Source organism: Rhinatrema bivittatum, chromosome 19 (genome assembly GCF_901001135.1).
Source record: "Rhinatrema bivittatum chromosome 19, aRhiBiv1.1, whole genome shotgun sequence".
In the NCBI taxonomy this organism is placed as follows: domain Eukaryota; kingdom Metazoa; phylum Chordata; class Amphibia; order Gymnophiona; family Rhinatrematidae; genus Rhinatrema; species Rhinatrema bivittatum.
The window spans coordinates 44,139,580-44,382,089 of record NC_042633.1 but is presented as its reverse complement, the minus strand read 5'-3'; the positions used below and the strand labels follow the sequence as shown (position 1 = coordinate 44,382,089).

Genomic DNA, 242,510 nt, shown 5'->3' with positions numbered 1-242,510 from the left:
CCCCCCCTCCTCCCCTAGGGATCTCCCCCAGGTTACAGGAGTCTCTCCCCCCTCCTCCTCCCCTAGGGATCTCCCCCAGGTTACAGGAGTCTCTCTCCCCCCCTCCTCCCCTAGGGATCTCTCCCCCCTCCTCCCCTAGGGATCTCTCCCCCCCTCCTCCCCTAGGGATCTCTCCCCCCCTCCTCCCCTAGGGATCTCTCCCCCCCTCCTCCCCTAGGGATCTCTCCCCCCCTCCTCCCCTAGGATCTCTCCCCCCCCCCCCCAGGTTACAGGAATCTCTCTGCCCTCTCCCCCCCCAGGGATCTCTCTGCCCTCTCCCCCAGGTTACAGGAATCTCTCTGCCCTCTCCCCCCCCCCTAGGGATCTCTCTGCCCTTTCCCCCAGGTTATAGGAATCTCTCTGCCATCTCCCCCCCCCCCTAGGGATCTCTCTGCCCTTTCCCCCAGGTTATAGGAGTCTCTCTGCCCTCTCCTCCCCTAGGGATCTCTCTGCCCTCTCCTCCCCTAGGGATCTCTCTGCCCTCTCCTCCCCTAGGGATCTCTCTGCCCTCTCCTCCCAGGTTACGGGAGATCCTCTTCCCTTTCCAGGGTTAGAGATGGAGATATGGTGGAGAGAGGCTGCTATTTCCCTGATACAGGACGTTTGATTTTATTCAGTGAGGGGGTTGGAAGGGACAATGAGGCAGTGACACTGGTGTGGGAGCAGGAAGAAAGGTCTTGGAAGGGGGGGGTGGGGATGCCCTTCCAGTCTGCCCTGCACAGGGAGCTGTGGGGAGGGCTCTGCAGCTTGGGGCCTTTCCATGCTGAAAGGGAGTCACCCCCCCCCCCATCCTTCCTGGGTGAGGCACCTGACAGCTGATGAGTAACCTCTGGGGTTGTGACCTTCCCCTCCTCAGCCTCTGTCCAGCTCCACCAGCAGCCAGGTGAGGGCTTTTCCTGCTGCAGCGGGATCCGCCCTCCTCCCCCCCCCCCCCAGGGTGAAGGGCGGCACCTGCGGTCTCAGCCCAGGCTCTGATGCACAGGGGCCTAGAGGAGCATCCACTCTCTAAATTGCCTCTTAAAGCTGCCTGAGCTGAAGTGTGGACTTGATTACAGGGAAAAAGCTTTTTTTTTTTCCCTCTAAAGCTGTTCTAGGTCATGGAGGCAGTATGAACTGAAACGTCCCTAGGACTCGAAGATGGAGGTTTCTATGCTCTCTCCTGTAGGCCAGCAGAGTCTCCTAAATCATCCTCTCTAAGAGGACAAAACGGACCATAGTGCAAGGTGTTAGGAGGCAGGAGATGTGCTCCTGGGGAAACTGAGCCCTTGTATTTCTAGGGCAGCAGGGCTTGTGGCCTGGGCATTGTCTGCTCGGCGGCGCTGACACATCACTTTAACCAGGGGAAAGGCTGGGTCTGGCTGCTGATGGCCCGGCTCCTCCCACAGCTTGGGGCGGGTGACTCAGTGCTTTCCCCGGGTGTTGCAGACAGGGCTCGGGCCTCGCCCCGGAACAGGCCTAGATCCTATAAATAGAAGGGGTGGGGGAGAGGCAGCTCCGTCAGATGGCGTGTGGCACGGATTGCTTGCTGCGTGAGGATCTCGCCGCCTTCACGAGCAGATCTAAAGGGTTCACAGAGGCAGGAGGGGCATAAAATGGGATTCCCCCCCTGCCCTTAACGTCGGGGCTGTGTGAATCACGCGCTGTCAGATTTCCAAACATTATCGCTCTGCTTCATCCTTTTCACTTAAGGGAGGGGGGGGATCTGGAAGGGCTGAGCAGGGGTAGACAGAGAAGCTCTGGGGGGGGGGGGGGGAAATGGCCTTTGGAGATGCAAACTGTAAGGCAGCAGGGATGCTGAGCGGGTTCACTGCCCTTACTGTACCTGGACTCCTGGAGAGGTGAAACTCTGCGTTCCTCCGAGGCTGGGTCTCGGCTGCCTCTGCTGAAAGTGCTCTTCCCATTCCGGGTGGATACCTGCTGAAGCAGAGATCCGTCAAACAAGCCTCCAGAGAGAGGGGTAGCAAAAAACCACAAGCAGGCAGGTCTGGTGGTGAGAATATCTGCATTCAATGTCTGCTTGGATGAAATATCTGCTTGCATGTGTGGCTGCAGTACTCCAGCACCAGAGCCGCCTACCGTTTTAGACTTAACAGTGTTTTCCAGACCTGTCCTGGGGGACCCTCAGGCAGTCAGTTTCCAGGATATCTGCAGGAAACATGCCTGCAATTTCTATACATGGCCTCCATTTCATTCATATTTATTGCAAATATCCTGACAGCCCACATGGTTGGGGATCCCCCTAGGACCAGTTTTGAGAGCTACTGGATTAAGCTTTCTGGGACAAGTCTGCTTCATTAATATAATTTGCCGGCAGCCTCATCCCTTTATGACAGTGTAGTAGTATTGGTTCACATGGGCTCGGCTTTGGGGGATGGAATAGTCCCTGAAATCTGAAACCTGTATCTGTACCTCCTCCCCCCAATCACAGCAGATTTCTGTTTTCTCCACAGTTCTGGGAAGTGATTAGTGATGAACACGGCATCGACCCCACTGGCACCTATCACGGAGACAGTGACCTCCAGCTGGAGAGGATAAACGTCTATTACAATGAAGCCTCAGGTAGGTGGTGCTGGGGGCTTCCGGAGGGGCCCGGCTGCTCATAAGCTCCGCAATCTTAACATTCCCGGCGCTGAGAACAGGGGCCGCGGTGCTGGCTTACAATGAAGCCTCAGGTAGGTGGTGCTGGGGGCTTCCGGAGGGACCCGGCTGCTCATAAGCTCCGCAATCTTAACATTCCCGGCGCTGAGAACAGGGGCCGCGGTGCTGGCTTACAATGAAGCCTCAGGTAGGTGGTGCTGGGGGCTTCCGGAGGGGCCCGGCTGCTCATAAGCTCCGCAATCTTAACATTCCCGGCGCTGAGAACAGGGGCCGCGGTGCTGGCTCCTGAACCAAAGATTTCACGCCGTTCCAGAGCTGGCTCCAAGGGGTTTTTTGGCTCGAGTCGGCCTAGAGCCAGGGCTTTCAAACACACAGTGTCTTCATTTCTAGTCTAGAAGGCGGAAGGGAGCAGTCTGTGTACTCTGATAGGAAGCGGAGGGCAGAGCACTGGGCAGCAGGAGGGTGAGAGGGATGAGCCTGCAGTGGCCATGCCATGAACCCTCATCCCAAATCTTCAAAAAAACATCTCAAAACATGGCCGTTCATAAAAGCCTTTCCACCAGACACTTAACCCACCCACAGGCACCTTACCCTTCCCCAATACATCACACCCCCTCCTGATCCCCCCCTGCTCCCCACCCTACACGCCACTGCCCACTCTCCACCAACTATTATATACAATTTATGTTAAATTACCTATACCCCCTCCTCTCCTCAATTATTTAATCCCTCCTGTCTCTTAAGTCATATCTGAATGCCTGCCATGTTATTGGGAACATTGTTACCATGTTATAATGTAATGTAGTTATATTTTACCTCGTTACTGGTACCATGTTATAATGTAATTTAGTTATATTTTACCTCGTTACTGGTACCATGTTATAATGTAATGTAGTTATATTTTACCTTGTTACTGGTACCATGTTATAATGTAATGTAGTTATATTTTACCTTGTTACTGGTACCATGTTATAATGTAATTTACTTCTAGTCTTAATCTACCATGTTATAATGTAATGTAGTTATATTTTACCTTGTTACTGGTACCATGTTATAATGTAATGTAGTTATATTTTACCTTGTTACTGGTACCATGTTATAATGTAATTTACTTCTAGTCTTAATCTACCATGTTATAATGTAATGTAGTTATATTTTACCTTGTTACTGGTACCATGTTATAATGTAATTTAGTTATATTTTACCTCGTTACTGGTACCATGTTATAATGTAATTTAGTTATATTTTACCTTGTTACTGGTACCATGTTATAATGTAATGTAGTTATATTTTACCTCGTTACTGGTACCATGTTATAATGTAATGTAGTTATATTTTACCTCGTTACTGGTACCATGTTATAATGTAATGTAGTTATATTTTACCTTGTTACTGGTACCATGTTATAATGTAATGTAGTTATATTTTACCTTGTTACTGGTACCATGTTATAATGTAATTTACTTCTAGTCTTAATCTACCATGTTATAATGTAATGTAGTTATATTTTACCTTGTTACTGGTACCATGTTATAATGTAATGTAGTTATATTTTACCTTGTTACTGTTAACATGTTATAATGTAATGTAGTTATATTTTACCTTGTTACTGGTACCATGTTATAATGTAATTTACTTCTAGTCTTAATGTACCATGTTATAATGTATAATAGGGCGGGGACCGCCCTATCTCTAAGTTTCCTGTGAACCGATGTGATATTTCGATCGAATGTCGGTGTATAAAAAATAAATAAAATAAATGCGAGGATGCCTGGCCTGGTGACCGGTGAACGGCAGGAGTCGGGACGCCTTTCAGCTGCTAGTGCAGCTTTTAATGATTCGGCTCTGCTCACGCCTCTCCATTTATTAATCTTTTTTTATTTTTCAGGTGGAAAATACGTGCCCCGAGCAGTCCTTGTGGACCTGGAGCCTGGCACCATGGATTCCGTCCGCTCGGGACCCTTTGGCCAGATTTTCAGACCAGATAACTTTGTTTTTGGTGAGTAATCTTCAAAGATATCACTGCTCTGATTTAAACAGCAGTCGGGCAGAGTAAGATGTGAGGGCTGGGGGTGGTAATTCCTGGAGCTGCTTCCTGGCAGAACTCTTCCTGTTGCAGCTGCAGGATCTACCCTAGGTGACCCCCCCCCCCCCCCCCTGCAGGAGGAGAATGGTTTCCAGCTGTGTGACTGAGCGGGCATCGCACCCACCATACAGATGTTAAGCATGCAGGGCTGGGTGGAGGCCTTGGGTTAACTATCATACAAAAGTGAGGTTAGCGTGGGCCTGCTGTGCACTACATGAAATGCAAGGCATTGTCTGTGGAGCACCCAGGTCTCAGATGTCTGATTCTGGTAGTGGAAGAGGTAGCAGCTCAATAGTAATCAGTCCCTGTGCAGGGAATGTGTTGCTTTTTATATGCAGAATCCTGGTGGAAGATTTGCGCTTGAGGAGCAGTAAAACTCAAGTCTTGGCTGAGGAAGTGCACGACTTCCTCTGGGATGTCTTGCCAGCAGGAGGCAGTGCGCATTGCGTTTCAGGCTGAATGTCGGTTCTTTTGCGCCTCTTGTGCTGTGCCAGGGAAAACCACAGCGCAAGCCGTTCCCTCTTAACTTGATGCCAGGGGTTTTAACATCCGCAGCGAGCCTGACCTCTCTCTCTCTCTCTCTCTCTCTCTCCTTGCTCCCCCTCAACGTCCAGGTCAGAGCGGAGCCGGCAACAACTGGGCGAAGGGCCACTACACTGAGGGTGCGGAGCTGGTGGACTCGGTGATGGACGTGGTGCGCAAGGAGTCGGAGAGCTGCGACTGCCTGCAGGGCTTCCAGCTCACCCACTCCCTGGGGGGCGGCACCGGCTCCGGCATGGGCACCCTCCTCATCAGCAAGATCCGGGAGGAGTACCCGGACAGGATCATGAACACCTTCAGCGTGGTGCCCTCCCCCAAAGTCTCCGACACGGTGGTGGAGCCCTACAACGCCACCCTCTCCGTGCACCAGCTGGTGGAGAACACGGACGAGACCTACTGCATCGACAACGAGGCGCTGTACGACATCTGCTTCCGCACCCTGAAGCTGACCACCCCCACCTACGGCGACCTCAACCACCTGGTCTCCGCCACCATGAGCGGCGTCACCACCTGCCTGCGCTTCCCCGGCCAGCTCAACGCCGACCTGCGCAAGCTGGCCGTCAACATGGTGCCCTTCCCCCGCCTGCACTTCTTCATGCCCGGCTTCGCCCCCCTGACCAGCCGGGGCAGCCAGCAGTACCGGGCCCTGACGGTGCCCGAGCTGACCCAGCAGATGTTCGACTCCAAGAACATGATGGCGGCCTGCGACCCCCGGCACGGGCGCTACCTGACGGTGGCCGCCGTCTTCCGGGGCCGCATGTCCATGAAGGAGGTGGACGAGCAGATGCTGAACGTGCAGAACAAGAACAGCAGCTACTTCGTGGAGTGGATCCCCAACAACGTGAAGACGGCCGTGTGCGACATCCCGCCCCGGGGGCTGAAGATGGCCGCCACCTTCATCGGCAACAGCACCGCCATCCAGGAGCTGTTCAAGCGCATCTCGGAGCAGTTCACGGCCATGTTCCGCCGCAAGGCCTTCCTGCACTGGTACACGGGCGAGGGCATGGACGAGATGGAGTTCACGGAGGCGGAGAGCAACATGAACGACTTGGTGTCCGAGTACCAGCAGTACCAGGACGCCACCGCCGAGGAAGGGGAGTTTGAGGAGGAGGCGGAAGAGGAAGTCGCTTAAAACGTGCACCACCAACCCCCCCCCCCCCCCCCCCCCCCCCCCGTTTCCCGCTGTGGGGGCTGTTCGGTTTCTACCAATGAATCATGTTGGGCAGTGCTTGTGGACTGAGCGTGGGGGCCACCCCCTGGAGCCTCTTAAATCCAAGGTCTCTGTAGAATAACTGAATGCATCGGGTTTGTCTGTACAATGTCTCCCTCCCTCCCCCCCCCCCTGTCTGCTTTCCTGCTGTCTGTCTGCTCGTGCAGCTGTTGAATGGCTTCATGGGCTCCACTGCTCGACTGAAATCATGGGACCTGCCTTGGACTTGGAGGAGGGGAATCACTGATCAGAACCGTGTGCTTTTGAGGACATTGCATTTCTACAATAAAAGAATCAAGTGAAATTGTGAGCTTCTGTCTTTTCATGAGGGGAGGGCTGTAGCTTATTGTCCGGAAGGGCCTACGCTGGCCACTGTTCTGCTTGTCCGGTTCTTGTGCCTTGTCCGCGCTCTGCTGAGCTCTTGTAAATCTAGCTCGCTATTTCAGTGTGAAGCCAGCAAAAGCAGTTTCACCTGTGAGTCTCTCTACCTTGTGCAGTTAGGTGGACAAACTTTGTGTACCTTGCCTGGCACCTCTTAGTGTGAGATCTGTGTAACCTTACAGCAACCACGGTGCTCTTCACTTGTGCCAGGGGTTTGCTACTGCGTGTCCTGGTCCCTCCAGGCCCCACACTGTCTGCCAGACGCAGAAAAGCTTTCCTGTCCTACCTCGTGTATAGGGGAGGGGTGCCCAGGGCATTGGGAATCACAGCTGGCACTACCCATGGGTACAGTCTGTCCTGCATACACCAGGTCTAGCTCTTTAGAAATGCTAATTACTCTAATCAAGGCAGTCCTGCCTGACTTTCAGCACATCCTGCCTGTGTGTAAAAGGGTTAGTCTGCATAACTGCTGTGCATATCCCTCAGGTGTCACGTGAGAGGACATCAGTGCCTTGTCCTGTGACCCTGCCTGTGTGTAAAAGGGGTTAGTCTGCATAACTGCTGTGCATATCCCTCAGGTAGCTGTGAGAGGACATCAGTGCCTTGTCCTGTGACCCTGCCTGTGTGTAAAAGGGTTAGTCTGCATAACTGCTGTGCATATCCCTCAGGTAGCTGTGAGAGGACATCAGTGCCTTGTCCTGTGACCCTGCCTGTGTGTAAAAGGGTTAGTCTGCATAACTGCTGTGCATATCCCTCAGGTGTCACGTGAGAGGACATCAGTGCCTTGTCCTGTGACCCTGCCTGTGTGTAAAAGGGTTAGTCTGCATAACTGCTGTGCATATCCCTCAGGTAGCTGTGAGAGGACATCAGTGCCTTGTCCTGTGACCCTGCCTGTGTGTAAAAGGGTTAGTCTGCATAACTGCTGTGCATATCCCTCAGGTGTCACGTGAGAGGACATCAGTGCCTTGTCCTGTGACCCTGCCTGTGTGTAAAAGGGTTAGTCTGCATAACTGCTGTGCATATCCCTCAGGTAGCTGTGAGAGGACATCAGTGCCTTGTCCTGTGACCCTGCCTGTGTGTAAAAGGGTTAGTCTGCATAACTGCTGTGCATATCCCTCAGGTAGCACGTGAGAGGACATCAGTGCCTTGTCCTGTGACCCTGCCTGTGTGTAAAAGGGTTAGTCTGCATAACTGCTGTGCATATCCCTCAGGTGTCACGTGAGAGGACATCAGTGCCTTGTCCTGTGGCCCTGCCTGTGTGTAAAAGGGTTAGTCTGCATAACTGCTGTGCATATCCCTCAGGTAGCTGTGAGAGGACATCAGTGCCTTGTCCTGTGACTCTGTGTGTAAAAGGGTTAGTCTGCATAACTGCTGTGCATATCCCTCAGGTGTCACGTGAGAGGACATCAGTGCCTTGTCCTGTGACCCTGCCTGTGTGTAAAAGGGTTAGTCTGCATAACTGCTGTGCATATCCCTCAGGTAGCTGTGAGAGGACATCAGTACCTTGTCCTGTGACCCTGCCTGTGTGTAAAAGGGTTAGTCTGCATAACTGCTGTGCATATCCCTCAGGTAGCACGTGAGAGGACATCAGTGCCTTGTCCTGTGACCCTGCCTGTGTGTAAAAGGGTTAGTCTGCATAACTGCTGTGCATATCCCTCAGGTGTCACGTGAGAGGACATCAGTGCCTTGTCCTGTGACCCTGCCTGTGTGTAAAAGGGTTAGTCTGCATAACTGCTGTGCATATCCCTCAGGTGTCCTGTGAGAGGACATCAGTGCCTTGTCCTGTGACCCTGCCTGTGTGTAAAAGGGTTAGTCTGCATAACTGCTGTGCATATCCCTCAGGTAGCTGTGAGAGGACATCAGTGCCTTGTCCTGTGACCCTGCCTGTGTGTAAAAGGGTTAGTCTGCATAACTGCTGTGCATATCCCTCAGGTAGCTGTGAGAGGACATCAGTGCCTTGTCCTGTGACCCTGCCTGTGTGTAAAAGGGTTAGTCTGCATTACTGCTGTGCATATCCCTCAGGTAGCTGTGAGAGGACATCAGTACCTTGTCCTGTGGCCCTGCCTGTGTGTAAAAGGGTTAGTCTGCATAACTGCTGTGCATATCCCTCAGGTGTCACGTGAGAGGACATCAGTGCCTTGTCCTGTGACCCTGCCTGTGTGTAAAAGGGTTAGTCTGCATAACTGCTGTGCATATCCCTCAGGTAGCTGTGAGAGGACATCAGTGCCTTGTCCTGTGACCCTGCCTGTGTGTAAAAGGGTTAGTCTGCATAACTGCTGTGCATATTCCTCAGGTAGCTGTGAGAGGACATCAGTGCCTTGTCCTGTGACCCTGCCTGTGTGTAAAAGGGTTAGTCTGCATAACTGCTGTGGCATATCCCTCAGGTGTCACGTGAGAGGACATCAGTGCCTTGTCCTGTGACCCTGCCTGTGTGTAAAAGGGTTAGTCTGCATAACTGCTGTGCATATCCCTCAGGTAGCTGTGAGAGGACATCAGTACCTTGTCCTGTGACCCTGCCTGTGTGTAAAAGGGTTAGTCTGCATAACTGCTGTGCATATCCCTCAGGTAGCACGTGAGAGGACATCAGTGCCTTGTCCTGTGACCCTGCCTGTGTGTAAAAGGGTTAGTCTGCATAACTGCTGTGCATATCCCTCAGGTGTCACGTGAGAGGACATCAGTGCCTTGTCCTGTGACCCTGCCTGTGTGTAAAAAGGGTTAGTCTGCATAACTGCTGTGCATATCCCTCAGGTGTCCTGTGAGAGGACATCAGTGCCTTGTCCTGTGACCCTGCCTGTGTGTAAAAGGGTTAGTCTGCATAACTGCTGTGCATATCCCTCAGGTAGCTGTGAGAGGACATCAGTGCCTTGTCCTGTGACCCTGCCTGTGTGTAAAAGGGTTAGTCTGCATAACTGCTGTGCATATCCCTCAGGTAGCTGTGAGAGGACATCAGTGCCTTGTCCTGTGACCCTGCCTGTGTGTAAAAGGGTTAGTCTGCATAACTGCTGTGCATATTCCCTCAGGTAGCTGTGAGAGGACATCAGTGCCTTGTCCTGTGACCCTGCCTGTGTGTAAAAGGGTTAGTCTGCATAACTGCTGTGCATATCCCTCAGGTGTCACGTGAGAGGACATCAGTGCCTTGTCCTGTGACCCTGCCTGTGTGTAAAAGGGTTAGTCTGCATAACTGCTGTGCATATCCCTCAGGTAGCTGTGAGAGGACATCAGTGCCTTGTCCTGTGGCCCTGCCTGGCTCTTGGGGGTGCTGCAGTTGTGTTGTAGTCGGATATCCTTTAACAGTGAGGGTGCTCTGAGCACATTCTGCAGTGGGTGAAGCTCCATGAGGTTACAAATGTAAGAGGAAGGGGGCTCTGAGGAGCTGCTTCTCAGTCAAGCCCTGATCCCCCTCCTGCTCATCAGTTAATTTTAACTGCACTCGAGTTCTGCTATTTGGAGCAGAGTGAAAGGAGCAGTAGCGTGTGATCAGGGAGGCCCAACAGCTGCTGCGGCAGTGGAGCTGTTACTAACGCGTGCCCTGGGCAGCACCAGGAAGCGGGGCAGCCGTGTTGCCCCTGACAGTGGTGACTCTTTCCTCTCCCCCCCCCCTGTGAAGAGCTGGTCCCTTACCTGCAGTGTGGTTGCAGGTCTCGTGCAAGCCCTGGTGCTGTATGGTCCTGCCGCAGCGGGGCTCATCCCTCTTGCATCCTGTGCTGTGCAAGAAGAAGAAGGGGTCATTGTGGCCAGTTTTTCTGTTCAGTGTAAGGGGGGTAGGTTTGCAGATGAAATCTATGAAACTTGGGACTTGGCTTAGTTCAGCAGTTTATGCATCAGGCCTAGTCTGACTAAATTTGGGGAGCTGCTGCTAAAACTGGGATTGTCAGCTAAACTAGAACTACAGGCTGGAGTGTTCCCCAAACTGCCCCTCTGCAGGTTACTTAGGTGTGGAGGAAATCTTTCAGAACTGATCTAACCTGCTTCTCCCTCCCAATCCCTTCCTAGTCTTATAGGAACAGACAAGGCCTGACCCGTGCTTAGGTGCAGTGAGGTGTCTGCGTCCCTCGGCTGCCCCTGACAGAGCCAGTCCAAGCAGACAGGCCCAGGCTGCATCCTCTTAGCATCACTTTATTGTCTTAAATTTAAAGACCCAGGCTGCATCCTCTTAGCATCACTTGATTGTCTTAAATTTGAAGATGGGCATTACGTTTTTTCAGACTCAGCACTGCATAAGTATTTAAAACCTAAAGCAATGCCAGTAAAAGTAAGGTTGGATAAACCATTCTCTTCCAGATGGAGCAGATTAGGAAGTAGGTGTAGGGCCTATGCACATCAAACAGTGACAATGAGTAACTGCAAATAACGCACGTCAGGCACCAAATGCCACTCTCTAGGCTCCGGCATAGTAAGAGCCTGATCCTAGCTGAACAGATCATGGGGCTCCCAGATTTGAGGAGGGTTGCAATAAAAGTCCCTTCCCCTGCAAGGCTGTGGCCTCCAGTGTGTGTACACAGCAGAGGGGGAGATAAATCACATCCCCAATGTCATGCCACATTACATCTAGCAGGCCCTAGCCTAGGAGGAGTTAGGCTAATATTCTCCCCCTTTCTAAGATCATACAGCTCCAGAGCTGGGAGGCCTAAAAGAGCACCACAAGGGTCCAAGACCGTTTCCAGCCAATCTCTCTCTTATGGCACCTCTCACCCCTGTGTGGATGTTGCCAACAAGCGTCCATCCTTTCTAACACAGCAGAGGTATAGCCCGTCTGTACACAGACCCCCTCCGATTGAAAACACAACAAGAAGTGCCCTTTACTGGCCAACAATAAATATTTCTCCATGGAAATATTGTGAGCAGTGTTAGCTTCCCACCTTGCTTTAATGTTCCTTAATCCATCACCCGTTGTGGCTAGCAGCAACGTCTACAAGTGTGCAATAAGCCCTCTACCCTTACAGGGAGAAAGCGCTCATGGCTCAAACACAGTAAGCTTTGGGCTGCAAGAATTCCTCGTTCACGCTTTGGCAAAAAAAAAAAAAAAAATGCATTGAGACGGCAGAATCTCTTCACCCCTTACGCTAAATTGCAGCCTGGGGAGAGTCCACTAAGCAACTGCCCTTTGCAAGCCTAAATCTCCCAATCTGTCCATTACCTGCTATTAAGTTCACTTAGAGAATAGCCACTGCCATTAGCAATGGTTACATGGAATAAACTTAGTTTTTGGGTACTTGCCAGGTTCTTGTGGCCTGGATTGGCCACTGTTGGAAACAGGATGCTGGGCTTGATGGACCCTTGGTCTGACCCAGTATGGCATTTTCTTATGGGGAATTCTTCCAGTTTAACCCACGAGGGGGATAAGGGTTGGCAGGGGTGCGGCAGACCCAGCCTGCCGGAGCTTGGAGGTTGCTGCTTCCTGCACCCTGCCTTGTATGAGGTTACTGTGGAGAACAGCGATTCGGATTGTGCACGGGCAGAAGATCAACAGCAATACACAAAAAAAATGACTCTTATAAAATGGGTTGGCTTTTCCTAGGGCTGAAACAGGCCCTTGTTAACCTTTTTTCTTAAAGCTGAATGGAAATGTTGGATGAGGTGGCCTAATGCGAGGGTTTTAGACGGGATGAGCAGTGTCCTCCTGAAGGAGCAAGCTTAGAGTTGAGTAAGCTTTTTTCTTGCTTGGTTCAAACTAATGCCCTAAGGGAATTGATATCCTTATAGTCCTGTGGGTGGAGAGGACTTTCATCAGGCCTCGGTAAGATGTTGTACGAGGCCTTCAAGCAGGTGGTCAAGAAGGAGCCGGCTGACTGCCGATATTTCAAAAGGTCTCTGCTGGCTGGAAAGGTCCCGGGAGCCTGGGTGCTTCAGCTTGTGGGGCTGCTGCCTGGCGCCCTCTGGCCTGCGGTGGGGACGAGGAGGAGTGCGGCAGGAGCCTGGCGGTACAGCTGCTCCTCCCACTTCCAAGTGTGGGCGAGGAGGAAGAGCTGTGGGGGCAATAAGCGTGCAGAGCCCTGACTTGGTGGCACGGAACGGAAACAGCAGGAGAAGACGGGGCGACGGTTGGGACAAGTGAGGGACGGAAGAGAAGGAGAATTTAGAAGAAGAATGGAAGGGAGGTGGGGGTTTCAGCTTCTTTCCTTGAGTCCGAGAGGGTAGATCCATAAGGAGCTGGCTCTCCACAGTGCCTATGTGCGATTGATTATGTGACTCAGAATCCAGGTTTAGGGGCACAGCTCGGCAGGCCCTGCCTGGGCTACTGAAGCTTTCCTTCTGGGATGTAGAAGCTTCCTCATGTATTTTCAGCATCTCTGGGGCGGCGTCAATGCGAAGGTTAAATGGCGGTGCCCTGCCGGGATCTGAGCTGGGCCCAGTGCTGCTGAGTCTCTGCAGGATTCATCCCGCAAAGGACACAAAATTATTCCCGATAGCACCGGGGAGAACACAATTTTCCTTGACTTAGATCCTGCACTTGTTTTTCACTAACTTTTGAGCCCCAAAATGACCCCAGTCTTTCTCTATCACGTCAACCTTTTTAAGGTACCAGGATACCCTCCCTTTGTCCCAAACATCATACAAAATGTATATACAAAGGAAATAAAGAATTACCTGAATATACAGTTTGTTTAGAGTTATTTTATTCATACCCAGGCTATGTCTTGTTACTGTAAGTCAAACTGTGCACAAGTAGTAAGGTTCGGCCACCAAACATACATATTAAGGTAAAAATGTACGCTTATAGCTTTTCCCCTACACTAATCCCTAAACCTCAGCTCCAGTAACGAGGCGGGCCTCCTATAGAGGTTAAATACCTGCCTAGTAGGAGGGCCTTATAGCTAGGGTCGTAGGTAGGAATTACAGGTTATCGCAAAGTGTGAAAAGCCTATTACCACAAAACCTATTACCCCTTTTCCTATCGCATGCAATATTCAGTGCAAGTTTGACAAATCCAGGCCTAAGCTAGGCCGCAGAGAAAAAAAACTTGACGTGATAGAAGAAAACTGACTGCGCTTTTGAAATCGGCATGCCTGTTTACGTCTAAACCAGCTGAGAAACCAAACTCAACAGGAGTTATGTTAAAAAATCGTTCCCCAGTGTAATCAGCACCCAAAGTGCAAAGGGACGCAGAGGAGAAAAATGAATCCAAGCTTCGGCTATGCGGGAAAGATCGAAAAACGTTAGCCTAGTGTGCGGCGACACTCAAAAAGGCTAATACTGTACAGAGATTGCCATTCTGCCAGCGTAGGGTCTGTACCGTGGGACCCAGCTTGGAAACAGGATACTGGGCCTGATGGACTCTTATCAAACAATGACAATAAAAATGTCTAAACATAAAACAAGTACAATATAAACTAATAACAAATCAACACAAACACCAGCCCAAGACAAACGTCCATCGCCCGAGCTCCCACACAGCTCGGACTCTTTCAGCGAGGGCGTCCCTGTGAATAAACAAAGCTTGATATTTTACAGGTGAGCAGGGTAGGGGGTGGAAGGGTGCGACTGGATGCCTGCTGGAGGGCTGCGATGTCCTACACAGGAAGGCAAAGTGCTGGAGAAGCGGGCGTTGTTCTGAGCCACTCTGCCACTTTCTGTGTTTGTTCTGCTATGGGGGTCCTTCAGGGCATTAACAGCAAAAGTTCTTCACTGTTTCCATACGGCCATGCAGCGAGGGCACAGCAGCGTCGCAAGGGTGGACTGTGAACGCTAATGTTCATAGACTGCTAGGTCTTCATCTGCGGATTCCCTGGAGAAAGAGAGAGAGAGATGATGGCCAAGTACCCTAAAATGCAACCAGGCGCCGAGGTTACGGGAAACAGAGCCAATTGTATGGGGTGCCAGGTGCTCCTTTACGTATTACACGCACCCTGTCGGCTCCAGAAGGAGGTGCTCTCCGTCGTAGAGCATTAGCAGCAAATTTCAGAGATGGAGATCGGACCCTGGCCTACAACTAAGGTTCATATACTTGCCATGCCACGTGCAAAGCAAACCCATTTGGTGACCTCTCCCCAGTCACAAGCGTGCACTAGCGTGCATTATTAGAATAAGTGCATGCAACCATGCAATGAGTCCAAGCTCAGCGCTACACGTCACTTTTTTTTTTTACTTCCTCTGCAAAAGCCACACAGGAAGCTCTGAAGCAAGAGAAAAATTAAAAAAAAATCTACACTCGCAAATAAGATTTTATTTTCCTGTGTCAAAAATTCCTGTCGAGTGCTTTCTTCTGGAGATTTCCCCTGTAACCTCTCGGCCTCTGGAGTGCACAGGATGAAGGTGTGAGGTGAACCATGGGCTCGCGAATCAAGTAAGAAGCCAACTTTATTTTGCTTGCGAGAGCTTTGTGTCTCTTGCCTGGTTACTTTCAGAGCACCGCTTCCTTATTCTGAAGTAACGAGAGATGAAAGAAGCAAAACTTCTGGCGGCCACTGTGCGTGCCAGATTAGGAAGAAGGGAAAGGTTTAAGCAGAAGAAGGAAGGTAGAGGAGAAAGGGAGGGAGATTCCTGCTCAGTATCCCAGGGTATCTTAAGCCTGCTCTGATCCAGCTCGGCCTCACTGTGAACCTTTTCCCCTTGCTCGGCCCCTGGACTGAAGATGCCTGTTCTCACTATTCAAAGAGCCTTTGTCTGATTGTTCATCTGCAGCTAATGGCACCTAGAGCCTGCCGGTACCCCCCGGATACCCCCCCGTGCCTCCTTACTGAGGTACTCGTGGTCCTCCTCAGAGAGACCTCAGTGATGCTCTGGGTCAGCCTCTGCCAGGGCCTGCATGAACGCTGCTTCCCTTCACAGAAGCACCTCGCATGCACATGGAAGAGTTTCCGGAGCGCTTCATTAAAACAGTAACTTACGTTTTCAGACAAGGAGGCGCCGGGCCTCAGAAAACCCAAAGGCTTTTGTTTGCCGAAACAAAAACTTTATTAAGGAACTAACACAGAGCAGAACTTCCAGCAGATTAACAGGAAGCAGAGAGCAGAATATGTTAATTTTATCTGTTTAGCTAATTACCTTCTCATATATTCAAAGGCTCTGGAAAAGAAACAATAAGCTGAAATCAAATTAAGTCACCATATCCAGTACAGCGGTTGCTTTGTGCAGACTTTAGGGAGGTCCTGATAAAAATCCCCTCGCTGAAAGAAGTAACTTAGTCCATGCATGAGTAGCATGGGATCTTCTCAAGTGTTGATTCAGTCCTTCTCCAGCCTAGATAAGCTTCTTTTTACTTTTATCTGAAAGCCAACATTTATGAGAAGCTGCTGCTGAATCTCAACCTATTTTCTTCCTGACGACTACGATGACAAATAAGTTTACCATGAATAACTGCTTTCATGGCTGTTTCGTTACATCTGGAGTTTCGTTATTTTGAAAATAATCGAGTAATTCCTGTCAGATGGTCTCCACGCTATGAGAGAGTCTTTGACCAGGTCTTCTGACCCTTTGAAGCAGGACCTAAGGGGCATGACCCATCCAAACAATGTCACCAGTTTTTGTTCCTACAATGTTGTCAATCCAACTTCTTTAAACAAGAGTGTCAACAGGAGAATAAGTGTTTTAAATAGGAGAAAATTAAGAATAATCTCTTCCTCCCCCTTTATGAGGCTCTGGAAAAGCTCACTCTCCCTTCTCATCGTATCTGCAGAAGTGCACTCTCAGCGCTATCTCTTATAAACGCCTGTACCTGCAGGTACCCCTTGCTTTCTTGGAAACCCGTGTGGACAACCATCCATGTGATGTCTTTGTGCTGGTTGGGTAATCTCCTGGATGCTCTGCTTTATCAAATGCAGATGTCTTTGGGAAGGTTGCACAGTGAGTTGTTTATCAGCTTGAGATGGTATTTATAAGTCCAATGTGATGTGCCTGAGCTCCTTCACAGAAAGCTCCATCTCCTTCTTGTGCAGAAGGAGACATCTGTTGTACGATGATGAGCTCCACTACTAGTCCCAGCCAAGTCTGCCCTCAAGGCTACTCCTGAATCTAAAGAAGCCTTGAACATATCAGCCAGCAGAGCTGCTAGGACATCTCTACGTTCCCAGCCTTGCAGACACAGTCTTCTGAAAACTGATTTTATGCATTTGTAGAGGTTGCTTTTTCTGCACCTCTTAGTGTGAGTATTTAGCTGCACTCAGCAGCTGCCACCTAGCCATCTATTTCTCCGGCCAAACAGTTAGTCAGATTATGTAGGAGCAGGATGGGTGGAGCTGCTCATCCAGCTAACAGTCAGATGCTATGTGGCTGGCCTATAGTTAGCTAGATAAACTTATCCAGCTAACTATAATATAGCCGAGTATACTCAGTGTCGCACACACACACTGCTAAGTTTATCCGGCTTAACTTGCTCAGCCAGATAGTGGCTGAATATTGCGCTTTACGGATCGCATTAAACTGAGATCTCTATGTGATTTACAGTGTTGTAGAGTCATGTTTATGGTTCAATAACAAAACTCGCTACCTACCATAATGCATATCCAGAATAGTAAATAACATAAAATGACAAAAATCAACTCTGCAAAAAGCCAAACTAAATTATTTGAACACTATTGGGAAAAAAAAACTGGATTTAAGTAATTTACAGAATCTGTCTAGATCATCAGTAGAGGCACCCCCCGTTCCAGAGTTTAGAGCCAGCAAAAGAGAAAATCCTGTTTCTCAAGAATCGGGAATATCTCAAAGGTCTAACTCCTTTCCATTCCTATTTGTGGCAGTTTTCTGTGATCCTATTCCAAGCCCTTCCACAGCGAACAGAAAAATGTGTTAATCAGTTCTGCTTTCTCCTCACCAGCCACCACCTCTGAGTCCATTTTTGCACTTCCTCCAGTTGTGGCACACTAAGTCACATATCGGCGTGGATAAAAATTAGAGCAAGGCTAAGGATAGCTTGACAAAAGCCATGTATTATGATAGGATAACAGCAGCTAAGAGACAAACATCAGGGGTGAGGAGGTGAGAGTATCCTAAAAAGCACTTCTCCGGAAGTGAACTGATACTAATTGTACAGACTGGATCTGAAGGTTCATGGAGCCCTACTTTGTCAGAACTTCCAAGGGAATTGGCGTAACATGGAAGAGCCAACGCTTTATCACGTGACCAAGTGTCGTAGTGTCAACAGTGAGTGCGGCTGACTTGGGAGAGAGCACCAGAGTCCAGGGATGAAGGAAGAGAAAGCTCATTTACAGGATCAGACTTAAGGAAGAGAAAGCTGCAGGATCTTAGTCTGCAGAAAGATTGGTAGTGAGAGAGCAATCCTTCAGATAGAGCGCGCCTTGATCATTTAGCAATTCAAAAGCAATACAGAGGGCCTTAAACTGAGCCTGGTAGAAGACTGGGTAAATGTGGTCTCTATAATCACACTCAGCATCCGTGCCACAATGTTCTGCACTCATTTCCTGCTCTGTTATGTTATATCCATTATATTGATTACAAGTTACAATATTACAAGTCTCCTTTCTTGTATCTATCTCCTTGCTTGTGGGTCATAGTGAATCTGTGTCTTTTCTTGTGGGTTATGGTGTATCTTTAACATTGATTACAGGTTATGGTGTTTCTGTCTCTTTCCATATTAGTTATGGTGTATCTGTCTCCTTGTTTTGGATCACAGTGTAGCTGTCTCTTTCTTTATAGCTTATGGTAAACTGTATCAGTAACATTGATTACAGGTTATTGTGTAGCTGTCTCCTTGCTTGTACGTTATGATGCATCTATAATATTAATTATGGGACATGGTGTATCCGTCTCTTTCCTTGTGAGTCATGGTGTATCAATCACCTTTCTTTTTGTTACAGTATAGCTCTCTCCTTGCTTGTAGGTTATGGGGCATCTATAATATTAATTGTGGGACATGGTGTATCCGTCTCTCTCCTTGTGAGTCACAGTGTAGCTGTCACCTTTCTTTTTGTTACAGTATAGCTCTCTCCTTGCTTGTAGGTTATGGGGCATCTATAATATTAATTGTGGGACATGGTGTATCCGTCTCTCTCCTTGTGAGTCACAGTGTAGCTGTCACCTTTCTTGTATGTTACAGTATAGCTCTCTCCTTGCTTGTAGGTTATGGTGCATCTATAATATTAATTGTGGGTCATGGTGTATCAGTCTCTTTCCTTGTGAGTCACAGTGTAGCTGTCTCCTTGCTTGTAGATTATGATGCATCTGTAACATTGATTGCAGGTTATGGTGTATGTCTGTCTCTTTCTTGGTGGGTTCTAGTATATCCATCTCTTTCCTTGTGAGTCACGGTGTAGCTGTTACCTTTCTTGTATGTTACAATATAGCTCTCTCCTTGCTTGTAGGTTAACATTGTTCCTTGTACCGCCCTCGAGCGAAATTGAAGTTTCATTGTTAACCGATATGATTTGTATTTTTGTACAGGAATGTCAGTATAGAAAAAAATAAAAATAAATAAATAAATAAATGATGCATCTATAATATTAATTGTGGGTCATGGTGTATCAGTCTCTTTCCTTGTGAGTCACAGTGTAGCTGTCTCCTTGCTTGTAGGTTATGATGCATCTGTAACATTGATTGCAGGTTATGGTGTATGTCTGTCTCTTTCTTGGTGGGTTCTAGTATATCCGTGTCTTTCCTTGTGGATGATGGTGTGGCTGTCTCCTTGCTTGTAGGTTATGATGTATCCGTAACAATGATTGCAGGTTTTGGTGTGTCTGTCTCTTTCCTTGTGGATGATGGTGTAGCTGTTACTTTTCTTGTAGGTTACAGTGTATCTGTAACATTGATTGCCGGTTATGTGTGTCTGTCTCCTTCCTGGTGGGTTATGGTATATCCGATTCTTTCCTTGTGGATGACGGTGTAGCTGTTACTTTTCTTGTAGGTTACAGTGTATCTGTAACATTGATTGCCGGTTATGTGTGTCTGTCTCCTTCCTGGTGGGTTATGGTATATCCGATTCTTTCCTTGTGGATGACGGTGTAGCTGTTACTTTTCTTGTAGGTTACAGTGTATCTGTAACATTGATTGCCAGTTATGTGTGTCTGTCTCCTTCCTGGTGGGTTCTGGTATATCCGTCTCTTCCCTTGTGGATGACGGTGTAGCTGTCACTTTTCTTGTAGGTTACAGTGTATCTGTAACATTGATTGCCGGTTATGTGTGTCTGTCTCCTTCCTGGTGGGTTATGGTATATCCGATTCTTTCCTTGTGGATGATGGTGTAGCTGTTACTTTTCTTGTAGGTTACAGTGTATCTGTAACAATGATTGCAGGTTTTGGTGTGTCTGTCTCTTTCCTTGTGGATGACGGTGTAGCTGTCACTTTTCTTGTAGGTTACAGTGTATCTGTAACATTGATTGCCGGTTATGTGTGTCTGTCTCCTTCCTGGTGGGTTATGATATATCCGATTCTTTCCTTGTGGATGATGGTGTAGCTGTTACTTTTCTTGTAGGTTACAGTGTATCTGTAACAATGATTGCAGGTTTTGGGGTGTCTGTCTCTTTCCTTGTGGATGACGGTGTAGCTGTCACTTTTCTTGTAGGTTACAGTGTATCTGTAACATTGATTGCCGGTTATGTGTGTCTGTCTCCTTCCTGGTGGGTTATGGTATATTCGATACTTTCCTTGTGGATGATGGTGTAGCTGTCTCCTTGCTTGTAAGTTACAGTGTATCTGTAACATTGATTGCCAGTTATGTGTGTCTGTCTCCTTCCTGGTGGGTTATTATATATCCGATTCTTTCCTTGTGGATGATGGTGTAGCTGTCACTTTTCTGGTAGGTTACGGTGTTTCTTTAATATTGATTACAGGCTACAGTGCACTTGTTTCCATGCTGATAGATAACTTTACTTCTGCTGCCTTTCTTTTCATAAACTGGGGCACTCACAAAGATTTTCTCATTTGCCTAAGGGAATGAACCAGCTACAGTTTCATAGAAAAAAAACTGTTTTACTCTCTTGCCAAGGCAAGGAGTGGCAGTGAGAAATAGCAAATAGCTGGCAAAACCGGTTCTGCCATGAGTCAGGTGCTTTTGGCGGTCAGCAAACAACTGTGTCACTGGAGCCATCCAGTGAAATGAACAATGTCCCTGACAAGAAAAAGCAATCTGTCGCGTTGGCCAGTGACGGCATGTTATATGTCACCCTCCAGCATGCTCTGCTGCCTGTCGGTCACATGCGAACCGCAGGCTCCTGTCTGCATGGGATCAGGTGTAATGACCTGAGAAAGGCAAGCCCAGCATTGCTTCCATATGTTATATGTCGCCCTCCAGCACGCTCTGCTGCCTGTCGGTCACATGCGAACCGCAGGCTCCTGTCTGCATGGGATCAGGTGGAATGACCTGAGAAAGGCGAGCCCAGCATTGCTTCCATATGTTATATGTCGCCCTCCTGCACGCTCTGCTGCCTGTCGATCACACAAGAACCGCAGGCTCCTGTCTGCATGGGATCAGGTGTAATGACCTGAGAAAGGCGAGCCCAGCATTGCTTCCATATGTTATATGTCGCCCTCCTGCACGCTCTGCTGCCTGTCGGTCACACAAGAACCGCAGGCTCCTGTCTGCATGGGATCAGGTGGAATGACCTGAGAAAGGCGAGCCCAGCATTGCTTCCATATGTTATATGTCGCCCTCCTGCACGCTCTGCTGCCTGTCGGTCACACAAGAACCGCAGGCTCCTGTCTGCATGGGATCAGGTGTAATGACCTGAGAAAGGCGAGCCCAGCATTGCTTCCATAGGCAAGAAGTTCCATGCAGAATTGATGCACACATGTACATCCTCAAAAAAATTACCCATATCAGCATCCTCTTGGCCCCCTGCCATGAGAATAGGACACCAGAAAACCTGAGTGAATAAATCAAGGCACCTTACAGGTCCCCGAGGTGTGCTCGTGCTTTCACAGCGAGCTCTAAATCTTGTTTCATCTCTCTCTCTCTCGAATCTTTTGTGACCTCCAGTATTTTTTCTGTGCAGGCAAAATCCAGAGAGGACTTTTGATTGGTTCTTTGAAGTTGCCTGCCCTAAGTCATCAGATGATGGTGAGTGAAAGGAAGAGGTAGGATGAAGCCGGTGTCAGCAGAGACATCCTCCTCACTGCATGGGAACAGACTGATCACCCACACTTGCATACACATCCTGTCAGAGCAACTGGCATTAAACCAAAAAAAGGTAGGTGAGAAAACCTCATACAAGACTCTGTGTGTGTGTGTATAAATAAACTGGTATCATGGGACTGATCTTACAGTCTGCAGGGTGGCGACCTGGAACATGGACAGAGGTCGAGCCACAGGTTAGGTACCGTCGCCCCCAGAGGACTCAATGAAGACATTGATTGGACAGTTTTTTTTTAAATTAATCGTCTGACATGGCTGTCCACGTTGCTTCGATTTTGCATGGACTTTGTGTGTCATGACGTCAGTGGTTTGGGGATTTCCTAATGGTTGTAGCTCCATAAATACGGCATTTATAGCAGCTGATTTTAAAAGCTTGAGTGAGGCATTGGGCCAGCTGGAGCACTAACATAGGCCCCTGAAGTAGAAGGTACCCGCCGAAACCCTGGCAGTGTTGGACGCAGGGGATACGGGAGTCATGGATTACGGGTAGCGTAGAGATTGGGTTTCAGTCTCTGAACAAGGAGCTTGCTTATGACATTAAATTTGCATGGAATCCGGTGCTCTTCTGCGGTGAAGATCTCACGATAAGCGAGCTAATTACTCAGCATCCAGCAAATCTGATTGTTATTAATGCTGCTCATCGGCGAGGACTCACGTCCGCTGCAGTTTTATTTGCAATACCAAAATTGTTTGAAAAGTCTTGAACTCCCACTGGTAGGTGGTTAGACTGAGACCGGTTCTTTCACTTCTTTGAGGCTCTGTGCAAGCATTGATGATATCAGTTTATTTCTATCTACACACATACCCTTGCATAAGGTTTTCTCACCTACCTTACCTAACATTGGTGGTATGGTGGTTGTAGGTAGAAAATGGCACTGCCTGTGATATTTTGAGATTTGATTCCATCTTAAGATGGCCAGACAAACTGCTCAAGGTGAACCCTAGGCCACAAGACATCTCTCTGCCCTAGGAACCATAGAGCAAAGCTGGCTGAAGAGAGGATCAGACGGGTGAGAGCTCAGGTCTGTGGGGTAAGGGAATCAGAACATTTATTTGTTTTTTTAATTCACCGACATTCAACTTAAGTCATCACATGGGTTTACATATAACAAATGAAAAAAGAAAAGGTTACATCGTGATAAATAGTAGAGAGTAGATAGATAAAAAAATAGAGGGAGAATTAATTAAAGAGAAGGGGAAATAAAGTATGATTTGCATGGTCTGGGAGTGGCATGCTCTGAGCAGTCTCTCCTGACCCAGAAGGATCTCTCCCTTCCCATGGTCTGGGAGTGGCATGCTCTGAGCAGTCTCACCTGACCCAGAAGGATCGCTCCCTTCCCATGGTCTGGGAGTGGCATGCTCTGAGCAGTCTCACCTGACCCAGAAGGATCGCTCCCTTCCCATGGTCTGGGAGTGGCATGCTCTGAGAAGTCTCACCTGACCCAGAAGGATCTCTCCCTTCCCATGGTCTGGGAGTGGCATGCTCTGAGCAGTCTCACCTGACCCAGAAGGATCTCTCCCTTCCCATGGTCTGGGAGTGGCATGCTCCGAGCAGTCTCACCTGACCCAGAAGGATCTCTCCCTTCCCATGGTCTGGGAGTGGCATGCTCTGAGCAGTCTCACTTGACCCAGAAGGATCTCTCCCTTCCCATGGTCTGGGAGTGGCAGGCTCTGAGCAGTCTCTCCTGACCCAGAAGGATCTCTCCCTTCCCATGGTCTGGGAGTGGCATGCTCCGAGCAGTCTCACCTGACCCAGAAGGATCCCTCCCTTCCCATGGTCTGGGAGTGGCATGCTCTGAGCAGCCTCACCTGACCCAGAAGGATCTCTCCCTTCCCATGGTCTGGGAGTGGCATGCTCCGAGCAGCCTCACCTGACCCAGAAGGATCTCTCCCTTCCCATGGTCTGGGAGTGGCATGCTCTGAGCAGCCTCACCTGACCCAGAAGGATTTCTCCCTTTCCATGGTCTGGGAGTGGCAGGCTCTGAGCAGCCTCTCCTGACCCAGAAGGGTCTCTCCCTTCCCATGGTCTGGGAGTGGCATGCTCTGAGCAGTCTCTCCTGACCCAGAAGGATCTCTCCCTTCCCAGGGTCTGGGAGTGGCATGCTCTGAGCAGCCTCACCTGACCCAGAAGGATCTCTCCCTTCCCATGATCTGAGAGTGGCATGCTCTGAGCAGGCTCACCTGACCCGAAGGATCTCTCCCTTCCCATGGTCTGGGAGTGGCAGGCTCTGAGCAGCCTCTCCTGACCCAGAAGGATCTCTCCCTTCCCATGGTCTGGGAGTGGCAGGCTCTGAGCAGTCTCTCCTGACCCAGAAGGATCTCTCCCTTCCCATGGTCTGGGAGTGGCAGGCTCTGAGCAGCCTCTCCTGACCCAGAAGGATCTCTCCCTTCCCATGGTCTGGGAGTGGCATGCTCTGAGCAGGCTCACCTGACCCAGAAGGATCTCTCCATTCCCATGGTCTGGGAGTGGCAGGCTCTGAGCAGCCTCTCCTGACCCAGAAGGATCTCTCCCTTCCCATGGTCTGGGAGTGGCATGCTCTGAGCAGGCTCACCTGACCCAGAAGGATCTCTCCCTTCCCATGGTCTGGGAGTGGCATGCTCTGAGCAGTCTCTCCTGACCCAGAAGGATCTCTCCCTTCCCATGGTCTGGGAGTGGCATGCTCTGAGAAGTCTCACCTGACCCAGAAGGATCGCTCCCTTCCCATGGTCTGGGAGTGGCATGCTCTGAGCAGCCTCACCTGACCCAGAAGGATCTCTCCCTTCCCATGGTCTGGGAATGGCATGCTCTGAGCAGTCTCTCCTGACCCAGAAGGATCTCTCCCTGAGCAATTTACACTGCCCACAGGCAGCACCTGGCAATGCCCTTCAAAGCAGAAAGTACTTTTGACACTTCAAAGAATGCTCTTGTGAAAGAAACTACAGGTGAGGCAATAAAACTGCTGAGAAGGAGACCCAGTGAGCAGGTGGGACTCCAGGGCCTTCCTCGCTGCAAATGATTAAAACCAGAGTCTTCCTGTGGTGTGAAGATGCAGGATGCAGTGGCTTAGAAATGCTCTGTGGAAAGGCAGAGGCCACTAGGCTGGCATCCTATAGCCAATGTCCTTTGGAAGGGTTACAAACTCATGGCTTTCTCCTTTGCTTTTGCTGCAGATCCCACACTTCTGAGGCAGTTCCCTGAACAATTTGATCAGGTGAGTGAACTGTCATTTAGGCTTTAACAGGTCATTGTAAAAAATTTAAGGACTTCTGAGTTTTCTCCTTTTCTAATTCTAGACTTGTAAAGGATGGGAGATGCTTTGCCTTAATGTGTGCCTGCTTTATTTATTTATTTATTTATTTATTTTTAATTTTTATATACCGAAGTTCTTGTAGGGACTACAAATCAATCCGGTTTACATAAAACGAAGAACTGCTCAACAGAGAGCGGAGCTTTACATGGAACCGAGGAACATATGGAACAGTATAACTGATTGACAATTTAACATAGTGCTAAATAAAGTAATAATAGTTTAACTGGAAGTCTGTTCGTCACCGTGCTTTATGGGGTAGGATGTCTGCTGCTGATGGGAGAGAGGAGGGTGTCTGCCTGCGATGTGCCTGCTTTATGGGGTAGGATGTCTGCTGCTGATGGGAGAGAGGAGGGTGTCTGCCTGCGATGTGCCTGCTTTATGGGGTAGGATTTGTGCTGCTGCTGATGGGAGAGAGGAGGGTGTCTGCCTGCGATGTGCCTGCTTTATGGGGTAGGATGTCTGCTGCTGCTGATGGGAGAGAGGAGGGTGTCTGCCTGCGATGTGCCTGCTTTATGGGGTAGGATTTGTGCTGCTGCTGGTGGGAGAGAGGAGGGTGTCTGCCTGCAATGTGCCTGCTTTATGGGGTAGGATTTGTGCTGCTGCTGGTGGGAGAGAGGAGGGTGTCTGCCTGTGATGTGCCTGCTTTATGGGGTAGGATTTGTGCTGCTGCTGGTGAGAGAGAGGAGGGTGTCTGCCTGTGATGTGCCTGCTTTATGGGGTAGGATGTCTGCTGCTGGTGGGAGAGAGGAGGGTGTCTGCCTGTGATGTGCCTGCTTTATGGGGTAGGATGTCTGCTGCTGGTGGGAGAGAGGAGGGTGTCTGCCTGTGATGTGCCTGCTTTATGGGTTAGGATGTCTGCTGCTGGTGGGAGAGAGGAGGGTGTCTGCCTGTGATGTGCCTGCTTTATGGGGTATGATTTGTGCTGCTGCTGGTGAGAGAGAGGAGGGTGTCTGCCTGTGATGTGCCTGCTTTATGGGTTAGGATGTTTGCTGCTGATGGGAGAGAGGAGGGTGTCTGCCTGTGATGTGCCTGCTTTATGGGGTAGGATGTCTGCTGCTGCTGGTGGGAGAGAGGAGGGTGTCTGCCTGTGATGTGCCTGCTTTATGGGGTAGGATTTGTGCTGCTGCTGATGGGAGAGAGGAGGGTGTCTGCCTGTGATGTGCCTGCTTTATGGGGTAGGATTTGTGCTGCTGCTGATGGGAGAGAGGAGGGTGTCTGCCTGTGATGTGCCTGCTTTATGGGGTAGGATTTGTGCTGCTGCTGGTGGGAGAGAGGAGGGTGTCTGCCTGTGATGTGCCTGCTTTATGGGTTAGGGTGTCTGCTGCTGGTGGGAGAGAGGAGGGTGTCTGCCTGTGATGTGCCTGCTTTATGGGGTAGGATTTGTGCTGCTGCTGGTGGGAGAGAGGAGGGTGTCTGCCTGCGATGTGCCTGCTTTATGGGGTAGGATTTGTGCTACTGCTGGTGGGAGAGAGGAGGGTGTCTGCCTGCAATGTGCCTGCTTTATGGGGTAGGATTTGTGCTGCTGCTGGTGGGAGAGAGGAGGGTGTCTGCCTGTGATGTGCCTGCTTTATGGGGTAGGATTTGTGCTGCTGCTGGTGGGAGAGAGGAGGGTGTCTGCCTGTGATGTGCCTGCTTTATGGGTTAGGATGTCTGCTGCTGGTGGGAGAGAGGAGGGTGTCTGCCTGTGATGTGCCTGCTTTATGGGTTAGGATGTCTGCTGCTGGTGGGAGAGAGGAGGGTGTCTGCCTGTGATGTGCCTGCTTTATGGGGTAGGATTTGTGCTGCTGCTGGTGAGAGAGAGGAGGGTGTCTGCCTGTGATGTGCCTGCTTTATGGGTTAGGATGTCTGCTGCTGGTGGGAGAGAGGAGGGTGTCTGCCTGTGATGTGCCTGCTTTATGGGGTAGGATTTGTGCTGCTGCTGGTGAGAGAGAGGAGGGTGTCTGCCTGTGATGTGCCTGCTTTATGGGTTAGGATGTTTGCTGCTGATGGGAGAGAGGAGGGTGTCTGCCTGTGATGTGCCTGCTTTATGGGGTAGGATGTCTGCTGCTGGTGGGAGAGAGGAGGGTGTCTGCCTGTGATGTGCCTGCTTTATGGGGTAGGATTTGTGCTGCTGCTGATGGGAGAGAGGAGGGTGTCTGCCTGTGATGTGCCTGCTTTATGGGGGTAGGATGTCTGCTGCTGGTGGGAGAGAGGAGGGTGTCTGCCTGTGATGTGCCTGCTTTATGGGTTAGGATGTCTGCTGCTGCTGGTGGGAGAGAGGAGGGTGTCTGCCTGCTTTATGGGTTAGGATGTCTGCTGCTGGTGGGAGAGAGGAGGGTGTCTGCCTGTGATGTGCCTGCTTTATGGAGTAGGATTTGTGCTGCTGCCCATAGAGGAGAGGCTGGACTCTGTGAGAATTTCTGGCACAATAACAGCAGGTCATCAGGAGGACTTCAGATTTGTTAAAATTTGTCTCACTGCACTGTGAGATCTGTATTTCTGGAAAACTGACTTCAGTGGGATGGGATTAGCCAGAGCCAGGTGATATCCCAAATTCCACTTCTGAGTACCTGGCACTGTAGCAGAGGCTGGTGCTGCCTCTCTCTGTCAGAGCTGCCACCACATCCTCACCTGCTTTGTCCATCTGCTCTCTGCAGGAGTCCATCCAGACCTTGTCCAGGTTTTGCTTCCCGTTCGACGTGGAAAGGTGAGGAACGGTTCCTGGAAGTGCAGGAGAGTTTTCACCTTCCATGCAAGGGTGACCAGGGAAGGATCTGCTGCTGCTGCTTCGGGAACAGACTTACACTCTCTCCCTCCCGCAGCCCCTCACTATGTGCGGGCTGTAAGAGCAAACTGCACAGCCTGTTCCAGAAGACGTGCAGCTTCCATTAGCTCCAGCAGAATCTTCCGCCGCTGACTCCTTTCTCATCGGCTTTCACTGCAGGGTGAAGGAGAACACCGTGGTGCAGCATTTCACGTTTGTGCTGACGGACCTGGAAGGGAACCAGCGCTTTGGGTTCTGCCGGCTGGCCGTCGCCTTTAAGACTTGTCTCTGCATCCTCAGGTGAGCTTTTTCTGCTGCTCCTCTGGCAGCTGCAGTGCCTTGCATCCCCTGGGCCTGTGGGTCCTGGGTTTGACAGGCCCTCCTCCCTTCCAGCGCAGGACGCAGATTTTAATGCAACATCAGCTCACGTCCTCCAGGCCCTGCCAAGTGTGCAGTGTTAGCTGCCAGGGGCCTGACAGAGTCATCCTGCTCCCCTGGAAGTGACCTCTGTGGGGGTTACATTACCCTGATCCCTTTTCTCAAGACTAGCTGAGTATTTTTACACTCTCCTCCCCATTCAAGGCCAGCAGCACAGTCCCAGTGTTGTGGGCACTGAAATAAGCAAAGAGAATGTCTTTTTGAGCAAGACATCTTAGAACTGCAAATGCACGGCACAGAGGTCTTCAGGTTTTACAGGGGGTTATTCACGGCACCATCTCCCAATGCACGAGGAGCACACAGAGCACGTCTCGGTAAATACAGACAACAATAGATTATTTCACCAAAAGAATACACGATATTAAATCCAATCCAAAAACTACTATTTACAGTAGTTACTGATATAACTAAAGGTCATTAATGCCTCGTGAAGTAAAAATCGCTACACCCCCACATTAACTTGTAATGGTTTCGCAAGCTTCTGTAAATAAAACCAACCGAGGGTTTACCACCTCCTTGTTTAAAGAACAATCCTACGCACATATTCGGCACTAACAAACGATCAGAATTTGAGCCGGTGTCACAATTGCAAATACAACAAATAATCAATAAAAGGAATCCGGCAATGCATCCAGGCGATACTATTCCCATCAAATCAATAAAAGGCCATGGCCCCTTGCATCACAAACACTGTGAATTTATCGCTATCAGTGGGAGAACATAAGAAATTGCCATGCTGGGTCAGATGAAGGGACCATCAAGCCCAGCATCCTGTTTCCAACAGAGGCCAATCCACGCCACAAGTACCTGCCAATTACCCAAACACTAAGAAGATCCCATGCCACTGATGCCAGTAATAGCAGTGGCTATTCCCTAAGTAAACTTGATTAATAGCAGTTAAACGAGCTCTCTGTGTGTTATATCGTGTATCACCTCTCTGCCTGTCCTTTCTGTGTGTGTTATATCGTGTATCACCTCTCTGCCTGTCCTTTCTGTGTGTGTTATATCGTGTATCTCCTCTCTGCCTGTCCTTTCTGTGTGTGTTATATCGTGTATCACCTCTCTGCCTGTTCTTTCTGTGTGTGTTATATCGTGTATCGCCTCTCTGCCTGTTCTTTCTGTGTGTGTTATATCGTGTATCGCCTCTCTGCCTGTCCTTTCTGTGTGTGTTATATCGTGTATCGCCTCTCTGCCTGACCTTTCTGTGTGTGTTATATCGTGTATCGCCTCTCTGCCTGTCCTTTCTGTGTGTTTTATATCGTGTATCACCTCTCTGCCTGTTCTTTCTGTGTGTGTTATATCGTGTATCGCCTCTCTGCCTGTTCTTTCTGTGTGTGTTATATCGTGTATCGCCTCTCTGCCTGTCCTTTCTGTGTGTGTTATATCGTGTATCACCTCTCTGCCTGTCCTTTCTGTGTGTTATATCATGTATCGCCTCTCTGCCTGTCCTTTCTGTGTGTTTTATATCGTGTATCACCTCTCTGCCTGTCCTTTCTGTGTGTTATATCATGTATCGCCTCTCTGCCTGTCCTTTCTGTGTGTTTTATATCGTGTATCACCTCTCTGCCTGTTCTTTCTGTGTGTGTTATATCGTGTATCGCCTCTCTGCCTGTTCTTTCTGTGTGTGTTATATCGTGTATCGCCTCTCTGCCTGTCCTTTCTGTGTGTGTTATATCGTGTATCACCTCTCTGCCTGTCCTTTCTGTGTGTTATATCATGTATCGCCTCTCTGCCTGTCCTTTCTGTGTGTTATATCATGTATCGCCTCTCTGCCTGTCCTTTCTGTGTGTTTTATATCGTGTATCACCTCTCTGCCTGTTCTTTCTGTGTGTGTTATATCGTGTATCGCCTCTCTGCCTGTTCTTTCTGTGTGTGTTATATCGTGTATCGCCTCTCTGCCTGTCCTTTCTGTGTGTGTTATATCGTGTATCGCCTCTCTGCCTGTCCTTTCTGTGTGTGTTATATCGTGTATCGCCTCTCTGCCTGTCCTTTCTGTGTGTTTTATATCGTGTATCACCTCTCTGCCTGTTCTTTCTGTGTGTGTTATATCGTGTATCACCTCTCTGCCTGTTCTTTCTGTGTGTGTTATATCGTGTATCGCCTCTCTGCCTGTCCTTTCTGTGTGTTTTATATCGTGTATCTCCTCTCTGCCTGTTCTTTCTGTGTGTGTTATATCGTGTATCGCCTCTCTGCCTGTTCTTTCTGTGTGTGTTATATCGTGTATCACCTCTCTGCCTGTTCTTTCTGTGTGTGTTATATCGTGTATCGCCTCTCTGCCTGTCCTTTCTGTGTGTGTTATATCGTGTATCGCCTCTCTGCCTGACCTTTCTGTGTGTGTTATATCGTGTATCGCCTCTCTGCCTGTCCTTTCTGTGTGTGTTATATCGTGTATCGCCTCTCTGCCTGACCTTTCTGTGTGTGTTATATCGTGTATCGCCTCTCTGCCTGTCCTTTCTGTGTGTGTTATATCGTGTATCGCCTCTCTGCCTGACCTTTCTGTGTGTGTTATATCGTGTATCTCCTCTCTGCCTGTCCTTTCTGAGTGTGTTATATCATGTATCGCCTCTCTGCCTGTCCTTTCTGTGTGTGTTATATCGTGTATCGCCTCTCTGCCTGTCCTTTCTGTGAATGTTATATCGTGTATCTCCTCTCTGCCTGTCCTTTCTGTGTGTTATATCATGTATCTCCTCTCTGCCTGTTCTTTCTGTGTGTGTTATATCGTGTATCGCCTCTCTGCCTGTCCTTTCTGTGTGTGTTATATCGTGTATCGCCTCTCTGCCTGTCCTTTCTGAGTGTGTTATATCGTGTATCGCCTCTCTGCCTGTCCTTTCTGTGTGTGTTATATCGTGTATCGCCTCTCTGCCTGTCCTTTCTGTGTGTTATATCGTGTATCTCCTCTCTGCCTGTCCTTTCTGTGTGTTATATCATGTATCTCCTCTCTGCCTGTCCTTTCTGTGTGTGTTATATCGTGTATCACCTCTCTGCCTGACCTTTCTGTGTGTGTTATATCGTGTATCGCCTCTCTGCCTGTCCTTTCTGTGTGTGTTATATCGTGTATCGCCTCTCTGCCTGTCCTTTCTGTGTATGTTATATCGTGTATCGCCTCTCTGCCTGTCCTTTCTGTGTGTGTTATATCGTGTATCGCCTCTCTGCCTGACCTTTCTGTGTGTGTTATATCGTGTATCGCCTCTCTGCCTGTCCTTTCTGTGTGTGTTATATCGTGTATCGCCTCTCTGCCTGTTCTTTCTGTGTGTTATATCGTGTATCACCTCTCTGCTTGTCCTTTCTGTGTGTGTTATATCGTGTATCGCCTCTCTGCCTGTCTGTGTGTGTTATATCGTGTGTCACCTCTCTGCCTGTCCTTTCTGTGTGTGATGTGTTGTGTTTGCCTGTTTCTTGATATACAGATTGGATGAAATTGTAATATTTCTTCTTTCAGCTACTTGCCATGGTTTGAGGTATTCTACAAACTCCTAAACAACCTTGCAGATCATCTCGCAAAAGAACAGGTGACCCTTTCCCATCACTTGTACCTCTTGCTAACTTACTCACTCATACACGCTGTCTCCTGCATCTCTCTCTCCACCTTTTCCCTCACTTTCTGAAACTGAAGGGTAGTTTTCACTCTTTTCTTACATTTCCCGCAGATTGGTGATATGATGGAGCTGCTCACTTCTCTCTACAATCACCCAATGCCACTGCTGAACAGTACCCTGAGTCTGCACTTTGTAAGTATCCACCCGCCAGCTGCCACCAAGCAAGACACACTGCTACTGTTTAATCTCATCAGAAGTCAAGAGGTGGAAAACAAATGAGCACAATGCTCCCATCCCATGTCATACGTTGCTTTAATACCACAGACCCTGTTTAACCTCCAGCTTTATCCCTCACACCCCACCCCCAGCACCGTGCTTATCCCAACCTTTACCCCTCACACCCCCCACAGCTAAAGATCCTCTGTGCTTATCCCAGGCTTTACCCCTCACTCCCTCACAGCTAAGGATCCTCTGTGCTTATCCCAGGCTTTACCCCTCACTCCCCCACAGCTAAGGATCCTCTGTACTTATCCCAGGCTTTACCCCTCACTCCCTCACAGCTAAGGATCCTCTGTGCTTATCCCAGGCTTTACCTCTCACTCCCTCACAGCTAAGGATCCTCTGTGCTTATCCCAGGCTTTACCTCTCACTCCCCCACAGCTAAGGATCCTCTGTGCTTATCCCAGGCTTTACCCCTCACAGCTAAGGATCCTCTGTACTTATCCCAGGCTTTACCCCTCACTCCCTCACACTAAGGATCCTCTGTGCTTATCCCAGGCTTTACCTCTCACTCCCTCACAGCTAAGGATCCTCTGTGCTTATCCCAGGCTTTACCTTCCACTCCCTCACAGCTAAGGATCCTCTGTGCTTATCCCAGGCTTTACCCCTCACTCCCTCACACTAAGGATCCTCTGTGCTTATCCCAGGCTTTACCTCTCACTCCCTCACACTAAGGATCCTCTGTGCTTATCCCAGGCTTTACCTCTCACTCCCTCACAGCTAAGGATCCTCTGTGCTTATCCCAGGCTTTACCTCTCACTCCCTCACAGCTAAGGATCCTCTGTGCTTATCCCAGGCTTTACCTTCCACTCCCTCTCAGCTAAGGATCCTCTGTGCTTATCCCAGGCTTTACCCCTCACTCCCCCACAGCTAAGGATCCTCTGTGCTTATCCCAGGCTTTACCTCTCACTCCCCCACAGCTAAGGATCCTCTGTGCTTATCCCAGGCTTTACCCCTCACTCCCCCACAGCTAAGGATCCTCTGTGCTTATCCCAGGCTTTACCCCTCACTCCACCACAGCTAAGGATCCTCTGTGCTTATCCCAGGCTTTACCCCTCACTCCACCACAGCTAAGGATCCTCTGTGCTTATCCCAGGCTTTACCCCTCACTCCCTCACAGCTAAGGATCCTCTGTGCTTATCCCAGGCTTTACCTCTCACTTCCTCACAGCTAAGGATCCTCTGTGCTTATCCCAGGCTTTACCCCTCACTCCCCCACAGCTAAGGATCCTCTGTGCTTATCCCAGGCTTTACCCCTCACTCCACCACAGCTAAGGATCCTCTGTGCTTATCCCAGGCTTTACCTCTCACTCCCCCCACAGCTAAGGATCCTCTGTGCTTATCCCAGGCTTTACCCCTCACTCCCCCACAGCTAAGGATCCTCTGTGCTTATCCCAGGCTTTACCCCTCACTCCACCACAGCTAAGGATCCTCTGTGCTTATCCCAGGCTTTACCCCTCACTCCCCCACAGCTAAGGATCATCTGTGCTTATCCCAGGCTTTACCCCTCACTCCCTCACAGCTAAGGATCCTCTGTGCTTATCCCAGGCTTTACCCCTCACTCCCTCACAGCTAAGGATCCTCTGTGCTTATCCCAGGCTTTACCCCTCACTCCCCCACAGCTAAGGATCCTCTGTGCTTATCCCAGGCTTTACCCCTCACTCCCCCACAGCTAAGGATCCTCTGTGCTTATCCCAGGCTTTACCCCTCACTCCCTCACAGCTAAGGATCCTCTGTGCTTATCCCAGGCTTTACCCTCACAACAGACTGATTTATAACATGTATGGACTTCTCCCACATAAGGTCAGAATTTCTTAATCTTGTTGCTTTTATTTTAGCTCTTGTTATTCTGTAAGTAGCTGATATTATAAAAACTAGCAGTCAGTCTGGTATCTTTCTGATGCCCAAGTTGAGGGACCACAGTGAGGATGCCAGAGCTCAGAGGCAGTGAGTCTGGCGCATTATCACCCAATAACCAATTCACCCTTAAGTGTGTGAACATCTCTGCAATTTTTACCCACGTCTCGTGGGTCTGTGAGGATCCCAGTTGTGCATGCAGGGGCTGCGTGGGGAGAGATCTCAGCTTGCAGAAAGGGCATATCCTAGAAGGATTTCATTGGTACACATCTGTGGCTGGGTTTCCCCTCAGTAATAGCAAAGCCTGACTCTCTGTCTCTCTCTTCTGTCATTGGCAGCTCTCAAATTTTATTGCCCCAGACAGTGGGAGCCTCCCTACCATCCCTGAAAGTGTAAGTATGGTGTTGCCTTTGTATATGAAACACTAACAGCATAAGGAAGAAAGCCAACAGCCGTAGGATGAGAAGGGAGGAAGGGGGCAGAGACTGGGGGTGGGGAGAGGGAAGGGGGCAGAGACTGTGGGTGGGGAGAGAGGAAGGGGCAGAGATTGGGGATGGGGAACATGGAAGGGGGCTGAGACTGGAGGTGGGGAGAGAGGAAGTGGGGAGAGAGGAAGGGGGCAGAGACTGGAGGTGGGGAGAGGGGAAGGGGGCAGAGACTGGGGGTGGGAAGGGGCAGAGACTGGGGACAGAGAGAGAGAGGAAAGGGGGCAGACACTGGGGACGGGAAGGGGGCAGAGACTGGAGGTGGGGAGAGAGGAAGGGGGCAGAGACTGGGGGTGGGAAGGGGGCAGAGACTGGGGACAGAGAGAGAGAGGAAGGGGCAGACACTGGGGGTGGGAAGGGGGCAGAGACTGGAGGTGGGGAGAGAGGAAGGGGGCAGAGACTGGGGGCAGAGAGAGAGAGGAAGGGGGCAGACACTGGGGACGGGAAGGGGGCAGAGACTGGGGACAGAGAGAGAGAGAGGAAGGTGACAGGGATGGGGAGCAGGGAGATAGGAAAGCAGCAGAGACTCATGAGAGTAAATGAATGTTGTGGGAATTAATCTTTCAAGGCCAGTGCCTTAGGACATCTCTGTAATAGGACCCTGGGGAGCTCTAACCTATCTGTTCCTTTCTGCTCAGAGGAATTTAACGGAGTTTGTGGTTGCTGTGGATGTGAACAACATGTTGCAGCTGTACGCCAGCATGTTGTACGAGAGACGCATCCTGGTCACCTCCAGCAACCTCAGCACGGTGAGAGACCGCTAACGCCATGAAACAAGCACAGGAGGGGGAAACGGCCGCTGGAAACCTTCCTTTCTGTATTTTCTCTCCTAGTTGACAGCGTGTATCCATGCCTCCACCATGCTGCTGTACCCCATGTACTGGCAACACATCTACATCCCCATGCTGCCCCCGCACCTGCTCGACTACTGCTGGTGAGGATCGCTCCGCCATTTCATTTCTTACCACAAAAGAGCTTTTATCTACTTCCTGAAATCTTCAGCACCTTGCAATAATTCCACTTGTTTTCATAAAAGCCAAACTCACCAGCTGCATCTCCCTCCCCGATACATTACCCCCAAACTCACCAGCCGCATCTCCCTCCATGATACATTCCCCCAAACTCACCAGCCGCATCTCCCTCCATGATACATTCCCCCAAACTCACCAGCCGCATCTCCCTCCATGATACATTCCCCCAAACTCACCAGCCGCATCTCCCTCCCCGATACATTACCCCCAAACTCACCAGCCGCATCTCCCTCCATGATACATTCCCCCAAACTCACCAGCCGCATCTCCCTCCATGATACATTCCCCCAAACTCACCAGCCGCATCTCCCTCCATGATACATTCCCCCAAACTCACCAGCTGCATCTCCCTCCCCGATACATTACCCCCAAACTCACCAGCTGCGGCTCCCTCCCCGATACATTCCCCCAAACTCACCAGCTGCATCTCCCTCCCCGATACATTACCCCAAACTCACCAGCTGCATCTCCCTCCCCGATACATTTCCCCAAACTCACCAGCCGCATCTGCCTCCCCGATACATTCCCCCAAACTCACCAGCCGCATCTGCCTCCCCGATACATTACCCCAAACTCACCAGCCGCATCTCCCTCCCCGATACATTCCCCCAAACTCACCAGCCGCATCTCCCTCCCCGATACATTCCCCCAAACTCACCAGCCGCATCTCCCTCCCCGATACATTCCCCCAAACTCACCAGCCGCATCTCCCTCCCCGATACATTCCCCCAAACTCACCAGCCGCATCTCCCTCCCCGATACATTCCCCCAAACTCACCAGCCGCATCTCCCTCCCCGATACATTCCCCCAAACTCACCAGCCGCATCTCCCTCCCCGATACATTCCCCCAAACTCACCAGCCGCATCTCCCTCCCCGATACATTCCCCCAAACTCACCAGCCGCATCTCCCTCCCCGATACATTCCCCCAAACTCACCAGCCGCATCTCCCTCCCCGATACATTCCCCCAAACTCACCAGCCGCATCTCCCTCCCCGATACATTCCCCCAAACTCACCAGCCGCATCTCCCTCCCCGATACATTCCCCCAAACTCACCAGCCGCATCTCCCTCCCCGATACATTCCCCCAAACTCACCAGCCGCATCTCCCTCCACGATACATTCCCCCAAACTCACCAGCCGCAGCTCCCTCCCCGATACATTCCCCCAAACTCACCAGCCGCATCTCCCTCCCCGATACATTCCCCCAAACTCACCAGCCGCATCTCCCTCCCCGATACATTCCCCCAAACTCACCAGCTGCATCTCCCTCCCCGATACATTCCCCCAAACTCACCAGCCGCATCTCCCTCCCCGATACATTCCCCCAAACTCACCAGCCGCATCTCCCTCCCCGATACATTCCCCCAAACTCACCAGCCGCATCTCCCTCCCCGATACATTCCCCCCAAACTCACCAGCCGCATCTCCCTCCCCGATACATTCCCCCAAACTCACCAGCCGCATCTCCCTCCCCGATACATTCCCCCAAACTCACCAGCCGCATCTCCCTCCCCGATACATTCCCCCAAACTCACCAGCCGCATCTCCCTCCCCGATACATTCCCCCAAACTCACCAGCCGCATCTCCCTCCCCGATACATTCCCCCAAACTCACCAGCCGCATCTCCCTCCCCGATACATTCCCCCAAACTCACCAGCCGCATCTCCCTCCCCGATACATTCCCCCAAACTCACCAGCCGCATCTCCCCTCCCCGATACATTCCCCCAAACTCACCAGCCGCATCTCCCTCCCCGATACATTCCCCCAAACTCACCAGCCGCATCTCCCTCCCCGATACATTCCCCCAAACTCACCAGCCGCATCTCCCTCCCCGATACATTCCCCCAAACTCACCAGCCGCATCTCCCTCCCCGATACATTCCCCCAAACTCACCAGCCGCATCTCCCTCCCCGATACATTCCCCCAAACTCACCAGCCGCATCTCCCTCCCCGATACATTCCCCCAAACTCACCAGCCGCATCTCCCTCCATGATACATTCCCCCAAACTCACCAGCCGCATCTCCCTCCATGATACATTCCCCCAAACTCACCAGCCGCATCTCCCTCCATGATACATTCCCCCAAACTCACCAGCCGCATCTCCCTCCATGATACATTCCCCCAAACTCACCAGCCGCATCTCCCTCCATGATACATTCCCCCAAACTCACCAGCCGCATCTCCCTCCCCGATACATTACCCCCAAACTCACCAGCCGCATCTCCCTCCCCGATACATTACCCCCCAAACTCACCAGCCGCATCTCCCTCCATGATACATTCCCCCAAACTCACCAGCCGCATCTCCCTCCATGATACATTCCCCCAAACTCACCAGCCGCATCTCCCTCCATGATACATTCCCCCAAACTCACCAGCCGCATCTCCCTCCATGATACATTCCCCCAAACTCACCAGCTGCATCTCCCTCCCCGATACATTACCCCCAAACTCACCAGCTGCGGCTCCCTCCCCGATACATTCCCCCAAACTCACCAGCTGCATCTCCCTCCCCGATACATTACCCCAAACTCACCAGCTGCATCTCCCTCCCCGATACATTTCCCCAAACTCACCAGCTGCATCTCCCTCCCCGATACATTCCCATAAACTCACCAGCTGCATCTCCCTCCCCGATACATTTCCCCAAACTCACCAGCTGCATCTCCCTCCCCGATACATTCCCATAAACTCACCAGCTGCATCTCCCTCCCCGACACATTCCCCCAAACTCACCAGCTGCATCTCCCTCCCCGATACATTCCCATAAACTCACCAGCTGCATCTCCCTCCCAGATACATTCCCCCAAACTCACCAGCTGCATCTCCCTCCCCGATACATTACCCCAAGCTCATCAGCTGCAAATTCCTCCCTGTTACATTATCACAAGCTCATCAGCTGTGGCTGGCTCCCTGCTGAACTGCCCCAAGCTCACACGGTGGCTCTCTTCCTCTCGCACTGTGACTCTGAGACTTATACTCTGTTTCCTTCTGCTTGCAGTGCTCCTATGCCATATCTTATTGGTGTCCATGCCAGCCTTATGGAGGTGAGCTCTCCTGGATTTCTTTCTGGGTTTTTGAGTTGTGAGGGGCTTCTTATAGAACCAGCGTATAGTCTGAGTGTTACTGAGCCCGAGGGGCTGGGATCCAGCACCGTGACCCTTCATTCATAACCACACAAAGAAGGTTTCCCCTGTCCCAACTCCCAGGAACCTGCAGTTATGCGACCTAAATATTAGCACTAGATGTCACCATTGACCGACACCCATATACACGGATGCAGTGTGGGGGTGTTGGAGTGTGTTACAGGGACACTGTGTAGTGGGGGTCTGAGCGATTGTATTACAAGGACACTGCGTGAGAGTGTTTGGGTGATTTGTTGCACAGGTGCTATGTGGTGGGAGATGAGTGCATGTGTTGCACGGATATTGTATGGGGGCATTTGGGTGACTGTTGTGACCTCACTGTTTGGCTTACAGAGAGTTAAAAGCAAGGCTCTGGAAGACATTGTCATGCTTAACGTGGATACCAACACTCTGGAGTCGCCCTTTGAGGACCTGGGAAGCCTTCCCTGTGATGTGGTAAGTGCCATCTGCATCTCCCTGCTACCTAAACCGGGCTTAAATATCAGATAACCTAGTAACTGCGTGCCCAAGTGCAGTGTGACTCCAGCTCCTACAATTGTGTACCAGCGTAGGGAGGTCCCCCGTCATACGGCTGTGTACCAGCGTAGGGAGGTCCCATGTCGTACGGCTGTGTACCAGCGTAGGGAGGTCCCATGTCGTACGGCTGTGTACCAGCGTAGGGAGGTCCCCCGTCGTACGGCTGTGTACCAGCGTAGGGAGGTCCCCCGTCGTACGGTTGTGTGCCAGCGTAGGGAGGTCCCATGTCGTACGGTTGTGTGCCAGCGTAGGGAGGTCCCATGTCGTACGGCTGTGTACCAGCGTAGGGAGGTCCCATGTCGTACGGTTGTGTACCAGCGTAGGGAGGTCCCCGTCGTACGGCTGTGTACCAGCGTAGGGAGGTCCCCCGTCGTACGGCTGTGTACCAGCGTAGGGAGGTCCCCCGTCGTACGGCTGTGTGCCAGCGTAGGGAGGTCCCCCGTCGTACGGCTGTGTACCATCTTAGGGAGGGGTCCCCCGTCGTACGGCTGTGTACCAGCGTAGGGAGGTCTCCCGTCGTATAGCTGTGTACCAGAGTAGGGAGGTCCCCCGTCGTAGGGCTGTCTGCCAGCGTAGGGAGGTCCCCCGTCGTACGGCTGTGTGCCAGCGTAGGGAGGTCCCCCGTCGTACGGCTGTGTACCCACTTAGGGAGGTTCCCCGTCGTACGGCTGTGTGCCAGCGTAGGGAGGTCCCCGTCGTACGGCTGTGTACCAGCGTAGGGAGGTCCCCGTCGTACGGCTGTGTGCCAGCGTAGGGAGGTCCCATGTCGTACGGCTGTGTGCCAGCTTAGGGAGGTTCCCCGTCGTACGGCTGTGTACCAGCGTAGGGAGGTCCCCGTCGTACGGCTGTGTACCAGCGTAGGGAGGGTCCCATGTCGTACGGCTGTGTGCCAGCTTAGGGAGGTTCCCCGTCGTACGGCTGTGTGCCAGCGTAGGGAGGTCCCCCGTCGTACGGCTGTGTGCCAGCTTAGGGAGGTTCCCCGTCGTACGGCTGTGTGCCAGCGTAGTGAGGTCCCCCGTCGTACGGCTGTGTACCAGCTTGGGGAGGTCCCATGTCGTACGGCTGTGTACCAGCTTGGGGAGGTCCCATGTCGTACGGCTGTGTACCAGCTTGGGGAGGCCCCATGTCGTATGGCTGTGTAGCAGCTTGGGGAGGCCCCATGTCATATGACTGTGTACCAGCTTGGGGAGGCCTCCTCTGGTGTAGCTCACTTTGTCTACTTTCTCCTGCAGGTCTCACTACTGAAGATCAGGCTGAAGAAGCAGTCTGCCACTGTGGGTGACGGGATTGCACGGGCCTTCCTGAGAGCCCAGGCTTTGCTTTTCGGGAGCTACAGGGACGCCCTGATCTGTATCCCGGTATATTTGGGACATTTCTCACCCCTTCCCCAAAACAGAAGTATTGTTTGTGTAGGAAACCTTTCTTAAGGAAACCTCTGTCTGTCTGTCTGCTTCCCTGACAGAGTGAGCCCATCTCTTTCTGCGAAGAATCCTTCCTCAAGCACAAATCCAGCAGCACACGGCAGTTCCTGCAGCACGCAGTGCACCTACAGCTCTTTAAACAGGTACAGGCCAGCCCTTTCTCCCCGCCAGGTCTTAGCCCCTATGGGCCTTACAGAGATTTATTCCTGCTTTTCAACCTTTCTCTAGTTTATTGAGGGCCGGCTGGAAAAACTGAACAGTGGGGCAGGGTTTTCAGACGTGTTTGAGCAAGAAATAGATGGCTGCGGCTTAGCTTCAGGTGAGTGATGACATCGTTCTGCTATGCAGCACCAGGGAGTTATCTCTCTGCGTGTGCACCAGGGAAGCCCGTGCGACTCCTCTCCTAACCATTACTAAAGCAGGTACCATTCACAGCAGCAGCAGCCTCAGCCACACCGGCTTACAATGAGGTTTTGTAAATTACCTACCACCTGGAAGATTGTAGACGCTTCATGGGGGTCATTTTTATGTGCACAAATGGCAGGTAAGGGTACGGCCGAAGATCCGGTGCATACTTCTGTGCAAGCTGAGCAGAGGTGTTCCAGGGGCCGGTTGGCACTTACACACATGCTCTTTAATTTACTGCAAGCTGTTTGTGGGTCTTGAGACAGTAGCTCTACCCTGCACACGTTTGTGCTGGAAGAACAGCTGCCCTAGACCCTGCTCTGCACTATTATTTGCCTCAGCATTACAACACATCCAAGAGTGTGTGCACAGAGGCCCCTCCAGCCAGCCAGGGCACTGCCAGTGAGAACATCCTCCCAGCCTGCAGGAGCACTGCCATGGAGAACATCCTCTTAACCTGCTAAGGCAATGCCAGTGAGAAGGTCCTCCCAGCCTGCGGGAGCACTGCCATGGAGAACATCCTCTTAACCTGCTAAGGCAATGCCAGTGAGAAGGTCCTCCCAGCCTGCCAGAGCACTGCCATGGAGAACATCCTCTTAACCTGCTAAGGCAATGCCAGTGAGAAGGTCCTCCCAGCCTGCGGGAGCACTGCCATGGAGAACATCCTCTTAACCTGCTAAGGCAATGCCAGTGAGAAGGTCCTCCCAGCCTGCGGGAGCACTGCCATGGAGAACATCCTCTTAACCTGCTAAGGCAATGCCAGTGAGAACATCCTCCCAGCCTGCCAGAGCACTGCCATGGAGAACATCCTCTTAACCTGCTAAGGCAATGCCAGTGAGAACGTCCTCCCAGCCTGCGGGAGCACTGCCATGGAGAACATCCTCTTAACCTGCTAAGGCAATGCCAGTGAGAACATCCTCCCAGCCTGCCAGAGCACTGCCATGGAGAACATCCTCTTAACCTGCTAAGGCAATGCCAGTGAGAAGGTCCTCCCAGCCTGCCAGAGCACTGCCATGGAGAACATCCTCTTAACCTGCTAAGGCAATGCCAGTGAGAAGGTCCTCCCAGCCTGCCGGAGCACTGCCATGGAGAACATCCTCTTAACCTGCTAAGGCAATGCCAGTGAGAAGGTCCTCCCAGCCTGCCAGAGCACTGCCATGGAGAACATCCTCTTAACCTGCTAAGGCAATGCCAGTGAGAACATCCTCCCAGCCTGCCAGAGCACTGCCATGGAGAACATCCTCTTAACCTGCTAAGGCAATGCCAGTGAGAACATCCTCCCAGCCTGCGGGAGCACTGCCATGGAGAACATCCTCTTAACCTGCTAAGGCAATGCCAGTGAGAAGGTCCTCCCAGCCTGCCAGAGCACTGCCATGGAGAACATCCTCTTAACCTGCTAAGGCAATGCCAGTGAGAAGGTCCTCCCAGCCTGCCAGAGCACTGCCATGGAGAACATCCTCTTAACCTGCTAAGGCAATGCCAGTGAGAAGGTCCTCCCAGCCTGCCAGAGCACTGCCATGGAGAACATCCTCTTAACCTGCTAAGGCAATGCCAGTGAGAAGGTCCTCCCAGCCTGCCAGAGCACTGCCATGGAGAACATCCTCTTAACCTGCTAAGGCAATGCCAGTGAGAAGGTCCTCCCAGCCTGCCAGAGCACTGCCATGGAGAACATCCTCTTAACCTGCTAAGGCAATGCCAGTGAGAAGGTCCTCCCAGCCTGCCAGAGCACTGCCATGGAGAACATCCTCTTAACCTGCTAAGGCAATGCCAGTGAGAAGGTCCTCCCAGCCTGCCAGAGCACTGCCATGGAGAACATCCTCTTAACCTGCTAAGGCAATGCCAGTGAGAACATCCTCCTAGTCTGCCAGGGCAATACCAGTGAGAATGTCCTCCTAACCAGCCAGAGCACTGCCCCCGAGGTCCTCCTAGCCCGCCAGGGCAATGCCATTAAGAACATCCTCCCAGCCAGTCTGGGTGATATTAATCTATGAAAAAAAATAAATAAATCTGAGCTTCTAGGCCCTTCTCTCTCTCCCTGATTTTCTTAGAAGAGGTCTCGACTCAGGACAACAGCTCCTTCTGTTTTTTTCTCCTGATCTATCTGCAACCTTCCACACTACTGATCACAACATCCTTCTTTTTCGCTCGCAAGAATGTGGCCTATCCGGTGCTATCCTAAAATGGTTCTGTTCTTATTTTTCTGACCGGTCTCGTTTGATTAAATTCAAGAACTCTTTTTCTCCATCTTCCTCTATCAAAACAGGAGTTGCTCAGGTCTCTGTGCTTTCAGCAACACTTTTTTAATGTATACCTTGCTCCAACATCTAAAATCCTATCTACTTTACAACTGCATGCCGACGATATTCAGTTTGCCCTGCGAATCCGCCCTACATGGCAAGAGAACTTTGAACATCTGAATATCGGTGTCTCCACAATTCAAAAGTGCTTACATCAAAACAAATTCGCTCTAAATATGTCCAAAACGGGATTTCTTGGCATACACAGCCCATACTACAATGTCAGCGATAAGACTATTACCCTGAACAATATTTCTTTTTCAACAAAGAGTCGTATTAAAAGCCTCAGTCTAATTCTCAATTGTACTCGCTCTTTTCGCCCCCAAACACATTATTGCACAAGGATTTTAATGGGCTTCGGTTCCCTGCTGGTCTCCATCTCCCCGCATTTCGTACAAGCTTCAGTTTTTCCTATTATCGATTACTGCAAAAGCCTTTACCCAGAGATTTCCTGCCACAGCACTACGTCCGCTGCAATTGCTGCTGAACTCCACCGCACAATCGCTTTCAGATTTGAAAAGAAATGATCACATTACACCGACTTTAATCGAGCTGCACTGGTTGTCAGTACATGGAAAAATCAAATATAAGGTGGGAATGTTAATTTTTAAGCTTTTAAACTATCGCTCATGTTACTGGGCTAATACAATCAACCAACTCGAACTTTACATAAGAACATGCCATACTGGGTCAGACCAAGGGTCCATCAAGCCCAGCATCCTGTTTCCAACAGTGGCCAATCCAGGCCATAAGAACCTGGCAAGTACCCAAAAACTAAGTCTATTCCATGTAACCATTGCTAATGGCAGTGGCTATTCTCTAAGTGAACTTAATAGCAGGTAATGGACTTCTCCTCCAAGAACTTATCCAATCCTTTTTTAAACACAGCTACACTAACTGCACTAACCACATCCTCTGGCAACAAATTCCAGAGTTTAATTGTGCATTGAGGGCTACTGGAGATCCCTTCTCCAAAAGTTGCACGATTGCACATGACCCATGTGTTTTCTCTGTCGCTGGGCCTATCCTCTGGAACTCCTTTCCGAATGATAGTGCGACTCGGTAAAGAGTTTCAGGAAACAAGTCAAAACATTTCTCTTCAAATTAGCCTGTTAAGAGAAGCACTGAAATTTTTGATTAATTTTATCTATTTTTTCATTTTGTTTTATAATTATGATAGTTTTATTTATGAATATTTATTTTGAAGATGTCTGTTTATCTCCTTTTATTATTTGATTATGATTCGCGATCTTGTTCTGTTACTATGAATATGTATGTTTACCTGTTCATCGCCTAGGCCTTGTGTGTTAGATTGAGATTTTATTAATTTATGAATTGCTTAACACAAGAGGCAACATACAAAGGACATAAAAAATAAAATGTAAAAACAAATACAACTTAAATGAATAAAAAAAAATAAATCATAAAATATTACAAGGTCAGCATAAAACTAAATAAAACAATACTAAAAACATGACTTCCAAAAAACAATATAAACAGTAAGAAATAAAATCAGGATTAAAAATAAGCATAATTAAAAAGATTAGGTAATTCATAAATTTTAATAAATGTAAAATGTAAGTATGAGACTTTGGGAACAGGACCCCTGCCAGCCAGTCATGTTATGGGCAGAGGTCTGTCCTGCAGGGTATTGTACTGTGTGTATGGTCCTCAGGAAATTATGCTGATCTACGGGCCACAACTGAGTGCACAGCGAGGGGTAGCAGTCAGTACACGAAATAACTTTTTCCTTTTTTGCTCTCTGTTTGTGGTTATATAGGAAGCTCGAAGTCCTATCAGCTTTGGCTGGAAAACCTCAAGGTACACAAAGGACTTTTTTGTTTTGTTTTAATAGAAATTAATGAAACCTCTCTACACTGACAATTCCTGTACTGATCATCTCTTCAGATCTGCCTCTCACATCCTGTCTCCCCGTGCTCTACACCAGTGACCCTCCCATCTCATTTTCCATCTGTGACCTTTCATCCACTCTGACCTCCCTATACTACACTCGTGACCCCTCATCCTCTCTCTGTGCTCTTTTATCCAGTGACCCCTCTTACCCACCCATGATCTTTCACATCCTCACCCTTTCCTTGTGCTCTCCATGTGACCTCTCATCCAGCCTCTCCCTGTGCTATACGCTAGTGACCTCTCATTCAGCCTCCCTCTCTCCCTGTGCTATACGCTAGTGACCTCTCATTCAGCCTCCCCTCTCTCCCTGTGCTGTACGCTAGTGACCTCTCATTCAGCCTCCCTCTCTCCCTGTGCTGTACGCTAGTGACCTCTCATTCAGCCTCCCTCTCTCCCTGTGCTATACGCTAGTGACCTCTCATTCAGCCTCCCTCTCTCCCTGTGCTATACGCTAGTGACCTCTCATTCAGCCTCCCTCTCTCCCTGTGCTGTACGCTGGTGACCTCTCATTCAGCCTCCCTCTCTCCCTGTGCTATACGCTAGTGACCTCTCATTCAGCCTCCCCTCTCTCCCTGTGCTATACGCTAGTGACCTCTCATTCAGCCTCCCTCTCTCCCTGTGCTATACGCTAGTGACCTCTCATTCAGCCTCCCTCTCTCCCTGTGCTATACGCTAGTGACCTCTCATTCAGCCTCCCCCTCTCCCTGTGCTATACGCTAGTGACCTCTCATTCAGCCTCCCTCTCTCCCTGTGCTATACGCTAGTGACCTCTCATTCAGCCTCCCTCTCTCCCTGTGCTATACGCTAGTGACCTCTCATTCAGCCTCCCCTCTCTCCCTGTGCTATACGCTAGTGACTTCTCATTCAGCCTCCCTCTCTCCCTGTGCTATACGCTAGTGACCTCTCATTCAGCCTCCCTCTCTCCCTGTGCTATACGCTAGTGACCTCTCATTCAGCCTCCCTCTCTCCCTGTGCTATACGCTAGTGACCTCTCATTCAGCCTCCCCTCTCTCCCTGTGCTGTATGCTAGTGACCTCTCATTCAGCCTCCCCTCTCTCCCTGTGCTATACGCTAGTGACCTCTCATTCAGCCTCCCCCTCTCCCTGTGCTGTACGCTAGTGACCTCTCATTCAGCCTCCCTCTCTCCCTGTGCTATACGCTATTGAGGTCACATCCAACCTTCCCCCACCGCGTTGTGCTGTCTGCCCATAACCAAAGTCATTTCTCAGTGCATGCAGGGCCCAGGACCCGTTGAGAGAAGACATTTATTTCTGCAAAGAGAAATGTGATGTCCACGTCACCCTTATTAAAGTGCCCTCTCCCCATCTTTCCTAGAAAGGGAGCGATGTTCTGATTCACAGAGTGAGGAACAAGGCAAACCCGGCCGTGAAGAACATGTACAGATACGTAAGGAAGCAGAATTATTTACGTACTTCAAACAACCCCGACTGGCAGATGCAGAGCAAGCGTGTGTGTCTATACATTTACAGATAGATGTACGGGCATTCACACGCTCGCACAAATGAAGGGCGCTGAATGCCGCAGAAGCCCCTCTGACTCTCCCTTTTGTCCTCTCTCGCTTCAGGCTAAGGGCCAGGCTAAGATGGGTCTGAAGGAGATGAGGAATCGTCTGAGGTACAAGGTGAGCTGCAGGCCCAGGAACTGCTTCTCAAGGCCCCACTTCTGGTGTCACCACCGGATGCTCATCCTTCTGCTTATTTCTCTAATTACGGCCCGGCTCTGCCATTTCTCAGCTCTTTCTCTGCCTTCAGGACTTATCCACGGCCCGGGAGCTGCAACGTGGTGGTTCCCTTAGGTGCGAGCAGGTGACAGGCCCGGGGTCCCACTGGCGATCCCATGACCATCTGCAGAGCCGACTGCCAATAACACAACACTTCGGGCAGGTAACAAACTCGGAGGAGAGAGAAGCACCTTGGAAGAGCCTAGCAAAGTCCCCATTCTGGGTAAAAGAGACAGCAAGAAGACAGCTTCCCGTCCTGCCAGATAAGAAACTTAAACTTTTCTCTCTTTATTCTCAGTCGCGTCCCAGGAGGCCAAATAAAAAGTATCAGGAATCACAAGAGAGTTCCACCTGGGAGGCACAGAGGTAGGGTGCAAGGGAAAGAGCCTCCGTGCACACGCGCCCGTATCTGCAGGATGAGACAGCAAGACGTAGCCACAGATGTAGTCTTCCCTCACACGCTCCTGTATCTGCAGGATGAGACAGCAAGACGTAGCCACTGATGTACTCTTCCCTCACACGCTCCTGTATCTGCAGGATGAGACAGCAAGACGTAGCCACAGACGTACTCTTCCCTCACACGCTCCTGTATCTGCAGGATGAGACAGCAAGACGTAGCCACTGATGTACTCTTCCCTCACACGCTCCTGTATCTGCAGGATGAGACAGCAAGACGTAGCCACAGATGTACTCTTCCCTCACACGCTCCTGTATCTGCAGGATGAGACAGCAAGACGTAGCCACTGATGTACTCTTCCCTCACACGCTCCTGTATCTGCAGGATGAGACAGCAAGACGTAGCCACAGATGTACTCTTCCCTCACACACGCTCCCGTATCTGCAGGATGAGACAGCAAGACGTAGCCACAGATGTACTCTTCCCTCACACGCTCCTGTATCTGCAGGATGAGACAGCAAGACGTAGCCACAGACGTACTCTTCCCTCACACGCTCCTGTATCTGCAGGATGAGACAGCAAGACGTAGCCACTGATGTACTCTTCCCTCACACGCTCCTGTATCTGCAGGATGAGACAGCAAGACGTAGCCACTGATGTACTCTTCCCTCACACGCTCCTGTATCTGCAGGATGAGACAGCAAGACGTAGCCACAGATGTACTCTTCCCTCACACACGCTCCCGTATCTGCAGGATGAGACAGCAAGACGTAGCCACAGATGTACTCTTCCCTCACACGCTCCTGTATCTGCAGGATGAGACAGCAAGATGTAGCCACAGACGTACTCTTCCCTCACACGCTCCTGTATCTGCAGGATGAGACAGCAAGACGTAGCCACAGATGTACTCTTCCCTCACACGCTCCTGTATCTGCAGGATGAGACAGCAAGACGTAGCCACAGATGTACTCTTCCCTCACACGCTCCCGTATCTGCAGGATGAGACAGCAAGACGTAGCCACAGATGTACTCTTCCCTCACACGCTCCCGTACCTGCAGGCTGCGACAGCAAGACGTAGCCACAGATGTACTCTTCCCTCACACGCTCCCGTATCTGCAGGCTGCGACAGCAAGACGTAGCCACAGATGTACTCTTCCCTCACACGCTCCCGTATCTGCAGGCCGCGACAGCAAGACGTAGCCACAGATATACTGTTCCCTCACACTGAGATACAGAAGATCACACCCTCCTGTATCTACAGACTGTGACAGCAGAGATGTCCCACACACTCTTATTTACCGGTACCTATGCCCATGTTTTGGTGAATGTAAGAGGTTCATGGGTGCTGCAGTGGATGTGTGTGTTTTTGTACATTTGCTGATGCAGAGCTTGTGCATGTGCATACATTTGCACAAGGTATTGTTCTCACTTCTAATTAATAGGCCTTCTTGTTGTCGCTGTTTCCAGAGAGGATGAGCAAGAGACTTCTGTGGCACCCAGTGATGCAGATCAACTACCGGAGCTGGAAGACGATTTCCTGGAGGAGGAGGAGGAGCTGGATCTTCTGGGTGAGATTTTCGACACGCTTAGTACGCAAGCCTCTGGGGAACAAAGGATCTTGTATGGAACCCGCAGCCTTGATTTCTTCACCCTGGAGGATAACAGCTACATGACCAGGGTGAGCTGGGCCCTTCCTCGGCTGGCTTTTCTTGTCCTGATACAGTAGCTCAGTACTCGTAGATGATTTGTGAGGGGTTCTGTCATTTCAGGTGAAGTCCCTAGATGCGCCAAGCAACGAGAACCTGAGTAGTGAGTTGCAAAGGGACTGGAATTCCTGCAGGAGGGAATGCTGGTGCCTGGAGGAGGATTCTTTTGAATACAGCGTGCCATCTTCTGAGGAAGTCTCTATCTCAGAAGAATCAGGAATCCAGGAGGGCCCTGGGCTAACTGAGAACGCCTTGGAGGTGGCCCCGAGCACTGCCGCTGGGAATACTCGCGGTCTGAAACGAAGCGGGATGTGGGACCGAGGGATTAACGGAGAGGAGAAGGGAGCTGAGGCAACAGAACCGCACCATGAACTAAGCATGGGGAACACCGAGGCAGGAAACAGAGAAGCAGCAGCAGCAGCAGCAAAAGAGCTCAACTATGGGGAAACTGAAAGAGAAAAAGACCAGGATCCTGGGGCACCATGCGAGCTACCAGGATCTGCTGCCGAGAGCTCACCACCCAGAGAAGAGGAAATGCAAGTCTACAGTGCCAGCCCCCTTGCAGAACCTGTGGTCTCCGAGGAATATTCCAGGGCCCCCAACGGCCGATGCGCACAGCCTGAAGCGGAGGGCGGAAGCGCCGGCCCTAGCGTGCAGTCTGCAGTGGCACTTTTCCAGGCCAAAGCCCAACAGCGACCCGACAAAAACGTAAGAAGGGGCAGATTTCCTATTTCCCGCGGGCTGCAGGAGTGGCCTGCCGAGAAGAAAGATACCAGACTCGGAAAAACTCTGGGCACCGCTCCCCAGACCGCAGGTCAGAGCCTCCTCCTACAAACGCCTCCTCCCGATCCCTGCGACCCCAGTCCCCCCTGCGTGGCAGAGCTGAAAAAGCGCTTTGAGGCCTGACGGGCTAGGCTCGTCCCGTTTTATGACTCTGGCCCCCGTCGTGTCCACCTACGCCGGTGGCAGCGTTGCACCCCCAAACAGGACTCGTGTGCATGAGGGGGTTTCCCCTCCCGGACTCTCCGAAGCTGAAACCTTCAGCGTGGAAGGAGAGAAAAATGCAATCCCAGCAAGAGCCAGAACTACATCAAAAGGCAGAAGTGCAGGAACTCAAGCCCAATGTCAGAAATCTGGAGGCTGCTGAATAAAAGCTTCCCTTTCCTCTCTTCTCTGTTTTTTTTTTTTTTTTTTTTTTTGCTTAGCAAAAAGTCTCTTTTCCCCTCCAGCAAGGTATCAGCCCCACACCTGCAATCTCTGCAGAGCTCCTAGGAGAAAAAAATAAAAACACACCAGGCAGGCAGCTTCCTTTTAAAATCATTTTATTTGTTATAATGTCTAAAATTTAGGTCTTTGATTTTTAAAAAGCAAAAAATATATCTTCTTAAAAATATTTCTCATATTAAAAAAAAAAAAAAAAAAAAGAGCAAGACAGCAGTGCCAGCACCAAGCCAGAAACTATCAAGCAAGCCCTGCCACCCACTCCCATGCCTGGCACCGGCAGGAGCGAGCGAGAGCCGGTGCACAGAGCAGAGCTTCCCCTCCGGGTGCGTTTCTGGGTAAAGGCTTGAGAAGATGCAGGCAGTTCACTATGAGATTCGTGTCCCAGAGACCCCCCCCTTTCTGCCAGCACACAGGTGACGCAGGTCACGTCTTAGACATAACAAGACGTCTGAGGTTAACTGGCCTGCCACATCCAAATCTGACCAACGAGCGGCAGCCTGACAGGTATTTCGGGAGAGAGGGGACATTCTCCAGTGTTTCGGTGACTCGTCAGGCTACTGAAAGATAAGAGGGCTCTTCCAGCGATCCCTCCCCCAATGCTCACTCCTTTTACAAAGCAGCGCCCACGTCTGTGTGCAAGAGTTAAGACTGCGGTTATCCCCTTACTGACACTCAAGTCATGCCAGAAACGTCCCCGGCTCTGCCGCCGATGCTCAGAAAGCTGCTCTCTTAAAAAAAACGGGATGCTCGGACCCGCCCTAGCCAGGGGAAGAATTTTCCATGCCCCAGATCACAGAAGCAAAGCGTGGATGGTGTGCGGCCTCGTCTCCGCGCTCGCCGTGCAGACGGCACCCGAACGTCTTGAAGCACGCGTCCACTTCCCTAGGAGATGCCGCATGGGTCTGGCGAGGAAAGGCTGCCCGCGTCCCAAGCCCCTTACGCACAGGAGAAATAAATATGCACCGAAGCTGGTTTATAAGCCGCGAGCAGGCAAGGGAAGTCTGGATAATACTCCTTTCAGGTCGCAGAATACATTTCCTGGACCCTCCTCTCTGCCAGAAGCAGCCCCCTGTGGGCAGACCATTTCTAGTAAGCGGGAAAGGAGTCTGTAACGCCTCAGAAGGAGCAGTCACTGTCGGCAGAGCCTCCCCTCTTGCTGCCGCCGCCGCCGTCGTCCAACAAGTAACAGAAGGTGGTAACAGGGGGAAGGACGCCGGCACAGGTCCGCAGCTTCTAACGCCCATGAGGCGTGCACGCCGACATCCACAAGTTACGGGAGGCCGTCCCCTGCTTATATCAGCCTTTCCTCGGGGGGCAGTTTCAGGGTGCTATTAGTCTCTGTGCGGGATCCCACCTGCTCCTCGCTGCTGGGCCGGTACGTCCCCTCCGTCTGACGTTTCTCCCGCACTTTCATTACAATAAAGATGAGGATGCCAATGAGCAGGACCCCTCCCAGGACCACGGGTACGGTGATTGCTGCAACACGCTCGGGTCCCTGCAGAGGGAGGGAGAGAAAGCACAAGCAAGAGACCTTAGACGCTGGCAGCCATGCGGTGGTAAACACTCTGAACAATGCGATCACACTGCAGGCCATCCTAGGCTACGCTGCGTGCTGGAACTAGGCGCCGCACACTCTCTGCTGCCAATATGCACTGCACTTGGATTTCACGAAGGCCTCGGATACAATTCCACAACCGTGACTTATAAATAAGCTGAGCGCCCTTAATATGGAGCCTAACGTTCGTTCACAACAGGGCAGACACCCAGGAAGGTGTGGAAAACACGAGGAGGGATCTAGTGAATCCTGAGCAATGGTCCAGAGCTTGGCAGTTACAATTTTATGCTAAAAAAAAAAGGAAAGTCGTGCTTTTGTAGTACAGTATGGGGATGAAATTCTTCTCTGCAGGAAACAAGAGCAGGATTTGGGCATTGATTGCATCTGATGAACTCAAGGTGGCCAAATAGGTGGATAGGGCAACGGCTAAAGCCAGAGAGATGCCTGGGTGCATATGGGGATGGACTTAAAGATCTAAACTCGTACATCCTATGGGATAGAGGCAAGGCTGTGGGATGAGGGTGAAAAGGGGCAATCTAAGGAAATATTTGACTGGACTGGTACATGGAGATCTGGGGGAGCAGAGGACATCTCACCGTGGGCTGGAGTACTGCCTGGTGGGCTCCAATCCCACTGCCACTCCTTCTGACCTTTGCCCTCCATTGCCTCAGGCACAAACTTACATTGGGGATAGGGAAATATCGGCAGTTCCTGAATGTAATCCATTTTGAAGTGCCGAAAAGCAGAATATAAAAAAAACCCCAAAACCCCACAACCACCACCAGTACTTAGGGTGGAGCAGCTCAGCCAAAGGCCAGCAGATGGTGGAGGAAGTCCTAGATTTGTGCAGCGGGATTCGAAACCCCCAGGATTAGGCCACCTTTCCTTGGCACCAGTCTCAGGAAGTAGCAAGGTCCTCGGCTCCTAGCGGGCACCGTTCTAGCCTAGGCTCCCAGGTCAGGTCCTGGTGCCTTAGACCCCGGTTCAGCCTCGACGGAGCGGGCCCTCTCTCTCTCTCGCTCTTTCCCCCTGCGCTCCTGCTACCACGAGTCCCCTGTAAAACCCTCCTTAGACGTTAACACATTCTTACTCTTCAGACGGCCCAAGCAGAGGGGCTATAAAATCAAAGAAGGGGTTTTCTCTTTGTCTGCAGCAATTATCACCAAGCCCTGTGTGCGTCATGACGGCGGGGGGGCAAGCACAGCCTGGGGAGAAGCCTTCCAGGAGGGTGAAGGCTCTCAGTTTTGCTCCCAGAGGAGGGAAAGTGTGCTGGAGCCTGCAGGGCCTGCCCCTTCGTTGACCGTGCAGCTGGAGCTTATGCACTGTACAGACGTCTGGTGGGGAAGGGGTACAGGTGATTCTAGGGATGTAGGAGTTCTGACCCCAGGCGTTCTAGGCTGCTTAAGGAGGCCCTGGATCTTGCTCCTTGGTTTCTCCCCTGGAATCCCTGGGGGGGGGAAGCTGGAGAAGGAGGACATTGCCGAGAGTCTGCTGGACTCCTGCATGATCCACTTGTTTAGCTACGAGGAACTTGCCTCCCTCATTGCTCAGATGGTTTCCTGCCTCCACATGTCGCATTCCTAACAAAGAGCCTATTATCGAGGGGGTCAGAAGACCATCTAGGACTTTTCCCTTACATAAGGCCCTTAAGTGCATGATGTTAAGGAAATCCCAGTGGGCGGTCACCTTCTTCCATATTCCACATCACGTCAGACCAATGGGTTCTCAATATTGTTCAGACAGGATAGTCTCTAGATTTTGCCCCCTTGTAGGGCAGAGTCCAAAATGGTGGCGGTAAGGATTGCCCTAAAAACATTCCAACAATTGGAACCCATTCCAGAATCCTGAAAAGATCAAGGTGCAGAGCAGAAGCCAAAGAAGGATGGGTCCTTTCCATGAACTCTGGATCTCAAAGGGGTCAACAGGCATCTGCAGGTACCACATTTCTGCATGGAGACCCTCTGCTCTGACAGTGCGGCAGTCAGGCAAGGGGCATTTCTCTTATCTCTGGATCTCTCGGAGGCTTATTTTCACATCTCTATCAGGATCATAAGAAGTTCCTTCGTTTCGCAAGTTGGGCAAACATTTTCAGTTCAGAACCCTGCCCTTCAGTCTCGCAACAACGTCAATGTCATTTTCCCAATGTGATGGTAGTGGTGGCGACATTCTTATGCAGGAAAGCTGTTGTGGTTCACGCATGTCAAGATGACTGGCCATGTTGTTTCACAAGGGCCAAGTGGAGAGCCTGGGCTGGGCAGTAAATTATTCAAGAGGCACGTGTTGCCAGTCCCAGTCTCTGGAATACCTTGGGGCTCACTTTGATACAGAGGTGGGTTAAGTGTTTTTGACTCAGGAAAGGGAAGCAGAGTTTTTGTCCCTTGCTCGCAGAGTTCCCAGAGTGTGGGACTTCCTCCAGCTGCAAGGGTCAACAGCAGCCATCTTGGAGGTGGTTCAATGGCCAGAGCTCACATGAAGACTTCTCCACTGATCCCTATTAATGCAGTAGTCTCCACAGTCACAGGACTACGAGATCTCTCTCATCCTTCCACCTTCTGTCAGGGAGAACCTGAGGTGCTGAGCTACTTCCATGAATTTATCAAAAGGGAATGTACTTGGACCCTCGCAGTTGGATTCTGGTTACAACAGATGTAAGTTTAGTAGGCTAAGGGACCCACTGTTGCAGTCAAGTCATTCAGGGATTATGGTCCTTAACCAGGTTGGAGTTCAGGCCATCAGGTAAGCCCTGTTGCACTTCCTATTCCTAATGAGGAGGAACAGCAGTCCATGTGATCTCCAACAATGCCATAGCTCTGATCATGACTATTGTAGTGTTGATTGTTGTTTTGTGTGATTTTTAAAGTACATCACTTTGAGCGATTTTTATCTGTAAAGCAATTAAATACATAAATATATCAACCAGCAGGGAGATAGAGCGTAGCGGTGGCTCAAGAGGCAAGTCTTCTGTTCATGTGGACAGAACATAATTTACTTCATCTGTCGGCAGTTCACATTACAGGAGTAGGAAATGTTTAAGCCGTTTGTCTTAGCAAGGCTGTGATGGACCATGGGGAACTCTGTCAGGAGGTCTTCCAGATAGCAGTAAACTGATGAACATGGGCCTAACGGCAACCTGGAAGAATGACAACGTTGACAGATTCTTCAGCCGAAGAATAGAATTGGGGTCCATCAGGACAGGCCAAGATGCAATGTCCTTTATGTCTTTCCACCATGGCCCCTAATAGGCAGAATGATAAGGAGAGGAGAGGACCATCAGTCATTGGTTTTCCTGGTGGCTCCACACTGGCCAAGGAGACTGTTATGCGATCTATTGAGAGTGATCGGCAATGCTCTCAGTTTTCCTTGCAGTTGAGGTCTATTATGTCAAGAACTGCTAGTAATGGAGGCTCCAGGTCCCTTTTATCTTATGGCTTGGCCCTTGAAAGGGTTCTGCTGAGCAGAAGAGGGCTATCCCACAGCAGCAGACACCACCTTGTTGAAGTCCTGGAAGCTTTTTACGTCACTGGCTTATGTGCAAGTACGGCATCTTTTTGAAGGCTGTTGCAAAGCAGTCTTTATTTATTTATTTAACTTCTTTTACTATACCGATACTCAAGACCAGGTCTTATCGTACCGGTTTACATTAGAACATGGGGAAACCAATTAACGTCTAAGTAGAAATGACAAGTTACATTAAAACAGGGAGCGTAAAACATGGATGTTGGAAGATAGGGCAGAATTAACTATAACATTAATGAGTGATAGATATAATCAACAAAAACAATAAATTAACAAAAACAATAAATTAGTAATACAGAAACATGGATTATAAACAGCGGATATTTACATGGTATGTCCGGTGGGAGGAGTGGCGGGGAGGTGAGAGGGGGGAGGGAAAAGGGTGGGTTGTAGGGTGAGAGACAGAGTTGGTTGAGATGGGTTCCTTCAACGGTAGGCTTGTGTAAACAGCCAGGTTTTAAGTTTTTTTCTGAAGGTTAGATGGCATTGTTACTGGCGTAAGTCTTGAGGAAGCGAATTCCAATGTAGTGGACCTGCTGTCGAGAGTGCTCGCTTGTGAATAGAGTTGTGGACTGATGATTTGTTGGGAGGGGCCTTGAGCGTACTTTTGTAGGCAGTTCTTATTGGCCTTGTGGATGTATGTAGTTCCAGAGGGAAGGTGAGTTGGAGAGTGGATTGTTGGTAGACAGTTTTGTGGATGATAGTGAGAGCTTTGAACAGTATTCTGTATTCAGTCTTGAATGACAGACATCCCAAGCATTTCAATCTTTTTTAGTAGCTCTTAGCTCTCTAAAGGTCCAGGTAGCTGCAATCTCATGCTACAGGGGTCAGGGGCAGAGGGCATCTGGATGTGGTGCTGGTTCCCCAGTGGGATGTCAATCTGATACTTAATGCAACCTCTTAAGCATGCATCTTTGAAGACAGTATTTTTGGTGGCTATTTGCTCACCAGAAGAGTGTCTGAATTTCAGGGGTTATCTTGGAGAGATCCTCATCTGGCTTTCTCAGTAGATTCAGTGTCATTTCACCCAGTGCCTTACGTTTTTGGCCAAGGGTTGTTTCACCCTTTTCACCTGATTCAGACGATATCTCCACCGTCTGGGGACAAATAGATCTTTTCAGCTTCTTGACGTCCATAGGGTTTACTTCAGAAAATCTGACAGACTTTTAGTTGGCAGTCTGCGGAAGGGAGAAGCAGCTCTGAAAGCATCTCTGTGCTGAAGGAGCAAGGATACTTGCTGAAAGGACGCCAGATCGCAGAAGCTCTACGGGGTCATTCGATCAGGGCCCAGGCTTCCTCATAGGCTGAAGCTTCAGTGCTTACTCCAGAGACTATTTTAAAGGAAGCCACTTGGTTATCTTTACGTTGGTTTCCATTCTTTTACTTAAAAGTCAGGGCTTCATTTCTGGGGGGGGAACGGCCAGCAGTGCAGTTCCAACACTTTGTTTCAGGCTCCAGAGACAGAGCAGCAGGGGGTGCTGGGCTCCAACCCTTCCCCCTCCAGTCAGCCTGCAACGGAGAGAAGAGGGCGGCTGAGCCTGGAGCACACAGACCAGAACAGCCTAATCCAGCCCCTCCTCTGTCACTCCCTCTCCTCCTGTATTGCAGGGGGGACAGAAGGAGCAGACGCCGCAGAGCCAAGAACAGATATAAAACTAGCACAAGTATGAAACTTGTCAGCAGTATTGGCAATTGTCAAGGTTTCACCCTCTGCCTTGATGAACGGAGTCACTGCTCGCAATTTTCAAACTTGTGCTAATCCATCCCCCTTTTCTCTCCATTACCAAGGGCTTAATTTCGGGGAGGAGAATGCAGAACAGCATTCTGAAACTTTTATTTATTTATTTGGTGAAAGCGGAGCCGGCAGTGTCTCTCAGTTCTGGCTCTCCTGAGGAAACAGAAGAGAGTCAGTATTTGCATGGATTATAAAAGGACCCCCAGCTCTTGGGAGGAAGCAGAGTTTTGGAGCTGCTGATCCTGAGACCAGAGCAGCCACACGGCTTTGATTTGGGGGTATATATGATGATATATATATACATACATGTGTGTGTGTGCTGAGACTTGGCTTGATCCCACCCCTTTGCACTGGTCATACCTGGCCCCAACCATCTCATCCCTTCCACAGTTCCACTTCCTTTCTGTCTACAAAATAAGCCCTGCTTAAGGTATCCAGCGGATGCAAGAGACGGAGAAACAGAAAAATGATGGCAGAAAAAGCCATTAGCCTATCTAGTCTGCCCATCCACCCCAACTACTCGGCTTTATGAGCCCTCCCGCTTACTTACTGCTTGAAAAATCCCCTGGAATGGCTTCGTAAAGAGATTAAACAAAACCAGGGATAAAATGGACCCTCTGGCCTCTCGCATGTGAAACTGCACATGCGAGAGGCCAGAGATACGAGCACCATCCTCTCAACATGCCCATTAGGGTCTACTCGACAAATAACGAGGTGAGCCATTTTAAAACCAATTTCCTTCAGCCGCTCAGCCATAAGATTATGGCTCTGTCAAAAGCAGAGGATAAATCAAGCAAAAATCAGCAGTGCACTACCACCGCCATCCATATGCCTATGGAGATAATCTAAAAGGTGAGCATGGCACTGTTTCAATACCATGCCAGACCCAAAAACCAGATTAGAATGAATCCAAAAGTTTACTTTTTGTTCTAAAAGTCCAGCATCTGCTTAATTCTATCCATGCTCTGACTGCATACTGCCCTGGCTGCTGTACACTGCATGCCAGTACTACACACTATATAGAGGCTAGCACACACTGCTACAGCTGCACGGGCTGTCACACTCTGCACACGCTTCAATGTGCTACACACGCTGCTAATACACTGTGCACACGATCACCGGCAGCACTCACACTGTGCTGTAGTGTGACCTCTCAGTCTGTACATATTACTGCACAGTGTACATGCTATCACTGATAGTAATCTCGTGTAGGCTCACACTGTAACCACAGCCAGCTAATATTATACAGATCTTTCATTCACACACAAACAGTCACACTTACCGACAGAGAGGAAGGGGTAGCACTTGTACTGCTTGTTGTATTCATACCTAGTTTGTGAGTTGGGGAAAAAAAAATGTAACACTGAAATGTCTAAAAAAAAACAAAACAAAAAAAAACAAACAACAAACCACACCTTAGCAGCTAATAACCTCTCATTATTAAGAAATGTCTGCTCCAGCTAACATTTCCTCTCTCTGTCTTACTCTTCCTTTTCCCCCCCTCGATTCCTGTGTTCCCAGTAGCCCTGGACTTTACTCTGACAGAGAACAAGAGCAGCTAAAATGAAGTGTGAATTAGAGTTCCCAGCAAGCCATGCAGTCTGTTTATTCTTGCTGCCCACTGTGAAGGTGCAATAAACCCCTGCTCCCATTCATGCATTTTCAGCCAGAGAGAGAGATGTAATGAGAAAGGGGGAGAGAGAGAGAGAGAGAGCTGAGGCACCACTGAAATCCAGCCTTGCACTGTTTGTTCTGACTCATCTAATAATGATCACCCCACCCAACCCCTGCCCCCACAACCTGTACATTGAAGCAAGCATGGGAACAGCTTATTCCAGAGCCAAAACACAGCAGGATGAGATGCATTAATCCTTTGCCTCCCAAACTGAAGGACAAGATGGGATCAAACCCCAGGTGAGGTAAGGGTGCAGTTCTCCAGACAGGCATATGATCTTTCCCATGAATTAGACTGGCCTATGGACCGCTAGAGGAAAACGCAGTCCATAAAATAAACAACTGGACTGAACCAGCTCTTTCTACATACAGAAAACTCAAACCGCAAGTCTATGTCATTTCCACTGATCAATGCAGGGCAGCAGGGTGGAGGGGTCCAGGGTCCTTAAGCAAACCACCAAACAGAGGAGGGGTCCCAGGGTTTAGCAGGCTGGTCCTGGATCCAGCTACCAACATTGTGCTTCTCACCAAGGATATTTATTTATTTCTAGTGTCTTTCTCTCAGGCAATAAAAACAGATGCCAGCAGGTACAGAAAATAGAGGAACAGCAGCTTAATGCTTGCAGGAAACTGGGGGGAAGAGAAAGCAGAGAACTTCTGAGACAAAGATGAATAGAAAACAAGAGATAAAGAAAGCGTTTGAAGAGACAGGACCCAGGACTTGCTAAGAGAAGGCTTAGCAGGCATCTCACTGAGAAAACTCTGGCATGGCCTGGGTGCGAGGAAGCGCATTGGCTTCTATCTCAACGTCTTTATTAAACAATGACAGATTATAAAACACGCTCACTAGATTCCAATACCACTGCCAAATTTGAACAATCATGGAACCACGAGAATCTCTTTTCCACCTTTTATAATTCTATCCTTCATTACCCCACCCCTCATCCCCTCCCAGTAATAACAGCTTACAGGGCCTTCAAATGATGTCCAACGTTTGGCTTCTAAACACACACTGTTTCCTTATACTCCCATTATAGGATGAATCTCTTAGTTATGAATACATACAAGTCCAAAATACTAAACAATTTCAGTATAAGCTATGAATTCCAGCAACTATCCGGAAAGATTTCTGGGGCTTTCTTAATTTCATTCTAATCTCGTGACACAAGCTCTCCCCCAACGGTTGAAGCATGTCTGAGCTGTCCTACCTTGGCTAGTTCTGGTCACGGTGGGAACAGGTCAGCAGGAGAAACACAAGAGCTGCCCACTCTTTCTCCCAGCAGCCGGGGAGCAGAGAGGACCCAAATGCTAACTGTGTCCTGGAAAGCTTATGATCCACTGGCAATCATGGGAAGTATTCCACCAGGAACAACTGGGCCCAAAGCATCAGCTGACACAACCTTCACTGCCACCTGCAAGAAGAATTCACGTTTCCTGACTTTCTGATTTCAATTATAACCAGACACAGGGAAAAGTCATATCACAGTGACTGAGAGGGGAGAGAGACTGGCACCACAACACCTGAGACAGAGAAGAAAGGGTGGCACCACAGCACTTGAGACAGAGCAGGGAAAGAGACTGGTACCACAGCACCTGAGACAGTGAGAGAAGAGAGGGTGGCACCACAGCAGCTGAGACAGTGAGAGAAGAGAGGGTGGCACCAAAGCACCTGAGACAGAGCAGGGAAAGAGACTGGCACCACAGCACCTGAGACAGAGCAGGGAAAGAGACTGGCACCACAGCAGCTGAGACAGTGAGAGAAGAGAGACTGGCACCACAGCACCTGAGACAGAGCAGGGAAAGAGACTGGCACCACAGCAGCTGAGACAGTGAGAGAAGAGAGACTGGCACCACAGCACCTGAGACAGAGCAGGGAAAGAGACTGGCACCACAGCAGCTGAGACAGTGAGAGAAGAGAGACTGGCACCACAGCACCTGAGACAGAGCAGGGAAAGAGACTGGCACCACAGCACCTGAGACAGAGCAGGGAAAGAGACTGGCACCACAGCACCTGAGACAGAGCAGGGAAAGAGACTGGTACCACAGCAGCTGAGACAGTGAGAGAAGAGAGGGTCACACCACATAAGGCATCTTCTATCCCCTCCCCCGCCTCAGGGTAAAGAGCGGGGTCCTCCATCCCTTGCAGTACAGTGGGACTTGCCTGCACTCAGGAACAAGACTGCAGGGAATGTGCTCCCTGTGCCAGGATTACCCTCCCAGGACTGGCAACACAAAACGAATCCCCACACACGAGGCAAGTTTTAACCCGCCCCCCGCAAGGACTATGCTAGGAGCACTGGCACCAGTGTATAATTCACATACCAGTAACAAATACTGGGATAACTGGGAGCAGAACTGGGGTACAGTGCCTGCCCTTCCCGGCGTATCAGGGAAATAGCGCCCCCCACAGGACTGTGCTAGGAGCACTGGCACCAGTGTATAATTCACATACCAGTAACAAATACTGGGATAACTGGGAGCAGAACTGGGGTACAGTGCCTGCCCTTCCCGGCGTATCAGGGAAATAGCGCCCCCCACAGGACTGGAGGAAAACAGTCACCCCTCCCCCCCTTCTTCCGTTTCAAGGAAGGGGCCCCCTCACGCTGGGACCGGTTACCTAAGGCTCTCCAACCACCGCCCCATCCTCCTCGCCACCGGGGCTACTAAAGTGGCGACATAAACACCTCCTCCTCCTCCCATACCTGGCTCCGGACGTTTCCCCTCCGTCCCCACGTCTTGCAAGCAGCCCTACCCTCTCACGTGACCAGTCATCACGCACCTGAGGAGCACTTCCGGGACACACCTGGGCTACACCTGAGCCCGCCACTTCCGGGTCAAGGCGCGTCACTTCCCGCCCGGCGTACCTGAGGCCGTCACTTCCGGCTTGGTACACCTGGGGGGCCTGCGGGGCAGGCGGAAGCCGGAAGAAAAACGAAGGTGCACCACGTGGTGCGCTGCTCAGCTGCACCACGTGGTGCGCTGCTCAGCTGCACCACGTGGTGCGCTGCTCAGCTGCACCACGTGGTGCGCTGCTCAGCTGCACCACGTGGTGCGCTCCTCAGCTGCACCACGTGGTGCGCTGCTCAGCTGCACCACGTGGTGCGCTGCTCAGCTGCGCTCTTCCCCTGCGTCCTCCCTTCCTGGCTGCAGGCAGGTGCACCACAAATACCTGCAGCCCCCCCCTTTTCTAAATAGGCACAACCGTGCCCCCCCTCCCCCCTTTTTTTAAGCACAAGCGTCTGCTCCTTTCCCCCCCTCCCTCTCTCTGGGATAGAAAGCCACTGACCCCCAGAGAGCTTTTTCTCCCACCCCTCCCCTTAGCTGAACGGAGCCCCGAACAATCACTCACCTCCCCCCCCCCCCCCTTTTTTTTTCTAGGTTATTGTTGCTTCTTCCCTTAATTTCTTTCTTTATCCAGCACGCCTTTTAAAAAGAAGACAGCTATAACAGCCAACGCATGGGAGGGCGCCCCTCTGGCCGCCGCTGCCTCCCCTCCTCCTACTGAGAATGGGGAGGTTCGTGCACCACCAGATGTTTTACCACCCAGGCCACCCCTTCCGCCTCCCCAGTGGCAGCGCGGCCCTCCTACGAGGCTGCCAAGGGGGTGAGCAAGGGATCTCTAATCGTCGGCGGTTGGGTCCTCCAGCCTCACCCTCGGGCATGGGCTGCGCTGCCACCCCGGGCCCTCTCCGATACTGCGCCACCTTGGCCAAATTGGTCGGGCTATGGGCTTTGACAAGCCCCCATAACGGAGATCCCCACAGGCCACCAAGAGAAGGAGCCGCGGCAGGTCTCCTCCTACTACAGCAGGCATGGATACGCCTGCCCAAGGCTGGAGGGGAGCAAGGTGATCGCGTTCCAGGGGGCCCCATTCAAAATCCATTGGTCCACGAAGGAAGCGCGCTGTTTTCATTGCTACCAGCTGGGGCACTCCTGCAGGTTGTGCCCCAGCCCCCTCTCCCAAAACCTAAGGGAGAGGGCAGAGTGCCGCCTCCGGGCCAAAGAGGGGGCCCCCTGTGACCGTCACCGCCCCCTGAAGCCAGACCCCGCTAAAGAGAGGTCTGAGGCCTCAGCTTCTCGGAGGGCGGGACACCGCCGGAACATCAGGGCTCCACCATGCCCCCCTCCCCACTCGGGGACACCCAATCCAGGCCCGAATTCCCCCCCCCCCCCCCCAAGACTGCGCCTCCCGGTAAGGGAAAGAAAGAGCAAGAGGGAGAGGGAACGAGCCCGGGCCGAGATGGCCTCCGGAGAGGGGACCACCAGTAAGCGTGGCTGGCAGAAAAGGGTCACCAGCCCCTCTTATCCAGGACACTGAGCCAGCACCCTCCTTTGGGGGAGCTGATAAGGCTGCGGCCGGGCCGCAGCGCAGCAGTACGTGCTAGCCCTCGAGCCGTTCCTGTGTCTCCTGCGCAGGCGGCTCACCGGGCTGGTGCTACGAGAGCCCGACATGCGGATCACCCTTTTGGCTTATGCCGACAACGTGCTCCTCACAGTTCAGGACCAGATTGACTTGGAGAGGGTGCAGAATTGCCAGCAGATCTACTCGACGGCATCCTTGGCCAAGATCAACTGGGCCAAGTGTTCTGGCCTTCTTGTAGGACAGCAGAGGGTAGACGCTCTCCCTGACCTGTCGTGGGGCAGGGAGACCCTTAGGTACCTGGGAGTCAACTAGAGCGAGCTCAGAGAGAAGGTGGAAGCTCGCCTCGGGGCATGGAGGGGTCTGCTGCAACTGAGATCCTTCGGCAGTCGGGGCCTGGTGGTGAACCAGCTGGTAAGTAGCATGCTGTGGCACCGCCTGGAGCCCAACACAGGAGTTCCACGCTGGTGTCACTTTGACCACCAGAGGGCACAGCAGGCAGTGTCCAATTTATGTTCTGTGAATGTTCAGCTTTGGCAATCTATTAAACTAGTTTTATAAACTGTTATTGTTTAAAAAAGATGTTGAAAGATAAACACCCAACACATGAGTTCAGTTTTGTACTTAATCATATTATGCTTTCTTATGATTATTAATTAGTAAGATAAGATGTTTAAATTGTCAGCAAATACTACTTTTTCTTTTATAAAAAGAATGCATGTGATGGGGGGAAGAGGAGGCAACACCTGTAAATGTGATTTGAGGATAAAGTTATCTGAATCTAAAGTAGAACCGAGCAGAGGTGGGAGGGAGAGGACACAGGAGGAGGGATTAAGTTAGCTTATAAAAAGAATTGAGAGAGTGAGGGAAAATAGGAGAAGGGAGAGAAGGCAGAACAGAAATAAAAGATTAGAGAGCTGGAGGATAGGAGGCTATAGAGAGCCATCAAGGAATACCTAGGTTTCTGGAAATGCAGGGAGGAGGGCTTTAAGTTCATTAGGAACTGGGGAATTTAATGGGAAAGGAAGAGCTGAGTCCAATAGGGTGCACACCACCTTAACCAAAATGGTACTTAGCGTCAGGAGCCTCGTGGTTTGGAGTGGGGCATCCAGAAAAGATACCTGTAAACAGGGGAAGTTATATTATCATGACTATGAGGATGTAGGGAAAAAAATGATCGACCAAATTTCCAGAATCAAGGACTAGATTGAGGGACGTCTAAATGCAAATAGCAGAAGACTAAAAAAAAAAAATCAGATGGGAGAGTCCGTGTGGTGGTAAATGATATTGACAGAAGGATCAGGGCCCGTGATCTCTGCACAGCAGCAGTAAGGACCTTGCTGTGGAACTGCCCAGTTCTGGCCAAATTAGCACAGGAGGACCGGGGACCCTTTCAAAAGCATTGCTGGTAGGGGATGGCGCATTTCCTTCCCGCCCTCCATCCCCAGAAGAAAGATATCGGTGCTGGTGGTGGACAGCGCAATCCGTCTCGCCCCGTATCCCCTCACTCACTGGCTCCTAGTATTTCCAAACAGGAGGAGCCCGGATTTTAAGCTACACTGCCGGGCAACGTTTACATATGGGTCACCAATCCAAGTGAGCAACAGTGGGGGGGACTTGGAAGTAGCTTGGGCTAGGAAACAGGGTCATTTATTATACCCTATCAAAAAGAATGTTTTTGTATACAATAATCTGCTGTAAATATGTTAATCTCTGCAAATGCTTTCTTATAACTTCTGCTCAGTTATGGTTAGTCCTATCTACCTTCTTTGCTGCTCTCTCCTCTTCCTCTCTGTCTATCCCACCCTCCCCCCCGCTCACTCTTCTATTGCCTTCTCCATCCCCCCACCCCTGTTTTTTGTAATTTCCTCCTGTCTCAAGTTCATTGTGAACCGGCGTGATGTGCCTCACAAATACCGGTATATTAAAAGCTGTTAAATAAATAAATAAACCTCTGCATAGCCACGAGGCTGGGTAACAGCCCTTTTTTGAACATTCACTGAAGCACGAGAAATCTCTTTTTCCATCTTTTATAATTCTATCCCCTCCAGTAATAACAGCTTACAGGGCCTTCCTACGATGTCCAATGTTTCATCTGAAGGGCACAGAGTGCATTTGTTCCTGATGCCTTCATGACTAAAATGTTCCCTTTTTAACCCTTCCTTGTCCCCCTTCTCCATCAATGGCTAAAGACTCAGAACTCAGATACTCAATCCCCAGCTTCCGGCATGAGGTGAGAGACCCTGAATATATTTTTTGCCGCCAGGCGCGTAGAAGTGACCTCCCTCTCACCAGTATATTATGACGAGCCATGGTTTCCATCTGCATCAAAAGGTAAAGCTGGTTCCGCCAGTGCAAACCTTTGCAAACCAATACAACTGACTTCTTGGCTCATAAGAGGGCTTTCCTCACAAAAAAAAGCTTTTCTTCCTTAGCACAAAACTTCAAACGTGATAAAACGTCCATCAAAGAGGAGGAGATTGCCATCACGGGGCACCCGATTCCAAACAGACTTTATCACAGGACAATCCCAGCGTCCGTGCAGGAAAGATCCCGGAGCCGTCGTGCATTTCTGGCAGGTGTCTGGGACTGTTAGGCGGGCCGTCCTTTTGGCTTTCATCCGTGCAGGAAAGATCCCGGAGCCGTCGTGCATTTCTGGCAGGTGTCTGGGATGGTTAGGCGGGGCCGTCCTTTTGGCTTTCATCCGTGCAGGAAAGATCCCGGAGCCGTCGTGGCATTTCTGGCAGGTTGTCTGGGACGGTTAGGCGGGCCGTCCTTTTGGCTTTTCATCCGTGCAGGAAAGATCCCGGAGCCGTCGTGCATTTCTGGCAGGTGTCTGGGATGGTTAGGCGGGCCGTCCTTTTGGCTTTCATCCGTGCAGGAAAGATCCCGGAGCCGTCGTGCATTTCTGGCAGGTGTCTGGGACGGTTAGGCGGGCCGTCCTTTTGGCTTTCATCCGTGCAGGAAAGATCCCGGAAGCCGTCGTGCATTTCTGGCAGGTGTCTGGGACTGTTAGGCGGGCCGTCCTTTTGGCTTTCATCCGTGCAGGAAAGATCCCGGAGCCGTCGTGCATTTCTGGCAGGTGTCTGGGACTGTTAGGCGGGCCGTCCTTTTGGCTTTCATCCGTGCAGGAAAGATCCCGGAGCCGTCGTGCATTTCTGGCAGGTGTCTGGCTCGGTTAGGTGGGCCTTGTAAGCCCTAGGCAAGAATTTAAAAAACATCTCTCTCAGGTACACTTTCCCTCTAAGACTTCTTTTCCTTTTAAAATACTTCAATAAGGTGTCTGAGGACAGGATAAACGGCAATTCTCTGGCAAATCGCTGCAAGACTTGGGTTTGTCTGTGTTCTGAAAAGCTTTTTGAAGTTTTGAAATGGAAACGTCATCCCTCTCCTTCCCTAACAATAACTGCTCACATTTAAACTGAGACCTCTTTATAGTCCCTGTGTAACGTCTCCGTCGTAAATAAGCCCTTTAATTGTTGAAATGTCAAAATCCCACCCTCGGGTCCTAATAGGTGCTGTATCTATGTGATCCACAGAAAAGTCTTAACCCGGTCTCCTGCCGGGAAATCTTTATTGCCCTGTATGGACAAAAAAGGTAAGGCTTCTGGATTTCTTCCAAATGTCGTGACTGTGTTTTTCCACAGACTACGTGCTGGAGCTAATTCCTTCAGTCAGCCTGCTTCCATCACCGTGTAAAGTATAACATAGAGAGAGGAGAGGTTATGGCTGACTCCATCCTAGTATCAACAGAGCAAGAGGTAGAAACAACCAATCCCTCAGGCAACATTATACACTTCCAAATTTGGAAAGGCTAATTTCCCCCCCCCCCCCCCCCATCCCATTCCAAATTCAACCATTGGGAACATAAGAAATTGCCATACTGAGTCAGACCAAGGGTCCATCAAGCCCAGCATCCTGTTTCCAACAGGTCACAAGTCCCTGGCAGATCCCAAGGGGTAGAGAGATCCCAGGCTGCTTATCCCAGGGCTAAGCTGTGGATTTCTGCAACTCCACCTTAATAATGGTTAATGGACTTTTCCTCCAGGAACTTGTCCTAACCTTATTTAAATGCAGATGTACTAATAGCTTTCACCACATCCTCTGCAACAAATTCCAGAGCTTAATCATGCATTGAGCAAAAAAAATATTTTCTTATTAGTTTTAACTGAATTAACCAGTAACTTCATTGTATGTGTCCTGGTCTTTGTACTTTTCACTGATTACTCGTTCCACTCCGCTCATGATTTTAAACATCTCTGTCATATCCCCCCTCAGCCATCTCTTCTCCAAGCTGAAAAGTCCTAACCTCTTTAGTCTTTCCTCATAGGGGAGCTGTTCCATTCCCCTTTATCATTTTGGTCGCCCTTCTCTGTACCTTTTCCAATTCTGCTCTATCTTTTTTGAGATGCAGGGACCAGAACTGCACACAGTACTCAGGATGAGGATGCACCATGGAGGGATACAGGGGCATTAGGATATTCTCTGTTTTATTCTCCATTCCTGTCCTAATAATCCCCAGCATTTGGTTTGCTTTCTTGGCTGCTGCTGCACACTGAGCAGAATATTTTAGCGTATCATCAATGATGACCCCTAGATCCTTTTCCTGAGTGGTGACTCCTAATGTGGAACCTTGCATTGTGTCTCTATAATTTGGGTTTCTCTTCCCTAAGTGCATCACTTTGCACTTGTCCACATTAAATTTAATTTGCATTCCCAGTCTCCCAGCTTTGCAATGTTCTCTTGCCATTTCTCACAATCCTCTTGTGATTTAACAACTTTGAATAATTTTGTGTCATTGGAAAATTTGATCTCCTCACTTATTGTTCCCATTTCCAAGTCATTTATAAATATATTAAAAAGCATTGGTTGCAGAACAGATCCCTGGGGCCTCCTCTATTCACCTTCCTCCATTGGGAAAATTTACCATTTAGCCCTACTCTCTGTTTTCTATCTTTTAACCAGTTCCCAATCCACAATAGGACACTGCCCCCTATCCCATGAATTTCTAATTTCCTAAGAAGTCTCTCATGAGGGACTTTGTCAAAAGTTTTCTGGAAATCCAGATACACTGTATCACCTGGTTCACCTTTATCCACAGGTTTATAAACTCCATTAAAAAAATGTAGCAAATTTGTCAGGCAAAACTTCCCTTGGCTAAATCCATGTTGGCTTTGCCTCATTAAACTATGTTTATATGTTCAGCAATTTTGTTCTTTATGATAATTTCTACCATTTTGCCTGGCATAGACATCAGACTCGCTGTTCTGTAGTTTCCTGGATCACACCTTAATTCCTTTTTAAAAATTGATTTTACATTGGCAACCCTCCAGTCTTCAGGTACCGTAGATGATATTATTGATAGTTTATAAATTTCCAATAGCAGGTCCTCAGCTTCATTTCTCAGTTCTTTCAGCACGCTGGGATGTTTACCATCTGGTCCAGGTGATTTGCTACTCTTTAGTTTGTCAATTTTTCCTAGCACATCTTCCAGGTTCACTGAGATTTGTTTCAATTCCTCTGAATATCATTTCTGGCATGGGTATATCTCTTACATCTTCCTCAGTGAATACTGAAGCAAAATATTCATGTAGTCTCTCTGCTATGGCTTTGTCACCCCTAAATGCTCCTTTTACCCTTTGATCATCTAATGGTCCAACTGCCTCCCTCGCGGGCTTTTTAACTTAGCTCCTTTCCATAAAAGTTTTAAAAGTAAAGTGTCTAATTTCTTAATATCTTTTTGAAATAGATGAAGTAGGAAAGTTTGAAGGGCATTTAGCCTCCAAGGAAAAATCACCATTTTATATAGGTTTGTACGCGCAACCAAAGAAAGAGGTACATTTTGCCAGTGCTGAATTTAAGCTTTGAATACTCCAGCAATGCAGGCATTAAGTTCATAAAGGAAGTTCAACTTCTCTGGCAACTTAAATACCCAAGTACCTGAAAGTGCCCGAAATCAATTTGAAGGGAAAATTATCCCCCCCACAACTCTGTATTGTTTTTGGGAAAGGCAAAACCTCAGACTTGGAAATATTAAAGCGTGAACATTTCCCAAACTGGTGGAAATCTTCTCTAAAGCAGCCCAGTGAGGGTTTGGGATTTGCAATCAAATCCAATCCATCATCTGCAAAAGCAACAATCTTGAAATTATCAGAACCCAAAGGAATACCCACAGTCCCCTCAGTTTTCTTGTATAACTCTAATTATAAGGCTCCAGGGATAGTACAAATAATAATGGGGAGAGGAGGCACATCCAAATGTGAATTCTGCAGTTAGTCCCATTTCTGTTACGATAAAAAACAGATAATGCCACTCCACATGAAGGCTTATCAGCAGAGAGGGAATATTGCATGCCTCCTAAGTATTTCTATTGCAGCCGAAATAAGCTGTAGGTTTTCTCTGCAGCTCTTGTGCCAGCCGTTCTTAGTTAAATCTGTAATCTTCTGCTTGTATTGCTATGAATCATTTATTCAGCAGTGCACTCTAAGACTACAACCTAGGTAAGGTCTGAGTCTCCTGGTGGTTACGGCAGGGGAGGGCGGAGGAGCTGACAACTGAGCTTCCAATCCTGCTGAAAGTCCTTGTAACCTTGGTTAAATCACTTAGTAAGCTCTCCTGGGAAGGGACCTACCCACCATACCTGAATTGTCGATTGCCTTAAAAGATGAGTAATTAAATGCAGTGCTAAAAAAAAAAAACCCAGAGAGAGAGATAAAGCACCTTTTAGACTATGTGGAAGGAAGGAGTTGGGGGGGGGGTAGGTGTGAGCTGGGAACAGGAGGTTGTGCTCTCTCCCTCCCTCCAGGGTTGTTGCAGGAACAGCTGGGAGACCTCAGTCCCACCCCTTAGGCAGGCTCCCGATTTGCATTACAGGAAACCAGTTCTTGATCTTTGGGTTTGTGCAGGCTTGGGCTGCAAAGAGTGAGGTGGGAGGGTGAGATAATGCAGAAAGAAGCAGGAAGTGGAGGGGGGAGGAGAGACACATTCTCCTTCCTGCCCTTTTAGCGTAATCGTTCTACATCAGTGCTTCCCAGCCCCTGTCCTGGGGACCCCACAATGAATATGCATGAGAGAAGATTTGCATGTTATGGAGGCAGTGCATGCATATTCAGTGTGGATATCCTGAAAACCCGACTGGCTGGGGGGGGGTCCCCAGAACAGGATTGGGAACCAGTGTTCTAGATATTACGTTGGCTGCATCGGTCACATTGATCATGCAGACTCTGTCACTAGCTTAAAGCAGGCTGGCTAGGGAGAGGAGCAGCCGAGGGCTACAAACCGGGGAAGGCAGCCTTCAGATCCTGCTGCTGCTCCTAGTGACCCTGTTACTGCCTCAGCTGATTCACTAAGGGGGGGAAAGCTCCATGCACTCTGCTTTGAGTCATAAAAGACAGCTCCCATGCAGCCCAGCTGGTGAGGAAAAGATGCATTAGCATTTTCCAGAGGTTTACGTTGAGAAAGCTCCAGTGTCCTTTAATTACCATAAATTGTACTAATTAGTGCTTCTGTACTGACCCCTTTACACTGTTCCTTCTGGGAACATTAAAGTGCTTTCATCGGGCATCGTTAGTCGTGGTGGGCTCTGGCTCTGGGCGAGAGGACAGTTTTTCAGCGAAGGAAGGGGCGTGAAACAGCTTTTTAGCTGCATTTCCCTCTTCTGCCGCTGCCTTTGCCATTGCACAGAGGAGTTTCTCCTGAGAGAGAGAGATAGCAGGAACCCTGGTCTGGCAGCGGCCCTGCAGCTGGGGGCACTGACCGCAGACTCATGGGTTAGGGGTGAGTGGCAGGGCCCTGCAGGAATCATGAGGGTAATCCGCTTCCTGCAAGCAGCTTAGTGCACCTGGCAGAGATGGTGAAGCTGGTAGCCGTGTGTCAGGAGGGCAGGGACACTGAGCGGGAGAAGCGCTGGGCCAGCCTATTTCAGCAACTGGACACCAATAAGGATGGACGGGTGGATATCAATGAGCTTCGTGAGGGGCTGGCAGCGATGGGCATGAACCTGTTTAACAATGCTGAGCAGGTAAGAGATTCTGTGTACCAGCAGTGACAGGGGATAGAGGCATGAACCCGTGGACCAGGGCCGAGAAGTTGAGATGTTCTCTGTACCAGCAACGACAGGGTGAGGGGCTCAGCAGGAGAGAGGTTCTATGTACCAGCAGTGACACAGAAATGACGATAGAAAAGGAACAAATGGTGCATCCAGTCTGCCCGGCAAGCTTACGGCAGTAACTGCTGGCCATACAAACCACCTTTATAATTATCAGTTTCCCAGACTCTCAGAGTCAAGGCCCTTGTTGGTTGCTGTTTGAATCTAATTCCCCGTTACCTTTTGCACTGAAGCAGAAAGCAATGATGGAGTTGCATCAACAGCATACAGACTTAAGAGTAGTAACCACCCTATCAGCAAGTTACCCCCAGTTACCCCCGTGCACCTTTTTCCTCTTCCATTCTCAAGCCTTTAGGGATCCACAGTGTTTATCCCATGCCTCTTTGAAATCTTTCACCATTTTTGTCTTCACCTCCTCCTCCAGAAGGGCATTCCAGGCATCCAACACCCTCTCCATGAAGAAATATTTCCTGATGTTAGTTCTGAGTCGTCCTCCCAGGAGTTTCATTCAGGGTTAGAGGCCTGAACCTGTGTACCAATGATGAGTTGATGAGAGATTCTGTGTACCAGCAGTGACAGAACTAGAGCCATAAATATGTGTACCAATGATGAGCTAGTGAGAGGTTCCATGTACCAGCAGTAACAGGGTGAGGAGCATGAATCTGTGTACCAATGCTGAGCTAGTGAGAGGTTCCATGTACCCGCAGTGACAGGGTGAGGAGCATGAATCTGTGTACCAATGCTGAGCTAGTGAGAGGGTGAGGAGCATGAATCTGTGTACCAATGCTGAGCTAGTGAGAGGTTCCATGTACCCGCAGTGACAGGGTGAGGAGCATGAATCTGTGTACCAATGCTGAGCTAGTGAGAGGTTCCATGTACCCGCAGTGACAGGGTGAGGAGCATGAATCTGTGTACCAATGATGAGCTAGTGAGAGGGTGAGGAGCATGAATCTGGTTACCAATGATGAGCTAGTGAGAAGTTCCATGTACCAGCAGTGACAGGGTGAGGAGCATGAATCTGTGTACCAATGCTGAGCTAGTGAGAGGTTCCATGTACCAGCAGTAACAGGGTGAGGAGCATGAATCTGTGTACCAATGATGAACTAGTGAGAGGTTCCATGTACCAGCAGTGACAGAACTAGAGCCATGAATATGTGTACCAATGATGAGCTAGTGAAAGGTTCCATGTACCAGCAGTAACAGGGTGAGGAGCATGAATCTGTGTACCAATGATGAAATAGTGAGAGGTTCCATGTACCTGCAGTAACAGAACTAGAGCCATGAATATGTGTACCAATGATGAGCTAGTGAGAGGTTCCATGTACCCGCAGTGACAGGGTGAGGAGCATGAATCTGTGTACCAATGCTGAGCTAGTGAGAGGTTCCATGTACCAGCAGTAACAGGGTGAGGAGCATGAATCTGTGTACCAATGATGAACTAGTGAGAGGTTCCATGTACCAGCAGTGACAGAACTAGAGCCATGAATATGTGTACCAATGATGAGCTAGTGAGAGGTTCCATGTACCAGCAGTAACAGGGTGAGGAGCATGAATCTGTGTACCAATGATGAACTAGTGAGAGGTTCCATGTACCTGCAGTAACAGAACTAGAGCCATGAATATGTGTACCAATGATGAGCTAATGAAAGGTTCCATGTACCAGCAGTAACAGGGTGAGGAGCATGAATCTGTGTACCAATGATGAACTAGTGAGAGGTTCCATGTACCTGCAGTAACAGAACTAGAGCCATGAATATGTGTACCAATGATGAGCTAGTGAGAGGTTCCATGTACCCGCAGTGACAGGGTGAGGAGCATGAATCTGTGTAGCAATGCTGAGCTAGTGAGAGGTTCCATGTACCAGCAGTAACAGGGTGAGGAGCATGAATCTGTGTACCAATGATGAACTAGTGAGAGGTTCCATGTACCAGCAGTGACAAACTAGAGCCATGAATATGTGTACCAATGATGAGCTAGTGAGAGGTTCCATGTACCAGCAGTAACAGGGTGAGGAGCATGAATCTGTGTACCAATGCTGAGCTAGTGAGAGGTTCCATGTACCAGCAGTAACAGGGTGAGAAGCATGAATCTGTGTACCAATGATGAACTAGTGAGAGGTTCCATGTACCTGCAGTAACAGAACTAGAGCCATGAATCTGTGTACCAATGATGAACTAGTGAGAGGTTCCATGTACCAGCAGTAATAGAACTAGAGCCATGAATATGTGTACCAATGATGAGCTAGTGAGAGGTTCCATGTACCAGCAGTAACAGGGTGAGGAGCATGAATCTGTGTACCAATGATGAACTAGTGAGAGGTTCCATGTACCTGCAGTAACAGAACTAGAGCCATGAATCTGTGTACCAATGCTGAGCTAGTGAGAGGTTCCATGTACCAGCAGTAACAGAACTAGAGCCATGAATGTGTAACAATGATGAACTAGTGAGAGGTTCCATGTACCAGCAGTAATAGAACTAGAGCCATGAATGTGTACCAATGATGAGCTAGTGAGAGGTTCCATGTACCAGCAGTAAGTGAGAGGTTCCATGTACCAGCAGTGAAAGGGTGAGGAGCATGAATCTGTGTACCGATGATGAGCTAGTGAGAGGGTGAGGAGCATGAATCTGTGTACCAATGATGAGCTAGTGAGAGGGTGAGGAGCATGAATCTGTGTACCAATGATGAGCTAGTGAGAGGGTGAGGAGCATGAATCTGTGTACCAATGATGAGCTAGTGAGAGGGTGAGGAGTATGAATCTGTGTACCAATGATGAGCTAGTGAGAGGTTCCATGTACCAGTAGTGACAAGGGTGAGCAGCATGAATCTGTGTACCAATGATGAGCTAGTGAGAGGGTGAGGAGCATGAATCTGTGTACCAATGATGAGTTAGTGAGAGAGTGAGGAGCATGAATCTGTGTACCAATGATGAGCTAGTGAGAGGGTGAGGAGCATGAATCTGTGCACCAATGATGAGCTAGTGAGAGGTTCCATGTACCAGCAGTGACAAGGGTGAAGAGCATGAATCTGTGTACCAATGATGAGTTAGTGAGAGGGTGAGGAGCATGAATCTGTGTACCAATGATGAGCTAGTGAGAGGGTGAGGAGCATGAATCTGGTTACCAATGATGAGTTAGTGAGAGGGTGAGGAGCATGAATCTGTGTACCAATGATGAGCTAGTGAGAGGGTGAGGAGCATGAACCTGTGTACCAATGATGAGCTAGTGAGAGGTTCCATGTACCAGCAGTAACAGGGTTCTAGGCCTGAACCTGTGTACCAATGATGAATTATTGAGAATTTATATGTACCCGCAGTGACAGTGTGAGGAGCATGAATCTGTGTACCAATGCTGAGCACGTATGAAGTTCTTTGTACCAGCAGTGACAAGGTTAGAGGCATTAACCTCTGAACCGACCCTGAGCAGGAGGTGTGTGCTAGTGCTGACAGGGTATAGATGAGGAGAGAGATGTGTATACCTGCCCAGAGAAGATGTGCGTGATGAACCTGTGTTCCAGCACTGAGCGCAGGGGCACAGGCCCCTGTAACCTCAGTTAGGAGGGGGAGAGGCACAAGCTCCTGGATTTACAGTGAGGATAGAGAGGGGCACAGTGCTGTGCATCTGCAGTGAGGAGGGGCACAATGCCCCTGTATCTATAGTGGGGTTAGACAGGACTGGGTTTTTTTTTGGCAGTGCCAGAGTTTAACCTGGGCGGGCAAAATTGGGGGCCCAGGGAGGACCTGGGAAGGGGCCCCTAATCCTGGGTCTTCTCTCTCCATTGCACCTTCCTGAGTCCTCTTGCTCCCGGAGCCCCAGCACCCCTCCTTCCTAACCACATAGCCCCCGGGCATTTCCTCCCACCATTGCTTCTCTTCTCTCCCTCCTATTCCTCATCCCACCCCAACAGCACCTCTCCCTTCTATTTATTGCCCTTCCAGACATCCAGGGTGGAGAACAATAACCATGAAATAACAAAATAAGTTTTCCTGGGAAATTCAATGTAATAAACAAGAAATCAGTGATTTTTTTTTTCCTGTTTGTTCTACATTTTTTTATTATAACATTGAGAAGCCCAGGAAAAATAAACTTAAATCTGTAAACAGAGTCCCTAATTATAATCAAAGAAATAACAACATTAAACAATTTAAAATAAATCCCCAAGTAAAGGTATGAACAGAGAAAGGCATCTTTCAAGAGCCAGGCCTCTGCGCCTATGATCCCTCAATCTCTCTCTGGCCCCAGGATCCACCTCCCATCCTCTCCTTCACGGCCCCTCCCTCTCTGTCTTGTCTGCTGCAGGCCTGGGAATGGCCCATGAGCCAATGTGCGCACTTCTGGGCCCTGCAGTGACCTCCCCTCTCCCCCGCCTATGATCCTTCCGTCTCTCTCTCTGGCCCCAGGATCCACCTCCCATCCTCTCCTTCACGGCCCCTCCCTCTCAGTCTTGTCTGCTGCAGGCCTGGGAATGGACGATGACCCAATGTGTGCACTTCTGGGCCCTGCAGTGACCTCCCCTCTCCCCCTCCTATGATCCTTCCGTCTCTCTCTGGCCCCAGGATCCACCTCCCATCCTCTCCTTCACGGCCCCTCCCTCTCAGTCTTGTCTGCTGCAGGCCTGGGAATGGACGATGACCCAATGTGCGCACTTCTGGGCCCTGCAGTGACCTCCCCTCCCCTCCTATGATCCTTCCGTCTCTCTCTGGCCCCAGGATCCACCTCCCATCCTCTCCTTCACGGCCCCTCCCTCTCAGTCTTGCCTGGTGCAGGCCTGGGAATGGCCCATGAGCCAATGTGCGCACTTCTGGGCCCTGCAGTGACCTCCCCTCTCCCCCGCCTATGATCCTTCTGTCTCTCTCTGGCCCCAGGATCCACCTCCCATCCTCTCCTTCACGGCCCCTCCCTCTCAGTCTTGCCTGCTGCAGGCCTGGGAATGGCCCATGAGCCAATGTGCGCACTTCTGGGCCCTGCAGTGACCTCCCCTCCCCGCCTATGATCCTTCCGTCTCTCTCTGGCCCCAGGATCCACCTCCCATCCTCTCCTTCACGGCCCCTCCCTCTCAGTCTTGCCTGGTGCAGGCCTGGGAATGGCCCATGAGCCAATGTGCGCACTTCTGGGCCCTGCAGTGACCTCCCCTCCCCGCCTATGATCCTTCCGTCTCTCTCTGGCCCAGGATCCACCTCCCATCCTCTCCTTCACGGCCCCTCCCTCTCAGTCTTGCCTGGTGCAGGCCTGGGAATGGCCCATGAGCCAATGTGCGCACTTCTGGGCCCTGCAGTGACCTCCCCTCTCCCCCTCCTATGATCCTTCCGTCTCTCTCTGGCCCCAGGATCCACCTCCCATCCTCTCCTTCACGGCCCCTCCCTCTCAGTCTTGTCTGCTGCAGGCCTGGGAATGGCCCATGAGCCAATGTGCGCACTTCTGGGCCCTGCAGTGACCTCCCCTCTCCCCCTCCTATGATCCTTCCGTCTCTCTCTGGCCCCAGGATCCACCTCCCATCCTCTCCTTCACGGCCCCTCCCTCTCTGTCTTGTCTGCTGCAGGCCTGGGAATGGCCCATGAGCCAATGTGTGCACTTCTGGGCCCTGCAGTGACCTCCCCTCTCCCCCGCCTATGATCCTTCTGTCTCTCTCTGGCCCCAGGATCCACCTCCCATCCTCTCCTTCACGGCCCCCTCCCTCTCAGTCTTGCCTGGTGCAGGCCTGGGAATGGCCCATGAGCCAATGTGTGCACTTCTGGGCCCTGCAGTGACCTCCCCTCTCCCCCGCCTATGATCCTTCCGTCTCTCTCTGGCCCCAGGATCCACCTCCCATCCTCTCCTTCACGGCCCCTCCCTCTCAGTCTTGCCTGCTGCAGGCCTGGGAATGGCCCATGAGCCAATGTGCGCACTTCTGGGCCCTGCAGTGACCTCCCCTCTCCCCCGCCTATGATCCTTCCGTCTCTCTCTGGCCCCAGGATCCACCTCCCATCCTCTCCTTCACGGCCCCTCCCTCTCAGTCTTGCCTGGTGCAGGCCTGGGAATGGCCCATGAGCCAATGTGTGCACTTCTGGGCCCTGCAGTGACCTCCCCTCCCCGCCTATGATCCTTCCATCTCTCTCTGGCCCCAGGATCCACCTCCCATCCTCTCCTTCACGGCCCCTCCCTCTCAGTCTTGCCTGGTGCAGGCCTGGGAATGGACGATGACCCAATGTGTGCACTTCTGGGCCCTGCAGTGACCTCCCCTCTCCCCCTCCTATGATCCTTCCGTCTCTCTCTGGCCCCAGGATCCACCTCCCATCCTCTCCTTCACGGCCCCTCCCTCTCAGTCTTGCCTGGTGCAGGCCTGGGAATGGACGATGACCCAATGTGTGCACTTCTGGGCCCTGCAGTGACCTCCCCTCTCCCCCTCCTATGATCCTTCCGTCTCTCTCTGGCCCCAGGATCCACCTCCCATCCTCTCCTTCACGGCCCCTCCCTCTCAGTCTTGTCTGCTGCAGGCCTGGGAATGGCCCATGAGCCAATGTGCGCACTTCTGGGCCCTGCAGTGACCTCCCCTCTCCCCCGCCTATGATCCTTCCATCTCTCTCTGGCCCCAGGATCCACCTCCCATCCTCTCCTTCACGGCCCCTCCCTCTCAGTCTTGTCTGCTGCAGGCCTGGGAATGGCCCATGAGCCAATGTGCGCACTTCTGGGCCCTGCAGTGACCTCCCCTCTCCCCCGCCTATGATCCTTCCGTCTCTCTCTGGCCCCAGGATCCACCTCCCATCCTCTCCTTCACGGCCCCTCCCTCTCAGTCTTGTCTGCTGCAGGCCTGGGAATGGCCCATGACCCAATGTGTGCACTTCTGGGCCCTGCAGTGACCTCCCCTCTCCCCCGCCTATGATCCTTCCATCTCTCTCTGGCCCCAGGATCCACCTCCCATCCTCTCCTTCACGGCCCCTCCCTCTCAGTCTTGTCTGCTGCAGGCCTGGGAATGGCCCATGAGCCAATGTGTGCACTTCTGGGCCCTGCAGTGACCTCCCCTCTCCCCCTCCTATGATCCTTCTGTCTCTCTCTGGCCCCAGGATCCACCTCCCATCCTCTCCTTCACGGCCCCTCCCTCTCAGTCTTGCCTGGTGCAGGCCTGGGAATGGCCCATGAGCCAATGTGCGCACTTCTGGGCCCTGCAGTGACCTCCCCTCCTATGATCCTTCCATCTGTCTCTGGCCCCAGGATCCACCTCCCATCCTCTCCTTCACGGCCCCTCCCTCTCAGTCTTGTCTGCTGCAGGCCTGGGAATGGCCCATGAGCCAATGTGCGCACTTCTGGGCCCTGCAGTGACCTCCCCTCTCCCCCTCCTATGATCCTTCTGTCTCTCTCTGGCCCCAGGATCCACCTCCCATCCTCTCCTTCACGGCCCCTCCCTCTCAGTCTTGTCTGCTGCAGGCCTGGGAATGGACGATGACCCAATGTGCGCACTTCTGGACCCTGCAGTGACCTCCCCTCCCCGCCTATGATCCTTCTGTCTCTCTCTGGCCCCAGGATCCACCTCCCATCCTCTCCTTCACGGCCCCTCCCTCTCAGTCTTGTCTGCTGCAGGCCTGGGAATGGCCCATGAGCCTATGTGCGCACTTCTGGGCCCTGCAGTGACCTCCCCTCTCCCCCTCCTATGATCCTTCCATCTCTCTCTGGCCCCAGGATCCACCTCCCATCCTCTCCTTCATGGCCCCTCCCTCTCAGTCTTGTCTGCTGCAGGCCTGGGAATGGACGATGACCCAATGTGTGCACTTCTGGGCCCTGCAGTGACCTCCCCTCTCCCCCTCCTATGATCCTTCCATCTCTCTCTGGCCCCAGGATCCACCTCCCATCCTCTCCTTCACGGCCCCTCCCTCTCTGTCTTGTCTGCTGCAGGCCTGGGAATGGACGATGACCCAATGTGTGCACTTCTGGGCCCTGCAGTGACCTCCCCTCTCCCCCTCCTATGATCCTTCCGTCTCTCTCTGGCCCCAGGATCCACCTCCCATCCTCTCCTTCACGGCCCCTCCCTCTCTGTCTTGTCTGCTGCAGGCCTGGGAATGGCCCATGAGCCAATGTGTGCACTTCTGGGCCCTGCAGTGACCTCCCCTCTCCCCCTCCTATGATCCTTCTGTCTCTCTCTGGCCCCAGGATCCACCTCCCATCCTCTCCTTCACGGCCCCTCCCTCTCAGTCTTGTCTGCTGCAGGCCTGGGAATGGCCCATGAGCCAATGTGTGCACTTCTGGGCCCTGCAGTGACCTCCCCTCTCCCCCTCCTATGATCCTTCCATCTCTCTCTGGCCCCAGGATCCACCTCCCATCCTCTCCTTCACGGCCCCTCCCTCTCTGTCTTGTCTGCTGCAGGCCTGGGAATGGCCCATGAGCCAATGTGTGCACTTCTGGGCCCTGCAGTGACCTCCCCTCTCCCCCTCCTATGATCCTTCCATCTCTCTCTGGCCCCAGGATCCACCTCCCATCCTCTCCTTCACGGCCCCTCCCTCTCTGTCTTGTCTGCTGCAGGCCTGGGAATGGCCCATGAGCCAATGTGCGCACTTCTGGGCCCTGCAGTGACCTCCCCTCTCCCCCTCCTATGATCCTTCCGTCTCTCTCTGGCCCCAGGATCCACCTCCCATCCTCTCCTTCACGGCCCCTCCCTCTCTGTCTTGCCTGCTGCAGGCCTGGGAATGGCCCATGAGCCAATGTGCGCACTTCTGGGCCCTGCAGTGACCTCCCCTCTCCCCCGCCTATGATCTTTCCATCTCTCTCTGGCCCCAGGATCCACCTCCCATCCTCTCCTTCACGGCCCCTCCCTCTCTGTCTTGCCTGGTGCAGGCCTGGGAATGGACGATGACCCAATGTGCGCACTTCTGGGCCCTGCAGTGACCTCCCCTCCCCTCTCCCCCGCACACACAGCTTTCCTTGCTTACCGGAGGATAGTGGGGCTGAATATCTGCTGCTGCTGCTGCTGCTGGACTGACCCATGCCTCTTCAGTTTCAATTCTGACAGGCCTGCAGGGCCCCTAGTGTAGGCCATGCCCCTGCTGTGGTGACCACAGCCAGGAGACAAGTGCAGCAGGGACAGATGGATCTGCGGGGACCCGAGCATAGGAGGATAGACAAGACTCATGGGGGCCACATGCAGTACTGTCAGGAGGTCGCAGCAATGCCATGGACCTCTGGGGGATAGATGGGCCGACAGAGGACCAGGCAAAGCATTGACAGGCCTGTGGGGCCCCTGATGACGGCTTATGGGGGTGGTGTTATGCAGCACTATCAGGGCCGGGGGGGGGGGGGGGGGATGGACCAAGGTTAGCACTGACAGGAACCTGGGAGCATAACGGATGAATGGAGTCCAGGCATAGCAGTGCCAGGGGCCCATGGGTGGGATCTGTAGGGGCTGAGGCGGAGAGGAGGATCACGCACAGCACTGTCCGGGGTCCTTGGGGAGTGCGAGGTGCAGTACTGTGCAATGCCTTGGTTTTGTTTTGTTTTTTTTTGGGGGGGGTTATGTGAAGCACTGATGCGCTTGCGATGGGACACACTCACACACACAGAGTTTCACACAAGAACATAAGAACATGCCATGCTGGGTCAGACCAAGGGTCCATCAAGCCCAGCATCCTGTTTCCAACAGAGGCCAAACCAGGCCACAAGAACCTGGCAATTACCCAAACACTAAGAAGATCCCATGCCACTGATGCAATTAATGGCAGTGGCTATTCCCTAAGTAAACTTGATTAATAGCCATTAATGGACTTCTCCTCCAAGAACTTATCCAAAGCTTTTTTGAACCCAGCTACACTAACTGCACTAACCACGTCCTCTGGCAACAAATTCCAGAGCTTTATTGTGCGTTGAGTGAAAAAGAACTTTCTCCGATTAGTCTTAAATGTGCCCCATGCTAACTTCATGGAGTGCCCCCTAGTCCTTCTATTATTCGAAAGAGTAAATAACCGAGTCACATCTACCCGTTCTAGACCTCTCATGATCTTAAACACCTCTATCATATCCCCCCTCAGTCGTCTCTTCTCCAAGCTGAAAAGTCCTAACCTCTTTAGTCTTTCCTCATAGGGGAGCTGTTCCATTCCCCTTATCATTTTGGTTGCCCTTCTCTGTACCTTCTCCATCACAATTATATCTTTTTTGAGATGCAGCGACCAGAATCGTACACAGTATTCAAGGTGCGGTCTCACCATGGAGCGATACAGAGGCATTATGACATTTTCCGTTTTATTCACCATTCCCTTCCTAATAATTCCCAACATTCTGTTTGCTTTTTTGACTGCTGCAGCACACTGAGCCGACGATTTCAATGTGTTATCCACTGTGACACCTAGATCTCTTTCTTGGGTTGTAGCACCTAATATGGAACCTAACATTGTGTAATTATAGCATAGGTTATTTTTCCCTATATGCAACACCTTGCACTTGTCCACATTAAATTTCATCTGCCATTTGGATGCCCAATTTTCCAGCCTCACAAGGTCTTCCTGCAATTTATCACAATCTGCTTGTGATTTAACTACTCTGAATAATTTTGTAACATCTGCAAATTTGATAACCTCACTCGTCGTATTTCTTTCCAGATCATTTATAAATATATTGAACAGTAAGGGTCCCAATACAGATCCCTGAGGCACTCCACTGTTCACTCCCTTCCACTGAGAAAATTGCCCATTTAATCCTACTCTGTTTCCTGTCTTTTAGCCAGTTTGCAATCCACGAAAGGACATCGCCACCTATCCCATGACTTTTTACTTTTCCTAGAAGCCTCTCATGAGGAACTTTGTCAAACGCATTCTGAAAATCCAAGTATACTACATCTACCGGTTCACCTTTATCCACATGTTTATTAACTCCTTCAAAAAAGTGAAGCAGATTTGTTAGGCAAGACTTCCCTTGGGTAAAGCCATGCTGACTTTGTTCCATTAAACCATGTCTTTCTATATGCTCTACGATTTTGATCTTGAGAATAGTTTCCACTATTATTCCCGGCACTGAAGTCAGGCTCACTGGTCTATAGTTTCCCGGATCGCCCCTGGATCCTTTTTTAAATAAGAGCCACATACAGCCAGAGACACAGAACAGGTTTACATGTGTGCAGACGTGAGGCCTTCAGGGCTCTGCTGTTCTTTCCTACACCGTGCCAGCATTTATAATTAGCTGCAGCCCACATGCTGTTTTTGTATAAAGTTGGCAGCGTGTCTGCTCTCCCTCCTGGGTGCTGGTTACACCTCCCTCCTATCCCCTGCCTACAGCTGGGAGAGACGTTACTTATAAACCTTATTGCTTGAGGTAACATCCACACAGGATATTCCCATACCAACCCATAATAAGCTCTGTGCCAGAAAACTGGACATAGAGGTAAAGAGAAAAATCCAAGAATGGCGTTACCAAGAGACTATTCCGCGAGGAGAGAGGGAGATGATGCAATCAGAGACCAGGGAGATGTGGCAGAAAGACGCAGAATTAGTCCCGAATGTATTGGGCACCACTGGCCTGATTAAAACATTTCCAGGCACATCTCGCTGCATTGCCTGTGCATGTTACACCCCGTATCAGTGGTCTTCAACAGGTCCGGTCTACAGGATATTCCTAATGAATATGCATGAGACAGATCTGCATACAATGGAAGCAGAGTGTATGCAAATCTATGCTATGCATATTCATTAGGGATATCCTTAAAACCCCCACCTGTTGGCAGCCCTAGAAGGTTAGGAGAGAATAGCACTTCCCTATAAACTCCAGAAGGAGGCGCTCTTTAGTACAATGCAGCAGTGAATTTGAGAGTTTGAGATATTATCCAGCATCCCCTGGCCTATGACAAGTCATGGTGTGTACAAAACAAACCATTTTGGAGATACTGACAATCAATATACAGTGATTAGTCTCCCATCCCAGCCTGAGAGATGCTGTGACATCTTCACCCCTCCATCCACACATGTGGAGGGAGAAACAGGGTGAGTGCAGGCTGGGAGAATGGATCAATACAAGGGAATCAGCACAGGGGTAAAAGGAATGACAGATGTGGGGAGTCAGCACTGGGGTGAGGATATTACAGATGTGGGGAGTCAGCGCAGGAGTGAGGATATTACAGATGTGGGGAGTCAGCGCAGGGGTGAGGACATTACAGATGTGGGGAGTCAGCACTGGGGTGAGAAGGACATTACAGATGTGGGGAGTCAGCGCAGGAGTGAGGATATTACAGATGTGGGGAGTCAGCGCAGGGGTGAGGACATTACAGATGTGGGGAGTCAGTCAGTGCAGGGGTGAGAAGGACATTACAGATGTGGGGAGTCAGTGCAGGGGTGAGAAGGATATTACCGATGTGGGGAGTCAGTGCAGGGGTGAGAAGGACATTACAGATGTGGGGAGTCAGTGCAGGGGTGAGAAGGAATGACAGATGTGTGGATTTAGCACAGGGGTGAGGTCATTACAGAGCTGCAGTGAATTCCAGGCATGCAGGGAATGACTGCAGCCGGCGCTGCTAGGAGTGACTGATGGATTTTTTCCATGCTGTAAGGTTGTGCCCATGCGTGTTAGCCTATCTGGGGTGATGTAGTTCTTTGGGGAGAGAGTGCTTCATTCTCAGGTCTGGCTTTTCATCTTTGGCAGGAAATTCTGAAGGGAGGAGACACAGACCAAGATGGAGAGCTGGATTTTGAGGAATTTACGAGGTACCTGAAGGAGCGAGAAAGTAAATTACTGCTAATGTTTCACAGCCTGGACAAAAACAATGATGGTAGGGAACGACTGATGTAGCCCTGTAAGACCTGTCCCCCACTGCCTTACGCCCTCTGTTTGACAGCCCTCCCCATCCACCTAGTGACCACACTCTTCTCCTTCTTTGTCTCCTCCTGCAGGGCACATCGATGTGTCCGAGATCCAGCAAACCTTCCATAGCCTTGGGGTCTATATCTCTCTTCAGCAGGCAGAGAAAATCTTGCAGAGGTAAGAGGGAAGAGGTGCAGTCTGGATACCCCGTTAGTGTGAGCACACCAAGGAGACAAAGTGCAATCTGATACCCCCTGTCAGGGTGGAAGATCGGGTGCAATCTGGTCTCCCATTAGTGTGAGTGCATAGCATGGAAGATGGGGTGCAGTCTGGAACCCCCTGTCAGTGTGGAAGATCGGGCGCAATCTGGTCTCCCATTAGTGTGAGTGCACGGCATGGAAGATGGGGTGCAGTCTGGAACCCCCTGTCAGTGTGGGAACGTCATGTGGAAGATCGGGTGCAATCTGGTCTCCCATTAGTGTGAGTGCATAGCGTGGAAGATGGGGTGCAGTCTGGAACCCCCTGTCAGTGTGGAAGATCGGGCGCAATCTGGTCTCCCATTAGTGTGAGTGCACGGCATGGAAGATGGGGTGCAGTCTGGAACCCCCTGTCAGTGTGGAAGATCGGGCGCAATCTGGTCTCCCATTAGTGTGAGTGCACGGCATGGAAGATGGGGTGCAGTCTAGAACCCCCTGTCAGTGTGGGAAAGTCATGTGGAAGATCGGGTGCAATCTGGTCTCCCATTAGTGTGAGTGCATAGCGTGGAAGATGGGGTGCACTCTGGAACACCCTGTCAGTGTGGAAGATCGAGCGCAATCTGGTCTCCCATTAGTGTGAGTGCATAGCATGGAAGATGGGGTGCAGTCTGGAACCCCCTGTCAGTGTGGGAACGTCATGTGGGAGATCGGGCGCAATGTGGTTTCCCATTAGTGTGAGTGCATCGTGTGGGAGACTGTGTGCAGTCTGGAACCCCTTGTCAGTGTGGACACACTGTGTGTGAGAAGGGGTGCAGTCTGGACCCCTTGTCAATGTGGGCACAATGTTTGGTAGACAAGATGATGTCTAAAATCCCTGTGTGGGCATAACGCGAGGGAGAAATTATGTTACTATGACTTTCATCAGAGTGCAGTGTGGAATCTCTGCCAGTGAGAGTGAACCATGTGGGAGATAAAGTGCAATCTAGATCCCCATCAGTGTGAGCACACTGTGAGAGAGATGTACAGAACAGTCTGGAACCTCATTATGAGTGCCCTGCTTGGGAGACTGTCTATAAACCATCAGGGTAGGCATGCCACGAGAGACAGAAATAGACAGGCACAGTCTGGAACTCCATCAAGTGCAGTCCAGAACCCCATCAGTGTGAGCACACTGTGAGAGAGATGTACAGTACAGTCTGGAACCTCATTATGAGTGCCCTGCTTGGGAGACTGTCTATAAACCATCAGGGTAGGCATGCCACGAGAGACAGAAATAGACAGGCACAGTCTGGAACTCCATCAAGTGCAGTCCAGAACCCCATCAGTGTGAGCACACTGTGAGAGAGATGTACAGTACAGTCTGGAACCTCATTATGAGTGCCCTGCTTGGGAGACTGTCTATAAACCATCAGGGTAGGCATGCCACGAGAGACAGAAATAGACAGGCACAGTCTGGAACTCCATCATCAACTGCAGACCAGAACCCCATCAGTGTGAGCACACTGTGAGAGAGATGTACAGTACAGTCTGGAACCTCATTATGAGTGCCCTGCTTGGGAGACTGTCTATAAACCATCAGGGTAGGCATGCCACAAGAGACAGAAATAGACAGGCACAGTCTGGAACTCCATCAAGTGCAGTCCAGAACCCTATGAAATTAAGCATACCAGCAGAGAGAGAGGTTGCAGAGGGGGACATTGAGAAACAGATAAAGGTGAGGAGGGGGGGTGTTGGAGAAAGCTTTGGAGAGTGAGGACTAAGTTCCGCCTGTGTTTTTTGTAGCATAGATAAAGATGACACTATGACCATAGACTGGCACGAGTGGCGAGACCATTTCCTGCTGAACCCACTGCAGAACGTAGAAGAGGTAATTCACTACTGGAAGCACTCCACGGTAAGTGTCGGGCAGCTGGACTTCTCTGCTGTCTCTCGCACTCTTTCCTTCCCTCTGTCTGCCTGGTGCATGCTCTCTCTCAGTGCAAAGTACAATCCTTCCTCATTCTTGCAAGCGGAGTGAGAAGCAGGCTGTCTCTCACATTCAGAGACAGTTTTACATACTTCAAAGGGCCGATGCAGCAAAGTGTGCTCAGCCCATTGCACAAGTTAACCCGCAGTCGGAGGCGCTAGACTGGCACTGAATGCAAAAAGGGGATTAGCGTGTAGCTAACAGCGCTCATCACGTGTAAATGCCGTGTAGATGAGGCTATTAGCTATTACACTCCGATGCAGGAAAGCGCCGGTCGCGCAATGCACTCTTTTTAACGCCTGCCCTGGAGCTGCTATGAAGTCATACAGCGAGCCAAAGGCACATGAAAAAAACCCAAAGATCCTGCTCCCCTTCCTTCCTCCTGCTTGAATTGTTGTGATATTAAGGTAGCGATGAAAAGTAAGGGAAATGTTCCGGGCATGCAATGCGGACGCATACAGGCTCCGCTGCAATATTGCTCTGAGACAATTGATGGCTTTATTTTATTGTTTTAATTTACTTTTCCTGTACATCGCTTTGGAAAGACTTGTAAGTTTTGGAAGGCGATTCATAAATCTTATAAATAAATCAACCGTGGGGGCGAGAAAACGGGCGTCCACGCTTCCTGGGTGCCCCATGTTTATCAGCACTAGGGATGCAGAATTCTCTCTGGATGAGAAAACGGGCGTCCACGCTTCCTGGGTGCCCCATGTTTTTCAGCACTAGGGATGCAGAATTCTCTCTGGATGAGAAAACGGGCGTCCACGCTTCCTGGGTGCCCCATGTTTATCAGCACTAGGGATGCAGAATTCTCTCTGGGTGAGAAAACGGGCGTCCACGCTTCCTGGGTGCCCCATGTTTATCAGCACTAGGGATGCAGAATTCTCTCTGGGTGAGAAAACGGGCATCCACGCTTCCTGGGTGCCCCATGTTTATCAGCACTAGGGATGCAGAATTCTCCCTGGGTGAGAAAACGGGCGTCCACGCTTCCTGGGTGCCCCATGTTTTCAGCACTAGGGATGCAGAATTCTCTCTGGATGAGAAAACGGGCGTCCACGCTTCCTGGGTGCCCCATGTTTATCAGCACTAGGGATGCAGAATTCTCTCTGGATGAGAAAACGGGCATCCACGCTTCCTGGGTGCCCCATGTTTATCAGCACTAGGGATGCAGAATTCTCCCTGGGTGAGAAAACGGGCGTCCACGCTTCCTGGGTGCCCCATGTTTATCAGCACTAGGGATGCAGAATTCTCTCTGGGTGAGAAAACGGGCGTCCACGCTTCCTGGGTGCCCCATGTTTTTCAGCACTAGGGATGCAGAATTCTCTCTGGATGAGAAAACGGGCGTCCACGCTTCCTGGGTGCCCCATGTTTTTCAGCACTAGGGATGCAGAATTCTCTCTGGGTGAGAAAACGGGCGTCCACGCTTCCTGGGTGCCCCATGTTTTTCAGCATTAGGGATGCAGAATTCTCTCTGGGTGAGAAAACGGGCGTCCATGCTTCCTGGGTGCCCCATGTTTATCAGCGCTAGGGATGCAGAATTCTCCCTGGGTGAGAAAACGGGCGTCCACGCTTCCTGGGTGCCCCATGTTTATCAGCGCTAGGGATGCAGAATTCTCTCTGGGTGAGAAAACGGGCGTCCACGCTTCCTGGGTGCCCCATGTTTATCAGCGCTAGGGATGCAGAATTCTCCCTGGGTGAGAAAACGGGCGTCCACGCTTCCTGGGTGCCCCATGTTTATCAGCGCTAGGGATGCAGAATTCTCTCTGGGTGAGAAAACGGGCGTCCACGCTTCCTGGGTGCCCCATGTTTATCAGCGCTAGGGATGCAGAATTCTCTCTGGGTGAGAAAACGGGCGTCCACGCTTCCTGGGTGCCCCATGTTTTTCAGCATTAGGGATGCAGAATTCTCTCTGGGTGAGAAAACGGGCGTCCACGCTTCCTGGGTGCCCCATGTTTATCAGCGCTAGGGATGCAGAATTCTCCCTGGATGAGAAAACGGGCGTCCACGCTTCCTGGGTGCCCCATGTTTATCAGCACTAGGGATGCAGAATTCTCCCTGGGTGAGAAAACGGGCGTCCACGCTTCCTGGGTGCCCCATGTTTATCAGCACTAGGGATGCAGAATTCTCTCTGGGTGAGAAAACGGGCGTCCACGCTTCCTGGGTGCCCCATGTTTTTCAGCACTAGGGATGCAGAATTCTCTCTGGGTGAGAAAACGGGCGTCCACGCTTCCTGGGTGCCCCATGTTTATCAGCACTAGGGATGCAGAATTCTCCCTGGATGAGAAAACGGGCGTCCACGCTTCCTGGGTGCCCCATGTTTTTCAGCACTAGGGATGCAGAATTCTCCCTGGGTGAGAAAACGGGCGTCCACGCTTCCTGGGTGCCCCATGTTTATCAGCACTAGGGATGCAGAATTCTCCCTGGATGAGAAAACGGGCGTCCACGCTTCCTGGGTGCCCCATGTTTTTCAGCACTAGGGATGCAGAATTCTCCCTGGGTGAGAAAACGGGCGTCCACGCTTCCTGGGTGCCCCATGTTTATCAGCGCTAGGGATGCAGAATTCTCTCTGGATGAGAAAACGGGCGTCCACGCTTCCTGGGTGCCCCATGTTTATCAGCACTAGGGATGCAGAATTCTCCCTGGGTGAGAAAACGGGCGTCCACGCTTCCTGGGTGCCCCATGTTTATCAGCACTAGGGATGCAGAATTCTCCCTGGATGAGAAAACGGGCGTCCACGCTTCCTGGGTGCCCCATGTTTATCAGCACTAGGGATGCAGAATTCTCTCTGGGTGAGAAAACGGGCGTCCACGCTTCCTGGGTGCCCCATGTTTTTCAGCACTAGGGATGCAGAATTCTCCCTGGATGAGAAAACGGGCGTCCACGCTTCCTGGGTGCCCCATGTTTATCAGCACTAAGGATGCAGAATTCTCCCTGGGTGAGAAAACGGGCGTCCACGCTTCCTGGGTGCCCCATGTTTTTCAGCACTAGGGATGCAGAATTCTCCCTGGATGAGAAAACGGGCGTCCACGCTTCCTGGGTGCCCCATGTTTATCAGCACTAGGGATGCAGAATTCTCCCTGGATGAGAAAACGGGCGTCCACGCTTCCTGGGTGCCCCATGTTTATCAGCACTAGGGATGCAGAATTCTCCCTGGATGAGAAAACGGGCGTCCACGCTTCCTGGGTGCCCCATGTTTATCAGTGCTAGGGATGCAGAATTCTCCCTGGATGAGAGAACCAGTAATACGAGAGTGAGGTAATGCCCTCTGCGGGTCGGTCCAGCCCCCTCTGGCAGGATGCCTGTGCTTTTCCTTGATCTGGTGCCAGGCGTTTGCAGCCCGTGTTTTATTTGCTGGTGAACCAGTTATAACCCAATAGAAACTGCTCAGGTGCAGTCGCAGGCAGGAAAGATTTGACCTTCTGGTCTCTGCTTTCTCCAAGGATTTCCAGCAGGTACAGGTAAGAATCAGGCTCTCATTCAGGCTCTGCCACTCCCTCGCTCCTCATTGCATCAGTTACAGTCCCATTCTATGAACCTAAGAAATGCCTAAGAGGTCCATGGAGCCCAGCATCCTGTCCCTGTCAGTGGCCAGTCTGGGTCACAAGTGCCTGGCAGGTTTCCTGTTACTTCAGGGCCAGTGCAGGAGCATTTGGTGCCCCCCCCCCCCCCCCAGCACAGGGCTCCCTCCTACAGTCAAAAAAGCAAACAGAATGTTAGGAATTATTAGGAAGAGACCTGTCCCCCATTCCTTCTCACTGTGCCTCCACCCTCCTCACTCCATTCTTGCCTTTTCACTCGGCCCTCCTCACTCCATCCGCACACCTCGAGCCTTCCTCAATCTCCACTCTGTCCCTCATCCTCTGCCTCCTCCTCCTCATGTTATCCTCACGATCAAACCGTCGGCTCAGTGTGCTGCGGCAGTCAAAAAAGCAAAAGGAATGTTGGGAATTGTTAGGAAGGGAATGGTGAATAAAACGGAAAATGTCATAATGCCTCTGTATCGCTCCATGGTGAGACTGCACCTTGAATACTGTGTACAATTCTGGTCACCACATCTCGAAAAAGATATAGTTGCGATGGAGAAGGTACAGAGAAGGGCAACCAAAATGATAAAGGGAATGGAACAGCTCCCCTATGAGGAAAGACTAAAGAGGTTAGGGCTGTTCAGCTTGGAGAAGAGACGGCTGAGGGGGGATATGATAGAGGTGTTTAAGATCATGAGAGGTCTAGAACGGGTAGATGTGAATCGGTTATTTACTCTTTTGAATAATAGAAGGACTAGGGGGCACTCCATGAAGTTAGCAAGTAGCACATTTAAAACTAATCGGAGAAAGTTCTTTTTCACTCAGCGCACAATTAAGCTCTGGAATTCATTGCCAGAGGATGTGGTTAGTACAGTTAGTGTAGCTGGGTTTTAAAAAAAATATGTATAAGTTCCTACAGGATAAATCCATAAACTGCTATGACAGTAATTAATAAGCAATAGTCAGCTTGAGATCTATTTAATGTTTGGGTACTTGCCAGGTACTTGTGACCTGGATTGGCCACTGTTAGAAACAGGATGCTGGGCTTGATGGCCCCTTGGTCTGACCCAGTACGGCATTCATTATGTTCTGTTTCCTGTCTTTTAAGCAGTTACCAATCCACAACAGGTCACTGCCTCCCATCCCATGACTTCCCAATTTCCTGAGGAATGTCTCATGGAGGAGTGTGTAAATGCCTTCTGAAAATCCAAATACACTGCACTGATCAGCTCACCTTTGTCTGCATTATTATTTACTCCCCTAAAAAAATTCCCTTTCCAAAATCTCCCCCATTAAACCCTGTCTATCTATGTGGTCAGCTTGTACCATTTTGCCCAGCACCGACATTAGGCTCACTGGTCTGTAATTTCCTGCATCACCCTGGAGCCCATTGGCCACCCTCCAGTCTTCTGGTGCCATTGGCTGTTTTTAAACGATAGGATGCAAATCACCCAGAAACAGGTCTGCAGTTTCATTCTGTAATTCCTTCAGAAGTCTGGGGTGAATACCATCCGGTGCCGGTGATACGTCTTTCTCTAGTTTGTTAATCTCCAGTCTCACCCCGATTCCATCGAGCCCGCTCAGGGTCATCACCAGGAACAAATGTTTCCAGTGTCGGGTGTGACCCTGCCGCCCTCTTCAGTAAAGGCAGAAGCCAGGAATTCATTTCGTTTTTCTGCTGTTGCCTTGTCCTCCCTGACCACCCTTCTGCCCTTTGGTCTCCTTGCTTTTATGTAAGAGTTTGTTGTTTTAATTCATATTGATTCCTCTAGTTATTTACGATTTGCCGACTTGTTTTTATTTAGTTTAAGCTGTGTATCTGTAACTTATTGTCATTTTTAAATACGTCGTTGATGGGGGGGATTGGATGGCTGGGAGGGGGTTGGGAGTATATGAATTTTCAACCTGTAGTTTTGTTTTGTTTTGTTTCACTATGCGGAGTATAAGGAAGAAATGCTCCTTGTGGCAGTCTGGGAGAGGTTGTTTGGGTTTGTAATTGTGTGATAAAGGGAGACAAAGGGAAGGACAATCTGTTGATTTATTATTGCAAGAGTAGACCTGGAAAATCGGGAGGTTGTGCATATTTTATCACTGTTTAATTTAAAAGTTTTAAAAATAAATACAGCTGGGATTTTTCAGCTCTTATAACCACTTCTCCGTCAGGACGTTCTAACTTTCTTGGTTTGCTTCTATCCTCTGAAGATGCCTCCCTCCCTGGCTCATAATGTTTTCCTCCAGGCACTTGCCCAAGCCTCTTTTAAACCCCGCTATGCTCGTCACCTCCACCACGTCCTCGGGCACAGATTCCACAGCTCCACAGTGCGCTGAGTGTGATTTGTATTAAATCTGCCGGAGGGTCCCCTTGTATTATCTGAAAAGGTGATTAACCGTTCTTTATTTACCCTTCCCACCCCCGCTCATGCATTTATAAACCTCTCTCTCGTGTCCCCTCCCAGCCCTGGCCTGCACAGCCCTCTCATCTCACAGGAGCGATGTTCCTGTCCCTTTATCATTCCTGTCGCCCTCTTCTGCACCTCGTCCGGTTCCGCTCTGCCTTTCTTGAGATGGGGCACCCAGAGCTGCGCTCGCCCCATGGACTGACCCGGAGGCTGTACAATACTTTCTGTTCTGTTCTCCATTCCTTTTCGGATCATCCCCAATATTCTATTTCCTTTTTTCACTACCACTACTGCACACTGAGCTCAGGATTTCAACATGTTGTCCCCCGTCCCCACCGCATCATCTAGAGGTCATCTTTCTGCCCTCTCATACCCTCAGCCTCTCCTCTCTCCCTCCTCTCCCTCCTCTCCATCATTCCCCCACCCCACTCCCTCACTGTTCGTTTCTCTTCCTGTCACCTTGGCCTACAGGTCCCCAGTTACAGAGACAAAACAGATAGGAAAGCAGGAGAGAGGAGGAGTTCAGTCTGTGAGGAAGAGACCTGGGGAGTGAGGAATTCTCAATAGCATTAGCTCCTTTTTTTCCTCTGAAGATAAGAATCCGTTCCTTCCAAACCTCCCAGCAAAGGTTCTTAATCTTATTAAAGGGATTTCCTGTCCTGATCTGATACATGCGTATATGCATGCTGCTCTCACAGATCCCTCTGGGGCAGGATGTCAGAGGTCACTGGGCATGGAGACAGGGAGGTGCCAGGGCAAGGTGGCAGCACTTTCTGGACAGGGACAAGCACTGGCAGCAGAGAACTCCGATGGTGGCGTCCTCGACATTGTGACGTCTGGTGACATTGTGACGTCACTGGGTGGTGCTATGACGTCACTGGATGCACGCGCACCAGTCTGCCCTGTGATGTCCCTGGCTGGCGGGAAGTGTTCTTCACCTCTGCCAAATGAGGCTCCAGGCAGGGAGCCAGATCCCACTCAGTTCTCCCTTCTTTTTCATGGACGACCAAATTTTTGTGCATGTGGAGAAAGCAAAGGTAATCGCAGACCTGCCCCGGCACTGCTTCCCTCCGAGCAGGAAGCTCAGCTCCTCCCTGTGTATTGCAGCTTGAGGCTGCTCTCCACCTCGCATTAACACGAGGCGGCCTGGCAGCCCACCATTCCCTCTACCTGCGCCATGTCTTATGCTCTGCTGTGTTTGCCAAGTAAAATATTTTCTCTCTCCGCTTCCCTTCTACCTGTCTGCACTGTCACCTTGCTCCCCCCCCTCCTCTGCTATTTTCTGCAAACCGGGCCGCCCCTGCTCGATTCTGCTGCTCTCTTACCCAGTGCCCTGGAGACCCTTCCCCTCCCCCCACCCGGTTGTGAGTGGAGTCCCCCTATCCCCTCCTTGGGGCTCTGCTTGGTAGTGGTACATGATGTTTGTTCTGGGGGGGGGGGGTGTTAGGGGGGTGTTACTAACCGTGGGCCTCACGGATCGGTCCTGGTTCTTTTCATGAGCCACATGGCAGAAGGGTTGGTGTTATTGCCGGACGATAGCAAAATCTGCAACAGGGTGGCCAGCCAGGAAGAAATTGAAAAGAAGAGTGATTTAGCAAAGCTGGAAGAATGCTCTAAGGATTGGAGCTAAGATTTAATGCTAAAAAATGCAGAGCAATGCATTTAAAATGCAAAAACCCAAGGGAGAGGTTTAATATTGGAATTATTCAACACACAAAAGAGCAGGATCTGGGGGTGATCGCGTCTGATGATCTTATGGTGGATAAAGTGAGGGTAAAAGCCAGAAAGCTGCTTGGGTGCACAGGGAGAGGAAGGGTCAGCAGAAAAAGGGAGATGATGCTGCCCCTGTATAGGTCCCCGGTGAGACCTCACTGGGAATACTGAGTACAATTCTGGAGACCCCACCTTCAGAAGGATAGAAACAGGATGGAGTCGCTCCAGAGGGAGGCTGCTGACATGGTCAGTGGTCTCCATCCTAAAGCACATGGGGAGAGAGTTAAAGATCTAAACGTGATGCACCCTGGAGGAGAGGGGAGATAGGATACATTCAGATATCTCAGAGGTTTCCATTCACAGGAGCTGAGCCTCTATCAATGGAAAGGAGGCTGCTAACATGGTCAGTGGTCTTCATCCTAAAGCACATGGGGATAGAGTTAAAGATCTAAACATGATGCACCCTGGAGGAGAGGGGAGATAGGATAGAGACATTCAGATATCTCAGAGGTTTCCATGCACAGGAGCTGAGCCTCTATCAATGGAAAGGAGGCTGCTAACATGGTCAGTGGTCTTCATCCTAAAGCACATGGGGATAGAGGTAAAGATCTAAACGTGATGCACCCTGGAGGAGAGGGGAGATAGGATAGAGACATTCAGATATCTCAGAGGTTTGCATGCACAGGAGCTGAGCCTCTATCAATGGAAAGGAGGCTGCTAACATGGTCAGTGGTCTTCATCCTAAAGCACATGGGGAGAGAGTTAAAGATCTAAACATGATGCACCCTGGAGGAGAGGGGAGATAGGATAGAGACATTCAGATATCTCAGAGGTTTGCATGCACAGGAGCTGAGCCTCTATCAATGGAAAGGAGGCTGCTAACATGGTCAGTGGTCTTCATCCTAAAGCACATGGGGCTAGAGTTAAAGATCTAAACATGATACACCCTGGAGGAGAGGGGAGATAGGATAGAGACATTCAGATATCTCAGAGGTTTCCATGCACAGGAGCTGAGCCTCTATCAATGGAAAGGAGGCTGCTAACATGGTCAGTGGTCTTCATCCTAAAGCACATGGGGATAGAGTTAAAGATCTAAACATGATACACCCTGGAGGAGAGGGGAGATAGGATAGAGACATTCAGATATCTCAGAGGTTTCCATGCACAGGAGCTGAGCCTCTATCAATGGAAAGGAGGCTGCTAACATGGTCAGTGGTCTTCATCCTAAAGCACATGGGGGTAGAGTTAAAGATCTAAACATGATGCACCCTGGAGGAGAGGGGAGATAGGGGAGATAGGATAGAGACGTTCAGATATCTCAGAGGTTTCCATGCACAGGAGCTGAGCCTCTATCAATGGAAAGGAGGCTCTAGAACGAGGAGGGGTCATGGGATGAGGGTGAGAGGGGGTAGACTCAGGAGTAATCTTGGGAAAGATCTCTTTAGGATGTGTGGAACAGCCTTCCAGTGGAGGTGGATAAGACAAAACAGTATCTGAATTCCAGAAAGCGTGGGATAAATACAGGGGATCCCTAAAGGAGTGATGGGACTTTTAATGCTAAATGAATCAGACGGATGGGCCATACGCTCTTTTTCTGCTGTCATGTTTCTGTTTTCCCTCCTCACTATTTACTGCCTGCTGTTTGTCTGCTTTCCCAGGTCCTGGATATTGGGGAGTGCCTGACAGTGCCAGACGAATTCTCAGAGAAGGAGAAACGGACGGGCATATGGTGGAAGCAGCTGATTGCAGGTGGGGTGGCAGGAGCTGTCTCCAGAACCGGCACCGCCCCGCTGGATCGTCTCAAGATTTTTATGCAGGTACTAACGACGTTTACTTTCGTCCTCTAACCCGCAGCTGAGGCCTTGCATGATGCCCTGTACTCGGTCATTTAGCGCCCTCCTTCGACCGCCGGTCCCGTCGCACGTGCTTTCCTGCCGCCGGTCTCACGCCTGCATGCTTCTCCTCTTCTCGCTTTTAACCAGGTTCACGCCTCCAAAGTCAACAGCATGAATATTCTGAGTGGGCTGAGCGGAATGGTCCAGGAGGGAGGCGTCCGCTCTCTCTGGCGAGGGAACGGCATCAACATTTTGAAAATAGCCCCCGAATCTGCCATCAAGTTCATGGCCTATGAGCAGGTGGGTCCTGGCGCCAGCCCCTCCCCATGCGCTGGATTGCGCAGCCTCTTACATCTCCAGCGTCTTATTTCAGATCAAGCGAGTGATCCGGGGGCAGCAGGAGACGCTGCGTGTGCAGGAGAGGTTCATTGCTGGATCGCTAGCCGGGGCGACCGCTCAGACCATCATCTACCCCATGGAGGTGAGGCGAACCTCCAGCACCGAGGATCCTCGTCCTCGGCTGGAGTGCACAGCACTGAGAAGGGGGGAGTCTGGGAGAGAGTTACTGAGCTTAAGGACCTCAGTTTTTACAGTGGAGAGGAATTTATTTTTCTTCTTATTAAGGTTTTGGATGCCTTGCAGATTGTAAGTACAATTTTAAATGAGAAATGACCCAGAACCAGGAAGAGGAGGAACTGGGCAAAGGACATGGCAGAGGAGGAGGGAAGGGTGTGTGCAATACCTGCGTCCAAACAGCTACAGACGTCACTTCCCAGCTGTGACGGACAGCAGATGGATGCCCGCCTGATTAAATCCAAAGCAAAGAGGAAGGGACTTAATAAAATATTCTTTATTCTTTATTTAAGGTTTTTATATACCGGCATTCATGATACAATCACATCGTGCTGGTTTACAGTTAAACAGGGGTGCAATATAGACTTCAAACTGGAACTATAGTGCAGAAGAAAGCAGTTACAAATAACAAGGACTGTTGAACTAGGAGAAGAGGGAAAATAAAGGAAAAGGTTAAGAACGGCTAAAATTATTTACAAAGAGATGAAATTGAGCTGACTGTGTTATGTATGTTGATGGTGAAGGGCTTTAATTGGAGTCCGGGAAAGCTTGCTTAAACAGCCAAGTCTTAAGTCTTTTTCTGAAGGTTGGGAGGCAGGGCTCCTGTCTGAGATCGGGGAGGATGGAGGTCCATAACGGTGGACCAGCTGTGGAGAGGGCTCGATCTCTTAAGGTAATGTGTCTAGTGGTTTTGGTAGGAGGTACATGGAGAGATCCTCTGTATGCATCTCTGGTAGGTCTTGAGGAGTTGTGTAAGTGGAGAGGGATTTGTAGGTCAATTGTAGTGTGTTGATGGATGGTTTTGTATATAATGGAGATGGATTTGTAGATGATTCTGAAGTGAATTGGTAACCAATGTAGATCTTTTAGGATTGGAGAGATGTGGTCTCTTTTCCTGGTGTTTGTCAGTAAACGTGCTGCCGCATTTTGTACCATCTGAAGCGGTTTGGTATAGGAGGAAGGGAGACCTAGTAAGACAGAGTTACAATAATCTATCTTTGAGAAAATAATTGCTTGGAGGATCGTTCTGAAATCTTGAGCGTGGAATAGAGGCCTTATCCTTTTTAGCACTTGGAGTTTGTGGAAACAGTCTTTGGTAGTTCTATTAATGGAAGCTTTGAAGTTCAACCGATTATCAATTATCACTCCTAAGTCTCTCACTTGAGTGGTTGGTGGGTTGGTTGGATGAGTAGAGGTGGAATTACTGTTCTCAGGAGAGATGAGTAGTAGTTCGGTCTTGGAGGAGTTTAATACTAGGTTTAGGCTGTTGAGGAGGCGTTTGATTTCTTGGTGGCAGATTTCCCAATGATCAAGTGTTTTCGAATATGTGTCTTTAATGGGGATCAGGATCTGAATATCATCTGCGTAGAGAAAATGTTTTAGGTTGAGGTTGGTGAGGAGCTGGCAAAGCGGTACAAGGTAGATGTTAAAGAGCGTCGGAGACAATGAGGAACCCTGTGGGACTCCTACGGTTGAGTCATAGCGTGATGATTCTTTGTTCTGGATTTTAACCTTGTAACCTCTGTTACTGAGAAACGTTTTAAACCAAGTTAGTGCAGTACCGGTAATTCCTATGGAAGCTAACTGGTTAATAAGGATGGAGAGGTTGACAGTGTCAAAAGCTGCCGAAAGGTCCAGTAGGACCAGTAAGAAAGATTGACCTTTGTCGAGACCCATGTCTAGGTAGTCTGTCAGGGAAGTGAGGAGGGATTCTGTGCTTAAATTTTTGCGGAAACCGTATTGGGAGGCGAATAGGAGTTTGTTATCTTCAATGTAGTCCGATAGTTGAGTGTTCACTAGTTTTTCCATAATCTTAGCAATGAAGGGAAGGTTGGCTATCGGGAGGAAGTTATTAGGGTCTTTAGGGTCCAGATTTGTTTTTTTTTAGGAGTGGTTTGAGTGAGGCCAATTTGAGGTCATCTGGGTAGGAACCTTGGGAAAGAGAGCAGTTAATGATGTCCACCAGTGTTTTGGAGATAGAGTCTGGAATTGTCAAGAGAAGTTTGGTGGGGATATGATCCGCAGGATGAGAGGAAGTTTTCATTCTTCTTAAAACAACTTGTATCTCAGTAGAGGAGATGGGTTCGAAAGCTTCAAGGCAAATGTTTTTGATGGAAGGCTGAAGAGAGGACGAGAGGGAGGAGGTATTGGAGGGCAGTTGAGTTAGGAGGCTGATGATTTTGTTTCGGAAAAACAGAGCGAGTTCTTCGGCTTTGGATTGTGCTAGGTTACTGGGAATTTCCGGGGGGGGTTGATCTGTGTAAGACTAGATACATAGGCAAAGAGGGCTTTGGCGTCAAAGACCAGGTTATGGATCTTAGACGTGTAAAAATCCCTTTTTGATTTTGAGGTAGAGGACTTGTACTGATGTAGTGTAGATTTGTAGGCGGAAAGAGTACTAGCGCATGGGGCTTCATGCCATTTGCTCTCTTTCTGTCTTAAACTTTGTTTTAGCCTTCTAAGATCATTAGTGAACCAAGGTTGTCTTTTGGAAGCGTTTGAGTGGGATTTTTTTATTGCTAGAGGACATAGCTTGTTAGCTATAGATTCTGTGATGTCGTTCCAGGAATGGAACGACATAATTATCACAGAATTATCATATAACACTCGTACGTTTTCTAACACAATCTTAATAACTACTAGGATCCTCACCGCCCTAACCTGACAAATTATTGACAAAACAAATACATTGATTAAAAACATAAAACACACATCTCACATGCATGCCATACGTTCCCGCAAACACTAAGGCAATAAAATGCAGAATGCCCTGTTGCACACAATGTATCAGTGCACACTTTGTAGGGGTATTTTGCTGCACACATTGTATCGTGCACACTTTGTAGGGGTATTTTGTTGCACACTGTACACATTGTATCAGTGCACACTTTGTAGGGGCATTTTGTTGCACACATTGTATCAATGCACACTTTGTAGGGGCATCTTATTGCACACATTGTATCAATGCACACTTTGTAGGGGTATTTTATTGCACACATTGTATCAGTGCACAATTTGTAGGGGTATTTTATTGCACACATTGTATCTGCACACTTTGTAAGGGTATTTTGCTGCACACATTGTATCAATGCACACTTTGTAGGGGCATTTTATTGCACACATTGTATCAATGCACACTTTGTAGGGGTATTTTATTGCACACATTGTATCAGTGCACACTTTGTAGGGGTATTTTATTGCACACAATGTATCAGTGCACACTTTGTAGGGGTATTTTGCTGCACACATTGTATCAGTGCACACTTTGTAGGGATATTTTGCTGCACACATTGTATCAGTGCACACTTTGTAGGGGTATTTGGTTGCACACATTGTATCGGTGCACACTTTGTAATTATAACTTGTACTTTTGTATTCAGGCACAGTTGTATGATTTGCATTTTACTGCATTATTTTTTGCGGGAACGTATGGCATGCATGTGAGATGTGTGCTATATGTTTTTAATCAATGTATTTGTTTTGTCAATAATTTGTCAGGTTAGGGCGGTGAGGATCCTAGTAGTTATTAAGATTGTGTTAGAAAACGTATGAGTGTTATATGATAATAAGGTGAATTCTACTTACTAAAGAATATTTTATTGTGTTAGAGTTAGTAATTCCCTTCCTCTTTGCTTTGGATTTATGCCTTTTGGGAACTGAATGTACTTGCATTACTTTGTTGCTCGCCTGATTAGCCAGAAAATTGCCAGGTCCCGCCAGGCCAACTTTATTCAGCTTAGAGATGCAACTTTCACCTGAGAAACATGGCTGATGGCATTTATACTGAAATGAGATTTGTAGGCCAAGCAAAGCAAGGGAAGGGAGCCATTCAAATCTCTTCGTGCCAGAAATAACATGGAAATAGACAGAACAGCATTATATGATAACGGGTCCCTGCGTAAACTCCTCCTCATCTTCCCTCTTAGCTACCACGAGTGCCCATGTGGGTGCATGTAAGAGCCCTGCAGGAGAGAGCGCGGCAGAGGGTGTGCCAGGCATGCCGGCGAGGTTACGACATAGCGCCATGCTGGCAGGGAGAGGCTGAGCCAGGCAGGAGGAAATACGAGTGCCTGCATGCCGGGCTGCGTCTCTCCCTACAGCCATGCAGCTATGTGCTGGTCCCGGAGTAGCTTCATTCGCTGGGAGGCTCCTAGTGGTTCTTACCCTTCTCAGCAGAGAGAGAGAGAGAGAGACTCTTTGCCAAGACTAGAAAGAAGCAGACGCTTGCTTACTGGGCCAGGAGTCCATCTTTCCTTGATTTGTACAGACAGTGCTGGGATGGAGCCTGCCTCCCACCTAGGAACTGGCTGAAGTGAAGGCCACAGAGGCTCACAGTTAATGGCAAATGTGCCACGCTGGAGAACCTTTAGAGGGAACGGAGTCGTCAGGTAGGATGATGCAGCATCATCTCGGGAGGTGTGCAGAATGCAAGGTTTGGGGTCAGGAAGGAAGACTTTTCACAGTTGTGGAACTGGCTACAGAAGTACAGGAGGGTTGGGAGGGGTTCATTCTCCCTTAGATGTCACCACAGGGTGGGGGAGGGAATGGGTAACCCTCTGGCCTACACAATTCTATAAGTGTGTACGTACGGAAGCTCAGGATAAAAGCCCAGGAGATCTCAGAGGGAGGGGCCCGCAATCGTAGAGCTGAGCAGGTGGTGGGGCCGGGCAGACTGGCACGAGATCTGCTCACATACGCTGCCATCTCAGACCGTGAAGACGGGGTGCGTCTCTCTCTTTCACTGCAGGTACTGAAGACCCGGCTGGCACTGCGCAAGACCCTGCAGTACAAGGGCATGATGGACTGTGCCAGGCAGATCCTGAAGACGGAGGGAGTCCGTGCCTTCTCCAAGGGTTATCTGCCCAACCTGCTGGGGATCGTCCCCTATGCCGGGATAGACCTGGCAGTCTATGAGGTCAGTGAACTGGGGAGCAGGGCCGAGGGGGGCACCCAGGCTCCACCCTTTTTGCTTTCCCATGTTTTTTTTTTTACTTCTCTGTTGCTGCAGACGCTGAAGAACACTTGGTTACAGAAGTACAGCAGGAACACGGCAGATCCAGGCGTCTTGGTCCTCCTGGCATGTGGAACCGCCTCCAGCACCTGCGGGCAGATAGCCAGTTACCCCCTGGCACTGGTGCGCACTCGCATGCAGGCTCAAGGTGAGTCACCCCCTGGCGCTGGTGCGCACTCGCATGCAGGCTCGAGGCGAGTCACCCCCTGGCGCTGGTGCGCACTCGCACGCAGGCTCGAGGCGAGTCACCCCCTGGCACTGGTGCGCACTCGCATGCAGGCTCGAGGCGAGTCACCTCCTGGCGCTGGTGCGCACTCGCATGCAGGCTCGAGGCGAGTCACCCGCTGGTGCGCACTCGCACGCAGGCTCGAGGCGAGTCACCCCCTGGCACTGGTGCGCACACTCGCACACAGGTTCGAGGCGAGTCACCCCCTGGCGCTGGTGCGCACACTCGCACGCAGGTTCGAGGCGAGTCACCCCCTGGCGCTGGTGCGCACTCGCACGCAGGCTCGAGGCGAGTCACCCCCTGGCGCTGGTGCGCACTCGCACGCAGGCTCGAGGCGAGTCACCCCCTCGCGCTGGTGCGCACTCGCACGCAGGCTCGAGGCGAGTCACCCCCTGGCGCTGGTGCGCACTCGCACGCAGGCTCGAGGCGAGTCATCCCCTGGCGCTGGTGCGCACTCGCACGCAGGCTCGAGGTGAGAAGCAGACTCGCAGTCTCTCTGCGGCAGGGCTGAGCTGGAGTTCAGGGATAAGTGACCTGCTGTCCTTCAGCCAGACAGATTGCAGTCTCCAGTGTGGAACATCCTGCCTGAGCAATTCATTTCAGCCAGAATCCAGGGAGGGAGGGAGGGGAAATCTGTAAACAGTCACAGTCTTTACTGAGAGGGAAACTGGCTTCTTCTGACGCTCTGTGTGCTCCTGTGAGACGGCAGCTCTTCCTTATAAGAGGTACCGCTCTGGCAGGGCATCTCTTCAGTATAAGAGGCACCTCCCTGGCAGGGCATCTCTTCTGTATAAGAGGCAGCTCCCTGGCAGGATATCTCTTCTTTATAAGAGGCACCTCCCTGGCAGGGCATCTCTTCTGTATAAGAGGCACCTCCCTGGCAGGGCATCTCTTCTGTATAAGAGGCACCTCCCTGGCAGGGCATCTCTTCTGTGTAAGAGGCACCTCCCTGGCAGGGCATCTCTTCTGTATAAGAGGCACCTCCCTGGCAGGATTCTGTATAAGAGGCACCTCCCTGGCAGGGCATCTCTTCTGTATAAGAGGCAGCTCCCTGGCAGGGGCATCTCTTCTGTATAAGAGGCACCTCCCTGGCAGGATTCTGTATAAGAGGCACCTCCCTGGCAGGGCATCTCTTCTGTATAAGAGGCACCTCCCTGGCAGGGCATCTCTTCTGTGTAAGAGGCACCTCCCTGGCAGGGCATCTCTTCTGTATAAGAGGCACCTCCCTGGCAGGATTCTGTATAAGAGGCACCTCCCTGGCAGGGCATCTCTTCTGTATAAGAGGCAGCTCCCTGGCAGGGGCATCTCTTCTGTATAAGAGGCACCTCCCTGGCAGGGCATCTCTTCTGTATAAGAGGCACCTCCCTGGCAGGGCATCTCTTCTGTATAAGAGGCACCTCCCTGGCAGGGCATCTCTTCTGTATAAGAGGCAGCTCCCTGGCAGGGCATCTCTTCTGTATAAGAGGCACCTCCCTGGCAGGGCATCTCTTCTGTATAAGAGGCACCTCCCTGGCAGGGCATCTCTTCTGTATAAGAGGCACCTCCCTGGCAGGGCATCTCTTCTGTATAAGAGGCACCTCCCTGGCAGGGCATCTCTTCTGTATAAGAGGCACCTCCCTGGCAGGGCATCTCTTCTGTATAAGAGGCACCTCCCTGGCAGGGCATCTCTTCTGTATAAGAGGCAGCTCCTGGCAGGGGCATCTCTTCTGTATAAGAGGCACCTCCCTGGCAGGGCATCTCTTCTGTATAAGAGGCAGCTCCCTGGCAGGGGGCATCTCTTCTGTATAAGAGGCACCTCCTGGCAGGGCATCTCTTCTGTATAAGAGGCACCTCCCTGGCAGGGCATCTCTTCTGTATAAGAGGCACCTCCCTGGCAGGGCATCTCTTCTGTATAAGAGGCAGCTCCCTGGCAGGGGCATCTCTTCTGTATAAGAGGCACCTCCCTGGCAGGGCATCTCTTCTGTATAAGAGGCAGCTCCCTGGCAGGGGCATCTCTTCTGTATAAGAGGCACCTCCCTGGCAGGGCATCTCTTCTGTATAAGAGGCACCTCCCTGGCAGGGCATCTCTTCTGTGTAAGAGGCACCTCCCTGGCAGGGCATCTCTTCTGTATAAGAGGCACCTCCCTGGCAGGATTCTGTATAAGAGGCACCTCCCTGGCAGGGCATCTCTTCTGTATAAGAGGCACCTCCCTGGCAGGGCATCTCTTCTGTATAAGAGGCACCTCCCTGGCAGGATTCTGTATGAGGCAGCTCCCTGGCAGGGCATCTCTTCTGTATAAGAGGCACCTCCCTGGCAGGGCATCTCTTCTGTATAAGAGGCAGCTCCCTGGCAGGGCATCTCTTCTGTATAAGAGGCACCTCCCTGGCAGGATTCTGTATAAGAGGCACCTCCCTGGCAGGGCATCTCTTCTGTATAAGAGGCACCTCCCTGGCAGGGCATCTCTTCTGTATAAGAGGCACCTCCCTGGCAGGGCATCTCTTCTGTATAAGAGGCACCTCCCTGGCAGGGCATCTGTTCTGTATAAGAGGCACCTCCCTGGCAGGGCATCTCTTCTGTATAAGAGGCACCTCCCTGGCAGGGCATCTCTTCTGTATAAGAGGCACCTCCCTGGCAGGGGCATCTCTTCTGTATAAGAGGCACCTCCCTGGCAGGGCATCTCTTCTGTATAAGAGGCACCTCCCTGGCAGGGCATCTCTTCTGTATAAGAGGCACCTCCCTGGCAGGGGCATCTCTTCTGTATAAGAGGCACCTCCCTGGCAGGGCATCTGTTCTGTATAAGAGGCACCTCCCTGGCAGGGCATCTGTTCTGTATAAGAGGCACCTCCCTGGCAGGGCATCTGTTCTGTATAAGAGGCACCTCCCTGGCAGGGCATCTCTTCTGTATAAGAGGCACCTCCCTGGCAGGGCATCTCTTCTGTATAAGAGGCACCTCCCTGGCAGGGCATCTCTTCTGTATAAGAGGCACCTCCCTGGCAGGGGCATCTCTTCTGTATAAGAGGCACCTCCCTGGCAGGGCATCTCTTCTGTGTAAGAGGCACCTCCCTGGCAGGGGCATCTCTTCTGTGTAAGAGGCACCTCCCTGGCAGGGCATCTCTTCTGTATAAGAGGCACCTCCCTGGCAGGATTCTGTATAAGAGGCACCTCCCTGGCAGGGCATCTCTTCTGTATAAGAGGCACCTCCCTGGCAGGGCATCTCTTCTGTATAAGAGGCACCTCCCTGGCAGGGCATCTCTTCTGTATAAGAGGCACCTCCCTGGCAGGGGCATCTCTTCTGTATAAGAGGCACCTCCCTGGCAGGGCATCTCTTCTGTATAAGAGGCACCTCCCTGGCAGGGCATCTCTTCTGTATAAGAGGCAGCTCCCTGGCAGGATTCTGTATAAGAGGCACCTCCCTGGCAGGGCATCTCTTCTGTATAAGAGGCACCTCCCTGGCAGGGGCATCTCTTCTGTATAAGAGGCACCTCCCTGGCAGGGCATCTCTTCTGTATAAGAGGCACCTCCCTGGCAGGGCATCTCTTCTGTATAAGAGGCACCTCCCTGGCAGGGGCATCTCTTCTGTATAAGAGGCACCTCCCTGGCAGGGGCATCTCTTCTGTATAAGAGGCACCTCCCTGGCAGGGCATCTCTTCTGTGTAAGAGGCACCTCCCTGGCAGGGGCATCTCTTCTGTGTAAGAGGCACCTCCCTGGCAGGGCATCTCTTCTGTATAAGAGGCACCTCCCTGGCAGGATATCTCTTCTGTATAAGAGGCACCTCCCTGGCAGGGCATCTCTTCTGTATAAGAGGCACCTCCCTGGCAGGGCATCTCTTCTGTATAAGAGGCACCTCCCTGGCAGGGGCATCTCTTCTGTATAAGAGGCACCTCCCTGGCAGGGCATCTCTTCTGTATAAGAGGCACCTCCCTGGCAGGGGCATCTCTTCTGTATAAGAGGCACCTCCCTGGCAGGGGCATCTCTTCTGTATAAGAGGCACCTCCCTGGCAGGGCATCTCTTCTGTATAAGAGGCACCTCCCTGGCAGGGCATCTCTTCTGTATAAGAGGCACCTCCCTGGCAGGGGCATCTCTTCTGTATAAGAGGCACCTCCCTGGCAGGGGCATCTCTTCTGTATAAGAGGCACCTCCCTGGCAGGGCATCTCTTCTGTATAAGAGGCACCTCCCTGGCAGGGCATCTCTTCTGTATAAGAGGCACCTCCCTGGCAGGGGCATCTCTTCTGTGTAAGAGGCACCTCCCTGGCAGGGCATCTCTTCTGTATAAGAGGCACCTCCCTGGCAGGGCATCTCTTCTGTATAAGAGGCACCTCCCTGGCAGGGGCATCTCTTCTGTATAAGAGGCACCTCCCTGGCAGGGGCATCTCTTCTGTGTAAGAGGCACCTCCCTGGCAGGGCATCTCTTCTGTATAAGAGGCACCTCCCTGGCAGGGCATCTCTTCTGTATAAGAGGCACCTCCCTGGCGGGGGCATCTCTTCTGTATAAGAGGCACCTCCCTGGCAGGGGCATCTCTTCTGTATAAGAGGCACCTCCCTGGCAGGGCATCTCTTCTGTATAAGAGGCACCTCCCTGGCAGGGCATCTCTTCTGTATAAGAGGCACCTCCCTGGCAGGATTCTGTATAAGAGGCACCTCCCTGGCAGGGCATCTCTTCTGTATAAGAGGCACCTCCCTGGCAGGGCATCTCTTCTGTATAAGAGGCACCTCCCTGGCAGGGGCATCTCTTCTGTATAAGAGGCACCTCCCTGGCAGGGCATCTCTTCTGTATAAGAGGCACCTCCCTGGCAGGGCATCTCTTCTGTATAAGAGGCACCTCCCTGGCAGGATTCTGTATAAGAGGCACCTCCCTGGCAGGGCATCTCTTCTGTATAAGAGGCACCTCCCTGGCAGGGCATCTCTTCTGTATAAGAGGCACCTCCCTGGCAGGATTCTGTATAAGAGGCACCTCCCTGGCAGGATTCTGTATAAGAGGCACCTCCCTGGCAGGGCATCTCTTCTGTATAAGAGGCACCTCCCTGGCAGGGGCATCTCTTCTGTATAAGAGGCACCTCCCTGGCAGGATTCTGTATAAGAGGCACCTCCCTGGCAGGATTCTGTATAAGAGGCACCTCCCTGGCAGGGCATCTCTTCTGTATAAGAGGCACCTCCCTGGCAGGGCATCTCTTCTGTATAAGAGGCACCTCCCTGGCAGGGCATCTCTTCTGTATAAGAGGCACCTCCCTGGCAGGGCATCTCTTCTGTATAAGAGGCACCTCCCTGGCAGGATTCTGTATAAGAGGCACCTCCCTGGCAGGGCATCTCTTCTGTATAAGAGGCACCTCCCTGGCAGGGGCATCTCTTCTGTATAAGAGGCACCTCCCTGGCAGGATTCTGTATAAGAGGCACCTCCCTGGCAGGATTCTGTATAAGAGGCACCTCCCTGGCAGGGGCATCTCTTCTGTATAAGAGGCACCTCCCTGGCAGGGGCATCTCTTCTGTATAAGAGGCACCTCCCTGGCAGGGGCATCTCTTCTGTATAAGAGGCACCTCCCTGGCAGGGCATCTCTTCTGTATAAGAGGCACCTCCCTGGCAGGGCATCTCTTCTGTGTAAGAGGCACCTCCCTGGCAGGGCATCTCTTCTGTATAAGAGGCACCTCCCTGGCAGGGCATCTCTTCTGTGTAAGAGGCACCTCCCTGGCAGGGCATCTCTTCTGTATAAGAGGCACCTCCCTGGCAGGGCATCTCTTCTGTATAAGAGGCACGTCTGGCTGTTTGAGCAGAACTTGGGGCAGGCTAAGTGTCTTTTGCAGCATGAAAGGCCTCTGATAGGACTGAGGAACTCGTGTCATTGGGTAGCCCCTGACTCTGCACCATCTCTTTCCCTTTACAGCTTCCATTGTGGGGGCCCCTCAGCTCAGCATGCTGGGACTCTTCAGGCACATCTTGTCTCAGGAAGGGGTGCTGGGATTGTACCGAGGTATCGCCCCCAACTTCATGAAGGTGATTCCTGCTGTTAGCATCAGTTACGTGGTCTACGAGAACATGAAAGTGGCTCTGGGAGTCACCTCCAGATGAGACTCTGTGGCACTGCCCGGGCTGGAGGATGCCCCGAGACTCAGAGAGAGAGAGAGGCGGGCTCCTGAGAAGAGCCGCCCCACATCCGGTGCTGGCAGACGTCTGCAGGAGAAGGGGAGACGTGAGTAACCATCCCTGGATGTTATTTAATGAAGCTGCCGATCCTCCTCCCCCAATCTCTCTGCCAACAGCGAGTGACTGAAGAGAAGAGAGGAAATGCATCCGGCTCTGTCTGCAGAGCAAAAGACAGAGAAAGCCTATTTATTCTGAATAATGGTGAAAAGACAATACAGATTTCTGTGTGAACCTGTCTGCTTGTTTCCTGCTGAGGCCTGGACTCCTTCTCCACCCTGCTTTCCTGGGAGGGTCTGCATAGGGTGGACCACTCTCTCTGGCCGGCAGCAGGTGCACCCGCTTGGGGGTGGAGAATTTCCTCTTGGGTATTTAAAAGTTTAATTTTTGTTTAAATTTATTTAGTTGTGACTTGTAAATGTTTCTTCTGAGATTGTGTAACCTGCTACCTCACGTATGTGCATGAGAACGCACACTGGTCATGCATGTGCCCAGAGGCAGGACTGCTCTCTTGCTCCCTTCAGGACCAGGGACCGGACTATTCAATTGCCTGGGAGATCCAGCCTGCCTCCCTCCTCCTGGGGCCTGCGGGGGTGGCCACTGACATTCCCTTGGTAATGGTTCAGAGGGCAGCAGCGATGGCAGGAAGCAGTGAGGGGAGCCAGCAGTAAAAGCCGCACTTCTAGTGGCTGCAGCTGCCCCAGGGCCTTCCGTTACAGCTCACGCCCAGAGTGGAAGAAGAGCAAACAGGAGTTACTCTGCCCCAAGAAACAGAAAGAGATGTGGGCGGGAGAGCAGACAAGAAAGAACCTGGGAGGGTGGTGACAGCAAAAAAAGTGGGAGCTGGAGAGGAGATGGAGAGAAAGCTTGGGGGAAGGAGGAGAGGGAAAAGAACTTAAGGAGGAGACGGAGGTGAGGAAAGGCTAAAGAGATTAGGAGACGGTTGCGGGGAGATATGATAGAGGCCTATAAAATAGCGAGTAAACGTTAATCAGGTACAAAGACCAGGGGACACACAGTGACGTTACTGGGAAATACATTTAAAACTAATAAGAGAAAAATATTATTTTTACTCAATGCATAATTAAGCTCTGGAATTCATTGCCAGAAGATGTGATGAAAGCTATTAGTATAGCTGTGTTTAAAAAAGGTTTGGACATAAACCATTATTAAGGTGGAGTTGCAGAAATCCAGTTCTTAGCCCTGGGATAAGCCGCCTGGAATCTCTCTACCCCTTGGGATCCTGCCAGGTACTTGTAGCCTAATACCCATTGTATGGGCGGTATACAAATATTTTTAAATAAATAAATAAATAGCCTGGATTGGCCACTGGTGGAAACAGGATGCTGGGCTTGATGGACCCTCGGTGTAGAACATAAGAACATGCCTTACTGGGTCAGACCAAGGGTCCATCAAGCCCAGCATCCTGTTTCCAACAGTGGCCAATCCAAGTCACAAGTACCTGGCAAGTACCCAAACACTAAGTCTATTCCATGTTACCGTTGCCAGTAATAGCGGTGGTTATTATCTAAGTCAACTTAATTAATAGCAGGTAATGGACTTCTCCTCCAAGAACTTATCCAATCCTTTTTTAAACACAGCTACACTAACTGCACTAACCACATCCTCTGGCAACAAATTCCAGAGTTTAATTGTGCGTTGAGTAAAAAAGAACTTTCTCCGATTAGTTTTAAATGTGCCCCATGCTAACTTCATGGAGTGCCCCCTAGTCTTTCTATTATCCGAAAGAGTCTGACTCAATATAGCAACTTCTTATGTTCTTATGTAATTTTAAGGGGGACGGAGGATGGAAAAGCACCTGAGGGAGAGTAGAGGGATATGGAGAAGACCCTGAGGAGACCCAGAGAAACCTGAAAGGAGTGGTAGAGAGGAGGGGAAGAGTAAAAGGGAGGTAGGGGGGCTGATGATGCGACATATGATCTGCATCCACTCTCTTCAGTTTGCCCAGGTGAAATTCACTTGAATTTCATTTTCCATGTACCTGTTAATGCCTAAGCAAGTCACTGGACGGTTTCCTAAAAAGACCAGGCTGGTCCTCTCTAATGGGGAGCTTCAGGCCGCCTCAGCTCCCCAGTGAAGCTTTTCCTGGCTTCCATGCTTGAGGGCCGGGTGGCGGGAGCTGGGGTGAGAAGGAGCTGCTTGGAGACCGCACGCTGGCTGCACGTAAAGGACTTCACATAAAGAGAATACTTTTCACTTGCAGTAATTTAACTGAAGGGAGTGACCTGTGGCTCTTTTCTGTGTTTGGGGTGAGCTGTAATATAAAGAGTGTTATCCTGTGAATGTTGGACGGGATCTCCCCGCATGCAGCACTGGACGCTGTGCAGCCTGTAACTGGCGATGCTTACATGTTTGCAGCGCACGGCGGGGAAGTCCTTCATCTCTCTTCTCATCCTGACTTAGCTCAGCCTTTCTGCCCCCAGCCAGCAGTGGGTGGAGTAGGCCAGTGCCTGGAGGCAGCCACCCTGCTACCTGGAATGCGGCCCCCATGGTTATTTTGTGACCTCTGGCCAATGAGACACAGCGCTGCAAAGTACAATTTCAGAGGAGGGGGTGGCTGGACGGTTAAATCCACCACCTACATGGGGTGGGGTGAGAGTGTGAGGTTCTCCCAGCTGACGTGCTGGGGCGCAGTTAGCGCTGGCAGCCACAGCAGGAGTCGGTTAACATAAACACCTCTCTGACAGCTGGAAGCTGAAGCAGCCCACGCTGGAGTGTGGTCGTCTGCCAGCAAGCAGATTAAAGGGTCCATAAATCCCGCTGCAGCACTCTGCACCCTCCCCTGTACACACAGACTCCAGCACCGTGTGCATGCACGTCCCTCCTGTTCCTGCCACTGTGTGTGCACACAGCCACCGTACTTCCACGGCATAGTCTCTCTCTCCTGCTACACCTGCCCCTCCGTGTGTACACACACGCATCCACCCACTGCATGCACGTCCCTCCTGTTCTGCCACTGTGTGTGCACACAGCCACCGTACTTCCACGGCATAGTCTCTCTCTCCTGCTACACCTGCCCCACCGTGTGTATACACACACACATCCACCCACTGCATGCACGTCCCTCCTGTTCTGCCACTGTGTGTGCACACAGCCACCGTACTTCCACGGCATAGTCTCTCTCTCCTGCTACACCTGCCCCTCCGTGTGTACACACACGCATCCACCCACTGCATGCACGTCCCTCCTGTTCCTGCCACTGTGTGTGCACACAGCCACCGTACTTCCACGGCATAGTCTCTCTCTCCTGCTACACCTGCCCCACCGTGTGTATACATACACACACACACACACACACATACATATACATCCACCCACTGCATGCACGTCCCTCCTGTTCCTGCCACTATGTGTGCACACAGCCACCGTACTTCCACGGCATAGTCTCTCTCTCCTGCTACACCTGCCCCTCCGTGTGTACACACACGCATCCACCCACTGCATGCACGTCCCTCCTGTTCCTGCCACTGTGTGTGTACACAGCCACCGTACTTCCACGGCATAGTCTCTCTCTCCTGCTACACCTGCCCCACCGTGTGTATACATACACACACACACACACACACACACACACACACACATACATATACATCCACCCACTGCATGCACGTCCCTCCTGTTCCTGCCACTATGTGTGCACACAGCCACCGTACTTCCAGGGCATAGTCTCTCTCTCCTGCTACACCTGCCCCTCCGTGTGTACACACACACACACATCCACCCACTGCATGCACGTCCCTCCCGTTCCTGCCACTGTGTGTGCACACAGCCACCGTACTTCCACGGCATAATCTCTCTCTCCTGCTACACCTGCCCCTCCGTGTGTACACACACACACACATCCACCCACTGCATGCACGTCCCTCCCGTTCCTGCCACTGTGTGTGCACACAGCCACCGTACTTCCACGGCATAGTCTCTCTCTCCTGCTACACCTGCTCCTCCGTGTGTACACACACACGCATCCACCCACTGCATACTTGCCCTCGCTCAGCATGTCTCTTCCACACACGTACAAAAATTCCTGCACATTCTGCTTCTCCACCTAGGGGCTCCTGGCACCTTAAGCAGACAGAAACTGCCCTCCGTGTCCATGGAATCTGGTAGGGGTGAGATTTCTGGAGGGTGTCTGAGCCGCAGTGTAAGAGCACTGTCCCCTCTGTCTCCCTTGCACTCTTTTTCTCCCTCCTCAATATTTCTTGCTGGAATCGACAGAAGGGACTCATACTAGGGCGCTTCTCCATTTTGCTCAGGTTCTAAGGTTCCCGTCACTTCTCTCTTGGCAGAGTGTGGCCTTCTGTGTCCAAGCGAGAACGGTTTGGGCCTGTCACTGCTGCACAGAATGAGTTTTTTATTTCACTCTAAAAGGCTGATGCAACAGCGGCGGGGGTTGAAGGGGGCGCTTGTGATTGAGCTCCCGCTCCCTTAACGCGCGCTGATCCACCTCTCCGGAGCGCCCAATGCAAAATGCGAACCGGCTGCCGCAGTAAAAAGGGGGCGCTAGGGGAGACTGCGCGCCCCTCAGCAGTGGGTGCCCAGGAGAGGAGGCTGTCGGCCACGGGTTAGGAAAACGGACGCCCGTTAATTGAGTGTCCCTTTTTCTAACCTGACCACCGGCAGGCACCCTTTTTTTTTTTTTTTCGGGACATTCTAATATTTTAGTTCCTCCAACTTAATATCGCCACAATATTAAGTCAGAGGAAGTACAGAAAAGCAGTATTTTTGAGCTCTTCCAAAATTAATGCATCGGGTGCATTTTTTTTTTGCATTGAGGGGAAAAGATAATAGCCTCATGAACCTGCATTTAAATGTGCTGATGGCTATTAGCTCCGCGCCTTTTGGATGCACTAAGCCCTGTTTTGCACCGGGGGTTATGGACGCGCATTGAGCCGTATGCTGCATCGGCCTGTTAGTTGTGCTGATCGCTATTAGCTCTGCGCCTTTTGGATGCGCTAAGCCCTGTTTTGCACCGGGGGTTATGGACGCGCATTGAGCCGTATGCTGCATCGGCCTGTTAGTGTGTGCTGATGGCTATTAGCTCCGCGCCTTTTGGATGCGCTAAGCCCTGTTTTGCACCGGGGGTTATGGACGCGCATTGAGCCGTGTGCTGCATCGGCCTGTTAGTGTGTGCTGATGGCTATTAGCTCCGCGCCTTTTGGATGCGCTAAGCCCTGTTTTGCACCGGGGGTTATGGACGCGCATTGAGCCGTGTGCTGCATCGGCCTGTTAGTGTGTGCTGAACATATTCTGATGGCAGAATTCCTGCATTCTGCTGCCGGACGCAGGTTTAAGAAAACATCTGAAGCCTACGGGGCAGAGAAATCTGAGACTTCAGCAGGGTGAAGAGGGGAACACTGTCTTTCATGCTCTAAGCAGTGGTGGTATGTGTCATGGGATTATGAAACAATCCCTCAGTGTAAGACAGGGCAAGCGACAGGCCCCCTTCTATTGGGAGAGAGAGAGAGAGCGCCCCTCCCAGCATGAGATCTCTCCTACAGGCAAAACTTGCTGTGCTGCGTTTCCAGACAGGAGGACTGCTTAGCACCCTGGCATGGAAATCCCATGCAAATGAAGCCTCCCCCCAGCCAGATACAGAGAGACTGCATCTGGCCAGCGCATCTTTTTAGCGCTAGAAACTAAACCTTTGGTTAGAGTTGAATTTAAATTTCCAGTGTTATAAAAAACTTTTTTTTTAAACTTACCAGGATAGTAAGTGACTTATCTGGGTAAGTGGTGGCAGCCAGCACTTATGCGCAAAAGTACTGGGTAAGAACAGCCACTGCCGTTACTTACCCAGATAAATTCTGATTTATCCACCTAACTGGCAGCTGAAGTAGCTGCCAAACAGCCCTAGAATCAATACTTACACAGCCATCTGATGCGGTTTGATGCTACTTAGCCGGATGAAGTACTTATCTGACTAAGTAGCAGCGACCCGCAGCGGATAACGCACATTTTACATTCTCCATGCATTTTTAACTGCTGCTGCAGTAGCGTGTCCTTAGCTTACTACATCGGGAGTTTAAAAGAAATCTGGCTTTAAAAATGCGCGCTGAAGACCAGCACACGTTTCATTAGTGCCAAGATGACTGCATCAGCCTGCTCGTGTGGGAGAAAGAATGAGCGGTAGGAAGACTGCATTCAGGAAAGTCAGGGTCAGTTCTGGGTCTGAAACTTGTGAACGCTGAAGGGCCATGTCCACTGGCGCTAGGATGTTCGTTTGCCCGCTTCTCCTCCCTCCCTGCAGCCCGTGAAGAGGACCTTGTGCCTTTCCTGTTCCACTTGCTAATCTTTCAGCGCACAGAAAGTAAATGTGTTTCCTAAAACTCCTTTTGTGTTTTTGTCTTTTTTCTAGACCTTAAAGGTTTCTTTTATTTAGTAATGGAGGGGGGGTGACTGGACCAGACTTTGTGTGTGTGTGGGGGGGAGGCGAGAGGAACTGGGATTTGTGTGGATGGGGAGGGGGACTGAGCCCATGAAGATTTGTAGAAAATGAATCCATTACTGTAATCCGACAACTTCACGATCATCTACCAAAAGCTTCCCGAAAAAGTCAGGATTTCAACTTTTCTTTTCTCTTTTGAAAAGAGATGTAATTCAATTCAGTTCACAGACCCAATGCTATAGGGTTCCATAACCAAGGCGCACAGTCAGTGAACACCCTGTCCTTGACTTGCTAGAACCACCAGTAATGTTGGTGGTGAAGAGCACAATGCTGCGATGGAACTTAATGTACCAGAAAATCAGCTAAATACTTAGGAAACCCTGTTCGATATTCTTTAAACACTGTACAGAGCACCTTAAAACACAATTCTTTCTTTGGATAACAAAGATGTAGCATGCCCAGACCATTTTCTGTCCCGCAGCAATTTTGCTGCTGTGATTTGTAATATTTGAAAATGCTTACCATCTCTTTCCAGTAGACCCTGTTAGAATTCATTACAATAATCCAACCCTCCCTGAATGATGAATTCTAGTCACCAGATCTTGAAATTAAAAGTGTATCCTACAAATCATACGAAGACTGCCAAAAGGGTCACAAATCACTGTGTTTATCTGATCCTGCACAGATAATGCAGCATCCAAATTAACCTCCAAATTTTTAACCACCGCCTTAGGACAATATTTTTTAATTCAACAGTGCCTGTCAGCTGTCTCCATTCCCTCCTGTCTTCAGCAACGTTCAGAGGTCGAGGTGCAGCCGTTGCACTGAAGCCTGTGCCCAGGCCTGCCGGTGTCACCTTAGGGCATCTGCATCCGACCCGCAGCCTCATGTCAGGCCAGTGTGTATGGATTAATTTATCAGTTTCATAAACTGCTTCCCCCCCAAGAGCAGTGTACAGAAATAATATTAATACAAAAACATAAAAACATGAATAGCGGGGGAAACTTTGGCAGCCAATCTCAGAGCACAGCTTCTCCCTACCATAATGTACTGGCACTGAACACTGCCATGCTACACACTGGATTTATGCATCTGCTCCCAGCACTTTATTAAGATTACAATATTATAGATATCATCAACGCACCTGAACTGGGGGGAGCTGGTGAACTTCTCCATGCAATAAACCTTATCTCCTGGGGTTTCCAAGCACCATCCTGATTTTTTTTCAGTCCATCTCTATTCAAAATGGAAAAGAGATGGGATTGAGGGGCAGAATTATAATAGATGGAAAAAAGAGATTTTCATGTTTCCATGAATGTACAAATCTGGCACTTGTATTGCATGCACTCTATTGAATTTTTCTTTTATATTCTGTTATTGTTTAATGAATATGTTGAAAGATAAAACAGAAAAGAGAAGGAACACAGAATTGCTCTTTTTATGAGGGGGTTAAGGTTGAGGAGGGCGAAGGGAACATGCAATTGCTTTTTTTTTTTAATGAGGAAATATTTCTTCATGGAAAGGGTAGAGGGTGGATGCAATGCCCTCCCGGTGGAGGTGGTTAAGGTGAGAACTGTAATGGAATTCAGAAGAGCTTGGGATAAAAAAGGTTACCTAGTAGCTAAAGGATGGAAAAGAAGGTAAAGGGGTAACCTGCACGGAGCAGCAGTTGCTTTATTATCAGAAGAAAAATAGATAAATTCAAAGAATAAATACATAAAGCTTGCTGGGCAGACTGGGTGGAGCCATCATGTACTGTGTTGCTATGGGAATATGGAATTGCTTCTTTTATAAGGGGTTGAGGAAGAAGGGAAGATGGAATTGCTTCTTTAATGGGTGGGGGCGTTTGAGAAAGGAAAAAGTACCCGTGTAACTCCCACAGGCTCAGCCCGTCCTGCATTTGGCCCATTGCATCTCTGGTACCTTCAGTTCTCGTCGAGCTTTGGAGACATTGGAACTACAAATCCCGAGATGCACTGTGGTAAAACCAGGCCTGGGTCTGTCTGTCGGGATTGATAGATTCCAGGCTACACGCCCTTTCCTCTTTCCTTTTACAGACCGGGGCCGCGCTTGGCTCCCAACTGGCTCGGTTTCCTGAGGATGGGCCAAGCCGGTCCTGGTTTTACCCCACTGCATGCTGGGAGACGTAGTCCTGCTGTTCTTAGTGACGACAGAAGATCCAAATCGTACCATAGCAACTGACGGCAGGTAAAGCCCAAAAAGCCCTTCCAGTTTGCCCAACAGCACTTTTATGTGCATTTACCGGCAGCAGCTCAAGCTCTCGCGGGGAGAATGCCCGGGGAGCTGCCTCCTCTCCTCTCACAGTCAATAAACAACCTCAGCCTCGCCCCCAGGGCCTTACCTGGAAGTAAGGCCCGGCTGCCAGCTGCCGCCTCCACCATTGGTTGCCACAGCGGTCAATCATTTCTAGGGTCTGTTCTCCGTCGCCTCTTTGTGTGTGAAAAAAACTCCTGATTCCTGATAGGCCAACTGAAAAGTCAGTTAGGTTCTTATTTCTATCCATTGGTTAAAATCTTTCAGTTTTCCCCGCCCCTTCCCAGCTATTGGTATACTGTTTTATCAGTCGGAGCAGTATTGACTTGTTATTGGTTAAGGCGACTGCCAGTCATCCAGGCCTTGCGCTTTCGGCCGTTCCGCTGGCCCCTGGTTGGTTGTCTGGGGAGAGTCGGAGCTGGGCCTTGTGATTGGTTGTCCTCGGCTCGGCCGGCTCCCAGAGTGCATCGCGCGCGCGGTGAGGCCTTGTTCCCGCCGCCCGGAGCCGCCGCCGCCATGTCCGATTACAGCGCGCTGCCCCCGCCCTCCTCCGCCGGGGCCCCGCCACCCGCCGCCGCCGGCAGGAAGGACGCTTTCGCGGATGCCGTGCAGCGGGCCCGCCAGGTGAGGGGGGAGCGGAGGAACGGAGGGAGGAAGGCCGAGGAGCGGGCGGGAGTACCCCATCCACAGAAGGCTGTGAGGGCCTGGTCCTCTGGGGAGGGCTTGATGCTTGGGATTTGGGGGAGGGGGCTGTGCGCGTCCTCGGGGGGTGGGGGGGCAGCTGCGGTTGGGGGAGGGGTTGGTGCTGGATTGGAGGAGGAGGAGGATGCTCCCGCGGGAGTGCTGCGCGCTGTGACCTGGAGAGAGCGGATCGGGGGGCTCTGTGTGTCCTGGGAGGATTGAATTGGGGGGGGGGGGCTCTGTGCTCTTGGAGGGGACTGAATTGGGGGGGCTCTGTGTGTCCTGGGAGGATTGAATGGGGGGGGCTCTGTGCTCTTGGAGGGGACTGAATTGGGGGGGCTCTGCTCTTGGAGGGGACTGAATTGGGGGGGCTCTGTGCTCTTGGAGGGGACTGAATTGGGGCTCTGCTCTTGGAGGAGACTGAATTGGGGGGCTCTGCTCTTGGAGGGGACTGAATTGGGGGGGCTCTGTGCTCTTGGAGGGGACTGAATTGGGGCTCTGTGCTCTTGGAGGGGACTGAATTGGGGGGGCTCTGTGCTCTTGGAGGGGACTGAATTGGGGGGGCTCTGCTCTTGGAGGGGACTGAATTGGGGGGGCTCTGTGCTCTTGGAGGGGACTGAATTGGGGGGGGCTCTGTGCTCTTGGAGGGGACTGAATTGGGGCTCTGCTCTTGGAGGGGACTGAATTGGGGGGGGGCTCTGTGCTCTTGGAGGGGACTGAAATGGGGGGGCTCTGTGCTCTTGGAGGGGACTGAATTGGGGCTCTGCTCTTGGAGGGGACTGAATTGGGGGGGCTCTGTGCTCTTGGAGGGGACTGAATTGGGGGGCTCTGTCTTGGAAGGACTGAATTGGTGGGGCTCTGCTCTTGGAGTGGACTGAATTGGGGGGGCTCTGTCTTGGAAGGATTGAATTGGGGGGCTCTGCTCTTGGAGGGGACTGAATTGGGGGGCTCTGCTCTTGGAGGGGACTGAATTGGGGGGGCTCTGCTCTTGGAGGGGACTGAATTGGGGGGGCTCTGTCTTGGAAGGACTGAATTGGTGGGGCTTTGTCTTGGAAGGATTGAATTGGGGGGCTCTGTGCTCTTGGAGGGGACTGAATTGGGGGGCTCTGCTCTTGGAGGGGACTGAATTGGTGGGGCTCTGTCTTGGAAGGACTGAATTGGTGGGGCTCTGCTCTTGGAGGGGACTGAATTGGGGGGCTCTGCTCTTGGAGGGGACTGAATTGGGGGGCTCTGCTCTTGGAGGGGACTGAATTGGGGGGGCTCTGTCTTGGAAGGACTGAATTGGGGGGGCTCTGTTCTTGGAGGGGACTGAATTGGGGGGCTCTGTTCTTGGAGGGGACTGAATTGGGGGGCTCTGTGCTCTTGGAGGGGACTGAATTGGGGGGCTCTGTTCTTGGAGGGGACTGAATTTGGGGGGCTCTGTGCTCTTGGAGGGGACTGAATTGGGGGGCTCTGTCTTGGAAGGATTGAATTGGGGGGCTCTGTGCTCTTGGAGGGGACTGAATTGGGGGGGCTCTGCTCTTGGAGGGGTCTGAATTGGGGGGGCTCTGCTCTTGGAGGGGACTGAATTGGGGGGCTCTGCTCTTGGAGGGGACTGAATTGGGGGGCTCTGTCTTGGAAGGATTGAATTGGTGGGACTCTGCTCTTGGAGGGGACTGAATTGGGGGGGGCTCTGTCTTGGAAGGACTGAATTGGGGGGCTCTGTGCTCTTGGAGGGGACTGAATTGGGGGTCTCTGTGCTCTTGGAGGGGATTGAATTGGGGGGCTCTGTCTTGGAAGGATTGAATTGGGGAGACTGTGCTCTTGGAAGGACTGAATTGGAGGGGCCCTGTCTTGGAAGGACTGAATTGGGGGGGCTTTTGGAAGGATTGAATTGGGGGGGCTCTGTGCTCTTGGAGGGGACTGAATTGGGGGGGGCTCTGTCTTGGAAGGACTGAATTGGGGGGGCTCTGCTCTTGGAAGGGACTGAATTGGGGGGCTCTGTCTTGGAAGGATTGAATTGGGGAGACTGAATTGGGGGGGGCCCTGTCTTGGAGGGGACTGAATTGGGGGGGCCCTGTCTTGGAAGGATTGAATTGGGGAGACTGAATTGGGGGGGGCCCTGTCTTGGAGGGGACTGAATTGGGGGGGGCCCTGTCTTGGAAGGATTGAATTGGGGAGACTGAATTGGGGGGGGCCCTGTCTTGGAGGGGACTGAATTGGGGGGCTCTGCTCTTGGAGGGGACTGAATTGGGGGGGCTCTGCTCTTGGAGGGGACTGAATTGGTGGGGCTCTGTCTTGGAAGGACTGAATTGGGGGGCTCTTGGAAGGATTGAATTAGGGGGACTGAATTGGGGGGGGCTCTGTGTGCTCTTGGAGGGGGACTGAATTGGGGCTCTGTCTTGGAGGGACTGAATTGGGGGGGGGCTCTGTCTTGGAAGGACTGAATTGGGGGGGCTCTGCTCTTGGAAGGGACTGAATTGGGGGGCTCTGTCTTGGAAGGATTGAATTGGGGAGACTGAATTGGGGGGCTCTGTGTGCTCTTGGAGGGGACTGAATTGGGGGGGACTGAATTGGGGGGGCCCTGTCTTGGAGGGGATTGAATTGGGGGGGGGCCCTGTCTTGGAAGGATTGAATTGGGGAGACTGAATTGGGGGGCTCTGTGTGCTCTTGGAGGGGACTGAATTGGGGGGGGCCCTGTCTTGGAAGGACTGAATTGGGGGGCTCTTGGAAGGATTGAATTAGGGGGACTGAATTGGGGGGGCTCTGTGTGCTCTTGGAGGGGGACTGAATTGGGGCTCTGTCTTGGAGGGACTGAATTGGGGGGGGGGGCTCTGTGTGCTCTTGGAGGGGACCAGATTAGAAGGTTTGTGTGGTCTCGGCAGAAGAATGGATGGGGGGCTCTGTGCTCTTGGGGACTGAATTGGGGGGGGCTCTGTGTGCTCTTGGAGGGGACTGAATTGGGGGGGGCTCTGTTTGCTCTTGGAGGGGACCAGGTTGGGAGGCTTGTGTAGTCTTGGTGGAGGAATGGATTGGGGGGGATTCTGTGTGTGCTCTTGGAGGGGACCGGATTGTTGGGTTTGTGTGGGCTTGGAGGAATGGATTGGTGGGCTCTGTATGCTGTTGGCGTGGACTGGATTGGGGGGCTTTGTGTATGCTCTTGCGGGGAGGGGGGCGATGTGTTTGGTTTTTTTTTTTGGTTGCTGGTGTCGTGTGGGGACGGCTGATGTGCCCACTCTGTATTATGTTTGTGCACTTCATTTTCTGGATTTTGATTGTCAGGAAATTATTAAATTAAACAATTTTGCTTATATTGAAGCCCAGTACTGAATGTAGTACCCAGAGGGGGGTGTGAGGCTTTAGTCACTAATGCTTTTATATTGGAGCAATAGTGGTTTGGCCTTATTGATTTTAACCCGTATCTTATGTCAATCTTGCTAGGGTTGTAAGCTCCACAGAGAAGGAGCCCTCGTTTGTTTCTCTGCAGCACTGTGCATCTTTTGTAGTGTGTTAAATTCCTTAATAGTAGTGTAGCAGAATCCTGACAGCTCTTTGATAGAGATGATAATTCTGTGAGACTTTGGTTGTGTTAAAACACAATTTTCAGGGCTACTAAGGTCCCTGTCTTCAGACTGTTGCTTTGGAGGATGCAGACTAGACCTTCTGATGGCATGAGAAAAGTATGGGAGACTGAGCAGAGGCTGGCTGGCACGGTCCCCTCACTTTTTTCCCCACAGATGATTCACTAGACATCCTCTGCATCTTGCTTTCAGCAAGTGATGGCATTGACTGGCTGTTAACTCATGATCTTCACAGGGTGATGGGATTGTAGGGAACTGTTGTGGGGCTGAAATGTCTGAACAGCACATCTTTGAATGTGATTCAGCAAATGCAACAGCTTTAGAGTTTATGGAGACCTAGAAGCATGAGGCATCCCAGGGAGAAGGAGAGGAGGTAGTGAAGTACTTAGTGGGGACTGACTGCTTTTATTTTGTTTCCAGATAGCAGCTAAAATTGGGGGTGATGCCGCCCCACCAGTGAACAACAACACACAGGAGTTCAACTTTGGTGGGCAGAAGCGGCAGCTGGAAGATGGAGGTACTGGGTGGTGCAATGCTGATTGCCTCTGGGGGGGATTGGACATGCTTGTCAGTTTGAGAGTGACTGTAGGGTATGGGCTGGCCTTTGGTCAGTGTGTGACAGAGTTAATGCCTCTTATTCTAGAACATGGCTTCATAGTCTGTATAAGGGAGTGATCTTGTTCTCTTCCTGGGTATGTTGGTATTAGTAGTTTATTGCTGCTGAGATTCTCCAGGGGAGCGCAGGGCACTGATATCTGTCCTCTCCTCCTCCTGTTTCCCACAGACCAGCCAGAAAGCAAGAAAATGGCCCCCCAGAGCGAGTGTGAGTACTGTCTTTCAAGCTTACTGCAAGTAATGTATCAGACTGTACTCTTGGATAACTGCTGCTCCTTGCTGCATCCTCTCTGCAGTTTTAACAGTTCAAACCTTTTTAAGCTTCTTTTTAGAGAAATGGCCCTCTAGGCATCTGGATTTGTACCTGGACTAATGTGAGAGCACTTCCCCCCTTCAGCCCGGGATACTGCAAGCACCACTGGCTTATTGCAAAAGTCGCTTACTGTTAATGTTGATGGATTCTGATAATGGCCCATTCATTCTGCCTAGTTTTCTTGTCCATACCGTTAAGGATACATCCCAACTGCCAGCCACAGGGCCTCTGACCACCTGCACGATTTCTCCTTATCCAAGACGGCCTTTTTGTACTTCCTCCTCAGCACCAAGATTGCCCCTTAAGTTCCTTCCTGCACCCACCTTTCTCAAGGCTCTGTAATAATTGAAATAGCCACAAATAATAGTGTAGCTGTTGCCCAAACATCTGGCCTCCTAGGTCCCCCGTGTAGCCTGTGTTTCCACCAGAACATCTAATTAGAGTACTTGCAGCCTGCCAGACGGACACAGCAGCTGGTTAATTCTACCAGTAGTGCACAAGCATCAAACCAAGTAGGTAGACTCGAGAGCAATATGGGGGAAATCTCTTTTTCATAGAAGAAGGGGGTGGGTGGATGCATGGAACGCCTTCTTGGCTTGTGCACGGTGGAGACTAAAACATCAAAGGGCAAGGGAGAAGCAAGGAGGATCTCCTCGGTTGCTAAAAGTGAAGCGTAGAAAACATGACTTAGTAACACAAATTTAAGTGTTCGTAGTGCTGCACACTCGTCTGATTCAATACTGGGATTGTCGGAAGAAATGGAAATGCAAACTACCACACGGCCAGGTTTGTCTGGGAGGCAACAATAATGCCTTTCAGGAATATCTCCTTTCACTCCTGCTTACTGCGCTGGATTTTGCTTTTATTTACTTATTTTTTTTTTTCCTAGAGGGATCTCTGCCTTGCTGAGAATTTTTGTCTCGCAAGAATTCTGAAACTGAACCTTTTTCTTGTAAATTTCCAGCTATCGTGCCCCAGATGGGACCTATCCATACACCCAGGTAATGTGAACTGTCTCTGAATCTGCCACTCGCCCTAGTTTTATCCCCCGAGGCTCCCCTTGACATTAGCTTTCTCTCTGGGCAGGTCTTCAGTGACTGAGGAGTACCGGGTGCCAGATGCCATGGTGGGGCTGAGTGAGTACTGGGACCCTCTTCTGACTTTGCCAGCGTGCCGAGAGCCACCAGAAGGGACTTTTCTGGCCAGGAATGGAAGGGGATGCGAGTAGATGGAACACAGCACCACCTGTGGAGCTTCCGAGTTTTTAAATCTTTTGTTATTAGGAGAAGCAGACTGATTTTTTGCAACGTTACTCGGAGCTGAGGTTTTGTGAGGGGGAGACGATAGCTGTGTTGTGAGATGCATGACTGGGGAGGCGGCCCCTGTGCTGTGCTGTAAGGGTGCATTACTGCTGTTTGCAGTGGGCTCAGCTGTGGTGCTGTATAGAGACCCACAAGGCTTAGCCTTTTACAGGTTTGATTCTTTTCTTCGTGAAATGTGAGAGAACAGAATGAGTAGTCTTGTTTTACTTCCTTCTGAATTAGAAAAGGTGTTCTGAGGGTGCCTGCTTTCTGTTTGTTGGGCTGGTATCCCTCAGCAGGTCTCCTTGTCTTCTCTCCCCAGTTATAGGCAGAGGTGGTGAACAGATCAGCAAAATTCAGCAAGATTCGGGCTGCAAAGTACAGATCTCGCCAGGTACGGAAACTGCCTGGGGATCCTCCTGGGAGGACTTCGCAGGGGCCGAAACGCTTGCCACTTGACTCTGCATCTCCCTGTGCAGTGGTGGTTTAGTGTCAGAAGGGGTACAGCAGGGTTCAGGACTCCGGGGTGGGTGTCTGCACTGTGAAGAGATGGCTTGGACTCGTCTGAAAGCAGCAGCTCCTGGGGCAGGGGAAGCCTCTTCCTTCCCTCTCATGGTCCAGGATGCTATGTTAGGAGGAGGGCCAGCAGTTTATGCTGATTTCTGGGAGCAGGTTTGGTCAGTGCTTCCTTCTCTCTCTCTCTCTCTCTCTCTTCCACCCCCCTGACTGTAAGCTCTTGATGGTGGGGTCCCTGACGCTCCTTTATCTCCTGCAGACAGTGGCGGGATGCCGGAGAGGACAGTCTCATTGACGGGGGCACCGGACTCAGTGCAGTAAGTCTCACACGCCATCATGGACATCCTGGGGAATTCTACTTTCACTTGCCTAACATTGCCCAAGGTCAGGCATGGATTGCTGGGGCAGCAAAACTGTCAGATTTAACCAAAATCCTAATGAAATCTGGACATGAGCTGTGCAGTAAAATAATAAAAATTCCCCTTTTGAAGAACCTTAAGTGGAGTATTAAATCTACGTAATACTATATCTAATAATAGAGAACAGTGGGAAATTATGAAGTATAATAATTATTAATGGCCTGAGGCGCTTTCATCTTTTCATAATAAATAAATTACTAAACAAGGCACCATCTTTGAACCTGAGGCCAGCAGAATGGCCCGCCTGGCCCCATCCTGGAAGTCTGCATTCTGAGAACAATCCCCAAAAAACTTTCATTTTCTTTTCTTGTGTTTCATTTTAAAATCTTCCCATTTTAGTTTTTTTTTTTACTGCACGTTAATTGAAATGAAAGGAAAAATAGATGCACATCCCTATTCATTACCATCTACCCGCATAAACTGGTCTGTCTCAAAATCACTCCTCTGCCTGGCTCACGTGTGTGTGCCTGGGCTTCCATGGTGTGACTGCATAACCAGGGCACAAGGAGGGTAAGAAGCGTGGGAAGGAAACCTGGGCACTGATTTGCACCTTTACTGTAGGCGTACGTTGCGCTAATCATTGCACACTAGCCCAGTACTTTATCCTTTGTACACGAGTGCATTACAGTCGCTGATTGTAAGAAATTCTTGGGCTAGACTTACTGACAATTTAGCCAGATGGACTCGGGACTGACCAGTGGGTTTATTCTCCCCTGCCAGCAGATGGAGACGGTCAGCTATCAAAGCTGACGTCTCCCTAGATTCACCCTTGCAGTGACCTCAGCCCTTCAATATTTCTCCGTCTCCAGCAGATGGTGGATGTGCCTCTCCCTATGGGGATCGCTGTACCTTTTGGAAGAAGAAATTCAACTTTTAAATTGGAGAAAAGATTGAGCCCCGCTCTCCTGCGGTGATACCTAAAGGCCCAGTTGAGAATTCCTGAGGTGATTTCTGAGATCCCTCAGAGGAGTGCCTTAGTCCTGTAGCCGGATCCTGGCATGGACTGTGCTGCTGAAGCAGCTGAAAGGCAGCGAGTGCAGGAAGCCGAGGGCGGCAGTGATGGCCAAAGCCCTCTCCCCCCGCAGCTGGAGTCTCTCTGAACTCAGCTGGTAAGCGCTGAGCCCAGGTAAATTAAAAAAAAAAAAAGGATTTCCTTTCGATTCAGAGATGTTGAAGGGGTTTCAGTAAGACTTCCTCCAGCCTCCTTGCTCAATGCGCCGTACCAATGTCGTTCCCGATCCCATTGGTGAAAGGGGAAGTGTGCTTTTGAGCAAGTTGAGTGGCCCCCGGCTAGGCTAGGCCCTGTTTCATGCTTGGCCGGCACACTGAGTGGTAGACCAGTGTCATCTTGGACACGTTTTTGTGCCTGTATTGCCTACCATAGAGCTTCGGTATGCTCAGTGCGTGTCTGCTCTGCGCACAAAATACATGTAAAGCTGGGCACATGGGCTGTGCATGTTCCTCGCTGCGGCCTGCATAGGCACCCAAAATCTGTGCGCATAAAATTTTAAGCTCGAGCCGTCTGAACACGGAGTTTCCATCGCAAACGACTCCGCGTCTTTCTCTGTACTGCTTGTCAAACTAGGGCTGCACAGTCTGACCTGGATTCTTGCTTATGTCAGCACAGTGAGGAAGCCCAGGGAGAGTTGGCCTCCCTGGACTTTGCTAAGCCTGACTCCTCCCATTCAGAGGATGGGTCAGCCACAGCCTTAACCAGAAGTACCCCGGATCTGAGTAAACCCGGACTGGAGCATCCATGGCAGAGGGAAATTTAGCGGCACCTACCCCGGTACCTTCTGGGCTAGGCATGGACCCAGCCACCTTCTCTTGAGTGGAATTTTTCCAGGGCCTTCAAGCATTCGTACAGGTGCAGTCTGCTACCTCTCTTGCTCCTGTCCGGATGGAACCTTAGCTGGTAAGCCCTCCCTCCCCCAGTCCTATCTGCAGACCTTGAGGCATCCCTCGACTCACCAAGGGTATTCCTGACAGGGACCTGGATGGCACCGTCGAAGAAGAGGATCCAAATTCCTTGGAAGATGGGGAAATTCCCCCTGGTTTAGAACCATATTGGACCATGTTACAGTTTTTCCATAGACGTATTGCCGGCCCTGGTTTCCCAGATCCTGAAGATGCTGGGAGTTCCTGGGGCGGACTCTGACGAAACCAAAGAATCATCCCATTTGATTTCCCTACAGAAAGATTCTTGCTACTTTCCAGTACTGGAAGCCATCCAGGAGTTGATTGACCTGGAATGGGATGCCCTAGAAGCATGTTTTAAAGGTGGATGAGTGTTAGAACCTCTATACCCACTGGAACTGGCAGCGAGAGAATGTTTGCATTTCCCTAAAGTGGTCTGTGCCATCTCTAAGCAAACAACTATCCCAGTGGAAGGAGAGAACTTAAAGGATGCGTACGATAAACAGGCCTTTGACAGAATAGCAATGACCTTAGATTGCTTCTTGTTGTGCCCTGGTAGCTCGTTCGTGCCCGCTCCTCTTTTGGGAGGTGAATGACTAAGGGGCGAATTCCAGAGCGGTTATGGAACCCGCCACTGCCTTTTTTTTTAGCTGATGTGATCTCTGACCCAGTCCGTACCTCGGCCAGAGGAGTGGCTTCAATGGTGGCAGCTAGAAGACAGCTATGGCTGAAGGATTGGTCAGCAGACGCAACCTCCAAGGCATATCTCACAAAGATGCCTTTTGGAAGTGAATTGGAAAAACTAGCCAGTGAATGGGTTGAATCTCCAGTTTCTTGGCTACCAGAAGCTGAGAGAGCAGTTACAGCGCCTCTCACCCATGATGGGGTGTTCCAGGGGCTCCCAGTGCTTTCGCCCCTACAGAAATTTTTCAGAGGTCTCTGTCCTTTAGGAGGCCTCAGTCTTTTCGGAGTCGGCAATCCAAGAGATGAGGGGAATGGAACAGCTCCCCTATGAGGAAAGGCTGAAGAGGTTAGGACTTTTCAGCTCGGAGAAGAGACGGCTGAGGTGGGATATGATAGAAATGTTTAAAATTATGAGAGGTCTAGAACGGGTAGATGTGAATCGGTTATTTACTCTTTCAGATAGTAGAAAGACTAGGGGGCACTCCATGAAGTTAGCATGTGGCACATTTAAAACTAATCGGAGAAAGTTCTTTTTTACTCAACGCACAATTAAACTATGGAATTTGCTGCCAGAGGATGTGGTTAGTGCAGTTAGTATAGCGGTGTTTAAAAAAGGATTGGATAAGTTCTTGGAGGAGACGTCCATTACCTGCTCTTAAGTTCACTTAGAGAATAGCCACTGCCATTAGCAATGGTAACATGGAATAGACTTTAGTTTTTGGGTACTTGCCAGGTTCTTATGGCCTGGATTGGCCACTGTTGGAAACAGGATGCTGGGCTTGATGGACCCTTGGTCTGACCCAGTATGGCATTTTTTTTATGTTCTTATGTTCTTAAGAGAGGCTCAGGCTCGGGTTTAGGTTCGTCCTGAACACCCAATGACGTTTTGCCAAGCCACCCTCAGAACGAGGAGATAGGGGGTCGACACTTCCTCTTCTATCAACGATGGGTTGAGATCACTTCGGACAAATGGGTACTAGAGGTCATACGAGAAGGATATGCGCTGGAATTTCGCAGCACTCCTTGGAACATGTTCATGATATTTCCTTATCAATCACAAATTTCCACCCACAAACCACTGTATTCCAGTGTACCTTAATGTGTATCCACAAAATTAAAACAATAGTACCACCGGTCAGTATTAACAAATAACAGAATTATTTGCCAAGTATATATGTGGGCCCCTCACTCTGAGGGTCTGTATAGTATCACAGACTCCCGTACGGTATGGGGTCGCCTTACTTTAATTATAACATCATTTTTTAACGTTTTTTTCTTTTGTATTAAAATTCAAACTCAGTCAATTGATCCAAGATACAAGAGGAACGGTAATACTCATCTGTGCCAATCTTGGTTAGTCTCCCGACACGCACGTGTTTCGAATGAAAAGTCCTGCTTCAGGGGATTTCCTTCGGTATCTTTTTCTCACAATATCTTCCCATGTTTAAATGATGCAACTTTCATCCTCTCGTCTTCATGGCTTATATATTCTTAGTTGATTTCACGTCAGCCTCTTTGAGCCGCGTCTGCTCTTGAAATGGCGTCCCGCAGGCAGTGATCCTTTTGTACCCCATGACCGGATATTTCGTCACCAAGGACTCCAGTCCTCTTTCACGTCCGGATCGTCTCTCTTTTTTTATCTTTTTTCACAGAATAGCCGCGTATTCATTACACAAAACCTAATTCGTTATTATTCAATGTCACCTCAGATCACTCTCCATTGCTTCAACGTCACTTATATGGCTAATAGTAGTAGCATTGTTCATAGCAGTTCTCTATTACGTCCTCATCGGAAGCGTCAACTTTGTGTACAAACTCCTCTACATGTATAATCACACCGATCAGATCATCTAGATGTATAATCCACATACAAATATTCTCATCGATCAATGTTGATTTCCTATCCCACCATTACTTCTTTCTTTCCCCGAGGACTCACGCGGGTTGTTTCTTCCCCCGAGAACTCACGCGGGTTGTCACTCATCACTGATTATTTTGTGTCTCAAAAGCTCTTTCATTCCCATCTCAACGTGAAGTCGAGACCAAATCCTTGCATTAGAATAGAAATTCGTATGTCATCTCTATAAGATCCTCGTTAATAACTTCAGCTTTATGTATCATCCATATACTCGCCATGATAGAAACATCATGTTAATCTCCTGGAGACGCTTGTCTCCTATATCACGGCTATTCATTTCATTGCACCCAAAAAATGTCACAGCTCTATACTTCCATATGATAAAGATCAAATTCTTGTATAGAATGCGAACTATTTTATATAGGCGGGGCAAGGGCGGCAGATCAAACAAACTGATGCATCTCGAAACATCAGCCTTTTCCATATCTTCAACATGTAATCGGTATCCTCAGCATATTTGTAAGGCACAAACTTCAATGACCAATTAGCCATTAATGAGAGAGTACCAGTTGATCTTCTCATTTAATCCACCTGGATCTACTGTGTTTAGTCAGTAGATCCAGAATTGTTCGCGCATATTTTTCCTTGTTTTTTGTAACTTTCTCACATCCTAAATATTGTTATTATATTTGTTAAGTTTCATTCTATATGTGACGTTGAATTGGGAAATGTTTTACTATGTTACTCTCTGCCTTTACTCACATTGTTAATTGTAAACCGGGTTGATGTGATTCCTATCATGAAACTCGGTATAATAAAAATAATAAATAAATAAATAAATAATAAATATTTAAGCGCTCTTGAATGTCTCCCCCCCCCCCCCCCCCCCCCGGTGGACCACATTGTACTTGTTCTAAGACTAGCCATTTCAACTCTGCAAATTTATGATGAAGTGTCATACAGTGTTGTACCATAGGGGCTGTTACTTTTTCGGTTTTTATGCAACTTCTATGCTCAATTAGTCTTGTTCTAATCTTTCGTTTAGTCCGACCAATGTATAGCAAGTTGCATGGGCACTGGATGACATAAATAACCCTCTCTGACTCACAATTTGTGAGACCTTTTAAGCGCAAAACTTTGTCAGAATTGGGCACTTGCCACTGATTCCCTATCACTGACATGGCACACATCACAATGTCCGCACACATGGTGGCCACCCGTTACTTGGGGCACTATTGTAGATGTAAATGTGGATTTAACCACCATATCTCTGATATTTTGGCCCCTAAAGAAAGCGAACTTGGGACCAGTTTGAAATGTAGAATGCAAAGATAATATATGCCAATGAGTCTTGATGATATTAATCAATATGCCAGCCTGTTTTGAGTATTGAAGGGTGCATGTAGTACTTTGTGAAAACGGATGTTGTTGATATTGTAATAGCAATGTCCTATTGGCATATAGGTCCCTCTTGTATGCTTTTTTTGATTACAGCTTTCGGATATCCTCTATGGGCAAATCTTGCTGTCAAATCTGACACTTGTGTCCGAAATTCTTCTGTTGATGAGCAGATACGCCGCAATCTCAGGAATTGAGAGCTAGGGAGGCTGTTCTTTAAGCCGAGAGGATGAACACTGAGTATTTTAAATAGTTGTTCCGATCCGCCGTCTTCCTATAAAGGGTTGTTTTGATCGAATGCCTATCTCGTTGTATAAGGATATCCAAAAAAGCAATGGACTGATGATCAATGTGTGCTGTAAATTGTAAATTTTCATTAGCTGTATTCAGCCAAGTCAAGAAAAGCTGTATATTCTCTTCGGATGACACCCAAATAAAAAATGTCATCTATGTATCTCTTATACAATTTCATATATTGAAACCAGTGAGAAGTATAAAGTGTTTGTACTTCGAAATCCACCATGTATAAATTGGCAATGTCGGGTGCCACTGTAGCCCCCATCGCCACTCCTTTCACTTGGAGGTATAATGTATCATCAAACTTGAAGAAGTTCTTGAAAAGAACTAATTCTAGAAGCTTTAATAAAAAACTTGACGGGACCGGACGGGACTGCAGAATTCTTTTTACTAACTCGAAAGCCTTCTGGGGGATGTTGGTATACAATGCAGTGACATCGAGGGTAACCAACCAATATTCTTCAGGTAATTCTGTTATAACATCAAGGATCCGCAACATGTGCGATGTGTCTTGTAAAAAAGACGCCGACTCTTTTACATAAGGTTTCAAAAAGAAATCTAAGAATACTGACAACGGTTCCAATATTGAACCTTTACTGGACACGATAGGGTGTCCAGGGGGAGTCCTTATATCTTTATGTATCTTCGGGAGAGTATATAGCACCGGAATAACCGGTTGATGTGTCCTCAAGGCCCGGGCTTCTCACGATGTAATGTATCCATCATGTAACCCTTTCTCCACCAACCCATCTATAATAAGCTGTAATTCTCCTGTTGGATCTACCGGTAAGATTTGATAATAATCACTTTGATTCAATTGGCGGTGGATTTCTAATAGATAATCGTTTATCTATTAGATAATCCTTTATTATCAAATCTTACCGGTAGATCCAACAGGAGAATTACAGCTTATTATAGATGGGTTGGTGGAGAAAGGGTTACATGATGGATACATTACATCTCAAGTAGCCCGGGCCTTGAGGACACATCAACCGGTTATTCCGGTGCTATATACTCTCCCGAAGATACATAAAGATATAAGGACTCCCCCTGGACACCCTATCGTGTCCAGTAAAGGTTCAATATTGGAACCGTTGTCAGTATTCTTAGATTTCTTTTTGAAACCTTATGTAAAAGAGTCGGCGTCTTTTTTACAAGACACATCGCACATGTTGCGGATCCTTCATGTTATAAGAGAATTACCTGAAGAATATTGGTTGGTTACCCTCGATGTCACTGCATTGTATACCAACATCCCCCAGAAGGCTTTCGAGTTAGTAAAAAGAATTCTGCAGTCCCGTCCGGTCCCGTCAAGTTTTTTATTAAAGCTTCTAGAATTAGTTCTTTTCAAGAACTTCTTCAAGTTTGATGATACATTATACCTCCAAGTGAAAGGAGTGGCGATGGGGGCTACAGTGGCACCCGACATTGCCAATTTATACATGGTGGATTTCGAAGTACAAACACTTTATACTTCTCACTGGTTTCAATATATGAAATTGTATAAGAGATACATAGATGACATTTTTTATTTGGGTGTCATCCGAAGAGAATCTACAGCTTTTCTTGACTTGGCTGAATACAGCTAATGAAAATTTACAATTTACAGCACACATTGATCACCAGTCCATTGCTTTTTTGGATATCCTTATACAACGAGATAGGCATTCGATCAAAACAACCCTTTATAGGAAGAAGACGGATCGGAACAACTATTTAAAATACTCAGTGTTCATCCTCTCGGCTTAAAGAACAGCCTCCATAGCTCTCAATTCCTGAGATTGCGGCGTATCTGCTCATCAACAGAAGAATTTCGGACACAAGCGTCAGATTTGACAGCAAGATTTGCCCATAGAGGATATCCGAAAGCTGTAATCAAAAAAAGCATACAAGAGGGCCCTATATGCCAATAGGACATTGCTATTACAATATCAACAACATCCGTTTTCACAAAGTACTACATGCACCCTTCAATACTCAAAACAGGCTGGCATATTGATTAATATCATCAAGACTCATTGGCATATATTATCTTTGCATTCTACATTTCAAACTGGTCCCAAGTTCACTTTCTTTAGGGGCCAAAATATCAGAGAGATGGTGGTTAAATCCACATTTACATCTACAATAGTGCCCCAAGTATCGGGTGGCCACCATGTGTGCGGACATTGTGATGTGTGCCATGTCAGTGATAGGGAATCAGTGGCAAGTGCCCAATTCTGACAAAGTTTTGCGCTTAAAGGTCTCACAAATTGTGAGTCAGAGAGGGTTATTTATGTCATCCAGTGCCCATGCAACTTGCTATACATTGGTCGGACTAAACGAAAGATTAGAACAAGACTAATTGAGCATAGAAGTTGCATAAAAACTGAAAAAGTAACAGCCCCTATGGTACAACACTGTATGACACTTCATCATAAATTTGCAGAGTTGAAATGGCTAGTCTGAGAACAAGTACAATGTGGTCCACGGGGGGGGGGGGAGACATTCAAGAGCGCTTAAATATGCGCGAACAATTTTGGATCTACTGGCTAAACACAGTAGATCCAGGTGGATTAAATGAGAAGATCAACTGGTACTCTCTCATTAATGGCTAATTGGTCATTGAAGTTTGTGCCTTACAAATATGCTGAGGATACCGATTACATGTTGAAGATATGGAAAAGGCTGATGTTTCGAGATGCATCAGTTTGTTTGATCTGCCGCCCTTGCCCCGCCTATATAAAATAGTTCGCATTCTATACAAGAATTTGATCTTTATCATATGGAAGTATAGAGCTGTGACATTTTTTGGGTGCAATGAAATGAATAGCCGTGATATAGGAGACAAGCGTCTCCAGGAGATTAACATGATGTTTCTATCGTGGAGAGTATATGGATGATACATAAAGCTGAAGTTATTAACGAGGATGTTATAGAGATGAGATACGAATTTCTATTCTAATGCAATGATTTGGTCTCGACTTCACGTTGAGATGGGAATGAAAGACCTTTTGAGAGACATAAAATAATCAGTGATGAGTGACAACCCGCGTGAGTTCTCGGGGGAAGAAACAACCCACGTGAGTCCTCGGAGAAAGAAAGAAGTAATGGTGGGATAGGAAATCAACATTGATCGATGAGAATATTTGTATGTGGATTATACAACTAGATGATCTGATCGGTGTGATTATACATGTAGAGGAGTTTGTACACAAAGTTGACGCTTCCGATGAGGACGTAATAGAGAACTGCTATGAACAATGCTACTACTATTAGCCATATAAGTGACGTTGAAGCAATGAAGAGTGATCTGAGGTGACATTGAATAATAACGAATTAGGTTTTGTGTAATGAATACGCGGCTATTCTGTGAAAAAAGATAAAAAAAGAGAGACGATCCGGACGTGAAAGAGGACTGGAGTCCTTGGTGACGAAATATCCGGTCATGGGGTACAAAAGGATCACTGCCTGCGGGACGCCATTTCAAGAGCAGACGCGGCTCAAAGAGGCTGACGTGAAATCAACTAAGAATATATAAGCCATGAAGACGAGAGGATGAAAGTTGCATCATTTAAACATGGGAAGATATTGTGAGAAAAAGATACCGAAGGAAATCCCCTGAAGCAGGACTTTTCGTTCGAAACACGTGCGTGTCGGGAGACTAACCAAGATTGGCACAGATGAGTATTATCGTTCCTCTTGTATCTTGGATCAATTGACTGAGTTTGAATTTTAATACAAAAGAAAAAAACGTTAAAAAATGATGTTATAATTAAAGTAAGGCGACCCCATACCGTACGGGAGTCTGTGATACTATACAGACCCTCAGAATGAGGGGCCCACATATATACTTGGCAAATAATTCTGTTATTTGTTAATATTGACCGGTGGTACTATTGTTTTAATTTCATGATATTTCCTTGCCACTCCCAGCACAAGAAGCAGGCAGTGAGACTACTCTTTTAAGGCTCCTCAAGATGAGGGCTATAATCCCAGTACCTGCGCCCCAGGAAAATATGGGGCATTATTCAATCTATTTTATCGTACCCAAGAAGGAATGTTCCTTTCACCCCATCTTGGACCTTAAGAGCGTCAACTGACATTTACGAGTGAATCATTTCCGCATGGAAACTTTACGCTCCATGATAATGGCTGTACAATCGGGAGAGTTCTTAATCTTCCTGGACCTATCCGAGGCATACCTATATATTCCAATCCTTCAAGAACTGTTTCCTATGCTTAGCGGTATTGGGTTGCCATTATCAGTTTTGGGCACTGCCCTTTGGCCTAGTCACCACCCCCAGGACGTTTTCCAAGATTATGGTGGTCATAGCGGCAGCATTGAGAAAAGAGGGAGATCTGGTACTTGGATGACTGGTTGATCTGGGCCAAGTCTGTGGAAGGGAGTCTCTGGGTGACCAGCAGGGTGACCACCTTGTTTTAGGAACTTGGGTTGTAAATCTGGACAAAAGCAGTCTCAACCCCTCCCAGTCCTTGATGAGCATGATACGCCCGATGGTGTAGAGCTACCTCCAAGTTCTCGGTTTGATGACGGCAATCCTGGAAGTAGTGCCATGGGCGAGGGCACACGTGACCACTTCAACGCTATTGTCATGTAGGAACCCACAGTCTTAAGGCTATTTGATTTGCCTTCACTTTCCAATGGGTGTATGCTCTTGGCTCCAGTGGTAACTGCAGGAAGCTCACCTGAGCAGGGATATACCCCTGTCCTCCCCGAACTGGCTGGTCCTCACAACAGACGCGAGCCTCCGGGGCTGGGAAGTTCGCTGTCAGGAACTGACAGCCCAGGGATGTTGGACCGAGGAAGAGGCCCTCTGGAACATCAACCACTTGGAAGCTCAGACAGATTGGGTCTGCAATTCAGCCGGAGACTCCAGGGTCAAGCGGTCCGCGTAATGTCAGACAACACAATGACGGGAGCCTACGTCAACCGCCAGGGTGGAACCACGAGCCAGCAAGTGTCACAGGAGACAGATCTCCTTATGGAATGGGCAGAAATACATCTACAGATGATCTCCACTCCCACATCGCAGGAAAAGACAACACCAGAGCAAACTTTCTAAGCAGAGAGAGTCTGTATCCAGGAGAGTGGGCATTGTCAGTCAGAGCCTTTCAGCTCTTAGTAGATCACTGGCATCTCTCATCCATCGATCTGCTGGCCACATCGCACAATTTGAAGTTTCCCTGATTCTTCAGTTGCAGAGGAGATAAATGGTCCCTGGGGATCGATGATCTCATTCAGACCTGGCTGGGAGAAGAGTTGCTATATGCCTTCCCTCCGTGGTCTGTGCTGAGCAGGGTCGTTCGCAGAATCGAGCACCACAGAGGATTAGTCCTACTAGTAGCTCCAGATTGTTACAGGCATCTGTGGTATGCGGACGTGTGGAGATTCCTGGTGGAGACCCCCTGTGCCTCCCACTGCATAGGGACCGGTCCTTCATGAGGATCCAACTCTATTCTGTCTTATGGTCTGGCCCTTCAGAAGGCTCGCCTGATGAAATGAGAATATTCTGCGGCAGTAATTGCCACCTTACTCCACGCTCAGTTCTCCACGTCCCTAGCATATGTGCAAGTCTGGAGAGTATTTGAGGCCTGGCGTGAGGAATGCAGTGTTCCCCCCTTGGGCGGTCAAAATCCCACTAATTTTGGAATTTTTGCAGGACGGCTTGAATAAAGGTTTGTCCCTTGATGAACCAGGAGTGACACACTCCTGTTTCAGGGGATAGGTGAAGAGAAACTCGCCTGTTGGCTCAGCCAGATGTGGCCTGTTTATTGAAAAGGGTGAAGCACCTTCGACCACCCATATGGTGGCCAGTTCTCTTGTGGAATCTTAATCTAGTTTTGGAATTTTTGGCAGGGCCCTCCTTTCGTCTACTGCACACTTTTTCCTTGTGTTTAACCCTGAAAACGGTGTTCCTGGTGGCTATATGCTCAGCATGTCTCATCTCTGTACTGCAAGTATTGTTGTGTTGGGAACCTTTCCTCTGGATGACTCCAGGAGCGTTGCAGCTTCGTACCTGTTCATAAGAACATGCCACACTGGGTCAGACCAAGGGTCCATCAAGCCCAGCTTCCTGTTTACAACAGTGGCCAGTCCAGGCCATAAGAATCTGTCAAGTACGCTACTGTTGCTAGTAATAGCAGTGGCTATTTTCTAAGTCAACTTAATAGCAGGTAATGGACTTTTCCTCCAAGAACTTATCCAAACCTTTTTTGAACCCAGCAACACTAACTGCACTAACCACGTCCTCTGGTAACAAATTCCAGAGCTTAATTGTGTGTTGACTATAGTTCCATCCTTCTTGCCCAAGGTGATCTGAGTTTCTTTTGAATCAGTCCATTTCATTGCCATCTCTAGATAAGTACAAGAACGCGGAAGAATACCGCCCCATCCATCATTTGAATGTCAGTAGATGTTTGGTGCGGTATCTGGAAGTTTTAGAACCGGTCCGAAAATGGACTGCCTGTTTATCCTTCACGGTGGAAAGAAGCAGGGTGAATCAGCTTTGTGGGCTACCATAGCTCGCTGGATTAAGGAGGTAGTCATGGGAGCCTATGTGGAGGCAGGAAGGCCATTACCTTCTCAGGTTAAAGCTCTTTCCACTAGGGCTCAGGCAAGTCTCATGGTCGGAAGCTAAGCTGCTGTCTCTCGTCGATATTTGCCAAGAGGTGACGTGGTCCTCCTTGCACACCTTCTCCAGGTTCTATCACCTGGACGTGTAGGCCCGAGAAGATGCAGCCTTTGCAAGGGCGGTGCTAACCAGACTACGGGCAGCCGCCTGCCCTGATCAGGAGTAGCTTTTTTACATCCCATTGGTTCCGAGTCCATCTGTCTGCACGCTAGGAAATGGAGAAATTACCTACCTGATAATTTAATTTTCCTTAGTGTAGACAGATGGAGTCAGCATCCCACCCACGGCTGCCCAAGAACGGTGCCAAGGATTTGCCCGTGGAGTTGGATATTGATTCCAAGAGATTATGGGTAAGGTCATCCAGTCCCTAGATCAGGGCATCTTTGTCTTACTGAGGTTTAGTGTTTATGATTTGGTTGAGTACTGTTAGTTATCTGTTTTTAATCATATTTTAATCAAGTTTTTTCAATAGTATGTCCACAGTGGTTTTTGAAGAGAATACTGAAGGGCTGAGTTCACTGCATCTAGAGAGACGTCAGCTTTGTAACCTGACTCCATCTGCTGGCAGGGGAGCATAAACCCATTGGTCCTGAGTCCATCTATCCACACTTAAAAAAAAAAATTAAAAAAAATTTATTTCTCTACTATACTCGCTAATCATCAGACGCTAGCTAAGGAGTTTCCCTTTGTACACATGTACGTTACACTCGCTAATCATCAGACGCTAGCTAGAGAGTTTCCCTTTGTACACATGTACATTACACTCGCTAATCATCAGACGCTAGCTAGAGAGTTTCCCTTTGTACACATGTACATTACACTCGCTAATCATCAGACGCTAGCTAGAGAGTTTCCCCTTGTACACGTGTTGGTTACACTCGCTAATCATCAGACGCTAGCTAAGGAGTTTCCCTTTGTACACATGTTCGTTACACTCGCTAATCATCAGACGCTAGCTAGAGAGTTTCCCCTTGTACATGTGTTCGTTACACTCGCTAATCATCAGACGCTAGCTAGAGAGTTTCCCCTTGTACATGTGTTCGTTACACTCGCTAATCAGACGCTAGCTAGAGAGTTTCCCTTTGTACACATGTTCGTTACGCTAGCTAGAGTTTCCCCTTGTACACGTGTTCGTTACACTCGCTAATCATCAGACGCTAGCTAAGGAGTTTCCCTTTGTACACGTATTCGTTACACTCGCTAATCATCAGACGCTAGCTAAGGAGTTTCCCTTTGTACACGTATTCGTTACACTCGCTAATCAGATGCTAGCTAGAGAGTTTCCCTTTGTACACGTATTCGTTACACTCGCTAATCATCAGACGCTAGCTAAGGAGTTTCCCTTTGTACACGTATTCGTTACACTCGCTAATCATCAGGCGCTAGCTAGAGAGTTTCCCCTTGTACGCGTGTTCGTTACACTCGCTAATCAGACGCTAGCTAGAGAGTTTCCCTTTGTACACGTGTACATTACACTAGCTAGAGTTTTCCTTTGTACACGTGTACGTTGCATTTGCTAATTGTCAGTGACAGCCTCTTTTTTTTTTTTTTTAAATACACATTTGCGTTACATGTGTTGGAGATACTAGCTGGGGATTTTCCCTTTGTACTAGTACATTACACTTGCTAATTTTCAGTGACACTAGCTGGGGAGTTTTTTTTGTGTAGGTGTATGTTACACTCGCTAAGCTTCAAAAGGATTATCTGGGGAGTTTCTCTTTGAAGGTTAGCTACAACATAGGCACATGAAGTGTACCCGTGTGCTTTCCGACTAGGTGGCCTCTGAAAATTGCCAGAAGCTTTAATAGGGTAATTCAGTGGGGGCCGCCTGGGGGGTCTCTGCTTGTTGTTGTGTGCTTGGCCGGGGCCGCCCGAGGGTCTCTGCTTGGAGTTGTGTGCTTGGCTGGGGCCGCCCAGGGGGTCTCTGTTCGGTGTGTGCTGATGGAGTCCGTGCTCTTGTGTGTGGTGTGCTTACCACAGTGCCGTCTTTCCCACCACAGGAAGGCAAAAATGATGCTGGATGAAATTGTGTCACGTGGACGTGGTGAGCGCCCTGGCCACGACAATTCTAATGGACAGAATGGTAGCTTGCAGGAAATCATGATCCCTGCGGGGAAGGCGGGGCTGATCATTGGCAAAGGGGGAGAGACCATCAAACAGCTGCAGGTGAGAGGAGGTAATGGGATGGGGGGGGGGTGAAGACGGGCTGCTGTCACTGCAGGGGGGGGGGGGGTAGGGAGAGAACAACGCTGTCCGTCTCCAGAGTCTTTTTCCCGTGGTGTTTTCCCCCTATCTTGCAGGAACGAGCTGGAGTGAAGATGATTTTAATCCAGGACGGTTCACAAGGTGCAAATGTTGATAAGCCACTCCGCATTATTGGCGAGCCATACAAAGTGCAGGTGAGCGGTGGGGGAGGTGTATCTACAGGCATGTTCTGAGAATTGGGCAGAGCCAGGGGCCCATATCAAGGGATCAGTTGATTTTTTTTGGGGTTGCCCACATTCTCAGTTTCTTTCCCTCCTGTGGAATGGCCTTCCCGTGGCGGGGGTCGTCTTCCACTCATGGGTACCGAGGCAGGAAAATGTGTAGCTAACAGGCACTAGCTTGTGTGGGGTAAGAGAGAGGGGCTTCTAGCAAGGCTAGCGCTTCTCACAGTGACTCTGTTTCCAGCAAGCTTGTGATATGGTGATGGAGATTCTACGCGAGCGGGACCAGGGCAACTTTGGGGACAGAAACGACTTCGGGTCCAGGATTGGCGGAGGCATCGATGTAAGAGTCTCTCTTCACTTGTAGTGCATGTAACTTAACAGTTTTGTCCCCCCTGTAGTAACTGGGGGAGGGCTATAGTTATGGTACAAGATGGTCTGTTCTTGCCATGCTGCTTCGGTGCGTGTGTTCTCTCTCTCTCTCCCGCTGTACAGTCTGTACTTCACCGTTAAGCGTACTCTTCCATTCTGTACCTGCACACACTGCAACCAACATGCTCATGTCATGCGTTTAGCTGCTCCCCCCCCCCCCCACACCTTGTTAACTTCTGCCTCTGCTGCCATCTTCAGGTCCCTGTGCCCCGGCATTCGGTGGGTGTTGTTATCGGCCGCAACGGAGAAATGATCAAGAAGATACAGAACGATGCTGGGGTCCGGATACAGTTTAAGCAAGGTGGCGTGTGCTGCTGGTGCCCTCCTAACCTGTCTGCCCTTGAGAAAAGGACTTTCTCTGTGTGTCATAGAGGAAGGAGTGCCCGGGGGGGAAAAGGAATCTCTTGGGGCTGTGGTGCAGGAAGGAGTTTTGGGAGTGTGTGCCGGGGAATGAATCTCTGGAGGCATGACGAGAGGACGTGGGTACAGGACAAGGTGTCTGGCTGTGAGGGTGGAAGGGGTACCTGGATGGGAGGCGGGTGCATGTGTGGTGTGAAAGGGAGTCACCTAGAGGATGGGATCACAGCTGCCACCCATTGGCCCCTTCTTACAAGAATACACTCTGAACTTCTCCAGTAAGAGGTGTCATGGTTAGGATTTTATTTATTAGTATAATGAAGTCCTTAAACTGTGTCCTATTTGCCACTGTACTAAATTTTAAATGTTCTTTGAATGCCTCCTCAGCTTGTAATTAGGGTTGGAACTAATCTCTCCTACACAAGCCTGCTGCTCTCCACCCACACGGCAGTCACAGAGAGTCCTCGCCCCTCCACACATTACCCAGCCAGCACGTGAGACCAGCAACACCTCGGGGCCAGAGGCAGATTTGCTGCCGAGCAAGCAGACCTAATTTACACAGTGAGCTCCCCTAGGAGGGTAAATCTGCCCTCAACCAGTGCATTTCAATCAGAATCAAACTGCAGAGCCAGACAGCCCTCATGAATTAACTATTGAAGCTTTATAAAAGTAGAGTAGCAGAGGTTTACACAGATTTGCACATCTCTAACATGAAACCCAGAGGAAGCACTCGGGCCCATGCACTGCCTATGCCACTGCACGAGGTCAGGAACCAGGAGCCTCACCCGGCAGCACAGGCAGGGGCCCCCCCCCCCCCCCCAGCTCAGATGCACTGGATTTTCCTTTGAACTGTTTTTTTCCATTGTCGAGCAGGGATGATCCATGAGTGATGTCAACTCGTGCCACTGAATGGGCCCTTTTCTAGCATGTAGCCAGATGGACTCGGGACCAATGGGTTTATGCTCCCCTGCCAGCAGATGGAGACAGATTTTAAAGCTGACGTCTCCCTATACACACACACCCCTTAAGTATTCTCCGTCTCCAGCAGATGGTGGACGTACCTCTCCCTATAGGAATTGTACTTTTTGGAAGGAGAAATTCTACTCTCCCTGTGTAGGTACCCGGATCAGTCCAGACTCCCCTGGGTTTTGTCCCCCGCACCAGCAGGTGGAGACGGAGAAAGTTCTGACAGCCCTCTGCCATATATACCTAGGTGCCACCCACACTCTGTCTCCAGCAGCTGCAAGGTGTGCTTACCCACAGTCTGTTTTTTGGTTAAGGTAGTTAGTTTGGCGTTTCCATTTCAATTGGGTCTATTCTTTTTATTCTTAATTGATAAAAAAAAAACAAACCAGCGGCTTTCTTCAGCAAGGATCTCCTTACTCTCCCAGGGGAAGAGCAGTCCCTCCTGGTTTCAGAGGCAGCTGCGGCTGTGGTCGAGGACCCGATAGCCTGCCTTCAGCAGCTGAGGGGCTGACACCGGGGAGCCCGGCTCACTCACCCCTGGAGACCTAGCGGCAAGACCCTTTCCTGTACTGGTCAAGTAATTTAAAAAAAATTTTTTATTTGGTACTGCGACTCTCCCTTTCCTCTGCGGTTCTGCCTTCGGGGTCTTACGGTTTTCGCTCTCCCGATTGGTGCCGTGTAAAAAAAAAAAAAAAAAGTTACAGTAAGTTTTTTATTTTCTTCTCATGGCCGACATGCCGCAGAGGTCGACGTGCAGAGCATGTGTCTCTGTGCGCGTTAGTTTGCCCAGGGACGATTTGGGCTCTGCTTGCACCTCACAGACTACGGGGGGGGTCATGCTGCGCGTCTCGTCTGTTACCTGCGCGTTCGGGGAGATGCCGGTGATTCCTTCTTCCCCGTTCACACTAAGCGTGGGAACGGGCGCCATCTTGGATAGTTTCGGCAGGGCTGGCCGCATCGGGAGTCGTTTTTTTGCCGCAGCCTCTGTCGCAGCAGTATTTGCCGGTGGGGGGGGGGGGGGGGAGTCTCCTTCGAAAACCGCCGTACTCTACGAGGGAGGGAGGTCCCTACAGAGGAGGACGATTCCTCCTCATTTAATTTGGATTATGTGAAGTTTTTGCATAAGGCTTTCAGAGCCAAAAGAGCCGTGAAGAGACATGGCAGGGATAGGAGTTTGTCTCCTTTACCCCCTAAGTCCAGTAAGAGGGCCAGGGTCCGGTCAGATCAGGAGGTCCCCCAAGGATAAGTGCCCTTTAAGGTCCCGGGCGCCTCAGGATGACTCTGTTTCATCCTCGAATGTCTCTCTGGATGCAGAAGAGCAGGACCTGGCCACCCCTTCCCCGAGGAGGGGTAGAGGGTGAGGGGGACCTGCAGCAGAGTGCTGCGCGGGAGTCCCATGGCATGGACAGAGATGACCCTAAGGTAGTCGGGTTGTTCTGTAGGGATGAACTTGTTCCTCTTATTCCAGCTATTTTGAAAGAGCTGGGCATTGAAGCGACGCAGGATCAGGCATCCTTAGGGTCTATGGACCCGGTTTTATTGGGTCTGAGGGGCCCACCTACTGCCTTCCCTTTCCATTTTTCAGCGACTGATTTGCCTTACTGGGAATGGGACACCCCGGATATGGGACTCAAGGTTACGAAGTCTATGGATAAGCGCCATCCTCTGCCTGGAGGTGGCTGCGGTTATGAAGAAGACAACTATCCCAGTTATGGGCGGTACGGCTCTCAAGGATTTGCAGGATCGTAAGCTTGAGCTGCAGCTGAAGAGGATCTTTGAAGTCTCAGCGGTGGGGTCCGATCTCCGAGCAGTTCCGGCTGTACCTGCCTCTGATGGATCCTGCTCGTTCCAGTCTGCATTGGTGGCTGATCGCGGACAATTTGACCAGAGGAGTTCCTTTGGTAGTTCCGGATTGGACGGTTGTAAACACGGATGCCAGTCTCTCAGGCTGGGGTGCAGTTTGCCTGTGGAACTCTGTGCAGGGGCAGTGGACTCCGGAAGAGTCTCATTGGTCCATCAATTGTCTAGAGACCAGAGCAGTCCGCCTAGCGCTGCAGGCATTCCTCCCGTTGCTCGAGGGGAAGTCGGTCAGGGTGTTGTCAGACAACGCGACCACAGTGGCTTACATCAATCGACAGGGAGGCACCAAAAGCCATCCAGTGGCAGAAGAAGCGTGCCTGTTAGTAGACTAGGCGGAGCAGCATCTCCTCAGGATAGCTGCGTCCCACATAGGGGTGGACAACGTTCACATGGACTTTCTAAGTCTGCATCGTCTTGATCCCGGCGAATGGGAGCTGGCGGACAAAGCCTTCCAACTTCTCTGCGACAGGTGGGGCGTCCCCCACATGGATCTGATGGCAACATTCAGAAATTCCAAGGCTCCATGCTTCTTTGCTTGCCGCAGGAACATGGGAGCGGAAGGAGTGGATGCTCTGGTGCTCCCCTGGCCGACGGTTCTCCTGTACTTGTTTCCTCCTTGGCCTCTGATAGGCAAGGTACTCAGGCACATAGAAGGACCACCCGATTGAGGTGATCTTGGTAGCTCCCGAGTGGCCGCGCTGGCTGTGGTTCGAGGATTTGCTTCATCTAGTAGTGTACAGTCATCTGCGTATTCCTCCAATCCCAAATCATCTTCATCAGGGACCCATATGTTTCGACCAGGTCGATCACTTCTGTCTAGCGGCATGGCTTTTGAGAGGCAGCTTCTGAGGGGCAAAAGCTATTCTGATGCGGTGGTCACTACTTTCTTGCGATCGCTTAAGACTTCTACTTCTTTGTCTTATGTTCGAGTCTGGAAGGTCTTCGAATCATGGGGTGTGGCTAGGGCGATTGTACCCACTCAGGCAGCTGTTTCGGATATCCTAGGTTTCCTTCAGGCGGGATTAAGAACATGCCATACTGGGTCAGACCAAGGGTCCATCAAGCCCAGCATCCTGTTTCCAACAGTGGCCAATCCAGGCCATTAGAACCTGGCAAGTACCCAAAAACTGTCTATTTCATGTTACTGTTGCTAGTAATAGTGGCTATTTTCTAAGTCGACTTAATAGCAGGTAATGGACTTCTCCTCCAAGAACTTATCCAATCCTTTTTTAAACACAGCTATACCCACTGCACTAACCACATCCTCTGGCAACAAATTCCAGAGTTTAATTGTGCATAGAGTGAAAAAGAACCCTCTCCGATTAGTTTTAAATGTGCCCCATGCTAACTTCATGGAGTGCCCCCTAGTCTTTCTATTATCCAAAAGAGTAAATAACCAATTCACATCTACCCGTTCTAGACCTCTCATGATTTTAAACACCTCTATCATATCCCCCCTCAGCCACCTCTTCTCCAAGCTGAAAAGTCCTACCCTCTTTAGCCTTTCCTCATAGGGCAATTGTTCCATTCCCCTTATCATTTTGGTAGCCCTTCTCTGTACCTTCTCCATCGCAATTATATCTTTTTTGAGTTGCGGCAACCAGAATTGTACACAGTATTCAAGGTGCGGTCTCACCATGGAGCAATACAGAGGCATAATGATTAGCTAAGGCATTGTCTTGTAGTTCCTTGCGAGTCCACATGGCAGCTCTTGGTTCCTTATGTGGTACTGTGCAGGGTGTACCGTTGGCTGCACATCCAAATGTGTCTCGTTTCCTCAAGGGAGCGAGGCATTTGCGTCCCCCAGTGAGCTCTCCTTGTCCATCTTGGAATCTGAACTTAGTTCTCAAGGCTTTGTGTGCTCCGCCTTTTGAACCCTTGCCAAGGGCGACTTTGAAGGACTTAACATTGAAAGTAGTTTTTCTGGTGGCGATAGGGTTTCTGAGCTTCAAGCGTTGTCCTGTAGAGACCCTTTCTTGTGATCTCAGATTCTGGTGTTTCCTTGTGCACGGTTCCTTCGTTTCTGCCTAAGGTAGTTACTACTTTCCATTTGAATCAATCTGTGGAGCTTCCATGGTTCTCCGGACTGGATAGGTCGGACCCTCTTTCGCGGGATTTGCGTAAATTGGATGTTTGCAGAACTCTTCTGCGCTATCTAGAGGTTACTAATGAGTTTTGGGTCTCGGACTACCTTTTTTGTGCTCTGGAGCGACCCTAAGAAAATGTAACATGGTCTTTAAGGCTTCCATCGGTCGGTGGTTGAAGGAAGCTATTAATTCGGCTTATTTACTCCGTGGTCTGCCTTTACCGGAAGTTGTTCGGGCACACTCGACACATTCTCGGGCCACTTCTTGGGTGGCATGCCAGCAGATTTCACCTCAAGAGATCTGCCGGGCGGCTACATGGACATCCTTGCATACTTCTGCAAGGCATTACAGACTCTGTTTGGACGCCAGGGGTGGCTAACTTTGGGGAGGGTGTTCTTCGAGTGGGCCTCTCCGGTTCCCATCCCAAGTAAGTAACAGCTCTGGAACATACCAGGAGTCTGGACTGATCTGGGTACGTACAGGAAAAAGAAAATTGGTTCTTACCTGATAATTTTTGTTCCTGAAGTACCACGGATCAGTTCAGTGTCCCGCCCATTTACTGTATTGAGGTAATGGAGAGTCCGCTTCATCAGCATTGGTTTACGTTTTTTTCTCATCGCCATATCAATTGATGTTCCCTGTTCTGGGATCTGGTTTACAGTTGGGGTCAAGGCTTCATTCCGTTTATGGTTTTTGTATATACCGTAGTTAGTTTGGTTGGCAACTATTCTGCTTTGACATTACATAATACTGACAGGCTGGTGGGTGGCACCTAGGTATATATGGCAGAGGCTGTCAGAACTTTCTCTGTCTCTACCTGCTGGTGCGGGGACAAAACCCAGGAGTCTGGACTGATCCGTGGTACTACAGGAACGAAAATTATCAGGTAAGAACCAATTTTCTTTTCTAAATTGAAGATCAAGCCCCGCTCTCCTGTGGTGATGCTTAAATGTCCATCCTCAGTTGAGAATTCCTGAGGCGATTTCCGAGATCCTTCAGAGGTGTCTCAAAATAAGGAGTGTCAGGTCACATTACCATCATCTGTTGGAGAAGGAGATCAGCTGCTTCTGGACAGATGTCAGTTCCCGCCCCAAGACAACCCTTTTGCTTTTACCCTACTTCAGGATGTCGGTAAAGGAGTCAAGCAAAGACTCCACAGCAGCCACAGTCAAAGATGAGGTCAAGATCTTGATGTACAAACCAGACTCCCTGCCTCCACTTGCTGGGGGAAGGGTCCTGTCCTTGCCTCTTGGAGTGGCAGATCCCAAAAACGAGCCCTAAAGATTGTGAACCGCTTGCATTCTTCTCGCCTCCTTCCGACCCAGCATGTTTTGGCTAAATCTTCCAACCTACAGTTAGAAGGAGTTGCCCCTTTGGCAGAAGGCTATTGAGTTAGTACTGTTCTAGGAGCATGATCATGGATTTTACTTCTGGATTTCCTTGTTCCAAGAAAATGAGAGGGTTGAGACCCATTTTGGATTTTTGCAGGCTGCTTGTCCAAGAAAAATTCAAGATGAACTTCCTCCACTATTCTCCCTTTTGTTTAACTGAGGGTGTGGATGTGTGCCCTGGATCTCAATGATGCATGTGGGCATATCCCCATTCATCCATCTCAGAAATTCTTAGATTTGTGGTGAGGGAGGTGCATTACCAGTACAAAGTGCTGTCCTTTTGGTCTGTTAGCGGCCCTGAGGATGGTTGCAACGTGCTTAGTGGTGATCATGGTACAGCTTTAACGACTGAATGTCTGCGTATTCCCTTACATAAATGATTGGCTAGGGGACTAGGGTGAACCTAACCCTTTGGGGTTGTTTTGGTTTTTTTTTTTTATTCCCTCAAAGTCCACCTGACTCTTGCAGTCCCTGAGGTTCCTGATCAACTTTGCCAAGTCAACTGTTGTGTCCCAGTTCAGAGGATTTAGTTCATAGGTGCTTGGATAGACTGTTCAGGAGCAAGAATTTCTCTTGAGAGCGTTGAATTGCTGAGGGACCAGATTACAAGAGCAGTCTTTGTCCTCCTTGGTCACATGACAGATGCAGTTCCTGTAGTTTGCACAACTCAGCTAAGTTGTCCATTGTGACTGGAATGAAAACATCTCTGAGGTAGTGGTTGAAGCCAACAATCCAGAGTGTGGATCTCCCTCTGTGTTCCACTACCTCAGGTGATGATATCCACCATCACCTCCAGTAGGGTATGTGGTCTCATTCCGGCTCAGCACACACACAAGGAGTGTGATCTCTAACAGAGATGTGCCTTCAGGTCAACTTACTAAAACTGTATTCCATTCACTACCCGAATGTAATCCTCTTTGAAGTGCATGAAAGGCAGAATATAAATCAAACACATACATACAGTATGCCCTGGAAGCTTTCTCTCATCTACTGTTGGGGAAAGAGAACTTTAATCAAGTCAGACAACCTGGTGTTCATGTTCTGCATAAAGAAGCAAGTCGTTCGCCTTTTCTCGGACTATCCAGGTATGGTTGTGGGCTCTCTGTCACAGGGCCTAAGGCCTCTTAGCTTCCAGGAATTCAGAATATACTAGCAGACTGTCTCAACAGACAGTCCTTGGTTTGATTCATTCAGTCTATGGGGGGGAACCAGTGATAGACCTGTTTTTGCTTCAGAAAGCAACTGAAAAGTCAAGTTTCAGCTCCAGATGCTTTTCTGCTAAACTGGGATGTCTTTCTACTGTATGCATATCCACAAATTCCATTAATCGCAAAGGACAGGTTAAAAAGCTCAGTGGGACTGGGCATAGATGCCAGGTTGACCATGACAAGTGTGGTTTTCTTCTCTCATCCTGTTGGCAGTTCCAATCTCTGTTCCCCTAAAAGGGGGTGGAAGATATACTAGCATCGGCCAGGAAGCTTTCAATTAGAAAGTCCTATAGTTTCAAGTGGAAGAGATTTGCATCCTGGTGTCAGTCAAGCTCTCTGGACCCCTTTTCCTGTAGCTGAAGGAATTTGTCTTTGTTATGCCTTTTGGCCTCAAGTCAGTGAAGGTTTACCTTGCTATCGTGACAAGGAACTCCAATCTCTATCCACCCTTTGGTCGCCCAAGTTTGTGCAAGGGCTCTGGCATTCCAAGCCTCCAGTTAGTAAACCTCCACTGCCAGCCCAACTCATGAAGCCTCCCTTTGAACTTCTGGAGTCAGCAAATTTGAAGTTTGTCATTGGAAAGTCATGCATGTCATGGGGGTTACTTCTGATCAAGTCAGTGAATTGCGAGCACTTGTCTCCTATTCACTCTACCTTGATCTTTCACAACAGGATGGTTCTATGTACTCACCCTGACTTTCTTACTAAAGTGGTTTCTGCTTTTCATTAGCCAAGCTATCATGCTGATACCAGCTCATAAAGAAGGCTCTTCACTCCTTGTATTGTAAGAGCCCTAGTGTATTATTTGAGAAGGAGTTAACCTCATCGTCAAACTTTTCAACTGTTTGTGTCATTTGATCCCAATAGATTGGGAGTGGTTCAGTCAAGAGACTTCTATCCGATAGGCCTGTGGACTGTATTGTGCACTATTATATGCTGGCTGGCTTACTGATTACAGACTCTCAATAGTTCATTGAGTGTGAGCTATGGCGACTTCAGTGGTTCACCTCAGGGCTGCTTCCAGTGAGAACATTTGCAAAGCTGCGACTTGGTCATATGTGCACACCTTCACATCCATATTACCTTATGGACAATCATGTCAAGAAGTGAGGGTAGCTATGGGCAAGCAGTTAGCCCAGCCTGTTCACCCAGTAGTCCACTTTTCATTGGTAAGGTCCAATTTACTTTTTCAAGTAAGTGCTGTACTGTACAAGCCTCTTGACACTCCCCAGAGTCATGGCTAATTAAACCCTGCTTGTCAATGGAGAAAGCCTGCAGGGTTCTCTGTACACAGCAGGATGAATTAGCCATGCTTGTTGCCTGCCTCACTGAAGCTCTGAAAAAGACAGAGGGGCTCACGGGACAGCGAGTGTGGGAACTACCGTATGTGCTTAGTAAAATGGTTTTACTGAGCTATGAGAGAGATAGGTCTGCTTGATGTCTTGAATGATGTCTCCCACAAGTTGACAAATTCATCCTGCTATCTACGGGAAGCCCTGTAAGCCAACTTGCTTTATTAAAAATTGAAACAACTTCTATGTGAGCTCAGATGTCCTCAATGTTTCCTCCCTACCATGTTGCAGCAGACAGCTGAACTCAAGTTTACAGCTAGAATTCCTAAGACATTTTCCCATGCTGAACTGTTACAGGGCATGCACCCTGGATAAAACATATAGGCTATTTTAAGAGGGGCAGAAATGCAGAGCAAATATTACACTGGTAAAGTAGGGGGACAAAGCTTCACAGAAGCAAGATAACACATCACAGAGAAGAGCAGGGTGATGCTCCTGTAGAGGAATGTTTTTTTCAAGCCAGATTACAGCAGCAGCGACTTTGAGGAGGATTCAGAGCTTACAGGAGAACCAGGGTAGTCTGTGGAAAATAAAAGACTGGCAGCACCTTCTAGAGTGACAAATTAATATCGCTAATGGACCCCATACTATGCGGGTTTGACAATGTATCCTATATTCTAGTGCTAATAGATCTAACAGCAGCCTTCGACACAGTGGATCACACCCTGCTATTCCAGCAGCTGAGAGAAATCGGATTAGATGGCAGAGTCCACAAATGTTTTTCTTCATTCCTATCTAACAGGACATTCCAAGTAAAACTAGGAAATAATATATCTGACACCTTCCCCATCAATACAGGTGTCCCCCAAAGGCTCATCTCTCTCAGCTACCCTAGTCCACATCTACATGCTTTCTCTGGGCAAATTACTAACGGATTTAGGAATCACCTTCTTCTTATATGCAGATGACATTCAGTTCTACATTCCATTTGACTCTTCTTTTGAAGAGCCAGCATCGACATTCTAAAAATACATGAAGACAATACATCTAGAACTCTCTAATCTAAAACTAACACTCAATATAAAAAAAACCGAACTCATCTGTTTAAGGAGAATCTCCTCCATTGTTAAACCGCCATCACTAAACCTAGATAACTTTGACATCATGTCCTCAGATCAAGTCCGAGACTTAGGAATTCAGATTGAAAATGTTACTATGAAAAGGCATATAACCAAATTAATCACTACTGGATGTGCAAAACTGCACATTGTACATAGACTGAAACCATTACTTAACCATAGAAGACTTCAACTACTACAAAACGCGGCAAGAATTGGAACCAGGAAATTTGATCACATCACATTCTCACTCATAGCACTGCATTGGCTATTGATACAAGACCGAATATATTACAGAGTTCTAACTTTAATCTATAACATCTTACATAATGATAACCCAGGACTAATAGGTGTGACACTTCAACCTTACACTCCACAATGAAACCTAAGGTCCCAAAATAAAAGAAAATGAATCCTTGCCTGCTAATTTTCGTTCCTGTAGTACCACGGATCAGTCCAGACCATGGATTATGCTTCCCTTCCAGCAGATGGAGACGGAGAAAAACTTTGAGGGCACCCTCTATTTACTTGGTGCACCCTCTGCGTCCCTTCAGTATTAAGAATATTAAAGCAGAATTTGGAAGTGTACCAAACTGGTGAACGGATCAAGCAAACCAAACCTCAGAATTAACTAAATACAGATTATATCAGATAGCACAAGGTCTTGAGTAAAAACTTACAAATGGAACAGACAAGCATGCGAGAATATGTATAGTTCCTTCAAGCTGGCTACCTGTTACTGCACTGACAACCTCATAAGTCTCTAGGGCGGGCATCTGGACTGATCCGTGTTACTACAGGAACGAAAATTAGCAGGTAAGGATTCACTTTCTTTTCCCTGTACTTACCCGGATCAGTCCAAACCGTGGGATGTACCAAAGCTTCGCTACAGAGGGTGGGCCTTGGATAGTCCTGCTTGAATGACCTGATTGCCAAACGAACCAAACACTGGTGGTTGTAGATTTAACAGATAATGACGCGCAAAAGTGTGCAACGATTTCCAAGTAGCCGCTCTACAAATATCTTGGGGAGACACCGATTGAGTTTCTGCCCAGGATGCAGCTTGAGACTGGAGAGAATGTGCTTTAATACCTTCCGGAAGCCATCTACCAGAACAGACGTACGCTAAGGTGATAGCTTCTTTCAACCAATGAGCTATAGTGGTCTTAGAGGCCTTATTCCCTTTTTTGGGTCCACTCCAGAAGACAAACAGATGGTCTGACATGAAAATCATTAGTGACATCCAGGTAACGCATGAGAACGCTTTTAACATCGAGCCGTGTAAGGTCTCTGGAGTTCTCTTCCGGAAGCGCTGGGAGCTCCACAGACTGATTTAGATGAAACGCAGATACCACCTTGGGAAAAAAAGATGGCACAGTGCTCAACGAAACTCCCGAATCCATGAAGTGGAGGTAGGGCTCTCTACAAGACAAGGATTGAATTTCCGAGATTCTGCAGGCAGAGCAAATAGCAATGAAAAAGATGGTCTTGAGGATTAAATCCTTGAGGGTAGTTTCTTCAGTGGCTCAAAAGGTGGCTCTCATAAAACACGAAGGACCAAGTTCAGGCTCCAAGAGGGACACTTGGCTTGTATCGGAGGTCTCAAGTGTTTTACCCTCTTCAAGAACCAGTCAATGTCTGGATGAGATACAAGAACACAAAAAAATGCCATACTGGGTCAGACCAAGGGTCCATCAAGCCCAGCATCCTGCTTCCAACAGTGGCCAATCCAGGCCACAAGAACCTGGCAAGTACCCAAAAACTAAGTCTATTCCATGTTACCATTGCTAATGGCAGTGACTATTCTCTAGATGAACTTAATAGCAGGTAATGCCAGAGGAGCTCCTTCTAGGCGACCTACGAGGGAGCCGAGGGCTGCTACTTGAATACGAAGAGAATTTTAAGCCAAGCCCTTACCTAGACCCTTCTGCAGGAAGGAGAGAATCTGAGTCACTGAAGCTCAACGAGGATCAACCCTGATTTCTCCACACCAGGATACAAAAACTTTCCATACTCTGACATAAGAGATGGAGGTGGAAGTTTTCCTGGCTTGTAGGAGGGTAGAGATGACTGCCTCCGGGTAACCGCTTCTCCTTAGTCCCCGCCTCTCAAAAGCCAGGCCGCAAGACAGAAGCGATCTGCCTGGTTAAAAAATACCGGACCCTGGCAAAGGAGATTTGGAAGAGTCCCAGGCGAAGCAGGCCATCCACCGCGAGGTTGACTAGGACCGCAAACTACGGCCTTTGAGGCCATTCCGGTGCCACTAGGATCACTGCTCCGCGGTGAACCTCTATTCTTCGTAGTATGTCTTCCCACCATGGCCTCTAGTGGGAAAGGCAAAGCAGGATGTTGTGGGGCCAGGGAAGCACCAGAGCATCCACGCCTTCCACTCCGTGATCCCTTCTGCGATTGAAGAAGAGTGGAGCTTTGGCATTCCTCTGAGTGGCCATCAAGTCCAGACGGGGAGTCCCCCATCGGCGGATGAGAAGTGCTGTGCCTTCCTCAGAGAGTTCCCACTCCTCGGGATCTATTCGTTGATGACTTAAGATATCCGCTTGGACGTTGTCCACTCCTGCGATGTGAGATGCTACCAGGCGGCATAGGTGGTGTTCCGCCCATGGCATGAGCTTCTCTGATTCCTGAGAGACATGCTGACTCTTTGTTCCCCCTTGCCGATTAATGTACGCCACTGTGGTTGTGTTGTCGGACAGTATCCTCACTGTCTTGCCCTGAACTAGGGGTTGAAAACGCTTCAGCGCGAGATGAACCGCTCTGGTTTCCAGGTGATTCATTGGCCATTTTGCTTGCTCTGGAGTCCATCGCCTCTGAGCCGAATGAACCTGACAGACCGGAGAGACTGGTATCCGTGGTAATGATCACCCACTGTGGCACTTCCAAATCTACTCCTTGTAGCAAGTGATCCAGCCTGAGCCACCAGTCCAGGCTGTCCTTAGCAACTGTCGACAGCGGTAAGAGCTTGAAAGTCCTGTGACACTGGTTTCCAACGGGAGAGTAACGCTCTCTGCAAAGTTTGCATATGCGCAAAAGGCCAGGGAACTAAGTCTATAGTTGAAGCCATCGAGCCCAGAACTTGTAGATAATCCCATGCTGTGGGAAGTATAAGGCATTGGAGATGCTGTACCTGGGAAATGAGACCGAATGCCCGATCCTGACGAAGGAAAACCTTGGCCACCTTGGTATCGAAGTGTACTCCCAAGAAATCCAGTGTTTGAGAGGGAACTAGGCTGCTTTTGGCAAAATGACCATCCAGCCGAGAGAGCTTAGAAGGTGCAGCACCTTGTCGACCGCCAGCCTGCAAAGCTCCTGGGACTTCGCCCAGATGAGCCAGTCGTTCAGATAAGGATGGACCAGGACTCCCTCCTTCCGTAGGACCGCTGCCACCACCACCATCACCTTGGTAAAGGTGCGTGGAGCGGTCGCCAGGCCGAAAGGAAGGGCCTGAAACTGAAAATGCTGGCCGAGAACCTTGAAGCGGAGAAAACGCTGATGATCCTTGGGAATGGGGATGTGGAGATAGGCCTCCGTGAGGTTCAAGGACGCCAGGAACTCCCTGCCATGCACCACCGCAATAATGGAGCGTAGCATTTCCATCCTGAAGTGTGGGACCTTGAGGGCTCTCACTGTTTTGAGATCCAAGATCGGCCAGAAAGCATTTTCCTTTTTGGGAACCTCAAAGTAAACGGAATAGTGGCCTGCTCCTTGCTCCTTCAGGGGCACCGGGAGGATGGCTCCAAGGTCGAGAAGCCTGTTGAGGGTCTGATGCACAATCCGTTGCTTCAGCGGGCCACAGGGAGAGAAAAGGAACCTTTCTCTCAGTGGCTGAGCAAATTCTAACACGTTAATTATAAAACCCTGAACAATATAACATATAACCAAATCTAAACAAAATACGACCTGTTATATGGATGTCAATTTTGAAGTCTGAGTGTACCTTCATACGATGCTGTAAGAGAATTCAGCTATCGTGTCTGTGAGCCTAAACTAAGGCTTCAAAATCCTTAGGTACCTCAGTGGTAAAACTCTTTAAATGTCCACTTAAAGTTATTGCATTGATGGCAGCACAAATAAAGCCATTGATGTCACTTATCTTTAGTTCTGTGGTCGGTCTTGCACAGCCGGACATCTTTTAGTTATTGAAAAAATTTTCACTTAACTTAGGCACTGAGAAATGGAATACATACGTGTTGTAATGGTGAAGATGAATTCATTCATCAAGTGTGGACTGTTCCACTATGATGGCGGTCTATAGAGCTTCACTAAAAGTTGAAGTGAACTCTTGTGTTCTGTTAGGCGGATTCTGATCTTTCTCTTAGTCCTGCCTATGTAGACTTTTGGGCACGGACACTGTAAGGCGTAAATGACAAACTCTGTGTTAGTTCACATCACCATTGATGTGGACTGTATATCCTGACGTCAGATGGCACCAGGTGGTGCCTAGATGTGCTTGGGAGCAAAAGATGCATCTGCCACACGATGTCTGTCCCACAGATACCACGACTGTCAGTTCTGGGATAGATGTTCTAATAACTTGCTGTCTTATGTTCTGTCCCCTAGAGTATACAAACGTTGGGGACCTGTTTGAAAACTGGATGAGGGCTTAAAACATGCCAGTACTTTAACAAAAATTTTTTAATTTGTGGCGTGAGTTGAGTGTGTTGCAAGACACATACTAGGTCCATATCATCAGGTTTATTTTTGTACTGTAGAAGAGAATCTCTATCTGAGGTTGCTCTTTTATATGTACTGTTGATGACTTGTCTGGGATAACCTCGAGCAGAAAAACGTGTTGAGAGACTGCGTGCTTGCTTATGAAATTCTTCTTCTTCTGAGCACAATCGTTTAATACGGAAAAATTGCCCCACTGGTAGACCTTCTTTGAATTTCCTGGGATGGTGACTATCAAACCGGAGAAAATTGTTTCTGTCTGTGGTCTTTCTGAATAAAGTGGTTTGCAAAGTAGAACCTAGTCTGAAAATCCTGATGTCCAAATATGATATGGTATCATAATGGTAAGTGGGAGTGAATTTAAGGTTGGAATGAGACTGATTTAACCATTGATGGAATGCTATGAGTGAAGTTTCTGTGCCTGTCCATATGAAGAAAATATCATCGATATACCTCGACCACTGTAAAATTTGTGCATAAAATGGCGAAGTATATACTGTGGATTCTTCAAATTTGGCAACAAAAAGATTTGCCACGTCTGGGGCAACTGGAGACCCCATCGCCACACCGTGTGTCTGTAGGTAATAATGCTGTTCAAATGCAAAATAATTATGAAAATATCATTTCTGATAGTTTGACTAAGAAATGAGACTGAATCCTATGTGGACGTGGTCTTCGTATGAGTATATCCTTAATGAGCAAGAGCTTCTATCTGAGGTATGTTGGTATACAAAGCCTCTATGTCCAATGTGACCAAGAGGCTCTGTTCTGGTAATTGTATTTTTGCTAACTTAATTAACATTGCAGAAGTGTCTTGGACGTATGATTTTGCTGTTGATACTTCAGATTGGAGAAAATGAGCTATAAATTGAGCAAGAGGCTCTAATATGGAGCCATTGGCCGAAATTATGGGGCGACAAGGGGGCTTAGTTAATCTTTTATGTATTTTTGGGACTCCATAAATGACTGGAGTCCTCGGATGGGCAACTTGGAGGAAATTAAGCTCACGTGTTGTTAAGTATCCATTTTGTTGAGCTTCAGTGAGAAGTTGCTGGATTCTGTCTTGAAGCATGGAGATGGGGTCAGTAGATAATGATTGATAAAACTTTGTGTCTTGTAATTGTTGTAATATTTCAGTTTTATATTCCATTGAGTCCAATATCACTACGGCTCCGCCTTTATCTGCCGGCTTAATGGTGATTGAGGAATTAGATGCTAGTGAGGACAGAGCAAGCCGTTCTCCTCTAGTTAAATTGAAAAAAATATGGGATTTATTCTTCTCAAGTATGGAAATGTCTTGAAGAACCAAAGTTTGATATGCTTTTATCTGTTCGTCTACTGGTCCTGGGGGGATCCACCGTGATTTATTCTTCAAGATTGAAATGTCCGGAGTTGATGTTGGAACATTCTGGAAAAAATGTCGAATCATGAGGGAACGAAAAAACCTATTAATGAAATGCGGCACGTGAACGGATCGTGTATGCTAGTGGGGACAAAAGACAAGCCTTTATTGAGTACCTGCTCTTCTTGCTGAGAAAGAGTGGAACTGGATAGACTGACTACTGATGATTGGATTGAGTCTGGGATCTTGTGAAGGGCTTGTGCCACTGAGTATCGTCGTCTTGTGCTTGATAAGGTTTGCTTTTCTTCCCCTGTATGCGGCCTGACTTGTACTTTGGACGTCCTTTGTCTAAAAAAGTGGTGTTCTGAGGTCTGCTATCTGATTCATCTGATCCACTTGAAGAATCTTCTGTGCCTGAAAATGTAACCTTTCTAGGTTTATGCATTTCTTGTTCTTGTTTGTCTTTTTTGTCTTTTTTATCCTTTTTGCTTGGCCATGAATAAATGTTCCCCTCAGCGTAATCCTTTTTGTCTCTGTTGAATTTATTAATCTTGTAACGTTTGATGTCTGTCTTGAATTTTTCCATATCTGATTTCAATTGTTCTAATGATGATTCTATTGTATCAGTTGTTGTGCTCTGTCTATATTCATCTTCTATTACTACTAATTCTGCATTAATTTCCTCTGTAGTTATCTTAGTATATTCTATTATGAGTAACATGAGATCTAAGGAACATTTATTAAGAATGGCGTTCCATTTAGAGAGAAACTCTGCTCTCTCAGTGAACATGAGTGGCTCTTTCCTAATTCTCAGTCCCCGTGGGATCAGCTGCTGTTTTATGTATTCAATGAGGGTGACGCCATGTAGTTCCGCTCTAATCCGTCGCTTATGTAATTTAGTGATGTCTTCAAAAAGTACTGTGGAAGTTGGTGCAATAACAGTAGTATCTGTAAATAATGTCGTCTCTAGAGCTATATTTGCCACATGCTCTGCTGAATAACTGAATGCTCTAGAGACATCATTATTTACAGATACTACAGTTATTGCACCAACTTCCACAGTACTTTTTGAAGACATCACTAAATTACATAAGCGACGGATTAGAGCGGAACTACATGGCGTCACCCTCATTGAATACATAAAACAGCAGCTGATCCCACGGGGACTGAGAATTAGGAAAGAGCCACTCATGTTCACTGAGAGAGCAGAGTTTCTCTCTAAATGGAACGCCATTCTTAATAAATGTTCCTTAGATCTCATGTTACTCATAATAGAATATACTAAGATAACTACAGAGGAAATTAATGCAGAATTAGTAGTAATAGAAGATGAATATAGACAGAGCACAACAACTGATACAATAGAATCATCATTAGAACAATTGAAATCAGATATGGAAAAATTCAAGACAGACATCAAACGTTACAAGATTAATAAATTCAACAGAGACAAAAAGGATTACGCTGAGGGGAACATTTATTCATGGCCAAGCAAAAAGGATAAAAAAGACAAAAAAGACAAACAAGAACAAGAAATGCATAAACCTAGAAAGGTTACATTTTCAGGCACAGAAGATTCTTCAAGTGGATCAGATGAATCAGATCGCAGACCTCAGAACACCACTTTTTTAGACAAAGGACGTCCAAAGTACAAGTCAGGCCGCATACAGGGGAAGAAAAGCAAACCTTATCAAGCACAAGAAGACGATACTCAGTGGCACAAGCCCTTCACAAGATCCCAGACTCAATCCAATCATCAGTAGTCAATCTATCCAGTTCCACTCTTTCTCAGCAAGAAGAGCAGGTACTCAATAAAAGTTTGTGTTTTGTCCCCACTAGCATACACGATCCGTTCACGTGCCGCATTTCATTAATAGGTTTTTTCGTTCCCTCATGATTCGACATTTTTTCCAGAATGTTCCAACATCAACTCCGGACATTTCAATCTTGAAGAATAAATCACGGTGGATCCCCCCAGGACCAGTAGACGAACAGATAAAAGCATATCAAACTTTGGTTCTTCAAGACATTTCCATACTTGAGAAGAATAAATCCCATATTTTTTTCAATTTAACTAGAGGAGAACGGCTTGCTCTGTCCTCACTAGCATCTAATTCCTCAATCACCATTAAGCCTGCAGATAAAGGCGGAGCCATAGTGATATTGGACTCAATGGAATATAAAACTGAAATATTACAACAATTACAAGACACAAAGTTTTATCAATCATTATCTACTGACCCCATCTCCATGCTTCAAGACAGAATCCAGCAACTTCTCACTGAAGCTCAACAAAATGGATACTTAACACGTGAGCTTAATTTCCTCCAAGTTGCCCATCCGAGGACTCCTGTCATTTATGGAGTCCCAAAAATACATAAAAGATTAACTAAGCCCCCTTGTCGCCCCATAATTTCGGCCAATGGCTCCATATCCTTCTCCCAAGCTATTACCGCTTATATTCCTCTTCTCATGTTAAGAGTAAATAGTTAGTCTTATTTTACTTCTTTTCTCATGTTAAGAGTTAATAATTAGACCTCTTTGAGTATTTCCTTTATCTAAAATCTACCATTTGATTAATCTCTGTTAGACATTAAATTATTGTAAAGCCTGTTGCTACGTTATGTTATACTGTGAACCGAGGTGATGTTTCTAACGTGCCCCAGTATATAAAAATTCTTTAAATAAATAAAATATTAGAGCCTCTTGCTCAATTTATAGATCATTTTCTCCAATCTGAAGTATCAACAGCAAAATCATACGTCCAAGACACTTCTGCAATGTTAATTAAGTTAGCAAAAATACAATTACCAGAACAGAGCCTCTTGGTCACATTGGACATAGAGGCTTTGTATACCAACATACCTCAGATAGAAGTTCTTGCTCTCATTAAGGATATACTCATGCGAAGACCACGTCCACATAGGATTCAGTCTCATTTCTTAGTCAAACTATCAGAAATGATACTTTTTCATAATTATTTTGCATTTGAACAGAATTATTACCTACAGACACACTGTGTGGCGATGGGGTCTCCAGTTGCCCCAGACGTGGCAAATCTTTTGCCAAATTTGAAGAATCCACAGTATATACTTCGCCATTTTATGCACAAATTTTACAGTGGTCGAGGTATATCGATGATATTTTCTTCATATGGACAGGCACAGAAACTTCACTCATAGCATTCCATCAATGGTTAAATCAGTCTCATTCCAACCTTAAATTCACTCTCACTTACCATTATGATACCATATCATATTTGGACATCAGGATTTTCAGATGAGGTTCTACTTTGCAAACCACTTTATTCAGAAAGACCACAGACAGAAACAATTTTCTCCGGTTTGATAGTCACCATCCCAGGAAATTCAAAGAAGGTCTACCAGTGGGGCAATTTTTCCGTATTAAACGATTGTGCTCAGAAGAAGAAGAAGAATTTCATAAGCAAGCACGCAGTCTCTCAACACGTTTTTCTGCTCGAGGTTATCCCAGACAAGTCATCAACCGTGCATATAAAAGAGCAACCTTCTCAGATAGAGATTCTCTTCTACAGTACAAAAATAAACCTGATGATAAGGACCTAGTATGTGTCTTGCAACACACTCAACTCACGCCACAAATTTAAAAAATGTTGTTAAAGTACTGGCATGTTTTAAGCCCTCATCCAGTTTTCAAACAGGTCCCCACGTTTGTATACTCTAGGGGACAGAACATAAGACAGCATGTTATTAGAACATCTATCCCAGAACTGACAGTCGTGGTATCCGTGGGACAGACATCGTGTGGCAGATGCATCTTTTGCTCCCAAGCACATCTAGGCACCACCTGGTGCCATCTGACATCAGGATATACAGTCCACATCAATGGTGATGTGAACTGTAACACAGAGTTTGTCATTTACGCCTTACAGTGTCCGTGCCCAAAAGTCTACATAGGCAGGACTAAGAGAAAGATCAGAATCCGCCTAACAGAACACAAGAGTAGAATTAACAAAGACCAGAAGGCACCAATTGTTCAACACTGTATTGACTGTGGTCACACCTTCAATGATCTTAGATGGGCTATTATTGAACATGTCCTTTACTCCTGGAGAGGAGGAGATCGGGTCATTATTTTGAACAAACAAGAGGATGCATGGATCTTTCGTCTGAATACCTTAGAACCTGCTGGACTCAATGACAAGATTGAGTGGCATACACTCTTTTAGATATAGTAAGTATTTCTCAATAACGCAACTTATGACGTCAGAAGCACCGCCCACTTTCTCTCGAAGGAATTCCCTTTAAATATGGCGCCTTTGTCGGCGTTCTCACGCCAATAAAGGAGCCGCAGGAGCAGCCGCTAGCAATGCAGTGAGTACCTTTAATACTTTAAGCAAATAAGTTAACGCCGGTACCGATGTCACAATGATTTAAAACGATAGCATACAGCATCCTTGAACATCTCAGAATTTTTAGAAGCAATAAGCTCATATTTTGGAACTTTTATTTTATTTATTTTTCACGAATTCATTTCTTCAAAGATTCAGCTTAACACCTTTCTATGCACGGATGTGTAAAATTATCACACTCATATAATATTTTCATTAATGAGGTGATTCTATACCGAAAACATTTGAGGTTAAGTATTGCTAGTGCTCTTCAGATTCCTTCTCTATCACTTCAACTTTTAGCGGAGCTCCATAGACCGCCATCATAGAGGAACAGTCCACACTTGATGAATGAATTCATCTTCACCATTACAACACGTATGTATTCCATTTCTCAGTACCTAAGTTAAGTGAAAATTTTTTCAATAACTAAAAGATGTCCGGCTGTGCAAGACTGACCACAGAACTAAAGATAAGTGACATTAATCGCTTTATTTGTGCTGTCATCAATGCAATAACTTTAAGTGGACATTTAAAGAGTTTCACCACTGAGGTACCTAATGATTTTGAAGCCTTAGTTTAGGCTCACAGACACGATAGCTGAATTCTCTTACAGCATCGTATGAAGGTACACTCAGACTTCAAAATTGACATCCATATAACAGGTCGTATTTTGTTGAGCAAATTCTAAAGCATATCTGTGCTGTAGAATATTCAAAACCCACCGATCGGATGTAATTTTGACCCACTCCTCATAAACTATGGAGATGTGGGGAGGCGATGAGTGGGCTGGCGAGGAGTGGGCTGGCGACTCTTCATTGTGTTGATTTTTCAGCGGAGTGTTGTGGCAATCCATCCCGAGAGGGTCTACGGCCATGTAAGGAATGGGACTAGGATTGTGATCTTGAAGGAGGAGGTCTCTGCGAGACAGGCCTTGCTTGGCAAAAATGCTGCTGACTCCGTAAATGGTTCCTAGAAGAACTGAACGTCCTGGAAATCCTCGGACTGTCTTCTGGAAGTTTATGCACCTTTTCTCCCAGGGATTTGATGATTTGCTCTAAATCCTCACCAAACAACAACTTGCCCTTAAAGGGGAGAGGTCCTAGCTGAGTCTTCGAAGAAGAGTCCACCGCCCAGTTACAGAGCCAGAGAAGGCGTCTAGCGGAGACTGCTAATACCATAGACCTAGCCAGCACTCGAAGGAGATCATAGAGAGCATCCACCCCATAAGCTATCACTGCCTCTAGGCATTCTGCTTGTTGGGCTTCCCCCGGCGGTAGTTCTTGCATGCTGAGCATCGAAGACCTGCTCTCTACATGAGGGAGCTACACACCACAGTTCTGACTCCCAAGGCCGACACCTCAAAGATTCTCTTGAAGTATACTTCCAGCTTGCGGTCCTGTAGGTCCCGCAGGGCTGCCCCTCCAGTCACAGGAATGGTAGTTTGCTTCGTGACCGCCGTTACAGACGCATCCACCTTGGGCACCTTGAGGAGCTCCAGGAATTCATCAGGAAGAGGATAGAGCTTATCCATAGCTCTTCCTACCCGCAGAGTAGCATCCAGAATACCCCATTCTCTGGAAAGCAATTGCAGTAGCATGGGATGAAAAGGAAAAGTTTTTTTGCCGGAGGGCAAAGCCCTGCTAGGACAGGATCTCCCTTAGTGGTCCCTGCACTGGTGCCTGGTGGATCCTGTGGCGCATCAATGTCTAATTCTGCCAGGACATGGGGAATACGGGGGTCTAGCTCATTTCTCTGAGGATCATCTTGGTCCAGGTCAGGATCCGCCGAGGGAGGAACAGTAGGAGAAGGGTCAGGAAGAACAGGATTGGGGACTACCCGAACTCGAGAAGACCCCCTGAGAAACCCCTGAAATGGCCTGGGAGTTATCCAATCTGCTCACCTTATGGGGAGGGGGGCTGGAATTTGAAGCATCCTGGTGATTAATGCTGGCTAGGTAAGCTTTATGCAGCAACAGAACGAAATCCGTTGAAAAAGCTGGTGGGGGATTGAGCCCAGCCGGAGGATCAGCTGAATTGTGCTCCGGGTCTGTCCCCAAGTGTGGAGGGTCCACCGGAGTTAAAACGGGTGGGGGAGGGAGAGAAATCGGCGTCCAGCCTGCCATTCTGCCATTTGGCCGCATTCCAGCAGCCGAACCAGAAATCAAAATGGCTGCCATTCCTGCGCTCGGCGGGAATGGGGCCGCCCCCCCCTGACGGAAGCCGAGCCTGAGAACACAGGCTGGGTCTATTTGCAGCCCTCGAGGAGCCCTCCCCACCGGGCAGGCACCTCGAACAAATGCCTTTCGCGGGAGAGCTGCGTCCCGCGCTCCCCGCAGGCTGAGCATCGCGCTGAACGCGGCATGGGGGAAGGTAAGAGGCTGAAAGCCAGTCTAAAAATACCCTCGGACCCTGGCAGGAGCAGGAAAAAATAAAATATGCTAACCGCTCCAAAAAAAAATAGAGACAAAGAAGCTGAGGAATGTCGCGTCCCAGTCCCAAGGAATGAAGCCTCTCAGAGCAGCCGGTCACAGTGCAGTGGGAGAGGCTGGAAGCACCAGCTTGCACCCCTGCTAGCCAGGCAAAAACTAACTAACAGCTACCTAACAGCAAATGTACCCGGACTTACCTGAGACTTAAGAGACCCTGAATCTCAATTCCAGGCCAAATGCAAGTTTAAAAGTAGGGAAAGCCCACTGTCCGGACTGATCCGGGTACGTACAGGGAAAGCACTATTAGCAGTACCTACGATCCGGAGCACACACCTGTCGCAAGGTAAGAGATCGCGTGTTCTCCTCCATAGCAGGCCCTAAACTAGGGAATTCACTGCCGGAGACAATACGACTAATCCCATGAAGAAAGACGCAAACGTGAACTAAAAACCTGGCTCTTTAAAAACGCCACTCGCGCTGAATGCAGAGTTAACCATAACCAAGACCTAAAAACAGTGCCAAATACCCTCATGACGTGTAAATTACTGCACAGATTCCTTATCCCTCTAACCTTCGTCCCCTTCCTCAGTTGAGACGTCTAAAAACACCATCCCAGGTTCAGTTGACCCTATAAAGTTCTTCCAATGAATCTCTTACCTCAGTATGTATTTTACAAAGTATGTGTTGTTAATACCATAATGTATTTTACTACAGTATATGTTAGACCAGTATGTATTATACCATAATGTGAAAGGTTTCTTTGCTAAACCGTTGTGATCTTTACTTGGAGCGACGGCGTTATGAAATTTCATTAAATTAAAATACTGCGGCAGGAGCATTCCAAACGAGTCCGTGCATCTGACCATGTGAACGTAACCGACATCAGCACTTTAACGCAAACATTGGTTTCCTCCCTTACTACCATACATAGTCCCCCCTGAGGCTTTAAATTCTGCTGTTTGGTCCCCCCTTCCTGGTTTACAGCGCTTCGCGGCGTTGCAGACGCACGACACTGCGCACCGTCACTGCAATACAGCCGGCAGACTCTTTCCCATGCTCACTCGGGCAGCAGCAGCCTTGGCTTATTCTGCACAGACAGCAGAGTTCTCAGATGTGTCTGTCCAATAAAAAAAGGTGTCTCCTACAAACCTGTCTGTCTGACCTTTTATTTCTCTGTATCCAAGCGTACTAAGATGTTAAAATAAATAAATAGGCTAATTAAGCTCCTGTGGCTAGTTGTGAGGGAGTTCTGCTCTGTGAGAGAGGGGGAAGGAGGTAACTGCAGACCCCACTCCACTTCTCTTGGAGAGCTCAAGCAGTGAGATTTCAGGGCTTCATGTGCTGCGTGTGAATCGAAGCAGTGGGTAGTTGTAAATGCTTTGAGGCTGGAGAGCTTGCCCGGGTGGTGAGTCTGGGTAGGCTGGTAGAGAGACCCCCCTCCCAGATTCTCATCACTGTCACTTAACTGCGAGTGCAAAGTATTTAAACCTCTTTATGCTCTCCCTCAGCCTTCTAGCGTGTGCCTAAAGGGCTACTGTAACTGCAGGCAGGAACAGCATTTCATACCACAGCTTGTATGGAAGGCAGAAACCCTCAAACCCATCCCACCTCCCTATCCTGGGCCTCCCAGGACTCACTCTGGGTTCTGTCTGCTTCTTTCAGATGATGGGACGGGCCCAGAAAAGATTGCTCACATCATGGGCCCCCCTGATCGATGTGATCATGCAGCACGCATTATAACAGACCTTCTCCAGAGCCTGAGGGTATGTACAGGGTGTACGGCCACCCACACTCTTCCATGTCCATTGCCAGAGAGTGTGTACAGAGTGTACAGCTCTCTACTCCCCCCCCCCCCCCCCCCCCCCCCCCCCCCCCACACCACACACACAATTCTGCATGCCCTGGGAAAAGGTATAGGATATATAACCCCCCACAGACTTCCTTCTACATGCTCTGGGGTATGCACACATTACCTTTCCTTCTCATCTTGTACGCACACCCCTTTTCTCGTGCTTCCCGAGGTACGTAGAAGTATAGCCCCACACACCCTTCCTCCATAAGGGTAGGCACAGGTATTCCTCTCATGCCCGCACCCCCCCCCCCTTCCAACTCTGTTACTCCACCCCAGTCAGCCTTCCTGCTCCACCCAGGATATGTACAGGATACAGCTCCCACCCCTCGCCACCTCTTCCCTGCAGATATGCAGTGTGCATCCTGTCCCCCACAATACCCACCCACCCTATGGGCTACGCACAGAGTGTATATCCTCTACCCTGGATGGTATGCACAGGGTGTTCATCCTCTACACACATTCCCTTTCACTACAGAGGGCATGTATAGGGTGTAGTCCATCTCACCCACTCGCTGTCCTTTTCCATTGCTGGAGAATATGAGCTGGGCACAGTTCCTTTTGCACACTCCCAAAACCGTAGAGTATGACCTACGGAGCCCTCCCTTTCAACACACAAGCACACATCCCTCCTTTTGCATATCTTGGATATGTATGGGGTACAACGCCACACAATAACCCCTTTTCCCACACCTGAGACCATATACCTAAAGCCTAAGGGTATGACCCCTCAGGAGGATACTTGCACTCTGTTCTCCTGTGATCTTCAAGAGATTTCTCTTGAGTTGGAGGTCTTTCATATTAACACCTACAATTTGTGTTTCTATGCAGAGTGGTCCTCCAGGCCCACCAGGCCCAGGAATGCCCCCTGGGGGTCGAGGCAGGGGTCGAGGGCAGAGCAATTGGGGCCCTCCTGGTGGAGAGATGACCTTCTCCATTCCCACTCACAAATGTGGTCTGGTTATTGGGAGAGGTGAGTAACTCCAGGGCGAGGTGCACGTGTTACAGGTGACCAAGCAAGCTTGAAGCTAAACTTTAAATAGTCATTAATGCTTTGCGTCCAAAAACCCTCCTGGGATTGTGCACACCTCTACTGTGGTCGTGGGGAAGTAGGGTGTGTACAGACAACAGTGGCTTCAAAAGTATTCAACCTCCCTAAAAAGTCGTCAGATTTGTGTGGGTTACAAATGGCACTTACACAGATTGTTCCAGATAGTATGTGTCTTGCAAACCAGTATGCTCTTATAAATATTCGAAGTCACAGTTCATTATTCCCTGTACGTACCCGGATCAGTCCAGACTCCTGGGTTTTGCCTCCCTTCCAGCAGATGGAGGAGACAGAGAAGTTTACAAGAGACTCTGCCTTATATCCTAAGGTATACAATAACTGAGGGAAAATAATCAAATATTGGTTCCCCAACACACGCAATTACCCACAATAAAGGAGAACCTTATATAATATATAACACAATTAATTTTAAAACACACATTTATTAAGAAAGACACATCTTAATATAACCCCACTAAATACACAAACAATACACATTAAAAACATCAAACATGAATATCATATAAGCAGAAAATATTTTCAAATATAATATGATCATCAACAGTGTAAATATTCACATATTAAAGTGCTTCAAACATTAAAGTGCTTCAAACGACGAAGATCTCCGTTTCACCTGACAAGCAGGCTTCCTCAGGGGAAACTTCTAATATCCCTGCAATGATTAAACAAAATCATTACATTTACCTCATCCCACATATAACCGACGCCTACATCACTATAACTATAAATGCTTACCATATGCGTCCAGCCAAGGAACACACACAAATTCTTATCCAAATCACGAATTTCTCCGAATATCTTTAATATCAATTTCATCAAAGCTTTATATCAGTTCTTCAATTATTGGTCACGAAACTGTAAACCACAAACATATATTTAATCATCAAAATTTAAAGAAAATGAAAGACAGCACACTACCTGAACAAACGCTACCCAAACGTACCTTCAAAAAACGGAAGTGACATCATCACTTCCTTTCTGCAAAAATCTCCATTCTGCACAACTGATGAAATGCCTACTCTATATATGTCCTCAACCACCTAATCAACCAATTAAGAAACACTCATCAACAATGATCCAGTACTACACTTACTGGGGGAACCCACACAATCAACCAATCACAGTAAATCCATTCCAAACCGCTCTGAATAATAAACTACCAAATTCCAACAAAAATTATTTCCATCTAACCAATTATTTAATAAATTATTTAAAGAAAGCCCCCCATTCAATAGGGCCGTTGAGTCCATGTGGACTCACGGTGTCCCAATTGAAAATATACCGCTGTTCAACCCGTCTTAGAATAGCTGATAAATCACCCCCAAACTGGAGTTTAATCTTTTTAATAACGAAGAATTTTAATTCTTCAATCAAATGACTTTTGTCCATCCAGTGTTTGACTAATGGGGCATTCTCCACACATGATCTAATCCTACTCCTGTGTTCCCCAATGCGTAATTTAATAGCTCTAGCAGTTTGCCCAATGTAAATGAGCCGACATGGACAAATAATTGCATAAATCACACCGTTAGAAGTACAAGTAAACCTTTCAGGAATCACATAAGGTTGGCTCAAATTCGAATGATAAAACACTTTCAAAGATAACACATGCTCACAAACGGAACATGAACCGCAAACAAATTGACCCCGTTCAGATTCTGCTCCACTGTCCTGACTCCCACTAAGCTTTAAATTGTCCATAAGTTTTTCCGTTTTTTCAAAGAGAAAATAGGTTCATCAACAAAAATATTCAATGGAGATAATACTTGCCAATATCTTTTAACAATGTCTTTGATTTGAAAAGCTTTCTTTGAATAAGGAATGGTGCACACCATTCGCGAAAGAGGTTCCTTCTGCAAATTAATCAACAAGTTATCCCTGTTAGAAAACAGGGCACGTTTGTATGCCTTTTTTAAAACCGAATTGGAATAACCACGGTTCTGAAATCTGGTATTTAATGTTTCAGATTGTATCTTAAATTCATCAATGGAGGTACATAAACGCCTGTATCTAAGGAACTGTCCCACTGGTATATTATTCTTCAATTGCAGCGGATGAAAGCTACGAGAATGCATCCGCTGCAATTGAAGAATAATATACCAGTGGGACAGTTCCTTAGATACAGGCGTTTATGTACCTCCATTGATGAATTTAAGATACAATCTGAAACATTAAATACCAGATTTCAGAACCGTGGTTATTCCAATTCGGTTTTAAAAAAGGCATACAAACGTGCCCTGTTTTCTAACAGGGATAACTTGTTGATTAATTTGCAGAAGGAACCTCTTTCGCGAATGATGTGCACCATTCCTTATTCAAAGAAAGCTTTTCAAATCAAAGACATTGTTAAAAGATATTGGCAAGTATTATCTCCATTGAATATTTTTGTTGATGAACCTATTTTCTCTTTGAAAAAACGGAAAAACTTATGGGACAATTTAAAGCTTAGTGGGAGTCAGGACAGTGGAGCAGAATCTGAACGGGGTCAATTTGTTTGCGGTTCATGTTCCGTTTGTGAGCATGTGTTATCTTTGAAAGTGTTTTATCATTCGAATTTGAGCCAACCTTATGTGATTCCTGAAAGGTTTACTTGTACTTCTAACGGTGTGATTTATGCAATTATTTGTCCATGTCGGCTCATTTACATTGGGCAAACTGCTAGAGCTATTAAATTACGCATTGGGGAACACAGGAGTAGGATTAGATCATGTGTGGAGAATGCCCCATTAGTCAAACACTGGATGGACAAAAGTCATTTGATTGAAGAATTAAAATTCTTCGTTATTAAAAAGATTAAACTCCAGTTTGGGGGTGATTTATCAGCTATTCTAAGACGGGTTGAACAGCGGTATATTTTCAATTGGGACACCGTGAGTCCACATGGACTCAACGGCCCTATTGATGGGGGGCTTTCTTTAAATAATTTATTAAATAATTGGTTAGATGGAAATAATTTTTGTTGGAATTTGGTAGTTTATTATTCAGAGCGGTTTGGAATGGATTTACTGTGATTGGTTGATTGTGTGGGTTCCCCCAGTAAGTGTAGTACTGGATCATTGTTGATGAGTGTTTCTTAATTGGTTGATTAGGTGGTTGAGGACATATATAGAGTAGGCATTTCATCAGTTGTGCAGAATGGAGATTTTTGCAGAAAGGAAGTGATGATGTCACTTCCGTTTTTTGAAGGTACGTTTGGGTAGCGTTTGTTCAGGTAGTGTGCTGTCTTTCATTTTCTTTAAATTTTGATGATTAAATATATGTTTGTGGTTTACAGTTTCGTGACCAATAATTGAAGAACTGATATAAAGCTTTGATGAAATTGATATTAAAGATATTCGGAGAAATTCGTGATTTGGATAAGAATTTGTGTGTGTTCCTTGGCTGGACGCATATGGTAAGCATTTATAGTTATAGTGATGTAGGCGTCGGTTATATGTGGGATGAGGTAAATGTAATGATTTTGTTTAATCATTGCAGGGATATTAGAAGTTTCCCCTGAGGAAGCCTGCTTGTCAGGTGAAACGGAGATCTTCGTCGTTTGAAGCACTTTAATGTTTGAAGCACTTTAATATGTGAATATTTACACTGTTGATGATCATATTATATTTGAAAATATTTTCTGCTTATGATATTCATGTTTGATGTTTTTAATGTGTATTGTTTGTGTATTTAGTGGGGTTATATTAAGATGTGTCTTTCTTAATAAATGTGTGTTTTAAAATTAATTGTGTTATATATTATATAAGGTTCTCCTTTATTGTGGGTAATTATATCCTAAGGTGCCAACTGCATTCCGGCAGTATTTCTCTGTCTCCAGCAGATGGTGGAGGTGCAAAACCCACTGTCTGTGCTGATTACTTAGGGTTTAAAAAAAAACAAAAAAAAAAAAACCCCAAAAAATTTGTTGACAGTCAGGGTTTACGGCGCTGAGGCTCTCCTTCCCCTCGCTGTCGTGGCTGGGTTCCTACCGAAGTTTTTTTCTTTAATTTTCGACGCTCCCGCTCAACTTTTGTGCCTGCCCGATGCCGCGGAGCTCGGCGTGCCGCGCAGCTCGCTCGCATCTTTCGCGGGTCGGTCTCTGCACTTTGTGCCTCCCGGGGGGGGGGGGGAGGGGGGAGGAGGGACGAGGGACCCTCCGTTGACCCAAAAAATGGTCGCAGCACCACTCGCAAAGTTCCTACGGGGGGTTGGGGCATCGCGGCCCCCTTTGGCTGATCCGTTCCCGCTGAGCGCGGAAATGGAAGCCATTTTGAGCTCCTTCGGAGCAGCGATGGGGGAGGGGATTCTTCCACCGCCCCTATCTCCACGAACCATCGGAGCATGCCTCGCCTGCAATGGAGGATAGCCCCAAGGGGGCTTCAGATTCCTCCTCTTCTTCCTCCTAGTTTATTTTGTTAGTTCACAAGGCCTTTAAGGCCAGGAAGTCTGGAAAGCAGCAGGCTGCAGGGAAAACTTCCTTACTGGGTCAAAGGTCGAATCACGGAAGCAGTTCAAGCCTAAGGGTGGCACTGGATCGTCAAAGGCTTAAGCGCCCCTTAAGACTGGGGGCGCCCCATACGGATACGGATTCATCCGGTCATGTTTCTGACCCAGGGGACCAGGACCTGCAATTCAAGCCCCTGCTGGGGGTGGATGTGGATACTGACCAGCAGGATTCAGGCCATGGTTCTCATATTGTAGAAGGAGATGACCCGAAGGTGGTCCGCCGGTTTCGAAAAGAGGAATTGGGTCCGCTGATCCCCCAAGATTCTAGGAGAGTTGGGCATCGACGGGCCTCCTGAGGAGTCCAGGCTGGGGGCTATGGATCCGGTGTTGTTGGGCCTGCAGGGTCTGACCACTTCTTTTCCTTTTCATTTTTCCGTAACGGACTTGCTGTTCAGAGAATGGGACACCCCTGACCCGGGCTTGAAGGTTAGTAAAGCTATGGATAAGCTATATCCTCTGCCAGAGGACCCATTGGGGGGGGCTCCTGGAAGCTGGGGTCGTTTATAGTGCTGATGCTCTTTACAATCTGTTGTGGACTTCGGCCAGATATGGTGCCCGCAGACTCCTGTGGTTAAGAATCTGGTCTGCGGATGTTTCTTCCAAGACTCAGCTGGGTTCTTTGCCTTTTAAGGGCAAATTACTATTTGGAAAGGACCTGGAAGACATGATTCAATCCCTGGGAGAGAATAAGGTTCATCGTTTGCCGGAGGACAGGCCCAAGTCGAGGGTCTCCTTTTCTTCTTGGGCTCGCTTCAGGGGGAATCGAAGATTTCGCCCATCCACGGCTCCCTGTTCTTCCTTTCGGCAGACTTTGAGTAGGCAACAGAACTGGTCCCAGTCCTTTCGTGGTCAACGCTTTGGCAGAACCGGTAATCCCCAGTCCGCGCCTGGGGTCAAGTCTTCGCAATGAAGGGACGCCGGCCCATTCCTCTGTGCCAGTTGTAGGAGGCAGACTGTTCCTGTTTTACGAGGAATGGGTCAGGTTGACGTCGGACCAGTGGGTCCTCACCATGATAAGACAAGGCTACGCTTGAGATTTTGCACATCTCCTTCGGGATCGATTTCTAGTCTCCCCATGCGGTTACGAGGAGAAGTGGCGGGTGGTGCAAGACACTTTGCAACGTCTTCTGGAGCTTGGTGCCATTACGCTAGTTCCTCCGGCAAAACGGAGGAAGGGATACTATTCCATTTACTTTGTGGTACCCAAGAAAGAGGGGGCGTTTTGTCCCATTCTAGATTTGAAAAGTCAACAAATGCCTTTGGGTGCCCCGCTTTCGCATGGAGACTCTGCGGTCTGTGATTGCCTCGGAGCGACAGGGAGAGTTTCTGGCTTCACTGGATCTAACGGAGGCGTATCTTCACATCTGCATCTGGACTGCACATCAGACGTTCCTGCGGTTCTCTGTTCTGGGTCGTCATTTTCAGTTTTGAGCTCTGCCTTTCGGACTTGCCACCGAGCCCAGGACCTTTACCAAGGTAATGGTTGTGGTAGCAGTGCAACTCCGGGGGGAGGGGCTCTTGGTGCATCCATATCTGGACGACTGGCTGATTCGAGTGAAGTCGGAATTGCTCGGCCATTCGGTGGTCCACAGAGTGCTTCAGCTACTGAGATGGCTTGGTTGGGTGGTCAACCTAGCCAAGAGTCGACTGGTGCCCACCCAGTCCTTGGAATTCCTGGGAGCCCTATTCGACATGCAACAGGGGAGAGTTTTCCTTACCACGGAGCGAATTTGCAAGGTCAGGTATGAGACTTATTGACCAAGCATCTTCCCAGGGTATGGGATTACTTGCGAGTCTTAGGTTCGATGACTTCCATCCTGGAGTTGGTGCCCTGGGCCTTTGCTCATATGCGTCCTTTACAGTCAGCTTTTTTTTTCACGATGGAACCCAGTCTCCGAGCAATTTCACCTGCCTCTTCCCCTTATGGATACAGCTCGATCCAGTCTCGATTGGTGGCTCCTCTCGGACAACTTATCCCGCGGAGTTCCCTTGGTAGTACACTAGTGGACAGTGGTTGCCACAGATGCCAGCCTCTCTGGCTGGGGTGCGGTTTGTCTGGGGTAATCGGTGCAGGGGCAATGGTCCCACGAAGAATCTCAGTAGTCGATCAATCGTCTGGAGACCAGGGCCATGCGGTTAGCGTTACAAGCTTTCCTTCCTCTCCTCCAGGGGAGGTCGGTCAGAGTTCTGTCCGACAAACCACGGTAGCTTATATCAATCGCCAAGGAGGAACCAAGAGCCAACCAGTGGCAGTGGAAGCTCAGCAGCTGAGCAGCATCTGGTCAGCATTGTAGTGTCTCACAAAGCCGGCGTCGACAACGTTCAGGCAGACTTTCTCAGTCAGCACTGTTTCGATCCCGAGGAATGGGAGTTGGCAGACGCGGCGTTTCAGCTCATATGCAACACATGGGGCATGCCCAGCATGATCTTTTGGCGACATTTCGGAATGCCAAAGCCCCGCACTTCTTCGGTCGCCACAGGGAGACAGGAGTGGAAGGGGTAGATGCCCTGGTTATGCCCTGGCCAACAAACGTCTTGCTGTACGTCTTTCCGCCTTGGCCTGTAATTGGCAAAGTGCTCAGGCGAGTAGAACTTCACCCGGCCGAGGTCATCCTCGTAGCACCAGAGTGGCCGAAGCATCCATGGTTTGCAGATCTGGTCAACCTAGCGGTGGCGAGGCCCCTGCGGTTTTCGGAGATCCTGGACCTTCTGCATCAAAGGCCCGTTTGTTTGGAAGGAGCCGATCACTTTTGTCTAGCGGCATGGCATTTGAGAGGCGGCACCTAAGGGGCAAAGGTTATTCTGACGCGGTAGTGGCTATGCTTTTGAGATTGCATAAAACATCCACTACCCTCGCGTATGTTCAGGTGTGGAAAGTTTTTGAATCTTGGTGTGTGGCACGTGAGATTGTTCCTACCTGGGCGTTGGTGTCGGATATTTTGTGTTTTCTACAAGCTGGGCTATCCAAGGGCTTATCGTGCAGTTCTCTGAGGGTGCAGGTGGCAGCACTTGGTTGCTTGCGTGGTTTGATACAAGGCGTAGCGTTGGCCGCACATCCGGATGTGGCTCGTTTCCTTAGGGGAGCGAAGCACTTACGTCCTCCGTTCAGACACCCTTGTCCTTCTGGAGCCTGAATTCGTTCTCTCAGCCCTGTGTACGACGCCCTTTGAGCCTCTGAGAAGGGCAACGCTGAAAGATCTCACATTGATTTTTCTTGTAGCTATCACATCTGCTTGTAGAGTGTCGGAGCTTCAGGCACCATCCTGTAGAGAGCCTTTCTTGAGAATTTCTGATTCGGGAGTTTCCTTAAGGACGGTTCCTTCCTTTCTTCCAAAGGTGGTTTCCTCCTTTCATTTGAATCAATCGGTGGAGCTCCCGTCTTTCCCGGACTTGGACCAGTCAGATACTTTTTCTAGAGACTTTCGGAGGCTGGGTGTTCACAGGGCTTTGCTGCGTTATCTGGAAGTTACCAACGATTTTCGTATGTCCGATCATCTTTTTGTGCTGTGGAGTGGTCCAAGGAGGGGTAACATGGCATCTCTATGGTTGAGGTAGCGGCGCAACTCCGGAGGGAGGGGCTCTTGGTACATCCACATCTGGACGACTGGCTGATTACCGGTTGATCTTCGCGCCCATTCCACTCGGTTGCAGGCAGCATCTTGTGCGGAATTCCAACAAGTCTCGCCTCAGGAGATTTGTAGGGCGGCTACTTGGAAGTCTTTACATACTTTTGCGAGGCATTACAGACTGGATGTCCAGGCACCATGTTCAGGGGGATTTGGAGAAGGTGTGCTCCGAGAAGGCCTCTCCGGACCCCATACCAAGTAAGAGAGCTCTGGTACATACCAGGAGTGTGGACTGATCCGGGTACGTACAGGGAAAGGAAAATTAGTTCTTCCCTGATAATTTTTGTTCCTGTAGTACCACGGATCGGTCCAGAGTCCCGCCCGTTGTAGGCATAGAGGTAACGGAGAGTCTGCTCGTTCAGCATTTGTTTTATTTTTGGATCTGCAGATCTTTTTTGTTGAGTGTTCAACGGTGTTCTTGAGGTTCTGTTCCCATTTGGGTTTAGTGAACCAGTTCTGCTAAAGTGTTATTGTATATAGTTAGTTTGGTTTTGAGCCATTCTGCTTTGATACTGAGTAATACTGCTGGACTGTAGGTGGCACCTTAGGATATAGGGCAGAGTCTGTTAAAAACTTCTCTGTCTCCACCTGCTGGAAGGGAGGCAAAACCCAGGAGTCTGGACTGATCCGTGGTATTACAGGAACGAAAATTATCAGGTAAGAACTAATTTTCCTTTAAATTGGCCTCTACCAATTTAAAAAAAAGGTCAGCTTGCCTGGATAAAAGGCCCCCTAATTCCAGTACCATTGGTCAGACACTGAATCTGAAGGAAAGCTGTGAAAATGAAGACCAAAGAGCATTCTAAGGAAATTTAAAGATAGTTATAGCCGTGCACAAGATAAGCTACAAAATAATATCCAAGCCATTGGATATCCTAGTGAGAATGGTTGGATCAGTTGTGAGGAAATGAAAGCTGCATTATTCCACCCGGACACTGACTACTCAAGGCCACCCCTCAAAACTCAGTGTTAGAGCAAGAAGGAGAAGACTTGTGAGGGAAGCCACAGAGAGGCCAACAATCACTTTGAAGGAGCTGCAGAGTTCAGTGGCTGAGCCTGGAATGGAGGTGCATCAGTCAAACCATATCAAGAGCTCTGCATGGGAGGGTGGCTAGAAAGGAGCCATTACTGAAGAAAAAATACATTCCCTGTACGTACCCGGATCAGTCCAGCTCTGCTGGTAGGGAGGCATAAACCCACTTGTCTGGACTGATCTGTGGTACTTCAGGAATGAAAATTAGCAGGTAAGAACCAATTTTCCTTTGAAAATGTTACTCTAAGAGCACACTGGTTTGCAAGAAACATGCTGCCTGGAACAATCTGTGTAAGTGTCATTCCCACACATCTGATGACTCTTTAGGCGGTTGAATACGTTTGTGAGCCACTGTATGTGCGCACACCTTTCTTAAGCCCCCCTACACATACAACTGCAGATAAGTGTGCATGCTCCTCCCCTTCCTCCCCTCTCACGTGTTAGTGCACGTGCATTGCCCTTTTTCACATTCGGTTTCTAAATGCTTTCTCTGATTTTTGGCGCGCTCAGGTGGAGAGAACGTTAAAGCCATAAACCAGCAGACAGGAGCGTTTGTGGAGATATCCCGGCAGCCCCCACCCAATGGAGACCCCAACTTCAAAGTTTTCATAATCCGTGGCGCTCCCCAGCAGATTGATCATGCCAAGCAGCTCATTGAGGAGAAGATAGAGGTGAGAATTTGTTTAGCAGTCACAGAGCTATAGGGAATAGGTGTTGACAGAAGGTGGGGGGGGGGGGGGGGAGAGAGTATCAGGGCATACCTTATGGGACATGGGGTAGGGAAAGATGCAGGGGCAGAAAGGGAGAGGGCTGTGGGGCACGTGAGGGGGAAATTACGGCTCCCCTGCAATATTAAAAAAAAAATATATATATATATATATATATATATGAGGCCTTTATACAGCTACCATAAACAGCAAGCAGTTGTTGCTACATAACTTTAATTTACGATGTAATGAAATTAATCAAACTCCAGAAAATACAATTCTCCTAGCGTGTAGCCATATGGACTCAGGACCAGCGGGTTATGTGCTCTTCTGCTAGCAGATGAGAGACGGAGTCAGATTTCAAAGCTGACGTCACCCTAGATCCACCCCTGCAGTGACCTCAGCTCTTCAGTATCTCTCCGTCTCCTAGCAGATGTGGACACTGTCCCACACGCTAGAATAGTGTTAAGAATTACAGCAAAGAAGAAACAAAATTTACCTTAAAGAAGATCGCGCCCCGCTCTCCTGCGGTGATACCTAAGGGTCCCTCCCCCAGTCGAGAATTCCTGAAGTGATCTCCAATATCCCTCAGAGGTGTGCCTTGGTTCGGTAGCCGGTTCCTGGCGTGGACTTAAGACCCAGTGTGACTGAAAGACAGCGGGTGCAGAAACATGCGTGGCGGTGAAGGTAAAACCCTCCCCCCCCCCCCCCCCCCCCCCCAATAGCTGGAGACCATCCGGCACACGAACGGAAAGCGCCGAGACCAGGTAAGAGAAAATCTTTAAATTCAGGTCTCCAGAGCTCGGATTGCCGTACCAAATTCTTTTCCAGCGAGGTTAAAAAGGGAGCACCGATCAGGTTCAGCAGCCTTGGTTGGGCTAGGCCCCAATCTGGTGCAAGGGTCTACACATGTGAAGACCCTTGGGGGTGCCACCTTAAGCACGGGGGTCGTCAGCGCCATTTTCCCTTCTCTCCCTGCAGGCTGGGCAGCCAATGTGCCTAACTTGCACGTGTCCAATACAGACGCGCACAGCTACACGCCCAACTGAGCACACCTGTGTGCATAACTACACGCACAACCGCATTTGCAGCTGCATGCGCGCAAACGCATAGAGTCAATGGCACCGGCGCCCAAGGCCAGAAGGCCCCCTCTTTGCACAGCCTGCCACAAGAGCCGTGCAACCTGACGTGGAGTCCTGTCTGTCAACATTGCAAAGAAGCCCAGGGGGAACCAAAGCCTGGTCCCTTACTGTCGGGAGATGGTTCCAGAACTACTGACGATAGCTCCCCGGATCTATGCATCTCTGAGATGGCTTCCCCACAGGAGGGCACCTCTGGGGCCCCTTCTCTGACTCCCCTGGGATTAACATGGACCTAGGGACCATCTCCTGGTTGGAATTTTTCCAGGCCTGCAAGCCTTCATTCAGGCGCAGTCAGCCCCTGCTGCACCCCAGGCTCAACCCCTGCCGGAAGCACAAGATCCTCCCAGCCCTGCTCAGATGCCTCACGACATGCCTTGCCTAACCAAGAACTTCCCTGACAGGGACCCAGACACCTCAGATGATGAGTGACTCCCTGAAAGAAGGAGAAATCCCTCCAGGAATGGAACCATACCAAACCATGCTTCGCTTCTTCCACAAGGACGAATTACCAGCCCTTGTTTCCCAGACTCTGAAGATGCTGGGTATTCCTGGCACGGACCCTATGGCGGAACCAAAGAAGAACTCCATCTTGGTGTCCCTTCGTAAGGCCTCATGCTACTTTCCGCTGTTGGAAGCCATCCAGGAACTGATTGACCTGGAGTGGGATGCCCTGGAGACCAGCTTCAAAGGGGGTCGGGCCTTGGAAGCCCTATACCCTCTAGAACCAGCGACCAAGGAACACCTGCATTCCCCAAAGTGGACGCTATGGTCTCTGCCTTCTCAAAGTGAACGATTCCCATTGAAAGAGGGGCTGCATTGAAGGATACTCAGGACAGACAACTGGAATCCATCCTTAAGCAAGCCATCGACGCAACAGCAATGTCGCTGCAGATTGCTTCCTGCTGCGCACTGGTGGCACATTCCTGCTTGCTCCTCGAGAGAGAGGCAAATAACTCTGGAACGTATACCGGTGAGACGATGGAACCTGCAGCAACCTTCCTGGTGGACGCAAGCTCAGACGTGGTGCGCACCTCAGCCAGGGGCGTTGCCAAGGTAGTGGCAGCCAGAAGACAACTATGTCTACGGAATTGGTCTGTGGACGCGACATCTAAAGCGAATCTCACAAGAATGCCCTTTAAAGGCCAATTGGAGAAGTTAGCCAGCAAGTAGGGCGAATCCCCAGTGCCTCAGCTACCAGAAGATAGGAGTAAAAGATATCAGCGTCCCTCCCCCAGGAAGAACCAAGGGCAGAGGATCGCAGCGCTTTAGACCCTACAGGAACTTGCAGTTCAGGTACCTCGTCTCTCTGGAAGGTCCCAGCCCTTTTGTAACCAACAGACGAAGAGGGGAGCAGGCCCGGGGGCAGGCTGCAGCCGTGCTCACAATGAGAATGGGCCGACCCATCCACATAAAGAGGAGATAGAGGGTCAACTTGCCCTCTTCTACCAAAGATGGGTCGAGATAATGTTGGACAAATGGGTACTAAACATCATTCGATAAGGTTACTCTCTGGAGTTCCGCAGCATCCCTCGAGACAAATTTATGATGTCACCCTACCACTCCCACACCAAGAGACTGGCAGTAGAAACCACTCTAACAAGGCTACTCAGCCTGAAGGCAATAACTCTGGTTCCCATGCCCCAACAAAATATGGGGCGCTATTCCATCTATTTTATCATTCCTAAGAAAGAAGGATCATTCCGACCTATCTTGGATCCCAAGAACGTCAACCATCATCTGCGGATACTACACTTCCGCATGGAAATTCTTCGTTCCGTAATAATGGCAGTACAACCAGGAGAGTTTCTAACCTCCCTGGACCTCTCCGAAGCCTACCTTCACATTCCAGTCCATCAAGATCACCAGCGCTTTCTACGCTTTGCGATACTGGTTCACCATTACCAGTTCCAAGCACTACCTTTCGGCCTGGGAACCGCCACCAGAACATTCACCAAAATTATGGTGCTCATGGAAGCAACACTGAGAAAGGAAGGGATTTTGGTACACCCTTACCTGGACGACTGGCTGATCAGGGCAAAGTCTTCGGAAGAGAGTCGGCAGGTGGCCAGCAGAGTCAAGAACCTACTACAGGATCTTGGTTGGGTTGTGAACATGGGTAAGAGCAGCCTGAAGCCCTCTCAATCTCGAGTACCTGGGGGCCCGTTTCGACACTAAACAGAACAAAGTCTTCCTCCCTCCCCCAAGGAGAAGGAAACTGATGGAACAATTATGACGATTGATGACCAATGTACGCCCCAAGGTATGGAACAAGTCCTCTGCCTCATGGCATCAACCCTGGAGATCATTCCGTTTCGGCAAGGGCCCACATGCGACCGCTCTAGTGCTCCTTACTGTCACGTTGGAACCCACTGTCCCAGGACTACTTGATCCACCTCCAACTACCAGTGGAGGTACTTTCTCAGCTTCAGTGGTGGCTACAAGATGACCACCTAAGCAGAGGAGTAAGCCTATCCCCACCGTGGTGAGCAAGAACTGGATCTTGCTCACCACGGATGAGAGCCTGCGAGGGTGGGGAGCACGATGTCAGGAACTGACGGCCCAGGGACAATGGAACAAGGAAGAGGTGGGATGGAACATAAACCGCCTGGAAGCTCAAGCAGTCAGACTAGCCAGCTGCTGCGATTCAGCCACATACTCGGAGGCAAAGCGATTCGAGAAATGTCGGACAATGCTACAACGGTTGCTTACATCAACCACCAGGGAGCAACCAGGAGCCAGCAGGTGTCTCTGGAGATAGACCCTCTAATGGCATGGGCGGAAATAAACCTACAAGGGATCTCGGCCTCCCACATCGCGGGAAAAGACGTCTTAGCAGACTTCCTCAGCAGAGAGCATGGACCCAGGGGAATGGACACTGTCGACCACAGCCTTCCAACTGATAGTAAATCGCTGGGGCCTCCCAGCCATGGATCTACTGGTCACCCATCTCAGTGCCCAAGTCCCCAGGTTCTTCAGCCGCAGATGAGAGCCACTCTCCCAAAGGATCAATGCTCTCATCCAGACTTGGCCAGAGGAAGACTTACTGTACGCTCCCCCCCATGGCCACTACCGGGCAAGGTCATCCGCAGGATAGCACATCACAGGGGACTAGTTCTTCTAGTGGCCCTGGATTGGCCAAGACGACTCTGGTACACGGACATGCAAAGACTCTTTGTGGGGAGCCCCCTGTGCCTATCTCCACACAGGGACCTTCCCGGGCAGGGCCCAATTCTTCACTAAGATCCATCTAAATTCTCTCTTATGGTCTGGCCCTTGAGAAGACTCGCCTGAGGAAGCGCAGTTACTCGAAGGCCGTGATTGACACCCTGCTCCGCGTGCACAAGTTCTCAATATCTGTCATACATACTGATGTGGAGAGTATTCGAAGCCTGGTGCGAGGACCGCGGGATACTCCCACGGACAACCAAGATCCCCATGATTCTGGAGTTCCTACAGGACGGTATGAAGAAGGGGTTGTCGCTCAACTCCCTCAAGGTCCAAGTAGCCACACTCCTGCTTCAGAGCTGAAGTGGACGGTATCCGGCTATCAGCTCATCCGGATTTGACCCGTTTCCTGAAAGGAGTTAAACAACTCCGGCCACCCCTAAAGTGGCCGGTCCCCCTATGGAATCTCAATCTGGTATTAGACTTCCTAGCAGGGGCTTCCTTCAGACCACCGCATGGTCTGTCACTACGCCTCTTAACATTGAAGACAGTATTCCTGGTAGCAATATGTTCAGCTCATCGCATCTCCGAACTACAGGCTCTGTCCTGTCGGGAACTGTTCCTTAGGTTCACTTCTGGAAGCAACAAGCTGCGCACCGTCCCCTCCTTCCTACCGAAAGTGGTTTCCGAGTTTCATTTGAACCAGACCATCTGCATTAATTGATTGAGTGCACTGGCGGTCTTCAGTTTGAAATCAGTTGAACCAATTCAATCAAGTTTAATCAAGTTATTTAAGCAAGATATATCCACAATGGCTTTTCGAAGAGAATACTGAAGAGCTGAGGTTACTGCAGGGGTATATCTAGAGTGACGTCGGCTTTGAAATCTGACTCCCTCTCCCATCTGCTAGCAGAAGAGCACATAACCCATTGGTCCTGAGTCCATCTGTCTACACTAAGGAAAACGGAACTATTAGGTAAGTAATTTCTCCATTTAGTACAAACTATTATAAATTCATACTGCCTACCTTGCAGGAAAGGCAGCAAGGTGTTTTCTGCTAAGTAAATGTAAAAATTGAAATATTGCCTCGTATAACCCTGACAAACAGATTATAACACAGTAAATAAATATAGCTGTATATTGCCCCCAAAAAAAGGCCCAACTGCTCCCTTGCAATATAATCCAAGGGGTGTCAGAAGCACGTTGCGAGATGGTTTATAGGGGGGGGGGGGTGCACCCTTATAATATAATGCAAAGGTGTCAGAAGCACTGTGGTCTGAGTTTATACAGGGAGGGTGCGCCCTCAGTATAATGCAGGGGTTTTGGAAGTGCTGTAGGTTGGATTTATAGGAAGAAGGTGAGCCCTCAGTATGATGCAATGGTGTCCGAAGCACTGTGGGTTGAATTTATAGGGGGGGAGGGCACGTCCTCAATATAATGCAAGGATTTTGGGAAGGCTGCGGCTTCAGGCTATAACGCAAGGGTGTGGGGAAGGCTGCGGTTTCAGGATAACGCAAGGGGTTGGGGAAGGCTGCGGATTCAGGATATAAAGCAAGGGTTTGGGGAAGGCTGCAGCTTCAGGCTATAATGCAAGGGTGTGGGGAAGGCTGCGGCTTCAGGCTATAACGCAAGGGTGTGGGGAAGGCTGCGGCTTCAGGCTATAATGCAAGGGCGTGGGGAAGGCTGCGGCTTCAGGCTATAACGCAAGGGCGTGGGGAAAGCTGCGGCTTCAGGATAATAACGCAAGGGTGCGGGGAAAGCTGCGGCTTCAGGATAATAACGCAAGGGTGCGGGGAAGTCTGCGGCTTCAGGCTAATAACGCACGGGTGCGGGGAAGTCTGCGGCTTCAGGATATAACGCAAGGGTGCGGGGAAGGCTGCGGCTTCAGGCTAATAACGCAGGGGTGTGGGGAAGGCTGCGGCTTCAGGCTAATAACGCAGGGGTGTGGGGAAGGCTGCGGCTTCAGTATATAAAGCAAGGGTTTGGGGAAGGCTGCGGCTTCAGTATATAAAGCAAGGGTTTGGGGAAGGCTGCGGCTTCAGTATATAACGCAAGGGTGTGGGGAAGGCTGTGGCTTCAGACTATAACGCAAGGGTGTGGGGAAGGCTGCGGCTTCAGGATAACGCAAGGGTGCGGGGAAGGCTGCAGCTTCAGGCTATAACGCAAGGGTGCGGGGAAGGCTGCGGCTTCAGGATAATAACACAAGGGTGCGGGGAAGGCTGCGGCTTCAGGATAATGCAAGGGTGCGGGGAAGGCTGTGGCTTCAGGATAATGCAAGGGTGCGGGGAAGGCTGCGGCTTCAGGCTATAACGCAAGGGTGCGGGGAAGGCTGCGGCTTCAGGCTATAACGTAAGGGTGCGGGGAAGGCTGCGGCTTCAGGCTATAATGCAAGGGTGCGGGGAAGGCTGCGGCTTCAGGCTATAACGTAAGGGTGCGGGGAAGGCTGCGGCTTCAGGCTAATAACGCAAGGGTGTGGGGAAGGCTGCGGCTTCAGGATAATAAAGCAGGGGTGTGGGGAAGTCTGCGGCTTCAGGATAATAACGCAGGGGTGTGGGGAAGGCTGCGGCTTCAGGATAATAATGCAAGGGTGTGGGGAATGTTGTGGGATGCGTTCATGGGGCTCCCTTGGATTTCATCATCTTTACTTGCTGTGTGTCTTTTCTCTTCAGGGTCCTCTCTGCCCTCTTGGACCAGGTCCTGGACCTGGTCCCGGTGGTCCTGGTGGACCCGGTCCTGCTGGCCCGATGGGTCCTTACAATCCTGGGCCCTTTAATCCAGGCCCTCCTGGTCCTCCTCAGCAGTAAGTATTAGAGCATCCTGGCTGTGGGGAGAGGGACGAAAGCTTCTCCGCTGCAGCAGGGACTCTGTCAGCGGCTTGGATTAGAGGGGAGAAGGCTGGGGGTTAAGGTGGAGGGGAGTCTAGGGTTGCTAATGTCTAAGATTTTTACTGGCTTGGGGTTGGGTGGGAGGATGTGAGATGCTGCTGGCCTTGGGAGCAAGTGGGGAGATCACTGACTTGTTGTGGGTCCTTGTCTAAAAGGTTAGGGTTTCAGTATGGCGTCATTTTTGTGATAAGATGTTGATGACTTTTTATTCAGTTTAAGGGTTTTCATGAAGGTTTTAATATTGTACCCTGCCAGGAACTGTGGATATGCAATGGGCACAGAGTGCAGGACTCGGTCCCCGACTCTCATGGCAGCTGCTTGGGAGATCTCTGTTGCGTGCCACTGGCACCTGTGCACTGGAAGTGTGGCCAGCAGCTGGCGCACGGGGGGCTGTGGGTTTCTCTTTCACAGCAGTGCTCTCTCCCTCTCCCCTTCTAGTGCTCCTGGACCTCCGCCTCCACCGCCTCCTCACCAGTATCCTCCTCAGGGATGGGGGAACACGTATCCACAGTGGGGTCAGCCCCCCGTTCCCCACGATGCAGGTAAAGCCGCCGTCTCTAACCCCCAGAGTCCTGTCAGCTCTAGTGTGTGTGGTTTTTTTTTTTGCAACAAGGTTAATGCACGGCGTCGCGTCCTCCTTCTTCTCATTGCAGGCAAACCCCCGGCCCCTGCAGACCCCAGCGCTGCCTGGGCAGCTTACTATACTCACTATTATCAGCAGCCTCCAGCTCCGGTGCCAGCACAGCAGCCTCCGGTCGCAGCTCCGCCCACTCCGGCAGAGCCCCCGCAGCAGCAGCCACAGCCCCAGCAGCAGCAGCCCCCAGCGGGACAGGCTGATTACACCAAAGCCTGGGAGGAGTACTACAAGAAGCTGGGTGAGGAACGGTCCATGTTTATGGGATCCAAAGGTCTGCTTGAGCCTTGAAGCACTTGCATTAATGTATTCTGGCCCAAGTTAGCCTGCTTGAGTTAAACCCCTCCCCCCTGCCAACGGGTGTTGCAAGTCCTTATAATAACGTAGATCAACTCTGAATTGCCTGAGAGATTCTCAGAAAGCCAGCGGGTGCTAAATGTGCACCTCACTTTCAGACCTGGCTAGACACACGTGCTTTGCCAGCCGCTACGATAATCGGATGCAGGAAGAGCAAGGGGTACTTTCCTGATATTCTCCCACCTTCCTAGGTCTTTCTATAAGATACTGCAGCCTGCTTAGGTCTGATGATTCAGTTTGCTTTCAGACCATGGATGTGGCCCAGTCTTCCTAGGACGACGAGCGTTGCACTCGCCCGTGACCTGTAACAGGAAGTGTTCAGGCTTCAGATAATCTTTCACCAGGTCGCACGCTGAGAGAGAGAGCTTCTGACATAATCAGCTGCTTATTCCTCTTACAGCCGGGTTATAAGTCTGCACTAGCACCACCAAATAGCAGATTTTACCATCTCGTCCACCTCACTGGTGAGCGTTTCCCAAGGACCTAACAGTCTCCGGTAGGAGCAGATGCTACACTTAGACAAAAGACCGAATCTCCTTTCCGTTTCTGTTCTGTTCACAACTGACAGAGAAACCTATTCGGTGCCCATCTTTAGAGGCTGCTGTCGGCTCCTCTACGCCTGCCAGTATTCTCCGTCTCCAGCGATGGGGTATATATGCAGTCAGTTCTGAGGAGGACGGAGGCCTCTCAGAATCGAGAGGTGCGACGCTGGTGACCTCCTCCCCTCAGTTGTGCTAAGCCCAGTAATGAGGTGAAGGCACTCTGCCCTCTCCCTCTGAAATAGGATAAGGCAGCATTGATTTCATTCTGCTTCTGTCTGCCTCCCTTAATCCTTCCTTTCTCTCTCTCTCTGGATTCTCCGTTGGCAGCAGAAACTTTTGACAGTTCAGCCATTTGTCTCTCTAAGGTCTTGCGTCCGGCCAAGGGAACAATAGAAATAAAAACACTGCCCTGACCGCACAGCTGCAGATTCATTGGGGTGGTGGCGTTTCTGACCGGCGACTTCAGTATTTCTCAGTGTGCGCACTTCAGCTGAGGGGGGGGGGGGGGGAGAAAGTGCTCTGCAAGCTGCAAGCATTTTCGCTGTGAGGCAGGTTGGACGGCATGGTGCAGGGAGGAAAGATGGCGCCAGGCATCAGTCAATGTGGCCTGCCTGCAATATGAGGTCTGTGCATGTAGGCGCCTCTGTCATTGTGTCTCAAGTGCACTGCGGCCAGGTGAAGGAATTTGTATCAGCTGGAGGGTCTCGGTTCCAGTCTAGGGAGCCAGTAGGGGAAGTTCCCTGCTGGAAACGGGGGCCCTTCTGAGACCACCTTGGAAAGAGGAGAGGTTAATCCTCCTCCTCTGTTTCCTATTCCTCTGCATAACATTGAAGGTTGTTCCAGTGTGACTTTGCTTGTTTCCCGGCATCTGGAGTGGATTTTTCTGCCCTTTCCTGGGTAGAGGTTTTTTTCTATTAACATAGAAACATAGAAACATAGAAATGACGGCAGAAGAAGACCAAATGGCCCATCCAGTCTGCCCAGCAAGCTTCCCTCATTTCTTCTCTCATACTTATCTGTTTCTCTTAGCTCTTGGTTCTAATTCCCTTCCACCCCCACCATTAATGTAGAGAGCGGTGATGGAGCTGCATCCAAGTGAAATATCTAGCTTGAGTAGTTAGAGGTAGTAGGGGTAGTAACCGCCGCAATAAGCAAGCTACACCCATGCTTATTTGTTTTTACCCAGATTGTTATACAGCCCTTATTGGTTGTTTATCTTCTCCCCTGCCGTTGAAGCAGGGAGCTATGCTGGATATGCGTGAGGTATCAGTTTTTTTCTTCTCCCCTGCCGTTGAAGCAGAGAGCTATGCTGGATATGCATTGAAAGTGAAGTATCAGGCACATTTGGTTTGGGGTAGTAACCGCCGTAACAAGCCAGCTACTCCCCGCTTTGTGAGTGTGAATCCTTTTTTCTTCTCCCCTGCCGTTTAAGCAGAGAGCTCTGCTGGATGTGTGAAGTAACAGTTTTTCTTTTCCCCTGCTGTTGAAGCAGAGAACTATGCTGGATATGCATTGAAGTGAAGTATAAGAATGGAGTGATCAAGCTAGTTGAAAGGCATCAGGAATAGAGGAAGGTGGAGGTAGTAATTTGGATTACTACCTCCACCTTCCACGGTCCAGACTCCTGGGTTATGCCTCCCTGCCAGCAGATGGAGACAGAGAGAGTCTCACTGACACTGAACATAACCCAGTGTGCCTCCTATAGTCCCTCAGTATTTCTCTGTCTCCAGCAGTTCCCTGTATGTACCCAGACAGACAGGGCTTGTGTTCCGGGTGTGCTGCAGGTGGGGAAGCCATGTTGGCAATGTTACCCTCTCAGTTTAAGCCGACTTCTTCGGCGCGGACAGCCATGCCGGCCCCAGGGAAGAGTTCTCCCAGGAATGGCAACCATGTTGGATTCTGCCACGCGGCTGTGCTTCACCGGGTAAGGCCGGGGTTCCCCACCGTCTCTATCTCTGGTTGCGGCAGGCACGGGGATGGACTGGGGTAATTTAGATAGGGAGGATTTTCCTCTGAATCATATACGCTCTATTGAAGGTAATTTTCTCCAGGATCAGGTCTTAGATGAGTCCCAAGCCTTCTCTTTGGGGTTTGTTTTCCACATGCACAAAGCCTTTTTGGCCATGAAAGCATCCAGGGTTGCCTTTCTTTACCAATCTTGATCAGGTGTGAGCCCAGACCAAGGGACTAGCATGGTCGGAGTTCGGCATGTTCTGGGCCTTTCCTTGTAGGACCTTGCGAGACTGGAAGATTGGGCATCCAAATGGCAGATGAAATTTAATGTGGATAAGTGCAAGGTGTTGCATATAGGGAAAAATAAGCCTTACTGTAGTTACACGATGTTGGGTTCCACATTAGGTGCTACAACCCAAGAAAGAGATCTAGGTGTCATAGTGGATAACACATTGAAATCGTCGGCTCAGTGTGCTGCGGCAGTCAAAAAAGCAAACAATGTTAGGGATTATTAGGAAGGGAATGGTTAATAAAACGGAAAATGTCATAATGCCTCTGTATCGCTCCATGGTGAGACCGCACCTTGAATACTGTGTACAATTCTGGTCGCCGCATCTCAAAAAATATATAATTGCAATGGAGAAGGTACAGAGAAGGGAGACCAAAATGATAAAGGGAATGGGACAGCTTCCCTATGAGGAAAGACTAAAGAGGTTAGGGCTGTTAAGCTTGGAGAAGAGACAGCTGAGGGGGGATATGATAGAGGTGTTTAAGATCATGAGAGGTCTTGAACGAGTAGATGTGAAAAGGTTATTTACACTTTCGAATAATAGACTAGGGGGCATTCCATGAAGTTAGCAAGTAGCACATTTAAGACTAATCGGAGAAAATTCTTTCCCTGTACGTACCAGGATCAGTCCAGACTGCTGGGTTATGGCTCCTGTCCAGCAGATGGAGTCAGAGAAAAGCTGAAAAGCACCCCCTAGATATACTGGTGTGGCACCTGCGATCCCTCAGTATATCTCTGACTCCAGCAGATTGAGAGGCATAACCTGCGGCAATGGAGGCAAATCCTGGGCAGGCATGTGCCCTTTGGCCCCTCGGGCAAGAGAACAATTTTAATTTCAGAAGGTGGATGCACTGGTGTGCCTCCGTTACTATGAGAGCCTTTATTCTGGTGGAAGATGGAGCTGCCCTTAAGCATACTCGGGATCAAAAAATAGCCTATGCTGAAGCAGGCCTTCAAGGTTATGGTCATGAATCTGCAGATTTCTGCTTGCTGCTGCAGTAGTAGTGCATGCCAGCTTGCATTTGTCTCAGGAAGAACTGGGAGAGGATGGCTCCTCCCTTGAACTAGGAGTGGCATTTTTGGTGGATATGGATCTATGATTTGGCACAAACCATGTCTTGGGTATACTCTCCATAGTGGCAGTGGCTTCTCTGGTTGTGCAACTGGTCAGTGGTTACCATTTTGAACTCAAATTTGATGATACTGCCTTTGCAGTCTCCTGTTTGGCAATGAGTCGGAGAAAAAGGGCCAATAAATGGGGAGATTCAAAGATTTCTTGGCTAGCGGAAGAAAGGAAAGCTGCTTCATGGTTCTCCTTCTCTAGGGGCTGGTTTTGCAATTCCAGTAGGTTTCGCTTGAGCAGGTGATATGGATGTCAGAGAGCTCTGTCCTTCGGTAGTTCTCAGTCCTCAGGGCCTAAGAAGACAGGTAAGAAAGGGACCTCAGGAGCTTCCAGATCTTCGCGGTGAAGTTTGGGAGTCATCCTTCGGTACCAGAGATAGGTGACCGTCTTTCTCAGTTTTACCATAGGTGGACCCAAATTATGTCAGTTGAGGGGGTACTTAACGTGGTCAAGTATGGTTATGCCCTTGAGTTTGAATGGTCGGCCATAGACACCTTTATGGTTCCTCTGTGTCACTTTGAGGAAAAGAGGGCCACAGTGTTAACCTTGTTATAGCGACTGATCTTATTAAAGGTGGAATTTCAAGTACCAAAAGGTCAAGAATATACGGGGCATTATTCCATTTATTTTGTGGTTCCCAAGGAGGAGGATTCCTTTCGGCCTGTTCTGGGTCTAAAGTGTGCCAACAGTTTATGGGTGACCCATTTCAGAATGGAAATCTTGCAATCCGTGATAATGGCTATACAGAGATTTAAAATTAATTGGAGAAAATTCTTTTTCACTCAGCGCACAATTAAGCTCTGGAATTTGTTGCCAGAGGATGTGGTTAGTGCAGTTAGTGTAGCTGGGTTTAAAAAAGGTTTGCATAAGTTCATGGAGTAGAAATCCATTAACTACTATTAATCAAGTTGACTTAGGGAATGGTCTCTGCTATTACTGGTATCAGTAGCATGGGATCAACTTAGTGTTTGGGTACTTGGTAGGTACCTGTAGCCTGGATTGGCCACTGTTGGAAACAGGATGCTGGGCTTGTTAGGCCCTTGGTTTGACCAGTATGGAAGTTTCTTATGATCTTAGAGAGGAGTTTTTCACTTCTAGACTTGATGGAAGCCTATCTGCATATTCCAATCCGGAAAGAACATCAGCATTTTTTTATGCTTTGCGACATCATCAGTTTCAGGCCTTGCCGTTCAGTTTGGCTACAGCACCAAGAACCTTCTCCAAGGTGATGGTGGTAATGGCAGCAGCACTTTGCAAGTAAGGCATTTTGGTCCATCAGTATTTGGACTTTCAAGAATTTTAGAAAATTAATTAAAACTTTTCTTTTTAACCTTGCCTATTTTGGCTGAGTTATTTATTCCTTTTTCTGTTTACCTTGATGCACAATTTGTCTCATTATTTTAAGGTATTTTTTTATGTTTGTTTTTGGGTTTTTTTAGTTAGTTTTATTATTTTACTATATCTATTCTATTTTATGAATGTTATCTTGTACATCGCCTAGACCTCTCAATGTGTGTAAATGGACAACTGGTTAATTGGCATCAAGTCAAGGTCCTAGAATTGCATGATGTCTTGTAAGGTAGTTCAGTTGCTGCAGGAGCTTGGTTAGGTGGTCAGTATGGCCAAGAACAGTTTGCAGCTCTCTCAAACTCTGGAGTATTCGGGAGCTTTGTTCGATATAGCTCGAGGCAAGGTTTTTTTCAGCCAGAACAGTGGATCCAGAAACTTTGAGGGCAAATTCGGGCCTTGTAGGCAACAAGCCGCCTGTCTTTATGGGCTTACGTACAGACTCTTGGGGCCAGGGCACACGTGTGCACCCTCTTCAAATGTTCTTACTATTTCAGTTGGATCCCTCAGTCTCATGAGAACATGGTGAGACTGTCTTTTCTGTCAGCAGTGAAGCAGGAATTTACTCTGGTGGCTGCAGAAAGAACATCTGATTCCTGAATGGATAATGGTGACCACGGATATGGGTCTCCAAGGCTAAGGAGCCCATTGCAAGGAACTGGTGACACAAAGTCAGTGGTCTTCCGATGAGATGGGTTGGTCATCAGTCAGCTGGAGGCTCAGGCAGTTCACTTGGTGTTTGAGAATTGCAGACCAGTTGATTGGGAGAGCAATGAGAATTAATTGAACAGTGCCACAGCAGTGGGCTACATAAATCATCAGGGAGGAACACAATGCCAATAGGTTTCTCTGGAAATGGATATCCTGTCATGAGCGAAGATTTATCTCCAAGCTCTGTTTACAATCTCATGTAGCAGGTGTGGACAACATTAAAGCAGACCTGGGGGGAATGGGACCCAGGGGAATGGGAGCTGATAGTTTTTCAGCTCAATGTCTTCCGATAGGATAAGCCTTGGGTAGATTTTATGGGGAGCAGCTTAAATGCAAAGATACATTGCTTTTAGAGCCACAGGCATGATCCTCAAGCACTCAGGGTCGATGTCTTAGTACAACGTTGATCATAAGATGGAATGCTATATGTCTTTCCTCCGTGCCCGATAGGCAGGTTGCTTCAGAAAATAGCTAGTCACCCAGGCTTGGCTTTTCTGGTGGCTCCAGACTAGCCTTGGAAGCCTCGATATGTGGATCTTCAATGTCTTTTAGTTAATAGTTCAGTTTGCCAATGCACGAGGACTTGCTGCATCGAGGTCAGATTCTCCCTGACAATCCTGATCAATTTTGTCTTATGGTTTGGCCCTTGAAAGGGGTTAGTCATCGGCTGTAGTGAGCACTTTTTAGGAGCTCAGACGTTTTCTATATCATTGGCTTTCTTTTGGATCTGGAGGCTTTTTGAGCATTGGTGCTTGGAACATTTATTAGCCTGCTTGGATGTCTATTCTTCTAATTTTGGGAATTTCTCCAGGAGAATTTGATTAAGGGATTGGCCTTTAATACTCTGAAAAAGGTAGCAGCTCTAGCTTTTGCTATAGGGGCCTTGTTCAAGGTCAAACTCTAGCCTTGCACCCAGATATTTCTAGGTTCCGGAGGAGTGTTAAGCATATTAGGTTTCCCATGCCTCTTTGGGATCTAGATTTGGCACTGGCATTTTTATCCAGGACTACCTTTTTCCCCTTCCAAGAGCTTTTCTAACCATTACTCCAGATAAAAGTGTAAATTAGGACAGTACCTTCCTCTTTTTGCCAAAGGTTATATCTGAGTTTCATTTGAATCAGTTGATCTCAGACCAGATTTTCAGGTGTTGTGTCTCTTGGACGTGAGGAGGCATTTTTTGTGCTACCTTAAAGTTACTAAGGAAAATAGATAACCTTTTTGTCCTTCACAGATTTGTGAAGAAGGGGGGGGGGATACAGCTTCTTGTACCACTGTGGTGTGTTGGATTAAGGAGGTAATAGCAGCAGCCTATGTGGATGCCAATATGCCTTTGCCCAAACAGATTAGAGCTCATTCTACTAGAGCACAAGCTGGGTCTTGGAGTTATAGCTGGTTTCTCCGGAAACATGTAAAGCAGTGACATGGTCTTCCTTACAAACCTTTTCCAGGTACTATCTGGATGTAAGCGTTTGTGAAGGCTCGTTCTTTGCGAGAACAGTGTTTGAAGGGAGCTCAGGCAGCCTTCCCCGTAAGCGGAAATAGCTTTGGTTTGTCCCGGTTGTGTGGACTGGGCCTGCCTGGATGAAGAGGAAGGTGAAATATTACCTCTTATTTGACTTCCTTCCTCTAGGACAGGCACGCCAGTCAACACTCCCATCCTCGGCTGCCTATAAACTTTATTGCATATTCTGTCATATTAATGTTCGAACTTCCAGAGGTGGGCATTGAAGGCCTGTGGCGTGGACTGAATCATTTACGTACAAAAAGAGGAGAGAGAGGGGTTGTGTTGAATTTCATTTAGTTGTCCACAGTTATCGTTTCCAGCAACACTGGCAGGCTGATGTCTGTGCAGAGTATGAGGTGACATCAGTGAGTCTGTTACTCGCAGTCTCTATCTGCTGGTTGGCGTGCGTAAACCCAGTTGTGAAGACTGACCTGTCTGTCCTAGAGGAAAGGAAATTATCAGGCAAGAATTAATTTCACCATTCTGTAGGCTAGTATCATAGGGAACAGAGGGAGGGCAGTCTCTGAGTGTAGTAGTAGCCTTTAACCTTGGCGTCACCCAGAAGAAGAAGAGGTAACTTTCCCTTCCCTGCCCTAAAGATCACTGCATGTGCTCAAAGTATGACCCTGCCACCAAGCATTGGAAGGGGAGTTGTGTCGAGATCAGTACCAATACTGTGGTAGCGAATTCCTCCTTCCAATAAGATGGAGAATCTCTGCCTTGATCCTAGAGTAATACTCCCCGCTTTTTCCACCCTCCAATGCAGCTCAGGCATCCAGTGCAGCACCAGCAGCGGTTGCTGCGGCACCACCCGGTTCCCAGCCAGACTACAGCGCAGCCTGGGCAGAGTACTACAGACAGCAAGCTGCCTACTACAGCCAGCCTCCCGGGGCCCCCGTGGCACAGCCCCCACCCACACAGCCAGGACAGCAGGTGAGGCTGGGAATGCTCCGTCCCTGTTACTGAGACCTTGTTTCCTGCTCCCTGGGCATCAGTGCCGACATAGCTGGGCGGGCGGTCGGCCCGGAGCCCTAAAACTGACTCTGCGAGGCAGGGCCTGTGTGTGGTAGGTTTATTGGTCTGCAGCAGAGTGCAGTGGACACACAGCTGTGGCCTGCTGCTCACTGCTGGTTGCCGGTAGCCTGTGTGTCTCTCGTAGGGCCTCTTACTTCCCTTAGGACCAGGCAGAGATGGCACCAGTGCTCATTCATCCCTCTGCTTTTCTCCCCCTTTCTGCAGCCTCAGTGAGCTGAATGTGAACTCCCTCGTCTGTGGAAGGCCCGTTTTGTTTTGGAGAGAGTGAGCGAGCGATGGCTGCTGGTGAAGGCGAGGGAGGGGAGGGGGAAGCAAGTCTGTACAGGTCCATCTCTAGATATTTCTTAGGATCCCCTTGTGGCTCCCTGGTGTGTGACGTCCGAGCCCCCCCCTTCATGTTGAGCCGCTGTAGAAGATAGTGAGAACTAAAACTCCTCACACCCCCCCCCCCCCCCCCCCCGTCTACCTGAAACGAACTTGGTTTTCAGGCTAACACGTTTCTCTCGTTTTTGTTTTTAAAATAAACTTTAAAAAAAAAAAAGAAATCACTCTGCTTTTAGTTGGAGTTGGAACATTCCTTGGACAAAGGTTGTCTGTATCTGGATAGTAAGACGATGCCCTCCCCTCCCACCCCCCCCACACTCATTTTCCCACTTCTGGGGCCGACCCCCCCCCCCCCCCCCCTCATGTTCTGGGGGAGAGTAAACATGAAACGTGGATGCCGGGGTTTTACTTTTTACTGCTTGTTTTTAACTTCACAATAAATGATGACAAAACCTGACTCTCGTGCGCCTCTGTCTAGTGGGAGGGGGGGGAACGTTGGGGGGGGGGGGTTTTTTTTGCCGTATCAGAGGATTTCCCATCTCTCTCCGTGCCAGCATCTATGCCTTATTGCTGGAGCTTACAGCCCCTAGGCCTCGCAAAAGCCCATCCCCAGCATCGTCTGACTCTAGAAAGCACAGACCTCCGTGCGTCCCATCTCTGCTCGGGCTTGGGCGGAGCTGCTCGTTGCGCCCCCGGCGGCCGAGCTGCAGCGTGAATCATGGATCCCTTTCTACACTAACTTTAGACACCCTCCCCCCACCCCTCTTTCCTGTGTCGTCTTCAGCCCCCCTGCCTGAGCCCTTGTCCCTTGTCCTAGACTAATCTCTCCCAGTTCTGAAAAGAGAGACGGAAGGAAATCCCTGAGCCGGGAAACATCCATAAAATCGCCTTTTGGCTACCGGCTTCCATCCTGGAACAGCCACTGCCCTACCCCCCCCCCCCCCAGGTGCTGATGGCCCACAGTCACGGCTCTAAAGTATGAAAAGCCTGCCACCCTGGGCCTTACTGGCAGAGCCGAGTGGCGTAACTGTCGCTGTGTGTGGTGTGAGGGGAGGGGGGAGGCCTGTGTTGGAAATAGCGTAACTGTGATCAGCTGCCTCAGCCGGTGTCCTTGTTCCATTTCTACCTCCCTCTGATTTATCCTCACCTCAAGCATAGACCCCCCCCCCCCCACCACCTTTAACAGAGAGACTGTGAGTGCACTGCCCCCCTCCCCCCCCCCCCCCCCCTCCCCGGTGCTTACACAGCATCAGCACAAAGTCAGAGTTGATTTTACAGTCTGTATTCGGAAGCCAAGGCCCTGGCTCTGGGGAGGGACCGGCTTCCGGCAGCTTTTATTCCAGGGAGTCGAGCACAGCACAGGTCTTCAGGAACACATCTTCCTGGGACTCCTCACCCAGAATCTGCAAAACAGTCACCTCGGGCAGTCATTACCCCGTGCCGGGAGAGGGGAGGGGAGGAGAGGCTCAGACTGAAAGAGGGGAGGAGTGGGGAACACATCTTCCTGGGACTCCTCACCCAGAATCTGCAAAACAGTCACCTCGGGCAGTCATTACCCCGTGCCAGAACAGGAGAGGAGAGGGGAGGAGAGGCTCAGACTGAAAGAGGGGAGGAGTGGGGAACACATCTTCCTGGGACTCCTCACCCAGAATCTGCAAAACAGACACCTCGGGCAGTCATTACCCCGTGCCAGAACAGGAGAGGGGAGGGGAGGAGAGGCTCAGACTGAAAGAGGGGAGGAGTGGGGAACACATCTTCCTGGGACTCCTCACCCAGAATCTGCAAAACAGTCACCTCGGGCAGTCATTACCCCGTGCCAGAACAGGAGAGGAGAGGGGAGGAGAGGCTCAGACTGAAAGAGGGGAGGAGTGGGGAACACATCTTCCTGGGACTCTTCACCCAGAATCTGCAAAACAGACACCTCGGGCAGTCATTACCCCGTGCCAGAACAGGAGAGGAGAGGGGAGGAGAGGCTCAGACTGAAAGAGGGGAGGAGTGGGGAACACATCTTCCTGGGACTCTTCACCCAGAATCTGCAAAACAGACACCTCGGGCAGTCATTACTCCGCGGCATGAGAGGGGAGGAGTGGGGAAGCCGGGGGGGAGAGGAGCTTTTCCTGCTTCGGCCACGCACCTTTCGAAGCAGGTTCTTGTTTTGGTAATAGTTCACGATAGACTCTTCCTGCTTGAAGTACCCTTCCATACGCCTCTTGATAGTTTCTTCGTTGTCGTCAAATCTGTGGCTCGTCTGTCCCCGGATCAGGAGGCGTTTCACCATGGTCTCTGCCGAGCATTCATACATGATCACAACCTTAGGGAGGCCCACCTGGTGTCAGATGGGAGGGGAGGGGAGGGGAGGCAGTGTTAGAGCACCTGGGGCGCAACACAACAGGGAATCTAAGGGGGGGGGGAGGCACCTTCCGTGGGAACCCCGGGTTTAACGTTTCCCCCATGTCAATCGGTAGGAAACTCAAGGAGCCCGGAGGAAAAGGGTGGAAGGATACCCTAAGGGACCTGGCTCCCAGCGCCAGACTCTTAACACCCTTCGTCCCAGCAGCCACGTGCCTCTCGGTCACCATTTATATACACACTCCCAGCCCTCGGTCACAGTGACACATGGGTTATGCAGATACAAACCCCCCCATCCACATTCCCCCCATCCCTTACATGACATCTCTTCCCTGCAAGAGTCGGTCACAGGCCAGGGACCCTTCTCTCCCCTCCTTTTTCATGACACTGCAGCAATCGTTTGTATTTAGTTCAGCGAAACAAAAAAAGACAATCCTCATTTTCCCTGTACGTACCCGGATCAGTCCAGACCATGGGGCTGAGCCTCCTTTCCAGCAGGGGGAGACAGAGAGAAAAGCTGAAAGGGTAATCCCATATGAGGACAGTGCCCACCCTGCAACCCTTCAGTATTCGTCTGTCTCCAGCAGGTGTTAGCAGCTCACCCTTCGTTCTCTGCTTTAGGCTAGTCAGCCTTTTCTTTCTTCTTTCCTTACGGATCAAGCAAGTACTTGTTCTTATTTTCCTTCGTATTAAAGGAAATTTCAACTTTCAGTTTTTAATATAAGTTGCAGGTATTCCCCTACCTCCAACTTATTTGCAGTAGACCACTATTTTTTCTTTTTCTGGTCTCAGCAGGCCTTCAACCGGCAGCCAGACAGGCAGGAGTCAGCAGGTTTCCCTCCTGCTTCACTCTGGGCCTGCAGGCTGTCATTCAAACCTTTTTTTCTGCTTTTTTTTATTCAGAAGCGGCTCTCAAATGCTGCGGCAGGCAGCCTGCCTCTCCTGTGGGCAGCCCTCTTCGCGATTTTCGCGTCAGGGCCTATGCTCTGCTTGCCTGCCGGGTGGGGAAGGTCCTTCCTCAGCAGGACAAGCAAATCTAGCCCGGGGATCGACTTCCCCCGGCATGGCCAGGCCGTTCCCGGGTCGGCAAAGCCCGGGAACGGTGGCCATTTTGGATTTTTCAGCGGCTCCGTTTTTGGAGCTCCCTGGGGCTGGAGGGTCGGATTTTTCGGAGATACCCCCGATTTGAGCCCCGAGGGCCCCCAGGAGGGGTTCCCCGACCCACCCATGGGAAATCTAGGGTCCGTTTCTCAGTTGAATTTGTCCTCCTAATGCACACATCATACCTTGCAAGCCTGCAGGAGGAAGATGAATGCCCCCCCCCGACCCTCCCCCCCCTGCTAAAAATCCCTCCGCGCCGTTGATCCCTGGGCCAGCTGCGGAGCCCCAGGGGCCAGTGCGGGTGATCCCGGGGGTGCCCCCCCTCCCCAATCCCCCAGTGGATCCAGGTTTTCCGGACCCCGCCACTATTCCGGATTAGGAGGGTGCCCTTCCTTTGGAGGGGGACAACCCTAGAGCCCTTCGCTTATTCCGCAAGGAGGAGCTGGAGCCCCTCATCCCATTTGTCCTCCAGGAATTGAGGTTGGAGGGGCCCGCTGCGGATGACTCTATCCCCTCCCGGAGAAATGCTTGAAAATGCTCAAGAATCCCTTGGTCGACTCCTATGTCTCGGTGGTCACCAAGCATACCACGATCCCGGTGGAGGGATCGGCGCTCAAGGATGGACAGGATCGTAAGCTGGAAGCTCACATGAAGCGCATCTTCGAAGTCTTGGCTCTCGGAATCCGGGCGACTTGCTGCAGCAGTCTCATACTGCGGGCAGGCCTTAGGTGGGTCCAACAATTACTCGGCACCCAGGACCTCCCGCCGGCAGAGGCAGAGCAGGCTGAGTGTCTGGAAGCCATAATCGCTTACGGGGCAGACGCACTCTATGATCTGGTCCGTGTTCAAGCGAAGGCGATGGCTTCGGCAATGTCTGCCCGGAGATTTCTCTGGTTACGCAATTGGTCGGCCGATCAGTCTTCCAAAGACTGGTTAGGCACGTTGCCTTTCAAAGGTAAGTTGCTCTTTGGTGAGGACCTTGAGAAGCTTATGGACTCCTTAGGGAAAGACAAGGTCCATAAGCTTCCGGAGGACCGTCCTAAGCCATCCCGATCCTATACGCCCTGTCGTCCTCTATTCCGGGGCCAGCGTCGGTACACTCCGTGCGGCGGGGTGGTTCCTTTAGGGGTTACTCTTCCCGATCTCAGTCCTGGTCGCAGCCTTTTCGTGGGCGGCGGCACTTTTGCGAGGGCCAGCCAGCGCGCTCCACCCCCAAGCCTGCCACGCAATGAAGTTCAGCTGACTCATTCCTCGGTCCCCCCCCCTCGGCGGCCACCTCTCCCTGTTTCTCGAGGAATGGGTCAAAATCACGTCGGATCAGTGGGTCCTCGACATTAGAGACGGTTTTGCCTTCGAAATTGTCCGAGATCTTCCGGATCTTTTTCTCTTTTCTTCATGTGGGCGGTCCAAGAGAGACGCGGTGGAACAAACCCTCACCAGACTCCTGGATTTGGGGGCAGTGGTCCCAGTCCCGAAGAGGGAGCTTGGCATCGGCCAGTATTCCATTTACTTCGTCGTTCCCAAAAAGGGCGGGTCTTATCACCCGATTCTGGACCTCAAGATGGTCAATCGAGCCCTCAAAATTCCTCATTTCCGCATGGAAACCCTGCGAGCAGTCATCGTGGCGGTCCACCCCAGAGAGTTCCTCGCTTCACTCGATCTCACGGAGGCTTACTTCCATATTCCCATTCACCGCGACTACCAGAAGTATCTTCGCTTCCACATTCTCAACTAGGACTTCCAGTTTCGGGCGCTTCCTTTTGGCCTCGCAACCGCACCTCGCACCTTTACCAAGGTCATGGTGGTGGTCGCAGCAGCTCTTCGCCGGGAGGGAATCCTTGTTCATCCCTACCTGGACGACTGGCTCATCAGGGCCAAGTTGGCGGCCTCCTGTCAACAGGCGGTGGATCGTGTGTTAGCTCTCCTCGCGCATCTCAGGTGGATAGTGAACTTCTCCAAGAGCCACCTTCAGCCCTCCCAGGAGTTAGAGTTCCTGGGAGCCCACTTCGACACCCGAGTAGGCAAGGTCTTCTTACCGCGTGCGCGAGCCCTCAAGCTGATTGAACAGATCCAGAATCTGATTGCGCTCCCTTTCCCGACGGCCTGGGACTACCTGCAGTTTTTGGGATCCATGGCTTCCCCCATCGACCTCATCCCCTGGGCTTTTGCTCATATGCGTCCGTTATAGAAAGCTTTGCTGTCCCGTTGGCGGCCGGCGTCACAACTGTTTCACATGGTCCTTCCGTTCTTGGACTCTACAGTCGACGACTTGCAGTGGTGGCTGTCGCTACCTCATCTCCTCCAGGGGATGCCTCTCCAAGCGCCACAGTGGACGATAGTCACCACGGACGCCAGTCTGTCGGGCTGGGGTGTGGTCTGTCTCTCCCAGTCCACCCAGGGAACCTGGTCGCCGACTCAGTCTCGCTGGCACATCAATCGCTTGGAGACCTTGGCGGTTCGCCTGGCCCTTGAAGAGTTCCTCCCCCTGCTCCGCGGCAAGGCGGTAAGAGTCCTGTTCGACAACTCCACCACGGTGGCCTACATCAATTGCCAAGGGGGCACTCGCAGTCCCCCGGTGGCCCTGGAAACCAGCCGTCTCTTGGCTTGGGCGGAACAGAATCTGCAGTGCCTGGCGGCCTCCCACATTGCGAGCAAGGACAATGTCCAAGCCGATTTCCTCAGCCGTCAATTGCTCGATCCGGGGGATTGGGAACTCTCGGAGGCGGCCATGGCTCTGATAGTGGACAGGTGGGGTCCCCCCCACCTGGACTTAATGGCGACCCTGCGCAACTCCAAGGCCAATCGGTTCTTCAGTCGTTGGAGGGAGCACGGCTCAGAGGGCGTGGATGCTCTAGCTCTTCCTTGGCCAACGGATGTCCTTCTGTACATATTCCCTCCGTGGCCCCTGGTGGGAAAAGTTCTCAGGAGAATCGAACTCCACCGGGGACCCATGGTTCTGGTAGCACCCGAGTGGCCGCAAAGACCGTGGTTCGCAGATCTCATCAACCTGGCGACGGACGGCCCCCTTCGACTCTGTCATCTACCTCGTCTTCTTCGGCAGGGGGCCTGTATTTTTCTACCAGGCCGATCGCTTCTGTCTAGCGGCCTGGCTTTTGAACGGAGACTCCTGAGGCGTAAGGGCTATAAGGAGGTGGTCATCTCCATCTTGCTTCGGGCCCGGAAACAGTTGACTTCCCTGGCCTACGTGCGCATCTGGAAGGTTTTTGAGTCTGCTTGCGCGGAATCGGGTATCCCAGCACACTCCGCCCCGGTCTCTGTGGTTCTCTCTTTTCTTCAGAAGGGTCTCTCCAAGGGCCTCTCCTTCAGTTCTCTGCGAGTACAGGTCTCCGCGCTCGGCTCTCTCCTGGGTCAGGTGGACGGTCATCCGGACGTGATTCGGTTTCTGAGGGGCGTTAAACATCTCCGTCCCCCCTCTCGTGCCACGTGTCCGTCGTGGAGCCTTAACCTGGTTCTTCGGGCCCTCTGTTCGGCTCCGTTCGAACCCCTGCGCCACGCTAAAAGACCTTACGCTGAAGACTGTCTTCCTGGTCTCTATCTCCTGCGCTCGGCGGATCTCTGAGATTCAAGCGTTGTCCTGTCGGGAGCTCTTCTTGCGTTTTTCCGATTCAGGGGTTTCTCTCAAGACTGTTCCTTTCTTCTTGCCCAAAGTGGTCTCTACCTTCCACGTCAACCAGTCTGTAGAGCTCCCCGCGTTTTCCCCAGAGGAGATTGCGGGTACGACTGGGGGCGATCTTCGTCACTTAGATGTCAAACAGGTCCTGCTTTGCTATCTCCAGGTTACCAATGACTTTCGGGTTTCGGACCATCTTTTCGTCCTCTGGAGTGGGCCCAATCGGAGTAAACCGGCTTCTAAGACCACTATTGCCAGGTGGTTGAAGGAAGCGATCTCTTCGGCCTATCTTTGCCAAGGTCGGGCGATCCCCGAGGGCCTGAAGGCCCATTCACTGCGTTCTCAAGCTACTTCCTGGGCGGAGAGCCAGTCGGTCTCTCCGCAGGAGATTTGCAGGGCCGCCACTTGGACGTCTCTGCATACCTTTTCTAGACACTACCGTCTGGATGTGCAAGCTCCGGTCTTTGGCTCTTTTGGGCGACAAGTGCTTCGAGCGGGACTGTTTCGGTCCCACCCGGTTTAGGGAAGCTTTGGTACATCCCACAGTCTGGACTGATCCGGGTACGTACAGGGAAAAGGAAAATTTAGTTCTTACCTGTTAATTTTCGTTCATGTAATACCACGGATCAGTCCAGATGCCCTTCCCTGTCTGTCGTCTTTTTCTGTCCTCTTGAAGCTGGTTTTCTTGCAGGTTCTCGGACGTTACTTTTGTGCAAGAATACTGAGCGAATACACCGGAAGCCTTGGTTTTTTCAAGTACCAAGTTCATGCAAGAGCGTTTACTTTCTATCATGTTTACTCTGTTGTTCTACGGTTGCTCCATTGATCTTTATGGTTACTTGCTCGATCCTACTTTGGGTTTATTGTTTTCTGTTTTGACATGCGTTATACTGAAGGGTTACAGGGTAGGCTGTGTCCTCATCTAGGATATCCTTTCAGTTTTTGTCTGTCTCCACCTGCTGGAAAGGAGGCTCAACTCCACAGTCTGGACTGATCCGTGGTACTACAGGAACGAAAATTAACAGGTAAGAACTAATTTTCCTTTTGGTTTTTCCCTCCGCCACTGCCCCTGTTCTCTTGTCTGCCTCCCAGGCGCATTCAGCCTCCACCATGCTACAGGAACAGGTAACAGTGTTCCTGCTCCCCCTCTACCTCTTCCCCCCCCCCCCCCTCCCCTGCTTTCTCCTTTTCATCTCTGTTCCATTTCTGGCAGCCCCTGGTCACTCCTTTCCCCTTCTGTCTTCCCCAGCCACAATCTCTTTGCCTCGGCCTGAGCCTGCGAGCCAGGGGAGTTGAGGCTGCAGGCAGGAGGGATGTGTTTTATCACCTTTCAGTTTTGTGTAACGTTTCCTGATCTAGATTCGCAGGCTCTGGCTTGTGTAAGTTGATTTTACTGATACTTCTCTACCCCCTTGCATTACTGGCACTCTCCTGTCCCTGCCCTTCTTTAAGCCTCTCCCTCCAGTGCTATGCAGAAGTGATTTCTTTTTGAGAAACTCAGATTAAATTTGTCTTAAATTTGTAAATGGTCTTTCCTGCAACATAAGGGAGGGAGAGGCAATGCTGACTGGAGAAGCGTGGTGCTCAACCTCAGCACCGGTGTAGGGTTAGTGCAAGATGTATTAGGTCCCGCCCACACCTGCTTCACCTTTATTTCTACCAAATAAGAGAGAACCAGCCCTCTTGCAGGAGCTCGCCGTATTATAAAAGAGCTTTTCACAGATTCCCGTAAGATGTGATTTACGGATGCAGCCACCCTGGGTTAGACCAGTGTCCAGCCTGGCCAGGGGAGCCAGCTGGGCTAGAGAGGTACTGCTTACTAGATATAGAGATGGTGTTACTCCCCTCGTGTGCAGTGCACACTGTGGTGTGATCCCAGACCCCTCCGGTTCTCAACCAGCAGACTCAAGGCATCCCCTAGGCCGCTATGGACCCCCCCCCCCCCCCCAGGTAACAGGGCCAGGGCTCACCATTTTCTCAAATGCCTCCGCCTGAGCAACATCGCGTGGAAATCCATCGATCAGGTAGCCTTTTTCGTTATCCAGCTTCGTTAACATGTTGTCCCTAAGCAGCTCCATGACAATGTCCTGGCAGGGACGAGAGAAGTGTTTGTAAAGCTATCAGTCTCCTGCTGGAAGAGATCCATAATGTCTCACTTCCTCCCTGTTGTCGTCGACTTCATCTGTCTGTCCATCTTTCCTTTCTTCTGTGTCCGTTCCCCCCCCCCCCCCCCCCCCCCCCAATACCTCGTGATCTATCCCCGACCTGGGCCCTGTCCCGTAGTTTGCCCACTTGGGTATACGTACTCACCAGGGCCACGCTCTCGCCCTTCTGCATGATATCTCTGATCTGCCGGCCTCGTGAGGTGGAGTAGCTTGCCTCAACTCGCAACAGGTCCCCGATACAGAAGTGATTGTAGCCATATTTAGCGACTATCTTCTCGCACTGCGTGTTTCTCCCAGAACCAGGACCTCCCAGCACAAGGATGACGGTTTGAGATTTAAGTTTTTCTGTATGCAAAAAATATTGAACAAAAAAAAGCAAAATGGGACACCTGAGGGCCCACCTAAGAGAGCTTCCTAGAATCTGCTCTGAATCAAGGAAGCTTTTCCTGATCTGCCCTCCACCAACGAGAGCTTCCTCTAGTCCAGCCCCATCAAAGACCACTTGCCAGAATCTGCTTCCATACTGAAACCTTTTCCTGATTCCCTCCCAGTCCTTCCACCCAAAAGAGCTTCATAAAATCTGTTCCCAAGCATGAGAGCTTCCTTAATCTGCTTCTGCTTCCCTTCAGAGCATCCCCCAATCTGTTCCCAATTGAGAGAGCATCTTTAATCTGCTCCTTCATCCCAAGAGAGCGTCCCCCAGTCAGTTCCCAATGGAGAGAGCGTCCTTAATCTGCTCCTTCATCCCAAGCGAGCGTCCCCCAATCTGTTCCCAATGGAGAGAGCGTCTTTAATCTGCTCCTTCATCCCAAGAGAGCATCCCCCAGTCAGTTCCCAATGGAGAGAGCGTCCTTAATCTGCTCCTTCTTCCCAAGCGAGCGTCCCCCAATCTGTTCCCAATGGAGAGAGCTTCCTTAATCTGCTCCTTCATCCCAAGTGAGCGTCCCCCAATTTCCCAATGGAGAGAGCTTCCTTAATCTGCTCCTCTTTCCCAAACGAGTGTCCCCCAGTCTGTTCCCAGTGGAGAGAGCTTCCTTAATCTGCTCCTTCATCCCAAGAGAGCATCGTCCAATCTGTTCCCAATGGAGAGAGCTTCCTTAATCTGCTCCTCTTTCCCAAGAGAGTGCCCCAGTCTGTTCCCAATGGAGAAAGCTTCCTTAATCTGCTCCTTCATCCCAAGTGAGCGTCCCCCAATCTGTTCCCAATGGAGAGAGCTTCCTTAATCTGCTCCTCTTTCCCAAGCGAGCATCCCCCAGTCTGTTCCCAATGGAGAGAGCTTCCTTAATCTGCTCCTACCCAAGACACTTTCCTAGAAACATGGAAGTTTTGTGATCTACCCTCACCCACGAGAGCTTCACTGAATCTGCTCCCAACCAAGACAACCTGCTGATCCATTCCTGCCCCTCAAGACCACATTAGAATCTGCTTCTACCCAAGGCAGTTTTTCCTGACCACCTACCAACCAGGCAATCTACTTTAATCTGTTGCACCCTCCCCTGCCAGAAGCTTCTTCCAAGGTGCCCTTTCCCCAAGACACTGATCTTGATCCACTCCTCTCTCTCTCGAGAGCTTCCTCCACTCTGTTCCCCATGAATAGAGCTACCTTACTCTGCACCTGGCAAGATTATTGCTTCCATTACTCTCCCAGCGCCCTGGAAAATCCATCCCCCCCCCTCAGCAAACCCCTCATCCACCACCATTCAAGGAAGCTTTCTTGATCTCGTACCATCAAGGCCTTCCTCAAGATATATTCCTCCCACTTTACCTCGCCATACACACCCACACCCAACCACACCCACCCCTGCACACACAAACACACACACGCGCACACTCTACCCCAGAGCACCACCCTGCAGTCTCTCCTATCTCCTAAAGGCAAGGGCATGCACCACGGGGCAGTCTTCATGCAGGTATTAATGACCCCCTACCACAGTCCGGCGAAGAGGCAGAGCAGCATCACAAGCCCCAACCTGCAGCCGCCCTAACCACTGCTCCCCCAGCTGGAGCAGACTCTGGGAGCACCCGTCCTAATGTGTGCGGGAAGAGCTAAGTTGTAAGAGGGTAAGCAGAGCTTTGTGACTGAATTTTTGTATGTAATGCTGTGGGAGTTAGTGGATTCCTGTGTATATATAAAATATATATTGTTTTAGGGGGGCTATGTCCTCCTTGTTTTAATGCAATTGTAACTTATAATTTTTCTTAATAAAGGAGATTTAAAGTGAGAAAATAAAAAAAAAAAAAAAAAAAAAAGCAAAACCATCCCGTACCAGGGTTGTCACCTCGGGTTCAGGGCACGTCAAAAGCATGTAGGGGGGGTGGTGGAGAAACAGCTTTCTGTGTTGTATTCCTTCTGCACGTGGCTAAATGCCAGTATAAGAGCAACTTGTATGAGAGGTGGGGCAGGACCTGGCTGGAAGGCTGCTGGGGTTAACCTCATCTCCAGCACCCCGAGTGCCTTCAAACCTGGGGGACAGCTGTGCTCTTCTCAAGCAACCACAACTGCGCTGGAGTGTCCCTCCCTGACTGCACACTATGATATTTATTTATTTATTTTTAATTTTTATAGACCGAAGTTCTTATAGGAACTACAAATCAATCCGGTTTACAATCAACTTTTAAATGCCCAAAAAGAGTAGTGGGCTTTACATAGAACAGTTGAACAATAAAACAGGTAACAATAGAACTAACAATAATGCTGGAACAAATAGAATAGATAACCAATTAAACATAGTAATATAGTAATAAATATTATATAGAAAATAAATATAAAAGAGATAGAGTAAATGGAGTGTGAGTACAGTATAAATACAAAAGATGAAAGAGTGATAGTCTCACTCGCTGCTCATGTCCCTCACCTCACATACAGAGATGGAGTCTCCCTCCCTCCCTGACATCACATCCCATGATGGAGTCTCTCACTCGCTGCTCATGTCCTTCACCTCACATACAGAGATGGAGTCTCCCTCCCTACCCAACATCCCATCCCATGATTTATTTATTTATTTATTTAGACTTTTTTGTTTTATACCAAAGTATAGCGTGTTGCCTTCACTCCGGTTTACATTTTTAAACAAATTAATACATATAACACATTCGTATGATAAATTAACACGTTTACAAACAACTAGATGCATTTCGGCCTGTAGTAATAGTGTATGAACAGGTCTATAAGAATACAATCTAAGTCGGTTATATCATCAAGTGTGGCCGTGAAAGGTTGGTAGATCAGGAAATAATATAGATGTCGACATTTTGTATGTAAGAGTTCCATGCGTTGGGTCCTGCGATAGAGAAGGCTCTATTCCTGGTGTTGGATAGTTTAGCAGAGGGTAGGGAGGGTATGACTAGTTTCATTTTATTGGTATTTCTTGTCGAGCGAGGTGTTTTGTGGAGTTGGATCATGTATATTTCATTGTGTAGTATGGTTAGGGACTTGTATTTGATCCTTTGTTCGATCGGTAACCAGTGAAGGCTCTTCAGTACCGGAGTGATGTGATCAAATTTCTTTTTGCCGGTGAGAACCCTGGCTGCAGCATTTTGTAGTAATTGAAGTGGTTTTAATGTTGATCTGGGGAGGCCAATGAGAAGCGAATTGCAGTAATCAAGACTTGAGAAGATGAGAGATTGCAGAACAGTTCTGAAGTTTTGTGGGTGTAAAAGTGGTTTAAGGTGTTTTAGAATATGAAGTTTGTGGAAGCCTTCTTTTGTTTTCATTGTTATACACTTTTTGAAGTTCAAATCGTTGTCTATCCAGATACCAAGGTCTTTTACAAAGCTCTTCAGATGGATTATATTGTTATCAATTTGTACGCAAGGCATTGTGGTTATTTGATCTGAGATGTTTCTTTTGATGAGGATGCATTCAGTTTTGCTCATATTGAGGCATAAGTATATGTTAAAGAGGGTGGCCGACAGGGTGGACCCTTGTGGGACCCCAGTTTCAAGGGGACAGGGGTCAGAGGAGTTATTATTAAGGGTGACTTTGAAGGACCTGTCTGATAAGAATGAAGAGAACAAATCCAGAGTTTTGCCTGATAGTCCTATGTTGGCAAGTCTTGATATTAATTTTTTGTGATCTACTGTGTCGAAAGCTGCAGAAAGATCGAGTAGAATTAATAATTGGTTTAACTTATTGTCAGAACCTCTTATTATTTTATTCGATAAATTGAGTAGCAGGGTTTCAGTGCTGCGGTTTTTTCTGAAACAGTGTTGTGAGGGATGAAGAATATTGTAGTTTTCTAAGTGATCATTGAGTTGTTTCAAGGCTGCTTTCTCTGTCATCTTGGCAAGTAAGGCCGGTAATTGTTCAGATCTTTTGGGTCCAGGTTCTTTTTTTTTCAATATTGGGTGATTGTTGCCATTTTTAAGATGGCTGGTAGTTGTCCCTCTTCAAGAGATTTGTTGATTATGGCCGCTAAAGTTGGGGCTATAATATGAGCCATTTCCTTGAACACGTGGGTTGGGATAGTATCCAGATCAAGCCGAGCTGGGTTAATTTTTCGTAACATCTTTTCTGTTTCGGTATTTGAGATTGGTTCGAAGTTCAACCAGGGTGTTATAGTTGATGGGATGGATGGAATTTCAGCAATTGAAGGGTTATTAAAGGAGTCAGTTATTTTGTTTATTTTGTTCCTAAAGAACATGGCAAGGTCTTGACTTAGGTTATTTGCGTCGGCAATGGGGGAGTTTTTGCTGTTCTTGTCTATAAGGTCTATGATGGAGTCTCACTCGCTGCTCATGTCCTTCACCTCACATACAGAGATGGAGTCTCCCTCCATCCCCGACATCACATCCCATGATGGACTCTCACTCACTGCTCATGTCCTTCACCTCAGATACAGAGATGGAGTCTCCCTCCATCCCCGACATCACATCCCATGATGGACTCTCACTCACTGCTCATGTCCTTCACCTCAGATACAGAGATGGAGTCTCCCTCCATCCCCGACATCACATCCCATGATGGACTCTCACTCACTGCTCATGTCCTTCACCTCAGATACAGAGATGGAGTCTCCCTCCATCCCCGACATCACATCCCATGATGGACTCTCACTCCCTGCTCATGTCCTTCACCTCAGATACAGAGATGGAGTCTCCCTCCATCCCTGACATCACATCCCATGATGGACTCTCCCTCACTGCTCATGTCCTTCACCTCACATACAGAGATGGAGTCTCACTCCATCCCTGACATCACATCCCATGATGGACTCTCACTCACTGCTCATGTCCTTCACCTCACATACAGAGGTGGAGTCTCCCTCCATCCCTGACATCACATCCCATGATGGATTCTCACTCACTGCTCATGTCCTTCACCTCAGATACAGAGATGGAGTCTCACTCTATCCCCGACATTACATTCCATGATGGAGTCACACTCACTGCTCATGTCCTTCACCTCAGATACAGTGATGGAGTCTCCCTCCATCCCCGACATCACATCCCATGATGGACTCTCACTCACTGCTCATGTCCTTCACCTCAGATACAGAGATGGAGTCTCACTCTATCCCCGACATTACATCCCATGATGGAGTCTCACTCACTGCTCATGTCCTTCACCTCAGATACAGTGATGGAGTCTCACTCTATCCCTGACATTACATCCCATGATGGAGTCTCACTCACTGCTCATGTCCTTCACCTCAGATACAGTGATGGAGTCTCTCTCCTATCACACACTGCCATAGAGTCTCACTCAACTCCTCTCATCCTCCACAACAGAGTCTCACTAGCTCCCCCCATCCCTGACCTCACCCAGTGATGGAATCTCCCTCCATCCCTGACATCACATCCCATGATGGAGTTGCACTCACTGCTCATGTCCTTCACCTCAGATACAGAGATGGAGTCTCACTCTATCCCTGACATCACATCCCATGATGGACTCTCACTGCTCATGTCCTTCACCTCACATACAGAGGTGGAGTCTCCCTCCATCCCTGACATCACATCCCATGATGGACTCTCACTCACTGCTCATGTCCTTCACCTTAGATACAGAGATGGAGTCTCACTCTATCCCCGACATCACATCCCATGATGGACTCTCCCTCACTGCTCATGTCCTTCACCTCACATACAGAGATGGAGTCTCACTCTATCCCTGACATTACATCCCATGATGGAGTCTCACTCACTGCTCATGTCCTTCACCTCAGATACAGTGATGGAGTCTCACTCCTATCACACACTGCCATAGAGTCTCACTCAACTCCTCTCATCCTCCACAACAGAGTCTCACTAGCTCCCCCCATCCCTGACCTCACCCAGTGATGGAATCTCCCTCCATCCCTGACATCACATCCCATGATGGAGTTGCACTCACTCCTCTTCCCTCATATCATACAGAGATGGGAGTCTCACTCGTACCTTACCGTTCATTTAAAATAAATAAATAAATCATAGCAATCGAGCATTTCCGTGAATTTTTAAAACAAAACGGCAGGAGACCCGGTTCTAGGGTGATGTGTACCTTTGTGTGCTACAGGAACGGGTACCCTGAGCCATTAGGACTGGTGAGCATGGCACTGCCCACAGCCCTGAGGCCACGCTGACCTGGAAATCCTGCCTCTAGAAAGTTTTACTTTACCATAAGAAGACTGGCGGCGTTTCTGCCCGGATCCTGCAGGCTTACTGTTACAATTTCCCATCCTTCTTCTTCAAGTGTTCGCCTCTGATTTCTGTCTGTCTCCGGCATTGACTGCTGGCTCAGTCATTTTCAATTTTTTCCCCAGGTTTACCTGCATATTCTGATGTCACAAGGGGCCTTTGGGCAGTACCACTAACACAGGCTTAAGGGGTGGTGGGGGAAGGAGGGGCTGCTGCTGTGTTCAGGGAGGGTTGTGGAGGAGGCAGCTAGGGAGGGGGGGGGGGGCAAAGCTAGAGAGGGGGGCAACTTGTTCTCTGGGATGGACTGTGCGGCGTGAGAAGAGTCGCCTGGACCCAGGGGCCCGCTGTGAGGTGAGTCACTTCAGTTCTACCTGCTTGCCTTCTGTCATAACATGGAGTGCTTCTGCCTGTTCCGGTCTGATCTCCATGGGAAGGGGCTATCCGCACCTGGCCTGCAGTCACCTGCCCTGCACCACTCATCACTCAATCAGTTCTACTTCAGAGTCTGCTATTATCCTTAACTAACTGCAGCAAACTGTGCCTGGTAGCCCTTTCCAGTACCCTGGGCAGGGGAATTCCTATCCCCCTCACCCTTCCCCTTTTTATTCTGGGCAGGGGAACTCCTATCCCTGATACCCCTCACCCTTCCCCTTTTTATTCTGGGCAGGGGAGCTCCTATCCCCGGTACCCTTCACCCTTCCCATTTCTGATACTGTGGGTAGGGGAACTCTGACTTCAGGTAAACCTCACCCTTCCCCCTGGTCAGGGGAATTCCTACGTCTGGTACCCTTTACTCTTCCCAATACTGTGCGCAAGGGTACTTTTACCCCTGGTTAACCCTCACCCTTCCCCCTAGGCAAGGAACCTTCTACCTCTGTTACCCTTTAGCCTTCCCATTGCTGTGGTCAGGTGCATGCTGACCTCTGGTAACCATGCTTTATCTTTAAACATCTTTAGTTAACAATGACAGATTATAAAACAAGTTCACTAGATTCCAATATCATTGCCAATTTTGAACAGTCACAGAAACAGAATCTCTTTTTCCACCTTTTTTTTAATTCTACCCTTCATTCCCCCCACCCCTCACTTTCATCCCCTCCCAGTAACAGCAACTTACAGGGCCTTCCTATGATGTCCAACATTTGATGAGAATGTCACAGAGTGCATTTGTTCCTGATGACTCCATGACTAAAATGCTGCCCTTTAGCTGGTAACATGGCAACATGGTAACCTGGTAACAAGTGCCATTCATCCTCTGGGCACTGTATCTTTCAACGTCTTTATTAAGCAGTAACAAGGCCTTACAGGGAAAGTGTATCCGACAAGAGATGTTTTTAAATTCCTGCCAAGGGCTTACAAGGCCCACCTAACCGTGCCAGACACCTGCCAAAAATGCATGACAGCTCCGGGATCTGTGGGAGGTTCCCATTTGGTACTTGTATTGCAATCTACTGAACTTGAGAAATAATTTTTCAACGTCTTTGTTAAACAATAACAGATTATACGAGTTTAGTAGATTGCGATCCAATTGCCAAATGTGAACATTCCCAGAAAGATGAGAATGTTTTTCCCTCCCAGTAATAACAGGTTGCAAGGCTCAAGCGTTCGGGCATGGAACCTGCCTAGAGAGCCAATGCACGAGTTCAACCTGGGCAGACTGAGCCCCGCTGCATCTATGGAGTTGTAGTTCTCATTCCCATTCTCCCATTCTTGTCCCTAAATTAACAGAACTCCACCTCCCAGCACAGGGCGGTTCAGCCTGTCCAGCGGGTTAGTGTTACGCATGCGCTCTGCAATCTCCCCGCCCCCCTCGATGGCGTCACCAGATCATTTACAGCGGCAGCCAATGACAGAACGTCACGGATCCGAGGCTGCGGCCGATCCAAGCGTGGCAGGAGGTGGCGGTGGGTCCAGGTCACGTGCGGGGGGGAACACGTCAGTGGCGAGCGCCCGGTCACGTGTGGGGGGGGGGGGGGGGGGAACACGTCAGTGGCGAGCGCCGCCGGGGCCCGGTCACGTTGGGGAGGGGGATTCGGAAGCGATGAGTCTAGAGTCGGTGCGGTACAGCCGGGGCTCCCTGGCGGTGCTGAATCAGCTGCTGCTGCCCCGGGAGAGCCGCTATGAGCCGATAAGCGGCGTGCGGGAGGCCTGGGAGGCCATTCGGGCCATGAAGGTAAGGGGGGAGCAGGAATGGAGGGTCTCCGAGCAGCCAGGGCATTCCCGGCCCGCCGCCCTGCGTCTGTCCTCCCGTCCCATCTCTCCCCGGTCCTGTTTCAGGTTCGTTCCTCCCTCCCACCCTAACAATCAGTTTGCTATCCACCCCTCCCCCCATCCCATTTTCCCATTCTTGCTTTCCTGTTCCATGCTGAGAGAGGTGGTCTGACCTTCTGTGATGTCACGCTGCCCCAGACAGAGAGGTGGTCTGACCTTCTGTGATGTCACGCTGCCCCAGACAGAGAGGTGGTCTGACCTTCTGTGATGTCACGCTGCCCCAGACAGAGAGTAGTTGCCTGACCTCCTGTGATGTCACACTGTCCCAGACTGAACATTCTGTGATGTCACACTGCCCCAGACTGAGAGAGGTAGTCTGACCTTCTGTGATGTCACACTGTCCCAGACTGAACCATCTGTGATGTCACACTGTCCCAGACTGAGAGAGGTAGTCTGACCTCCTGTGATGTCACACTGTCCCAGACTGAACCTTCTGTGATGTCACACTGTCCCAGACTGAACCTTCTGTGATGTCACACTGCCCCAGACTGAGAGAGATGTTCTGTGATGTCACACTGCCCCAGACTGAGAGTGGTGGTCTGACCTTCTGTGATGTCACACTGTTTCATGCTGATGGTGCTCTGTCCTGTTCTGTTCCGTGCTGAGAGTGGTGGTATGTGCTGCTGTGATGTCACTGTTCTGTGCTTAGAGTGTGATGTCACGTTTTCCATGCTGAGGGCGATGATCTGTGCTGCTGTGATGTCACATGTTTCCATGCTGAGGGTGCTTATCTGTCCCGCTGTGATTTCACACTGTTCTGTGCTTAGAGCAGTTACACTGTGATGTCGCATTTTTAAAAGCTGAGTGGTGACCCGTCCCGCTATGATGTCACACTGTTCAATGCTGAGAGTTGTGATCCATCCTGTTGTGATATCACACAATACTGAGAGTGGTGACCCGTCCCACTGTAATGTCACTCTGTTTTATGCTGAAGGTGACCGTGAGCTGTCCTGTGATGTCACACTGTTCCATGCTTAAGAGCAGAAATCTGTTCCGCTGTGATGTCGCATTGTTTAGTGATGAGTGGTGACCCGACCTGCTGTGATGACACACTGTTCAATGCTGAGTGGTGACCCAACCTGCTGTGATGTCCCACTGGTAATCTGTCCCTCTGTAATGCTGAAGGTGACAATGATCTGTCCTGTGCTCAGTCTGTTCCTGCTGAGAGCGGTGGTCTGTCTCGCTGTGATGTCACACCGTTCCCTGCTGAGAGCGGTGACCTGTCCCACTGTAATGTCACATTGTTTCATGCTGAAGGTGACAGTGGTCTGTCCTGTGCTCACTCTGTTCCTGCTGAGAGCGGTGGTCTGTCCTGCTGTGATGTCACACCGTTCCCTGCTGAGAGCGGTGACCTGTCCCGCCGTAATGTCACATTGTTTCATGCTGAAGGTGACAGTGATCTGTCCTGTGCTCACTCTGTTCCTGCTGAGAGCGGTGGTCTGTCTCGCTGTGATGTCACACCGTTCCCTGCTGAGAGCGGTGACCTGTCCTGCCGTAATGTCACATTGTTTCATGCTGAAGGTGACAGTGATCTGTCCTGTGCTCACTCTGTTCCTGCTGAGAGCGGTGGTCTGTCTCGCTGTGATGTCACACCGTTCCCTGCTGAGAGCGGTGACCTGTCCCGCTGTAATGTCACATTGTTTCATGCTGAAGGTGACAGTGATCTGTCCTGTGCTCACTCTGTTCCTGCTGAGAGCGGTGGTCTGTCTCGCTGTGATGTCACACCGTTCAGTGCTGAGAGCGGTGACCTGTCCCGCTGTAATGTCACATTGTTTCATGCTGAAGGTGACAGTGGTCTGTCCTGTGCTCACTCTGTTTCAGCAGAGAGCGGTGGTCTGTCCCGCTGTGATGTCTCACCGTCTCACCGAGAGTGGTGATGTGACACTGTTCAATGCTCAGGGTGGTGATCTGTGCTGCTGTGACCTTGTCCCGCTGTGATGTCAGAGTTCTCCATGCTGAAGGAAGCTGACAGTGTTGCTCACACCACATCTTTGAGAAAAAGTTAAATCGTGCAGCTGAGGATAGAAAGCTTTTGCTGAAAAAGGGCCCAGAAACTATCTTGATGTTAGAGCTGCTGAACTGATGCAGGCAGAGAAACCCAAGATCAAGGTAAATAAGCACGAGCAGGAAACAGGTGCTGGAAGATTGCAACATCGGATCCGAAACGGGGCTCACGGTGATGCCCACCCTACCATACGCAGCTGAAACTTGCACACCTGAAGGTGCCGACGCGGTCTGCTTTCCCACGCCTCTCCCTCCCCCCCTCCTTAGAAACACATCCGACATTAACCTCACCTGGGCTGGCCACGTCATCCGAGTGTCTGACTCCCAAAGCGTGTCGCCTTCTCCCATGCGCTGCAGGAAACGCTCCCGGGGATGCCCTGGAGGCTTAGATGGGGAGCCGCAGCTCGTGAGGCCCGTTCTCGGGACCGCTCCGGACGGCGGAAGGGTCTGCTCACGAGGTCTCGTCCCTTCAGAACCCCGCGACGCCGGCAGGAGGTCTGGAAACGCTGCAAGGCCCACCTCTCTCGTTCTCCCGTGCGCTTGCCTTCCCTGCCCTTCTCGCAGACGCGTTACGTGTGTGTGTGTGCGCGTCCATTCTTGGATCGGCCTCCCCGGGCGATCCGGGTTCTTCCTTTGTGAGGGGTTAACCCTCGCTGCCGCCTCGGAGCGTAACATGATAAACCCGGGACTGCATCCCACAGGGCAATGCTGTGTGGAAAGCCTTTTAGATTGAAATGCATCGGAAGAAAGCAAGAAAGTGAGGAGTCCCAGGGACCATAAGAACAAGCCATGCTGTGGGTAAGACCGAGGATCCAACAAGCCCAGCATCCTGACTCCAACAGTGGCCAATCCAGAGCTCTTTTTTTTTTTTTTTTTTTTTGCTAGGTATGTAAAATAGAAAGTGCCATAAGCTGGTTTTTTTTTTTTTTTCTGTTAAAAGAAATAGTTTTGGGATGAGCCCTGCCTGTGAAAGCACCGTGACACCTTGGCATAGTGGTTTGCTTTGTAGCTTGATAGCTCTCAGCATTAACGGCCCTGATCTCCTTTCGATTTTCGTGCTGAAGATTTCCCCCCTCCCCTTTTCTTCTGACGGCGGCGGGAGGGAGGAAGGGGGATTTTAGCTGAAGTCTCTTATCGCTGCCGCCCGCTCTGATCCCTGTGACCATGGGGACCCTTACAGGTGCGAGGAGCCCCCGCCATCGCCATCGTGGGCTGCCTGAGCCTCGCCGTGGAGCTGCACCGCGCCGAGGCGAAGGAGAAGGAGCAGCTGCTGACGTTCGTCCTGGATTCCCTCGCCTTCCTGGTCACCTCCCGGCCGACGGCGGTGAACATGGCCAGAGCGGCAGGGGAGCTGTCGGCATTCGTGCGCCGGGAGGCCGAGCGGGCAGGTGCGACCTCCGAGAGCATCCAGGAAAGGTAAGGACAGAAAAGCTCCCTCTTCCCCGGCGGGGGGGCGAGGAAGAAACATAACAGCCCCACTGTAATCGGTGCTGATTTTATCTCCTTTTATTGTAAAGCTTGTGTTTATCTATTTCCTCGTTCTTACGGACAGCTCACAGGCACAGTAAAAGCGGCCGGTGCTGTGAGCGGCGATTGCATCCCCGTGCAAAAAAAACTTCCATAAAATGCCCAACAACAATCGCCTACAATAATACAGGATGAATAAAACAGGCATCGACAATAGAAAATAATACCAGAGTAAATATACAAAAAAAAAAATAACCTACAGAGTTTAAATATAACAGCTCTCGGCAGGTTAATATTGCAGCTGTCCCCAGTTACAGAAATGCGTTCACAATACTTTGCTACCCGAGGTGGAGCCTCTCTGCCTGATTCCTGAATTCTTCCCGTTCCCCCCCCTCCCGGTCCCTCCTTTTGCATCCCACGAGGATGGGGGAAAACTGCCTGACCCTTCTTTATTCGCCCCCTTAGCGTGATACGGTGGGCGGAGGACCTCCTGATGAAGGATACCCAGGACAACAAGAAGATCGGGGACCACGGAGCGCGGCATCTCGTCCGGAGAATCCCAGGGCAGCCGGTCACGGTCCTGACCCACTGCAACACCGGCTCGCTGGCCACCGCTGGCTATGGCACTGCACTGGGTGAGGGGGGGCCTGTGCTACTGTGCTGGGTTGGTATCGAGAGGGTCTCCGCTTCGCTAGGGCTGCGCAGAGCGATGTTGCACTAACGGTATACACGGCGCCGTGTACGAGGCCCCTGTGGCAGGAAGCCGCTCTGACTCTCTCCCCTTAAATGTTTTGATCTGTTTAGGTGTGATCCGTTCCCTGCACGCCATGGGTCGCCTGGCGCACGTTTACTGCACGGAAACCAGGCCCTATAACCAAGGCGCGCGACTCACCGCCTACGAGCTGGTGTACGAGAAGATCCCCGCCACCCTCATTGCTGACAGCATGGCGTCCGTGGCCATGAAAGAGAAGGGCGTGTCAGGTGCGTGTGTGCGCGCCGTGGCAGAAGGCAGGGCCATCCGGACCTAAGTCGGTCCTGTTATTGGGTCACGAAATGGATCCCCAGTAAGAAAATGTAAAGTTCCCAGCTCTTCTGCTTTACAGATTGTACGGTTACCCACCTCCTATCGTCTCGGCATCTGGAAGCTGGAGGCGTTCGTTTTGCAGCCTGGGTGGGTGGGGGAACGCAGGATACAAATTCTGAGCCTGGGGCTTTTGATTGTGGTTTGGTTCTCGGGGATTCTGCTGCAACACACAAGTGGGACCCGGACCCAAATGCGTTGGGAGCAGCTGGTAAACAGTACAAGCCAAGGTGATAGATAATCTCTGGGGGAGAAGTGGTGCCAGGCTGCAGCTGCTGGGAGTTTGTCTGTCTGTCTGTCTAACTCCTGATGCTGCCAGTCTCTTGCCTGCAAGGGTTTGGGGGTGTGTCTCTCTCTCCCACTGGTGGGCTGACCCCCCCCCCCCCCCGATCTCTAACCTGCTCTGGGTCTGTTCTCAGCTGTCGTCGTCGGGGCGGACAGAGTGGTGGCAAACGGGGACACGGCAAACAAGGTGGGCACCTACCAGCTGGCCATTGCCGCCAAGCACCACGGCATCCCGTTTTACGTGGCGGCCCCCAGCACCTCGTGCGACCTGGACCTGAAGGAGGGGGCCCACATTGTGATCGAGGAGAGACCCGGTGAGGAGCTGACCGACCTGAACGGAGAGCGAATCGCTGCCCGGGGTAAGGAAGGGGGCGTGAACACAAAACCAGGGGTGTTGGGTGGCAATGCTGCATTGTGCTTCTCTGTGCCCCGCTCAATTAGCAACTGGTCCGGCATTCGAGGAATCCCCTCCCGGGACCTGCTCGCCAGGGATGAAACGCGCGTAACCATGTGAACTACTCCTGCCCCTTTCATGCAATAATTTAGGAGGAACGCTCGGTGAGCAACGTTACTTCCCTGGTGGGTGCGCACTTCACAGTCCACCCTGGTGCAGCCCTTCTGCCCACACTCTGGCACAGCCCCCCTCATTCTCACAAGGATTGTGTTATAAAATTTTATATTGTTATCAATAAAGTTTATTTTGTAAAAAAAAAAAAAAAAAAAGTTTGTGCCAGGGAGTTGCCGACTGGCTGCCTGTGTTCCTACAATGGGGAACCCTCTCCTCCGCTTTCTCCTCAGGTATCGGGGTGTGGAATCCGGCTTTTGACGTAACGCCCTGCGGCCTCATCACTGGTGGAATCATCACTGAATTTGGGGTCTTTGCCCCCCAGGAGCTGCAGGCAGCACTCGCCAAGTTCACCAAAGAAAGGTGAAACGTGCAAGGGGTGGTGGCGGGGTTAAGCCCGGACGCGGGGCCACGCTCGCTCTTTCTGACTCTGTACAGTAAATAAAATTTCTCCCGCAAGCCACGGTGTTTTGTACATAAGCTGCTGCCAGGGGGGGTGGGTGGGGTGGGCTGCAGAGCCATTGCCTCCTTTTCACTCACTGTGACCTCTAGGACTTGTAGTTCTGTTTTTATTCATGGAGGCATCAGGAACAAATGCACTCTGTGCCCTTCAGATGAAACGTTGGACATCGTAGGAAGGCCCTGTAAGCTGTTATTACTGGGAGGGGATGAGAAGTGAGGGGTGGAGGAATGAGGGACAGAATTATAAAAGATGGAAAAAGAGATTCTCGTGCTTCCGTGAATGTTCAGATTTGGCAATTGTATTGCAGTCTAGTGAATTTGTTTTATAATCTGTTATTGTTTAATAAAGATGTTGAAAGATAAAAATATTGTTGGTATCGGTGGGTTTTTTTAATCTTTCAACATCTTTATTAAACAATAACAGATTATAAAAGACATTCAATATGATTGTCCTGTTTCGTGAATGTTCGCATTTGGCAATGTTTTTCCATCTTTTATGGTTCTATCCCTCATTTCCCCCACCCCTCTCCTCATCACCTCCCTATAGCATCAACTTCCAAAGCTTTTATATGAGTCCAATGTTTGATGAGAATGTCAGAGGGCATAAACGATAAGAACATGCCACACTGGGTCAGACCCAAGGGGCCATCAAGCCCAGCATCCTGTTTCCAACAGTGGCCAATCCAGGCCACAAGTACCCAAACATTAGATCCCGAGCTACTATTGCTTATTAATTACTGTCATAGCTGTTTATGGATTCATCCTCTAGGAACTTATCTAAACCTTCTTTAAATCCAGTTACACTAACTGCTGTAACCACATCCTCTGGCAATGAATTCCAGAGCTTAACTATGCGCTGAGTGAAAAATATAAAAACCAAAAAAAACTCAGCTACTTGCTAACTTCATGGAATGCCCCCTGGTCCTTCTATTATCTGAGAGAGTAAATAACCGAGTCACATCTACCCGTTCTAGACCTCTCATGATTTTAAACACCTCTATCATATCCCCCCTCAGTCGTCTCTTCTCCAGGCTGAAAAGTCCTAACCTCTTTAGTCTTTCCTCATAGGGGAGCTGTTCCATTCCCCTTATCATTTTGGTTGCCCTTCTCTGTACCTTCTCCATCACAATTATATCTTTTTTAAGATGCGGCGACCAGAATTGTACACAGTATTCAAGGTGTGGTCTCACCATGGAGTGATACAGAGGCATTATGACATTTTCCGTTTTATTCACCTTCCCCTTTCTAATAATTCCTAACATTGGTTTTTGGATGGCTGCAGCACAATGAACTGATGATTTCAATAGATTGCGATACAATTGCAAAATTGTATCGCAATCTTTATATGCTATAGTACATATGCTGTAGTACGCAAGGCCTTTATATGTTGTAGTACATTTGATCAGAAAGTCACTGCTCTTTAGCGGTCCCTGCCTGCTTGCCAGGCTCTGACACCTGCCCTTCCTGCATTTCTGCTCCCTGCCCCTCTCTCTCCCGGCATGCCTCGCTCTGACGCCCCCATAGCAGCGTTTCTGCTCCCTGCCCCTCTCTCTCCCGGCATGCCTCGCTCTGACGCCCCCATAGCAGCGTTTCTGCTCCCTGCCCCTCTCTCTCCCGGCATGCCTCGCTCCCTGATGCCCCCTTGTGCAGCGTTTCTGCTCCCTGCCCCTCTCTGTCCTGGCATGCCTCGCTCTGACGCCCCCATAGCAGCGTTTCTGCTCCCTGCCCCTCTCTCTCCCGGCATGCCTCGCTCCCTGATGCCCCCTTGTGCAGCGTTTCTGCTCCCTGCCCCTCTCTGTCCCGGCATGCCTTGCTCTGATGCCCCCTTGTGCAGCGTTTCTGCTCCCTGCCCCTCTCTGTCCCGGCATGCCTCGCTCCCTGATGCCCCCTTGTGCAGCGTTTCTGCTCCCTGCCCCTCTCTCTCCCGGCATGCCTCGCTCTGATGCCCCCTAGTGCAGCGTTTCTGCTCCCTGCCCCCCTCTCTCCCGGCATGCCTTGCTCTGACGCCCCCATTGCTGCGTTTCTGCTCCCTGCCCCTCTCTCTCCCGGCATGCCTCGCTCTCTGATGCCCCCTAGTGCAGCGTTTCTGCTCCCTGCCCCTCTCTCTCCCGGCACGCCTTGCTCTGATGCCCCCATTGCTGCGTTTCTGCTCCCTGCCCCTCTCTTTCCCGGCATGCCTCGCTCTGATGCCCCCTAGTGCAGCGTTTCTGCTCCCTGCCCCCCTCTCTCCCGGCATGCCTTGCTCTGACGCCCCCATTGCTGCGTTTCTGCTCCCTGCCCCTCTCTCTCCCCGGCATGCCTCGCTCTCTGATGCCCCCTAGTGCAGCGTTTCTGCCCCCAGCCCCTCTCTTTCCCGGCATGCCTCGCTCTCTGATGCCCCCTAGTGCAGCGTTTCTGCTCCCTGCCCCCCTCTCTCCCGGCATGCCTTGCTCTGACGCCCCCCATTGCTGCGTTTCTGCTCCCTGCCCCTCTCTTTCCCGGCATGCCTCGCTCTCTGATGCCCCCTAGTGCAGCGTTTCTGCTCCCTGCCCCTCTCTCTCCCGGCATGCCTTGCTCTCTGATGCCCCCATTGCTGCGTTTCTGCTCCCTGCCCCTCTCTCTCCCGGCATGCCTCGCTCTGACGCCCCCATTGCTGCGTTTCTGCTCCCTGCCCCTCTCTCTCCCAGGGTGCCCCGCTTCCCCCCCAACAAGTCCCGCCCCGCCCCTTTCTCCCAGAGTGCTTTGCTCTGCCCCGCTCGGAAAATGGCGCAGGGGAAGCGGAAGTTTAAGGCGCAGCCAGTGAAGAAGGCGCCGCTAGCGCGGAAGAAAGGACCGAAAAAGGGAGGTGAGAGACGGCGGGGCTGGGTTTCTGCTTCTACCCCAGGGCTTGCAATCTTTCTGCTGTCGGAGCCCGAGCTGAAGAGGCCTCCGTCCTTCCTACCGCCGCCACCCACGAGTCCTCTGTGCCCCTGATTCACTTCTCCGCTCGAGAACCTCTGAACCCACCCCCGCACCTCATTCCTCTCCCACCCCCCGCACCCCATTCCTCTCCACCTGCGCCGCCCAGAGCTCCTTGCATCGCACTCCTCTCTCCCCCGAGAGCTGCGCGCCACTCCCCAGGCTTACTTTTCTGCTCCCCAGCTGTCGCTGCCAGCCCTCTCCCCGCCCCAAGAGCGATCTGTGCGCTGCACGACTTTCAAGGGCTCCCACCCCCCAATACTCCGTGCTGGAGCTCACACTCCTGGGCTGTAAGGGAGCTCTCTTCCTCCCTCTCCCCGCCCCGAGAGCGATGTGTGCGCTGCACGACTTTCAAGGGCTCCCACCCCCCAATACTCCGTGCTGGAGCTCACACTCCTGGGCTGTAAGGGAGCTCTCTTCCTCCCTCTCCCCGCCCCGAGAGCGATCTGTGCGCTGCACGACTTTCAAGGGCTCCCACCCCCCAATACGCCGTACTGGAGCTCACACTCCTGGGCTGTAAGGGAGCTCTCTTCCTCCCTCTCCCCAAGAGCGATCTGTGCGCTGCACGACTTTCAAGGGCTCCCACCCCCCAATACTCCGTGCTGGAGCTCACACTCCTGGGCTGTAAGGGAGCTCTCTTCCTCCCTCTCCCCGCCCCGAGAGCGATGTGTGCGCTGCACGACTTTCAAGGGCTCCCACCCCCCAATACGCCGTGCTGGAGCTCACACTCCTGGGCTGTAAGGGAGCTCTCTTCCTCCCTCCCCACGCAAGCTGAATGGCAAACCACGACTCCCCGGACAGTATAGGAACCCCTTCGTGCTCCACCTTATCCTCTGCCCACCAATGCTTAATGAAGCCCAGTAGCTCTGTACCCTCGCTCCCACCCCCTCTGCACCTCGTTCTCTCCTATTCCAAGCTGCACGCGACTTGCTTTGCTACCCCCAGGTGTAAGGAAGATTCTACAGAGTTGTGCCCCCCCCCCCGGATTGTATGGGATCCTCTGCTCTCCACCAGTCCCCCTGAGACTTCTCTCCCCCAGGTTTGGGCTGTGTGTGTGGAAGAGCATTGCCCCCTACCCATCATCCCACTCCCTCCATTTCTCCTGATTTCGGCTACCCTTGACCCACAAACTTGTACTAAGTTAGTAGATCATCCATGACCTGCAGATTGGGTATAAAGGGGAAATAGGGACTTTGCACCAGGGTACCTGGGGTGTCATGGCTTCTGGCCCTGAGCCAGGATGAAAACAGCAGGTAAAAATTGAAAGTGAACAAGTGTCATTACCTTTTTCAGGTCGAGTAATTGCCCCCAAAAAGTCTCGCGTGATCCATCAGCAGAAGTTGAAAAAGGTGAGTCTGAGTAGGATGGCATTTTTTGGAAAGGGTTTGCAGAACGAGCAGGAACGGTGATGTGTAAATTTACCATTCCTGCTCTTTCTTCGTCTTACATGTTATCTGCATTTGCTCCGGTCAGACCCTGCTCTGTGTACTGATAGCTCCTAAGAACAGACCAGACCAAGGGTCCATCAAGCCCAGCATCCTGTTTCCACAGTGGCTAAGCCAGGTCACAAGTACCTGCCCAGTACCCAAACATTTAAATAGATCTCATGCTACTAAGGCCAGCAACAAGCAATGGCTATTTCCTATTGAATAACAGTTTTATGGACTTCTGCTCCAGGAACTTATCCAAACGTTTTTACATGTGTGGGGTGAATTTTAACTTGCAATATATTTCTTAAACCTTAAAAGATTATACAACAAAACAAATTAAGTAGATTACAATACAATTGTCAAAACTGAACATTCCCAGAAACACGAAAATCTTTTTCTATCTTTTATGGTTCTCCCTCTTTCTCCCCACCCCTCTCATCTCATCCCCTCCCTACAATATCATCTTACAAAACCTTCATCTGTTGTTCAACATTTGATCAGAATATCACAGAGAGCATTTGTTCCTTGTGCCTCCAAGATTAAAATGATACCCTTCTAACCCTTCTGTATCCCCCTTCCTCATAAATGGTTCGTACATCAACCTCTGAAGACGCAACACTTAACAAACTAAGGCCTGGATTTATCAAAATGCACTAAATATCGCATGCGATAGGAAAAGGGGCGTGTTTTATGGTAATAGGCTGTTTATCGCACCCTTTGACATTCAGAGTGAGACATAAGAACAGAACCGTGCCCTCTTGTGAAGATCTGATGACCCTCGGAGTGAGGAAACTCAGCCCAAGATGAGATTTGTGCAGTGTTCTCTCAGCCTAGCTTGATGGACTCTGTCTACCTGGGTAACAGCAAGCTAGGTTGAGAGAACACTGCACAAATCTCACCTTTGGCTGAGTTTCCTCACTCCGAGGGTCATCAGATCTTCACAAGAGAGCACGGTTCTGTTCTTATGTCTCACTCTGAAAGTCAGTGGCCCCTAACCCCTGCACAAACCTCACCTCGAGTAACTAGGTGGGCCTCATATAGAGGTATAAATACCTACCTAGTATGAGGGCATTATGGCTAGTCTCTCTCTCTTTCTCTCTCTCATGCTTTCTCTTTTGAGGGCCCTGATAACTAGGTTGTCTCTCCAGCAGCTTAAATTACTAAAAACACTATTTGCCCCTTTTTCTGATTTGTATCGCACCATGCATTATGGTGCTTTCGCCATATAATACTTTGATAAATGACCCCCCCTAAGTTGTGTGTTTTTTTTTTTTTTATACCTAGCTATGCTAACTTCCTAAACCAGATCCTCTGGCAACAAATTTAATTGTGCATTGTGTGAGAATTTTCTGATTTGTTTTAAATGTGCTACTTGCAAACTTCATGGAATGCCCCCCCCCAAGTCCTTTGTATTATCTGAGAGTAAATAACCGATTCACATCTACCCGTTCTAGACCTCTCATGATTTTAAACACCTCTATCATATCCCCCCTCAGCCGTCTCTTCTCCAAGCTGAACATCCCTAACCTCTTTAGCCTTTCCTCATAGGGGAGCTGTTCCATTCCCCTTATCATTTTGGTTGCCCTTCTCTGCACTTTCTCCAGTGCAACTATATCCTTTTTGAGATGCGCCTCCTATCCCATGACTTTTTAGTTTCCTTAGAAGCCTCTCATGAGAGACTTTGTCAAACGCCTTCTGACAATCCAAATACACTACATCTACCGGTTCACCTTTATCCATATGTTTATTAACTCCTTCAAAAAAATGAAGCAGATTTGTGAGGCAAGACTTGCCCTGGGTAAATCCATGCTGGCTGTGTCCCATGAAACCACCTCTGTCTAAATGTTTTGTGATCATAATCTTTAAAACAGTTTCTGTGATTTTTGCTAGATAAGCAGATGCAAAAAAGAACCACCAGCAACCTGTTCTCAACAGTATTTCATGTTCCCTCTGTTTCGGTTGTATTGGGTTTTCCTTTGTGTATGCGTCCACGGTGTCTCATGTGTCATGTTTCCTTCACAGAACCTGGAGGTTGCAATCCGGAACAAGATTGAACATGATGTGACAATGAAAGCAAGTGTCAACATGCCCAAAAAACTGAATATTGTGAAAGCAGCAGAAAGTGTGAGAGAGAAGAAGAAGAAGAAGGGCGCAGCCAAGGAGTCCAGGAGCTGAGGAGAGACTGGACAGGCAAGGAGAGGCCAAGCAGCCCTGGGGGATTCCTGTGCGCTGAATCATGCCAAATCATCACCCAAACCCGGGAAAAATTATAGAAGGCCTACTGCTCGCCCCTGCTGGTATCCTGCAGCCAGAAGAGATAAGTGCAGCGTGTGCCGCGCTGCTCTGCTTTGTGAAGGATAACAGCACATGGGACTGGCATCCCGCAGCAGTTCTCTAATCTCCCTGCATTACGTCAGAAAGCAGCTGCTGGCGCGTCGCCGGACGTTTGTTCCCTGCGTGCTCCTGCCGCCTCTTTATTTGCCCTTCTGTACGCCTCCCGAGGGGGGGGGGGCTCGATTATAATAAAATGTGCGTGAGAAACGTGTGCGGAATTTTAGCTCGCGGGTTTTTTTTCTTTACTCGCGCGGTGAAAGCTCCCAGCGCAGTAAGCTAAAGGTAGGCAAGTGCCTCGCCGGTGAAAAACATGTGCGCAAAAATTAAATTCCGAGTGTATATTCTGCATGTTTCAACTGAAATAAGGATATTCATAATCAAAATACAAACCTACTGCTACCCCTAAGAGAGGGGGGGTTCCCAGTGATTAGGTAGCAACCTGTCTGCTTTATTCCTGTTAGCAAACCACAGATGTGGGCTAATTTGCTCCTAACTAGTGCCTGAGTGTGCCATCTTATTTTGTATTTCTAATGCCTTTAATGGTCTGTGGTGGGGGTTGAGCTGCTATCAGTACCTGCCCGGAAGAGCTTACGTAATGATAGACAGTTGCACGTACTGCTCCAGGGCCCAGACTCGCACGCCCCGATACTTCAGTCTTTGTCGTTGGAAATTTACCTTTGACCTTTTTAATTAAACAATAATACCATGTACAAAACTGCCAAATAATCTATTTAAGTAATAGAATCTGTTAGAAAGCGCACTCCCTTCACCTTTCATTTTGTGCTGGAAATATCATTTTGTCTTGATACAAACACGCATCTAAAGAAATGTATGCAGCGTGTTTCTCATTCCCTTTCTCAACCAAAATAAGGAATGGCCTGGGGAAGCCTGGCCTTATGTGTACCCCCCACCCCTGCCCTCCCAAACCACAGGAAAAAAAAAAAGGGTAGGCCAAGGAAAGGTAAGAACGTAAGCAATGCCCTGGGAAGGAAATCTGGGGCTGGTATCCAGAGTGGGCAAATGTGTGCGGTGCCCTTAGAGCGGGGGCTGCTGGTTACTGGTTTGTTTCTTTCACATGGAAAGGTTGGCATTGGCTTTTGCTAATACTGAGAGTCTAATTACTTCCCTGGTGGAGGTAATTTAATGGGGTAAATGTTACTGTGTTCCCCCTCTCCAGGGTGGTCTGGTGCTGACACATGGACGGTGTGAATGGAGCAGAGATGGGGGGGGGGGGGGGGGTTGGGTTATGTGATTAATTCCTTATGCTCCCTGCACTTAAAAACCTTTGTTCCCTGTGGAAGCTTTTTCATTTTGGGTTTAGCAGAGGCATTTATTTTTGTTAAAGGGGGGGACTGGCAGAAACAGGTTTGACCTGTTCCCTGTACGTACCCGGATCAGTCCAGACTCCTGGGTTATGCCCCCCCTCTAGCAGATGGAGACAGAAGTTTACAAACAAAACTCCGCCTATATCTAGGCTGGTGCCACCTACAGTCTGGCAGTCTTCTTCTGTCTCCTAGCAGGTGGAGAGGGTGCAAAACCTGCAGTCTGAGCTGAGGCCTAGTTTAAAAAAAAAAAAAAAAAAAAAAAAAAAGAGAAAGGTTTGACTTTAGTTTCTTAAGTTGTTTTGGTTTTTGACTGGTAGAAAATTGTGAGGCTCGGACCGCAGTTGATTGCCTGCAGGTCCGAACTCGTCTCCTCCCGAGGTGGGGTGAGGTCCCGCGGGGGGCCTTCCCTCCTGGGAGTTGAGCTCGCTGAGGGTGGGCTGAGGGCCCTTGCCAGCGTTCCTAGCCTGGGGGTGATACCGGGGAGCTCGGGTCACTCCCCCCAGGTGGTCCCGGAGCCGGTGGCGAACGGTAAAAAAAAAAAAAAAAAAAAAAAAAAAAAAAATTATTTACTTGGTTTGTTTTTTCTGTCTCTCTTGCTTTCTCTTCTCTTTCTCTCCTGCTCGTTGGGTTCGCGAGAGGGAACGGGATCGGCGCCGCGGGTAGCTGCTATTGTCAGTTTTGTTTTTTTTTTCTGCTCTGGTTGGGAGAGCATGCCGCGGCGGCCGGTCTGCAAGGCCTGCGGGGCGGCCCGTCGCCTCTCCCGGGACAGCCTTTGTTCAGGCTGCGTCTCGGGCGGCGAGGGCGGTTCTTCGGGCGCTAGCGCAGAGGGGCAGCGACTGCCGAAGGCTTCGGGACGTAAATCGGGGGCCGTAGGTCCGTTCCCGCGAAGCGCGGGAACAGACGCCATTTTGGCAGCGGCAATTTCAGCGGCGGGAAAACCCGCCATTTTGGGCTCAGCAGAGCCAGTTTGCGAGGCGCCCCCGTCGCCGGGGAGACCGGAGGACGTTCCTCCCGCTCTGTCCCCACAGAGGCGGGTCCCCGAGGGTGACCAGACTCCTGCTCTTAGCGATCCGGAGGAGGATCCGGATCGCAGCTCCTCTGACTCTTTTTCGTCGGATTTTGTGCTGGTAATGCATAAGGCCTTTAAGGCTAGCAGGCAGGCCAGGAAGAGATCGCGGGGAGCGCCGGATTTGGTTCGGGGACCGGACCCTAAGAGACGCGCCCGGTCCCTCTCGGTCTCGGATCCCCCGGGGGGAGCACGCCCGCTCCGTTTGGGGGCTCCGCGGGGGGATGCCGAGACGGAGTCCGAATCCGGGGATCCGGAGGAACTGGATCCGGATCCGCAGTCACAGCCGCGAGGCATTGACGGAGAAGGGGATCAGGGAGCCAGTGGGGCGACTGGACTCCACGCCACCGAGGGGGATGACCCCAAGGTGGTGCGTCTATTTCGGCGCGATGAGTTGGCGCCATTGATTCCGGCGATCCTCGAGGAATTGGCGATAGATTTGCCGCGACCGGAATCTCGCTTAGGGCGTACAGACCCCGTGGTGTTGGGGCTGAGGGGACCTCCGACGGCGTTTCCGTTGCATTTTTCGGTGTCCGACTTACTTTTTAAGGAGTGGGACACTCCTGATCTGGGGTTGAAGGTTTCCAAGGCCATGGATAAGCTTTATCCCCTGACAGAGGACGCGCTTGAGCTGTTTAAGATTCCAAAACTAGATTCGGCGGTGGCGGCGGTCACCAAAAGGACCACCATCCCGGTAACAGGGGGGACAGCTCTTAAGGATTTGCAGGATCGTAAGCTGGAGGTGCAGCTTAAGAAAATTTTTGAAGTCTCCGCGCTCAGTGTAAGGGCGGCGATCTGTAGCGGTTTCTCTCTTCGGGCAGGGCTCAGGTGGGCCCAGCAGCTTTCGGCTAACGAAGGTCTGTCACAGGAGGAAGCGCTGCAGGCGACTCGTCTGGAGGCGGTGATTGCCTATAGCGCGGATGCCTTTCATGACTTGCTCCGTTCGTCGGCACGGGCAATGGTCTCCGCGGTGTCGGCTCGTCGTTTGTTGTGGCTCCGCCATTGGGCGGCGGACGTCTCGTCGAAGGCTCGGTTAGGTTCATTGCCGTTTAAGGGGAAGTTACTTTTTGGTAAGGAACTGGAGGATTTGATTGAGTCCTTGGGCGAGAACAAAATACATCGGCTGCCGGAGGACAGGCCTCGATCAAGGGGGGCGCCGTCCACGCGAGGTAGGTTCCGTGGGGGTCGTCGGCCCCGTAATGCGCGAGGGGCGGTCTCCTCTTTTCGCCACAATGCGGCTAGGCAGCAGTCGTACTCGCAGTCCTTTCGTGGCCGCCGGTTTGGCAGACCCGGGACCGGGTCCGGAACCCCGGGCGGAAAGCTGCCACAATGATGGGCGGCCGGCCCACTCTCCGGTACCGGTGATCGGCGGCAGGTTAATGCAGTTTGCCAGGGAGTGGGCCAAGATCACGTCGGATCAGTGGGTGCTGGATGTGATAAGTCGCGGCTACGCGTTAGATTTTGCACAGCGGCCCCGTCCCGGTTTCATGGTGTCGCCATGCGGGTTTTCAGAGAAGCGTCAGGCGTTCCGGGACACAATCCGGCATCTGTTAGCCCTAGGCGCGATCGTGCCGGTGCCGTTCCGCGAGCTGCGCGGCGGCAGGTATTCCATTTACTTCCTGGTGCCAAAGAAAGAGGGCACGTTTCGTCCGATCCTCGACCTCAAGGGTGTCAACAGGTGCTTGCGGGTCCCAAGGTTTCGCATGGAGACGCTAAGATCGGTCATCGCGTCCGTGAGACAAGGAGAGTTTCTCGCGACTCTGGATCTCACGGAGGCGTATCTGCACGTCGGAATCCGCGCGGACCACCAACGCTACCTTCGGTTCGCAGTGTTGGGGCAGCATTTTCAATTCCAAGCGCTGCCATTTGGTCTGGCGACAGCCCCGCGAACCTTTACAAAGATCATGGTGGTGGTAGCGGCTCATCTTCGCAAGGAAGGGTGTCTGGTGCATCCGTATCTGGACGATTGGCTGATTCGAGCGAAGTCCGAGCGTCTCTGTCGGTTGGCGGTACAGCGAGTGGTCGATTTGTTGCAGAACCTTGGCTGGGTAATCAATCGGGCCAAGAGTCGGCTGGAACCGTCGCAATCCCTGGAGTTTTTGGGAGCGTTGTTCGACACCCGGCGGGGCATGGTATATCTGACGCAGGAGCGCAGAGTCAAATTGCAGTGCCAAGCCAGGCAGTTGTTGGCCAAGCCCATGCCGGTCGTCTGGGACTACCTACAAATGGTAGGGTCCATGACGTCCACGCGGGAATTGGTTCCTTGGGCGTTCGCGCATATGCGGCCTTTGCAATTGGCCTTACTCTCCCGCTGGAATCCGGTGTCGGAGCAGTTCCGTCTTCCGTTGCCGCTGCTGCATTCGGCTCGTTCCAGCATGGCCTGGTGGCTCTGTACCGGAAACTTGACCAAGGGCATATCGCTGAATGTGCCCTCGTGGACGGTGGTCACCACGGATGCCAGTCTGTACGGCTGGGGCGCGGTGTGTCTCCGGAGTTCGGTGCAGGGCACCTGGTCCCCGACGGAGGCGACGTGGTCCATCAATCGGTTGGAGACCAGGGCAGTGAGGTTAGCCCTTCGGGAGTTCTTGTCGTTGGTTCGAGGCCGGGCGGTCAGGATTCTATCGGACAATGCGACCACGGTGGCGTACATCAACCGGCAAGGCGGCACCAGAAGTCTACCAGTGGCCGCCGAGGCACGACAGTTGATGGCATGGGCCGAACGACACCTGCAATGCATAGCGGCGTCGCACATTGCGGGCGTGGAAAACGTTCAGGCGGATTTCCTGAGTCGCAATCGGCTAGATCCCGGCGAATGGGAACTTGCGGACGTAGCGTTTCGGAAAATTTGCGCCAGGTGGGGAACACCTGTTCTGGATCTGATGGCGACGTACAAAAATGCCAAAGCTCCGCGGTTTTTTGCTCGCCGCCGGGAAACGGGGGCGGAAGGGGTCGATGCCCTCGCGTTGCCTTGGCCGACAGGGGTGCTTCTCTATGTTTTCCCTCCGTGGCCCCTCATCGGTCGGACGCTGAGGCGCATAGAACTTCATCCGTCGCCCGTGATTCTGGTCGCTCCCGAATGGCCGCGGCGACCCTGGTTCGCGGATCTTCAGAACTTGGCGCTGGAGCCTCCCCTTCGGTTTCCTTATGTGCCGGACCTGCTACATCAGGGTCCCGTTTGTTTCGACCAGGTCGAATGCTTTTGTCTAGCGGCATGGCTTTTGAGAGGCGTAGGTTGAAAAAGCGGGGTTACACTGATGCGGTGGTTACGACTTTGCTAAGGTCACGCAAGCCTTCCACTTCCCTGGCGTACGTGCGGGTGTGGACGGTCTTTGAGACTTGGTGCCTGGCACAGGATATTCGGCCCACGCAGGCTTCTGTGCCGGAGGTGTTGCATTTCCTCCAAGATGGCTTGGCGAAGGGCTTGTCTGCCAGTTCGCTTAGAGTGCAAGTTGCGGCCCTTGCCTTGCTGCGTGGACAGGTCCATGGGAGGACATTGTCGGCGCACCCGGACGTCGTGCGCTTCCTTCGTGGAGCTAAGCAATTACGGCCTCCGTTCCGTTCTCCGTGTCCTTCTTGGAGTTTGAATTTAGTTCTGAAGGCTTTATGCTCCGTTCCCTTCGAGCCCATCCGTAGAGCTACGGTGAAGGACTTGACGCTCAAGGTAGTTTTCCTGGTGGCAGTCGCGTCAGCGAGGAGGGTGTCGGAGCTCCAAGCCTTGTCTTGTCGGGAGCCTTTTTTGAGAATTACGGATTCGGGAGTGTCGCTTCGTACAGTGCCTTCCTTCTTGCCTAAGGTGGTTTCTGCGTTTCATCTCAACCAGACGGTAGATTTGCCTTCGTTTTCTGAGGCTGATAGGTCGCTTCCGAATTATCGAGACTTGCGGCGCCTGGACGTAAGGAGAGCCCTTTTAGGTTATCTGGAGGTGACGAACCTTTTTCGGAAGTCGGATCATCTCTTTGTCTTGTGGGGCGGTCCTCGGCGCGGGCAGGCGGCTTCCAAGACTACTATTGCCCGTTGGTTGAAGGAAGCCATTGGTTCCGCATATTTGTTGCACGGCAAATCGGTCCCGGTGGGGCTCAAAGCCCATTCTACGCGTTCTCAAGCGGCTTCCTGGGCGGAGTGCAGTCAGGTTTCTGCGGAGGATATTTGTAAGGCAGCGACCTGGAAGTCGTTGCATACCTTTGCGCGTCATTATCGCCTGGATGTTCATGCACCAGGTAGTGGCGGTTTCGGGGCAGGGGTGCTCAGAGCGGGACTCTCCGGATCCCACCCTAGTTAAGGTAGCTCTGGTACATCCCAGGAGTCTGGACTGATCCGGGTACGTACAGGGAAAAGAAAATTAGGTCTTACCTTAGTTAATTTTCGTTCCTGTAGTACCACGGATCAGTCCAGAGTCCCGCCCGTCGAGTCTGCTGTTCTGACGGAGAGTCTGGGGGAGACGATGCTTTCTTTCTGTCCTTTCTATCTCTGTTTTCTTTTTCTCCGTTATCGATGGCTCTGGTTCTGGTCCCATTTGGGGGATAGTGGAGCCGTTAGTTTGGTTGGTAGGTTCCTGTATATAGTTCGTTTGTAGTGATTTTGGGGGCTTTATCTGCTTTGACATTAAGTAAGACTGCCAGACTGTAGGTGGCACCAGCCTAGATATAGGCGGAGTTTTGTTTGTAAACTTCTGTCTCCATCTGCTAGAGGGGGGGCATAACCCAGGAGTCTGGACTGATCCGTGGTACTACAGGAACGAAAATTAACTAAGGTAAGACCTAATTTTCTTTTATGTGCCGCTCGTTCGTAGTGGCACCATTGCTACATCTGTTACAAATGTCTTGTTCTGTTTCTTTGATATTAATACAAATAGATCGAACAATAAAATAAACAGAGCTGTTACAATTAAAAACTGCAGGAAACAGGAATAGGCGTGCATTGCTATTGGAGTGAAACAGCCAGGGAGAAGGAGAGAAGAGTTGGTAAGGGAGGCTAGAGGCAGTCTGCTGATTCTCTGGGCCTGGTTGACTGTGAGATTTGGATTGATCTGTGCCCGGGTGTCTCCTAAGCTCTTCTAAAACTTGCATGGGGTAACTGAACTCTGCGACTGAGGCACGGGGATGAGTGCGGGACACCTCTCGGGAGGAGACGCTTGCTGTCTGCTCCCAGGACAGGGAAGGGAGGTGGCTGATTAGTGGGTGCTACTGCTGGGCTAAGTGCGCTCACTGCCACCTCGGGACCCTTCGTGGACTCCCCCTCCTTCCTGGTGGGTGGGTGGGCGGCTTCTGTGCTAGAGGATCTTTCTTTGCCAGGACAGGTCCCGCTCTTGGTCTCTGTTGTCCCTCTCGGAGGCAAGGATTGTGCTTGGCTTGACACTTTATCCAGCTGTTGCTAGAGTCCTACCTGCAGATGACAATTCTCAAAGGCAGTCAAGGTCGTCTAGAAAGTGCCCTCCTTCAATGGGGCTGAAAGTAAATGTGGTGCTCCCTAACGTCTGCCTATTCAGCTCCAGCAGCAGGAGGAGAGAGAGAGGCGCAGCTTCTGTCGTGAAATCGACATAATTTATTTGCTATGGGAAAAGTATCTGCAGAGAGAGTCTCGACAGGAAGGCGTGTGTGCAGGCTGTCACCTGGAAAACTGGAGCGAAGCAGGGCCGGTGCTTCCATTAGGAAAACCAGGCACTAGCACCGAGTGCCAAAGTTTTAGGGCAGCAAAATCCTGCCCCAAGAAGAACGGTGCTGTTCCAGTGTCATTGCTAGCAAAGAAAGGAGTGCGGTGCTGGAGCGGCTCCCTACCCGACGCTACACCTGGGGGCAAATATTCTTGCAGCAGCTCTGGGGCAAAGGTCGATTTGCCCCCCCCCCCACCCGGCAGTAGGACCATCGGATCTTTTCACTCTGCTTAATGTACTGAAAATTACACGCGAAGAAACACTGGTGCAAGCTCTGTTTGCACCAATGCAGAGTCCGAAGGTCGCCTCCAAAAGGGCTTAAAATATGAAGGCACAAGAAACAATGCAAACAAGTCCTGCATCTCTGTATGTGGCGTTGCAAACCCTTTAGCAGGGTTTTTCTGACGGAGGCGCTCCGTAAGAAATAAATGCAAACCAATCCTGCATCTCTGTATGTGGCGTTGCAAACCCTTTAGCAGGGTTTTTCTGACTGAGGCGCTCCGTAAGAAATAAATGCAAACAAATCCTGCATCTCTGTATGTGGCGTTGCAAACCCTTTAGCAGGGTTTTTCTGACGGAGGCGCTCCGTAAGAAATAAATGCAAACCAATCCTGCATCTCTGTATGTGGCGTTGCAAACCCTTTAGCAGGGTTTTTCTGACGGAGGCGCTCCGTAAGAAATAAATGCAAACCAATCCTGCATCTCTGTATGTGGCGTTGCAAACCCTTTAGCAGGGTTTTTCTGACGGAGGCGCTCCGTAAGAAATAAATGCAAACCAGTCCTGCATCTCTGTATGTGGCGTTGCAAACCCTTTAGCAGGGTTTTTCTGACGGAGGCGCTCCGTAAGAAATAAACGCAAACAAGTCCTGCAACTCTGTATGTGGCGTTGCAAACCCTTTAGCAGGGTTTTTCTGACTGAGGCGCTCCGTAAGAAATAAACGCAAACAAATCCTGCATCTCTGTATGTGGCGTTGCAAACCCTTCAGCAGGGTTTTTCTGACGGAGGCGCTCCGTAAGAAGTAAACGCAAACAAGTCCTGCATCTCTGTATGTGGCGTTGCAAACCCTTTAGCAGGGTTTTTCTGACGGAGGCGCTCCGTAAGAAGTAAATGCAAACAAGTCCTGCATCTCTGTATGTGGCGTTGCAAACCCTTTAGCAGGGTTTTTCTGACGGAGGCGCTCCGTAAGAAATAAATGCAAACCAATCCTGCATCTCTGTATGTGGCGTTGCAAACCCTTTAGCAGGGTTTTTCTGACGGAGGCGCTCCGTAAGAAATAAATGCAAACAAGTCCTGCATCTCTGTATGTGGCGTTGCAAACCCTTTAGCAGGGTTTTTCTGACGGAGGAGCTCCGTAAGAAATAAATGCAAACGCCCGTCTGCGGCTCTTTGTTCCTGCTTTATTGTTTAATCAGGATGTGGAAGGATGAAAGCGCCGTCTCGGGGAAATATGAATGAAACTCCTTAGCTCCACCTCCTTTTCCTAATAAGGACACACCCTAGCGCCCTACAAAGCCGACCCTCCTTCCTGATTGGTCGACTCTGACCTTTATTTGACGTTGACGCTGCTGTTCGAGTCTCGGCCACGCTGGATTGATGGCGGCTCTTATCCAATGGGAGGAGACGCGGGGGCGGCTGCTCCGCTAATGGGAGCCGTGCTGGGGCGGGCCCGGCGCCGGGCCGGATAAAGCGTCGCGACGTTCATTGTTGCGGAGATTTAAAGGGGCCGCGGCGGCCGGGCTGGAGCTGCGCAGGCAGGAAACGCTGGGGACTTTCCGCCAGACCGGGCCATGGAGGCCCCGCCGGCCAAGCGCCACTGCCCCGGTCTCGGACCGAGCCTGAGCCGCCCGCACACGCTGCTGGACTTGAGCGCCCGGAGAGTGGCGGAGAGCTGGGCCTACGAGCAGGTAAGAGACAGCCCCCCCCCATGAGACATCCCCCGAGACTCCTCCCCCCCATGAGACATCCCCCGATCACTGACCCCGAGACTCCTCCCCCCATGAGACATCCCCCGATCACTGACCCCGAGACTCCTCCCCCCCATGAGACATCCCCCGATCACTGAACCCCGAGACTCCTCCCCCAGGAGATATCCCCCGATCACTGACCCCGAGACTCCTCCCCCTCATGAGACATCCCCCGATCACTGACCCCCGAAACTCCTCCCCCAGGAGATATCCCCCGATCACTGACCCCGAGACTCCTCCCCCTCATGAGACATCCCCCGATCACTGACCCCGAGACTCCTCCCCCCATGAGATCCCCTGATCACTGACCCCCGAGACTCCTCCCCCAGGAGACATCCCCCGATCACTGACCCCTGAGACTCTTCCTCCAGGAGACATCCCCCGATCACTGACCCCCGAGACTCCTCCCCCAGGAGACATCCTCCCATCACTGACCCCGAGACGACATCTCCAATCACTGACCCCGAGACTCTTCCCCCAGGAGACATCTCCAATCACTGACCCTGAGACTCCTCCCCCAGGAGACATCTCCCATCACTGACCCTGAGACCCCCGATCACTGACCCCGTGACTCCTCCCTCATGAGACATCTTCCATCACTGACCCTGAGATTCCTCCCCCAAGAGACGGCCCCCATCACTGGCCCCAATACTTCTCCACCGGGACACATCCCCGATCACTGACCCTGACTCCTCCCACCATGAGACATCCCTGTCACTGACCCCAAGACTCCCCTGGTCACTGATCCCGAGCCTCCTCCCCCATGAGACACCCTCCTGATCAATGACCTGAAGACTCATCCCCCTATGAGACACCCCCCCCCCCCCCCGATCACTGACCCTGAGACTCTGCCCCGCGATACGTCCCCTCTGATCACTGACCCCCATGAGAAATCCCCCGAACACTGACCCCAGAGACTCCACCCCTATGAGACACCCCCGTGATTACTGACCCTGAGACGTCTCCCAATGAGACACCCCCGATCACTGACTGTGCAACACCCCATCCTCCTCCAGAAGTACCTGCATTCACTGACCCTGAGACAATCCCTGTCACTGAATCCGAGTCCCTACCACCAAGACACCCCCGAGATCCCCCCTGAGACTCCACTCTGTCTGGACGTGGCCCCGAACACTGCCCTTGAGACTCCCTCTTCACCACATTGACTCTGAGCCTCCGAAGTCGCCTTCCATCACTGCCTCGGACCTTCCCTCCAAATTTCACTTATTCCAAGACTCTTCTCCCCCCCGCCCCTCAAACAGGCTCCCAGTCTCTTTCAAGACATCCCCGGTCATGACTTCAAGAAACGCACTCCATCGAGGTCCCTCACCCATCAACTCAAAATGCCATCTCCTGGACCCCACCTCTCTACCTGCCTCCATCCCCTAGCACCCCTCTCGCTTCCCCCTCCAAAAGCCCCTTCATTCCCTCGCCCACCCCACGAATTAGCCCCTTGGGTTCCTCCCTGCACCCTCTTTCTCCGCCTGTCACACTCTTTCCCCCCACCATCCTCGGCGACTGCCGCACTCCTCCCTCCCGTGCTTACGACAGCTCCACCGTGGGGGAAGTATCGATGAACGAGTGCCACAGAAACTGCCCCTGTCCCGTCACCACCGTCCCCTCCCGCCGCCCTGGGGACACACACACACGCACACACGCACACACACACACGCACACACACACGAGAATCTGCCACGGGCGATTGAGTGCACGGAAAGGAATCCTCTCGCGGTTCCTCCCGGCGAGGAGGAGGAGGAGCAGGTGCCACAGGTGGATGAGTTGAGGCAGGCGCCCGGGCCAGAGATGCTCGCGGTGGCAGTTAAATCTGCGGCCTGCTGAGAGGACACAATTTCCACTGACACGTCGGCCACTTTGCCGCTCTTATAGCCACGCGTGGAGGAGGCGTTGCTTGGTGGGTGGGGGGAGTTAGGACGGGGGAGACTGCATTATTATTATTATTATTTATTTTTTTTTTAAATTTGTGCGCTGCCTTCCATGAGGGGGAAAGCGCTGCGCGCCAGGAGTAGTTGAGGCACCACCGTGCCTCATTAACCCGGGAGGAGCAGGCTCTGCTCCCCCCCATAGGTGGGACGGGCGGGTTTCACCCCTTGCGGTAAATCTGCCCCCCCACGGAGTGCGAAGGCTATAAATCCACGTTTCACCCTGGACTGGGAAGCAAAACTCTAGTGGCGGGATCCAGATCCCAGCCCCCACCCCCGGAGCGATCGCGTGCCAGCGTGAAGCCGGCTCCGTGCTTCAGGGCTCCGGGAGGGACCTGTCACTCGCCCCCCCCCCCCGGGCTCTGGTTGCTGCCTGGGTGCCCCGCCGCCCGCTGTGCGGGGGGAGCTGACGTCGTTGCGCTGGTTCTCTAGCGCGGAAGGGTTTGACCAGGCCGGGCCAGGTGCCCAGCGCGTCCCCTTCGCTGCTCCTCCGTCCGGGGGTTCTGGGTCGCCGCATCTCAACCCAAGGCGGAGCAGGGGGAAGGCGACCGGCGCCACAAAAGGGGATGGGAAAAGAGGCACCGTGAACAAGGAGAGCGGTCAGTAAGAGTGACCGGCACAAGCCGGGCGTCTGCACGAGGTCCTGGAGGGAAAAGTCCCTACGACATTTACTGGTCAGGTAGACTGAAGAAAGCCTTCGCTTATCCTTTAAGGGGGGGGGGGGGGTGTGAACGGGAGATAATCCACTTTTTTGGGGGGGATCTGCCGACCGTTCGTGCCCCAGACCTGAGCCCCCCCCCCCCCTGCTAGGTTCGAGGGGCTCTGCTGGCTCCCAGCCTGGCGCCTGTCTCTCACGCTCTCTCCCTCTCCCCCTCTCTCTGTGTGTGACTGTAGGTGGAGGAGCGCTTCTCTCGGGTCCCCGAGCCGGTGCAGAGACGGATCGTGTTCTGGTCCTTCCCCCGCAGCGAGCGGGAGATCTGCATGTACTCGTCCCTGGGCTACCAGCCCCCCGAGGGCGAGCGAGACTCCCGCGTCCCCTTCAACCGCGGGCTGCAGCTGCTGCAGGCGGGAGCCGTCGACCGGGTGCTGCAAGTGGGTGAGTTATCTGCCTTCCTCCTGCTCCTCCTGCTCCTCCTCCTCTGCCTTCTGCTCCTCACCTGACAGCAGAGGCGCTGGGAGGTAAGATCTCCTTCTTCTCCTGTCTCCTGCGGCCGGGGACTCGCCCTTCCAGCTTTGGAGCACAACCTCCCTGCCTTCTGCCTCGTCCGGGGCTTGTGTCCCCCCCCCCCCCCCCCCGTGCTCATCAATCAGGAACAGGGTCCCCGTCCCCCCCCCCCCTCCGCTGTTGTGAGTCCTGGGAGGCCCGGAGTCTGCAGGAACTCTGCTCTGGCTCGGGGGGGGGTGGACGCTGGGGGTGACTGTGGTGCAGTGAGCTTGGAGGTCAGCTGGGGGCCACGGGATCGGAGCTGACGTTGGCCCTTGCCGAGTCCTAGGAGGCAGGCCGCCCGCCGGAAGTCAGGGGTGTAAGCAGGGTAATTTATTTTTAGCTGCGATACTCGGTGGCCTCTGAGTCACCCGGCAGCATCGCTCTCGCTAGGACCTGTGGGGTTGGATTGCTCACGATGCGCCCCGCCGGCTTTTCCTGCTCTTCAGACTTGCCCGGGCAGATTCCTGTGCACGAGTCTCTCATTCCACCGCCCCCCCCCCCCCCTTGCCTTTCCTTCCTCCAGGTTTCCACCTGAGCGGCACCGTCACGGAGCCGCCGGGCCCCAGCGAGCCGGAGAAGAGCTACCAGGTGTCCGTCAGCTTCGACCGCTGCAAGATCACCTCGGTCAGCTGCGGCTGCGAGAACAGGGACATCTTCTACTGCGCCCACGTGGTGGCGCTCTCGCTGCACCGCATCCGCAAGGCCCGGCTGGTGGAGCTGCGCCTGCCCATCTCGGAGACGCTCTCGCAGATGAACCGGGACCAGCTGCAGAAGTTCGTCCAGTACCTGATCAGCGCCCACCACACGGAGGTGCTGCCCACGGCCCAGCGGCTGGCAGACCAGATCCTGCTGCTGGGCTCCGAGATCAACAGGGTGCACGGTAAGCCTGGGGGGGGGGGGGGCGGGAGACACCCTGTGCGAGGCAAGCTAGGAGGAGAGGCAGCAGAGGCTGGACACTCGCCCCCCCCCCCCACCTCCCCCAGCCACTCCAAGGTGTAGCCTGCTCGGTCAGCGTGGCTTGAGGGCTTATACCGCTGGGCTGATCTCTCTCTCTCTCATTCCCTCTTACTCTCTCACACTCTCTCTCTCACACTCTCTCTCTTTCTCTTTCATTCTCTCGCTCTCTCACACTCTCTCTCTTTCATTCACTCTCACGCACTCTCTCACTCTCTCTTTCTCTCACATTCTCTCGCTCTCTCTCACACTCTCTTTCATTCACTCTCACGCACTCTCTTACTCTCTCTCTTTCTCTCACATTCTCTCGCTCTCTCTCTCACATTCTCTCGCTCTCTCACATTCTCTCGCTCTCTCACTCTCTCTCACACTCTCACTCACACTCGCTCTCTCACATTCTCTCTCTCTCTCACTGTAGGTGCTCCCGATCCCACCGCAGGCGCTGGCATCGAAGATGAGAACTGCTGGCACCTGGATGGAGAACAAATCCAGGAACAAGTGAAGCAGCTTCTCTCAAACGGAGGCTACTATGGAGCCAGTAAACAGCTGCAGTCCATGTTTAACAAGGTAACGCTGGCCTGGCTGCCCCCCCGGCTGTGCTTTGAGGTGCAGTCTTTTGATAAAATCATTTAAAGTTTCCATGTGTTGGCCTTTAAAGCCATTCTGGACTTCTGCCCAGGATATTTTCTCTCTCTCTCCCTCTTCCCTTGCTTGTACTCCATCTAGAAGTTTATCTGCTCCTGTTGGGAGGAAGTTGCTTGTGCAGTGCACTAGGAGCTGCAGCTTTTTGGCTCCTCCCTCCTGCCCTCTGCTCCTGTTGGGAGGAAGGTGCTTGTGCAGTGCACTAGGAGCTGCAGCTTTTTGGCTCCTCCCTCCTGCCCTCTGCTCCTGTTGCGAGGAATTTGCTTGTGCAATGCACTAGGAGCTGCAGCTTTTTGGCTCCTCCCTCCTGCCCTCTGCTCCTGTTGGGAGGAAGGTGCTTGTGCAGTGCACTAGGAGCTGCAGCTTTTTGGCTCCTGCCCTCTGCTCCTGTTGGGAGGAAGGTGCTTGTGCAGTGCACTAGGAGCTGCAGCTTTTTGGCTCCTCCCTCCTGCCCTCTGCTCCTGTTGGGAGGAAGGTGCTTGTGCAGTGCACTAGGAGCTGCAGCTTTTTGGCTCCTGCCCTCTGCTCCTGTTGGGAGGAAGGTGCTTGTGCAGTGCACTAGGAGCTGCAGCTTTTTGGCTCCTGCCCTCTGCTCCTGTTGGGAGGAAGGTGCTTGTGCAGTGCACTAGGAGCTGCAGCTTTTTGGCTCCTGCCCTCTGCTCCTGTTGGGAGGAAGGTGCTTGTGCAGTGCACTAGGAGCTGCAGCTTTTTGGCTCCTCCCTCCTGCCCTCTGCTCCTGTTGGGAGGAAGGTGCTTGTGCAGTGCACTAGGAGCTGCAGCTTTTTGGCTCCTCCCTCCTGCCCTCTGCTCCTGTTGCGAGGGAGGTGCTTGTGCAGTGCACTAGGGGAGCTGCAGCTTTTTGGCTCTTCCCTCCTGCCCTCTGCTCCTGTTGCGAGGAATTTGCTTGTGCAATGCACTAGGAGCTGCAGCTTTTTGGCTCCTCCCTCCTGCCCTCTGCTCCTGTTGGGAGGAAGGTGCTTGTGCAGTGCACTAGGAGCTGCAGCTTTTTGGCTCCTGCCCTCTGCTCCTGTTGGGAGGAAGGTGCTTGTGCAGTGCACTAGGGGAGCTGCAGCTTTTTGGCTCCTCCATCCTGCCCTCTGCTCCTGTTGGGAGGAAGGTGCTTGTGCAGTGCACTAGGAGCTGCAGCTTTTTGGCTCCTCCCTCCTGCCCTCTGCTCCTGTTGCGAGGAATTTGCTTGTGCAATGCACTAGGAGCTGCAGCTTTTTGGCTCCTCCCTCCTGCCCTCTGCTCCTGTTGGGAGGAAGGTGCTTGTGCAGTGCACTAGGAGCTGCAGCTTTTTGGCTCCTCCCTCCTGCCCTCTGCTCCTGTGGGGAGGAAGGTGCTTGTGCAGTGCACTAGGAGCTGCAGCTTTTTGGCTCCTCCCTCCTGCCCTCTGCTCCTGTTGCGAGGAAGGTGCTTGTGCAGTGTACTAGGGGAGCTGCAGCTTTTTGGCTCCTCCATCCTGCCCTCTGCTCCTGTTGGGAGGAAGGTGCTTGTGCAGTGCACTAGGAGCTGCAGCTTTTTGGCTCCTCCCTCCTGCCCTCTGCTCCTGTTGGGAGGAAGGTGCTTGTGCAGTGCACTAGGAGCTGCAGCTTTTTGGCTCCTCCATCCTGCCCTCTGCTCCTGTTGCGAGGAAGCTTGTGCAGTGCACTAGGGGAGCTGCAGCTTTTTGGCTCCTCCCTCCTGTCCTCTGCTCCTGTTGCGAGGAGGGTTTTACTGTGCTGTCTTTTTTATGTAAGGGGGTGAAGCATAATATTGCATTTATTCTTGATGGTAAATCCTGTGATTGGATTGTCGATCGTTTCGGGTAAACGCACGTAAGGAAACAAGTGTGGCTGAGGGCCCGGGTAGCGGGGCGACGTTTGCACGCACAGATCTGCTTGCACCCTTTGCCCTGACGTTTCCAGGGTCGCGTTCCTTCTCCTCTCCCTCTGCTTCCGCCGGCGAGTTGCCCGGCTCTGCTAATCCCGAGGGAGAGCTCCTGGGAATTGCACCAGCCCCTCACGTGCACGCTTTGTCACGCTCCCAGGTGCGCGAGATGCTACGGATGAGGGACTCCAACGGTGCCCGCATGCTGATCCTCATGACCGAGCAGTTCCTGGAGGACCCCCGGCTCGCACTCTGGAGGCAGCAGGGGGCAGGAATGACGGACAAGTGCCGACAGCTGTGGGATGAGCTGGGTAAGTGGCTTCCTTGCGCTGTGGGGGTTGCAGGCTGGTTCTGGAGGGGGGTACTGGTTTGTTTTATTTATTTAAAATCTTTTCTATGCCGTCGTTAAGATAGCGTCACAACGGTTTACAGTAAGGCACATAATGTCGCTAAATGTCTTAAATTATATCAATTAACAGCTGCCATAATGGTTCTGTAACAGTTTTATAATAAATATTATTTGGTAAATGTGATAAATCATGTCCAGTTCTACCCGTATCAGTTTTGAATACAAGAATAGCTTTATAATACTAACTTCACCTTTAGTGGTGAACGAAAAATGACTTGTAGGTGAGCATGGGTTGTGTTCTGAGGTGCTGAAGCTTAGTACAGAGGCCTTGTTGAATGGTTGCTTTGTGAGGCCTTGGGGATTTGGTAGGGAGGCCTTGGCGGGTGGTTGGGCTGTGAGGCCTTGGGGATTTGGTAGGGAGGCCTTGGCGGGTGGTTGGGGTGTGAGGCCTTGGGGATTTGGTAGGGAGGCCTTGGCGGGTGGTTGGGGTGTGAGGCCTTGGGGATTTGGTAGGGAGGCCTTGGCGGGTGGTTGGGCTGTGAGGCCTTGGGGATTTGGTACGGAGGCCTTGGCGGGTGGTTGGGGTGTGAGGTCTTGGGGATTTGGTACGGAGGCCTTGGCGGGTGGTTGGGGTGTCAGGCCTTGGGGATTTGGTACGGAGGCCTTGGCGGGTGGTTGGGGTGTGAGGCCTTGGGGATTTGGTAGGGAGGCCTTGGCGGGTGGTTGGGCTGTGAGGCCTTGGGGATTTGGTAGGGAGGCCTTGGCGGGTGGTTGGGCTGTGAGGCCTTGGGGATTTGGTAGGGAGGCCTTGGCGGGTGGTTGGGGTGTGAGGCCTTGGGGATTTGGTAGGGAGGCCTTGGCGGGTGGTTGGGCTGTGAGGCCTTGGGGATTTGGTAGGGAGGCCTTGGCGGGTGGTTGGGCTGTGAGGCCTTGGGGATTTGGTACGGAGGCCTTGGCGGGTGGTTGGGGTGTGAGGTCTTGGGGATTTGGTACGGAGGCCTTGGCGGGTGGTTGGGGTGTCAGGCCTTGGGGATTTGGTACGGAGGCCTTGGCGGGTGGTTGGGGTGTGAGGCCTTGGGGATTTGGTAGGGAGGCCTTGGCGGGTGGTTGGGGTGTGAGGTCTTGGGGATTTGGTACGGACGCCTTGGCGGGTGGTTGGGGTGTCAGGTCTTGGGGATTTGGTAGGGAGGCCTTGGCGGGTGGTTGGGCTGTGAGGCCTTGGGGATTTGGTAGGGAGGCCTTGGCGGGTGGTTGGGCTGTGAGGCCTTGGGGATTTGGTAGGGAGGCCTTGGCGGGTGGTTGGGGCTGTGAGGCCTTGGGGATTTGGTAGGGAGGCCTTGGCGGGTGGTTGGGCTGTGAGGCCTTGGGGATTTGGTAGGGAGGCCTTGGCGGGTGGGTGGGGTGTGAGGTCTTGGGGATTTGGTAGGGAGGCCTTGGCGGGTGGGTGGGGTGTGAGGCCTTGGGGATTTGGTAGGGAGGCCTTGGCGGGTGGTTGGGGTGTGAGGCCTTGGGGATTTGGTAGGGAGGCCTTGGCGGGTGGTTGGGGTGTGAGGCCTTGGGGATTTGGTAGGGAGGCCTTGGCGGGTGGGTGGGGTGTGAGGCCTTGGGGATTTGGTAGGGAGGCCTTGGCGGGGGGGTTGGGGTGTGAGGCCTTGGGGATTTGGTAGGGAGGCCTTGGCGGGTGGTTGGGGTGTGAGGCCTTGGGGATTTGGTAGGGAGGCCTTGGCGGGTGGTTGGGGTGTGAGGTCTTGGGGATTTGGTACGGACGCCTTGGCGGGTGGTTGGGGGTGTCAGGTCTTGGGGATTTGGTAGGGAGGCCTTGGCGGGTGGTTGGGGCTGTGGGGGCCTTGGGGATTTGGTAGGGAGGCCTTGGCGGGTGGTTGGGCTGTGAGGCCTTGGGGATTTGGTAGGGAGGCCTTGGCGGGTGGTTGGGCTGTGAGGCCTTGGGGATTTGGTAGGGAGGCCTTGGCGGGTGGTTGGGCTGTGAGGCCTTGGGGATTTGGTAGGGAGGCCTTGGCGGGTGGGTGGGGTGTGAGGTCTTGGGGATTTGGTAGGGAGGCCTTGGCGGGTGGGTGGGGTGTGAGGCCTTGGGGATTTGGTAGGGAGGCCTTGGCGGGTGGTTGGGGTGTGAGGCCTTGGGGATTTGGTAGGGAGGCCTTGGCGGGTGGTTGGGGTGTGAGGCCTTGGGGATTTGGTAGGGAGGCCTTGGCGGGTGGTTGGGCTGTGAGGCCTTGGGGATTTGGTAGGGAGGCCTTGGCGGGTGGTTGGGGTGTCAGGCCTTGGGGATTTGGTAGGAAGGCCTTGGCGGGTGGTTGGGCTGTGAGGCCTTGGGGATTTGGTAGGGAGGCCTTGGCGGGTGGGTGGGGTGTGAGGCCTTGGGGATTTGGTAGGGAGGCCTTGGCGGGTGGTTGGGCTGTGAGGTCTTGGGGATTTGGTAGGGAGGCCTTGGCGGGTGGGTGGGGTGTGAGGCCTTGGGGATTTGGTAGGGAGGCCTTGGCGGGTGGTTGGGGTGTGAGGCCTTGGGGATTTGGTAGGGAGGCCTTGGCGGGTGGTTGGGGTGTGAGGCCTTGGCGGGTGGTTGGGGTGTCAGGCCTTGGGGATTTGGTAGGGGGGCCTTGGCGGGTGGTTGGGGTGTCAGGCCTTGGGGATTTGGTACGGAGGCCT

The 242,510-nt window shown here is 50.3% G+C and overlaps 9 protein-coding genes across 14 annotated transcripts in view; 7 read left to right on the top strand and 2 right to left on the bottom strand.

Annotated features, from left to right (window-relative positions):
- LOC115080559 (E3 ubiquitin-protein ligase Rnf220-like) overlaps nucleotides 1–10,509 on the bottom strand; it is a 124,308-nt gene extending 113,799 nt beyond the window's left edge. For both annotated transcript variants that reach the window (XM_029584784.1, XM_029584785.1), the window contains exons 1-2: nucleotides 10,476–10,509; nucleotides 1,862–1,953 (exon numbers count right to left, since the gene is read on the bottom strand). The gene's annotated coding sequence lies outside the window, so the exon portion shown is untranslated. The remainder of the gene's footprint in view (nucleotides 1–1,861; nucleotides 1,954–10,475) is intronic.
- TUBB4A (tubulin beta 4A class IVa) lies at nucleotides 2,490–6,463 on the top strand (the record flags this gene model as incomplete). Its single annotated transcript, XM_029584786.1, is given in 3 exon segments — nucleotides 2,490–2,598; nucleotides 4,526–4,636; nucleotides 5,338–6,463. Coding segments are annotated over 3 exon segments (1,278 nt in total), but the record flags the coding sequence as incomplete, so codon positions are not given.
- A 4,456-nt stretch (nucleotides 10,510–14,965) lies between the features above and the next one.
- DENND1C (DENN domain containing 1C) lies at nucleotides 14,966–50,260 on the top strand. Of its 4 annotated transcripts, XM_029584783.1 has the most exons (22): nucleotides 14,966–15,138; nucleotides 21,739–21,803; nucleotides 25,029–25,069; nucleotides 27,805–27,854; nucleotides 28,092–28,211; nucleotides 31,789–31,858; nucleotides 31,997–32,077; nucleotides 34,359–34,412; nucleotides 35,144–35,254; nucleotides 35,339–35,439; nucleotides 38,546–38,591; nucleotides 39,024–39,125; nucleotides 40,439–40,564; nucleotides 40,669–40,770; nucleotides 40,856–40,946; nucleotides 45,110–45,150; nucleotides 46,579–46,650; nucleotides 46,829–46,885; nucleotides 47,016–47,147; nucleotides 47,283–47,350; nucleotides 48,850–49,060; nucleotides 49,152–50,260. In XM_029584783.1, exons 1-22 carry the CDS (start codon nucleotides 15,122–15,124, stop codon nucleotides 49,992–49,994), a joined length of 2,601 nt encoding a protein of 866 aa, XP_029440643.1. In that variant the 5' UTR covers nucleotides 14,966–15,121; the 3' UTR covers nucleotides 49,995–50,260. The 4 variants fall into 4 exon arrangements, 3 of the variants coding, with proteins under 3 accessions (XP_029440643.1, XP_029440640.1, XP_029440641.1); XM_029584780.1 differs by having other exon boundaries at nucleotides 47,016–47,350; XM_029584781.1 differs by lacking the exons at nucleotides 14,966–15,138; nucleotides 21,739–21,803 and adding an exon at nucleotides 23,880–24,800 and having other exon boundaries at nucleotides 47,016–47,350.
- An 11,930-nt stretch (nucleotides 50,261–62,190) lies between these two features.
- LOC115080201 (calcium-binding mitochondrial carrier protein SCaMC-3-like) lies at nucleotides 62,191–107,960 on the top strand. 2 transcript variants are annotated; one of them, XM_029584325.1, is made up of 10 exons: nucleotides 62,191–63,566; nucleotides 83,842–83,968; nucleotides 84,090–84,177; nucleotides 85,980–86,091; nucleotides 95,458–95,616; nucleotides 95,782–95,934; nucleotides 96,008–96,115; nucleotides 100,955–101,122; nucleotides 101,216–101,366; nucleotides 107,304–107,488. In XM_029584325.1, the coding sequence occupies exons 2-10, from the start codon at nucleotides 83,938–83,940 to the stop codon at nucleotides 107,486–107,488; spliced, it is 1,155 nt and encodes a 384-aa protein (XP_029440185.1). In that variant the 5' UTR covers nucleotides 62,191–63,566; nucleotides 83,842–83,937. The 2 variants fall into 2 exon arrangements, with proteins under 2 accessions (XP_029440185.1, XP_029440184.1); XM_029584324.1 differs by lacking the exon at nucleotides 62,191–63,566 and adding an exon at nucleotides 70,836–71,172 and having other exon boundaries at nucleotides 107,304–107,960.
- Nucleotides 107,961–116,674: 8,714 nt separating this feature from the next.
- On the top strand, nucleotides 116,675–192,636 carry KHSRP (KH-type splicing regulatory protein). The gene is made up of 19 exons (XM_029584752.1): nucleotides 116,675–116,864; nucleotides 120,902–120,998; nucleotides 121,266–121,304; nucleotides 122,374–122,410; nucleotides 122,496–122,545; nucleotides 123,033–123,104; nucleotides 123,486–123,543; nucleotides 138,435–138,600; nucleotides 138,735–138,833; nucleotides 139,105–139,203; nucleotides 139,491–139,593; nucleotides 164,062–164,162; nucleotides 165,080–165,221; nucleotides 174,972–175,132; nucleotides 182,145–182,275; nucleotides 182,799–182,902; nucleotides 183,014–183,235; nucleotides 191,587–191,753; nucleotides 192,060–192,636. Exons 1-19 carry the CDS (start codon nucleotides 116,757–116,759, stop codon nucleotides 192,066–192,068), a joined length of 1,965 nt encoding a protein of 654 aa, XP_029440612.1. The 5' UTR covers nucleotides 116,675–116,756; the 3' UTR covers nucleotides 192,069–192,636.
- Nucleotides 192,637–193,445: 809 nt separating this feature from the next.
- Nucleotides 193,446–208,156, bottom strand: LOC115080541 (adenylate kinase isoenzyme 1-like). The gene is made up of 5 exons (XM_029584754.1): nucleotides 208,024–208,156; nucleotides 201,571–201,770; nucleotides 201,231–201,347; nucleotides 194,314–194,505; nucleotides 193,446–193,582 (listed from the first exon to the last, which is right to left on the bottom strand). Exons 1-5 carry the CDS (start codon nucleotides 208,082–208,084, stop codon nucleotides 193,514–193,516), a joined length of 639 nt encoding a protein of 212 aa, XP_029440614.1. The 5' UTR covers nucleotides 208,085–208,156; the 3' UTR covers nucleotides 193,446–193,513.
- Nucleotides 208,157–210,021: 1,865 nt separating this feature from the next.
- MRI1 (methylthioribose-1-phosphate isomerase 1) lies at nucleotides 210,022–223,097 on the top strand. The gene is made up of 8 exons (XM_029584753.1): nucleotides 210,022–210,216; nucleotides 213,499–213,734; nucleotides 214,251–214,420; nucleotides 214,590–214,766; nucleotides 215,286–215,510; nucleotides 215,950–216,079; nucleotides 220,409–220,464; nucleotides 222,568–223,097. The coding sequence occupies exons 1-8, from the start codon at nucleotides 210,085–210,087 to the stop codon at nucleotides 222,597–222,599; spliced, it is 1,158 nt and encodes a 385-aa protein (XP_029440613.1). The 5' UTR covers nucleotides 210,022–210,084; the 3' UTR covers nucleotides 222,600–223,097.
- Nucleotides 223,098–224,740: 1,643 nt separating this feature from the next.
- On the top strand, nucleotides 224,741–228,529 carry LOC115080906. Its single transcript, XM_029585369.1, has 2 exons — nucleotides 224,741–228,039; nucleotides 228,112–228,529. The coding sequence occupies exons 1-2, from the start codon at nucleotides 226,470–226,472 to the stop codon at nucleotides 228,504–228,506; spliced, it is 1,965 nt and encodes a 654-aa protein (XP_029441229.1). The 5' UTR covers nucleotides 224,741–226,469; the 3' UTR covers nucleotides 228,507–228,529.
- A 4,072-nt stretch (nucleotides 228,530–232,601) lies between these two features.
- ZSWIM4 (zinc finger SWIM-type containing 4) lies at nucleotides 232,602–240,112 on the top strand. Its single transcript, XM_029585731.1, has 5 exons — nucleotides 232,602–232,825; nucleotides 235,720–235,921; nucleotides 236,556–236,912; nucleotides 237,405–237,553; nucleotides 239,658–240,112. Exons 1-5 carry the CDS (start codon nucleotides 232,709–232,711, stop codon nucleotides 239,904–239,906), a joined length of 1,074 nt encoding a protein of 357 aa, XP_029441591.1. The 5' UTR covers nucleotides 232,602–232,708; the 3' UTR covers nucleotides 239,907–240,112.
- Nucleotides 240,113–242,510: the final 2,398 nt, after the last annotated feature.

Coding starts and splice junctions, on each gene's coding strand:
- DENND1C (XM_029584780.1), top strand. Junction 34,413..35,143: donor TCCCTACCATCCCTGAAAGT/GTAAGTATGGTG, acceptor CTTTCTGCTCAG/AGGAATTTAACGGAGTTTGT. Junction 46,886..47,015: donor GGAATCGTCTGAGGTACAAG/GTGAGCTGCAGG, acceptor CTCTGCCTTCAG/GACTTATCCACGGCCCGGGA.
- LOC115080201 (XM_029584324.1), top strand. CDS start 71,002: ATGGTGAAGCTGGTAGCCGTGTGTCAGGAGGGCAGGGACACTGAGCGG. Junction 95,935..96,007: donor AGTTCATGGCCTATGAGCAG/GTGGGTCCTGGC, acceptor GTCTTATTTCAG/ATCAAGCGAGTGATCCGGGG. Junction 101,367..107,303: donor CACTCGCATGCAGGCTCAAG/GTGAGTCACCCC, acceptor TTCCCTTTACAG/CTTCCATTGTGGGGGCCCCT.
- KHSRP (XM_029584752.1), top strand. CDS start 116,757: ATGTCCGATTACAGCGCGCTGCCCCCGCCCTCCTCCGCCGGGGCCCCG. Junction 116,865..120,901: donor CCGTGCAGCGGGCCCGCCAG/GTGAGGGGGGAG, acceptor TTTTGTTTCCAG/ATAGCAGCTAAAATTGGGGG. Junction 123,105..123,485: donor CAAAGTACAGATCTCGCCAG/GTACGGAAACTG, acceptor TATCTCCTGCAG/ACAGTGGCGGGATGCCGGAG.
- LOC115080541 (XM_029584754.1), bottom strand. CDS start 208,084: ATGGGAAATTGTAACAGTAAGCCTGCAGGATCCGGGCAGAAACGCCGC. Junction 201,771..208,023: donor ACGCCGCCAGTCTTCTTATG/GTAAAGTAAAAC, acceptor TTTTGCATACAG/AAAAACTTAAATCTCAAACC. Junction 194,506..201,230: donor CGGAGGCATTTGAGAAAATG/GTGAGCCCTGGC, acceptor ATCTGACACCAG/GTGGGCCTCCCTAAGGTTGT.
- MRI1 (XM_029584753.1), top strand. CDS start 210,085: ATGAGTCTAGAGTCGGTGCGGTACAGCCGGGGCTCCCTGGCGGTGCTG. Junction 213,735..214,250: donor TCCGAGAGCATCCAGGAAAG/GTAAGGACAGAA, acceptor TCGCCCCCTTAG/CGTGATACGGTGGGCGGAGG. Junction 214,767..215,285: donor GAAAGAGAAGGGCGTGTCAG/GTGCGTGTGTGC, acceptor GTCTGTTCTCAG/CTGTCGTCGTCGGGGCGGAC.
- LOC115080906 (XM_029585369.1), top strand. CDS start 226,470: ATGCGCGAGGGGCGGTCTCCTCTTTTCGCCACAATGCGGCTAGGCAGC. Junction 228,040..228,111: donor CATTGCGGGCGTGGAAAACG/TTCAGGCGGATT, acceptor TAGCGTTTCGGA/AAATTTGCGCCAGGTGGGGA.
- ZSWIM4 (XM_029585731.1), top strand. CDS start 232,709: ATGGAGGCCCCGCCGGCCAAGCGCCACTGCCCCGGTCTCGGACCGAGC. Junction 235,922..236,555: donor CGACCGGGTGCTGCAAGTGG/GTGAGTTATCTG, acceptor TCCTTCCTCCAG/GTTTCCACCTGAGCGGCACC. Junction 237,554..239,657: donor TGCAGTCCATGTTTAACAAG/GTAACGCTGGCC, acceptor TCACGCTCCCAG/GTGCGCGAGATGCTACGGAT.